Consider the following 227,739-nt stretch of genomic DNA (forward strand, 5'->3'; position numbering starts at 1 on the left):
GTAGTGCCAAAATAGATACTAAATTCATTATATATATTATAATAAATATATAATAATAAAATTATGTATATAAATATATATATATAACGTGTGTATGAATATATATATATATATATATCAAAATAGGCATTCATTGTAATGGCACTTGAGTTAGAAGATTAAACTCTAACATTCTGGGCTAAGCGCATGTATATTAAAGATCTCTGGGAACAAGCCTGTGGTCGAAATTGGATTTGTTGGTGCAGTGAGAGGGCACTCTGAGGGTATTGTGGAAGGCCAAGTGAGAGGACAAAGAGCAATGCCTTTTGTGAGGTTTAGGTTCCCGCTGAAGGATTCTGGGGAGGTCTTGGATTCGGAGATCGGTTCCTGTACCTTACGGTTTCAGAGGTAGACTAGGAAAAGAAAGGGGCTGACTCAAGATTGGATTCTATCATGAGTAGAGGAGAGTTTAGCAATTGGGCCCCACCAGTTAGGAGTGGGAATAGCAAAGCAAAGGGGGCCTCTGTGGTGAGAAAGTAATAGTTCTTCACAAAGGGGATTGTTATGTTGTTTTATGGCCTGAGCTGGGAGGGGAGGGTTTTGTTTTTTTTTTAAGTTTATTTATTTTGAGGGAAAGAGAGACCATGAGTGAGTGGGAGAGGGGCAGAGAGAGGGAGAAAGAGAATCCCAAGCAGGCTCAGGCTGTCGGCCGGCACAGAGCTGGATGTGGGGCTGGAATTAACTGAGATCCTGACCTGAGAGGAAGTCAAGAGTGGGAAGCTTAACAGACTGAGCCCCCTGGGTGCCCCTAGGAGGTGAGTTTCTTCAGGTTTTTCTGGACATCTGGGGAAGTCATCCCAATTGCATGACTTTGGGAGAAACATTATTTCCTGTGAACTTTGCTTCTGGCTTTATCTGTGTCTTCCCAGCCTCATCAATGGCAAGGTCACTTTTTTTCTCTGTGGTCCAACCTGATTTCCATTCTTGTTGCAGACTATGAGTCAAGTTCTCTCTTGTCCAGCAAGAGAGTGGATGCAGAATTGAATACAAGAGAGGCTAATGTCCGGGAGGAGACAAGAGCCCCAAACAGGGGTTTCATGTGTATTTATTGAGCTCACAAGATATTACCCACGTGATGAATGTGAAGAAAACAAGTGAACACAAGTGAATGTGGAGAAAACAATCAGACAATAATCGTTAACTTGTGTGTGTAAGAAGCAAAGGGTTTGGGGGGGCAAGTGGAGTTTGTGATCAAGGTACGTTGGCACCAGATGGAAAGTAACTTCCTGCAGGTGATCTAACAAGTTACTGGTGATCCCATTACAATATCTCGCTAGCTCACCTCAGGCAAAAACGCCCAGTGGTGGCAGTTTTCAGCCCTAAGCATTTTTCTGACCCATTTATGTAAGTGGAAACTATTTCCCCACATACTCTTTCAGTCCTGGATGGGTTTTTCTTTCAGTGTTTATTATCTTATTTAATCCCCACAGTCATCCTTTAAGAGTGCTATTATCTCCACCTTGTACATGAAGAAACTGAGGTTTGGCAGGATTATGCAACTCCTACAAGGCCTGTCCATAGCCAGTGAGAAGCTTCGTAGGGGCTTGCTCGTCGGGTCTGGGTGACTCTTTCCTGGGTACCGCGCTGTGTTTCATAGTCCTGGGAATGTGCAAGGGATGCTCACAGAAGGCCCTGGCTTCCTTTTCTGCTCTATGTTACCCTACCTAGATGCGTGGGCATCTTGTAAGAAAACAGAATAAATTCAAGAGTCTTCCTCGTGAGTTTTCTGTGGTTCAGATCATCACCATCCCCTAGACGAAATGGAGTGTAAATACTGAGGTGAATGGCACCCCATTCACTTCGAAAGCTTGGAGGTGATGGGGCCCCTCCCGGACTGGGCAAACCTCAGAAAGTAGCAGGTGCTCAGGACGTCTTGGGCCCAAAGAAACCTCCACTGGAGGAGTGGGTCCCGTGCATGTGGGGTGACTTCCTTTCGGGGGACACATTCGCAAAGGGTCTTTAACCCAGGTAGTGCGCTCACGGATGCCTCGAACCTGCCTGGTCCCCGCATTTGGAAGTGGGGGGGGGGGGGGGGGGCTCGTCCCTACACCGTTGAGGGCCATGGCGACAGAGAAGGTTGGCGAACGAAAGGAGGTGGGCACACGGGTCGCCTTCGACCCCGAAAGCCTTCTGCTGGGAGTGGGCCACCCGGGAACGCACCTTTTAGAAGGTGAGCCGGGCGCCGCCGGCTGCGCAGGGCCCGCGGCCCGCCCCTCCCTAGGGGCGCGTGCGCGCGCGCGTGTCGCCGTGGTAACCGCGCGGCGGAAAGGCGCGGAATCACGGGCGCGCGCTGCCCCGGCTGCCGCGGAAGCTGCTGCGGGCGTCGGGCGGGGGTCCCCGGGCGGGCGTCCCCGTCGGACCGCTGCTGCCCACCCGCGGACCCGGCTGCGCGGGGCGGGGCGCCGGAGCGGCGGCCGGGCTCGCGTGCGCGGCTGGAGGTAAGCGCGTCGCGGCCGCCTCACCCGTCCCGGGTCCTGACCGGGGTCGCTCCTCGGGCGCTGTCTCCCCGGGGAGAGAAGGCGGGAGCGGGGCTGCCGTCGGGGGGCGGGCACCGCGTGTGAGTGAGTGGGCGAGGCCGGCACTTGACGGCGGGGAGCAGGTGGGACGGCAGGGGCACCTCCCCGCTAGCCCGTCGCACCGCCTGCAGCGCGCGGACCGAGGGACGGGAGGGGGGGCGGCGAGGAGGCGGGGGGGGGGGGGTGGCGGGCGCCCCGAGTTGGGGAGGTGCGTGCCTTCGGGCTCTCCGGGACCGCGGGGAGAGGCGTTACCCGATTGCTGCGCGGCAGGGGTGTTTCTGGGCAGGGCGGGGTCGGGGACGTTGACCTCGCCTCCCAACCTCGCCAGTGGCGTCTCTTCGCCCTGTAGAGTCGTGTCCTTTAAACTCCGTTCGGTGATATTTATGAGATAGTTGCTGTCATTTGCTAAATTCATTTTGTCTCTGGACCTTACCGTAATCTGAGGCTGAAAACCCCCGAATGGCTTTTCTCTCCTTCCCGTTGAACTCGCTCCACGGAATCAAGATATTATTATTCATCAAGAGCATAAGCCTTAGGAGAGTCAGCATTCTTTCCATCATTCTCTTACTTTTATGGAGCGAGAAAAGAATATTATATGCATACTCATGTCCATTTTTATTGCTAGTGTGTTTAATCATTTTTGTTTGTGGGTTAAATGTTAGTGTTGTAAGCAGTGCTTAAGTAGAGAAGTTAGATGATGTTTTTGATAATAAAAAAGCCCAAATTGTAGACAACCCCCTCTCTCAAAAAAACAAGAATTTTTGGGGCGCCTGGGTGGCTCAGTCGGTTGAGCGTCCGACTTCAGCTCAGGTCACGATCTCGCGGTGCGTGAGTTCGAGCACCGCGTCGGGCTCTGGGCTGATGGCTCAGAGCCTGGAGCCTGCTTCTGATTCTGTGTCTCCCTCTCTCTCTGCCCCTCTCCCGTTCATGCTCTCTCTCTGTCTCAAAAATAAATAAACATTAAAAAATTAAAAAAAAAAAAAAGAAAACAAGAATTTTTGAAGTGAACGTTCGTATTTATTGCTTTATTCCTGAAATGCATGCTCACTGTCCGAACGCTCAAAATGTTTATTATAAGGAGACCACGGCCATGGACACTACTGACATTACGGCAAATATAGTATTTTATTTTGTATTTGCTATTTTACATCACTTTTCACATAAACGAGGAATGCTGGAAATAGCGATTCAGCCACCGACTGAATCATGGAGAAAGCTGAATTCCTCTGTAATTCGAAAGAGAAGGGTGAGCGTGTATCAAGACTTTTTAGCACCACAGTAGTCTCATCACACCTTGCCGTATACAGTGCCAGTGCAGGGACTTAATTTTCGTTCAGAAATAAAAAATAATTCAGCCAAAATCTTATTAAAAATAGTCAAGGGGCACCTGGGTGGCTCAGTTGGTTGAGGCTCCACTGCTGGCTCAGGTCATGATCTCACAGTTGGCGAGTTCCAGCCCCACGTGGGGCTCCCTGCTTTGCCTGTCAGCCCAGAGCCTGCTTCGGGTCCTCTGTCCCCCCTCTGTCTGCTCCGCCCCCGCTGGCACTCTCCCCCAAAATAAATATATATTTTTTTATATTTTTTAATGTTTATTTATTTTTGAGAGAGAGAGAGAGACAGACAAAGTGTGAGTGAGGGAGGGGTAGAGAGAGAGAGAGAGGGAGACACAGAATCCGAAGCAGACTAAAGGCTCTGAGCTGTCAGCACAGAGCCGGATGCGGGGCTCGAACTCACGGAGCGCGAGATCATGACCTGAGCCGAAGTCGGACGCTTAACCGACCGAGCCACCCAGGCGCCCCTCCCCCAAAATAAATATTAAAACAAATAGTCAAAGGGAGCTTCAGTAACTTGTTAATGTGAAAGAATGGATTTGCTGTTAAATTTTCTCGACTTAATTTTTTTCTAGTCGAGCAGAGAAGAAGCATTCTCTGTAAATAAATCTGTAGAACTAGGCATCGCTCTTTCTGGGGGCATTTGATGTGATTGCCAGGTCAGGTGGCCTGGTTTTGGTCACGGCTCTGCCACTTAGTGGCTGTGTCACATTTGGCAAATTCCCTAACCCCCCTAACCCTCGGGTTTTTATCTGTAAAATAGGGGTAATAATAGGACCTCTTTGGTGGAATTCCTATAAGAATTAAACAAAGTAATACATGTAAGAGTACTTTGGTCACTGCCTGGCATGCAGTAACCCTTCAATAAAACGTATTAGTACTGTTAAAATAAGTTTTCCTTTCAGGAAATATTTTCTAGGTGTTCAAAATAACTTGGCACTGGGGTGCCTGGCTGGCTCAGTCGGTGAAGCATGCCACTCTGGATCTAGGGGTTTTGAGTTCGAGCCCCACGTTGGGTGTAGAGATTACTTAAAAATAAAATCTTAGGAAAAACAACTTGGCACTAAACATAGAATTATTTTGATGTGACAGAAGCTTGTTGTGATGTATAATGTCAAACCATCATAAAATTCATAATTTTTATTTGCAGCATCATTATAACAACAAAACAGTGATAATAAATATTGAGGGTTTTTTTGGAGAGGGGGGCAGTAGGGTTCGCGGGGTCTGGATCCGACGACCAAGAAAGAATTCTCGAAGTTATCTTTGGTGCAAAAAGGTGATTTTATTGAAGCATGGGGACAGGATCGTGGGCAGGAATTGTGGCCCTGGGACCATGAGGAGAGATTGGTTATATACTATGGGGCTTGGGGAGGTAAAGTCCGGGGGAAGTTTCCAGTGAGGTTTTCATATGGTAAAGAAGACTCCCAGGATGGTGGAGGCCTAGCTATTGTCAAGCTAAGGTGGTTTTTCCCTCTAGCAAAGCATTAGCATTAAGACCGTGGGGAGTCCTGGAGAAGCATTTTACTCTGCCAGCCCCAAGTAGTTGCCAATGGGCTGCAGGTTATAAGGAAATTTAGTTCTACCTGCCATTTCCTTCTGCCTTTGTTTCTTACTTCGCCATGGAGGGGTGATGTTGGGGCTCCAGGAAAAGGAGTCGATAGATTTCTGGAGATTAGGCTGTTGATAAGAGTGCCTCTTACTTGTGATTTACGGAGATATTTGTAACTAGATGGAGACCGGGTCCGGCAGGACTGTGATCTCTGTCAGTTACCACTTGTTTCTCCCCTTTCCTTTGTTCTTGGGCAGCCAGGGGAGCCCGAGGAATGTCACACATGTCCCACTTAGTTGGGGGCGGTGTTTGCCGCCTGTCAGCCTGTCTTACAAGCCCTCATCAGATAACACAGTCTTAAAGGCGTGTCGTTCCAGGTCATTATGTTGAACGATGCAAGGACAAAGTTTTGCTCGCGCCGCCCTGGAGTAATTAGTAGGTTCTTGTTCCATTTTTTGTTTTTTAATCTTTATTTTTCGACACTATTCATGTGAATTCAGTAGTGACAGATTATCTTATTTGTATGTCTAGTAAGTGGTAAAAAGGGTTGGGCCAAAATAACATCTATTTTTGCATCGTTTTTCAGTCTTTTAACCACAGGTGTTTGAGTTTCAGAGTAAAGCTTCTTGGATAATACGCGGGTAGATAAAGAAAGTGCCGGGGGTTTAGCTCTGTTCCCTTTCAAATGACGTTGGTAGAATTATGTTACCTGTTGGAGAGTTTTCGTACGTCCAGCCTGCTGCCCATTCTTTTCCCAAAGTTCCAAAAAGTCAAGGGATTCTAATACACGTCTGTTTAATTTAAGCAGTGTTGCTAGAGTAAGGGGATAACTCAGACCTCCAAGTGAATTTTTGAAGGTGGGGTCATTCCATGCCCTAATTGAAAGCACCAGAATGATGAGTATGGGGGGGGACATTAACCTCAGTGTTGCCACCCACACGTTTTAGGTATTCCATTTCGCAATATGTTTTTTCATGTGATGAGGAAGTAAGGATTGCTCCTTTCTGGGATGATGATCCTATTGTTCTGGGGTTGTGACTGTCAGAATAGCTTACCTTTTTTTTTTTTTTTTCTTTGCTTTCGTCTTTACAATGAAGTACAGGACGTCTGGCTGCACTGCCCTCTGGTCAGTACAACACAGTTGCCTGCCTTCCAGATTTCTTCAAAATAACCTCTGAAGGTGTCTTACCTTTAAAAGAACCCTTATCTTTACCATCTCTCTCCGTATATTTGTACTTATCAGGAAGTCGAAATATTTGGTTAATTCAGCAAAACCTCCTGGGGCGCCTGGGTGGCTCAGTCGGTTAAGCGGGGGACTCTAGGTTCTTGGGTCGGCTCGGGTCACATGACCTCAGGGCTTCGGGCTGAGTGCTGGCAGTGCAGAGCTGCTTGGGACTCCTTCCCTCCCTCCCTCCCTCCCTCCCTCCCTCGCTCTTTCTCTCTCTGCCCCTCCCCCACTTGCACTGTCTCTGTCTCTCTCAAATAAATACACTTTAAAAAGCTACGAATCATCCAAATTCTAGGTGCCACACGCTTCACGTTTTGTTGAAGCGAAGGACTTCTCCCCGTGCGCGTGCGTGTTTAGGAGTCTCTGCTGACTCCACGGGCTTGGGCTTTTCTGGCCCCTGCGGTGTTGGACCTACTGTCCCCAAATCCGGAGAGACTTTTGCTGACCTTGTTTTACTAGCCTTCTCCCGCTCGGGTGACCACTCTCACTTTCTTGAAACAAGTTCCTCTCCTGGTTCATAAGAGCGTCCTTCAGTCTCCTTCCTGGGTTACCTTAGGGCACGTCGCTCCCCCGCTTGGAAGTGTCACGTCCATCGGTGGATGAATGGATGCACAAAATGTAGGAGACACACACTGTAGAATACTGCTCAGCCTCCCCAAGAGGGAGAATCTGCCTCATGCCGCGACATGGATGAGTCTTTTTTTTTTAAATTTTTTTTAATGTTTATTTATTTTTGACAGAGAGAGAGAGAGAGAGAGAGAGAGAGAGAGACAGAGCATGAGCAGGGGAGGGGCAGAGAGAGAGAGAGGGAGACACAGAATCCGAATGAAGCAGGCTCCAGGCTCTGAGCTGTCAGCACAGAGCCCGACGCGGGGCTTGAACTCACAGACTGCGAGATCATGACCTGAGCCCAAGTCAGACACTCAACCGACTGAGCCACCCAGGCGCCCCTGGATGAGTCTTGAGGACGTGATGCTGAGCGAAATGAGCCCAGAGGCAAAAGGACAAACTTTGTGGATCCGTTTGCCTGAAATGTCTGGAATAGTCAAATTCATGGAGACAGTGCAACAGTGATTCCCAGAACTGGGGGGGAGGGGAGACGTTGTTTGTGGGTACAGTTTCAGTTTGGAGTGAAGGAAAACTTCTGAAGGCAGTGATGACGGGTGCTCAACAGTGTGAGCGTATTTAATGCCGTCAAACCGTATATTCCAAAACGGTTAAGGTGGAAAATGTTCTGTGATACGTGTTTCACCACAATAAAGAGAAGATTAGTGTGTCCCCACTGCCTACCCAACCAAGTACGGACCTCCGTGTAGCCTGTGGTCCTCCCCTGGGTCTTCTTGGTCTGTGTTTTCACCCTCCCGTCTCATTTCCCGTACGCGTTCCGCATTCCAGACCCCCGGACCCAGGCCGGACACACCAGCTCCTGCGAGGTTTCCTGCTTCGGTGTGCGGGCCATCCCCACGTGCTGGAATGCTTTCCTTCCTTCCCCACGTCCTGGAATGCTTTCCTTCCTTCAGCGCGTAGCGGGTCATCTCAGGATGGAGCTTAAGTGTGACACTTCTGAAGGCTTTCCTACTGCCCTCGGCCCCTGGCATCAAGCTCTGTGGGTGTGCTTCCAATGTGTCCCTCATCCTGTTCCCGTACGGTATGGGTTTTTATACAGCAAGGACTAGTTGTATTTTTTTTTAATTTTTATTTTTTGTTTATTTTTTTAGAGAGAGAGTGCAGAGAGAACTCGAGCAGGGGAGGGGCAGAGAGAGAGAAGGGGGCAGAGGATTGGAAGCAGGCTCCGTGCTGACAGAAGAGAGCCCAATGCGGGGCTTGAACTCATGAACCACGAGATCATGACCTGAGCTGAAGTCAGACACTTAACCTACTGAGTCTCCCAGGTGCCCTGGGACCAGTTTTATTTTATTTAAAAACAATTTTTTTTAATGTTTATTTTTGAGAGAGAGAGAGAGAGACAGAGAGAGACAGAGTGTGAGCGGGGGAGGGACAAAGAGAAAGGGAGACACAGAATCCAAAGCAGGCTCCAGGCTCTGGGCTGTCAGCACAGAGCCCAACATGAGGTTCGAACCCACGAACTGTGAAATCATGACCTGAGCCGAAGTCGGATGCCCAACCGACTGAACCACCCAGGCACCTCGTTTTATTTTTAACATGCATGTTTGCTTTTAAAAAAGTCTCAAGTTAATAAATATTTCCATTCTTCTTCAAAAGAATTCTAAGACCTTAATACATTTAAAATTTCTGTTTCCCCCTCCCTCATCTCCCACTTTATTATCATTGAACATTTTTGTTGGGATTTTTTTTTTTATGACTTATGTTAGTCAGTTTCTCGCATACCGATTCTTTTTCCATCCCCTCTGTTCAGTATCCCTTTCCTACCTGTGTTAATGGGGATATATGGGTGGTATACTCCGTGTTTAGCTAAAAAATCTTTGTTTCATTGTTAGTCTGTTTTGCAATTTTTATTTGAGGTCATTAACATTTTTTCAAAGCGATAACGTGCCATATAGTACAAAAAACATGGGATACTTCGTGAATTTGCATATCATCCTTGTGCACATGGGCTAGGCTACTCTTCTTGGTATCCTATGTGCTGGGGAAGCGACACTCTTGAATGTTACTCTTGAATGCTGGTTGGGTGAGTTCTGAGTTCTAGGCTAGCAGTTTTTGTCCTCAGGACTTTGACTGTCTTATCTTCCAGCATCTATGGTGTTGCCCATGGAACACGCCGCCTTTCTAATTCTTGTTCCTGGGGAAATACTCTGTCTCTTATTGCTGGTTCTTTGTAAGATTTACTGTTTGTCTTTGGTGTTGTGCAGTTTTGTTTCAGTGAGTGTAGGAATAGGTTCATTTTACCTGCTCAGAACTTCTGGTACGTCCTGGAGAGGAGGATGCTTGTCTTTCACCAGAGACCGTGGTGAGGTGCCTGGATGTCTCGGTCCGGTTAAGCGTCCAACTCCTGCTCAGGTCACAATCTCATCATTTGTGGGTTCGAGCCCCGCATCAGGCTCTGTGCTGACAGCTCGGAGCCTGGAGCCCGCTTCGGATTCTGTGTCTCCCTTTCTCTCTGCCCTTCCCCCGCTCACACTCTGTATCTGTCTCTCTCTCTGTCTGTTATAAATAAAAATGGAAACCAAATTGTTTTCTTTCCTTCTTTTTTTTTTAACTATTCATATTAATTAATTTGTTGTTCTTTGGAACATTCAGGTAAATCTTCCTCCTGACTAGTAGCATACAGTCGTCATGGTAGCATGTGTTAAGTCGTAATTCCCATCCCATTTGGTTTTTTACTCCTACTTTGTTATTGAGTAAGCCATAAGAAAAAGTCATTTTAATTTTATATTTTAGATGTTTTTTTATAATGAGTATTAGAATCTACCTTTGTTTTTTCTTTTCATTCCCCAAACATCCTTATATATTTTTGCTTGTTTATTTAGTACAAATGAATCTTATTAAGTACTTTAAAGCATTCTGCTGAGTTTTAATTCATACTCCATTTCTTTGTGAACGTAACACGTTGTCATCTTTGACGTGTTACCCTTCCAGGTTAAACCACAGTTCACCCCCCATTTACTCATTTCTTCCATCATCTCTCTCTGTACAGTCTTCATAATTATGTTTAAAAAGATATTGAGGGGGGCACCTGGGTGGCTCAGTCACTTAAGCATCTGACTCTTGATTTCAGCTGAGGTCATGATCTCACTGTTGGTGAGATCGAGCCCTGCGTCAGGCTCTGTGCTGACAATGCGGAGCCTGCTTGAGATTCTCTCCCTCTCCCTCTCTCTCTGCCCCTCTCCTGCTCATGTGCATGCTCTCTTTCTCTCTCTCTCCCTCTTTCAAACTAAATACATAAACTCTTAAAATAAAAAAAAGATTTATTCTCTGTCACATCTTTGTAATGCTTCTGGCGACCCCTGGGGACAGGACCTCTCTCCTTTGTGCCTTTCAGTCTGTGTATGTGTCTGCCATGTTCAGAGATGCTGCTGCTTCTAGGAAGTTTGCTAATCTTCTCCAGCCTGGCTGTACTAACCCTAATGTCCGTGTCTCTCTTCTTGGTGTGGTGGATTTAATGACGAGGAAAACTCTTGTGCTCCTCTTCCACTGTTTCACCAGTATGATTCTTAGAAAGCTGATAAAGGAGGGGTTTGTCCCTTTTCTCTGCCTATATTTTCTTCCGCTTCTTCCCTGATCTGCCCTTCGGAGCCCCACAGGATCTGCTACTCCCTATTCCACACTGATGCTCTCCCTGTGTTTAAAAACCAACGCAGGATTGCGTTTCCCTTAATTCTTCTTGATCTCCTAATAGGGAGTCATTTTATACTGTAATTGAAAAGCATTCTCTCTGTTGGCAGTAAATTCCTGGATAATCCTCTGTGTTTATTGGCACAGGTTTTCTCTAACTTATTTTACTTTATCAGCTTCCAGTGGAGAAAGTGAGAGCACAGAATACAGTACTGAAAAACTGCTAAGTTTTAAAATTCTTGGCTTGGCCCCTAGTTGAATGTATTATCTGGATTTCCTACTGTCTCCTTTGTTTGCTGGTGAGGATCTGTGTGCCTGAGAGCCCCTTGTAGATGCAGGAGCAGTGGCTGGCTTCTCCTGAAGGTGCTCTCTGAGCTGTTTTTTCTTGACACCTCTGTCCAGGCTTGGGCAGGTCAATGGTGGAGGGGTGTGGGTCCCGAACAGGTCACCACCTGCTTTGTCAAGAGAGAGTGCTGGAATTGAGGAAGATCAGGGCAATATTCCCTACCCATTGAAACGTGGAGGCTTGTTTTGGAGAAACTGGAAACTAACCTCTGACTGGTGAGCCACAGAACTTCAGCCAGAATATTCTGTGCACTTGTTGGGGATACGTCTCTGTCTTGCCCCTTGGATTATTTTTGGGAGGCTCAGATAATATGAAATACATACAATTGCCCTGTGAATAAAAGGACTATTATAAGTGGCTATTATATTGATGATGGTGATGATAAATTTTACAAACCATTTATTTCTTTGTTGTTAGCAGGATAGATTAATAGCTGACAATATTCTACTTTCTTCCCTTTTCCATAGGGAAATAAGTGAACTATTATTTACTTAATGCCAGAAAGTTAAATTCTTTTTTTCTTTTTAGTATTTTATTTTTTAAGTAATCTCTACACCCAGAGTGCCTGGTTGCCTCAGTCGGCTAAGCGTCAGACTTTGGCTCAGGTCATGATCTCAGGGTTCGTGAGTTCGAGCCCCACATCAGGCTCTCTGCTGTCGGCACAGAGATTCTTTGTCCCCCTCTCTCTCTGCCCCTCCTTCCCTCTCTCTCTCTCTCACTCTCTCTCAAAAATCAACATTAAAAAAAAAGTAATCTCTACACCCAACATGGGGCTCAAACTTACAGCCTTGAGATCTGTCTCATCCTCCACCAACGGAGCTAGCCAGTCTCCCCCAGAAAGTTAAGTTCTAAAGGAAAACTTTTTGTCTAACTGATCATAGGCCTGCTGACAAGTAGAATTTAAAGATTAGGCAATCTCAGAATTGATGAATGGTTTGCCAGATTCAGAAGTTCAGTAACGAAGGGAAGGAAAAAATTCTCTACCCTTCAAGGTCTTCCAGCTGGACGAAGAATTAAACTGACAAGAGTCAGATTAACAGGTGAAAAAAATCCAAGTTTTATTACATGTGTACATGGAGGCCCAATAATGAAATTGAGCCCTAAAGAAATGACCAAAGTAGACGGGTTTTATGCTTTTTAGACAACGAGACAATAAATCTTTGAGAAATTGAGGGGACAAAGAAATTTGAACTCTGGGAGCTTTGATTATAAGGAATCCTAAACAGAATTTGGGCTGGGGTAATAAATGAATAGAAAGTAACAAGGAGTGTTTATACAGGCTTCTGGGTTCTAAATTCCCCATCTCTGGTGATAAGGCTGTCTCTCTACCTCCTGGTCCAGAGAGGGGACCTTTCAGGTGGGACATTTATTTCCTGCTTTCGGGTGGATGGAGAAAGGTCTGAGGGTCTTGGTTGGGTAGGCTGTCTCTTGAGTAACTTACATTGAAAATAAATGGCCAGGTCACCTGGGTGGCTCAGTCAGCTGAACGTCTGACTCTTGATACCGGCTCAGGCCATGATCTCCAGTGTGGAGCCTGCTTGAGATTCTCTCTTTCCCTCTGCCCCTTGCCCCTGCTCGTGCCCTCTCGATCTCTAGAATAGAATAGAGCAGAACAGAACAGAATAGAATTTTTTTAAAAATTCAAAAATAAAAAAATAAGTGGCACATTTTGGGGCAGCTTGCCCTCGGACAACAGTCATCACCAGCTGTGTTCAGAATTTGGCACGACGCAGATTCGCTTTCATCGACACGCCAGGCACTGAGCCGCTGGACCTGGCTGTCACCTAGCACTGATGAGGCTTCCCCGAACAGTCACCGGCCTGCCCTTGCCGGGTGTTCTAAAGGTGCTAATTTAATCATTACAGCACAGGACAAAGCACTTAGGTAGCAGTGGTGACCCCGTTAGGAAGAAATTGAATTCAGAGAGAAATAGAATGCTGAGTCAACTGAGAACTAAGCTATTCCCATAATGAGGGAGATGATTTAAAGCCCCATGATACATACTCAAGGCTCTACCTGATGGAATTTTTCTTCTTAATGTAGAAAGAGTGTCTCCAGGAGGAGAAAACAGAGGTTATTTGCAGTGTAGAGGCTGTGAGGCAGTGTCTTAATTTTGCAGCAGTTTAGAAAAGATGGGAAAATATTTACTCTAGCATTTGGCCAGTAGGTACGTAAGTAAATATACCTTAGATACGCATACATAAATATTACCTTTTCTTCCTCCCAGCTTATCCCCTGTCACTGAATGTTTCTATATGTCCTTGAATTGTTCATTTGTCTGTTTCATCCAGTCACCCCCAGCGTGAGCAGGAAATCACCGTGTTCCTTGAATCCAGGTGGCTCAGGGCACACCCCGGGAACTGCAGTCCTCCCTGGGGTTGAAGGCAGGCCGCCTCGGCAGAGACGGGTTTTGTCACCGTGACTGACTGGAGAGTAAGAGAGGACCAAAACAAAGAAGCGATCGCCCCTGGCAGCCTCAGGCGAAACAGAAACCGCTCGGACTTGGCTTCAGCTCACTGGGTCAGAAAGCAGGAGTTTGCCGACCGTCTTGTTAGTCCGTAAACCACAGAAGGGCCGGCCTGTGGGTACCGCCTGTAGGAAAATGCTGCCCAGAAATGCATTTGAGCCCTTCGGGCAGTTTTCTTTTCCCTCAGACGGAAACACTGCAACCGAGCCTGCAGAAGCGTCTCACTCCGGCCTTATTGATAGAAGTCAAAAATCAGAAACAGTCTTAATTGTTCAGCAATAAGGAAATGGTGAAGTAAATTATAATAAATCACCTGATGGAATATTGCAAAATAACGAGAATAATTACGCGGAGATCGAACGTTAAGTGAAAATAAGAACTATGTTAAGATTAATTTCACTCCGCTAAAGTAGGTGTATACCTATTGAATACATTGAAGGAGAACCTGAAAGAAAAAATGGTCGTGCGTCACTGTGATTCGATTATAATTTTTTTAGTGTACATTTTTGTTACGATGTTTAAAGAATTATTTATTCCGCCCATTCAACCTCCATCCAGGCATTATGCTGGAGCTCAGGGACACAGATACAACCAATACAAGGCAGTGTTTCTAGCGTATTCCTCCTCAGGGTTTTGCAATATAATTTTTAAAAGTCATACGTACTCCCTTGATCAAGAATGTTAGCTCAGATATGATGCAGCGGCCACAGGACAGCCAAGTTTCAATGCCACGCGTGTCTTTCATAGCTTGTCTCAGCTTTGTATTTCAGAACCGGTCGCAGCCATGCTAAAGCATCGCCGTTCGGCACCTACAGCCTCTGGCGACAAAGGACCGTGTTCTGGAATGGATGTCTCACGTGCTCAGGTCCTTTGTTGTCGATCCACCTTGGTCTGACTTGGCCTGTACAGATGAAAGAAAACCCCCAGTATTCTTTCTTCCCACCGTTAGATATTTGGGTTTTTTCACCTTTACCCTTAGAAAATGCTCTCTGCTGTAGGGACTCCGGGGGTTAGTAACGGGACAAGGCGGCAAGTTTTAGAAAGCCCATCTTTTGAAAAGTACAAAGCATGGTGTTACAGGTTGGACCGGTGTCTTCCCAGAAAGATGTGGTGAAGTCCTAACCTGTCTACCAGTGGAATGTGACCTTATTTGGAAATAGGGCCCTTGCAGATGGAATCAAGTTAAGGTGCGGTCAGGAGGATGGGCCCTTAATCCAGTGTGACCGATGTCCTCATAAACGAGGGAAATTTGGACCCGGAGGCCCCCAGGCAGAATGCCATGTGACATCAGAGGCAGAGATGGGAGGGACTTTGCCAGCCAGCACCGGGAGCTGGGAAGGGACAGGGAAGGGTTCTGCCCCATCTCCAAGGGAGCACGGCCCTGCTGTCACCTTGATTTCGGACTTCTGGTCTCCAGAACTCTGACAGGATGGATTTCTCCTGTCTCAAGACCCCCAGTTGGTTATACTTTGTTACAGCAGCCGCAGGAAACAGGTGGTAAAATGCAAGGGTTGTATTAAGTAAATAAGTACTTTGATGAGTACCTGATGGGGATGGAGAAATAGACATTCTGGACCTGGCCGGTCTTTTAAGAACCTGCAGAATGCTTTTGTTTCATATTTTTTATATGAATCAAATATGATGTATTAAAATGAAAGCATATTAAGGACGCCTGGGTGGCTCAGTCATTGAGCGTCTGACCTTTGATTTTGGTTCAGGTTATGATCCCCAGGTCATGGGGTCAGGCCCTGTGTCAGACACGGAGCCTGCTTGGGATTCTCTCCCTCCCTCCCTCTCTCTCTCTCTCTCTCTCTCTCTCCTCTCTCTCTCTCTCCCTCCTCCCTCCCTCCCTCCCCCCCCCCTCTCTCTCCCTCTCCCTCTCCCTCTCTCTCTCTCTCTCTCCCTCTCCCTCTCTCTTCCTCTCTCTCCCTCTCCCTTTCCCTCCCCCCTCCCCCATCCCACCTGCCCCTCTGCCCATCTCCCCTGCTCATGCTCTGTCTCCAAACGAAAATTAAAAATAAAAAAAGTAAAAAAATTAAAGCAATTTATTTATTTATTTACGTTTATTTATTATTGAGAGACAGAGAGAGACAGAGCATGAGCATGGGAGGGGCAGAGAGAGAGGGAGACAGAGAATCCAAAGCAAGCTTTAGGCTCCGAACTGTCCACACAGAGCCCGACGTGGGGCTCGAACTCACAAACCGTGAGATGATGACCTGAGCTGGTCAGACGCCTAACTAACTGAGCCACCCAGGCGCCCCTTAAATTAAAGCAATTTAAAGAAGGAACTTTGAGGCTCAGAAACAGGAAAACAGGGTTACTTAGAAAAATTATTGCATTGAAAGCAAAAAAATAAAAAGTGAAAATTAAAATGCAGACATTTGCGACCAGTACTTACTCTAAAACAAGTTAGACTTTGTAAAAGCGAAAATTCACTAATTTATTTACATAGGAAGTTTAGATATTTACAAATAATTGCTTTTTAGGAGGAAGCTGGATGCCACTGTGTGATGTTTTCATTGCTTATTTCTACAGTTGTTATTAATGCCTTCCAGTTACCTGTGCTAGAATTGGTACAAAACCTGGAAACAGTGGTGAACATCTCATTTTTAGATAAGACAATTACTCAGTTCATATAGTATGAGCTGTATTTGGAAGGCTCTTAGATAAGGGTTTTGTTTTTTTTTTTTTTCATCTGGCAAACTTTGATGCTGTTATCTGTGGTCTTTAATATTTTTGAATAGTCAATATACATGACCTACACAATTAAACGTTCCTCTTCCAGATCATCTATGGGAATTAACCAGTGGTTTGTCAGATAATTATATGTAGTTTTAAAACCATGATGTTTGCCCCTGAAGTGGAACTAGCAGATAGATTGCTGGAGTCGTGGCCTCTTTTTCCAGTTACTGAGTCGCCAGAATTACCATGGTCCTGGATGTAAACCCCAGTTTTTAGGCTATGTATCCTGTTGATTACTTAATTCTGCCAGGGCTACACCTCATGACTTAGGTAGGCTCTTTGCTGTGGTTCCCTCACTGCATCATTTATTCCTTCATCCTGATCTGTTATCAGACAATGATCATGTCTCATGGAAGGAAGGAAGGAAGGAAGAAGGACGGACAGACGTAGCTTCACCCAGACCTAACCACCCTCCCTCCCAGTTTATTCTCACTGTGGTTCCCTCCATGGCCAGGACTGAGCTCTAAGTCATCAGTAGAAATTTTGGACAGGAAATCACCATCTCCAGTTGACAGTTGTCTCTCACTGTCACGTCACCCACGGTGCATTTCTGCATTGCATACGTGGGATATCTTGTTATAGCCTGTCATCCTATCATGCTTATAGCATTCTTTGGATCTAACAGCATCTTAACAATAGCCAAGTAAAAAGAAGATCAAGGGGGTGCCCGGGTGGCTCAGTCATTTTAAGCCCCTGACTCTTGATTTCGGCTCAGGTCATGTTCTCACGGTTGTGGGATCAATCTCCACGTGGGGCTCTGTGCTGACAGCGCAGAACTTGCTTGGGGTTCTCTCTCTCAAAATAAATAAATAAACATAAAAAAAAAGACCACACTTACGAGTTTGTCATTGCCTCCTTTTTGAAGTGGTCATGAATTATTCGTTCAGTGTCTCACTGGACAGTGTTGCTAGAGTTTGGCATCTGGATCTCAATCTGCAATTTCTAGAAATTCCCTTCATTCCCTTCCTGAAAATCAGAAGTTTTATCTTAGAAGCCTCCAAGAACCTCCTGTTTTCCTCCTAGAACCTCTCTTTTTCTATATAATTCTGCATAATTTACCAAGACTGATTGCACAGTCAAACCTGTAAATTCTTTGTGTATCTTGGGACACACTTTATCTGGACCTTCCACTGGAATTTAAGCTCCTCAAGGGATCTTTTTGTTCCTTGCTATAGCATATGGAGGTGCTCGATATACTGTCTTTTAAATAACAGCCATATTGAAATATAACTTACATACCACAAATTCAGTAGTTTTTAGTATATTCACAGATATACACACATCACCCTAATTTCAGAAATCTTCATCACCTCATTAAAAAAAACCTCATACTCACTACCCACGAAGCAGTCCTTCCTGTCGGTTCCTGGCACCACTAATTTACTATCTATTTTTATGGATTTGCCTATTCTGACACTTCGTATAAATGGGATCATACAATATGTATGAGGCCTTTTGTGATTGGCTTTTTTTTTCACTTGACACAGTGTTGTTAAGATTCATCCATGTCTCATAGCAGGTAACATATTTCTTCTCTATTGCCAAGTAACATTCCATTGTATGGATATACCACATGTTTATCTGTTCTTGTGTACATTTGGGTTATTTCTACTTTCTGGCTACTGGGAATGCTACTATGAGCATTTGTGAACAGGTTTGTGTGTGGATACATATTTCCAGTTGTATATATCTAGGAATGGAATTAGTAACTATGCTTGACCATTTGAGAAATGGCCCAAACTGTCTTCAAAGTGCCTGTACCATTTTACATCCTCACTAGCAATGTGCAAGGGTTCCAATCTCTTCTCATCTTACACACTTGTTATAGTGCCTTTTTTATTATAGATGTCTGATGATAGCCATCTGGGCGGGTGTGAAATGGTATCTCATTGTAGCTGGGTTTACATTTTTCACTTGATCTTAGCCAAAAGGCCGAGAAGCGATGGGTTTGCATTTTTCTAATGACTAATCATGCTGAGCATCTTTTCACAGGCTCATTGGTCAGTTGTATATCTTTGGAGGAATGTTTCTTCAAATCCTGTGCCCATTTTTTTTAACTTAGCTATTTGTCTTTTTATTGTTGAGTTGTAATTCTGGGTAGAAGTCCTTTATCAGATATATGGTCTGTAAATATTTCCTCCCATTTGTCATTTGCGTTTTCATGTTCTCAATACTATGGTTCGAAACATAAGTTTTTAACATTTTGGTGATGTCTATTTTATCTGGTTTTCCTTTTGTTACATTTGCTGTTGGTCCCATACCTGAGAAACCGTTGCTTAATTCAAGGTCACAAAGATACATATATATGTTTTCTTCCAAGAGTTTTATAGGTTTAGTTTTTCTATTTTGGTCTGTGACTCATTTCATGTTAATTTTTGTATATGGTGTGAGGTAGGGGTCCAACTTCATTCTTTTGCGTGTGGATATCCAGAGTTCCCAGAACCCTTTCTTGAAAAAGCTGTTCTTTCCCTATTGAATTGTTCTGGCACCTTTTTGGAACATAGTTGGCCATAAATCTAAGGGTTTATTTCTAGATTCTCAGTTCTGTCCCGTTGATCTATCTGTCTGTCTTTATGACAGGGCCACACTGTCCTGATTACTATAGCTTTGGAGTAAGTTTTGAATTTGGGATGTGTGAATCCTTCAACTTTGTTCCTTTTTTTGCCAGATTTTTTTGGTCTTCTGGGTACCTTGCATTTCTGTATGAATGGTAGAATCAATTTCTGGAGGGGGGGAAAAAAGACAGTCATGATTTTGACAGGAATTGTGTTGAATCTGTAGACCCATTTGGGGAATATTGCTATCTTAATCATATTCAGTACTCTGATTCATAAAATAGCATATCTTTCCATTCACTCAGATCTTCTTTAATTTCTTTCAAATATTTTGTAGTTTTCACTGTACAAATTTTATACCTTTTAAATTTCTTACTAAATATTCATTATTACGCTATTGGAAAGAGACTTGTTTTCTTAATTTTATTTTTGCTTGTTCGTTGCCATAGAGACATAATTGACTTTCACATATCGATCTTCTATCTTGCAACCTTGGTGAACTTTAATAGTAGTTCTCCAGTAGACGCCTTAGGATTTTCTATATACCAGATTGTGTTATCTGCAAGTAGAGAGAGTGTTACTTCTTTCTTTCCAATCTGGGTGCTTTTATTTTACTTTCTCACTAATGTCCCACCTAGAACCTCCAGTACAGTGTTGAATAGAAGTAGGGAGAGCAGACATCCTTATCTTGTTTCTGACCTTCAGTCTTTCACCATTGAATATGGTGTTAGTGACGAGTCCTCACAGATTCTGTTTATCAAGTTGAGGAATCAATAAATATTTGAGGATGAATACATTTTTATATAGTCATTTATATATTCTTTCTACTTTTTACTTTTTGGGTCTTGTTAATAAAACTATTCCTAACTAGAAATTATAAAGATATTTCTGTTAGAATTTCTTTTAATAATCTTAAAACTTTGTGTTTCACAGTTAGGTCTTTAATTCATCTATAATTTATTTTACATATGGTATGAGGTTCATCATTTTTCTGGAAAGCCAATTTTCCTCAAAGGAACCTAGCATCCCCAGAAACAAGACCATAAGGCTTAAACAGTAATTATATGGGGCGCCTGTGTGGCTCAGTCGGTTAAGCGTCTGACTTCGGCTCAGGTCATGATCTCACAGTCCATGAGTTTGAGCCCCGTGTCAGGCTCTGTGCTGACAGCTCGGAGCCTGGAGCCTGCTTCGGATTCTGTGTCTCCCTCTCTCTCTTCCCCTCCCCTGCTCATGCTCTGTCTCTCTTTGTCTCAAAAATAAATAAAAACATTAAAAAACAATTAACAACAACAACAGTAATCATAGCCAACACCTTTCCTAGAAGCTTGGATTTAGAGAAACCGAAAGGAATTGATGGAGGGGCTGAGGAGGACCCTAGTGAGAGCCCCTGTGAGGAGAGATAAGCATAACTATTCTTCTCAGGGTCCTGTGTGAGATCTGGCGGGTGTCATACTGTGTCTGTCTCTTGCTGCGAAATAAAATACCAGAGAGAGGTGGCGGCGGGAAGTGAGTCCTTTGCATGGACAGGCGTAAGGCTGGGAGTTCCATAGGGATAGGTTGAGGATAGGAAAAGCAAAACACCATTCTGCATTGTCACCCTTTCCTTCAGGGTCAAACTGAACAGGCCGTCATATTTGGAATCTAAGTAGCTAAGATTCAAACCAAGCTCTGGAACGCTGCAGCCCTGGTTGCACAAATGTTTTGTTTTTTTTTAAAGTCTCAAGTAGAATTGCGGATCTTTGCATGTCCGAATGTGGAGTTCAAGAAGTTCGACTCTGCTACTCCCCACCACAATGTGGAAAAAACAGGTTGAGAATAAATTGCTAACTCCCCCCCCCCCCCGCCCCCCGTGGTATATTATTAATCAGGGGAAACACAGAGCAGGGTTTTAAACCACTTAATCTGGCAGTGTTTGAATCAGCAGCATTTGGCTCAGTCGGTTGAGCATCTGACTCTTGACTTCAGCTCGGTGATCATCTCATGGTGCATGAGTTCAAACTCCGCATAGGGCTCTGAGCTGGCAACACAGAGCCTGCTTAGGATTCTCTCGCTTGCTCGCTCGCTCGCTCGCTCGCTCTCTGCATCCCTCCCTCAAAATAAATTAATAAACTTAAAAAAAAATTAGCAGTGACTGGAATCCACTTAATGGTCTTTTCAGCCAGTTGGTACTTTTACTCAGGCCAGAGCTACGTTGGGTTTGCCCGGCTGAAGCGGCTGCTGTGTGAACTGCACTGTGCTGACAGCACCGTGTGGCATTACTTTAAGTCCCCTCCCCCGCTACCCCACATTAAGGTGTTCCCGCAGGTCCATCCGACAGTGTAGAAATGTTGTTAATGGCATCGTCTGAGGCCCTGGCGTCCCTCCGTTCGCACACATCCCCTCTCTGGCGTTCAAGTTCATCGCTGGGGCAGTTCTCCCCTCTCTTTTCTCCCTACTGCGGTCCCCACCCCACCCTCCGCGGTTTCACTGTCTGTGGTTTCAGTCCTCCTGTTCCAGAGGCACGCGCCCCTCCTTGTGACCTCAGAAGGCCGGGAGCGGCCGAACGGCATGTCACAATGCCAGCGCCCTTCACCAGGCCTCATCCCACCGCGTGGGCATGTTATCGTCTCACACCATCACAAGGAGAAGGTGAAGGTGAGGACTGCACAGAAGATGTTTTGCGGGAGAGATCACATTCACTCAACTTTCATTACAGTGTATTGTTATAATTGTCCTGTTTTATTAGTTAGTTGTCGTTAATCTCTTACTGTGCCCGATTTATCAATTAAACTTTATAATGTGCATGCGTAGGAGAAAACGGTGTTTGTAGGGTTTGGTACTGTCCGAGGTTTAAGGCTTCAAGGAGGGGGGTCTTGGAACGTACCCACTGCGAATGACGGGGGGACTACTGTAGTGACATGCCCTCGGTGCTGTTGACGAGGCTTGTGGCTTTGAGCATCAGCTCTGCGGTCGTGACCGTCCAGCTTCCTTGTCCTCTGAGCTCCGGATGGATCTGTCGCTTGCCCTGTTCCGGCAGCCCCACTCGGATTGGATGTCTTGCATTATTTGGGGTCAAGGCAACGGCATTCTCCCAGTTGCTCGGTCATCCTGGCCTCTGGCCTCTGCCTCCTACCCTCCCCCCATCCAGTAGCTAATGCCGTGGGCCCTGAGTCCTCCTCAGGACCTGCACTGCCACCACCTTGCCTCAAGACCCCATCCACCTGGATCACCGCAGGCCCTCTCACCTTGTCCCTCTGCTTATGCCCTCGACCCTGTCACACTCTTCGACGTGGCCGCCGCGGGAGCTGATCCCGCAGCACTTGCCGGCTCAGAGGAAAAGCCAGGGACCCCTTACATTGACCTACAGACTACAGTGTGGCCTCCCCTGCCTCCCTAACCTCATGTTCCTGCTCTTCCCCTCCCTCCAGGCTGGCCTCCTTGCTGTCCCTGGAATGCAGGGGCGTTCCCTCCTCAAAGTATTCGCATTCATTTCCTCTTCTTTCAGATGCCCCTCAAGATTCATTCTCTTTAAGTCTTTGCTGGAGCCTGACCTTCTAAGTTCCTTAATTCTTCAGCTATGTCTAATCTGCTAGTTAACCCGTCCATTGAGTTTTTTGTAAACTCTACCCCCAGTGTGGGGCTGGAACTCATGACCCCAAGACCAAGAGTCACCTGCTGCTTTACCGACAGAGCCAGCCAGGTGCCCCCCACCCCCTCCCCTGCCCCATCTGTTGAATTGTTGATAGCAAAAGCGATGTCTTCTTATTTTTAGAATTTGTGCTTCGCTATTTTTCAAATTTGTCAGGCGCTTCCTGTTGTTGTACAAACCTTATACCTTATTATTGATTTAGTTTCCTTAAACATTTTATTTATTTTATTTTTTCTTTTATTTTTTCATTTTTTTTTAAATATGTATTTATTCTTGAGAGAGAGAGACAGACAGAGACAGAGCATGAGCAGGGGAGGGGCAGAGGGAGAGGGAGACACAGAATCGGAAGCAGGCTCCAGGCTCCGAGCTGTCAGCACAGAGCCCGATGTGGGGCTCGAACTCACAAACTGTGAGGTCATGACCTGAGCCGAAGTCGGACGCTCAACTGACTGAGCCACCCAGGCGCCCCAACTTAAACATTTTAAACATCTTATTTTACATTTTTTGTATGCCAGAATTCCGTTATCTGAAAATCTTAGGAACCTAATTCTCTGGTCTTTTCTGTTGCCTCTCTTGAGGGTGCCTGTGTGTTTTGTGATGAACTTGAATTCTAAGTTCAGGTTTGTGTGGGTTCTCTCTGGGACTTAAGGAGAGCTCTTCCAGAAAAGATTTATAATTGCCTCTGCCAGTACCCGTGGTCAGCACCAAGCCAGGACCACTTCAAGTTAATTTCTCCCCTTCAGGGACCCGACTTGGCAATGAAAAGTTGAGCCCAAACCTACCTGCATTTGCTAATTCTTGGGGGAGAATTTTTTTCTTCACAGAGCCCCTTGGCCAGATTTTTTTTTTCTTTCTCACTCACCTCTCCAACCCCCCCACGTCAGGGATCTCTCTCAAAGGTCCCTGGTTCCATGAGGCACTTTGTTTCCAACCCCCAGACTTGAATGGGCCCATGGCTCTGACCTGTGCCTTCTTTGCATTATTAAACTCAGGTCTCCGGCTGGGTTCTAGAAATCTGTGATATCTCTGACAGCTGCTGCAAAAGCATTGGCTTCCCACTCTGCTTTGCAGCTGCCTGTTTGGTTTAGGGCTCATTCTCTGTGAGTGCAGCTATGTATTCAAAAGGGTGTTGGGGCTGGGTGGGTCAGTTGGTTAAGCGTCCAGCTCTTGATCTCAGCTCAGGTCATGATCTCACAGTGCGTGAGATCCAGCCCCATGGACGTGTGGAGTCTGCTTGGGATTCTCGCTCCGCCCCTCCCCTGCTCAGTCTTGTTCTCTCAAATTAGATCAATAAACTTAAAAATAAATAAAAATGTGTCATATTGTATTATATTTTCCCCAGCAACCTCAATAGTTTACTGTGCTGCCATTTTGCTAGGCACAGAGATCCAGACTTTTTCCATACATATATTTTCTGTTCACAGTCTGCATCTTTCATGTTAATGTTGTGTCATTGACTACATGGTAATACATGAATATTATAATAATAAGCATACCTTAATATGGGACATTTGGGATTTCAACTTATTAATAATGTAGCTTTAACTACTAACAACACTAAATTTATTCACTTTGAAAGGTTGTTCTTTGTTATGAGATTATATCTCTCCTACTTTATGCTATTAAATTATCAATTTTTTAGGGGCGCCTGGGTGGCGCAGTTGGTTAAGCGTCCGACTTCAGCCAGGTCACGATCTCGCGGACCGTGAGTTCGAGCCCCGCGTCGGGCTCTGGGCTGATGGCTCGGAGCCTGGAGCCTGTTTCCGATTCTGTGTCTCCCTCTCTCTCTGCCCCTCCCCCGTTCATGCTCTGTCTCTCTCTGTCCCAAAAATAAATAAAAAACGTTGAAAAAAAAATTTTAAATTATCAATTTTTTAGATGAAATGATAGGAAACTTTTTTTAATTTAACTTTTTATTTTTTTAAATTTACATCCAAATAAGTTAGCATTTAGTGAAACAATGATTTCAGGAGTAGATTCCTTAGTGCCCCTTACCCATTTAGCCCATCCCCCCTCCCACAACCCCTCCAATAACCCTGTTTGTTCTCCATATTTATGAATCTCTTCTGTTTTGTTCCCTCCCTGTTTTTATATTATTTTTGTTTCCCTTCCCTTATGTTCATCTGTTTTGTCTCTAAAAGTCCTCATATGAGTGAAGTCATATGATATTTGTCTTTCTCTAATTTCTCTTAGCATAATACCTTCCAGTTCCATCCACGTAGCTGCAAATGGCAAGATTTCATTCTTTTTGATTGCCGAGTAAGACTCCGTTGTATACCACATCTTCTTTTCCATTCATCTATCGATGGACATTTGGGCTCTTTCCATCCTTTGGCTGTTGTTGACAGTGCTGCTATAAACATGGGGGTGCATGTGTCCCTTCGAAACAGCACACCTGTATCCCATGGATAAATGCCTAGTAGTGCAATTGCTGGGTCGTAGGGTAGTTCTGTTTTCAGTTTTTTGAGGAACCTCCATACTGTTTTCCAGAGTGGCTGCACCAGCTTGCATTCCCAGAAAACTGGGTTTTTTATTCATCTGTTTAAATATCTTTGCTTGACCATCCCTTCATCTAATCCCCTGTGATTTAAGTTCGTTTTTAGTTTGGCATTTTATTTCTTCATAATGTGAATGATGAGTTTCACTGACTACAAAACATTTTGCACCTTTGTCATCATGTTTGGGAAAGGATAAGTGACAGGTATATAGGAAACTAAACGGGAGCGCCTGGATGGCTCAGCCGGTTAAGCGTCGACTTCGGTTCAGGTCATGATCTTGTAGGTTGTGAGTTCAAGTCCCGCATCGGGTTCTGTGCTGACAGCTCAGAGCCTGGAGCCTGCTTCAGATTCTGTGTCTCCCTCCATCTCTGCCCCTCCTCCGCTTGTGCTCACTCTCTGTCTCTCAAAAATGAATAAACGTTAAAAAAAATTGAAAACAAAAGTAAACTAAACAAGCAACCAAGACATTTATTAACCACAGAAGGACAAAAGTTTTTAAAAGAAGGATGTGCGATTATTATATGTAGTTCATTCATGAAGAATATTTACATAGTGATGATAAATTAAACACATGGAAAATAAAAGTTATTTTAAAAGTCTACTTTGCATGTATGGGTTTTTAGAAAATAAGCTGACATAAATCACCTTATTAAAAATCCACTGTAGGGGCGCCCAGGTGGCTCAGTCTGTTAAGCGTCTGACTTCAGCTCAGGTCATGATCTCAAGGTTCTTAAGTTAAAGCCCCGCGTTGGGCTCACTGCTGTCAATGCAGAACCCACTTCTCATCCTCAGTCGCCGTCTTTCTATCTGCCGCTCCCTGACTTGCGTACGCGCTCTCTCTCTCTCTCTCTCTCGAAAATGAACATTAAAAAAAATTTTTTTTAAATCCACTGCAGTAAGAAATTATAAAGTATCCATCTTAAAAGCATCAAGATAAATTGAGCTTTTGTGGTGTTTGAATATAGTGAATTTTAAAGAATACCTTGAGAAGATCGTGTTCATCTTTTATATTAATTGATACGATTTAAAAAATATCCTTGGGGCGCCTGGGTGGTCCAGTCCATTAAGCATCTGACTTCAGCTCAGGTCATGATCTCGCAGCTCATGGGTTCGAGCCCCGCGTTGGGCTCTGTGCTGACAGCTCAGACCATGGAGCCTGCTTTGGATTCTGTGTCTCCCTCTCTGTCTCTGCCCCTCCCCGTCTCTGCCCCTCCCCTGCTCTCTCTCTCTCTCTCTCTCTCTCTCTCAAAAATAAATAAACATTTAAAGAAAAGTCCTCAATTTTCATGCCAAATTTTGTAAAGCCTTGTATCTGAACAGTTTTTCAAAAGCATATCATACAATATGAGACACAGGGTCATTAACATACAGCAAATAACGTCATCTGTGGAGGAGTCTGGAAACTCTTCACGTTGACCGTGCTTTCCTGGCACTTCTGGTCCTGCTAGAAAGCACTGCTGTGCTTAGAAGTTGTTCATGAGATTTATAGGAGAAACGTGTAGTTTTTATCATATTCTTTCTTGTGTGAAGAAGGACTCCCTCTCTGCTACGCTGAATGTAAAAGTGCATGTGCACCAGAGTAAAGATGAAAAAGATCATTTGAAATGGCAAACTCAAGAAATAGTGATAAAAACTGAGATTTAAGGGGTGAAGGCAAATACCAGGAAGACACGCCGCAGTGTTCAAAATGGCCGGTTGCACCTCCAGCCTTGGAGATGGGGAGGGGGCTGCTTTGTAGGGCCCTTGCCTCGAAAACTGACTAACTGAAAACGCAGTAAGAGGTAACACCCTATGATCTAGATTAAAAGTGTATGAAAGCGTACTCTGTGTAGAAGTATGCTCCGTCTCCTCCCTGCTCCGTTTCCTTTTCCCGCCCTTCACAGATGCCACTTCTCTTTATTTCGTATGTGTCCGTGATTTCTTTTTTAGAAGCTAGTAGGAATCCTGTCTTCTTCACAAAGGTGCCGTATGATACACACTGACTTTGCTTGCTTTTTTCATTTCATATCTAAAGATCTTTCTTTTTTTTTTTTTTTTTAATTTTTTTTTTTAACGTTTATTTATTTTTGAGACAGAGAGAGACAGAGCATGAATGGGGGAGGGGCAGAGAGAGAGGGAGACACAGAATCGGAAGCAGGCTCCAGGCTCTGAGCCATCAGCCCAGAGCCCGATGCGGGGCTTGAACTCACAGACCGCAAGATCGTGACCTGAGCTGAAGTCGGATGCTTAACCGACTGAGCCACCCAGGCGCCCCAAAGATCTTTCAATAATACCAGCGTGTGTATAATATATAGGTTAGTGTGTGTGTATATGCATCCCTGTATATATATATTTTATGTATATTTGCATCTAGTATATGTGTATTATACAATGTATACATATATGCATATATGCACGTGTCTATGCATATGTACTATATAATATGTTATATATGCATATATAGTGTATATACATGTATGTATCCATATAGTGTATATATATATATTGCATATAAGTGTGTCTGTAAAATTCTGTTTTAAAGCTGCATAGTAATTCCATTACCTGGATAAATCATAATATGTTAAATTATTGTCTTCTGTCAGTTGACATTGGCATTTGGGGTGTTTCCAACCTTTTGTTACTATTAACAGTGCTGCAAAGTACATGTATCATTTTGCATGTATGCCAATAAAAACCAAAATTAAAAAGATGTGTAATGTGAAATAGTTAAGTTAATGTTAAAAATCTATAATAATTTGAATTTTAAAGTTATGTATCGCAGTTAACTTACTCAAGGAGAGATTTACCATTCGTTGATTCATGCATCCATTCTTTCAATAAATCTGAGCTCCTCCCATGTACTAACCTCTCTTCTAGTTTCCAGGGGGTTAGCACCACAACCAATCCCAAGTCCCTGCCCTTGTCGTTTACAATGTGATGCATGGGAACTGGGCTTGGGGATGCCAAGTGATGATGGCATCGTGAGGTCACTTGGCAGAGAGCAAGTGATGGGGAGAGAGCTCATTCATTCTGCTATACCTAGTTCCTTAGATTTTCTATTATAAACATTTATTGCTTTCATAAAGTATGGGAAATCTCAATAACGTTTTTTCTCGGTTCAGAGAGAAACATAAGGCATCACACTGTAGCGGAAGGAACACATTCTCTGGTATCAGACACACTTGCATTGGGTTCTAATTCTTGGACATCTTAATATTTCTTTTTTGTTAAAAATTTAATTTTAATTTTATTTTTTTTAATCTATATCCAAGTTAGTTATCATATAGTGCAACAATGCTTTCAGGAGTAGATTCCTTAATGCCCCTTACCCAGTTAGCCCATTTCCCTTCCTGCCCATTTCCTTTTCCCACAACCCCTCCAGTAACCCTCTGTTCTCCATATTTAAGAATCTCTCCTGTTTTTTCCCCCTCCATGTTTTTATATTATATTTGCTTCCCTTCCCTGTGTTCATCTGTTCTCTGTCTTAAAGTCCTCATATGAGTGAAGTCCTATATTTGTCTTTCTCTGACTAATTTCGCTTAGCATAATACCCTCCACTTCCATCCACGTAGTTGCAAATGGCAAGATTTCATTCTTTTTGATTGCCAAGTAATACTCCATTATATATATATATATATATATATATATACACACACACACACACACACACACATCTGTATATATATATACATCTGTATATATATATATACACATACATACATATATATACACACCACATCTTCTTTATCCATTCATTCATCGATGGACATTTGGGCTTTTTCCATACTTTGGCTATTATGGATAGTGCTTCTATAAACATTGGGGTGCATGTGCCCCTTCAAAACAGCATTCCTGTGTCCCTTGGATACATATCTAATAGTGCAATTGCTGGGTCATAGGGTAGTTCTATTTTTAGTGTTTTGAGGAACTTCCATACTATTTTCCAGAGTGGCTGAACCAGCTTGCATTCCCACCAACAATTCAAAAGAGATCCTCTCTCTCCGCATCCTCGCCAACATCTGTTGTTGCCTGAGTTGTTCATGTTAGTCATTCTGACAGGTGAGAGGTCGTATCTCATTGTGGTTTTTATTTGTATTTCCCTGATGATGGGTGATGTTGAGCATTTTTTCATGTGTCGGTTGGCTATCTGGATATCTTCTTTGGAGAAGTGTCTATTCATGTCTTTTGCCCATTTCTTCACTGGATTATTTGTTTTTTGGGTGTTGACTTTGATAAGTTCTTTATAGATTTTGGACACTAACCCTTTATCTGATATGTCATTTGCAAATCTCTTCTCCCATTCTGTTGGTGGCCTTTTAGTTTTGCTGACATCTTAATATTTCTGAGCCTCAGTTTCATCATCTGTGAAATGGGGATGATAATAACGTAACAGGGGGTTAGAGCACTAAAAATAATGCAGGTACAATGTTGGGAACATTATGAAATAAATGGTACTTTCTACAGTGTTAACTGAATTTTTCATACAGTGTTATACTTGTGATAGTGTAGTTCTGGGACATCTCCCAATGACTTCAGCTTGGAGGCTGTGTTTGGGAAGCTGAGGAACGCATCTTACAACAGGCTTTTGAGGCAGATATCGGCAGGGTAGGGGAGGCAGCGTGGGGAGCTTGGTGGATGTCAGAAAGAGGACAGGGAGGAGGAGGCCAAGGAGAATTTGCTGTCCTGTCCAGAGATGACTTGTCACGTGAGCCAACCTGTGTGACATGTACATGATCCATCCCAGTCCTGGGGGTCCTGCCGCTGGGCCAGTGGGGCTGCTCTTACTTGACCCGAGTTCTTTGGTGACAGCTAATGCAGTGACATTTCCCAGGATCGAAAGTGGACTCCACGGCAGGGAAGAGGAAGGAGAACTATATGAACAACAGATACCTCCTGTTCTTCACAGGGTATCTCTGGGCAAACCTTAACCAAAACCCAACACACTCAAGAAATAGACATCAGACATGTTGGGTTCTGGCTGTCACACACAGGATTTGACTTTGTTCAGACCTGCAGCTCCAGCTGAGATGAAAGCTGTCAGCTGCCTTTGAGAACCGTGGTCATTGTATCTCTTTGAAATTGGGATTGAGTTGAAAATTAAAATATGAAAACGTTGCCTTTTCTCACGGACTTGTTTCCTAAGTCTTTCCCTCCCTTTGGTTCTTTCATTCACTTGAATGATGAAGAATGATGGTAACTCCTTGTGTCCTTTCTTCATAAACTAAGTGATTTCACACATCCGTGGGGATTCAGCATGATGACTAGGTCAGGCTGTCACTTCCATGGCTGAAGAATAAATGTCCACCCCTTTTCTCTAGCGTTGGTGTGTGTAGACCTCCTTCTGGGGAGAGACATACACTAGTTGTGTTGCTAATTAGCTTCCCAGGGCAGCCTGGGCGTTTATTTCCTCCTAGTTAGGGTTGCCTGATAAAGTACAGTGTAAATATGTGCCAAATACCGTACAATAAAAAAATAGTGATTTGTCTGAAATTCACATTTAATCGGGAATGTTGTTTGCGTCTTTGCTAAGTCTGGCTGCCTTGTTCATCCCTGTCCCTCTGTGTTACATGCATTTCCTGAATGTCTATCGCTGTTGTGATTTACTGAGGCTCTTGGTGCTGAGTGGATCTCAGCCTCCAGTGACCGAGCATCACACCAAGTACATTAAATTTCTTAATTTATAAAATATTGAAGACGTTCACATGACTCAATAGGTACAAAAGGCTATTTGCTTAAAAAAAAAAAAAAAGATCTCTGTTCCTGCCCTCTCCCTAGTCATAAAAAATATTAATGACTTCTTGTATATTCTTCCAGAGGTAATTCATTCTCAAGCAAGTTCATATTTATATTCCTCCCCCACCCTATTCCATTTTTGAACAAACGGTAAATACCAAAATCACTATTTTGCGTTTTCTTTCTTCACCTAACAGTAGGTCTTGCTATATAGCAGCGTGCAACGAGCTTTCTCTTTCTTCTTCACAAACTGGGGTATTTCAAGACAGGGGCAAGATTGGAATTCATTGAACCAGTTCCCTGCTCACAGAAGTTTGCTGATAACCAGTGTTGTGCCCAGGAGCAACCTAGTGTGCTCATGATTTCGTAAGTGCCCAGGCATGTCTGCCAAGTAAATTCCCAGCAGTGGGGTCACTGGAAGTGGATAGTGCCACCTGCCCTCCACAGAGACTGTACCAACTTAGACTCATGACGTTAGGAAGGACTGAGAATGCCCACGTAGCCATATTCTCAACACAGGAGAGTAGGACGTTTTTTCCGTATATGACCATCTCGTAGGTGAAAACGTGCTATGTTAGTTTTAATTTGTGTTCCCCTTTTTATTACTGACTTTGAGCATCTTTTGGGGTCTTTAAAATGCATTTATATTTTCTGTGTTCTATTGATGGACTTTTTCTATTGGATGGCAACTGATTTGAAGGCATTCTTATTTATTAGGGAAATTATTTCTTTGTGATGAGAGTTGCAACTATTTTTTCCACTTTGTTGTTGACACCTTGACTTTATGGTGATGCTTCTATGAAAATTTTTATTTATCCATATCTTTTATTAATGAATACAATTCCTATTTTTTTCTGTTGTGACTTCTGAATTCATATGCCTAGGTCTTCCTCACTCAGAGATTGTATTCTCCCGTAGTTTCTTTCCTTTCAAAAATTTTTTTATGTTTATTTATTTTTGAGAGAGAGAGAGAGACAGAGTGTGAGCAGGCAAGGGGCAGAGAGAAAGGGAGACACAGAATCCGAAGCAGGCTCCAGGCTCCGAGCTGTCAGCACAGAGCCCGACGTGGGGCTCGAACCCACGAACTGTGAGATCATGACCTGAGCTGAAGTTGGACGCTCAACCGACTGAGCCACCCAGGTGCCCCACAGCATAGTCTATTTTAGAACTTCTTCATTACCTCAGAGGAAATCCTGTGCACATCCAAATTCACTCACCATTTTATTCCACTCTTCCCCAGTCTAAGCCACCAGTGATTTGCTTTCTGTCTGTGTTCCATATGAATGGAATTGCATCATTTGTGGTCATTTCTGATTGGCTCTTTCATGTAGCATAATATTTTCATTTTTTAGCATAACTGTTATCAAGTATGGGTCAGTACTTCTTTTCTTTTTATTGATGAATAATATTCCACTAACTGCTATGTCACATTATGTTATCCATTTTTCAATTGGTGGACATTTGGGTTGTTTCTACTTTTTGACTATTGTGAATAATGCTTCTGTGGACACGCATGTACAGATTTTTAAGTGGACATAGGTTTTCATTTCTCTTGGATATATACATAGGAGTAGCAATGCTTGCTTATATGGTAAGTATGTTTAACTGTTTGAGGAACTGACCAACTGTTTTCTAGAGTGGCTGCATCATTTGACATTTCTACCAGCAGTGTATGTAGGTTTCACTCTCTCCATATCCTCAGCAACATTTTTCATTGTTTGCCTTTTGGATATTAGCTGTGCTAGTGGGTGTGAAGTAGTATCTTCTTGTCCTTTGGATTTGCATTTCCCTGATAGCTAATGATGCTAGGCATGTTTCATGTGCTTATTGGCCGCTTGTATATTTTCTTTGGACAACTGTCTGTTCAGACCCTTGCCTATTTGAAAAATTATTTGTCTTTTTATTATTGAGCTGTAACAGTTCTTTATGTATTCTAGATATAGATATCTAATAATAAGATAATATATTATTTGAGTTACAAAAATTTCATTCCATAAAATGGGTTGTCTTTTCACTTTTTTGTTAGTGTCTTTTCAATCCCAGATTTTAAATTATGATGTCCATTTTATCTATTTTTTTCTTTTGTTGTTTTTATTTTGCTGTCGTAGTAAGATACCTTTGTTTAACCCAAGGTCACAAAGATTTACCCCTGTGTTTCCTTCTAGTGGGTTTATAATTTTAGCTCTGACATTTCAGTTTTTGATCCATTTTGATTTAATTTTTGTATATGGTGTGAGGTAGAAGTCCAATTTCATTCTTTTGCATGTTGATACCTGGTCATTGTGGTACCATTTGTTGGAAAGACTGTTCTTTCCACAGTGGACTGTCCTGGTACCTTTGTCAAAAATCAATCCCATGGTTTGTTATAGTGCTTTTATGATTTTGGTTTTGTTTTTTTTTTAAGTTTCTTTATTTTGAGAGAGCATGCGTGTGTGGGGGGAGGGGGAGGGGCAGAAAGAGAGGGAGAGAGAGAGAATCTCAAGTAGGCTCCACACCAGCAGCACAGAACATAGGGGCTTAAACTAACCAATCATGAGATCATGACCTGAGCTGAAATCAAAAGTCATATGCTTAACTGTCTGAGCCACCCAGACACCCCAGTTTTGTTTTTTACATTAGGAACCTATAGTAGTGTAAGGTATGAGGTAGGGATACAACTTTTTTTTCCCCCTCCAAATGGCTACCCATTTTTCCAGTATCATTTATTTAATAATTAATTTCTCTTCGCACCTATACCATTCTCTTTTAATGACTGTCACTTCACAATATGTTTCACTGTCTGGTAGGACTAATTTCGCCTTAATTCTCTTCTCTTTCAGATGAGATTGGGCATGGTCAGGGTTTATGGCCATAGAAGGCCTGACCCTGCTTAGCTTCTGAGATCAGAGTTCTCTTTCCAAGAAATTCTGGCCTCCCCTTCTTGTTATTTGTCCACGTGAATTTTATAATCTGTTTTGTTTAGTTTCCTATTCCCTCAATTGAAATTTCTGCCAGCATTATTTTTATTGGGAAGATAGAAATGAATAGATTAATTTAGGAAAAAGTGACCTATTTCTGATGTTAAGCCTATCTATCCATTCATGTTCATTCATGAATGGGCATTCATTCATGTTTTTCTCCATTTATTTCTTGTGTTCCCCACAACTTCCCATTTTCAAGTTTTAAAAAGGGCAAATATCGTAGTGAATTCATTCCTACGTCTTCTGTTTTTTATTATTTTTGTTTGCTGTTGTTGCTATTTTATGGTATGTCATTTACGTTCTTTTCTTGTTGCCATATTCTCCCATTATTTCTTCCGATTATAGTGAATGGTAAAAATTCTAAGAAAAAGTAGACACAACTTAATCTTATGTTTAGTTTTTAAAATTAATCATTTGCTCCTTGAGGTTTAACAATAGACAGGTATCTTCTTTGTTCACCGTGAGGGATTGCAAAGTTATTTGTCATGCATACTGGCAATCCTGTTTGATCCTATCTTATGTCACTTTAATGTTTTTAACTAAAATACCATGTCTTTATTTAAAATGGATGCTTACGGGGCGCCTGGGTGGCTCAGTCGGTTGGGCGTCCGACTTCGGCTCAGGTCATGATCTCACTGTTTGTGAGTTCGAACCCTGCTCAGCTGTCAGCACAGAGCCTGGAGCCTGTTTCGGATTCTGTCTCCCCCTCTCTGTGCCCCTCCCCTGCTCCTGCTCTGTCTCTGTCTCTCTCAAAAAATAAATAAACATTAAAAATTAAAAAAAAATTAAAATAAAATAAAATGGATGCTTACAATAAACTTTAACTTTTTTAAAACCTTAAATCATTAATGTTAGTAGGTGAGAAATTTGTAGGCTAGAAGTCAAAATACATCAACTTATGTTTTAAGATTGATCTCTTTCCTCAAGTTTATTCATTTAGTTAGAGGGAAAATATGCATATACCTGGAAAAGTTCATTGCCCCCATAAGAAAGCATATGCTAGCCGGCATGTAAGTGGTTTCAGAATTCATGGGCATATCAGCCACTTAAAAAAATTACTAAGTTATCATAAAGTTTTGGTCTTATATAGTATCTGAAATCTCCTGATAAAGGTAATTCATATACTGGGACCCAGAAAATGGAGGCTGCCCCCTGGACCAGCCCACATCACAAATCTAATTGTAAATTACAGGAAACGTCTGTCCAGGAGTTCTCACACAAATCACAATCCTCCAACTCAGCCTTGGCCAACTTACCTTACCCTAGAAAACAAGACCTGCCAGCCTTAGAAGGAGACGCCCAGCCTCCCAGCTAACCTCCCACCCCCTCGTGCCCTTTTACACATTGCTGCTTCCGATGCTGAATAAAACTCACTCTCGCTCAAAGTCTCTCAGGAAGAATGTTCCATTGCTTGTGAGGCATTGTATTCGTCCAATCCGTGGATTGTTTTCTCTTGACCTAAGGACCTCAAACTTACTGCTAAATTGCACTATTATTATTTTTAAGTTTATTTATTTATTTTGAGAGAGAGTGGGGGAGGGGCAGAGAGAGAGGAAGACAGAGAATCCCAAGCACGCTCCATACTGTCAGCTTAGAGCTGGACTCGGGGCTCAATCTCATGAACCGTGAAATCATGACCTGAGCTGAAATCAAGAGTCGGGTGCCCAACCAACTAAGTCACCCAGGTGCCCCCAAACTGCATTATTTTTGTCATTTGAAATTCCCCTGTGTGACTCACTATGTCTCTGCTGTGAGCTTATCTGAACCTAAGCCTTTTATAGCTCATAAGCTGAACAACAAAAATGACTGATGTCACTTATCAACTAAAAGGACATCTGGCTCCTTATGATGGAAAGTTCAAGATAGGAGGCAGCGGCTTAAATGAGATAAAAGTTTTATTTCCTCCTCAGAAAAACTCAAAAGGTTGGCAGCCCAGGGCGGCCCCCGTGCTCCGTGTCCATGCTTGTTAGCGCTGGTTTGCATTCTCAAAGCTTCTTCATAGCTACAGATGGCTGCTGGGGCGCCAGCCCTCGTGCTCTTTCTAGGCAGCAGGAAGAGGGAAAGAGGAAGAAGGCAAAAAAGAGCTTTCCCTGGAAGTCCTATCCAATGGGACTTTATACCTGATCCAGAAAAACTGAATCACATGACCTCATTAAGCTACAGGTTGGTGGGGGCGGGGGAGGGGTGGTGGTTTGCAAATGGAGTCTTCTAGCTGGGTACCCTGGTGCTCCAAATAACAACCTGAGTCTCATTACTAAGGAATAAGGGAATCATTTTCACTGCGTACACATGAGCCGTCTTGACCATAGTCACCTTCACCTTATCTTGAGCCTCTCTTTCTGCACCGTTGGCCCTCATCATCCCTTTCTTGTCCAGATCCTGGCACAAGAAGTGCTCCATTGGTGCTTATTGGATGCATTTTTGTACTTGGCCCAGCTCTGGGCTCACCCCACTCCTGCATCTCATCCATTCTCCTATCTTGTCCCTGAGCCTTACTTATTCCATCTCTGAACTATCCAAAGAGAAAGATTGAGGGTGGGGTGAGGCTTCCAGGATGGTCTAGCGGTCACGGACAATAAGATACTCAGAGAAGGAGTGAGGTTTAAGAACAAGATCAATCCAGCAGTGTCGGGGTCAGAAATATCCATTCTAGGGGCACCTGACTGGTTCAGTCAGATCAAGAGTAGAGGGACTCTTGATCTCAGGGCTGTGAGTTCAGGCCCCACATTGGGTGTAGAGATTACTTAGAAATAAAATCTTAAAAAAAAAAAAAAGCAAGAAATATCCATTCCATACACCTGTTCGTAATTTTTGAAAAAGCTTCTGTGTTAGAATGACCTTGTCAAGATACCAAAGTCTTCTTTAAAAATGAAGATTATAATTGTATCTTATTAATGCAAAGATAAGATGTGTTCTGTTTAGAAAAAAGAAAGAAAATACAGGTAGGCAAGGAAGAGGAAAAAATCATGAAAAATTATTTTTAAGAGAATTTTGAACTTGTGAAGCCTTACTTTAAAAGTCCTATTTTATCATTCAAAAGCAACTCCACCTTTAATGGAAAAAGTTTTTGGAAGGTAGACAGGCTTTGTATGTGAATTCTTAATCGTTTTCTTCCCCTTCCGTGAAGACCTAAAACAACGAGAAGGTGGGCATAAGGCAAACAGCAGGAGAGGGCCTGGCTCCAGCCAGGAACTGAGGGTTCAGAGACTGGGGAAGGTCTTGTTAAGGAGCCCGGACTGGAATGTGCTTACTTCGTAGAGCTGTAGGGGTGGATTGGGGCTGCTACAGAGAGAGCTTGAGATCTGACTCTGAAACTTGGTTTCCTTTCATTAAAATAGGAATAAGAGGAACTATTTCAGAGAGAGTTGTTACGGGGATCAAATAGAAAAATGTGTCAAAACGTGAATTAACCCACAAAGTACTACTTACGTATTTAAAAAAGCAAAACTTACAAACTGTTAGAGCCCAAACGACTTTTGATAACATCTGATCCACATGCCTGTTAATGTTGAAGAAGAGGAGGTCCGTTGTTTGCTCATATGAATGTACTGAATAAAGAGAACCTTAAGAGGCACCTGGGGGGTTCAGTCACTTAGGTGTCCGACTCGTGATGTCGGCTCAGGTCATGATCTCTCGGTTCCTGAGTTGGAGCCCCGCATCAGACCCCACACTGACAGCGTGGAACCTGCTTGGGATTCTCTCTCTCCCCGTCTCTCTGCCCCTTCGCTGCTTGTGCACACACACCGTCTCTCAAAATAAATGAATAAACTTAAAAGAGAGAGAATCTTAACTATGATCTTAAGGATAGGAAACACTGTTGTTGCTGAGCACTGTAAGTTTGCACGGAGAAAACGACAATGAATTGCCGTCCAGCTACAGCATTGTTGTGGAAGCACGTTGCACAAGGGTAGCTGTCGCAGCGCCAAGGGGTTGGAACTTTGGTACACGGTCCATTTGCCAAGCTGTGTGCCTTTGGAGTGGTGTCTGCCCAGATAGGTGCCTTTTCTTAATTTGGCCAGAGGTACCCAGCGTTATGGTAGGGGACTGGTCTTTATCCATGGGATTCTTGACCAACTGTCCCTGGCCGCCAGCAGCATTGCTGTTCTGGGGCAGCATCTTGGGCAGCTGACTGAATGCTATCACCGGAGACCCAGCTGTTCTCTTGCCTTTTGAGTAGAGAGTGGTCAGTTCCTGCAGATGGAAGATGGCCAGTCTACCCTTCTGTCCACTTGCCTCTCAAGTGGTGAGATGGCAAATTGTTTGTAGTACCAGGTGTTCTTCTGGGGTCTTAGGCAAGAAGCTTATGGGACTCTTAACTAAATGTTGACATTCTTTTTTTTTTTTTTGTCCCTAATGTTTTATTTTTGAGGCAGAGAGAGAGCATGAATGGGAGAGGGGCAGAGAGAGGAGGAGACACAGAATCCGAAGCAGGCTCCAGGCTCTGAGCTGTCAGCACAGAGCCCGACGCGGGGCTCGAACCCACGTGCCATGGGATCATGACCTGAGCCAAAGTCGGACGCTGAACCGACTGAGCCACCCAGGCGCCCCTAAATGTTGACATTCTTCACTTTGTCCTAGGGAAGTTAGTGTTCTGATGACCTCTGTTATTGTGACATCCAGAAGTGTTGTAGCCACTTCCTGACTTTACCTTAGGTCACCTTCACTCCTTTCCAGTCTCTTAGTCCACAACAGCTCAATAACACTAGGCCCTTTCAGGCCCCCTTCCACCACCACCCCCCGCGACTGGCCTGTGATGGTTGTAGGGTGGGCAGCAGCCTTGTTCCAAGTTGTCAAGGACAGCTGTCAGTGAAGTTGAACAGGAGGCATTCTTGTGATTTGTTTCTTGACGAAAACTCAAAAGCAAGGTCTGGTAGTTCCAAAACTCCCCTTCCACAGAATGCTGTGTTCAATATTGTTTATAGGCTGCTTGTTCTTTCCAGTTGCCTCTGGTGAAGTTAATTTGTTTATGAGGACCCACAAAATGGAGGCTGCCTCAGTGGCCCAGCCCATCACAAATCTAAACCTAAGTCACCCTGCACTTAGGGAAACATCTGTTCAAGAACACCTAATAAACCAATCACAATCTTCAAACAGCTTTAGCAAGCTTACCTTATGCTAGAAAATAGTTCCTGCTCGCCTTAGGAGGAGTCTGCCCATCTCTTAGCCAATCATGCCCTCTTCTCTTGTTGCCCATTCTAATGCCTGTAGGGGTGGAAAAAGTTTCTTTCTACCCTTCTAGTTTCTTTGGATGGTCTAATAATCAAATTGATATAAGGCAGATCAATAGGAGAAAACCTTATTTCATATGTGTGGGAGCCCCATAAAAATATGAGACTCCAAAAGCAAGCCAGGTAGTTAAAACTTATATAACATCATGAGGTAAGGAAAGGGGTAGGGGTTTAGGGACACAATGGGGGAGAAAGGCCATTTACAGGAAAGGAGAAGGGGCTATCTGGAAAACAAAGGTTGCCCTCATACAGATACGTTTCTTAGGTAAAAAGCTATCTCTGGTAATAGCTCTCTTCCTCATAGAGGCTCCTTTTCCAAAGTAAATATAGGCGGCTGAGGAGGAAGTAAAGAGTTTTTCGTGAATCTGCTGGGTATTGATCACCTTTAGCTCAAAATAATCCTCATGCCAAAGTGGCATGCTTTCGGGTGACAGGTTCTGCTCCCCTTAATTCTCTTTTTTTTTCAATATATGAAATTTATTGTCAAATTGGTTTCCATACAACACCCAGTGCTCATCCCAAAAGGTGCCCTCCTCAATACCCATCACCCACCCTCTCCTCCCTCTCACCCCCCATCAACCCTCAGTTCTCAGTTTTTAAGAGTCTCTTATGCTTTGGTTCTCTCCCATTCTAACCTCTTTTTTTTTTTTTCTTTCCCCTCCCCCATGGGTTTCCGTTAAGTTTCTCAGGATCCACATAAGAGTGAAAACATATGGTATCTGTCTTTCTCTGTATGGCTTATTTCACTTAGCATCACACTCTCCAGTTCCATCCACGTTGCTACAAAGGGCCATATTTCATTCTTTCTCATTGCCACGTAGCATTCCATTGTGTATATAAACCACAATTTCTTTATCCATTCATCAGTTGATGGACATTTAGGCTCTTTCCATCATTTGGCTATTGTTGAGAGTGCTGCTATAAACATTGGGGTACAAGTGCCCCTATGCATCAGTACTCCTGTATCCCTTGGGTAAATTCCTAGCAGTGCTATTGCTGGGTCATAGGGTAGGTCTATTTTTAATTTTTTGAGGAACCTCCACACTGTTTGCCACAAAGTGGCTGCACCAATTTGCATTCCCACCAACAGTGCAAGAGGGTTCCCGTTTCTCCACATCCTCTCCAGCATCTATAGTCTCCTGATTTGTTCATTTTGGCCACTCTGACTGGCGTGAGGTGATATCTGAGTGTGGTTTTGATTTGGATTTCCCTGATAAGGAGCGACGTTGAGCATCTTTTCATGTGCCTGTTGGCCATCCGGATGTCTTCTTTAGAGAAGTGTCTATTCATGTTTTCTGCCCATTTCTTCACTGGGTTATTTGTTTTTCGGGTGTGGAGTTTGGTGAGCTCTTTATAGATTTTGGATACTAGCCTTTTGTCCAATATGTCATTTGCAAATATCTTTTCCGATTCTGTTGGTTGCCTTTTAGTTTTGTTGGTTGTTTCCTTTGCTGTGCAGAAGCTTTTTATCTTCATAAGGTCCCAGTAATTCATTTTTGCTTTTAATTCCCTTGCCTTTGGGGATGTGTCAAGTAAGAAATTGCTACGACTGAGGTCAGAGAGGTCTCTTCCTGCTTTCTCCTCTAGGGTTTTGATGGTTTCCTGCCTCACATTCAGGTCCTTTATCCATTTTGAGTTTATTTTTGTGAATGGTGTGAGAAAGTGGTCTAGTTTCAACCTTCTGCATGTTGCTGTCCAGTTCTCCCAGCAACATTTGTTAAAGAGACTGTTTTTTCCATTGGATGTTCTTTCCTGCTTTGTCAGAGATGAGCTGGCCATACGTTTGTGCGTCTAGTTCTGGGGTTTCTATTCTATTCCATTGGTCTATGTGTCTGTTTTTGTGCCAATACTATGCTGTCTTGATGATTACAGCTTTGTAGTCGAGGCTAAAGTCTGGGATTGTGATGCCTCCTGCTTTGGTCTTCTTCTTCAAAATTACTTTGGCTATTCGGGGCCTTATTCGGGGCCTTTTTTGGTCCCATATGAATTTTAGGATTGCTTGTTCTAGCTTCGAAAAGAATGCTGGTGCAATTTTGATTGGGATTGCATTGAATGTGTAGATAGCTTTGGGTGGTATTGACATTTTGACAGTATTTATTCTTCCAATCCATGAGCACGGAATGTTTTTCCATTTCTTTATATCTTCTTCAATTTCCTTCATAAGCTTTCTATAGTTTTCAGCATACAGATCTTTTACATCTTTGGTTAGATTTATCCCTAGGTATTTTATGCTTCTTGGTGCAATTGTGAATAGGATCAGTTTCTTTATTTGTCTTTCTGTTGCTTCATTATTAGTGTATAAGAATGCAACTGATTTCTGTACATTGATTTTGTATCCTGCAACTTTGCTGAATTCATGTATCAGTTCTAGCAGACTTTTGGTGGAGTCTATCGGATTTTCCATGTATAATATCATGTCGTCTGCAAAAAGTGAAAGCTTAACTTCCTCTTTGCCAATTTGGATGCCTTTGATTTCCTTTTGTTGTCTGATTGCTGATGCTAGAACTTCCAACACTATGTTAAATAACAGCGGTGAGAGTGGACATCCCTGTCGTGTTCCTGATCTTAGGGAAAAAGCTCTCAGTTTTTCCCCCATTGAGGATGATGTTAGCTGTGGGCTTTTCATAAATGGCTTTTATGATGTTTAAGTATGTTCCTTCTATCACGACTTTCTCGAGGGTTTTTATTGAGAAAGTTGCTGAATTTTGTCAAATGCCTTTTCTGCATCGATTGACAGGATCATATGGTTCTTTTCTTTTATTAATGTGATGTATCACATTAATTGATTTGCGAATGTTGAACCAGCCCTGCATCCCAGGAATGAATCCCACTTGATCATGGTGTATAATTCTTTTTATATGCTGTTGAATTCGATTTCCTAGTATCTTATTGAGAATTTTTGCATCCATATTCATCAGGGATATTGGCCTGTACTGGCCTTTTACTGGGTCTCTGTCTGGTTTAGGAATCAAAGTAATACTGGCTTCATAGAATGAGTCTGGACGTTTTCCTTCCCTTTCTATTTTTTGGAATAGCTTGAGAAGGATGGGTATTATCTCTGCTTTAAACATCTGGTAGAACTCCCCTGGGAAGCCATCTGGTCCTGGACTCTTATTTGTTGGGAGATTTTTGATAACCGATTCAATTTCTTCGCTGGTTATGGGTCTGTTCAAGCTTTCTATTTCCTCCTGATTGAGTTTTGGAAGTGTGTGGGTGTTTAGGAATTTGTCCATTTCTTCCAGGTTGTCCAATTTGTTGGCATATAATTTTTCATAGTATTCCCTGATAATTGCTTGTATCTCTGAGGGATTGGTTGTAATAATTCCATTTTCACTTATGATTTTATCTATTTGGGTCATCTCCCTTTTCTTTTTGAGAAGCTTGGCTAGAGGTTTATCAATTTTGTTTATTTTTTCAAAAAACCAACTCCTGGTTTCGTTGATCTGCTCTACAGTTTTTTTAGATTCTATATTGTTTATTTCGGCTCTCATCTTTATTATTTCTCTTTTTCTGCTGGGTTTAGGCTGTCTTTGCTGTTCTGCTTCTGTTTCCTTTAGGTGTGCTGTTAGATCTTGTATTTGGGATTTTTCTTGTTTCTGGAGATAGGCCTGGATTGCAATGTATTTTCCTCTCAGGACTGCCTTCGCTGCATCCCAAAGCTTTTGGAATGTTGTATTTTCATTCTCGTTTGTTTCCATATATTTTTTAATTTCTTCTCTAATTGCCTGGTTGACCCACTCATTCTTTAGTAGGGTGTTCTTTAACCTCCATGCTCTTGGAGGTTTTCCAGACTTTTTCCTGTGGTTGATTTCAAGCTTCATCACATTGTGGTCTGAAAGTATGCATGGTATGATCTCAATTCTTGTATACTTATGAAGGGCTGTTTTGTGACCCAGTATGTGATCTATCTTGGAGAATGTTCCATGTGCACTCGAGAAGAAAGTCTATTCTGTTGCTTTGGGATGCAGAGTTCTAAATATATCTGTCAAGTCCATATGATCCAATGTATCATTCAGGGCCCTTGTTTTTTTATTGACCGTGTGTAGATGATCTATCCATTTCTGTAAGTGGAGTGTTAAAGTCTCCTGCAATTACCACATTCTTATCAATAAGGTTGCTTATGTTTGTAATTGTTTTATATATTTGGGGGCTCCCATATTCGGCGCATAGACATTTATAATTGTTAGCTCTTCTTGATGGATAGACCCTGTAATAATTATATAATGCCCTTCGTCATCTCTTGTTACAGCCTTTAATTTAAAGTCTAGTTTGTCTGATATAAGTATGGCTACTCCAGCTTTCTTTTGACTTCCAGTGGCATGATAAATAGTTCTCCATCCCCTCACTCTCAATCTGAAGGTGTCCTCAGGTCTAAAATGAGTCTCTTGCAGACAGCAAATAGATGGGTCTTGTTTTTTTATCCATTCTGATACCCTATGTCTTTTGGTTGGAGCATTTAGTCCATTTATGTTCCGTGTTATTATAGAAAGATATGGGTTTAGAGTCATTGTGATGTCTGTAGGTTTCATGCTTGTAGCAATGTCTCTGGTACTTTGTCTCACAGGATCCCCCTTAGGATCTCTTGTAGGGCTGGTTTAGTGGTGACGAATTCCTTCAGTTTTTGTTTGTTTGGGACGACCTTTATCTCTCCTTCTATTCTAAATGACAGACTTGCTGGATAAAGGATTCTTGGCTGCATATTTTTTCTGTTCATCCCATGGAAGATCTCCTGCCATTCCTTTCTGGCCTGCCAAGTTTCAGTAGAGAGATGGGTCACGAGTCTTATAGGTCTCCCTTTATATGTTAGAGCACGTTTATCCCTAGCTGCTTTCAGAATTTTCTCTTTATCCTTGTATTTTGCCAGTTTCACTATGATATGTCGTGCAGAAGATCGATTCAAGTTACGTCTGAAGGGAGTTCTCTGTGCCTCTTGGGTTTCAGTGCCTTTTTCCTTCCCCAGATCAGGGAAGTTCTCAGCTATTATTTCTTCAAGTACACCTTCAGCACCTTTCCCTCTCTCTTCCTCCTCTGGGATACCAATTATGCGTAGATTATTTCTCTTTAGTGCATCACTTAGTTCTCTAATTTTCCCCTCATACTCCTGGATTTTTTTATCTTTTTCTCAGCTTCCTCTTTTAACATAATTTTATCTTCTAGGTCACCTATTCTCTCCTCTGCCTCTTCAATCCGAGCCGTGGTCGTTTCCATTTTATTTTGCAGCTTGGTTATAGCATTTTTTAGCTCCTCCTGACTATTCCTTAGTCCCTTGATCTCTGTAGCAATAGATTCTCTGCTGTCCTCTATACTGTTTTCAAGCCCAGCGATTAATTTTATGACTATTCTTTTTTTTTTTTAATTTTTTTTTTCAACGTTTTTTATTTAATTTTGGGACAGAGAGAGACAGAGCATGAACGGGGGAGGGGCAGAGAGAGAGAGGGAGACACAGAATCGGAAACAGGCTCCAGGCTCCGAGCCATCAGCCCAGAGCCCGACGCGGGGCTCGAACTCATGGACCACGAGATCGTGACCTGGCTGAAGTCGGACGCTCAACCGACTGCGCCACCCAGGCGCCCCTATGAATATTATTCTAAATGGACTTTCTGTTATATTGTTTAAATCCTTTTTGATCAGTTCGTTAGCTGTCATTATTTCCTGGAGATTCTTTTGGGGGGAATTCTTCCGTTTCGTCATTTTGGATAGTCCCTGGAGTGGTGCCCAACTGAGGGACACTTCCCCTGTGCTGTCTTGAATACCTTGCACTGCCAGGCTTGTGGTGCTGGGGATCTGGCGTATTAGCTGGGGTGGATAGGCAAGGTGCACAGGGGCGGGAGGGGCAGGTTCAGCTCGCTTCTCCTTCGGTGATCTGCTTCGGGAGGGAGTCAGAGCCGCCGCCGGAGGGATGGATCCGCAGAAGCACAGCGTTCGTTGTTTGCACCGTGCAAGCCAGTTCCCTGGCAGGAACCGGTTCCCTTTGGGATTTTGGCTGGGGGATGGGCGAGGGAGATGGCGCTGGCGAGCGCCTTTGTTCCCCGCCAAGCTGAGCTCTGTTGTCCAGGGCTCAACAACTCTCCCTCCCGTTGTCCTCCAGCCCTCCCGTTCTCCGTGCAGAGCTGTTAGTTTATAACCTTCCAGATGTCAAGTCCCGCTTGCTGTCGGAACACACTCCGTCCGGCCCCTCCGCTTTTGCCAGCCAGACTCGGGGGCTCTGCTTGGCCGGTGGGCCGCCCCTCCGCCCCTCCATCCCGGCTCCCTCCCGCCAGTCCGTGGAGCGCGCACTGCCTCGCTGCCCTTCCTACTCTCTTCCGTGGGCCTCTCATCTGCGCTTGGCTCCGGAGACTCCGTTCTGCTGGTCTTCTGGCGATTTTCTGGGTTATTTAGGCAGGTGTGGGTGGAATGTAAGTGATCAGCAGGATGCGGTGAGCCCAGCGTCCTCCTACGCCGCCATCTTCCCGAAAGCCCCCCTTCATTCTCTGTTAAACTTGCTCTTACCCCAAATCCCTCGGGAAGAGTGCTCCAGAGCCTGTGAGGCACTAAATGGCCCCCAGTCCATGGACTGTTTTCCCTTGAATAAAGGACATCGAGTTTATTTTGAAATTGTTGTAGTTTCGTCATTCGTATCTCTCGCCTTCCTTAGATTACCACATCATTGAATGACTGGCTGCAGAGGCCAGTGTCCAGGTGTGACCCATTCTTTGTTATCCCTCCTCCTACGCTCATGAATTTCTAAAGGTGCTGGGTTGCTTCTAGAAAAGGTGGTGGGAGGAGGGAAGACGAAGAGTCTTGTGTTCTCACAAAAGGCTGAGTGTATTTGTGAATAGTGAGGAAAGGAAGGTGTGGGTGGGGAAAGAGTGGTGTAGACTGGAACTCCAATGTAGTTCACAGGAACACAGCAACTTGCCACCCACAGCAGGGTTCTGACACGCTCATTAGGAAGCCCTTATCCACGTGTGCTTACCGCGGGGGATTTGTTATGTACTTGAAATAACAAATACTTGGGAGTCTAGACCTCCTAGTCAGCTAGTCCTCTTGTTCAACCATAGACCCCAACAGTTAAAACCAGGAATAGACAAGACCCCTTAACTTGTGCTCTGCCTGAAACTCATTCTTATTTCTGAGGCATTGACGATGTTTTGCAATGACCAGAACGTTCCACCTGCCAGGCCAGAAAAGCTCTGGTAGTGGTGGGAGGATGCCTAGAAGACCATACCCCACAGGTCCCCTTCCCTGCCCATGGTCATGTGCTGAGTATCTACTGACTCCCAGCCATGATCACGTGCTCTCTGCCTGCTCTCTTACGTGTACCCCCTGAACCTCTCCCTATAAAACTCCTGGTGTCCATTTTCCAGACCCTCCTCTCTTGGGTTATTGGCTCCTCTTACAACGAGTTTATCTGACTTTGTTCTGCAGTGGTGCTTTCCATTTGTCCAGCCGCCTCAGTGGGGGAACAGTTGGCTGATGCATCACACCAGGGCTCACCCGTTCCTTTCCTGAGTTAGTGATAACTGGTAACACTAGTACTGGCTTTTCAGTCTTGGGCAAATCAGTGAACTTTCCTGAGCTTCAATTTCATCATTTTTAAAGCAGAGATAATAATATTGCCTGGGTTGTTATGAAGATCACACTGAAGAAAGTGCCAGACAAAGATAAAGTTTCAATGTTACTGTAGTTCGTTGACTCTAAGACAGCAGCGATTATAAGATGCATCATTTTTTGAAATAACACTAAGGAAGAAGAAGCCTGTCTGTTACACACAGCACAGCAGTTTCTTGTCATTTAGAAAATTTCTGCACATTGAAATAGATTTATTTAGGCAGATTGTTTTGTATCATAAATAATTCTTGCGAATTTATAAAAAGAAACTGTAAGTGAATAGAAATTAAGGCATTCTTAACTTTCCTCACCATCTTGACCCACTTCTGCGGTATCACTTGTCAAGCTAGTTAGTGCCAAATTTCTCCCATACAGTATTGCCTGTGTACCATCATGAGCGTTTGGGGATGCAATATTTCTTTTTTTGTTTAATTTTTTTGATGTTTATTTATTTTGGAGAGAGAGAGACAGAGTGCGAGTGGGAGAGGGACAGAGAGAGAGGGAGACGCAGAATCCGAAGCAGGCTCCAGGCTCTGAGCTGTCAGCACAGAGCCTGACGGAGGCTTGAACTCCCAGACCTCAAGATCATGACTTGAGCCGAAGTTGGACGCTTAGCCGACTGAGCCACCCAGGCACCCCAGCGATGCAATATTTCTTAAAAGAATGCTTCATATTATCTTTCTTCTGAGCCTTTGAGACCAGTTCTGCATTATCAACACACACACACACAAGCAGTGGCATCTGTCTCCTGTCCAGTGCTTGGCTATCTTAAGACATCTTGATTTCAGGGATGGTACACGTATGGAAATGCTTACCTGTTAGAACTGATGAAATATAGTAGTATGATTTCATATTATTTCATAGGTTTGGGCTTGTAAGGGGAGAAAGTGTTGTGGAGGAAGAATCCTCTGTCCTTTAAGGTCCTTCTAGCTAGACCAAGAATCAAATTGACATGAGACAGAGTAACAGGAAGAAGTCAAACTGAATAGTGTATGTACATGTGGGGAATCCACACAGAAGTGGAAATTCCAAAGACGGTCAGGCAATAATATTCAGCTTATATGAGCTGAGGGGAGGAGGGTGGGGGTCTGAGGATACCACGGGGAGAAAGACCATTAGCAGGAGGGTGAAGGAAGGTGTTTGGAAAACACAGGTGCCCTGTTACGTAGAGAAGTTTCTTGGGCAAAGAGGAATCTTTGTTAATAGCTCTCGTCCTGGTACAAGCAGGCAGTTGAGGGGAGATAAAGAGCTTTTCCGGAATCTGCTGGGTTTGGATTGCTTTTAACTCAAAATAGTGTTCATGGCACAGTGGCCCATTTGGGGGCTGCCTGCCGTGGGCCCCTATCAGAGCATGAAACCCTCTGCCTCTTCTTAGGAACTGTCCTTGCTGTTTGAACAGAACTGGGGTGGATCGTCTGCCTGGGATAGGGCCCTATGGTGTTAACAGGGCAGGCTTCCCACTGACATGAATAAACGATAGAAGTAATTTTGTGTGTTTCCTCATCTGCCTATTCTTTTTCTTCCTTCTTGTCTGCTTTCTGATTTTCCTTTGAGGTTCCTGAGGCCGAATCTGCTTCCTAGGAAACATCAAAGGGAGCCTGCACCAGAGGCCTCTCAGGATGTACCCAGAAGCCTGCATCCATCCACTGTGTGGGACAGAATGACACCCCCCCACGAGTGTGCGGTCTCCGTTGCTGTTTCTGGTGACCGTCGCAGGTAGGAAGCCATTCCCTTGGCACCGCTAGCATCACACAGGAGCTTCCTGTCTTTGGCTTAAACAACTCAGATCAGCACGGAATGAAGGGGCTCTGTGTTTGCTTTGCAACAGAATCATTTGGCCAAAGGCAGGAAGGCAGCCCTCACGAACGCGTGGTTTTCTGGAAACAGGAATTTAAATAGTTTTTTACTGTCATGACTATTTTTGAAAAAATAAAGTTCTATTTCATGTACACTAGGAAAACTTTATATATTTATTTAAAATAATCACAATAGGTGATGTTCTTGGAGAGCAAATGACCACACTCTCTTTTATCCTAAATCTTTATTTTCATATATTCTGCTTGCCTACTGTGGACTCACTCATGATATGAAGTCACTGTTGAGCGGCAATTCTGTTAACCCACGTCCTGGCCAGGCCAGCTAGGGCCCCTTTGAATTTACCAAGGACTGAGGGCAGAGCTATGGCCAGGGAAACCGATTTTATGTCCAGAGTTTATCAAAGTGTGGTGAAGCCATAATAAGGCTTACCTGGGTTAAAAAAAGTTATTTTTTTTTTCAATTGAGTAAATGTAAAGATCTAATTAGCCTTGTCCGAGGCTTCATGAATTGGGCAGAAGGCTTCTAGCAGGCCGAAGGGAGCTCTAAGGGGCTGTACAGAATGGAAGGATTTTATAGGCAGGAGGAGGTGAGATCACCTTCCTTTGGGGGAAGTCAGGGAATCTTATCATGCAGATGACCTCACTCGTGGGATCAGGACGTTCCAGACTGATTGGTTTAAAATTACACTCAGTGGAAGAGGCTGAATCTGCAGTTAAATTAGGTAGTTAGTCTCAGTGGGTCTTAACATAAGTGACTCCATTTGGGGCCTGTTTCTTGTCAACACCAAGAGTGACCCTTGTTAAAATACAGCTTTGGGGCACCTGTTAGGCTCAGTTGGTTAATGATTTCGGCCGAATCATTGATTTCGGCTCAGGTCACGATCTCATGGTTTGTGGGATTGAGCCTCGTGGGCTCTGTGCTGACAGGGCAGGGCCTGCTTGGGATGCTCTCTCTCCCTCTCTATCTCTTTCCTTCCCCCTCTTGCGTGCACTCTCAAGATAAATAAACTTAAATTAAAAAAAAATAAAATGTTTTATCTGCATCCAGACCTATTGAACTAGAATGCCTAGAGGGTGTGGCTCAAGGGTTTGAAGCAGCTTGCTTGCTTGCTTATTTATTTATTTATTTAAAAGTTTATTTATTTTGAGAGAGAAAGAGCACAAGCAGGAGAGGGACAGAGAGAGAGAGAGAGAAAGAGAGAGAGAGAGAGACCCAAGCAGGCTCTGCACTGTCAGCACAGAGCTTGACATGAGGCTCAAACTCATGAGCCGTGAGATCATGATCTGAGCCGAAGTTGGACGCTTACCAGACTGAGCCACCGAGGCGCCCCATGAAGCAGCTGACTTATTATGAGCACTGTTGTAGAGTATATAGGGGCTACTGCAGGAAATGCTATCACTGGAAGAGCCCTGTCATTCCTCATGGATTACTAATGTTTAGGCACTCTTTTTTTTTTTTTCACAAATCCCCACTTTTGCATTCCTCTTTGTCTTTTTCTTGTGATTCTTCCATTAATTTAAAATTCCTGCATTCCTGAGCCCCCATAATGTTATTTGCAGTTTGCCTGTCTTCCCTGTCTATCCTCTGTACCTTTGACAAAATGCTGATGATGATTTCATTGATTTGCAACCATCATGGGGTTCCTACTACCGTCACAGATCGGGCTGGGACTGTGGAGAACGTAGGAACATGGGAGAGTGTTCTCTGGTCTCTTCGCGAGCTGTGTTGAGTGAGTCTTCTAGAGTCTGAAGTAATTATGGCAACTTGGCCTCACGGAAGAATGGTTAGTTGCTGGAAACCTTTTCAAACTTCTTTATTTAGCATTAAGATCTCTGCAGAAGGTATGTCTGCCTATACAGACCATTCAGGTGGCTTTTGCAGAGCAAACAGGTGATCTACCCGAGGAGTGGATGGAAGTCTGTACCTGATCGAAAACTGCTTTAAGCTGTGTCAAGGCTTCTGCCTTGGAAAGTTCTTCTCAGCCACTTGCTCCAGGATTGCAGCCTTCTTTCTGTACGGTGGTTTCCTTGACACAGTTTTACAAGTTGGCATTTGGGCCACCTGGTGGCCCACGCCAGAAAGGAAACAGGGCAGCTTCTAGGGATCACTCTGTTCAAGAGATGACCTAACAGGTTCTCAAGGGAAATAAAGTCTATCCTACCATATGTGTCCGAAAGAAATTTCTAGACTGGGTCTTCATTTAAAGGCCATTCAGGGACATAATGGTATCTTTACAAATAAAGGCAATATTTTTCAGAGTAGACGTGGGAGTCCAAGATTATCTGTCCGTTCTACACCCTTCACCATCTCCTGATTTTTTTAAAAAAAATTTTTTTTTCAACGTTTTTTATTTATTTTTGGGACAGAGAGAGACAGAGCATGAACGGGGGAGGGGCAGAGAGAGAGGGAGACACAGAATCGGAAACAGGCTGGCTCCAGGCTCCGAGCCATCAGCCCAGAGCCCGACGCGGGGCTCGAACTCACGGACCGCGAGATCGTGACCTGGCCGAAGTCGGACGCTTAACCGACTGCGCCACCCAGGCGCCCCCCATCTCCTGATTTTAATTAGAGATGCTAGTTTTTGTTTTATGTTCAACTGGAGGTTGTTTCCCTCTCTATATCTGAGGTGAAGCTTTTTGTTAGAAAATAAAAGGCTAAAACTATTAAGGTAATTTTTAAAAAGTAGATTTGCATTGGAGAAAATGTCATTTCAGTTGAATTAAAGTAGTTTGTTGTTGGGGGCGCCTGGGTGGCTCGGTCGGTTAAGTGTCCGACTTTGGCTCAGGTCATGATCTCACGGTCCGTGAGTTCGAGCCCCGCGTCGGGCTCTGTGCTGACAGCTCAGAGCCTGGAGCCCGTTTCGGATTCTGTGTCTCCCTCTCTCTCTCTGCCCCTCCCCTGTTCATGCTCTGTCTCTCTCCGTCTCAAAAAAAATAAATAAACGTTAAAAAAAAATTAAAAAAAAAATAGTTTGTTGCTAGCTTACTCACGGGGAAAGATGCATATCTATTATACCTAATTCCTATTAAATTGGACCAATTAGACTTTCCTCTAGAGTCACTGAACAATTTTTTTTAATGTTTATCTACTTAGAGAGAGTACACGCGTGCGAGCGCAGAGGAAAGGGGCAGAGGGAGAGAGAGAGAGAATCCCAGGCAGGCTCCATGCTCTGCACAGAGCCCAACGTGAGACTCCCATCTCACAACTGTGAGATCATGACCTGAGCTGAAATCAAGAGTTGGGTGGCTAACTGACTAAGCCACCCAGGTGCCCCGGCATTGAATGATTCATTCATTCATTCATTCATTCATTCATTCATTTTTTAATGTTTATCTTGAGAGAGAGAGCATGAGCAGGGGAGGAGCAGAGAGAGAGGGAGACACAGAATCCGAAGCAGGCTCCAGGCTGAGCTGTCAGCACAGAGCCCGACATGGGGCTCAAACCCACCAACCGCCAAGTCAGGACCTGAGCCGAAGTCAGACATGTAACCAACGGAGCCGCCCTAGGCGCCCCGAACAATTGTCAAAAACTTGATGTGTGTACAGGTAAAAGTAGAGATGACTCTTACACTGTATTTAACCATTTCTCTTACCTCCGGTTAGAAGTACTATCACCATGAGCAAAGTAACAGGTTCCCGACAGAGCCCTCACTAGGAAAGAGATCTCTATCAATACATAAAAAGAATAAAAAAGTGACTTTGCCCTTGGATTTCAGGGAATGACAAACTGCTGCCGAAGGTTCTGAAAGTCTCAGTTTCTGTCATTTTGTCGTGGACGGGTCACCACACTTGTGGCCCTGCACCACCGTGTCTGCAGGCCACACGGGGGGTGGCACGGCCCTGATACCTGTCGTCTTTGCCGACTGAAAGCATTTGTAGCTCATTATTTAGAGTCTGATTGAAGCTCGTTGTTACATACCCAATGTATTGAGGACAAGTTTTTCTCTGCTTTGAGATTTCCCTGTCAATTGATCAATCATCAGAATCACCCGTGAGACAAAAAAATAAAATCAGTTTAGGGCCAGCTGGGTGGACCAGTCCATTAAGGGTCTGACTCTTGATTTCGGCTCAGGTCATGGTCTCACGGTTTATGAGTCCAAGCCCCGCATCAGGCTGTGTGCTGACTGCATGGAGCCTGCTTGGGATTCTGGCTGCCTCTTTCTGCCCCTCCCCTGCTTCTCTCACGTGTGCATGCTCTCCCTCCCTCTCTCTCTCTTTCTCAAAAATAAATAAAATAAACTTTAAATAAACTTAAAAAAAAAAAGAGCTAGTTGTTACAGACCTAGACTGAGGACAGGTTTTTCTCTCCTTTGAGACTTCCCTGGCAAGTGATCTGTCATCAGAATCCCCTGTGAGACTAAAAAAATCAATTTAACAACAGGAATGTGGTGCTGTTCCTCAGGTAAACCTTTAACACGTGAATTTTGGGTGAGGGGCACGGCACCACAAATAGTGTAAAAGCCATACACAGCTGGGAAAGAATGCTTAGTAATTTCACGTGGTGGAATGACACGAGGAGGGCCTGGAAGGTACGATGGGCGAGCGGGGAGAGTCCGGGGCGGGGCGGCCGGCGGGGGGCGGCTGGGCTGTGGGCTGAAGGGGGGCGCTTTCTGTAGGGGACGCTGGCTGCCGCCGTATTCCTCACTGGAGACCTCTTTTTGCAGGTGGGGCCCGCGGCCAGTGCGCTGACGGGAGGAAGCACGCCAACGCCGTCCTTTCGCCCGACGTGGAAACCACTAGAATCCCGCGGGGGACCGCACGGGTGCTTGCTGTCGCCGGCCCGCCTGTGACCTGGCCTGGTGGGCTGGGGGGGGCCGCTGCTACCTGGTGAGCCGCCCACGCTCGCGCGGAGAGCTGTGAGCCCCGCAGGGCGGGCCCCGTCGGGTCCCCGCTCACCTTTGTCCGGAGGCCCGGGTGGCGGCTGCACGGCGGGGAGACGCTGCTGACCGGGGACGCGGCGTCGGGACTCTGGGGGGAGGGACCCCCACCCCCGAAGATCTCGGAAAGGACCCCCGCTGCCTGGGCAGAGAGCGGGACACGGACGACTACGGGGAGCCCGGCCTGACCTCTTCGTGTCCCCCAGCAGGCAGAAGCCCCGCGGGGGGCGCCCTGGCGGGCCTCGACTCCTCCTCTGCTGGGGGCCGCCGCCAAGTGAGACCACAGGGACCCCGGCCCCCAGACACTCTTCCCGGAGCAGGCTGTTTCCCGCCTTCGTGAGGACTCCACCTGCAGGAGAGGAGTTGGGAAAGGAGACTTCTCTGCCCCAGGAACCACCCAGCAAGAGCTCTGGAGACCAGGTGGGTGAGGGTGCTTGGGGGGGGGGGGGTCGTTGAGGGACGGGGTGCTGAGGTCGCCAGGCGCCACTACAGGCTGTACCGTCACAAGTAGGTGCCTCCCGGGGCGCCTGGGTGGCTCAGTGGATTAAGCATCCGACTTGGACTCAGGTCATGATCTCACGGTTTGTGATCTCACTCTTTGCTGGCAGCCTGGAGCCTGCTTCTGATTCAGTGTCTCTTCCCCGCCTCCACTCATACGCTGTCTCTCTCTCAAAGAATAGAATAGAATAGAATAGAATAGAATAGAATAGAATAGAAAAGAAGGTGCCTCCTAAGGGCACCCGCCTCCAGCAGCAGCAAGGGAGGTGGCTCCCAGCGCCTTCCCGGTTAACAAAACATCCCCTTCCTCTGCTGTCCTGTCAGGGCCAGACACGTATAAGAATAGAAGGTGTTTCTGCCTTCACCACTCAGCCACCTAATGATGACTTTAGTGCTTCACCCTCTGGGTGCCTCTGCCAGTGTCTCAGGGGAACGATGATTTAGCAGACGTCCCTGGAGCCGGCCCACATACACAGCCCGTGGTTACCACAGATGGAGTCACCTGGGCTAGGCCCACTTTGCCAGACTGGGACCTAGTATCTAACCCAGTTGCAGTTCACCCTTCCCCAGGACTGATCTTAAGAGGTCATTCTGGAATTCCCCCGTCTGCACCAGTGAGGTCATCCGTTAATGAGACCCTTTTGTTCCCCAAAGGGAGGCCATCTTGCCTGAAATAGTCCTGTTTTTGTTCTTTATAATTTCCTTGTCCTGCATTTAAAACCTTTTTCTTTCTGTAGCCCTTTGGAGCTCCTTTCTATTGCCGGATAGGGTGCTGCCCGATTCATGAATCGTTCGATAAGGTCAGTTAGATCTCAGAAACTTCCTCAGTTGAATTGTAATTTAGCAGATTTGGCCCAGGAACGGAGGGCTCTGAACTGCACTTCTGAAGGCGTTCAGGGACGACGAGAAACACAGGCGTGGCGCCCTTGAGCCCCTTTCTGAGTTGTCTTTCTTGCCTTTCCCAAGGGCCCTGCATACGTTCCTCCCGGTCCTGGGCTCTGCCCTCCTTGCCCTGAGCTCCCGATCTCACTTGCTTTCCAAAGTTCCCCGCTTGTCTGAAATCACTCGCTCCACATGGGGGAACTGCCAGCAGTGTGGACACAATCCCCCAGGTGACTGGAAACCCCGGTCCTCGGCTCTGTCCCCACAGTCCGCGTCGGGCGCTGCCGCTGGCAGCCGGAGCCCCCGTTTGTTGGGGTCCTGCCGAGTCAATCCCTTCCCCCGCCCAGACTCCACGCTGGGAAACGTTGGAGGTGCGCGCAGGACTTCTCTCGGCCAGGACACGGTAACAGCACTCGGTGACTGCACGTTATTCGGGCGCACAGGCTTGCTTGTCGTGTCAGGTGAAGGCTGGCGGACAGACAAGGGCTCTCTGCATTCTGAAGAGTTAGGCACGTGACCTCTGGCGCACCTGCTTATCTTGCGTCTAAAGGATGGCAGTCCCGGGAGCCAAAGCCATCTCTACAAACGGCAACATCTTACTAAAACCACCTAGAATCGCGCTGGCTGTTACGAGGAACGTTCCAGTTAGAGAAGATCACTTAAGAAGTGCACTTGGCAGCCAGGATTCCCAAATGAAGCAAACAGGCTGGGATACGTTTTTTAATCGGCAGGCAGAAGCCTCCACAAAGGTTCAAAGTTCCCAAATAGCTTCATTCAAAGATTCACTGTGAAAGGTTATTACAAAATTAAGTAAGTAATTTTTACTGCTTCCCTCTACCCTCCTTTAAATCCTCTTTCTAGTAGTCTTATGTCTGCATTGCCTTTACAGGATTGTAAACAAAAGTCGGCCAAGTTAATGACCTTACAGACACCTTGATATCACCTCTTAAAGGAGGGCCCCATAGGAGACACCCTCCCAGAGTTGACAAAACTCTTACATTCTGGTAAAGTGCTACCTTATTCCCTTAAACGGCCAAGGGAAATTAAAAATTAGTGACAAATTTTGCCAAATTGTGCTAAGTACCACATCTACAGATGGGACCCCGGAAAACTGGACAAACCAGCTAAGGGTGACGATTCTTCCCAGAGTCATCTCTCCTGGATCTCTGAGTGTAGTGCCTGGTGGAGAAAGAGAATAAACTTCACCGTGTCCCTTTCTTTCTAAATCCAGGCCATTGGGCATTGATCTTTGGGAGTGACTCTAGAGTTTTTGAAGATAGTATTTTTTTTTCTTTACATCCTCTGAGGCCCATGGGGTTGTTTAGTATTGCCAGAAATATTTACCGTTTGTCCTGACTGAAACCTGACAAGATATTTGAAAGGATTTAATGACTCTGTGATTAGAAAGTTGGCCAGATTGGAGGGGCATCTGGGTGGCTCAGTTGGTTAGGTATCCAACTCTTAATTTCAGCTCAGGTCATGATCTCGAGGTCCTAGGATCAAGCCCTTTGTTGGGCTCCATGCTGAGCTTGGAGCCTGTGCTGGATTCTCTCTGTCTCCCTCTCTCTGTGCCCCTTCCCCACCTGTTTGAGAGCAGGAGCTCTCTCTTGCTGTCTCAAAATAAATAAGCATTAAAAAAAATTTTGGGGGGCCAGATTGGAAACTGATATTCAGAGCCTGATATTTTTTTAGGTCTTTTCCTTAAGCTAAATGTAGACAAAGGGAAAGAAAACATTGTGAAGCCTTTGTGGAAAATTGACTAGAAACATTCCAAAGGCAGACAACTCTTAAATCTAGAACATAGGGGCACCTGGGTGGCTCAGTCGATTAAGCTTCCAACTTTGGCTCAGGGCATGATCTCATGGTTCATGAGTTCAAGCCCCACATCGGGCTCTGTGCTTTCAGCTCAGAGCCTAGAGCCTGCTTTGGATTCTGTGTCTCCCTCTCTCTCTCTCTCCCCTGCCCATGCTCACACTCTGTCTCTCTCTGTCTCTCTCTGTCTTTCAAAAATAAATGTTAAGAAAAAAAATTTAAAAAAAATCTAGAACATAGAAATCTTTTGATTCCCAGTTGGAAATCTCCCTGATACAAAAAGCAAACGAAGGATAACGTGGTTGGATGGGTGGTTCAAGCTGCGATGGCTTTCGTTTAGGCTGCGAGGAGACCCAAGTCTTTGAGGAAGAGCGAACCATTCGCCGTATCTCACAGATCTTTGCAAACCCAGACACACAGCCCACACACAATTCATAGGCAACCTGTCCTTTTTACCAATCCCAGATCCTCCCGTATTTATCTCAAAAGGCTTGTAAGTATTGTCCTTAGGAACCCACGTTCCTCTTGGAGGAACTTAGATTCTTTCCCTGTGCCTGTGAGATATAAAGGTGAACTCTTGATCCTCTCTCTCTCTCTCTCTCTCTCTTTTAAATTTTATTTTAGAAAGAGAGAGAGAGAGTGTGTTCCTGCGAGCAGGGGAGGGGCAGACAGAGAGAGAGAGAGAGAGAGAGAGAGAGAGAGACAGAGACTATCAAGCAGGCTCCATGGTGTCAGTGTGGAGCCCGGCTCAGGGCTTGATCCCACGACCCTGGGATCATGAAATCAAACTTCAGAGAGGTAATTTTTACCTGAAGGAAGCAAAAGAGGGGAGGGAGAGACTTTATAAAAAAAGACAGACTTCTCCATGGCTTCCATAGGTTACTTGTCAAAGAAAAATACAAATCTTAAGTGTCTTCTCCACAAATATTAGTCGAAAAAAGTTTAACATTAGAGCAGGGTAATCGTAATTTATTCTAACTGTTCTTTCATAACTGGTAAGTTTTGTATTATTGTACCTGATTCATGGAATTCAAAATGAAGCTATAAAGTCTTTGTTTATGTCTGCCTGTATGGTTTTGTTGTTTGTTGCTTTTTGTGTTTTTTAAATGTATATTTATTTTGAGAGAGAGTGTGTGCGCGTGTATGTGCAAGCAGAGGGGCAGAGAGAGAGAGAGAGAAAATCCCAAGCAGGCTCATCACAGAGGCCGATGAGGGGCCCAGTCCCACAAACCGTTAGATCATGACCTGAGCCAAAATCAAGAGCTGGACGCTCCACCTGCTGAGCCACCCAGATGCCCCTATCTGTATGTTTATACGTATCCATACATATATGTTACAGATGTGTGGGATTTTTCTATCTCCCGATGCTATTGCCAAAACTAATTTGTAAAAGAACTCTACTTAATTGGCTTAAACAAGTAAGTGTTCATATAAATTTAATATTCAGTATTAAAGCCATTTTAAGTTTGTTGGTTTAATTAAAATGGTCATGTCTTTGGAGTTACCAACAGCGTTGAATATAATACATACAACTTTTACTCTACCTGGTTTTATTATCAAATAAGTCCTTGTTATTGCTTATAGAATTTGTCATCAAGAAACATAGTTGGGGAGGGCACCTGGGTGGCTCAGTTGGTTAAGCATCTAACTCTTGATTTCAGCTCTACTCATGATCTCAGGGTTGTGAGATCAAACCCCTCATTAGGCTCTGTGCTGAGCATGGAGCCTGCTTAAGATTCTGTCTCCCTCCCTCTCTCTCTCTCCTTCTCCTCCTCCCTCCCTCTCTCTCTGTCCCTCTTTTTCTCTCTCTCTCCCTCTTTTTCTCTGTCTCCCTCTCTCTCCCTCTCTCTCCACATCTTTCTCTCGCCCTCTCTCCTTCTGTCTCTCCCTCTCTCCTTCTGTCTCTCCCTCTCTCCTTCTGTCTCTCCCTCTCTCCTTCTGTCTCTCCCTCTCTCCTTCTGTCTCTCCCTCTCTGCTCCTGTCTCTCCCTCTCTGCTCCTGTCTCTCCCTCTCTGCTCCTGTCTCTCCCTCTGTCCTCCTGTCTCTCCCTCTCTCCTCCTCTCTCTCCCTTTCTCCCTCCCTCTCCCTGTCTCTCCCCCCACCCCCCACCTCCCTCTGCCCCTCTCTGCCACTTGCACGCTTCCTTTCTCTCTCAAAAAAGGAAAAGAGACACACAGCTTGGGATAATGTCTGACTTTGTCTAATGTCTCAGGAAGTTTCTGCTGGTGGTCTAAACATAATTAAGAACAAGCAAATAGATGTAAATAGGATACAAAAGTGTGCAGGTGAAATTTTTAGAAAGTTTCCCCAGATCTTTTTGGTAACCTGAAACTTTAAAGTTTTGCTATTTTAATTATGTAATGGGTAGTCATTGATTATCCAGATCATTTCCAAATAAGATAAAATACTAACACAATATTTACTAAACCCAGGCTTCCTTCTGCAAAAGAGCAGAGGATAAATGGGTCCCTTAGTAAACGTCATTTGTCACACTGAAAACTTTACTATGAAAAAGCATGTATTTCTAGAAATAATAAAAAGTATTTAAAATATTTTGCTAAGCCACAGAATGTTAACATAATAGTTCATAATTGTTTAATTCTTTATTTTACTAAAAACTAGGGTACTTATGGTTAAACATGCTATTATATTTTTAAACCTACTAGAAATAATAAAGGAAACATCTCTGTGTGAAAAGAAAGTAGGATGTATCTTTTCAGTAAAAGACAGTATGAGAAATGGAGATGCATTTTTGTTGAGAAAAAAGTTGTCAAAGGTTTGTAGAAAAGGAATTTCTGAGAGGGATTTTATGCGTGGACAGGGCTGGCTGGTTAAGATTGGAATACGTTTAAACAAGTTAAATAAATTTTAATATCAAAACTAACTTGGTGCAAACTTAGAATTTGGCTTTCTCTCTGTTAAAAGGACAAAGTTTGCATAAGGTCTGTTCTCCTTGTAACAGGATACAAGTGACAACACTGGTTATGTTACCAAGGCTTTGACTGCATTATCACATTTGAAAGAGATGTGCACAGACTCAGGACGAGATAGGTTTAGAGAACTGGAATTGACTTTATGGATCCAGTAAAGCCCCTTGGTGAAAAGAACATCCATCTGGCACCTTGTTTAAAAAGTATCAACAAAACAATACTTTTTAAAAAAAATTTTTTTTAATGTTTATTTTTGAGGTGCGCGCGCACACACACACACACACACACACACACACAGTGTGAATGGGGGAGGGGCACAGAGAGAGGGAGGCACAGAATCCAAAGCAGGCTCTAGGCTCCGAGCTGTCAGCACAGAGCCTGACGCAGGGCTTGAACTCACGAACCATGACATCATAACCTTAGCTGAAGTCGGATGAGCGTCTGATTCTTGATCCCAGGGTTGTGGGATCGAGCCCCAAGTTGGACTCTGCACTGAGTGTGGAGCCTGCTAAGGATTCTCTCTCTTTCTCTCCCTCTGCCCCTGTACTCTGCTCACTCTCTCTTTCTCTAAAACAACAAAACCAAAAAAAGATATATCCGACTTTGGGATTTCATAAAATTTCCAGAACACTTGTGTAAATATAAGAAAGCTTAGTATTACTTACTATTTGACACTACTTGTAATTTAATATATCAAATGAGCCTAATTAGTTTAACAGCTCTCTTGTATAAGGAGGGAGAATACTTTTTTGGTGTGATTTTTCCAAGGATGCTCTGGAAAAATCCCACTGTTAATTTGAGGTCAAAAGGACTTCATTTAGAATTTGATTTTTGGAAGGTTGTCAAAAAATATCAAAAGGTTTTAGAACACTTAGTCAAATCCTAAATGAAGTAATACTTAGTTATCCAATTACCATAGTAACAACTAAAGGTTTCATAGGCAAATATAGAAACTTAAAAAAAAAACTTAGCCTTTAAAAAAAAATTATTTTAAGGTTTATTTATTTTTGAAAGACACACACAGAGTGTGAGTGGGGGAGGGGCAGAGACAGCAGGAGACACAGAATCCAAAGCAGACTTCAGGCTCCAGGCTCCGAGCTGTCAGCACAGAGCCCGATGCAGGGCTCAGACCCACGGAATTGTGAGATACGACCTGAGCCGAAGTTGGCGCTTAACGGACTGACCCACCCAGGAGCCCCTAAACTTAGCTCTTTTAATAGAGAAGATATAGCTTTCTTAGGTAACAAAAGACCTGATCATGAACCACAGGAAATTGCTTTGACAAGACACAAAATCTTTCTTTCTTCTGGGCAGATGACTGAAAAAGGTAAAGAAAAACCTTCCATAATCTCTTAACAAGAGCAGGCCAGTTGTCCACGAAAACTTGGTCCTTTTAACAAAGAGAAAACCGAATTCTAGTTTTGTACTAATTTTAGTTATGAAAGTAAAACTCATTAATTAAATTCATTCCAATCTTAGTCCTGATCATACCTAAAACTCCTTTCCCTATTATTTCCGGTAGTTTTAATCACATATATTAGATTTTTAACCCTTAACCTCTTTTAATTTTTCATGAAAATTAAGAAATATGCAATAATGAACTATCTTTTACATTAGCATCTTTGCTTTATAATTTCTAGAAACGTGGTTTTTCACGGAAAATTTCCCAATGTGGGATAAAACGTGTTTAGTACTAGACTAAGATAGCTTTAATCCTCCACAAAAGGAAGAAAAAGTGCATAAACCTGTATGTAATAATGTTTCAGTGTTTTTATTTTATTAGGAAATGATCTGTATAGTCAAATTTAACTTAGTGAAACTTTAAGGTTTTAGGTTACAAAAAAATTTGGAGACACTGTTTCAGAAATGTACCTAAAACCTTTTTATCTTACTTACATCCGTTTAATTTACTTATTGTTAACAACTATGTTTAGATTAACTACAAACACTTCATTAGATGTTAGACAACTTCGGTCATCATCCTGGGTTATTTTTCTAGGTGACAGAGTTTGTAACAAAGACATCACAGACTTAGCCGATTACTAAACCCAGAAGGAATTGCAATGCTGTTAACTCTGGAGACATGCGTATTTTCAATCAACCGGCAAACGTAAACTAGCGCTTATATCATATAATACTTAGATCACATGAACCTGAAAAGCATGTGGGTTATTTTCTATTACATTTTGAGAATTTAGTTTATAGAAGTGTTTATTTGTTTAAGCCAATTAAACAGAACTCTATTACAAATAAATTTTGATATTGTCATCCAGAGATAGAAAATAACACACATCTATGACACTACATGAACACTGAGACAGATGCAAACAGAGACTTCATATGTTTGTTTTAAAACTTTAGCCATGATGGGGCACCTGCTGGCTCAGTCAATAGAGCAGATGACTCCTGATCTCAGGGTAGTGAGTTCAAGCCCCACACTGGGTAGGGAGCCTATAAATAAATCAGTAAGTATGTAAATAAGTAAATAAGTAAATTAAAAAATATAGTCCCGAGACAGATATCATAATGTAAACTCATTTACCGTAAAAGATCAGAAGGGGGAAAAGTTATTTAAAATTTAGGCCAATGGAAAATCCGTTGGAATAAGTTTATCTGCTCAGACAGCTAAAACTTTTTCTACCAATATTTGATTTTTCATTACCCTTTTTGTTTTTCTGTAATTCCCTCACTGAAGTTTATAGAACGTTTGATTCTCAGAGGGACAGGGAAGGAATGTTAGTTCCTCCAGGAAGTTTTTGGTCAGGACAAACAAATATTTCTGGGAGTATTGGATGACCCCTTGGACTGAAGAGGCATTCCCAGAGACAGTGCAGAAGATAGTTTATTTTGATTTTTCTCTGGGGCACCACAGGCAGAGATCTGGGGGAGCTGACTGTGGTACAAATCTTACCGTTAGCCAGGTCCTTGTTTTTCTAGGATCCCACCTGTAGGTCCTGAGTGGAATTTAAAGTGGAGAGTGTAGCTGGGGGATTTACCAAAATTTGGCAAGGTTTTTAAAAAATTAATTTTAATTTTAGTTTCCCTTTGGCTGTTTTAAGGGACTCATAGCAGTTCACCCGAAAATCCTTCATAGTCTTGTCAACACTGGGAGGGACCCGAGCAGAGGCCTTCCTTGGGAGGTAAATATGGGGGTGTCTGTAAGGCCATCAAGTTGGCCATTTACAGGCTTGGTTCTAAGTCTTTTCTGAGTCCTCAGCTATGATCATGAACGGTGGCCTCCTATCCTGTTTTCTGCCTTTTTATTAATCCATTAATCTCAGGAGGTTATCTGTGTATTAAAAACTTTTGAGGATCTTCCTTGGATTTAGGAAATTCTTTAACTATGATGTCTAGATCAGCCTTTGAACTAGGAGAGGAAGATACCGGGAGAGGAGGCTGTGACATTGGTGGTGTTAGTTTGAAAGTTGACTGTCTCTTCAAGTGGAAAGGCAGTCCGGACAGAGGATCCCCGGAATGGGTATCGGACCAAGGAGGGTGGAGGGGAGCTGTGGGCAGTCACATCCATCAGTCTTACAGTCTTTGTTGTAGGTACCTCTTATGTCCCTAATTTTTGTATTCACCTTTGGCAATTTGGCCAATCGAGGTGTCTGTAAGGTCATTAACTTGGCTGACTTTTGTTTACAGTCCTGTAAAGGCAATGCAGACATAAGACTACTAGAAAGAGGATTTAAAGGAGGGTAGAGGGAAGCAGTAAAAATTACTTACTTAATTTTGTAATAACCTTTCACAGTGAATCTTTGAATGAAGCTGTTTGGGAACTTTGAACCTTTGTGGAGGCTTCTGCCTGCCGATTAAAAAACGTATCCCAGCCTGTTTGCTTCATTTGGGAATCCTGGCTGCCAAGTGCACTTCTTAAGTGATCTTCTCTAACTGGAACGTTCCTCGTAACAGCCAGCGCGATTCTAGGTGGTTTTAGTAAGATGTTGCCGTTTGTAGAGATGGCTTTGGCTCCCGGGACTGCCATCCTTTAGACGCAAGATAAGCAGGTGCGCCAGAGGTCACGTGCCTAACTCTTCAGAATGCAGAGAGCCCTTGTCTGTCCGCCAGCCTTCACCTGACACGACAAGCAAGCCTGTGCGCCCGAATAACGTGCAGTCACCGGGTGCTGTTACCGTGTCCTGGCCGAGAGAAGTCCTGCGCGCACCTCCAACGTTTCCCAGCGTGGAGTCTGGGCGGGGGAAGGGGTTGACTCGGCAGGACCCCAACAAACGGGGGCTCCGGCTGCCAGCGGAAGCGCCCGACGCGGACTGTGGGGACAGAGCCGAGGACCGGGGTTTCCAGTCACCTGGGGGATTGTGTCCACACTGCTGGCAGTTCCCCCATGTGGAGCGAGTGATTTCAGACAAGCGGGGAACTTTGGAAAGCAAGTGAGATCGGGAGCTCAGGGCAAGGAGGGCAGAGCCCAGGACCGGGAGGAACGTATGCAGGGCCCTTGGGAAAGGCAAGAAAGACAACTCAGAAAGGGGCTCACGGGCGCCACGCCTGTGTTTCTCGTCGTCCCTGAACGCCTTCAGAAGTGCAGTTCAGAGCCCTCCGTTCCTGGGCCAAATCTGCTAAATTACGACAATTCAACTGAGGAAGTTTCTGAGATCTAACTGACCTTATCGAACGATTCATGAATCGGGCAGCACCTATCCGGCAATAGAAAGGAGCTCTGAGGAGCTGTACAAGAAGGAAGGCTTTTGGAGGTAGAAGGGGGAAAAGAATGGGTTGTTACACGCTAAGGTAACTTACCAGTGGTGGACAGGCAGCTTACCTATTGGTGTTGACCAGAACATTCCAGACTGACGGGTTAAGACTACATTCCTGGGAGGGTTGTAACTACAGTTAGGTTAGGTATTAAGTCTTGTTTGGCTGATGTGGGGCTTAGTGCAAGTGACTGCATTGCCTGCTATTACTTTTCAAAGTTTCTAGATTTTTCTAAACTTGTAATTGTCTTAAAATGTTAAAAGCTTCCAATTGAAAAATAATCTGAAGTTACCAAAGATTAACCATGTTTTTCTATCATTAAATATTAACACAGTTTACTTTCTTTTATGTTGCTAAGTCTTTGATTTTATAGCTTCTATGGATGGAAGTGTGTATTAAACGTGGCTCATTAGTTCTTTGAAGTTGGTTATGTTAAAAGATAATTTTGAAAGAAAGGTACAGTCATGAATTATACAGATATAAAATGAACATGCATTAGCTTTTATCCTAGTCATTAATCAATGTTGTATTGTTTTACAAGAGAATCTGAAGAACAGAGGTGGAGAACATTGAAATAAATGTGCAACTGGAGGCCAGACTGGTTCGTATAGGGGAACATCTGTCTATAAATAAGTTCTTTTGCATTGTTATAAGTCACCTCCAACTGATAGAGTTGTCAAATAGCTGAAATACAAGAAAGACTAGAATTAGATAACCAAGAGATCCTTTAGACAGTGTTTTATTTTCCACTGAAATACAGATTTTGCCCTACTGTCACATTATGTGTTTTTGAACCGAACTGAGTCATAGATAATCCTTGAATTAGTGTTGATAAACATTATTTCTGCAGCATAAGACATAAATAATTTTTTTCTGCCTAAGTACAAAGTTTGGAATTAATGACGAAACCAAAGATTTCTTCCCTCACCAAAAACGTATTATAAATAGTACAATTGTATTTTTTTTTTAATTTTTTTTTCAACGTTTTTTATTTATTTTTGGGACAGAGAGAGACAGAGCATGAACGGGGGAGGGGCAGAGAGAGAGGGAGACACAGAATCGGAAACAGGCTCCAGGCTCCGAGCCATCAGCCCAGAGCCCGACGCGGGGCTCGAACTCACGGACCGCGAGATGGTGACCTGGCTGAAGTCGGACGCTTAACCGACTGCGCCACCCAGGCGCCCCAATAGTACAATTGTATTTAATACAGGCGCCAAGAAAATTCCATGGGGAAAAGAATAGTCTCGTCAACAAATGGTACTGGGACAACAGGATACTCCCATATGAAAACGAAATTTAGACCCCTACCTTAAGCTACATAAATTAACTCAAAATAGATTGAAGGGTATCAGAATATGTGACCCCAAAATATGTCTCTTTGGTAAAATGATTATTTGAACTGATTATTTTTGAGAGAAAGCACTAAGGAGGGAAGCTCTAAAAACAGTAGAATTTATCTGTAGTCCCTTTTGTAAGGGAAATTTACATTTATAAGGGAAATCTCCATTTGTTAAGTGTCTCTTCCTCTGAACCAGGAAGAGAATGATTCCAAGTCAGTAGAAACTCTTACCCTTGGAGAAGGAGGGGACTGAAATCTGTGTAACAACCTTACCTTTGTTTTCAGTGTTTTTCAAGGTAACCTGTCATAACTGGCCCCCCACCTCCAACATCTCTGTCTTCGGTCAAAAGGTCTCCTCGTTTAAATAATTTAGGACCATTGATCTTTAGGGAAATGCAAATGAAAGCCACACTGGGATACCACTTACCCAGTGTGGCTAGAATAAGACAAAAAGGGAACAAGTGTCAGTAAGGACACACAGAGATGAGAACCCTCAGGCATTGCTGGTAGGAACTAAAATGGCACAGGCACTCTAAAACAGTCCAGCAGTTCCTCAGAAAGATAAACAGAGCCTTACAAACCTTAGGACCCAAACCCCCTTTGAACTGCTAAGTAATTACCCAAGAGAAGCAAAACACTTGTACATGCAAAGACTTGTGCACAAATGTATATAGAAGCATTATTCACCAAATAGTGCAACCGAATAGGAAAATTCAAGAAATTCGAAACAAGTCAAGATTAAATTCGTAGAGGATAAATGACATTTTCTGCAGTGTTGTTTTCAAGTGGGCAAGACCAGACAGATGCACCTAAAAGAAGTTGTTTCAAAGTAGTTAAGGGTAGAAAAAAAGAAACAAGAGCCATTCAAGGATCCCGTTGTCCAGGCTAGGCTGTAATGGGGGCGTGGGGGTGTCCATTGTTTCCCTGGAGGATCCATTTTCTTTGGGTGGGGTGTGTCAGAGAGAACCTGAGTACCAATAACTTAGCCAGGAGTTCTCTGTGAAGGTCATGGAGAGGGAGCCAGGGAGTGAAAGCAAAAAACCGGCTTGCTCTAACAGCCCAGAGAGGCAGCATGGTGGAAAGCTGATTGTGTAGACAGGAGGGAGGGGAGGAGTTGTAATCCCCCTCAGCCATCCCCTGGTTACTGGGAAGCCTTTGACAGGTGCCTTAATGTTTCCGACCACTGTCTTTAGACTCCATTCTTTATTTCAACTTGGTAGTGACTTGGTAAGAGGCCCCACTGCCATGTGCTGGCACTCTGGTCGCAGGGATTCTGAACTTCGTACTACTGTCAGCACAGATGTGAGGCCCAGCCTCCTATATCAGCGCTCCCTTCCACACCTCAGTGCCTGAAACCTCAAGCTGAGCATCTCAAAATTAGACCCTGTAGGGATTCAAAGTATCCAACATGGCACTTTGGCATATTGATTATTTTGAATTGATGGTACCTGGGAAAGTGCCGTGCAAGAAGAACACCGCCCCCACTGTGGTCCCCGAAAGCAGGCCGGAAGTCTGCCATGGGCAAGGTAGCCTCCCTGTGCCAGGAGGGGAGAGGGCACCCTTAGCCCCAAAGACGGGGATTTAGAGAGAGAAGACCGTGCTGGAGAAGCCTGTACAAACACACCTTGTTATTACTTCTTCACCATTAACTACCCCAAGTTCAAATCCCTTTGTCCTTTCAGTTCACAAATCTATTGTTTCTTTGCCTAAAATGTATTAAACTTCCTGTTTTGTTCCCTTCTTTGCACCTCCTTTCTTTCTTGGGCACCTGGGCGTACGTCTGGCACACAAGACTTCAATTTGTTTTTCCTCTGTTAATCAGCCTTTTTGTTACGGGGAGTGGAGGTATCGGGCAGAAAGGTTGGAGAGTAGGAGGGAGAACTTTTTCCTTCCCTGTAACCCACTACCTAGTTTTTAGATGTTGGTCAGTTGATTTTGTCTTGGTCTGATCAATATATTTAAAATTTTATGCTTCATCTTCTTTCAGCCTTGGTTCCTGAAATTTGTTGTTGAAGGGGTTTACCAGTTGCCTCGTAATATCTGAACTGTATGAACTAAAGTATCTAGTAGTTAGTTAATATCAGCAGTGAAGTCAGTTATCTGGTGCCCAGTCACAAAATGTCTCTGTCCAGGGGCGCCTGGGTGGCGCAGTCGGTTAAGCGTCCGACTTCAGCCAGGTCACGATCTCGCGGTCCGTGAGTTCGAGCCCCGAGTCAGGCTCTGGGCTGATGGCTCGGAGCCTGGAGCCTGTTTCCGATTCTGTGTCTCCCTCTCTCTCTGCCCCTCCCCCGTTCATGCTCTGTCTCTCTCTGCCCCTCCCCCGTTCATGCTCTGTCTCTCTCTGTCCCAAAAATAAATAAAAAACGTTGAAAAAAAAAAAAAATTAAAAAAAAAAAAAATGTCTCTGTCCTTACTTTCCTCAACTGCAGAATAGACACCAGTTTGTGATTTCAGTAAATACCTGAGGTCCCCTCCCTGGTTTATATTGGTCTTACAGCTTTTCCTTCTGTGGATTTCTCCTGCACCTCCCCCGTTGGGTCTCCTGTGTTCTTAGCCTGACTTTTACTTACCTGGACCCTATAGTCACTGGCAGTTTAAGCTCAGAAAATAATTTTGATATCATTTTATGAGACTCTCCCCTCTGGCACATAATGTTTAATTTAAAAACTTTAGGTTGGCTAACTTTAACTGTAACTTTAAGTTACAGTTTATGCACATAGATGGTATGACTAGAGATCATTTACTCTAGAAGCCTGGTCTTTGAATGTTCTGATTGTCTTCAGTTGCTGCCTTGTTGAATAGTTCGGGGGCTGTGGAGGGTTTTTTTGGTTTTTTTTCTCTTTTCATCTTGAGTGATTTTGGGTGTGCATGTTCACTTACAATAATTGTCCAACCCACAGTTTTCTTTTTTCTTTCATTTTTAATAGATATCAGAGCATATTTGAAAGAGATGGTGTAGAATTCTACTGTTGTGTGATATCAGACATGGTTTTTCCAACGCCACTGAATCCAATTTAGGAGAAAGGTCAGTGACGTTGTATTGCTTGACGAGGGCAGCCATTTTTGTTTTTTCTTTCATAACAATTTGTAATTGATCTCCTAGGTTCTAATGCCTTCCCGTGATCCTCCTCCAGCCAGACCGGAGTTGTGCCCAGCCTCCACAGAGAAGAGGCCGGTTCTGGCCCCCCCATGGAGCACGGAGCATAGCACCCCGAACCTTCCCACTAGCGTCGTCCCTGGCATCCACCCCATCTGAGCCACCTGTGTCTCCCACCGCTGCTCCCAGGACAGGTAGCAGTACTGCTCCTAGTACAGCCGGAAGAAAAGTACAAAAACCTGCTGTAGGAGAGTCGTGACAGCTTTAAAGTTTACTCGTTCCCCCCAGGCGCATCGTTGAGTGTGTCCTAGAAACGGTGCTTACACACCAGGCGTGAAAAGATGAACACACGCTGTCTTTTCCCTCTGTGATCTACAGTGCAGGAAGTGAGACTGACAGGGAGGTGGACGGTTTTCCTATCACCTGGTAAGTGCTGTGACAGGCAGCTGAGGGAGCAGGGGAGGCACCCGGCCTGCCCTCTCAGAAGGGCCGGGAAGCCTCTCCGGAGGCGGTAGCGCCAGGGTAGAGCCAGCCGGCTAAAATGGGGTCACTGCGTTGTTCGGGTCAAGGTGGCGACATGTGTAATAATAGCGATGACTGTTCAGTGAGCACTTAACCGAGCGCTGGGAACCATGCTTAGCATTTCCTGCCCATCACCTCATTCGTTGCCTGTGGAAGAGAGCAGAAGTTCAGGGGGGCTCAGGCGACACTTTGGGAGAGCTGTAAGGAGGCCGTTCTGGCGGGAACTGATTTACGTGAATGAGAGGGAACCAAGGCGTGAGTCTACAATGGTGAGCAGGGCAAGATTTTGAAAGATCTGTAATCTGTGCTAAGGAATTTGTGCTTCATTGGTAAGTAGAGAGAATCTCTGAATGACTTTAGGCAGGAAAATGAAATGATCAGATTGTTTCAAGAAAGTAGTTGACTGGAGGCAAGAAGATCCCTGAGGACCGGAGGGAGTGATTGCAGGGCTGAAGAGAAGAAACCAGATTCGAGCGGTATCAGCTGGAGTCAGTGGGATTTGACGAGTGGTTGACCGGCAGGATGAAAGAAGCAGGACCCTGAGACCGATGAGCGGCTGAAGACGAAGCACCAGCAGCCATTGGCATAGAGGTGACTACCGCAGGCTTAGGGCCCAGATCTGACCTTCCAGGGCGGCTGGTGGGTGAGCTAGGGAGAGGCCTGCGAGGAACTTTGGAGACCTCCCTTCTTTAGGAGTTGGAAGAACAGAAGGAGCCTACAGAGAAGCAGGACGTCAAGAGAAGGGTATGGACAGCAGGAAGGAAAGAGAGACTTCTAAGTAGGAAGAGGTCATGAAAGAGCCAGAGGCCGCAGGGATCAGGGCGAGTGCTGAAAAGCTCCCATGAGATTCCCTAATAAGGAAGGTGTTAGAGACCTTGTTTCCTAGGCCATTCTGTGGGCACTGTACCCTGGGGTGACCCTCTCTGCCTGTTCACTTACTTTGGTCCTCGGCGTCAGTAGACAGGAAGGTAATGGCAGAAGAGAAGCTGTGTGGTATATTGGAAAGGACACCAGCTGGGAATTAGGATCCGTGGGTTCTTTTTTTTTTTTTTTTAATGTTTGTTTATTTTTGAGAGAGAGAGAGACAGAGCACAAGCAGGGGAGGGGCAGAGAGAGAGGGAGACACAGAATCTGAAGCAGGCTCCAGGCTCTGAGCTGTCAGCACAGAGCCGTACGCAGGCTCAAACTCACGAAATGTGAGATCATGACCTGAGCTGAAGTCGGTGCTTAACTGACTGAGCCACCCAGGCTCCCCGGGATCTGTGGGTTCTAATAGCACTATTGCATGGAACTGCCGGAAGGTTAGACGAATTGATCATTTTAAAGCCCTTGGGACCGTGCCTGGTACAGTGTGATCTGCTTTGTGTGTTTGTTGAAGTAAATACATTTAAAATAATTAAGTTTTGGTGGCTCTATTTTTACTAATTATTCGTACAACCTTGAGCAGTGTAATTACTTTGCCTTTCTAGGGCTCAGTTCCCGCGTCTGTAACATGATAGGTTTAGACCAGTGTCCCCTCTGGGTCCACAGTTGCTTGACTTTCAGGGCAAAGAATCAGTAGAAATGATGGGTAAGAGGAGATCCGCAGAGAAGCTCGGGAGGCGCCTGCAGCTGGTGCAGGAAGGTACTGGAAGGACTGGGTACTGACAGAAGAGGAGCAGATTTAGTGAGCCACCCATCCAACGCCTCCACGTACCTAAGATCTCTAAAGAGCACTCAGCTTTAAAAAAAAAAAAAATCTTCGCTTTTCTCCCTGTGACATCCTGACATCTCTCGGCTGTATTTTACAAGTGAGACTAACGTCCAGTGGCATCTCACCAATTGAATACATCAGTGTTCTGCTGGTTATGGAGACGGTAAATGAACAGTGTTCTGAGTGCTGATCTAGTGGGTAAGTGCTTTTGATGAGAGTGAATGTTCCTGCTGCCTGAGTTAGAATAGCTCTTTCATATGGAGGTTGACCGGGTTTACTCTTAGAAAGGTTCCAAGAGCAAGGCCATTAGCGACAATTCATGAGGCTGCTATCAGAAGAACTGAGCGGTGTGTGACTAATGATACAGAAACACTCATGATTACACTCCATTTTTTAATAAAAACAGCACATACCAGGGAGGTAAGAGGAGCTTGATGGTAGGAAGGAAAATAGATTCCACCCACAGTACCCGACCTGTTCTGTACAACCTTGTTATCCAACACCGTGCTCACTCATTCCAAATCATTATTTTCTTCAGCTTGTCAACTCACATAGATGGCTTAAAATTTACGAAGTCTGTTCTGCAACAGAATGTGAGTCATGGCTCAGTTCCTAGCCAGAGGAAAAAAGTGTCTTCGATAAATCACAGGAGGAACTATTAGAAAAATATATGTTATTTTATCTTGTGGCTACTAAGAAATAATCTGTTGCAGGGAAGCAGTATAACATCACTATCATATATAAAGGAATGTACTATTTCTAACCAACTTTTAGTGAAACAACTGGTGTCCACTGGAGATAATCTAATAACTTTACCAGAAAATGAAGTTGAACTGAAGGCTTTTGTTGTGCCAGCGCCTCCCGCAGGTGAGAGTTTGACTTTCCTGGGTGACCCCAGGGGCCCCTTAGCTGGGTTGCTCTTAACCGGTCTTTACAGGTACTTTACAGCAGGGATTCATTTTCACAACACTGTGTGAGGTCACGACTGAAGGTTTGGGAGTCGTGGCGAGGCTTTGGTGGTCATAAGCATTGAACCTTAACTGAAGTAGTTGAGGGGCGCCTGGGTAGCTCAGTCGGTCAAGCGTCTGACTTCAGCCCGGTTCGTGATCTTGTGGTCCATGAGTTCAATCCCCGCGTCGGGCCCTGTGCTGACAGCTCAGAGCCTAGAGCCTGCTTCTGATTCTGTGTCTCCCACTCTCTCTGCCCCTCTGCCGCTCATGCTCTGTCTCTCTCTCTCTCTCTCTCTATCTCAAAAATGAATAAATGTTAAAAAATAAAAAACACCATACTGAAGTGGTTTAAAATGGAGGAAGAGTATGGGAAACTCATATAGGACACACCCCTTAATTGGTCCAGACAGAAAGCCATGCATTACTGAAGAGGCAAAGCAAGGGACGTGTTAGAGCAGGAGAGGTTTCCACATCCCAGAGTCCAACCTGTGGTAACCCCCTGCGGAGAGGGGGCGGGAGGGGGCACGAAGCTGTTTTCAGCTACTACGGTGTGGGCAATGGAGCTCTGAGGTACTCAGGATGCCTCACACCAGCTCTTCCAAAAATGTTTCTCAAAATGCCCTTTCTTCTGCTTGTCCTATGCCCTACTGTTCAGCAAACACGGGAGCCATCCCTCTGACCTGTCAAAGGCATTCTTTCTTAAGGTATATTCGTTCATAGGGTGTTGGAGGTTTCTCATTCAGGTTAGTCCCTTCATCTGTCCCCTGCCCCCATCACATATGGGTCACAATTTAAACAGAGATGATAATATTTGGCATTTCCTTTAATCCTGTTACTGAGATACTTCGTACTTGAACTAGCATCTCACTGTGGGAGACAACTTCATCTTTATACAGAAGAGTTTAATCTGTTTCTACGTCCTTCAGTAAACCCCCGTGACGGATGAAACAAATGGAAATCTCCTTGCCTTTTATTAAAAGGAGAAAAAGTACAGTGGGTTATATACTGTGTTGAAATCTATCTATCCATCTATCATCTATCTATCTATGTATCTATAGTCACCCTGAAAGGAAAGGAAAGTCATCAAATGCTAACTGTGGGATCAGGGAGATTTTTTTTTTCCTTTTTCTTTTTTTCTACTTTCCACATTTCATGAATTTTCTGTAAGCTGTGTGTTTCCCTACTAAAACAGAAATTTTCCATTAGAAAGATAGAGAAACTTGCTATTTCTTAGTTGAAAGCTGGTTTCAGGATATGTCCGGCATCTCTTCTGCTGGAATTAGGGCCGTCCTGTCCTTTGCTCTGCCCAGATTGTATATAGTAACTTTTCAGAATTTATGACTACTCGTATTCCTTTTTTGCTCTCAGAGGCCACGTACAGCTATGAATGGAGCTTGCTAAGCCACCCGGTAGACTACTGAGATGAAATAAACGAAAGACACATGCAAATGCTTGATGTCTCTCAAATAAGTACCTGAAGACTGGCCGGATATGACAGCACGCCACAGAATTCAGTTCACACTTGAGCTGCTGAACCCTGAAGTCTGTTTTACGATTGAGATCAGAAGGAGGATATAAATGAGTCAAGTCACAACCATGTGGATGGGCAGATGGTGAAATGTCAGAATCTCTGTTGAGGTTAAAAAGCCTGTGTTCTAAGTCTCCCTCTCTCGGTAGAGGTAGAGGCATTCTGGTCATCTCTGCTCCGCGAGCAGCCACGTTTCTAGAACTGCCAGCGGTTTGATTCCCGCACACAGATGCTTTGGCCATCACGTACTGCTCCAAGATGTCAGCACCTCACGAGAGGAAACGCTCCCCCTTCCTGGCCCGGAAGGATGAATGAACTGCCTCAGCTGCTAGAGGATCTGATTTCCCACCTGTGATTATCTCGTCCTTGTTCGCGAGACTGCACGGCCGTGGGTGCTGTGCAAGCTCACGTTGGCCTCGAGTCACTGGGCATGGTTCCTCTGAGCGTGGCCCCCAGACTGCTGATGGCCGACTCACCAGAGCGAGTAAAAAGGTGTGATTCCCTTGCACACGAGTTTAAGAACTGCCCCCCTCGGCCAGCCCCCCTCACTTAACGCCTCGGTACAGCCCGGGAACACCTGTAGCTCAGCTGCAGGCCTTTCTGGGGGGCAGATGGCCTCTTCAGTGTGACGGGGCACAGGCTTCGCACCTGTGGCCATGTCTGCAGGGCTCCGATGAGGCTGTGTCCTGAGCCCCTGTGCTGTACTCACTTCAGGAGGAATGGCTTCTTGGATAGTTTAGGATTTTTTTTTTTTAAGTATATTTATTTTGACGGAGAGAGAGAGAGAGAAGACACGAGTGGGGGGAGGGGCAGAGAAAGAAGGAGAGAGAATCTCATGCAGGCTCTGAGCTGTCAGCACGGGGCCCACCGTGGGGCTTGAACTCACAAACCATGAGATCATGACTTGAGCCGAAGTCAAGAGCCGGACGTTTAACCGACTGAGCCACCCATGCGCTCCAGTATCTTAGGACTTTTGAGGCAACGCTCCCATTATGTCTTTTGAGCGTTTACCTGTGTAGCTTTTATTTCTGTTGCAGCTGTCAGCAGGACTTGACGCGTTCAAAGTAGCAGTTTCCGGTGAAAATGCCTTTGGAGAAGGATACGCCAGTGTCACTGTTCGGCCAGGTAGGCCCCTGTAGGAGAATGGCCTCGTGTCGTACAGGTGTAGCTCTGTTTTTGGTGCCCGAATAAAATGGTAATGGATTTTTTATTTTTACATTTGGCTCTACTATAGAGAAAATAAGCGACAACGATGTGGTGTGTTTTTTGGTTTCCTTTCTCTATTCTGTGCGATTCTCAGTACTGGCTCAGCTCTGCCATTTAAGGCTGCCCGTAGGTTTCTCTGTCCGGCATTTGCTCCGGTCACCCCTCCACCCCCTTCCTCATGGCTCCGCCTTACCTGCCGCGGAAGGCTTTTTCGGATAGAGTCGGCTGAGCCCCCGAGGGGTCCGGGGAGGCACGCGGTGGGCTTTCGGGCTGCCACCCGCCCCCGGGCCAGTGCATCTGTGTGAATTAGAGACAGGTGGCCCCTCGTCCGGGTGGGCCACCTGTGTGCCGGCTCGGCCTCCCAGCCGTTCCCCCAGGGGCTCAAAACTCCCCCGTGTCGGAGGAGCCGGAACCGCAGTCCGTTGCTCCCCTTCGGCACCTACGGTCCACGTCGCGCGATGAAGCCCTGGGTTGTTATTTCCCAGGTTATTACCTGGTTATCACCATGTCCCCTGAGCCGGGACTCAGCCTGCAAAAATGTAAACCTGCACACAAGCTGCTAAATTGACCGGAAGGTTGCAAAACTTGAGGAAGTACTCTCCACAGCTGAGGCCTGTGGGCCAGACACCTTCTTGACAGGACATTTATAACCAACTTTAAAAAAAAAATTTTTTTTTAATGTTTATTGACTTTTGAGAGAGAGACAGAGTGTGAGTGGGGGAGGAGCAGAGAGAGAGAGAGAGAGGGAGACACAGAATCGGAAGCAGGCTCCAGGCTCCGAGCTGTCAGCACACAGCCCGACGCGGGGCTCGAACTCACGAACCCTGAGATCATGACCTGAGCTGAAGTCGGACGCTTAACCGACGGAGCCACCCTGGTGCCCCTATAACCAACTCTTAAAAAGCAGACGCTATACTGGGGTTATGATATACACACACATAGCAGGCTCAGCCAGTGTCCCTTTCTCTGTCATACAGCCAGAAGAGTCAACCTGCCCCCCACGGCAGTGGTTTCTCCCCAGATGCAAGCGCTCACCCTGCCTTTGACGTCAGCCTTCATCGACGGCAGCCATGGGTATCTGGGACAAGTCACGGTCTCTCCGCCCCATGGGCCGCGAGGTTTATCGGTGCTCCTTGTGGAGGCCGGGAGACCTCGCACACCAGTGTGGATGCGTGAGCGTCTTCCTCATGGGGCATGTAGCTCCCAGCCCTTCAGGTGCCTCGTCACGGCCTTTGTCTCATGTGTGTCTCACTTGCCTGTGGAAACTTCTTCGGGGCCCAGCCATTGGATTTGGAATTAAAGCCATTGTCAGCACATCTCCTTTTGACGTAGCGAATGAGATGAGCAACAGGAAAATCACTTTAATGCACACAAGAGGGGTTGCCTTCGTCCAGGGTGGGTTGTGTTGTGTTAATTCAGTCAGAGTTCATTCCTTTTCTTACACGTGGAAGGGGCCCCTGTGTGACTACAGGCATTCGTGCAAATGACAGTGGATGGTAAACATCCCCTACGTTTGACAGTACGTTCGTATAGATAGATCAAGATATAGGACAGTGTATGACAAAGTATGATCAGTCTCAGCGTGACCGGTATTTGCATATGTGTGCAGTTAATCACAAAGCTAATACCAGATCCTGTAAAGAATAGATCCTTGGTTGTTGGAAGGAGAGTACTTGTCAGCCGCTAATGCTGTTCCATTTTGCAAATATACAGAATTCCCACTGACGTGATCATTTGTGTCTATTCAGATATCACTATCCACATTTCCCTCTTCACAACCTGAAAAAAAAGCATATTTCAGATGAAACTATTTACATGAGGACATGTACTGCATTTTGGTTTCTCTAATTCAGGACGACTCAGGTACAGGAAACTGGGATTATTCGTGTGTCGCACCAACTAGTTCTTTCTTTAACTGAATTAAATGCAGCTGACTTCCTTCCGGGTCTAAATGTCTGTGATTCTGTGTGGCCCGTTTTGTTTTGTTCTCTTTCGAAGCAGAAATGGGCAGTTTTCTTACAAGGTACTACCTTTCTTTGGATTTACACCTCAATGATTAGGGTTGTAAAAGGTGTCTCATAAAGTACGTATAAGTGTCTCTTAGTTCTTTATGAATCTGTCAGTTCAGATACCTCTGTCAGATTATCAGAAGGGTATCATGTTCTAGGGTGGGGTGAGTAGAAAAAGCATTTCAGTGTGCTGCATCTGTTTGACTCCTGTTTTTTGTTTTTTTTTTTTAAAGCAATAGCACCTGTCAGTGTGTTTTTTAAGATTCACAACCGAGCGCAAACAGCCCTCTCAAATCTGGTGGAAATTCGGGAGAACAACAGTGATGATAGTCCAGGGAGAAGAAGAAATCCCCCTGGTAGCACATAATACACGGCCATTGATTTCTGTGTAATTATGCGATTTCATACAAAAACAAATTGAAGCATGAGGACTGTAAATTACAAAATTGTACGGTTCTTGCATTTCATTCTAGGTTTCACTTTTAAATCTTTCTAGAAAGTACAGACGACATGCGAATAGTGAGTTATCGCTGGGAAGGAATTAATGGCCCCTTCAGAGAGGAGACCCCCGCCAAGTCCCCCGTCTTAGTCTGTCTAACCTTGTTCCCGGAAACTATACTTTCAGGCAAGTGGTTCCCCCACCTTTACTGTGCTTTCTCATACTTATGTGTTGAGTAGTTCCTTGGATCGATGCCTATAAAATATACTGTGCTGCTTCTCATTTCAGTCGTGAGGCGAGGTGGATTTGGTTTCCTTGGGGGTTTTGGGTGGCAGCGACTTGAGACTGAAGTCCTCACTGATGGATGTGTATTATAAGTGCTGGCTTGTTGGAGACGTTTGGTTTTGGTTGTCAGGAATGGTATGTTGCTGGCATATTTAAAAAAATTTTTTTGTAATGTTCATTTATTTTTGGGAGGGAGATAGAGTGTGAGTGGGGGAGGGGCAGAGAGAGAGAGGGAGACACAGAATCCGAAGCAGGCTCCAGGCTCTGAGTTGTCAGCACAGAGCCCGACGTGGGACTTGAACCCATGAACCGCGAGATCATGACCTGAGCTGAAGTCGGATGCTTAACCTACTGAGCCATCCAGGCGCCCCTCACATCTTTTTGCTGTGTCGAGTTCTGTAAGAGAAAGTTTGTGTCTTCAGAGTCAAAGTGAGGCAGCGTATGATTTATCTGTTTTCTCTGTTTCTTTTCATAACTCATATTTTTTATTTTTTTAAGTGTACTTATTTTGAGAGAGAGCGTGCACGCATGTGCAGGGGAGGGGCAGAGAGAGGGAAGGCAGGCTCCGGCGCCGTAAGCACAGAGCCCAAAGTGGGGCTTGAAGTCACAAACTGTGAGATCATGACCTGAGTCGAAATCAAGAGTCAGACACTTAACCAACTGAGCCACCCAGGCGCCCCTGTGATTTGTTCCTTTTTATTCCTGAGTACTATTCCAACATATGGATGTACCACAATGTATTTATCCTTCCATCTAGTATGGATAGTATGAACATCTGTACTGTTTACAGCCTTAAAAACATTTAAAAAATTTTTTTTTTATGTTTATTTTTGAAGGAGAGGGAGAGACCAAGCGTGAGCTGGGGAGGGGCACACAGAGAGAGACACACACACACGCGCGCGCGCGCACACACACACACACACACACACACACACACACACACGGAGACACAGAATCCAAAGCAGGCTCTAGGCTCCAAGCTGTCAGCACAGAGCCTGACGTGAAGCTTGAACCCATGAATCGTGAAATCATGACCTGAGCCCAAGTTGGATGCTTAACTGACTACGCCACCCAGGCACCCCAGGCTGTTTACAGCTTTGAGCTATTACAAATAAAGCTGCCATTAATATTTGTTACAAGTCTTTGTGTGGACAGATATTTTTATTTCGGGGGGGTAAGGTATCCAAGAGTGGAAAGGTCAGGTTCTGTGGTGAGTTTAAGTTTAATATTTTAAGAAATGGCCAAATTCTTTCCTGAGGTGGCTGTAGTATTTTACAATCCCACCTTCCGTGTGTGAGAGTTCCAGTCTCCACATCCTCACCAGTACTTGGTATACTTACTCTTTTTAATTTCATCTAATTTGATGGGTGGTAGTGTCTCATTATGGTTTTAATTTGCATTTTCCTGATGGCTGATGATATTAAGCATATTTTCAGGTGCTTATTGACCGTTCATATAACTTTTTAAGGTTTTTTTTTATTACATTTATTTGTTTTTGAGAGAGAGTGAGACAGAGTGTGAGCAGGGGAGGGGCAGAGAGAGAAGGAGACAGAATCTGAAGCAGCCTCCAGGTTCTGAGCTGTCAGCACAGAGCCTGACGCAGGGCTTGAGCTCACGAACCATGAGATCATGACTTGAGCCAAAGTCGGACTCTCAACCGAGGTGCCCCCATTCATATAACTTCTTTTGGGAAGTATCCTTTTCCTATTTTATTTTTTAAATACCCTTTTATTTTTTTTAAGTAAACTAACCCCAATGTGGGACCTAAACTCATGACCCCAAGACCAAGAGTTTCAATGCTCTATTGACTGAGCCAGTCAGGTGCCCCTCCTTTTCTTATTTTGAAAATTGTATTGGGGTGTGTGAGTGGCTCAGTTGGTTGAGGGTCCAACTCTTGATTTTGGCTCAGGTCATGATCCCAGGGTCATGGGATCAAGCCCCGCATGGGGCTCTGCGCTTAGTGTAGAGCCTGCTAGTGTAGAGCTTCCCTCTGCCCCCTCCTCTGTTCACACTCACGCACACGTGCTCTCTCATAAATAAATAAATAAATAAATAAATAAATAAATAAAATTGTAATTTTGTTCCTATTTAGTTGTAAGAGTCTATACATTCTGAAGTAGTACGTTCATTATTTTGTTTTGTTTTATTTTATTGCATTATGTTTATTTATTTTGAGAGAGTGAGTGAACAGAGGAGGGGCGGAGACAGGGAATCCCAAGCAGGCTTTGCACTGTCAGCGCAGAGCCCGATGCAGGGCTCAATCCCATGAACCATGAGATCATGACCTGAGCCAAAATCAAGAGTTGGTTGCTTAACTGACTGAGCCACCCAGGTGCCCTGAAACAAGTTTATTATTTTATATATGTGTTGTGGATATTTCCTGCCAGTATATGACTTTTTATTAATCTTTCAAAGAGGAAAAGTTTTGAATTTCTATTAGGTGTGATTCATCAATTTTTTTTTCTTTTTTTTCATGCTTTTTGTGTTCTGTTTTAAGTAACCATTGCCTATCCCAAGACTTCAAAGATTTCCTATGGTTTTTTCCTAGAACTTTTGTAGTTCTAGGTTTTATATTCAGATCTAGGATCTATTTTGAGTTATTTTTATGTATTGTGTGATATTTTTGAATGTTAAATCAACCTTGTGTTCATGGGTTAAATGCTATATGGTCATTATATCCTTTTCATTTAGCCTTAGATTAAACTTACTACTATTTTGCTAAGGGTTTTTTGTCTTCATGAAAGGTATTGGTCTATGCCTTTCTCTTCTTGCAATGTCTTTCTCAACTTAGGGTCTGAGGATCACACTGGCCTATTAAAACAAGCTGGCTAGTGATCCATTCCTTCTTCTCTTTCTGAAACATTTGTGAACAACTGGTGGTATTTCTTCTTGAATATTTTATAGAATTCACCGGTAAAATCACCTGGGCCTGGAATTTTCTTTTTGGGAAAGTTTTTCTGGTTTTGTTTTAAATGGATGCTATTTATTATTTTTTTACATGTTTATTTATTTTTTGAGAGTGAGAGAGTGTGAGCAGGGTAGTGGCAGAGAGAGAGGGGGAGAGAGAATCCCAAGTAGGCTCTGTGTTGTCAGCACAGAGCTCCACGTGGGGCTCAATCTCATGGACTGAGAGATCGTGACCTGAGCCAAAACCAAGAGTCAGATGCTTAATGGACAGAGCTACCCAGATGCCCTTCTTTTTGGAAAAGTTTTGGGTAACAAATGCAGTTTTTAAAATAGTAGTAAGGCTGTTTAGGTTTTCTGTTTTTGTTTTTTTTCTTGTGGTTTGTGGTAAGTTGCATTTTTCAAGAATTCTGCCTGTTCCATCTAAATTGTCAGATTTGTTGGTTCAGGGGCGCCCGGGTGGCTCGGTCGGTTGGGCATCCAACTTCGGCTCAGGTCATGATCTCACGGTCTGTGGGTTCGAGCACCGCGTCAGGCTCTGTGCTGACCGCCCAGAGCCTGGAGCCTGTTCAGATTCTGTGTCTCCCTCTCTCTCTGACCCTCCCCTGTTCATGCTCTGTCTCTCTCTGTCTCAAAAATAAATAAACGTTAAAAAAAAAAAAATAAAAAAAAAAAAAGATTTGTTGGTTCAAAGGATTTCATAAGTATTTTCATATTATCCTTTCATGTCTGTAGGGTCTGTGGTGATAACCCCATCTTCATTTCCACCATTGGTGATTTGTGTTCTCTTTTCTTCTTGATCCGTGTGATTAAGGTTTTTGTTAATTTTGTTTATATTTTCAAACTAATCATTAACATAACTAGAGCTTTGCTTATTTTGTCTGTTTTTTAATTTGTTGATTTCTGCTCTTATCTCTACTATTTCTTTACTTCTGTTTACTTTGGTTTACTTTGCTCTTCTTATAAATTCTTAGACCAGAATCTTGGATCATTCATATTAGATCTTCCTTGAATGTCTATAAAGCTTTTAAAACTATAATTTTCCTCCACTATTTGCCTGTATCATAAACATTTTGGTTTACTACATTTTTAAGATCTCATATACCACTTTAAGAATCCAATGATTTCAAAGAAAGAGCATATACTCGTACTTCTGTGAAATCCATCCATGGGTCTATCAATGCATCCATATATTTATAAATCTTCTGAAGTCTGACTAGGATGTTTTAAAAAATATTTTTTTAATGTTTATTTACTTTTGAGAGAAACAGAGACAGAGTGTTAGTGGTGGAGGGGCAGAGAGAGGGAGATACAGAATCTGAAGCAGGCTCCAGGCTCCGAGCTGTCAGCGCAGAGCTTGACCTGGGGCTTGAACTCATGGACTGCGAGATCATGACCTGAGCTGAAATCAGATGCCCAACCAACTGAGCCACCCAGTCACGCCAGAGTCTGACTAGGTTAAGAAGCTCCCAAGCATCTGACTGGATTCATCTCTGGAGCATTTTAAATTGTTTGTATGTTGTGAAAACTTCTGTTTTGGTTTATTTGTAATATCAGTTTAAGAAGCACTCTACTGCGTTAGTATAGCTATCATTTAAAAACTGGAAAATAGCACGTGTGGGTGAGGATATGACGAAATGGGAGCCCTTGTGCATTGCTGGTAGGAGTGTAAAGTTACGCAGCTGCTTGGAAGACAGTTTGGCAGTTCCCCAAAAGAGTAAACCTAGAATGACCGTATCTGCAGTCTCACTTGTAGGTATGTACACCCAGAAGAATTGACAGCAGGATTCGTACTTGCATACCATCTTAGTCTGTTTGGACGATTACAGCAAAAGTACTAGAGTCTGGGTGGCTTAGAAATGACAGAAATTTGTTCCTCATAGTGCTGGAGGCTAGGCAGTCCAAGATTAGGGTGCCGGCAGCTTGGGTGTCTGGTGAGGGTCCGTTTCCTCGTTCATAGACAGCCACTTTCTCGCTGTGTCCTCACATGGCAGAAGGATTGAGGAAGGGGTGAGGGAGCTCTCTGAGGTCTCTTTTACAGGGGCACCGATCCCATTCTCTGCCCTAATGATCTAATCACCTCTTGAAGGCCCCACTTCAAAGTACCAATCACATCAGGGTTAGGTTTCATCATACGAATTTGAGGCGGGAGACACAAATATTCAGTCTGTAACATGCACCAATGTTCATAGGAGCATTCCTCATAATAGCCAAAAGGTGGGACAGCCAAAATGTCCATCCACAGATGAAGGGGTCAGCAAAATGTGGTACACGCATATAATGGAATATTATTCAGCCTCAGAAAACGAAATTCTGACATATAGTATAACATGGATGAACATTAGGTGAAGACATTAGGTGAAGTGAATGAAGCCATTCAGAAGGGACAGACGATCCCACTTACATGAGGTAGAGTAGACGAATTCATAGAGATAGAAAGCAGAATAGTGGTCGCCCTGGGCGGGGGGATGGGAGAGGGGAAATGTGGAGTTAGTGCTTAATGGATACAGAGTTTCAGTTTGGGATGATGACAAAGTTCTGGAAATGGATGGCCATAGGGATTACACAATAGTGTAAATGTACTTAATACCACTGAATTACATAGTTAAAAATAGTTAAAATGGTACTTTTTATTTTATATATTCTTCACCATACTAAAAGAGAGAGACAAAGAATGACAGACAGACAGACAGACTTAGCTAGTTCTGAAAGCTTATTTTATTTTATTTTTTATTTTTATTTTTTTTTCAACGTTTATTTATTTTTGGGACAGAGAGAGACAGAGCATGAACGGGGGAGGGGCAGAGAGAGAGGGAGACACAGAATCGGAAACAGGCTCCAGGCTCCGAGCCATCAGCCCAGAGCCTGACGCGGGGCTCAAACTCACAGAGCGCGAGATCGTGACCTGGCTGAAGTCGGATGCCTAACCGACTGCGCCACCCAGGCGCCCCTGAAAGCTTATTTTATTATTAAGAGTGGATCCCGAGGAATCTGTAGGCTCTGTGAAAGCTGGGTGAGCAGCCACATGGGGCATCCAATGTTCATGTGTGTCTGTTTGTTTTTTTTTTTAAACTTTATTATTTTTTTAGAGCAGTTTTAGGTTTTACAGTAAAATTGACAGGAAGGTGCAGAGATTCTCCACATGCCTTCTGCCCCGACCTATGCATAACTGCCCCCATCATGAACATCATTCGCAAGCATTGTATGTATTTTACCCAGGATGAGTCAACACTAATATATCCTAATCAGTTGAAGCCTAGAGTTCAAGCCTACAGCCTTAGGGTTCCTTCTTGCTGTTGTACATTCTGTGGGTTTGGACAAATGTGTAATGGCAGATGGCTATCATAATCTCGTACATCGATATCGCGCAGGTATCTATCGTGTTCTCTCCCCCAAAATCCTCTGTGCTCCACTAATTCATCTGTCTCCCCTGCCCCCTCTCTGGTAAACACTGATCTTTTTACTGTCTTCATAGTTTTGCCTCTTCCAGAATGTCGTATACTCAGAATTGTGCAGTCAGTAGCCTTCTCAGATCGGCTTCTTTTACTTCATAAAGTGCATCTATGGCTCTTCTTTGCCCTTTCATGGCTTGATAGCTCATTTCTTTTTAGCACTGAGTCATATTCCATTGTCTGGATGGACCACAGTTTATTTCTCCATTGACCCAATGCAAATAAAGCTGCCATAAATATCCATGTACAGATTTTCGTGTGGACTTAAGCCTTCAGCTCCTTTGGGCAGATCCCAAGGAGTGTGAGTGCTGGATCATACGGTAAGAATATGTTCAGGTTTTGAAAGAAACCAGCAAGCTGTCTTGCAAAGTGGCTGGACCTTTGGCTTTCCCACCTGCAGTGAAGGAGAGCTTTTCTACACCCTCACCAGCACTGGGTGCCATCAGTGTTTCGACTTTGGCCACACAGGTGTGTGGTGCTCTCTCATTGTTGTTTTAATTTGCATTTGCTCCGATGACAACGTGAGGTGGGGCCTCTTTTCCTGTGCCTGTTTGCCATCGGCATGTCTCTGGGGCGGGGTCTGTGTGTTTATTTTTAGTTTACCCCCTTGGCAAGGCAGTCACAGCTTGATCCAGAAGAGATACAGGGTTTCAAGAGACAAGTTAATAATATACTTGTTATATATACAAGTTAATATATACAATATATATACAAGTTAATAATATACTTTTCTTCTTATGGTAAGAATAAAGCAGGGGTGCCTGGGTGTCTCAGTTGGTTGAGCATCCGACTTCGGCTCAGGACACGAACTCATGGTTTGTGGGTTCAAGCCCTGCATTGGGCTCTGTACTGACAGTGTGGAGCCTGCTTGGGATTCATTCTCTCTCTCTCCCTCCCTCCCTCTCTCTCTCTCCCTCCCTCCCTCCCTCCCTCCCTCCCTCCTTCCCTCCCCCCTCCCCCCTTCCCCCTGTCCCACTCTCTCTCCCTCTCTCAAAATAAATAAACTTAAGAAAAAAAAACCTTTAAAAGAGAATGATGCACATTTGCCATAAAAATTTTTAAAAACTCATCATGTATCTATAATTAGAAAGAAAAAAATATCCCTCATAAGTCTGTCTGGAAATAAACACCCATAACTGTATGGCATTTATGTTTATGGTCTTTTTTCTGTACCTACATGAACTTAAAACATTTTTTTTCTTATTAGATCAAAATGTATAGGATGTTTAGAAGCTATCTTCTAGATTTTTTTTTTTTTTTTTTTTTGATGTGTGGATTACATGCACATGGAGCAAATCTTCCAGGATTTTCTGGACTTGTTTAAATTTTTTTTTTTAACGTTTATTCATTTTTGAGAGAGACAGAGCGTGAGTGGGGAAGCGGCAGAGAGAGGGAGACACAGAATCCAAAGCAGGCTCCAGACTCCGAGCCATCAGCACAGAGCCCTATGCAGGCTCAAACTCACGAAATGTGAGATCATGACCTGAGCTGAAGTCGGGTGCTTAACTGACTGAGCCACCCAGGCGCCCCTATATTTAATGAAAATTTAAAAGTTTTATCTTTCACATCTAAGTTTTTATACTGTTGTGAGAGCCAGTCTAATTTTCCCCATAGGGATAATCAGCCAGTTGTCCCAGTACCGTTTATTGGCCGGTTGGGCATATCTTTTCCCAGTCTGCAGGTCACAACTCTGTCAATTTCTCACGCATGTGTGGGTCTGCATTTGGATTCCATGTATCATGAATGTCCACGTCAGTAAATATTCTGTAACATCATGTTTGGTGCTGTGCTGATACATTGTATTTTATTAATTGGGCCCCATTACCTTTTGGGATGAGCACTGGGTGTTGTATGGAAACCAATTTGACAATCAATTTCATATATTGAAAAAATAAATAAATAAATACAGAAATACAAAAATAACGAGAAAGAAGAAAAAAAAGGAAAGAAAAAAAATTGGACCCCATTATTCAGTGTTTGGGCTAACATCCTTATAGTTAAATTTAGGAGTAAAGTAAAATCTCCGGTCAGAGTCCTGTATGTTTTTAAGAGTTTGTCATATGTTGCCAAATCATTGCTTACTTTTATCTGAGGGTTTTACTAAGGTAGACTTGTGGGAGAGCTTCATCATATAAAACCTCGTGCGAACTTCAGAAAAATTATTATTAAAAGCCTTTCTCTAGCACTTATTTGTTGGGATAAAATTTATGTATAGTGAAATGTCACTTTACAAGGTACTTTTGATTCATTTTTTTTTCAAGTTTTTATTTAAATTGTACTTAGTTAACATAGAGCACAATATTGGTTTCAGGAGTAGAATTCAGTGATTCAACACTTACATACAACACGCAGTGCTTATCACAAGTGTCCTTTTTAATACCCATCCCCCACCTAGCCCATTCCTTCCTCCCCCTCCATCAACCCTTAGTTTGTTCTGTATCGTTAAGAGTCTCTTATGGCTTGTTTCCCTTTCTTTTTTCCTCTTCCTTCCCTTATCTTCATCTGTTTTGTTTCTTAAATTTCACATATGAATGAAACACGTGATACTTGTTTTTCTCTGACTGACTTAAATGGCTTAGCATAAAACACTGTAGTTCCATCCACGTTGGAAATGGCGAGATTTCATTCTTTTTCATGGTTGAGTAGTATTCCATTGTGTATATATACCACCTTTTCTTCATTCATCAGTTGGTGGACATTTGGGCTCTCTCCATAGTTTGCTGTTGTTGATAATGCTGCTACAAAGATTGGAGTTCAATTGAATCTGTATTTTTTTTTTAAATATATGAAATTTACTGTCAAATTGGTTTCCATACAACACCCAGTGCTCATCCCAAAAGGTGCCCTCCTCAATACCCATCACCCACCCTCCCCTCCCTCCCACCCCCCATCAACCCTCAGTTTGTTCTCAGTTTTTAACAGTCTCTTATGCTTTGGCTCTCTCCCACTCTAACCTCTTTTTTTTTTTTTCCTTCCCCTCCCCCATGGGTTTCTGTTAAGTTTCTCAGGATCCACATAAGAGTGAAAACATATGGTATCTGTCTTTCTCTGTATGGCTTATTTCACTTAGCATCACACTCTCCAGTTCCATCCACGTTGCTACAAAAGGCCATATTTCATTTTTTCTCATTGCCACGTAGTATTCCATGAATCTGTATTTTTGTATCCTTGAGTAAATGCCTAGTAGCGCAATTGCTGGGTCATAGGGTAGTTCTATGTTTTACTCTTTGAGGAAACTACATGCTGTTTTCCATGGTGGCTGCACCAGTTTGCATTCCCACGAACGGTATGAGAGGGTTCCCCTTTGTCCACATCCTCACCAACATGTGTGGTTTCTTGTGTTGTTAATCTTAGCCATTCTTATGGGTGTTAGGTGATAACTCATTGTACTTTTGATTTGCACTTCCCTGATGATGAATGATGTTGAACATCTTTTCATGTGTCTGTTGGCCATCTGTATGTCTTTAACGAATGTCTTTTCACATCTTCTGCCCATTCCTTAACTGGATTATTTATTTTTGGGGTGTTGAGTTGATAAGTTCTTTATAAATTTTGATACTAACCCTTTACCAGATATGTCATATGCAAATATCTTCTCCCATTCCGTCAGTTGCCTTTTAGTTTTGCTGATTGTTTCCTTCACTGTGCAGAAGGTTTTTATTTTGATGAGGTCCCGATAGTTCATTTTTGCTTTTGTTTCCCAGAGACGTGTTGAGTAAGAAATTGCTGCGGCTGAAGTCAGAGAGGTTTTTGCCTGCTTTCTCCTCTAGTATTTTGATGGCTTCCTGTCTTACGTTTAGGTCTTTCATCCATTTTGAGTTTATTTTTGTGTCTGGTGTAAGAAAGTGGTCCAGGTTCATTCTTCTGCATGTTGCTGTCCAGTTTTCCCAGCACCACTTGCTGAAGAGACTGTCTTTATTCCATTGGATATTCTGTCCTGCTTTGTCAAAGATTAGTTGGCCATATGTCTGTGGGTCCATTTCTGGGTTCTCTGTTCTGTTCCATTGATCTCAGTGTCTGTTTTTGTGCCAGTACCATACTGTCTTGATGATTACAGCTTTGTAATTCAGCCTGAAGTCTGGGATTGTGATGCCTCCAGCTTTGGTTTTCTTCTTCAAAATTACTTTGGCTATTCAGGGCCTTTTGTGGTTCCATATGAATTTTAGGATTGCTTGTTCTAGCTCTGTATAGAATGCTGGTGTTATTTTGATAGGGATTGCATTGAATATGTAGATTGCTTTGGGTAGTATTGACATTTTAACAATATTTGTTCTTCCTATCCAGGAGCATGAAATCTTTTTCCATTTTTTTGTGTCTTCTTCAATTTCTTTCATAAGCTTCTATAGTTTTCAGTGTACAGATTTTTCACCTGTTTGGTTAGATTTATTCCTAGGTATTTTATTATGGTTTTTGGTGCAGTTGTAAATGGGATCGATTCCTTGATTTCTCTTTCTGTTGCTTCATTATTGGTGTATAGGAATGCAATCGATTTCTGTGCATTGATTTTTATATCCTTCAACTTTGCTGCATTCATGGATCAGTTCTAGCAAGTTTTTGGTGGAATCTTGGGTTTTCTATAGAGTGTCGTGTCAGCTGCAAAGAGTGAAAGTTTGGCCTCCTCCTGGCCAATTTGGATGCCTTTGATGTCTTTGTGTTGTCTGTTTGCTGAAGCTAAGACTGCCAATACTATGTTGAATAACAGTGGTGAGAGTGGAGATCCCTGTCTTGTTCCTGACCTTAGGGAGGAAGCTCTGTTTTTCCCCATTGAGGATGATGTTAGCGTTGGGTCTTTCATATATGGCGTTTATGGTCTTGAGGTGATCCTTCTATCCCTACTTTCTTGAGGGTTTTTTTTGAAGAAAGGATGCTGTATTTTGTCAAATGCTTTCTCTGCATCTGTTGAGAGAATCATGTGGTTCTTGTCCTTTCTTTTATTGAGGTGATGTATCACATTGATTGTTTTGTGGATATTGAACCAGCCCTGCATCCCAGGTATAAATCCCACTTGGTCATGGTGAATAATTTTTTTAATGTATTGCTGGATCTGGTTGGCTAGTATTTTGTTGAGGAGTTTTGCGTCCATGTTTATCAGGGAAATTGGTCTATAGTTCTCCTTTTTAGTGGGGTCTTTGTCTGGTTTTGGAATCAAGGTAATGCTGGCTTCACAGAAAGACTATGGAAGTTTTCCTTCCATTTCTATTTTTTGGAACAGCTTCAAGAGAATAGGTGTTAACTCTTCTTTAAATGTTTGGTAGAATTCCCCTGGAAAGCCATCCAGCCCTGGACTCTTGTTATTTGGGAGATTTTTTTATTACTAATTCGATTTCTTTACTTGTAATGGGTCTGTTCAAATTTTCTATTTCTTCCTGTTTCAGTTTTGGTATATATATTTCTAGGAATTTGTCCATTTCTTCCAGATTGCCCATTTTTTTGGCATATAAGTGCTCATAATATTCTCTTACTATTATTTGTATTTCTGCTGTGTTTGTTGTGATCTGTCCTCTTTCATTCTTGATTTTATTTATTTGAGTCCGTTCCTTTTTCTTCTTGATCAAACCGGCTAGGAGTTTATCGGTTTTGTGAGTTTTTTCAAAGAACTAGCTTCTGGTTTCATTGATCTGTTCCATTGTTTTATTGCTTTCAATAGCAATGATTTCTGCTCTAATCTTTATTATTTCCTGTCTTCTGTTTTGGGGTTTTATTTGCTCTTCTTTTTCCAGCTCTTTAAGGTGTAAGGTTAGGTTGTGTATCTGTGACCTTTCTTCCTTCTTTAGGAAGGCCTGGATTGCTATATACTTTCCTCTTATGACAGCCTTTGCTGTGTCCCAGAGGTTTTGGGCTGTGGTGTTACCATTTTCATTGGCTTCTATGTACTTTTTAATTTCCTCTCTAACTTTTTGGTCAGCCCATTCATTCCTTAGTAGGATGTTCTTTAGTCTCCAAGTATTTGTTATCTTTCCACATTTTTTCTTGTTTTTTTTTTCGAGTTGCACAGCAGTGTGGTCTGAAAATATGCACGGTATGATCTGTATCTTTTTGTACTTGTTGAGGGCTGATTTGTGTCCTAGTATGTGATCTATTCTGGAGAACATCCCATGTACACTGGAGAAGAATGTGTATTCTGCTGCTTTAGTGTCATAGACTCTTAGTCTAACATTCTTTCTTGTCCAGCAAAAGAGTGGATGCGAGATTGAAACTGAGAGATGGCTAATGTCCGGGAAAAGACAAGAGCCCTGAATAAGGGTCCTTGATCCATATTTATTAAGATCAGAATGCTTACAAACATGATGGGCCTGCACAAACAGACAATGAATCTTTGAACATTAATTCAACGGTATGAGGGAAAAGGGGTTTTGAGGATATACAGTGTTTGGGGTTTGGGTCAATATAAAAAAAATCCTGGTGCTGGGCAGATGGGCAGATGGTTGTTAATGACAGACATGAGGTGCCATGTCTGTTTGTCTTAGCTAGCTTAGGGGATGAGACAGACAGAGCAAGTAACCTCAGGGTTAACAAGGCACCTTTTCTTTTACTAATCAGCTCCCATCTGGGCAGCTTCACCTGCAGTGGTTAATAGCCCTATTTACCTGATTTGGTCCTTCCTTCCTATGAAAGCAGCTTTCTGCTATAGCACTAAATTAGGGGGCGCTTTTGCCCTGAATACCTAATCTTGCTTATACATTTATAAGCATTTATAAAGTTATTTATAAATAATTATATAAATTTACAATTCATATACATTTGTATGGGGGTGTTTTCCCCCCCTCTCTATTCTGGGGGCCTTGCCCCCCCATCCTTGGGGCTTTGGCCCCCCCCCTACTCTATTCTGGGGGCCTTTGCCCCCCCTCCGCTCTATCCTGTGGGCCTAATCTTGTTTATGCAAGCTTGGGTGTGAGCATGCTATGGCTTTGTAATTCTTTATGCCTTGTTAACACATCAGTGCAGGCTCAGGGAATTCCTAAGCTTATTCCCCCTACTTTAAGATGAAATGTTCTGAATATATCTGTTAAGTTCATCTGGTCCAGTGTGTCATTCAGAGCCATTGTTTCCTTGTTGATTTTGTGTTTAGATGATCTGTCCATTGCTGTTAGTGGGGTGTTGAAGTCCCCTACTATTATGGTATTATCGATGAGTTTCTTTATGTTTGTGATTAATTGATTTATACATTTGGATGCTCTCACATTTGGAGCATAAATGTTTACAATTGTTAGATCTTCTTGGTGGATAGACCCCTTAATTATGACATAATGCCCTTCTTCATCTCTTTATTTTAAAGTCTAGATTGTCTGATATCATGTATGGCTACTCCGGCTTTCTTTTAGTGACTGTTAGCATGATAGATGGTTCTCCATCCCCTTTCTTTCAATCTGAAGGTGTATTTAGGTCTAAAGTGGGTCTCTTGTAAACAGCATATAGATGGATCTTGTTTTCTCATCCATTCTGTTACCCTATGTATTTTGATTGGGACATTTAGTCCTTTGACGTTTAGAGTGAGCACTGAAAGATATGAATTTATTGCCATTGTTTTGCCTATAGAGTTGGAGTTTCTGGTGGCATTCTCTGTTCCTTTCTAGTCTTTGTTGCTTTTGGTCCTTTTTTTCTCCCTCCCCCCCCCCCATCTTTTCTCCTCTCAGAGAGTCCCCCTTAAAATTTCTTGCAGGGCTGGTTTAGTGATCAAGAACTCCTTTAATTTTTGTTTGTCTGTGAAACTTTTTATCTCTCCTTCTATTTTGAATGACAGCCTTGCTGGATAAAGAATTCTTGGCTGCATATTTTTCCAGTTCAGCACATTGAATATATCCTGCCACTCCTTTCTGGCTTACCAAGTTTCTGTGGATAGGTCTGTTGCAAACCTGATCTGTTTTCCCTTGTAGGGTAAGGAATTTTTTCCCTTGTTGCTTTCATGATTCTTTCCTTGCTTGAGGATTTTGTGAATTTGACTATGATATGCCCTGTTGATGGTTGGTTTTTGTTGAATCTAATGGGAGTCCTCTGTGCTTCCTGGATTTTGATGTCTGTGTCTTTCCCCAGGTTAGGAAAGTTTTCTGCTGTGATTTGCTCACATAACCTATCTACCATTTCTTCTCTCTCTTCATCTTCGGGGTCCCCTCTGATTCTGATGCTGTTGCTTTTTAATGAGTCACTAATTTCTCTCTTTCTTAAATCGTGCTCTTTTGCCTTAGTCTCCCTTGTTTTTTCTACTTCATTGTTTTCCCTAAGTTTCTCATCTGTATTGCTGATTCTCTGCTCTGACTGTGACTCATCCATCCTTGCTGCTGTGGCATCTGTTCAAGATTGCAGCTCAGTTACAACATTTTTTATTTCATCCCGACTAGCTTTTACCTCCATAGAAAGGGATTCTAAACTGTTTTCAACCCCAGCTAGTATTCTTAATATCATGATTCTAAATTCTGGTTCAGACATCTTGCTTGTATCTGTGTTAAGTCCTTGGCTGTCATTTCTTCCTGTTCTTTCTTTTGGGGTGAATTCCTTCATTTCATCATTTTGAAGGAAGAAAAGGAATTAATAAGGTAAAAAAAATTAAAATTAAAATATTAAAAACACAAAAAGAATAAAGGATGCTAGATCTTAGGTGTGTTCTGGTGTGATTGTTGAAAGGAGCTTGATAGATTAGAGTAAAAAGGGAAAGATAAGAAAAAAAAAAAGGAAAATGTTTGAAACTTTGAAAAAAATACAATGAGAACAAAATGAAATGATGGAAGTAAAAAATAGAATTTGAAAAACTTATAAAACAGTAAAAAATACAGTAAAAAAACTAAAGAAAAATATTTTTAATAGAAATGGAAAATAAAAATAATTTTTTTCTGTTTCTGTATCCAATTATAAGAAAAAAAAGGAAAAAAAATTGAATAGATGGACCAGTAAACAGACTGAGGTATGATTGAAATTACATCAGTTTCCCCTAAAAGTGGAAGTAGGAAGCACTTTATAGTCCGTAAACTAAGCAGGCAGAGAGACTTGTGGTGTTCCTGAAGAGCAAGGTTGTCCCAGTTGGGCAGGGCTTAGTGTTACGGCTCCGTTTCTCACTAGATGGTGCTGCTTAGCTTACTGGGGTGGATTGTTGTGGCACCTATAGGTGTGTATGCACATGTGCAGGAAGGGTGAAAATGGTGTCACCCAGCTACCCAGTCTCTAGTATCAGAACTCTGTGCTCTCCCCAATCAGCAATTGCACACCCCTCCTTTGTCCCTGGATTCTGTCCACACCCTGCTTTTACACTGTCCATGATCAAGCTGTCATGTTGCCAGGCGGTACCTCCCTCTTTTGTTCAGTCCCTTGCATACTCTTCTTATCTCTCGAGCTGCTTTCAGGCGTGAGGGATGCTTTCCGTACTCTGCCCCTGGCTCTGTCCTCTCTCTGCAAGCAAAAACAGCTCCCTGCCCTCTGTGGCTTTCTCCCCCAGTCACCTCTCCGTGCCATGTACCTGCTGGTTCAGGTTGTGCAGAGTGTTGTGTTATACCTCAAATCAGTATTCTAGGTGTGCAGGATGGTTTAGTGTTGATCTGGCTATATTGCAGGGATGAGAAATGCAAAAAAAAAACTTCCATGGTGTTCTGCCATCTTGGCCCCTCCCCCACTTCCATGTATTTTTTTATTCTTTAATTTCCTCATTTACCCATTCATTCTTAAGTAGGATGTTCTTTAACCTCCATGTATTTGTTGTCTTTCAAAATTTTTTCTTGTGTTTGACTTCATGTTTCATAGTGTTGTAGTTGGAAAATATGCATGGTATGTTCTCCATCTTGTTTTATTTGTTGAGGGCTGATTTGTGACCCAGTATGTGATCTATTCTGTAGAATGTGCCAGGTACATTTGGAAAGAATGTGTGTTCTGCTGCTTTAGGATGAAATGTTCTGAATATACCTATTAAGTCCATCTGGTCCAATGTGTCATTGAAAGTCATTGTTTCCTTGTTGTTTTTTTGCTTAGATGATCTGTCCATTGTTGTAAGTTAGGTATTAAAGTCTCCTACTATTACTATAGTATTAACAATGAGCTTCTTTATGTTTGTTATTAATTGATTTATATATATGGGGCCTTCACGTTGGACACATAAATATTTACAGTTGTAAGATCTTGTTGGACAAACCCTTTTATTATGATATAGTGCCCTTCTCCTCTCTTGTTACAGCCTTTGATTTAAAATATAGTTTGTCTGATATAAGCACAACTACTCTGGCTTTCTTTTGACATCCATTAGCATAAATGTTTCTCCATTCCACACTTTCAACCTGTAGGTGACTTTAGGTCTAAAATGAGTCTCTTGTTGGGATCATACAGATGAGTCTTGTTTTTTATACATTCTGATACCCTATGTCTTTTGATTGGAGCATATAGTCCATTTACATTCAGAGTGATTATTGACAGATACGAATTTAGTGCCAGCATATTGCCTGTAAAGTCATTTCTGAGGATTTTCTCTGTTATTTTTGGTTTTTCTTTCCTGCTCAGAGAGTCCTCAATTATATTTCATCAGGACTGGGTTAGTGGTCATGAACTCCTTTAGTTTTTGTTTGTCCAGGAAACTCTATCTCTTCTATTCTGAATGGCAGCCTTGGTGGATAGAGCGTTCTTCGCTACATACTTTTCCCCTTTAGCACTTTGAATATATCATGCCACTCCCTTCTGCCTGCCAAGTTTCTTTGGAGAGATCTGCTGCTAACCGCATTTTTCTTCCCTTGTAGATTAGGAATTTCTTTTCCCTTGCTGCTTTTAGGATTCTTTCCTTATCTCTGTGTTTTGCAAGTGTTGGCCTGCTTTTGTTGATTTTGATGGGAGTTCTCTGTGCCTCCTGGATTTGGATATCTGTTTCCTCCCCCAGATTAGGAAGTTTTCAGCCCTTATTTGCTCAAATAAACCTTCTGCATCTTTTACCCTCTCTTCTTCTTCTGGGAATCCTATGATAATGAATGTTATTATTATGGAGTCACTGAGTTCTGTAAGTCTACTTTCGTGATTTAAGATTTTTCTTTCTCTTTTCAGCTTCATTATTTTCCATAATTTTATCTTCTATATCACTTATTTGTTCCTCTGATTCTGCCCTCTTTGTGGTCATTGCATCCAGTTGGTTTTGTATCTCAGTTATTGCATTTTTTATTTCAGTCTGACTACTTTTTACATCTTTTATCTGTAGTAAGGGGCTCCCTGGTGTTTTCTTTGCTTGTCTCAAGCCCAGCTAGTATCCTTATGATTATTGTTTTAAATTCTGAATCAGGCATATTACTTATATATGTTTCAATTAGGTCCCTGGCGGTGACCTTTTCTTGTTCTTTCTTTTAGGATGAATTCCTCCATCTTGGCACTTTGTCTAAGTCTCTGTCTTCTGTGTGTTAGGAAAGCCTGTTATGTTTTCTCCTCTTGAGAGTAATGGCTATAAGAAGAGGTCATATACTGTCCAGAGCTTGGTGCTTCAGGAGTTGTCTCCGGTGTATGCTGTGTGCACTCTGCTGTTGTGTTTTGGCTGCTCCTTCCCTCAGGTCAGTCCTCTGCAGAGTTTCTCTTTGCCTGCCATGGGCAATGTTTTGCCCTTGGCCAGAGTGTGGTGAGTTTTAAGTACGTGTACTTTGGTCTGCTTACTTAAAGAAGCTAGACCCAATTTCCACTAGAGCTGAATCTTTGCAGTGCTCTGTGGTCAGTAGACTCGGTGCGTGCAGGTGGGGGTGTTTGTGCTGGTCTTCTGGGGGAGGGGCCCATAGCCCTAGGTCAGAAGCAGCTGCAGAGTGCAGCGGGGCAGGGCTTGGTGTAAGTGGCTCACGCCTGCACTGTGGGCGCTCTGCTGCTCCCTGGTCTGCCAGTGCTGATGGGTGCAGGAGAAAAAGGGCACCTGCCCTCTCCCTTGTCGCTAGAGACGGGAGTTTGCACCTGCCACTGTCCAGGAAGCCTCTACAGAAGAGTGAACAATCTCCCTTCATGTGTCCCAGGCATCCCTCAGATCCTTGCCTTCACCCTGTCTGTGTCCGGGCCCCTTGCCTGCCCAGCAGGCGTGTGTTTTATCTCAAGTGCACCAGCTGAGTTCCAGAATTTTAGGGACCCACGCTGACCCTCTGGGTGAGGGTGTCTGCTCTGGGGCTGGTGCTGGTTTGTCCCAGAAGGTCAGTCACATAAACGCACAGGCACTTAGAGTTTAGGGTAAAGCTCGGCAAGAAGCTGGCCTCCAGGTTAGCTGCCCTCAGCAGGTGTCTCTGCACCTGTGCTAATGAACTGGGCGGCCCAGTGGAGCCCAAGGGCTCTTTGGCCCCAGAGAGGCATTGCTGCCTCTCCCAAATGCACTCCAAGAAGGGGACCTGTCTCTCCCAGCATGACCCTCAGACTGCACTGTCTGCTCCCGGGCCTCCGCTCCCCCACAGAAGCGCCGCTGTGCCCCCTGGGCTCCACACCAGCCACGACCCGGACTTCTACTAAAACTCCAGTCTTTGAGCTCTGCTGCTTGTACAGACTCCCAGCAATCAGCCCCTCTCATTTTCCCAGTGAGTGGTTTTGGGGGAGTGCTTTTCTTGTGTGATCCCCTGTGTGCCACGCGCTCGCTCGCTCTCTCTCTCTCTCTCTCTCTCTCTCTCTCCCTCCCCCTCTCTCTCCCTCTCCCCCTCTCCCCCTCTCCATGATCAGGGCTTCTTCCCCTCCGCAGCACCCATGATTGTTTCTCTCCCAAATCATGTCTCCGCACCTTTTGCCTTCCACGATGTGGCCTCTTCTCTCCCTCTAGTTGTGTGGTCTGTTCCGTCAGTCCTCAGATCGATTTCATGGGTGTTGAGGATGATTTGGTACTTATTAAATTCATCGTCTGCTTGAGGCAGGTTGCTGCTGCTGTCCCCATTTTACTAGGGTGAAATTCCCTTAGGGGCCCAGCACACGTCCTGACAGCCTGGCTGAGGAGGGAGGACTTCAGGATGCTTGATTCACTGTCAAAGCCAGAACCGGCATCCAGCTCTTGGTTGTATGGAGTCTGCAGGCTAGTGAGAAAGGGTGCACAGAGTACACGGCCCTGTACACACGGACCCCGCACACACCCTTACTACAAGCAAGGCTTGTGTTCTTCCTGTGGCTTCAGGGTCAGATTCCTATTAACACCTAAATCGCACTCATTGCTGTTCAGAACTGACATCTTTACCCCAAAAGGATGAAGTAACCGTATTTCCCAATCCATTACCACATCAGGAGCGAGTTTACCACATGAGGGTCAGTACACTCCTCTTTGTTGTTGGCTTGTGTAGGTCTAGCATCCATTTTTACTTAAAAGTGCTTGATCCTAAAATTGCCTGAAAGGAGTGTCCTGAAAACATAATTATATTAAGTCCTCTATAAAAGAAGAAAAATTCAAAAGCTTTGTAGATGAAAATTGATGAGTGATCTGTCTCTACATGGCCAGACCTGAAGGTAGGACCTAAACCCGACACATTCTTAGTCTCAGGTATGAGAGAGAGGCTCCTGTGTTGGCTGAGGAAGATTTCTTCATCTAGCATCTCAAAACCCATATAAGATAAAACTCCATCATGTGACTAGATTAGTAGCTAAAAATAAAGTGAATGGACAGCAACAAATAAAAAGAAATCCTCAAGTCTCTCTTCTTTTCTCAGCTTCATCCTCAAATTCCTGTTTATACCCGTTCTGAGTTCTGAGAAAGGTGCCACAAGCCGACTAAATTGGCCATTTGCTCTCAGACTTGGCATCTTCCTGCAGCATGATGGCCTCCTCTTCTTCTTGTAGCTGGACTGTTACAGACTCGGATGGAGCCACTGACTCCACGACTGCAGTCCTCGTGGTCAGCAGTGCTGTGGACCATCCGCCGGTTGCCAACGCAGGACCAAATCAGACCATAACTTTGCCCCAAAACTCCATCTGTTTGAATGGAAATTGGGACAGTGATGATCATCATATTGTCCTCTATGAGTGGTCCCTGGGTCCTGGGAGTGAGAGCAAAGAGGTGGCCATGCAGGCAAGTTCTGTAGCCTGCCTTCAGTCTTTAACTTGTCTATCCATCCACCTACCTGCCCTCCCAACCGTGTACCCATCCGTCCATCAATCCACCCATCCACCCACCCATGCAGCTATCCATCTGCCTGCTCATCCATCCATCCATCCATCCATCCATCCATCCATCCATCCATCCATCGGTACATCTGTCCATCTGTTTATCTCTTCACACATTTACCTACCTACCTACCTAAAGTATTGCTATGTGTGTGGGGGGCAGTTATATCTAGAAAATATGTTTTACAAGATTATCTGATAGATTACAACTCTTGGAAGAGCCCCGGAATTCACAAATCTTCAAAATTTACGTCCTTTCCCCTCATGCATTCTCTATAAGCCCGGAATAGCAACTAAGTGGGTCCCGTGTTGACAGCTTGATCTTGAGGCTAGTTTAGAGAAAGTCTGACCCAGCATTTGCTACGGAAATACTATTTTATTTTAGTATTGGGAGAAACTTTAGAAATAATCCAATATAAACTTTATTATCAGGAATTTTTTCCTTATCTGCAGTAACAAGGTTATTGTCTCGTGGTTGACAGATTAAGATGTTAAAAGGGGTGAACTTTTTATTAACTGGAAAATCGCAAAGACGACTGTAAACCAGACTCTCATATTCGTGGAAACGTCATGCAAGGCAGCCTGCCGCAGCTTTGCTCCGGATGGGGAAGCCCACGGAGCATTCCGATGGGGTGGCCCTGTGGGCTCCAGGTGACACGTGTCGGTCTGCCCAGTTCCCGTCTGCCACAACATTCCCTGTGCTGGGTACGTAAGCCTTCATGTAACTGTAGTAATTTTGAAGTAAGGACTAGGAAGTTATACTTCTGTAAAGCTTTTCAGAGAAAAATGCTTCACTTTATTTAGTCAAAAGTAGGGAGGGGAGCCTGGGTGGCTCAATCGGTTAAGCTTCTGACTTCGGCTCAGGTCATGATCTCACAGTTTGTGGGTTTGAGCCCCACGTCGGGCTCTATGCTGACAGCTCAGAGCCTGGAGCCTGCTTCGTATTCTGTGTCTCCCTCTCTCTCTGCCCCTCCCCCTGCTCACACTCTGTCTCTCTCTTTCAAAAATAAACATTAAAAAAAAATTTTTTTTTAAAAAGTAGGGAAAAGCTGTAACAAAAACTGGAAACAGTCTCCGTGTTCATGAGTGGGGAGTGGCCAGACCCACCATGATACATTATACAATGCTGGTTTAAAAGAGATAACTTAGGGGCACCTGGGGGGCTCAGTTGGTGAAGTGTTTGACTTCAGCTCAGGTCATGATCTCGCGGTTCGTGGGTTTGAGCCCCATGTCGGGCTCTGTGCTGACAACTCGCATTGTGTCTCCCTGTCTCTCTGCCCCCCTCCCTATTCACTCTCTCTCAAAAATAAACATTAAAAAAGAAAAGCCGATAACAAAAACTGGAAAAAAACCTCAGTGTTTTTTTTAAGTTCTTAAAAGTATATATTTCAAATTTCACAAGTTCCCCTTGTGCCAACACAGTTGGTTTTCTATCATCTTTTTTTCAATTTTCCATTAAAACCTTTAACAAATACATGCAGATATATTTATCTTTTTTTTTTTTTTTTTTTTTTTTTTAAACGTTTATTTTACTTTTGAGACAGAGACAGAGCATGAACAGGGGAGGGTCAGAGAGAGAGGGAGACACAGAATCGGAAGCAGGCTCCAGGCTCTGAGCCATCAGCCCAGAGCCCGATGCGGGGCTCAAACTCACGGACCGTGAGATCATGACCTGGGCTGAAGTCGGACGCTTAACCGACTGAGCCACCCAGGCACCCCCAGATATATTTATCTTTAGTCAATCTCGGGATCTATAAAAGTAAGTGAAGTATAAGAGGATTTAAGATTAAAAATCCTTTCTTTGTTGCCATGAACTTCAGACCTAAGCAATAATTGGAGATGTTACCAACAACAACAAAACAGCAACAAAATGAAAGGTTATTAACTTGGAGACAAGTGTAGCTATGATATACTCAATGGAAAAAAAAATATCGAAAAGTTTTGTTTTAGAATTTTAAAAAATTATTTTTAGTTATAAGAGTAATACATGAATTGCTTCTTATGGTTAAAAAAAAGTGAACTTCTGATAAAGTGCAAATACAACCCGTATCCCGCCCCAGTCCCCTTATTGGAGATAAATTACTTTGGTCAGTTTAATGTGCGTCCTTCCAGAATCCTTGCGTGTGTATGTATACGGACACGTAACAGTATCTGGCACACTATATGCCTTGTTCCACAACTTTCTCTCTTTGCATGGTGATGTATGTCTTTGACATCTTTCCATTTCATTATAAATCTACCTTAATGTTTGTTCATTTTTGAGAGAGAGAGAGAGAGAGACAGAGCGTGAGTGGGGGAGGGGCAGAGAGAGAGGGAGACACAGAATCCAAAGCAGGTTCCAGGCTCTGAGCTGTCAGCACAGAACCCAACATGGGGCTCGAACCCACGAACCGTGAGATCATGCCCTGAGCTGAAGTCGAACGCTTACCAGCTGGGCCACCCAGGCGCCCCTAAATTAATCTCTTTTAAACCAGCATTGTATCATGTATCATGGCGGGTCTGGCCACTCCCCACTGATGAACGTTGAGAGTGTTTCCAGTTTTTGTTATCAGAGCCCGTGCTTCCTCAGGGTCCGGTGTGAGCCTCCTTGTGCACGTGGGCTCTCTCTGGTGGAGGCAGAGAGAAGTGGGATTGCTGGTTAAAGAGCATGCTCGTTTGCCATGCGAACGGATGTTGCCAGATTGGCTTCCAAAAAGGCTATATTAATCTATACTTCTTCAAGAAGCACATGAGGATACACAGTGAACTTTAGATTGCATTTTCTTGGGGCACACACATTTCTTTTTCAAGCAGGATCTCCATATTTAACAACATTACTCATTTTTCATTATGTCATACTACTTCTTAAAATTACTTTTTTTCTTTCCTTTTTTCTTTTCTCTTTGGTATCAGGGCATCGAGACACCATACCTTCATTTGTCTGAAATGCAGGAAGGAGACTATACGCTCCAGCTGATGGTGAGAGATTCTTCAAGACAGCAGTCCACTGCTGTGGTCACTGTGACTGTCCAGCCTGGTAGGTGGGATGGGAAAGGGATTTGGCCCCAGAGATTAAGGTAGAAATGACACCTGGGCCTCTGTGCTTCAGACAAGCCCAATTTGGTGGCAAATTCTCTAAATCTTTTAACTGTGAGGAAGTAGGGGCTGGAAGAGCTGAATCGTAATATAAAGCCAGTTTTCCACTGTGGTTCTGAATCTTGTGTTGAATGCGCGTCTACACCATGGTATGGAGGACCAGATGGACATCCTCAGGGCCATTCGAGGGCTCCACCTGCCAGGTGGACGTGCCCACATGTGTTCTACTCTGCTGCAGAGGCTGATTGTGATGTGTGGCCTGATACTCACATGGCTAACATCCAGATGTTGAAGAATTGACCCCAGGTCACCTCACAATCCTGTAATGGTCTCATGGAAATCCAGGACTCTGCCTTCCTACACATTTAAATAACCTAAGGGTAGTTGGGTTTTCGCTTGCCAGTGGTCTTGGCTTTCGAACTTTTCTAGAAAATGCTGCTGGTCCCTGTAAACCGTCCAGTGTCCTGGCAACTGAAAATATACTCAATTTGTAGACAATGCATTTTATTGTTTTATTTTATTATTTTTTATTTTATTTAATTTTATTTTTTCAGTTAATACGTAGTAGGTGCTATGAGTTAGATGCTGGGGATGTGGTATTAAATAAGATAGATTTGGGCTCTGTCCTCCCGCGGCTTATGGGTAAAAACCTCATGATCAGTGCATTTCTAGCGGATGGACACGGTGCTTCTGGAGCCCAGGGAAAGGACACACCTATCTGGGCTTGAGGCATCTGCAGAGTCTTACGTGAGCTCTGGGTTGTATCTGGCCAGGTGAATTTGGGGAGAGAAGGGCAAGAGGAAGAGTTTTTTAGGCAGAGGAAACAGTATGGAGAAAGTCCATGGGATGAAAGAGAGTCTGGTATCCAAAGAATTAAGAAGAATGTAGTGGAACAAGAGAAAGCAGTGAGGATGTGGGCGTGTGAGGGGCAGGGGTTAGGATGCCTTCGGGTGATCTGGAGGGGGGAGGCAGGGGCCCACCGTCAAGGGCTTTGCAAATGAATGTTCACCTACGTGTTTTATCCTAAGGACAAGAGAGGCCCCTGGACCACTGAACTTTACTGAGTAGGACAGTGAGGGTGGGACATGGTCCAGATATTGGGTAACTGCTACTGAAGTTTTTGACTACTTGACTTTTTTTTTTTTAACAGAAAATCTATTTATTTCAATATCAGTATCAGTGGTACTTTATACCTTTTATTTTTTTTAATCTTTTTTTTTTTTAAGATTTTGTTTTTAAGTAATCTCTACATCCATTGTGGGGCTTGAATTTATAATCCTGAGCTCAAGAGTTGTGTGCTGTACAGACTGAGCCAGCCAGGTGTCCCTTATGTCTTTTCCTTTTGTTCAACGTGTAACCAAAATGTTTTGAGCATTTATCACTTAGCCGGCACTGTGGTAGGCCCGGGGCTACAAAGACGGGGCAGGGGAGAGGGGGTCAGTCCTGCCTGACAAAGCAGGTGTGTTCACATAGATCTCAACTAACTTCCGTCCAGTTCCTTCCTGCCTGCCTCCCCCACTCTGTCCCCAGTCCTTCTTCCCTCCAGCTTCCCATCCTCGTTTTTTTTCCTTCTCTCTTGTCTCCATGACTGTTGAGGTCTTTTAAAGAACGAAACCTGCTGTCTGGACCCCTGGTCTCCTCCTCAGAACGGTGTAGTGCTGGCTCAGCCACAGGCCTGCAGTGGTCCCCCCCAGGGTTCCCTTAGGACACTCTCTGATCCAGACATGAGTAATTGGCTTAAATCAAGAAATCAGGGGCACCTGGGTGGCTCAGTCAGTTACGTGTCCGACTCGATTTCGGCTCAGGTCGTGGTCTCCTGGTGAGATCGAACCCTGCCGTAAGGCTCTGTGCTGAGCGTGGAGCCTGCTTGGGACTCCCTCTCTCTCTGCCCCTCACCCACTCATGCGCGCACGCTCTCTCTTTCCCTCTCTCAAAATAAATAAACATTAAAAAAATCAGGGGACTGCAGATTAATGCAAAGAGATCACCGTTTTTCATAGCATTTCTCTAATTCTAGAAATCAACAGGCCCCCAGTGGCCCTGGCTGTCCCGGACAAGGAGCTGGTCTTCCCGGTGGGGAGCACCACTCTGGACGGCAGCAGGAGCAGAGACGACCAGGGCATCGCCCTTTGCCACTGGGAGCCCGTCAGGTAGTCCCTCTGTCACTGAGCTGCAGGCGGGGTTCACACCCTGGCGCTGGGCTAGCATCGCCCTGTCTCCACATTAAACAGTCAGCTTGAGCGTGCCGGGGACTTGGGATTTCAGCCCCTTTCTGGAAGTGTCTGAGCACGGCTGCCGAAGAGTGGACACAATAGCGTGGACGGACACGATAGATGCTGGCTGGCTTTGGGGGGGAAGTGGAGCCATGCCAGGCGGAAGGGCCATCTTGCCGTGGGTGAGCTTCAGGACGGGAGAGGTGTGGGGAGGACCTGTGTGAGGCCCTCACACTCGTTTAAACCATCTGTAGGCCAAAGAGATAAAGAGCTTAAGGGGGTCCTGTGTCATGTGACAGTCTTTGTGGTTTGCATGCTCAAACTCCTGGGATCCTGAATCTGCTCTTAAGAAGTAAATAATAACTATTCCCAAAGGAATCCCAGGCTTAGTCTAAAATTGGCATTGCCTCACGACCCATATGCTGAACTAGAGAATTTAGGTGGATAAAAAGTTACTGTAGACTTCCGTAGACGGCATATGTTTTGGCTGTAAAGGGGGACTTGTGTTAGGACACAGATATCCTGCCTGCCGCAGTCAGAATACCTCTGCCTTTGTTGTTCCTGCCCCTGCTTTACAGAGGCCAAGCGGCGGTGGAGATGGGGAATAATGACAAGGCTGTCGCCACCATGAGCGGGCTTCCAGTGGGCATGCACCGCTTCCGCCTGATAGTGACAGGCCGGCGGGGGCTGAGCAGTGCCAGCATACTCACTGTGGCCGTGAGGAAGGGTGAGTCCCAGCTCAGTGGTAGGGCAGGGGGACTGTTGCTGCTTTTCAGTCTCAACGAGACCCTAACCAGGCCATGATTACTTGGAAATGGTGGTGCTTCTTTGTTCCCAGTGGATACTGAGTTCATTCTTCTTCCGTCCATCCGTGTTAGCTGTTTCCTCGTCTCCCTCTGCAGAGAAACAGAGTCTCCTTTTGTTTGTCGAGTGTCTCTTCTCCAGGGGCCAGTCTCCTGTCACTACTGGTGGTGAACGACCGTGTCCACGTGGCAGCATTCTGCTTTCTCTCTCTGCCCGGGAACCTACCAGCAGAGGTGCTTTCACATTCCGTGTGGTTTCTAGATCTGTGGTCCAGTCCTGTGCTGTTCTGCTTCAGGGACTCGTCTGTTTGTCCTGTCCTGTCCTGTGGCTGTGAGCTGCTCGAGGACCTTTGTCGAGACACTTCTGTGTCCTCTGTGGCTCAGGGAAAATTGCAAGTGCTGGGTACTGGGATGGATGGATGGATGGATGGATGGATGGATGGATGGATGGATAGATGGACGAATGGATGGATAGGTGGGTGGATGGATGGATGGATGGATGGATGGATGGATGGATGGATGGATGGATGGACAGACGAATGGATGGATAGATGGACGAATGGATGGATAGATGGATGGATGGATGGATGGATGGATGAGTGGATAGATGGATGGATGGATGAATGGATGGATGGATGGATGGATGGCTAGATGGATGGACAAATGGATGGATGGATGGTTGGATGGATGCATGAGTGGATAGATGGATGGACGAATGGATGGATGGTTGGATGAGTGGATAGATGGATGAATGGATGGATGGATGAGTGGATAGATGGATGGATGAATGTATCAATGGATTGATGAATGGATAGATGGATGGATGAATGGATGGATGAATGGATGGATAGATGGATGGATGGATGAATGGATGGATGCATGGATGAGTAGATAGATGGATCAATGAATGTATCAATGGATTGATAAATGGGTGGGTGGATGGATGGATGGATGGTTGGATGGATGCATGAGTGGATACATGGATGGATGAATGGATGGATAGATGGATGAGTGGATAGATGGATGGATGAATGTATCAATGGACTGATGAATGGATAGATGGATGGATGAATGGATGATAGGACAGACAATTATGCTGTGTGGAAGTACAGAGATGTAAAAGAGCATGGTGCGTAGGAAACATCCAGGACTGTAGACCAGCCAGGCCTGGGTGCCCTGGGGAGTGGCTGAGCATCTGCCTCAACCCGTGAAGGTTGGTGTGCGTCATGCATCCTGAGGAAGCTGGGACATATCTGCCACCGGCAGGGAAGATGCTGAAGCAGTTTTATCAGCAAAGTGATGTAGATTTCGATTTTTTCAAATGTTTTATTGTGGACATTTTCAACCATATATGTAAGTAGAGAAAATAGCCTCAGTGGATGATTATGTCCCATCACCCAGCTTCAACAGCCATCATCAGTTTGCTCATCTTATGTCATCTATCAGTTCATACTTTCTTTTACTTTGGTTGCAGTATTTTATTTTTTTATTTGAATTCAAGTTAGTTAACATACAGTGTAGTCTTGGTTTCAGGAGTAGAACCCAGTGATTCATCTCTTACAATGACACCCAGTGCTCATCCTAGGAAGTGCCCTCCTTAATGCCCATCAGCCATTTAACCCATCCCCTCAACACCCCCAGCCCTCCAGCAACCCCCAGTTTGTTCTCCGTAGTTAAGAGTCTCTTATGGTTTGCCCCTCTTTCTGTTTTTATTTTATTTTTCCTTCCCTTCCCCTATGTTCAACTGTTGTGTTTCTTAGACTCCACATATGAGTGAAATCCTGTGATATTTATCTTTCTCTGGCTGACTTATTTCACGTAACATAATACCCTGTAGTTCCTGGATGGAACTTGTTGTTGCAAATGGCAGGGTTTCGTTTTTTTTAATTTTTTTTTTTTTCAACGTTTATTTATTTTTGGGACAGAGAGAGACAGAGCATGAGCGGGGGAGGGACAGAGAGAGAGGGAGACACAGAATCGGAAACAGGCTCCAGGCTCTGAGCCATCAGCCCAGAGCCTGACGTGGGGCTCGAACTCACGGACCGTGAGATCGTGACCTGGCTGAAGTCGGACGCTTAACCGACTGCGCCACCCAGGCGCCCCATCATTTTTGATCGCGGAGTAGTATTCCATTGTGCATATATTTAGTTGGAGTTTTTAAAGCAAACCCTAGCGTCATGTCGTTTTACCTGAGAGAGTTGGCTTTTTCCAAAAGGAAACCCCAGTCTGATGGGGCCAAAATCAGGGAGAGCAGAGAAAAAACGATAGACTGGCAAGACCTCTTAGAGCCCGAGTTCTCAGGACTTGATGCCTTGACGGTTCCAGAGGGAAAAAAGAGGGTGTCTATGTGATGGAGGAACCGTGACTTCAGCACACGGACGGGTGGGGGCACCAGTCCTGGGAGAGCCGCAGTGGGTCTGCGGCGCCCGAGTGTCCGGAGAGGTGCCGGGGCAGCCCCCTGAGTGGAGATCAGGATCGCGGGGACATAAGCATGGAAGGAAGAGGCCGCCTTAAGGTCCAGTCTTGAAGCCAGAGAGGGTCTAGTCATCGTTCTTCACAGAAGCGTTTTCGGGCTTACTCTGTCGGCTGCCGGTCTGTTTCTGGGGTTTCCAGCCTCCCCTTCTGTCCACAGTAGAATTCAGCCTCCTGCACACAGGTTCTCACCAGCACGGGTTTTCCCCAAAAGGCAGCGTGGTGAACAGTGTGGAAACGCTGACAGTGGTACCGTCACGTCTGCTCTGACCTCTGGGGTCTTAGGGGGAAAGCGGCAGCGGATTGACGGGATGCTCATTACTCCCTTGGATCAACATGTGGCTATTCTCATACCATGTCCGTAGCTGGACTTGTTTTGAGGGGTGTTTGCCAGGGGCCGGTAGGGCCCCAGAGCCCCACCTGAGCAAGCAGGATCTCCCCCATGGCAGCCTCACCCCCCGAAGCGGAGCTGGGTCATATTATGTTCTCCCTCCCGCACCCCAGGCTGCCAACTCTCCCTGGCCCCTCTCTCCTGAGGCAATAATACCAGAAATGGCTCTTACGTTGTTCATGTACATCTAACACCCAGTCGGAGGAGTGAAGACCTAATTGTTTTGTTTTGGTTTTTTTTAACATTTATTTTTGAGAGAGAGAGACAGAGCATGAGGGGGAGAGGGACAGACACAGAATTGGAAGCAGGCTCCAGGCTCTGAGCTGTCAGCACAGAGCCTGACGTGGGGCTCGAACTCATGAACTGTGAGATCATGACCTGAGCTGAAGTCGGACGCTCAACCGAAGGAGCCACCCAGGCGCCCCAAGACCTAATTGTTTTTGACTCGAGTTTTAACTTACTTAAGCAAGATTTGGCAGTAGTAGGAGTAGATGTTTCTATGGCCACATAGTGTGGACCAGTACATAATGATTCAGAATATATTTTAAATTAAAATATTTTCATTTTCTGGACCCTGATAACTAAAGTCATCATTTCTCTTTTTTAAAAAGAAAAGAACCATAACAGTAGTAGAAACATTCCCATTATAGAGGCTGCCAAATTACAACTAACCGAGCATAAACAGAGCTCTAAGAAAGTCTGTTATCCTGGGGCGCCTTGGTGGCTCAGTTAAGTGTCTGACTTCAGCTCAGGTCATGATCTCATGGTCCGTGAGTTCGAGCACTGCATCAGGTTCTGTGCTCACAGCATGTGGAGCCTGGAGCCTGCTTTGGATTCTGTATCTCCCTCTCTCTCTGCCCCTCCCCTGCTCACTCTCTGTCTCTCTCAAAAGTAAATAAATGTAAAAAAAAAAAAAAAAAAAAAAAAAGTAAAAAAAAAAAGTCTATTATCTAATGGGTAGAAAAATAATGCCTCCTGGATATTTTAAATCTACACAGCTGCGAGGTGGAACAGTTGTGTATTTTATGGCATGTTTCTACCACCAGTGTTTTAAATCGATCTCTTTGCTTTCATTTTTGTTGTATTTGACTTAGAAAATAATAGCCTTCCCAGAGCCCAGGCTGGTGGCCGGCATGTGCTTGTGCTTCCCAATAACCACATTACTTTGGACGGTTCACGGTCTACTGACGACCAAGGGATTGTGTCCCACATGTGGATCCGGGACGGCCAGAGCCCAGCCGGGGTGAGCGCTCCGCGGGTTGTCCCAGGCCCACGTGTCATTTCGTGCATTTAGTCCGCTTGGGCTGCTGTAAGGAAATACCACGAATGGATGAATTAAGTGGCTTCCACATGAGACAGACATTTCTCCCAGTTCTGGAGCCCATCAAGTCCAAGGTTAAGGTGCTGAGCGATTCGGTACGTGGGGAGAGCTCTCCATTTGGCTCACAGGTGACCGCCTTTTCCCCATGTCCCCACATGGCAGAGAGGGAGAGAGGGCTCTGCCGTGGTGTCTCCTCTTGTAAGGACCTTAACCCCATGGAATCAGGGCCCCCCCCCCCCCCAGGAGCTCGTTTAACCTTAACCACGTCCTCGCGGGCCCCATTTCAAATACGGTCAGTCACACTGGGGGGCTCGGGCTTCAGTATTGGCATTTGGAGGCAACACACTTCAGTCTGTAGCGGCGTTTCTGTTATGACCTCGTCTCCCTTCTTGTGTTCCCCACTAAGCTGTTCATGTTTCTAGGTCTCCTCTGGGTGCTGGAGGCAGCGGGCTGCTTTCAGATTCAAACGAAAGCTGTCCTTTCTGAGTTTTCCCTGAGCAGACTGCAGACTTTGGATGGGGAAGGGCATCATCGCCTGGGGGTGCTTCGAAGCCGAGTCCTCCCTTGGCAGTCATTCTACTCCTCAGCGTCCCCACTGTTCTTATTTGGGTCCAAGTGGATTCTTCCCTTTTCCTCACTTCCCGCTGGATAGGTCAGCAGGTCAAAGGGCGCTGTCCCCGTTTCACACAGAGATGGCAGAGGACTTGGCCAAGGTCAGCGAACTCGTCCTTAACCAAACCAGACCCAAGTTTTCAGCTCCTTGCCGACGTTTCTCCCTGTCAGATTCCTCCACCTCTTAGGGTATAAATGTAGGCACATCTTCATTCCTGCCATTGTTGGGACTTGAGAGACACAGGTTTGCTCTTGGAAACGTACCAAACAAGTGGTTGCAGGGGAGGAACTGAACAAGTCCCTCTGGACCCGACACTCGTCAGCCAGACGGTGGATCTTCTGCCTGTAACGGCTCTCGTCCCCTTTGGTTACCGCCCTCTTCTGTGAGCCAGTGCAGAGCAGGGGGGGGGCTGGCATTCTTCTCTGGCTCTTTGGAGCCTCGAGCCTCCAGAGCAGAAATGATCTACTCCGGCTCTTGGGTCATTTGAGAAAGGGAATGTGATATCCTGGGGGGAGGCCCAAGAGGAGATGCTTCTAGAACTCTCTTTGGAGAGAAGGCCCAGAAAACTCCTCAGGGTGCTTCCCTCTGATTTCAACAGGTTTTCCCTCTGTTGCACAAAACGAATGATTTAGCAGTGACTGGACAGCCATTGGTTAAGTGCAGCTCAGGAAGCACCGAGCGAGCTCTCCGTGTCCCCCGTCTTTTCTGCGGGAGAGCGCAGGGGCACCCCCATCTGCAGCTATCCCATCACCCCTCTTCCCTTCAGCCTGCCCCTTCACATCATGCACATGCCGGGGCGCCTGGGTGGCTCAGTCGGTTGAGCCTCTGACTTGATGTATCAGCTCAGGGCATGATCTTGCGGTCGTGGGTGATCCCTCCTGGGACCGACAGAAGACCGGTCATTGGGAACTGACCATGGGCTCACGAATCGTGTGATTTTGCAGGATGCCATTGGTGGCTCTGACTGCATTGCAGCCCTGCAGCTTACCAATCTGGTGGAGGGCGTCTACACATTCCACTTGCAAGTGGCTGACAGCCAGGGGACCGCGGACACGGACACTGCCACCGGGGAAGTGCGGCCAGGTGTGCTCATGGGCTTCTGCCCCTGGGTTAACTGAGCTGGGCCGGTCCCCTGTCGGGTAGCCAGGGCGGGACGCCCCTGCGGCCTCTGCTCCCGGCCAGAGCCACCTGGTGGCTGTCTCTGCACTTCATTGACCCAAACGGTCTCAGCCTCCAGACTCACAGAGGGGGCCTGGATGTGGCAGCAAATCTCACTTCGCTTTTGTTTTCCTGCCGGACACAGGGCCTCGGTGCTGGGAAGCGAGGAGGGAGGCAGCCCCGGTGAGGGGGCGCGAGGCCCGACCTGCCTTGTGCCCTGGGCAGTGTTCCCCATCCAGGCCTGGGGCAGGGCGTGCGGTGTTATTAGCCCCAGAGGCTGTGTAGGTAACTCTGATTGTCTTCCCGGAAGAAAACTGTCAACAAGGAAGACGTGCTCTCAGACAGCAACCCCTGTCCTGTTTGCAAAGATATATCCGGGTCCTGAAACGCAAGTGAGGAAATCACCAGGGATCTTTTTAAGCTCTTCAAGCTCTCGTACAGCCCTTGCTCCCTCGATCGTCTTCCCGGCGGAGACCCTGTGTGCTGTCTTTCCCAGACCCCAGGAAGAGTGGCCTGGTGAAGCTGGTCCTGCAGGTGTGCGTGGGGCAGCTGACGGGGCAGCAGAAGGACATGCTCGTGAGGCAGCTGACGGCGGACGTTCAGGTCCAGAAGATCCAGGCCCACTCGGGTCTCAGGTGCGAGCCGCACACCAGCCCGGCGTCGTGCCGTTCATTTCCTTTGCTGCTTCTCTGTTGTTTGCACGCGCTTGTACCACGTTCATACGCTCTTTTCTTCCAAGGGCAGCAGTGAGGACGACATCACTGCGGGTCCTTCCTACAGGTCTCAGTGAATGTTTGTTGACCAAGAACATTCTGAATGAAGGAGGTAGCAAACACCAGCAGGGACTGGTTGTTAGCTCTGCTATCTTCAGAGGGCATGCAGATGGCCTGGGGCTCTCACAGAGGATGTCTCATGGCCAGACTTCAGTCCTGCCCATAGTCACAGGACTGAGGCTTCTCTCGGTGCGAGAGGACCACCGATTACCTTTTCTGTCTTCTGGGAGCCCGGGAGGCTAAACTTTGGTCCTTTGTCTCCTGTAAGATTTATGTATTTAATTGAGCTTTTATTTTTGAACTTTTATCCAATCTATGAATAATAGAATAGGGAAGGAGGAGAGAGAATATGGGAATGAAAACCTACCATTCACAGTAAATCTATTTGCCAGTTATTGTCAGTCACTCTGTTTGGGTTTGTTTTCCAGATAACTAAAGTTTACTTAGAAAAATACCAAGTTAAAAAAAAAACTTTATTTTTATTATAGAATTCTTTCAAAACAGATCACAGATTTCCCTTACTTACAAACTATCAACCACTGAACCAAACACATCTGGAAATCAACAAAACCAAACACTATTTCTCTGAAAGATCAACAAAATGGATAAACCTTTAGCTAGATTGGTTAAGAAAAAAGAGAGAGGACTCAGACTACTAAAATCAAGAATAAAAGGCGATATTCCTACAATCACATAGAAATAAAAAAGATGATACCATGAACAGTTGTGTGTCAATAGATTAGTTAACCTGGATGAAATGGACAAAATCCTAGAAAGACATGACTATAACGAAGGACTCAAGAAGAAATTAGAATTTTTAATAGGCCTATAGCAAGTGAAGAGAGTGAATCAGTAATCAATAACTTCCTATAAAGCCCAGAGTGATGGCTTCCCTGGTGAAGTCTACAAACCAGTCCACGAACTCTCCCAGAAAGTAGAAGAGGGGAGAACACTTTCCAACTCATTCTATCAGACCCGTGTTTACTCTGATATCAAAACCAGATGAAGATACTATAAGAAAACTACAGATCATTGTCTCTTATGAATATAGAAGCAGAAATCCTCTACAAAGTGCTTTGAAACTACATCCAGCAATATATTAAAAGAAGTAGACACCATGGACAAGCAGGATTTATCCCAGGCATGCAGGGTGGGTCAATCAACAAATGTAATAAACCGTATTAATAAAGGACAAAAACCATATGATCATCTTAGTAGGCACAGAAAAAAGCAGTTGACGAAATCCAACAGCCTTTCATGATAAAAACTTGTAGGTTGATTTTGGGTCCCCTCAAAAGACACGTTTATGTCCTATCCTCTAGGGACCTGTGAGTGTGACCGTATTTCGAAATAGGGTTGTGGCAGATGGGATTAGTTGAGATGTCATATTGCTGTAGGGTGCCCTTAATCCAGTGTGACTGAGTCCTTATAAGAAGGGAAACAGAGACAGACACATGGGAAGGTCAGCATGTGATAACAGAGGCGGAGATTGGATTGATGCATCTGTGAGCACGGAAAGCTGGCTGCCAGCGGCACCGGGAGTGAGAGAAAGGCCTGGAACATACTCTCCCCTGGAACCTTCAGAGAGAGGATGGCCCTGACTACACCTTGATGTTGAGCTTCTGGCCTCCAGAACTGCAAGAGAATAGATTTCTGTTATAAGTCACCCAGTTTGTGGTACTTTTTACAGCAACCTTGAAAACTAATACAGATTTGAAGAGAAATTTCTCCAAAGAAGACATACAAATGGCTGATAAGCACGTGAAAAGATGCTCAACATCATGAACTTATCGGGAAATGTGAGTCAACACCCCTTTGAGACATCACTTCACACCCACTAGGATAGCTGTAATCCAAAAGACCGACCATAACAAAGCGTTGGTGATTACGTGGAAAGAGCAGAACCCTCCGCATTGCTGATGGGAATAGAAAATGGCGCAGCCACCGTGGAAGACAGTGTAGCGGTACCTCAAAATGCTGGATGCAGTTACCATATGACCTGGCAATTCCGCTCCCGTGTGCCCAAGAGATGAGGTAAACGTATGTCCACGCAGAAACTTGCACGTGAACACGGACGGTAGCATTATTCATACAGCCAGAGTGGGTGCAACCTGAACGTCAGCAGTTGATGGATGTGTGAATTAAATGAGGTTTGTCCATACGGTAGACTATCATTCGAAAGTAGGAAGGAAATGCCGATCGATGCTACAACCTGGGTAAACACTGAACACATCCTGCAAAGTAGAAGAAGCCAGACACAAAATGCCTCGGGTGTATTTCATTCATAGTGAATGAATAGTCAAATCCAGAGAGACAGAAAGTAGAGTAGTGGTTGTCAGGGGCTGGAGAGAGGAGGGAATGAAGAATGACTTCTTAGATTTTTTTTTAATGTTTATTTTTGAAAGAGAGAAAGAGACAGAGCCCAAGCAGGGGAAGGGCAGAGAGGGAGGGAGACACAGAATCTGAAGCAGGGTCCAGGCTCCGAGCTGTCAGCACAGAGCCTGATGCGGGGCTCGAACTCCCGGAGTGTGAGATCATGACCTGAGCTGAAGTCCAAAGCTCAACCGACGGAGCCACCCAGGCGGCCCAACAGTGGCTTCTTAATGGGCGCAGCCTTTCTTCTTGAGGTGACGACAGTGTTCTGGAGTCAGATGGTGGCAGGGGATAGACCAGAAGCCATGAGTGATACGCTTTAGAAGGTGACTTTCACGGTAAGTAAATTCTACCTCCGTGAAAAGATAACAATGTCACCCTGTGCATGGGTGAGTCTGTTTGCACCCATATGCCTGTCACATTCCTTATGTAAAGGTCTGTCATCAGGTGACCCCATGGCTCTGCCACTGAAGAGCCTTCATTTGTAAATGCAAACAGGTCACTTCCTCGGCCCACAAGACGCGTCCCACCCCCCTGCCAGACGACGCAGCTGTGACAGTGCCCCTTTTCACAGGTCACATGGCCGGCGTGGACGTGTCCCGTCGGTTACTGCCTGACCGCGTGGCTGTCCTCTCTCCTTGTCTCCTCGGCAGCACCGCGACTGTTTTCTGTACAGACCGGGCCGCCGTCCGCGGTTCTCGAAGCTGCCGACGTGGTGCGGGGTCTGCACAGACAGCTCCCCGAGGAGAAGGAGGATTTCTTGCTTTTCACAGTCTTGAGGGTTGACACAGCAGGTGCATTTTCCAGAGTCCCCGTGATGCAAATACTTGTCCGTTCAGAACTGTGCGGTGCTGGGCGAGACATGCGGTCAGATAAATGCAGCGAGATTCTCCCAGAAACATGAACAACTGCCCATTGAGGTTAAAGCAACAGATTTCTTGGAGGAGAAGCGAGATCTGTTTCCGGTGTGACAGGACAGCGGTGAGGTCTCATAGTCTCTTTGGGCTGTGTGGGAACAAAGTCCAAAATTTATCTTCCTAATTAGAAATTAAATATTAAACCTAATTCCTCCAAGAATATCCCTACAGGATGATTCCTCTGGGGAGTATTCTAAAAGAATGACACTGGCCAGGCGTGGCTAAGTTTTGCTGGCACCGAAAGCAGCGTGGCGTGCGAGCATTTGCTCATGGGCGTCCGGAGACTTGTTTTGCATGTATCTCTCCAGGGCATTTCCTCCAGCACATCTGCCAACTGCTCTCTGTCTCTGAGGAGCAAGGGCTCATGGGTCAGTCGTTAAAACTATACTCTAGACAATGGTCTTTGTCAGAAATGTCGTACTTAAGCCGTCAGAACAGTGTTAAGGACAGAGAAGCATTATGGGCCGGAAAAGCTGCGTTCACATGGTTTTTTACCTTGGACATCGGGGTGGGGTGACGATGGTGTCCCATACGCCCCTGGAAGTGGGGGCACATGCTACGTGCCTTCCATTGTACCTCCTTGTCACAGTCCCTGGCTTCTGCCCTGTCCCAGCACCAGCCTGAATCACGGGTGTGTGTGCAAACGTGCTCTCTGTTCACGTTCTCTGTTACCTTAGGAGGAACATGACTCCCTCACGATGTGGGACGTGACCCGTCCTCTAGCAGGTGCCGAGGACTGTGAGCGTTACAAGGGACACACGACGTCGCGTCATAACACTTAGCTTGTGTCAGAGACGTGTCTGTGCGCGGTTGACGTCCTCAGTGCTGACATGCACTGACTTAATTTTTTTAATAATCCCTTCTTTCTAACTACGAAAGGAATATCTATCTGTTGTAGGAAATTTAGAATATCCAGAAAGGCACACACACACAAAAATTAAAACAATCCTCTAGATTCTAGAGCCTAGAATCCCCTGTCTCTAAACTTAACTTTTGTTAATATTCTGATGCATTTCCGTCCAGTTCTTCCATCTCCAGAAACCTGTGACACAATGAGGATAATTGGATAGATATTTCTAATCTGCTTTTAAACCTCAAACCGTACAATGACCATTTTCTCAGATTTTTTTATGATGCTCCCTCAGTAGGATATTTATGGCTGCGTGGTCCTTGATCCTGGATGTGGTCAACCCGTCCTGTGCTCGTGGACTTTAAGGTTGACTTTAAATAATGCTGTAATCATAGGTAAGTTGTTGTGCACATCTCAGTTGTCTTCACTGGATGGATTCTTAGAATTTATCTTGCTTAGGCCAGAGGGTACTATGTCTCTGCTACATTTTTAAGGCTTTTGTTTCCTGGTACGGATTGGTTTTTTCTTTCCTTTCGTTTGCTTCCTGATGGGAGAGACTCCCCGGCACCCTCGCGGTACCGTAAGAGGCTCTCAAGTCAGCAAGATGCGTCCCTGCGGGGCCTGTGCTAGTGAAAGTCCACGGGAGGCGGGAGCCAGGACCCCCTGCCCACCCTAGTAGCCTCAGCCACCAACCCCTGTTTGCAGACTGCCTTCTGGAGTGCTCCGGCCACGGCCACTGCGACCCCGTCACAAAGCTCTGTGTGTGCTCTCCGCTGTGGATGGAGAACCTGATGGAATGTTACCTCCGGGACAGGGAGAGCGACTGTGGTGAGTTCTGTGGGTGCAGCTGTGGGTGAGGGGCGCCGGGTCGCGCCGTTCGGGAATACCAGAAATGTGTGCCCCGCTTTGCGGCTGTAGAATTCACCCTTTTCTCACCTGAAGCCGAGGAGTAGTGACTTAAGATCCTCCCCACCTCCCACCAGAGCAGGTGTGCTTAGGTGTTTCCGGAAGACTTCCGATGGGGAAAGTCACTTTGGCAGAGCTGATTTCGCAAACGACCCCAGCTCGGCTGAGACACTTGCTTTGGGCCACACGGGCCATTTTCAGGTCACACCCGCCGTGGCTTGGGCTCCGCTGGCGTTCTGGTGAAGTAGCTCCGAAGGACAGAATCTGGCCTTCTCTTCCTGGATGTCTGGCTGGGCAGGCACCCAAAATTGGAGCCACCTTCTTAGCTGGCCAGCCTGGTGCCCTCAGGTCTCCTCTGGGGAGGAAACTATGTTAATGACAGTCGATTTCTCAGGGTAGTTCCGTTGCCTTGGAGATCCAGATGGACGTATTTGGCAGAAAAATTTGAAAATAGTCAGCCCTTGGATCATTATTCCAAGGAGCAGGTATAACACTTAATGGAATTAAGCCTGTGTCTTTGGCCCCTTGGTTTCTCTGCTCCTGAATTGCCACGGCCGAGCTTTTTACACTGGCATTTGCAAGGATGTGGAAGGAATAGAGATCAGGTAGTTTCTGAGTTGCTGCCTGGCTCTCTGAAAAGTGTCTGCGTGTCATAGGCAGCCCCACAGATAGGTTATTTGCTTTATGAAAACCAAGTCAGACCTACTTTGGGGGGAGGGTTGTGTTTCTTGTGCCTATTTTGACACGCCATACCTAGGTGTCTGTGGCACTACTTTTTTTTTTTTAATATTTTTAATGTTTATTTTTGAGAGGGAGAGAGAGACAACACGAGCAGGAGAGGGGCAGAGAGGGAGACACAGAATCTGAGCAGGCTCCAGGCTCTGAGCTGTCAGCACAGAGCCTGACACGGGGCTTGAACTCACGAACCATGAGATCATGACCTGGGCTGAAGTCGGACGCTTAACCGACTGAGCCACCCAGACGCCCCATGCAGCATTACTTGCCGGGGTCCAGCCCCAGCAGCTCCAGGGGTTCCCGAAGGATGAACGGCGTCACAGAAAATAACAAATGGACATAGACAACAGCAGTGGGTTCGGCTGGCCGCTTTATTGTGGCAAACGTGGCATTATGTTGGTTAGCAATTTCCTTGTAGCTGCGTCATCTGTGTTTCTCGGCGTTGCCTAATTCTAAAAACATTCCTTTGTGTAATCACCCACTAAGGAACAATATCTATTTTCTTGTAATGTTCCCTTGTGCTCTTTTGCTTATTGATTAATTTCTTCATATTATTTTCATTATGTATCTACATTTGTCTATAAAGCATTTGCTTTGCTATTTTCATGAAAGGTCATCTAGCTCTCAACACTGCGAGTGGAACGTTTACAGGGATAGGACTTCTTAATTGTTCCTTTGAACCATTTGCACTACAAGGAACAAAGGTATTCGCTTTGGTCTGGGGTGCCGGAAGGGAGCCAAGAGGTCCTTGGGAACCCATGCTTAATGCATTCCCAGAGAAACAATGTATGCCTAGGAACTAATGAACCATTCTGTACCTTAACCCACCAGGTCCAGTTATCATCTGGAATGCCTCCTGGGGGCCAAGCAGGCCTAGGGGTTGGAGTAACTTGTATCCATAGATACGTTCCTTTGTTGCCGGAGTGGGGATTTCGAACCCATGTGTCCTCTCCTTGGCTGGGAAATATATGGGCCCATCCTTCCTTTAGGTAGAGAAGTCTTTATAGGGGGTGGCAAGGGCTGGATGTGAGGCCGCACAATTTCCCCGCGGACAGTTTCTTTCCCCAGTGGTTCTTTTCCCGGGGGGCCTGTTGTGGGCAATTCCCCAACTGACAATTCCCCAGGTACTTTCATTGGTAGGGGGCTGCCCTGACCAACGCTAAGGTCAAATTACATAAAAGCAGGAGCACAAGAAGCTTCACTTGTACTTGTACTTGTGGGCCACCCTGCAGTCCCCATCCGTCCACTGCCCGGGCCCTGCCATCAGGCTGGTTCGATAGCTCGGCTTCCGGCAATTACTTCTTAATTCATTTGTTTTTTTCAGATAATTCTGACCTTAAGTCAGCATGAAATATGCTCCATGAGGTCCCCAAAGCGATTGGACAAAAGTAGGGTGCTTTCATGTTATTCTTGATTTGTATTTGACCTTGCTTATGCTCTGCCACTGGCTCCATGAGGCGTGATCACAGGCCACAGATGGCCTGTGCCTGTAAGAACTCAGAAACATTCTTTGTGAATCACTGAGAGAACATTGTTCTGAGAGTCGTACGTAACCACGTCCACTCTGGGTTTCTTGTTTTTCAGAGTAGAGTATAGTCTCCGTAACCTCCGTGGTTCTCACCCTTCTGACACTAACAGGGGGCTTGTCCTGGCTTTGTATCTCCTGCTGCAAGAGGTACCTGGGCTGCTTGTCTGTCAAGACACCTCATCAAACAGGACTTGATAGCTGGAGTCGCTTTTGCTGGGCTTTGTTCAGCTGCTGAACCATACGATAGCCGCATTTTTTATGGGACAAACTAGACTTTAAAAGTCCTTTATAGGAGTGCCTGACTGGCTCAGTTGGTGGAATGTGCAACTCTTGAGCTCAGGGTCGTGAGTTCAAGCCCCACATTGGGTGTGGAGACTACTTAGAAAAAATCCTTTATGAGGGGCTGCCCCGCACAAGGCGTATGTGCCCAGATAAATGGAATAATGGCAGAGGCAGCTTCTCATTTCCTAGAAGGTTCAGCAATTTTGTATCCAATCTCATGTTGCTTGGTGTCGTCTCACATTGTGTGCATTCTAACACTCCCGGAGCAGCCTGACTGATCAGCCAGCCCTCAGGAGAGTTAGGAGTTCTAGAACACTCAAGCAAATTTAGATTTTGATTCTCTTGTGTGAAGCAACAGTAGAATCTGAGTTCTATTTAATAGATGCCAAACTTTCATCAAGGCGATGTGATCACTAAAGAGAAGCTTTACTTCAGGTTTTTCTTTCTTTTTCCATGGAGCTGACCACTGAGAAGGCGGTGAGTTGCCTCATTGACTGAATCTTCCAGAACTCTGTGCCCAGCCCTGTGTGAGGGGATCTGTAGAGACAGTGATTAACCAAGTCCTTAGAAGACAGTGTGGGATGACCCAACTTCCTATACGAAACACTAAATGCTCTCCAAGGGAGATATGATTAAAAAAAAATGTGTATCATAAATAATAGTTACTTTTTGAAACCACTTCCATTATCTTGGTTTTATTTGTGATTACTTTCCCAAAGGTGAGGCTGGTGAAAGGGGGTGGGGTGGGTACAGGTATTCAGAGGCCTCAATCCCATAGTAAAACTTCTCTGAAAGTTTTAAAAAATACAAATTCTGCAGTTTTGTGACATATCAAGCAGATACGGTCATGATAAAGTGGTTGACTGACCATTTATTAAGTATCTGCCATTGTGATGAGTGGCTCTGAGTGCTTTACATACATTTCCCAATCCTCCCACCAACTGTATAAAAAGGGACTGTTTTTACTCCCATTTTACAGGTGGGAACATGGAGTCAGGACGCAATCAAAAAATTATCTCAGAGTTGCCCAGCTAGCAAGCACTAAATCAAGGATTAGAGGCCCAAGGTCTTGGTCACCAACCAATCAGAAAGCTGATTCAGTGCCATGAAACTGTTCTCAGCACACCTTCCCATGGCTTTGAAGTGTACTTGCAAAGAACCCCTGCAGCTTAGGATGACGCACACCCAGTGGTTTTCATGCCTTGTGAAAAAACGAAAAACCGGGTTATTGCTAATTAGTTTTGGGGGATCTGTTATATTTCTGGTTTGTTTGTTTGTTTGCTTTTCGTTTTGTTTTCTGGTTGCTAGTTTATGTTGCCTTTTCGTTCTACATTTTGGACATTCCAGGCTAGTATAGGTTCAGGGGAAAACATGTGCACCTAGGTTTTCTTTCTTTCTTTCTTTCTTTCTTTTTCTTTCTTTCTTTGTCTTTCTTCTTCCTTCCTTCCTTCCTTCCTTCCTTCCTTCCTTCCTTCTTTCCTTTCTTTTTCTCTTTCTTTTTCTCTTTCTTTTTCTCTTTCTTTTCTTTCTTTTCTTTCTTTTTTTTTTTTTTTAAAGTTTATTTATTCTGAGAGAGAGTAGGGAGGGCAGAGAGAGAGGGAAAGGGAGAGTCTCAAGTAGGCTCCGAACTGTCAGCCTAATCTTGGAGGCTTGAACTCAGGAACCCCTTGAGATCATGACCTGAACCCAGATCAAGAGTCGGACGCTTAATTGACTGAGCCACTCAGACGCCCCTCCAGGTTTTTCTGAGTGAAGAGTTACGAAGAAAAGCTTGTTGTGCAAACACACAGGTGCTGAGGATTCCTACCAGGGGCCTGGCCCGAGGCTCAGCCGGGAGCCTGCAGTCACGTGGGTGCTGGTGGCCGTCCTGCTCCTACGTTTCCCCAAGATGCACGGCGTGCTTGAGTCCGCTGAACCCAGACCTGGCCATGTGTGCACATCATTCGTACAAGTGCGGACTCTTCATTCCTCCACGTGTTTGAGTTCCTGCTTCCCAGTTCCCTGAGAATCTGGCCTGAGCTTTTCCCTCTTCCTCGCAGACGAGAGAGGACCGAAATAAGGAAGAACACCAGGTACACCATCCTGGATAACATGGATGACCAGGACAGAACGGAGCTGAGGCCCAAAAACGGTAAGGCGGGCTCCAGGCGGGCACCGTGAAATCATCGGATCCAGACGTTTGCCTGAGAGTCACCTTGGGGACGGGGGGAGCAGCAGGCTGGGGCCGGCACTCTACTTGGGAAGGAAGGCTGAGTCTGGGCTTCGCCCACACCAATCCCGAGGGTCTGTGACCGGGAGGCGTGTTGTGTTCTGAGTTGCACGAAAGTGTGGTGAAGCGCTCTGAGGCCTTAACCGGTGAGGGACGTGAAGTGCCTGGTACCAGCTGGGCTCCCGCCCGGGGACTGCGGGCAGAGACTGCTCCTCAAACACATGTCCCGACAGGTTTTTCCTCCTCGTGCTGGGGGCGTGGGGCATGGGACGCCGTTGCCCGCCAACTCGTCTCCCACACGCTGTGCCTGCCCGTCTGCTCCCTGAGAAACGCAGCAGAATAACACGTGGGCTTCAGCGTCAGGCCTTTCTGTTAGCGGTTAGCCAGATACGGACGAACACGAAGCTTTCCCAGAAAGTGGACTTTCTTCACAAAGTGAACAGACCCCTGTGCTTAGAACTGCCTCACCCCAGTTAGCTTTCTGATTCCCCTGCATTAACTCCTAGAGACTCAGTAACCCTTCTCTGGCCCCCCGAGGCTGCTTAGCACGGATTTTGTCATAACTACATTCCTACAGAGGGACATAATCACTTTCAAAGTCGCGAGGTGCAAAACGCCCATGATGAATTTTGAGTGCTTACCCTGAGGCCCAGCAGGTGGGGGAACAAAACCCAGTGCCCCTCTTTATAGGCGCTGACAGCCCAGAGAGGGTGACCGTGTCAGAGCACAAGACCTACCGAAGCACGGACGATGCCCCAGAAAGACTGACGGCCTACAGAGGGTGGTTAGCGACTTTGGGGGGGCAGGCTTCATGGGCAGTGTAGACGATCGCACACGCGGTACGTGTGTGTGCTCACCATTTACATCACGTCATTTATTAGAAGGCAGCTTTGTACCTAAGAGCGCAGAGTGCTTTCCACTTGGATTATCTCACCCACCCTGCTTCTTCTTTTTTTTTTTTTTTTAATTTTTTTTTTTTTAACGTTTATTTATTTTTGAGACAGAGAGAGACAGAGCATGAACGGGGGAGGGGCAGAGAGAGAGGGAGACACAGAATCGGAAGCAGGCTCCAGGCTCTGAGCCATCAGCCCAGAGCCGGACGCGGGGCTCGAACTCACAGACCGTGAGATCGTGACCTGAGCTGAAGTCGGACGCTTAACCGACTGTGCCACCCAGGCGCCCCTCACCCACCCTGCTTCTGATGTGCACCTGTCCTTCTGACCTCCCCATTTCTATTCAGAGAACCCCCATACTTGTTATTACCAGGCTCTGAGCCCCAGTTGCTGGTGCTTGGTCAGGAGTGCCTTGTTCCCGTGCCACCCACCCTCTTGCCTAGTCTCTCGTCCCTCCGCCCACAGCGTCGTTACCACCCTGCAGACCCTTCTAGCCTCCCCTCTGGACTAAGAGCACGAACGGTAATCATGAATTTCCTCTGTACTGCACCCTGTTCAGGCACATCACCCATTTAATTTCTCCCATTTAATATCACAATAGCTCTGTGATGGATGTACTATGATTATCCCCATTTCACAGAAGACGAAACTGAGACACAGAAAAATTTAGCCACCTGCCCGAGTAACAGAGCTGGCAAGTGCCCATGGTGGGCTGGGCCAGGCTGTCTGCTTCTCCCAGTATTTCTGGGGCCTGTCTGCACACCCCATGCCTCCTTTGTCCTCCTGTCCAAAGCCCCTACTCCCCTCATTGCATCCTCTGTGAAATATCACCAAAGCAACACCAGTGCATGCTTACCTCTTACTGCTGTGTGTAAGATGTATTTTTAAAACTTCCTTACCTGTTTTGAACCATCTTCTCATGAGTCTTTGTCTTAAACCCTTATCTAGACACTGTAAACTCTCTGAGAGCAGGGATCAGATCTTATACCAGTTCTGTTTCTTATTTTGACCCCAGCAGTCACATATTCTACCAAAAATATTCAGTTGAACCAAAGAGCAAAATCATGAGAGTTTTCATTGAGTGCTTACCAAATACTAAATACTGGGCAGCAACTTCACACGCACTGTTTCATTAATCCTCACCATAAACCTGTGGAGCAGGGGTGCCTGGGTGGCTCAGTCGGTTGAGCATCCGACTTCAGCTCAGGTCATGATCTCGCGGTTCGTGAGTTCGAGCCCCACATCGGGTTCTGTGCTGCCAGCCCAGAGCCTGGAGCCTGTTTCGGATTATGTGTCTCCGTCTCTCTCTCTGCCCTTCCCTCGCTCATGCCCTGTCTCTCTCTGTCTCAAAAGTAAATAAACATTAAAAAAAAAAACAACGGTGGAGTAGATGCTTTGTGGTCTCCCAGTTTTTAATGGAGAAGGAGACTGAAAGCCCAGAGAGGTTAGGCATCTTGTCCAGCATCACGCAGCTGGTAAGTGTCACAGCTTGGGCTCAAGCTCGGGTGTGACACAGCCCACGTCGATGCTCACTAGGAACCCCAACTCGTGCAGTGTTGTGAGTGACGCTCTGAAGGTGCAGAGAGCACAGCTGGGTACATGGGACCTACAGCCAGAATGACAGCTGAGAATGGAAAAGCCGTTTCCCCCAAGATGCGTCTGTCTGCTGCTCCCCAGGTATCAAACACCAAAGCACAGAGCACAACTCCAGCCTGATGGTGTCCGAGTCTGAGTTTGACAGTGATCGGGACACAATCTTCAGCTGAGAACGGATGGAGAGAGGGGATCCAAAAGGTTCTATGAATGGTTCCGTCAGAAACGGGGCTTCCTTCAGCTATGGCTCCGAGGACAGATGACGGAGCGGTTGTAAACCCGAAGGCCCCGCACAGGAACGCTGTAATCCAGGACCAGTCAGTGAGAGTTCAAACACAGAACTAACTCTTGTTAGAATTGTGCATCAGTGTCCTTTCACACTGGGCTGGATGTGTGCCCCTAAATTTAAAAGATTGGTTTTCTTGGGGTGTTTGAGACACGAAACAAAACAGAAACATTGCTCTTTTAACAAAGATGCTTGTTAATAGGGATAAAGGTTGGGTAAGATACTAGGTATATACTTAGAAGAGTTTGTGTTTTGTAGCTGGCACAGTATTTATATTACCCATGTTAAAGATTAACACCTGTTTCTATCTGCAGACCCTTAGGTAAAGTTAAACACGGATTAAAGAGGGCTGATTTCTCTTAGGAGCTGTGATGGCCTTTCAGGACGACGTTCGGAACATGCTTTCTCTGGTAGGACCCATACAGTCAGATGGCTGTCTATATTAAAGTGGTTCCTCTGAGATGTGGGTTGTCTTCTATGTAGCCAGCTTTCTGTGTTCTCTGTGGACAGCAGGTCCTAGAAATCTGTGAGCTAAGTAAGAATCGTTATTATGAGGTCCAGAGGAGATAGAAAGGGGAGTGGGGAGAAATGACCAGTAGGTTGAAAGTTGAAGGTAGCATGTTAACATTCCTGGCCTTTTCTTTCTCCTAGAAAAACAAACAACACTGAAGCCTCTCTTAGCTCCAGTTTCCATTAAACATGATAAAAGTGTTGATTAACTCATGGAACATTTGTTGAGTGTGTACATAGGCCATGCATTTGGAGGGCCATAGATAGTGATAATGACTCAGCAACTTTGTATATATTCCCAAACTCTGAAATACAGTCAGTCTTAATTAGGATGCTATGGCTATGATAATTGGCCCCTACAGATACTTTCCACAGTAACGGATTGATATAGACATTCGCTTCATACGTTTAAAAAATGTATTTATGTCTACAAAGTATATTTAGAAAAAGTGGTTTACTTTTTCTACCAAATAAATCTTTTAAAATATATGGGAAAAAAAAAAAACCCTCAAGCCATCCCCAACTGCAGAGCACCCCAGGGCAGTGAACTAGAGTGAACTGTAGCCTGAGAAGCTGGTTGGTTCGTGCTTGTTCTCCATCCATAGTCTTGAGGCTGGTGCCCTTGGCATTCTTTGGGAAGATTAGAAGAGAGGGGAGATCCATCACAGCACAGAGCACCAATGTCATGGCCTTGGGTGTGAATGCACGCACCTAAATAATATCCTGATGTACAAGTTTCTGTAAAACTACGATTAAACCACCAGGTTTAAACCATCAGGGTGGCAACAAGTGAGAAAAGGTCCCATGGGTCTTTGAAACAAATTTAAGCTTTCAAGATGCTTTTGTTTTCTCTGGTAATAGTCATCTTTATGAGATCATCTTGTTTTTAATTACTGTATTTTATGGGGAACGGCACAACTAAAAACTTTAAGGCTATAATTTTATTTGAAAAAATAATTTCTTTGCCTTATGCTTCCACTTTCTGTGTTACTAGCCACACCCTGTGACGTTGGAAGGAAGCTGTGATGTTTTTTACACCGATCTTTATCTTCGTTAATGTGTTCTATAACCTCGTGAACAGAGTTGCATAATTTTGTGCACGACCAGAAATTTCTGGCACCGGGGAATGAAGCCCAAATAGGAGGTGGGGGGAGAGGGCAGAGGTGAAAAAGGAAGCGCACATTTGCTAAAACCTTTGTGTGCATAATGCGTGTGTTGTGTACTCCCAACCGGTCCGGACTGACAGTCCACCTTGGAAGGACCACAGCCCCAAAGTGGTAGATCCGGGAACCGAATGTGAAAATTTTAAGCTGTAAAGCCCATCTTTCCTCCCACCTCCCTCACTACCCAAAGACCTCCCACCCTCAACTGTTAGGAGGGCAACTTTTCGGTGGCCTTTTCGGACCATCTGTTCCTGGGATGCAAAGGAATTCCTTCGGGTGGTGAGGACACAAGACAGAAGCCTCCTTCGTCTCTCGCCCTGGGTCGGTCACACCTGCGCCACGGCTCTGGGTTTCAAAGTTGCTTCCGCCGCCCCTGGTCTGTGCCTGACCTCCTCTGCCTCCCTTCCCCCACGGGGGACCCTGACGGCAGGTGCATCGGAGGCCCGGCAGGGCGGCGTTCGGGGCGCGGGAGCGCTGCGCGTCCCCAGTGGAGGGAACGCTCCCCGGCAGCTGCGATGGAGAAGCCGGCCAGCGAGACCCTCGCCGCTGGCTTCCAGTCCGTGGAGGAGGACGTGAGCTCCGCATTACGGGGCCAGTGGTGTTTGTGACTGAAGAAGGCGGAGAGCGGTCTCCGGAGCCCGCCCCAACTTCACACGCCCACTTCCAAGCCCTTCGGGGAACAATGCGCGCAGCCGCAGACCCCCCCCCACCCCCCCGCGGGAGGAACTGCGCAAGCTCAGCTCTGCCCCCGCCCCCGCTGTGAGTTCCCCGGGGCACCCTGGGGTGGGGGGGTGGAGGGCTGGTCCCTTGTGAGCCTGCAAAGAGCTCTCTGCCGGTCCTCAGGGCGCTGGAGGGCCCGCCCCGCAGGGGGTCCGCTCGTCCTGCGCGAGGCCCCCACCTTTGCCCCGACGTTAACGGCCGAGCGCTCCCTGCCGGAGGAGGCCTGCAGCTGGCGAAGGTGTGCGGACCGAAGCCTTAGCCCCCAACCCGGTTTCTCCCCACCGCGGAACCCGCGTGTTTTCTGTGTACCTCGACTGTGTGCCTCCCGCGTGGTCGCGTTCCCAGCTGTGAACTCTGGAACGGTGGCGTGTCACCTGTCGGTTCCCTAAAGCCTCACAGCCGTGCCTGCCTGTTACATGGGCTGCTTATGAGCGAGCCAGCCACTGGGTTGGGGTAGAAGTCTTGGCATCAAAGCTTCGTTGACTTAAATGGTACGTGAGGTACAGCGGACTCAATAACTGCAAACACGTAGTACAACTTGGTAAGTGTTGGTGTGTGTACAACCGGGAAAACGTCACCACGGTTGAGATGAAATTTTCTCTGACTCTTGGTAACCTCCCCCTCCCCAGGCAAGCCGATCCACTGTCACTACAGATTAGCTGGAGTATCCAAGAGTTTCATATAAATGGGATCGTATAATATACATCCACTTTTGGAGCTTTTTATCCGTCACGTTTCCTCCTTTCCAAGCCATTTAAATGAATCCATTAGCAACTTGGACCAGGAAAATACCTGCTGAAGTAAAGAGCCCTGTAATGGGGATGGGACTACTGTGGTTACCTAAACTAGGTTCAGGGCTCCAAGGTCGCCCTCCGTCCTGCGAGAGCTCTGTATTCATTCACTGAGAGACCCAAACTGCCCTTTGCGTCAAATCTTTATAATCTGAACAGTGATGACTTTCCACTATTGCAAATACATTCAAAACAAAAAACCTCTAAGTCTGAGCCCACCTGAAACTTAGCATAAACTCTTACTTTAAAGCTTCCCCAAAGCAGAAGTGTTTTCCTTTTGATCTTGGGGGAAAGTGAAACGTTTCCTGGCATCTAGAGAGAGAGCTGTAGCCCAAAGACTTCCCTGAAAAACCGGTCATTCCAAAGGGTTGCAGGCAGGGCCTGGCAGTGCTCCATTTCTTTCTCTGATGTCCAGTCACAAGGTGTCCCCAGTTTGTGAAGATTCAGCGAGTTCACTTACATACGCTTTTCTTTGCATGCACGTTACACTTGAATGAAAATTTAACAAGAAACCTGGCCAAGTGACTGTACTTTCAAAGCCAGCTAAGTATAAAGAGATAGTAGGAGGGATTTCCTTGGTGGGGGTGAAACAGCTCCGTATCTTGATCGTGGCAGTGGCTGCACAAACCTACCTACTGATGTGCTTAAGTTGGATCACACATATCTAAACATACATGAAAACTGGGCAAACCGGCAGAAGGACTGACTTAATAGTATGATACTAATTAATATCAGTTTCCTGCTATTGGTTCTGTAAGCAGTAGCCTCTGGGGGAAAATGGGTGCAAGTTACAGAGGAATCTTCTTTTTGCAGCCTCTTGTGAATTTGTAATTATTTCAGAATAAAGCGTGGAAAGGTGTTGAGAGGAAACATTCATGATTAACAGGGAAATGCTAAAAGCTTTTCCGTTAATGTCAGGAACAGGTTAAACAAAAATGGAAAGCCAGCTTGTCTCCAGCTAAACAGAGAGTCTCCCTTTTTGAGATGAGTTTAGTGAATGGACAAATTTCCTGTATTTGAAGCCTACTTAGTATTATCACCTCTGTCCTCCTGAAGGTGATGAGCCCAGAGTTGAAGGCCTGAGTCCTTAGCACAACAGAGAGAAAGCTCAGTCTTCCCTAATCTGACCAAGTACCTGCAAAAACATCCGTGTCCTCGGACACTGGGACAGAGGACTGTCTGTGGCCTAACCTGTGGCGATACCATTCTCGTTAGCTGATAAAAATAGATGAGAAGTAAACTTGCAGACTGCTGATTTCCAAACCCATTTCCATTCATTTATAAATAACATGTGCAAATAGAATATGTTGGTTAGCTTTTCCACACTCTCAGAATAAGTAGGACCTGCTGTTTTTCCAGAGAGGTTTCCCAGACCTCATAAATGAAGACCACACTAATTTGCTGTTTAATTTGTTGCAGGCTAAATTAGAAACAAAGCTGTAGCAGGTGAACATTTACTGAGAGAATGGAAGGAAAGGTAGGAAGATGGAAAATAACGCTTCTAAGTACTGGCCTAGGCCGAGCACGTAAAAACCCCACAAATTAAGAGGTAAGTGGAGAGTTTTCTGCTGGTAATGAAGTAATTTCAAAAATCAAAATGAAGAACAGCTTCAGTGGAAAACTATGCATTGTCTATACACAGCGAAGGGTTATTTCCTGGGTTATCTGGTTCTCACACTCATTGCCCTGGAGGCATTTTCTGACTTTAACGTTGTAGAGAAGAATGGTGCCAAATGCAAATTCTGTCCGTCCTAGGATTTGACTGATCCCCCTCCTACACAGTGTGTTTCCATTTCTCATCCGTTTCAGTGTTGTGCATCCATACAAGTTTGGGGAGCTTTTGGCTTCTCCTTTCCACTGGTTATAATACCCTTACCAAGTTCCTCATTAATGAGTTAAATACAAAACTACAATATGTTCATTTTTTTTATTTACTTATTTTGAGAGAGAGCAGAGGAGGGGCAAAGAGAGAGAGAATCCCCAGCAGGCTCCATGCTGTCAGCACAGATCCCAGTGTGGGCCCTAACCCACAAACTGTCAGATCATGACCTGAGCCAAAATCAGGAGTCCAACACTTAACCGACTGAGCCACCCTGGCGCCCCGCCCCCATGTTCATTTTTTTAAAAATCAAAGCAGGTGATGGGGCACCTGAGTGGCTCAGTCAGTTAAGCATCCGACTTCAGCTCAGGTCATGATCTCATGGTTTGTGAGATCAAGCCCTGCGTCGGGTTCTGCACTGACAGCTCAGAGCCTAGAGCCTGCTTTGGGTCCTGTGTCTCCCTCTCTCTCTGTTCCTCCCCTGTTCATGCTCTGTCTCTCTCTCAAAAATAAATAAGCATTAAAAAAATCAAATCAGGTGAAAAGAAATGCATGAGATCAGTGGAATGACAAAGAGAGGTATCCAGTGGCACTGCTCTTTCTTCTAATGAAAAATCTACCTTTGTTCAATGTCACATTCGGCAAGGTCACATGAAATTTCTTAAAATATAAACGAACAGTGGGTGAAAATATACATTGTTAAAATAATTAACAGTGATTATATCTGAAGAGCAGAGTTTCAGGGAATTTCTTCCCCATACCTTTCAGTATCGGAAAAACCCAAACTTGGGAAAAAGTACATAATGGATTAACAGGAAGAGCAGAAGAGTGAGGCTGGCAAATGTGGAAAGCTGGAGGATATGCTGTTACGTGGCCACACTTACAAACCAGGTATGTTTTCCGTTCAGTTTGGCAAACATCTAATGAGGCCAGATCACAGGACAGAGGCCGGGATACAAAATGTCACCTGCAGGCTCCTGGCCCGAGGCATTCACAGACTACAGGTCTCCAGGGAGGGAGCTCTATTTACCCATGAAGGAGGGGAAAAATAACTTTCCATCTATGCTTCTGTGTTCTTGGCTGAGCCCCCTGCCCTGAAATCTACAGGAATAAGGGAGAAACACACAGAAGTTGATGAACAGGCATGCCTCATGCAAACATGGGAGACACGGGGGAGAATGAGGAACAGAGAGGTGGCTCAACCCTTTGGCTTACAGAGCACCTTCAACAAAGAACGATCAGTGTGCAGAGAATTGGCAGGACAGAGGGAAGCAGTCGTAGGCTTTCAAGGCCAGTTGGGAGATAAAGGCCAGTTGGGAAAATCTGTTATACAGATTCCTTTGGTGCCCTCTCCAGGCTGACCGGGTCTTGAGTCGTCTCCAGAGACCAACCTCAGTCCTTCCTAGAGGATGGGGCACCTTTGAAAACAGGTCCGGCTTTTAAGAAAATAGGGGGAAGGCAGAGAGCTTTTCTGGCATCTGCTTCTCCAGGGCATCTTCAGCTCACAATAATCTTTATGCCAAAGCAGCAGGCTTGGGATGGTGTAGTCTGCTAAGAGTCTTCATACATATCTGAACTGGTCTAATAATATCCAATGTAAACTGAAAACGAACCGGCAAGGAAAAAAAAACCCACCACCACCAGAGACCCTAACGCAGAAACAGGAAATTCTGTTAATGCAACATTTATTAATTAAACATACACACATACGGCACACACACACACACAAATCACCATATAACTATTATTCAAGTAAAATGCTGTCTCACATAGCTGCACATGAATAATTAAAATCCCGGGCTCCAGCCTTCTGAGAAGGCAGTCACATGCCACAATCGAAAGTTAGTAAGTTACCAATAAAATAGATTTCTTTGCATTGTGCTTCTGATCTCTTTTCACGGAGTCTTTCCATGAGAATAAGGGAAAAAAGACACAACACGTGGCCTAAAATCGTGTTTGAAAGCCACTCAAAGGGGTAAATACAACAGATGAAGATAGGCCGTTGCAATGAGAATCCTTGCCTAGCTGGGGAAAGGAAACTGAGGAGTTTTCTCTAGGCCGCCAGCCTTGTGTTATCTGGATAATTTCACCTGAGTCACGCGATAATTGCTGGCAAATTCTTGGTGAGAACTCGTTGGAGCGATGCCCAGAAAAGTGCTTCTTACACAGGTGTTCAATAAAATGAGAGAATGCCTGGTAAACGCAGGAAGATCAGTATCTCCCTCAGGCTCAGGATGTCTAGATCAGGGGACGGCCAACGTGTTCTGTAAGGAGTCGGAGTAAATGATGTGGGCTTTGCAGGCCTTACTGGCTTGGGCGCCAGTATTCAGCTCTGCTCACAAAGTGGCCATGGATCCAATGTGAAATGAATGGGCGTGGCTGTGTTTCAATAGAGTTTTATGGATAGAATCGAAAATCTGAATCTCCACATGATTTTGTGTCGTGAAATACTATCCTTTTGATCCCCCCCCCCCCCCCCCCGGTCATTTGGAAATACAAACACCATCCTCAGCTCCGGGTTGTACAGAAACAGGTGGCAGGCCACACTTGGCTTGTGAGCTGTAGTTTGCCAACTCCTGGCCACACATGCTCATGTTATTGAAAAACAAACCCTGAAAGACACTTTTCTTTCTTCCCACAACCCGGAACAATTTTACTAAACAGCAACCTATTTTCTTCCCAAATTATTTTAATTACAAAATTAATCAAAGATATCGCAATGAGTCTCTGAACCTGAATTTATGTACCTGGTGAGCCAAATATACAAGAAAACTCAAATCTGCCACACAGCCAAGGGATCCACTGGTTTTGCAAAGTGACGCATGTAACTTTGAGCGTATTCTCTCAACACCTCCAAGCATCCGTGTTCCTGACTTCTAACAAATAACATTATAGGAATTTTATTAACAGAAAACAGATGGACACACCCAAATCCTAATTAGAATGTTCTATAAAACAAGCCCCAAATTATAAAAACAAAAGGTAGAAATAAGCTGTCAATATGCTGCGTATGTGACTCTTGACAGGGCCCGGGGGAGGCATGTCACCAGGAGGCAGATTTCTGGTCCTTCCTCCTGTGGGTATCGGGATGTGGCTGGAGTGAGGCAGGCTAAGTCAAGGGAGCTCCAGCACCGGCTCTAAGTTCCTCCGTCCCCATGGGCATTCTGGACCGCTAGTGACTTACCCAACGTGGCGAAGGACAAATGCTAAGTCACAGTGTGGAAATGGGGGGAGGGGTAGGAACTACTTTTTCCTTCCACTACCCAGAATACCCACAGAGTGTCAGTGGATTCTGCACACAGAGAGTAGGAAGGGAAAGAGCTTCCTCTCTGCCTGTACAGCCAGGAACAGCCTTTATTCCTTTTCCTCAGTGTATCCATATGCATGGGAGACATGTCCAGAAAGGCCTAGAATTTTCTTAATCAGAGCTCCTCTTTCCAAGTGAAAGGAGACACCATCATTTTTGTTACAAATGATGAGCTGTAAAAACTTACTGGAGAAGACATGCCTGAATTTAAAGGCCTCGCGCCTCTTCCATTAGGTGGACTGGCAATTATGGAAATTCATTTTCCTCTTGGGATCACTGTGGGGAGGCTGCTTGCTCTTGGGGGTGAGGACGGGAAGGGCAGGCTGCGGGCGACAACTGCTCAGTCTTGGGTAGGAGTGCAGGCGGGCCCCTGCCTTCCTCACCTTGCAAAGCCACAGCTGGATTGGGGGGCAGGGAGGGGCTCTGCCGCTACTAAGAATAATGGTCCCTTTATTGGCACCGAATTTTCTTTCTTTCTTTTTTGCAGACATTTCGATTTCTGTTGGCCTCGCAATCTCCCATTGAACTAAGCAAGCCACATACAGCATCTCTCCTCTGCATGAGGGACGGACTGCTGAATGGCGCATCTACGGGAACTAAGCTCCCCCCCCCACCCCCCAAGGGCTGCCGGGCCACGCCTTTGTGCCTTCCCTTCTCCCAGCTGCCTCTGCTGCTCTCTGCTTTCCGCCTAGGCTGACTTCCTGAAGGAGAATGGAATGAAATGGAAATGGAAATGAAATGGAAAGCAGGATGGAGATGAGAGCATGGTCTTTAAGTAGTAAATTTAGGATGATGAAGCTTTAACTGAAACGGTCCCGGGGCGCCCAGCCGGCTCAGTCAGTGGAGCACGTGACTCTTGACCTTGGGGTCATGAGTTTGAGCCCCATGCTGGGTGTAGAGATTACTGAAAAATAAGCTTAAGAAAAAAGGTCCAGAAAAAGAGGCGTGTTCCTTCTTTCCTCACAGAAACACAGGAGATTCTGTGCTACTTCGAAGTCTTAAAAATGATCAATTCAGTCTCTGTGGCAACATTTAGGAATACACGGCACGGGCGTGTAGAGCTGAGCCAGGAGATTGACAGGGACGGTGGGCCCACCTCTGCCCGGCCTGTCCTCATGCTCAGGGGTCCTCCGGGCAGCCCTCTCTGGTGTGAGCTCAGAGCCACAGGGGAGATGGTCACGGCCCAGGCAGTGATGAGCCTCTGGGACGGGACACCCAGCTCTTGGTGGAGTCCCAGGGCTTCGCTCTATACACGCAGTGCTGGTTCTTGGGGGGTCTGCGCCCCAGACGTGTGGCATCTGCTGGTCCCTCATTAGGTAAGGGGAGGGGTGGGGCTCACCTGTGCTTAAGATCATGAGTATTGGAGGAGTTTGAAAAATCCCTAATTCCACTAACCTAGAAGTTCACCTAGAATAATGGATGGCATGTCCCCGTATGTGCACGTCAGCTTCCTTTGTTTATTTTTTAAAGCACTAACGAGTCCTACAAGCCCCCGAAGCACACGTATTTGAGCTCTAGGTACTCGTCGATGCCGTACTTGGACCCCTCTCTCCCGAGGCCAGATTGCTTCACCCCGCCGAAAGGACACTCCACAGAGGAGATCAGTCCCTCGTTCACGCCCACCATGCCCACTTCCAGCCGCTCCGCCACTCTCCAGATCTGGGCTGGGTCTTGAGAGTAAAAATAACCTGTCAGGGGAAGAAAGGGCACACGCGGCTTATACAGTCGTTACAGACGTCGCGTCTAAAGCAGAGGGTGCCACAGGTGACCTCTGTCTAGTCCTTTTCAGCGTTTCCTTTCATCACGCCCATCGCCACCACCCTTTCCGAACTGAACCCCCGTGGCCCCCGGGCCCAGAATCTCTCTCCTCCCATCTCTGCCTAATACGGATGGCCTAGTGCAGGCTGCGGCCTCCTCTCCCCGCATCCTGTTGGGAAGGGACGAAAGGCGCGCTGGGCGCAGTGTCACCGAGGCACTCGGGCACACGTCCTACTGCAGCCTCGTGACAGGTCTGCACAGACAGCTGGGGGAAGGGCCTCCCCAGTGTGCGTGGCCTTCCTCCAGTTCCACGTACTTCGCTCACCCCCGGAGGGGAAGCTGCTACCGAGCAACAGTGTATCTATGTCTTTGTATCTTCCTCAGCGCGCTCCCCTCAGCTCCCCTCACTGCGGATGCTAAATGCAGATTTGCCAGTGCATTTATGTGCATACGCTGGTGTCCCGGCAGTGGGATACGTCCCGTGGCCACCCTGACCATCTCCGAACTAAAAGGACGGTGGCCACTCAGGCTCCGTCTGCACGCACGGTCATTGCTACCTTCAGGGTCCCTGCGGCTCCCCTGGGTCTGGCTCAGGCCGCCAGGAGTCAGGCGGAGTGGAAGAAAAAGACGTGAACTTCCAGGCATCAAGCCTCCGAGAACGTGGGAATTTTGGGGTGTGCGCTTCTCCACCAACAAGCTGCCCCCCAGCTCTCACCAGGAGCTCCCAAATGTGGGAAGGACCAGACAGGAGGCCGTGACCTTGCACAGACCCGCTCGTGCCCCAAAAAGCAGCAGAACACACGCTACAATGGCATTTCTGACTCAAAACCCAGAGGGATGTTTAAAAGGCAAACGCCAGCATTGGTTCCAGGAGTGGTTCTGATTCCCGCGGAGCCGGGAGCGCCTACCTGCCAGCCCGACGTCAGCTGCGTTAGCGATTGCCACAGCCTCCTCCTCTGTGTCGAACCTGCCAGAGTTAAAGGGGTTGTCAGCAAAATCTGTAGGGGAGAGGGCAAAGAAAACCGGCTCTCTGGTCTCCTGGCTTGTTTCCCGAATAATGGCATGGGGTAAGTCGGGAGATCTGCAGAGACCCCAGGGCCGAGCACAGAAGCAAAGAGCCCCGCTGCTCAACACACACGGTTCCTCTCTGGCGAGAACGAGAGGCAAGCAGGCTGGCCATAGGGAGCAGCGGCGACTCGGGAACGTCAAACCAAATGCCTTCAAAAAGGATCACTGCTCTTGCTGCCTACCGAGACTTTGTAACAATCAGCAACCACTTTAGAAGCAAGCTGTCCCCAGGAAGGGGGGAGGGGGGCAGGGCTCTGCGTGCATGCGCTCCTCCCTGAGATGAACAGCAGAGAAACCAAAGCCCCTTGCGGCCCCTTCCAGCTTTATCCCTTTCTTTCCAGAACAAGATTTGAGAAGCATTCTTCCGGGGCAAAGGGCTCTGAACACCCCAGTTCTTAAATTCAGAGATCTGCCAGCAGCAGGAGCCAGCCATCTCTCTGGAGGAGACGGAGAAGGATAACAAACAGAATGATCTACAAGCCAGGAGGCAGCAACAGTGGGACAGAAAAAGATGTAAGAAACGGATAAGCATCCACAGCAAAACAAGGGAGAATGAGGAAGTGGGGAGACTCCGTTATGGGGAAGAACAAAGAAGTGAAGATAGCATGGATGACAGTAACTGAAGGAACACGGTGGGTGGGCTGGGTGGCCCAGTGTATGTATCTCAGGAATGGATGGCTCAGCGGGCAGGTGGCAGGGAGGGGATGTCCCAGAAGGTGTCGGGAACGGATGAGGAGGTACGATGAACAGAGCGAAGAGGAGCGGGGTGACGCGGACGTGTCTCTGCCACAGACCTCCTAGAGGCCGTTATGGAACGAATGGAGGGGAGAGAAAAACCTGCTGGAGAAACAGTGACCGGCGATTTCCCGGGACCAGACACACACCTTAGATATTCAAGGAAGACATTAGGACCTCAGCGTGAAGACGCTCACGACGTGCCTCACCGGTAGAACTTAACGTCAGAGACCATGAGAAATCTTCATAGTCTCCAAAAAAGAAAAACTAGATCCTTTTCAAAGAAACAAGAACCAGACACCAACTTTCTCAGTAACGACTCCAGAAATAAGAAGACAGAGAAATGATACAGCGTTGAACCTAGAAGTTTATCCAGGTTGATTATTACTGACTTTTGAACGTGAGACAAAACATCACCTAAGAGCGCAGCAAGTGCATTTCCCTAACTCCCTTGAAAGAACTCTTTGAGGATGTGCTCCGAGGAGAAGAAAAATGATTTCAGCAGAAAACACAAAAGTCAGAAGGCAAAGTAAAGAAGCTGCTGAATTCTGTGCTCTGCATAGGCAATGATAAAAACAAATTATTTTAGAACCATGAATGGGAGTTGTTCTTCTGCTGACACTACACAGCCCTGCCTCTGCAGCCCCCCGTCCCAGCCCCAGGGCCTTGAAACGGCACTCGAACCGCGTTCCTTTCTTGGTGTCCTCCTTCCCCAATCCACCCGCTGGGTGGTCTTACTTGATAACTGGTGCCAGAGGCCCAAACGTCTCTTCGTGAGAGCAGAGCATGTCCCTGGTGACATTGCTGAGCAGTGTGGGCTCAAAGAAGTTTTTTCCAAGTTGGTGTCGCTTCCCGCCTGTCACAACGGTGGCGCCTTTGGACACTGCGTCATTCACGTGTTTCTCTACCTGCGTGAAGAGAAGAGGAGGAGCCCGGGACAGCGGGCTTGAAGATACGTTGGAGAGGATACAATCTCTTAGAATGTTAAATCTGCAGAAAGCTGTGCTTTTCTTCATTTCTTTTTCTTAAAAAAACAGGTTGAGAACGAGGTGCCCTGATGCCTTCTAGGTAGAAAGAACCAAATACGTGGAGACGCAGAGGCAGGAGGAGGGCATGTGGCAGGTGCAATGCCGCCTTCCCCTGCTCTTTGTTTTTTGCTGTTCCATTCTACCATTTGTTGAAGGGCCTGGTATGACCTGATGTCCTTCTGGGCCTGGCACCCTGAAGTTGCCCTGACATTTGTTCTTTGCACTCTTTTTTGTTTTTGTTTTTTAACTTTATTTCTTTTGAGAGAAAGAGAGCGAGGGATGGCAGAGAGAGAGAGTGAGAGAGAGTGACTGGCTCCCAAGCAGGGTCTGCGCTGTCAGCACAGAGCCCAACGTAAGGCTCGTGAGGTTATACCTGAGCCAAAACCAAGACTCGGATGCTTAACTGACCGAGCCCCCCAGGTGCCTCTGTTCTCACACTCTTGAGTTGGCTCCAGGTTCTTGGGTGCCATGCTGTCCTCTTCACTTTCACTTTGTTCTAATACATTCTTCTCAAGTGGTCATTTTGAAAAAGGTGCACTCAAAATGGTGTGCTTCCTGAGTTTCCTGACACTGCCTGTCTCATGGTTTTGTTTTTGTTTCTTTTTTTTTAGGGGGGTGCAAAAGTAGTTTTTGAAAGCACAGGGACAGGACCCATGGGCAGGAAGAGCTGCCTGCCATGTCTGATGTTTTTACCTTGTGTTGGTTGGTGGTGGAACTGTCATCCAATTTTCCTTCAGAACGCTAAGCACACGTCTCTATTTCTAGTGTTGTTGAAAAGCGCTTCAAAAATTGTTCTTGCTCCTTGGCAGGTAGCTTTTCCCCCGTCTCTGGAAGCTTTTAGGATCTTCTCTGTTCCTGACACTCCACTGTTCTAGCAGAATGGATCTGGGATTTCCACTTTCCTTCCACTTGGCAGTTGGTAAAGTCTTTCCATCTGAAGAATCATTTTCCCCTGGCTCTGAGTTTTCATTTCTCATTTTTTTGATAATGCTACTTCTTCCATGTGTGTTCTAGAGTTCCTATAGCTAAAATGGATATGCCTCTCACCTCAGATTAATTCTGATTTCTTTTCAAATTTGTCATATTTTTCATTTGTCTTTAAAAAAAAAAACAACTTGTATTTATTAAGTAATCTCTACACCCAACATGGGGCTCAAACTCATGACCCCAAGATCAAGTCACACGCTGTACAGACTGAACCAGCCGGGTGCCCCTCATCTCTTTATCTTTTGCTTTAAATTCTCCTTGGTTCTGCCTTCCGTCTTCATCTACTGATGTTTTAAAAAGATTTGGCCATCATGTGTTTAATTTCTGAAAACTCTCTTGTTCTCACTGCCTCGATTTTCACAGGACCTGCTTTTGTTTTGTAGATGCGCTATCTTCTCAGAAGCACACGGATGACGCTCTGAGATCCTCAGAAAATTCCTTTCTGTTCCCAGACTGATCTGCTTCCTTGAGGGTCAGGTGTTCCTCTCATTGCTGAGGGTTTGCTCCAAACCCTGGCTGTTCACCTTCCTCGTGAAGGACTGGCTGGGTGACGTGGGTGGCCTTTACAGTTTCCGGTCTCTCCCCTGAACAAGGGGACAACGGCAAGCTCAGGTTTATTCTGACTTGGCAGGCTTCACGTTAGGGACAGCCCCTGTCCCCAGGGGGCAAAGGCACACCGACTGAGGTTGGAGCTGTAGCTCACCCCCTGCCCAGAGCAAATGCCTACACTCTCCTGGTGGTGGCTGCGAGGTGCAATGGTGTAGGGACGGCCCAGAAAACCGTACAAAATTAGTTGGCGCCATGTTTCCCCTGCTCCCATTCCTACCCTACCCACTTCTAGAAAGTTCCATCCTAAAAAGTGGCACCCACTTCCCCTACAGGCTTCCCCTGGGAATGCTTTGTCTGCTTTGACTTTTGTAGTCGCACCATCCATTCCTCCTTCCAGAAGTTCTCCACAACCTTTGGTCCCCGGAGACCTCCCAGGGGAGGACTCTTATTCTTGGCAAATATGCCACGGGATTTCAGGAAAGGTGAATACTGGCCGGGGCACACTCCACCCTCCAGAACCACCCTCTTTAATCCCTCGCCCCCTACCATGCTCTCAGAGTCCACTGTCTGCAACAAACCCCATTAGCCGTCGTGGCTTACCTTCCATGATTTATAGCTCGAAAACTAATATATTTAACAAGGTCCACCTCTTTGCCCCCAGAGAGAATATGGGCTGCCCTTTTCTGGTCATATTAGATGTCATGTGCAGTGTCCCCCCCCACCCAAATTTACCCTGTGACTGTGGGTATACTAAAGCAGGCACAATGGATTTTTGCAGACGAGAGGTTTTCTACTAAAGTCTGAAAAACATCCTTCACCTTCCTTGTTCGAAGTCCTGGGACACAGCGCCCTCTAGAGGCCAATGGTTGCACCTTCACTTTGGCAGGAACACCAAAATCTCTAGGACAGTGGTCTCCCAGGCTGGCAAATTAAAAACAGCGGGGGGCACTTGAAAAACTCTCAGTGCTGAGGCCCTACTCACACCCCGTCTCCTCGGGAAGGACTCTGGCATCTGCAGTTGTGAAAGGCACAGGGCGGGTTAAGAACCAGCACTCTGTCCCTCGAGCCACAGCTAGTTCAGACCCAAATTGTCTCCACTGGCAATCAAGGCACATGGTCCAAAGTCACATCAAAAATGCAGGTGGTGCCAACATACACTTTAACGCATGTTCTCTACTAGGGCAATGCCAAGGCAATCACTAGACAGTTATCAGAGCTCTGTCAAACCTCGATGCTCCCCTTGGCTCCCGCTGGGTGAGGCAACAGACGTGGGTCTTTGGGCCACCTCCTTTCTTCCCTGCACATCAATCTCCAGCCTCCATTTTCGGTCCAACTTAAATTATTCCATTAAAATCCTTTCTATTAATAGAGACTTATCTAAAGAGCATACTGGATGTTCATATCACAAGAAAGTTCCTTGTAAGTAACTCTAAAAAGGATAAGGTTTTCCCCCCTTGTTTATCTAATTCCAGGGTCATTAACATACCACGTTCTAGTAGTTTCTGGTATATAATATAGTGATTCAACAGTTCCAGACATCACCCAGTGTTCATCATGATCGGTGTACTCCTAAATCCCCATCACCTATTTCACCCACCTCTTTCCCCCTCTGGTGACCACCAGTGTGTTCTCTGTGGTTAAAAGTCTGATTTTTCTTGAGTCATTTCTTCTTTGTTTTTTTTTTCTTAAATTCCACATATGGTTGAAATCTTACGGTATTTGTCTTTCTCCGACTGACTTATTTCACTTCACATTATACCCTCTAGATCCATCCATGTTGTTGCAAATGGCAAGATTTCATTCCTTTTTTTTTTTTTATGGCTGAGTAATGTGCCATTGTATATATGTAGTACATCTTCTTTATTTAAAAGGATTATGTTTTAAAACAGGAGATTATGCTTTAAAACACCAAGGGCAGAACTCTCGCCCAGCTAGTGATCTATCTAGACCGTGACTTTCTTTGAACAAACAGATCCTTCCTAAAAGCAGTCTCTCTCTCCTGGCATTTGTAAATACTGGGTGTGGCTTCTGTTCCTCTGCATCTCCCTACCAGATGCTTTTGCCAAGGATTCTTCTGAAGGGCATTTTGTTGTCAATGGAAGCCAGCATTTCAGCTGAAACACCCATGATTTCAAAAATAAAACCAGTCTTCCTTTCCTTTTAGCTGTTCAAAAATTTAAAGAACTTTGTCTTTCAAGATCCTAATTCCTGAGGCAGCCAGGGATAGAACGATCACCACTATCAGAGAAAATTTAGGGAGGGCAGTAGGAGATCTAAAGTAACAGAGCTCGGGGCGCCTGGGTGGCTCAGTCGGTTAAGCGTCTGCCATCAGATCAGGTCATAATCTCATGGTTCGAGTCTGAGCCCCGTGTTGGGCTCTGTGCTGACAACTTGGATCCTGGAGCCTGCTTCGGATTCTGTGTCTCCCTCTCTCTCTGCCTCTCCCCAACATGTGTGTGCGTGTGTTCTCTCTCTCTCTCTCTCTTTCTCAAAAATAAACATTAAAAATAAAGTGACATCTCACGAGCGCTCAGTGTAATGACAGAGCCAGAAAAGCTTATAAGCCAGATGATATCATTTATTTAATTCATGCAAATGGGCAGAAATTCACTTTTTTCTGATTTCTCCATTGTTTCCAAAACAGCCTTGCTGGGCACCTTACTAAAGTGTTTTTTGCTAGTTAAAGCTCTTGACACTGAAACCATGAAATTTAACAGAAAAGCAAATGAACTTACCTTTTCTACCGCCTTTTCATCAATTAATGGGCCTTGAGTAGTTCTCTCCTCAAATCCATTACCCACATGCAGGTTCGTTTTAATTGCCTCGGCAAATTTCTTCACAAAGGAATCGTGGATACCCCTTTGCACCAAGAAACGGTTTGAGCAAACGCAAGTCTGGACAGAAAAAAAACCCAAACCAAATTCACAAGACCATTTGTCAGAAGCTACTGACCCAACCAATAAACGTGTCACTGTTGCTATCAGATACTCAATGTGAAAACACTTCCCCAAGTGGCTCTTGTCCTGTGTCCAACCTGCCATATTCCTCCCCATGTGGTTGGGGCCCTGAAGACGAATGCACAAAGTGCTCATTCTTCTCCAACCTCGTCCATAGCTGCTTCACCTCGAGGTTAGACAAGTAAGCAAGTACAAACATCTCCACAAAAAAGAGAAAGCCACCTGACTCAAGTTTTTTCCAAAGGGTTAAGTAAGCCATTATGAAACAAACAGGAAGAAAAAAGGAGCATAAAAAAAACAGTAACTCCACGAGAGACAGTGATGCTGCAGTGACAGAGCAGGAGCAGGAAGGAAGGCAGTCAAAGACTGACTTCTATCTACTAGCTTATTAAACTATTTAAGGGTTTGGCTGAATTTGACATTCTGAAAATGGCCGTTCTTCCATGTCAACCTAAATTATTGAAAAGACCTTTGCTTATTTTTTCCTAATTAGACCTAATATTTTAAAATTATAAAATACAACCACATTATAGGAATTGCAGTTATCACTGATAGATTTTCTTCCCGTATGTTTTTCTTAATCATGTATTTTTCTAGTAGAAACTATCTACTTATATATAGATAGATAATTTTGCATCCTGTGCATTTTTACTGGCTTAAATCAACATCCCTCAAAGTTGTAGCTTTATAACTGAAGGTTACACATATTGGCATCTTATGTTTCTAAAAGAAAAGACAGGTATTTCGGAAACAACCAAGCTATTTAAGGTTATATGAAAGGGGAAAAATTAATTACCAAAGGTCAACACAAGGATGAAAACTATTTGATACAGAGTATTATACAAGATTTCACCATTTTTCCCCCGCAGTATAATCTTTCAGGGAGTTTTTATTCTGTCTCTGGAATGCATTTATTTATTTATTTTTTTTTTTCAACGTTTTTTATTTATTTTTTGGGACAGAGAGAGACAGAGCATGAACGGGGGAGGGGCAGAGAGAGAGGGAGACACAGAATCGGAAACAGGCTCCAGGCTCCGAGCCATCAGCCCAGAGCCTGACGCGGGGCTCGAACTCACGGACCGCGAGATCGTGACCTGGCTGAAGTCGGATGCTTAACCGACTGCGCCACCCAGGCGCCCCTGGAATGCATTTAAAACCACTTATTGGGGCACCTGGGTGGCTCAGTCCATTGAGCGTCTAACTCTTGATTTCAGCTCAGGTCATGATCTCATGGATCATGGTATCGAGCCCCAAGTCGGGCTCCATGCTGCCAACATGGAGTCTGCTTGGGATTCTCCCTCTTTCTCTCTGCCCCTCCCCTACTCACATGAGCTCTTGCAAAATAAATAAATAAACTTAAGAAAATAAAATAAAACCACTTATTGATGGTACTCTGAGACAAAGTGCTTAAGGATATTTTGTAAGAAGCCAGGTTTCTGGCAACAGCCTGTAGAGAAACCAGGAGACAGGCCCCTTGGTCCACAGTCCCAGCTCCTTAGCAGTACTGGCTGGCACTACGACCCAGGGACATAGGACTTCAAGTCAAACAGTCTCTCCAGAGTTTCGTTGCCTCATCTATAAAATGCAGGGTTTGTATCGGTCACTTTGAAGGTCCACACCAGATGTGTTATTCCGAGATTTCCTTGGAGGTGTGAACTCGGGCCGCCACTCCGATGGCAACCTGGACACCCCGTGGGCACCTGTACCGTGTGCCTGTCAGGCCGCCTCCACCTCAGGGACAGTGAGACCCAGGCAGCAGGGTTTTGAGTTTTTCCAGAACCATCTCAACATTTTCCTACTTTCTTTTCCTTAAGACTGTGGGCCTCAGACCCCAGCTGTTCAGGCTGTTTTGTGTCTGAGGAGATGACTTTACCTGCGCAGCAGAGAAAAGCCCGGTGAGGGAAAACTGAAGATAATAACTAAGGTGAGGGAATAACTGACGAGTAGGAAGAGAACAGTTTGATTAAAAAAAAAAAAAATCTGTTCATGAAATTCCTCGTTACACCTTATTTCCATTTGGATCTCTGAGCCCAGAACAGTCACTGGCAAAAAGAGGGCCTTAATACGTGCCCAAAGAGTAAAGAAAGAATTACGGAAGGAACCTACAAGTTTCCTTCCAGGAGGTGAGTCAGGTGGTAAGATCTTTGTGAAACGCGTGCGCACACACACACGCACCCTGAAAATCGCCGCAGGACTCACCTGTCCAGAGTTCCTAAATTTGGATGCCATGGCTCCCGCGACAGCCTGGTCCACGTTGGCGCTGTCGAAGACGATGAACGGGGCGTGGCCGCCCAGCTCCATGGAGACCCTCTTCACAGAGCCAGCTGCGTGGTGCAGCAGTATCTGCAACAGAGCACAGACTCCGTGAGCACCAGGCAGGAGCAGCTACCCAGCCACCCGCACCGGTAAGCCTCTGTTTCCTACAACTCCCCAGCAATGGACAAGCCAGGCGCACGGTAGTGTACGTGGGATGACTGTCTGTAGAAGAAAAGGAGGAAATGAGAACACCTATTTCTAGGGGCACCTGGGCGGCTCAATCGGTTAAGTGGTGTCTGACTCTTGGTTTCGGCGCAGGTCCTGCAGTTCGTGGGATCGAGCCCTGCATCAGGCTCTGCACTGACAGTGCAGAACCCGCTTGGGATTCTCTCTCTTGGGATTCTCTCCCTCTCTCTCTCTGCCCTTCTCCCGCTGGTGCTCACACATTCTCTCTCTCAAAAATAAGACAGAACACATATCTCTATTTGATGAACAGTAGGAAGGTAACAAGAAACAAAGAGTATTTACTTCTAGAAGGGAGGGAGTCAGGAGCAGGAGAGAGCCTTCTGAATGTGAGCATGTTTACATCATCTGGCTTCTTGAACCATCTAAGTGTATTACCTATTAAAAAATTATGTGGTGGGGCGCCTGGGTGGCTCAGTAGGTTAAGTGTCCCACCTCGGGTCAGGGCATGATCTCACTGCTCATGAGTTCGAGCCCCACATCGGGCTCTGTGCTGACAGCTCAGAGCCTGGAGCCTGTTTCAGATTCTGTTCTCCCTCTCTCTGCCCCTCCCCCACTCACACTCTGTCTCTCGCTCTCTCTCAAAAATAAATAAACATTAAATAAAAGAATTAAAAAACTTTACGGGACAATTGGCTTAATCATAATGATAGAGGGAAGATAATAAAATCTCCCAGAATCCCATAGCCCATAGCTTACCACTGATAAAATTTTGAGGTATACTGATTCACAATATGGTCACACACACAAGTTCATATATATGTACTTCCTCTTTTTTTTTTTTTTATAAAGAAAACAGAATGGTAGCTTTATACAGTTTTGTAACCTTTATCTTCCCAATTAACCACGTATCTGGAACATCTTAACACTTTCATAGCACTTTATACCATATTCCTTTAGTGTAACACTATAACGTGAAGATTCTCTTACGTTAGTACATGTTTCTAGAACATTCTTTTTTTAAATATTTATTTTTGGGAGAGCGCAAGCAGGGGAGGGGCAGAGAGAGAGGGGGACAGAGGATCTGAAGCAGGCTCTGGGCTGACAGCGAGCCCGATGTGAGGCTCAAACTCACAAACTGTGAGATCATGATCTGAGCTGAAGTCAGACGCTCAACTAAGCCACCCAGGCACCCCTAGAACATTCCTTTATTCCATCGCATGGCTGTTTCATAAATTTATTTAGCCCCCATCTGTTGGAAATTTAGCTTCCTAATTCCTTGCTGTTAAAAACAACACTGCAATTATTCTCTCAGTATAAATTTGTAGAACGATGCACAACTGTAAAGCTTTTTAAGGAAACGAACAAAAAGGCCTTTCTATTTCTGTAAGGACCTTTCTACTACCTACAATTTTTGTTCAATTCCAAGACCTCCATTCCAACATCAGTTGTATGTTTCTGGAAACTTTATTCCAGATCATGAGAGAAATGCGCATCTCACAACTGAGGAAACACAACGGATAGATTTCAGCCACTTCCCAGGCAACAAATCCTGAGAGCTCCAGCTGTGCCAACCCCTCCGTATGGTCAGAAGCCTGGGTCAGGTTCACAGTAAGGGACACTATCCAAAATGTCTCCAGAGGATGATCAGACATTATGCAACAAACCTTTCAACACTCTGCTGAGAATGTTCCTTAAGAGGTTGATAACGATGAACTAGTATTTTCACAGTCTCCAAGGAAAATATGAGAACGACATCTGTTTTCTCTGACACTTAAGTCACGTACCTTTCCGGTAGCTGTTGAGCCAGTAAAGGAGATTTTGGACACCAGAGGGTCAGTACAAAGTGCTTCTCCTACTTCCTTGGCCTTCGCTCTGGAGCAGGGAATGACGTTGTACACGCCGGGAGGAATTGCAGCCTGGTCCGCGAGCTACAGAAACAGCAGGCGAGGGGGGGGGGGGGGGGCAGCACGTGATCAAACCGGAACCGGGAAGAGAGAAACCGCTGTTTAAATCCAAAACGAACTGGGGGAAATACTAAATTGACCTTGGGGACAGAATAAGAATATATTTGGACCTGAAATGAGATTCTTATTCATGCCAAGGTGGTATTAAATGTGTTGTCACACACTGAGCTATTTTACGGCATGAGTTTTCATGCCACTTTCTGTTTTCAAAAATAAAGAGAAAAAACCGAAAAAAGCCCCTTGGATTTCTTCCCTGAAAAATGGGAGGAGAGTTCAAGAAGTTTGGGGTTCACCTGTAGAAGGCGCGCAGGGGGCAGAGCCGCCCACAGGTGACCTCGCAGGGCAGCGGCGAGGAAAGGGAGGCGACGCCCGGGCCGCACACCAGGGCCGAAGGGAGCCAGCACGCCCACCCGCCAGCGCCCGGGCCCGGACCCCGCGCTCCTTCCACACTGACCCTCCTTGGGCCAGCCGTCGCAGGAATCACCGTCACGTCCGAACCTCCTGAACGGTCAACACCGCAGGAACCTGACTGGGGATTCTGGGAAGACGGTGGGAACGGCAGAGTGCTGCACCCTCTCTGAGTCCCCTCGTAAACCCAGCGAGGGCGACGACACGGCCAAACCGAAGTATCGGGGACGAGATGGGCAGCGGCGTGCGCAGGACGGTCGGCGTGTTTACCGCACCGCTGCGCTCACCCGTCGGACTGCCCGGCCTTCCGCCGCGAAGACGGCAGTCGGGACAACGGCGTGGCCGCCCCCCGCTGCGCGGGCACCGGGCACCCGCCCCGCAGCCTTGTGGGAGAACCGACAGCCTGGCGGCTTGCTCCGGCCCCACCGGTGGGTGCGGACTGAAGCCGTGCGACGGGCGGGCCTCGGAGGAGCCCAAGCGACCCCCAGGTGCTCGCGGAACGCAGGGCAGGCGCCCCCAGAGCAGCCGCTGTGACCGCCCAGCGCAGCAGCAGGTGCCGGCCAGAGACTCCGCACAGAGGAGGGGGGGGGGGGCGCGGGGGAAGACCAAAGGGCCCCTGGGAGGGGGGTGGTGGGCACGGCCCCGGGAGCGTGTGATAAGGGGGAGAAGGCCCAGTTTACAGCGGGAAGGAGTGCAGCCAGGGAATCTCCGAGAGAAAACAAAAGGTGCTCTATGGAGTTAGAGAGTCAGGCCTCCTTTTAAAAGTTTAGGAAAACCAGGGGCGCCTGGGAGGCTCAGTTGGTTAAGTGTCCAACTTCGGCTCAGGTCATGATCTCACGGTCCGTGGGTTCAAGCCCCGAGTTGGGCTCTGTGCTGACAGTGCAGAGTCAGCTTGGGATCCTCTCTTTCCCTCTCTCTCTCTCTCTCTCTCTCTCTCTCTCTCTCTGCCCCTCCCCCCCCCCCCAATAAATAAACTTTAAAAAAAGAATAAAAGTTTAGGAAAACTAACTTCATATAAAAATAGAGTGAATGCTCACCAAAATATCCAAATCCCATACAACGCTATTAAAAGAAAAAAAAAAAAGCATGAGGCGCAGAAAGCATCCTTTTTGACAAGAGCATTCCAGAAAGACGTGCCCACAAGCAGATTAAAACTGTAATTTACTACTGGTGCACCTGGGTGGCTCAGTCGGTGAAGTGTCTGACTTCAGCTCAGGTCATGATCTCATGGTTGGTGGGTTTGAGCCCCACATCTGGCTGTGTGCTGACAGTTCAGAGTCTGGAGCCTGCTTGGGATTCTGTGTCTCCCTCTCTCTCTGCCCCTCCCCTGCTCACACTGTCTCTGCCTCTCAAAAATCAATAAACATTGAAAAAAAAGTTAAAAACAACCTGTAGTTTACTATGAAATAAAAAGTTTTTTAATTGTAACAAGATACAAAACAGCAACATAAATTAAAATTAGAGAAATTTTGGAAATGAGGTAAGGGAACGCAGGAAAGAATTAGACGTACAAGGAAAAACTAATTTCAGAAATGAAAAGCAAACCAGAAGGAACTCAAGAACAACCTAACGGATAATCCCTTTATGGAAAACAGAAGGTGAAGAAGATATTCTTAAAAAAAATTTTTTTCTTTTAGTGTTTATTTTTGCAAGAGAGGGAGAGAGAATGAGGAGAAGGGCAGAGAGAGGGGGAGAGACAGAATCCAAAGCAGGCTCCAGGCTCTGAACTGTCAGCACAGAGCCCGACATGGGGCTTGAACCCATGAACCGTGAGATCCTGACCTGAGCTGAAGCCGAGTGCTTAACCAACTGAACCACTTCTTCGTGCCCCAAGAAGAAGACATTCTTAAAGATTAGGGAAACGATGTCTCTCTCTCCCTCTCTGCCCTCCCCTACTTGTGCTCTCTCTCTCTCAAAATAAATGAGTAAACTTAAAAAAAAAAGTTTACGGAGATGATGAAAAAGGGTACAAGAGAGTGACAAAAAAGACTGACCACGGGGATGACAGGAGTTTCTGGAGAAGTAAACCGACCACGGGTGAAGGACAAACTCTAAAAACCGCCCAGGAAGGAAGCTCTCAGAGACGACAAGAGTTCAGTGCAAACGCCCAGGAGCCGACTCCAGGAGGCCGCCATCGACCAACAATGTGACAACCTGGGCTTCATTAAGGACAATACTTGCAAGGGATCGAAACTCATCAAATACATTAAAATCCACGATACTTAAAAAAAGATGACTTGGTGACCTTCGGCAGATGGTAGGAATGAATAGGTTATTAATTTGAGACACTGGTAAATAGAAAGAAGGAAATCAGGCATGTATGTGGTCTTTTTCTATGTGAATTTACCACTGGGTGACCAAGCAGGAGATAACGAGAGGATGCGTTACAGAAATGCTCTAGTGAATAAATGAAATGGAAAAATTCAGGGGTGCCCAGCTGGCTCAGTCCAGGGGGTGTGTGACTCTTGATCTCCAGGTTGTGAGTTTGAGCCCCATGATGGGTGTGATTACTTAAAAAAAAAAAAAAAAAAAAAGAACAAATGAAAGAATTCAAAGATCACCATTTCTGTAACTCGTAACCAGTTAACACGCCGGGCGGCACTGACCAGCACCCCACCCCCCGCCCGCCGCCAACCTCACAAGACCAGAGACGACTGTGCATCCTAACAGGACACCAGGAGACCCAACCCAAGTCCGACGAGGTGTCTGGACGAAGTTTACAGAGGTTTTTAGAAACGTGGTCCTGAGCCTTTCCAATCGACACAGATGTGTGTTTCTGAATAAGTTTCGTAAGCAGGACGGATCTACTGGCTGTATAGGAACTGGCCCCGAACACCGTAATTTGTAGGAACCATGCCATTACCTATACCTTCACCCGAGGAACCTAATGAGAAGGTTCACATACACACATCATACAGATTTAAGGATTATTTCAAGGAAAACTATAACAGCTCATCTAGAAAAAAAGCCTCCCGTTCAGTTAATGTTTCCTGTTGGTCTCTGAGATAAGGTGCCCTTGGCGGGGGGACGCCCTTAAAGAATGGGGGCTTCTGGCCACTGGATCTGGAGCCACAGCGGGTCCCAGGGGCCTCGAATGGCAAACGCAGTAATGTGGTAACAGCCACTGCCTTTGGGAAGCTCCTCCCTCTGACCGCAGGGCAAGAGACAGCAGCACAGGGACCCCAGGGGAGGTGGTCCTGGCCCAGGAGGGATGGGGGTGACGAGGCCACATCCTGACAGCCATGCTCACGAGTGGCTCTCCCTGCACAGGAGCCCTGCCTCCCACAAGCACGTCCCCCGTGCCTCCTGGATCCAGGCACTGTCCCAGGCTCTGGCAGGTGCCAATCTCTACATCTTCACTTCCGTTCCAGGGCGAGTGAAATGCCGGCTGTGGCAGGAGGACGGCATCTCAGGGAACAAGAATAAAGCAGAGAAGGGGATCAGGAGCGCAACACTGTGATTCTCCCAACAGGGTAGCCAGCGGAGCCTCCCTGAGAAGGTGGCATTTGAGTAACATCTGAAGAAGCAAGTCCTGGGCGTGCCTGGGGAAGAACCTGCTGGAAGGAGGAAAAGCAGGTGCAGAGAGAGAGCTGAGTCGGGGTGAGCTGGGTGGCGTGGTCTCAGGCACAGCAGGGGCCACAGTAGCTAGAGCAGAGGGGGACGGGGCTCCAGAGTGACAGGTAAGGTCCGGGAGGGGAAGGGGACTAGGGCTAGGGGCTGGCATCTTATAGGGCCTCGGAGGCCACTGCAGAAGTTGGGGCTTCACTCCAAGTGACAGGAGAAGCCACTGGAGGGTTTTAAACAGAAGAATGGCGAGATCTGATGGGATGCTGATTGAACTGGAGAAGGGAGAGGTAATAAGAGGTTCCCTGGATGTGAGAAATGCCCACATTTTAGTCATATGCCTGCTGACTTAATTCAAGTGATGGACAGATACCATTTTTTAATCTTTTCTTTAACGTGTGTTTATTTTTGAGAAAGAGGGAGACAGGAGGCAGAATCCCAAGCAGGCTCCAAGCTGCCAGGGCACAGCCTGATGTGGGGCCCGAACTCGCAAACAGAGAGATCATGACCTGAGCCCAAATCAGCAGTTGGATGCTTAACCGACTGAGCCACCCAGGAGCCCCACACCTTTTTAAAGTTTATTTATTTATTTTGAGAGACAGCACAAGTGGAGGAGGAACAGAGACAGAGGGGGAGAGGGGCAGAGGGGGAGAAGGAGAGGGGGAGGGAAAGGGAGAGAGAATCCCAAGCAGGCTCTGCCCTGCCAGCACAGAGCCTGAACCTCCAGATTGTGACACGAGCCAGAATCAAGAGTCAGATGCTTAACCGACTGAGCCACCCAAGTGCCCCCACCTTTTTAAAAAAAGTTTATTTATTTTGAGTGAGAGAGAGAGAGAACAAGTTGGGGAGGAACGGGTGGGGGGAGCGGAGAGAGCAGGAGGGGGGGAAGAGAGAGAGAGAGAGAGAATGAGAGAGAGAGAATGAGAATCCCAAGCAGGCTCTGCGCTGTCAGCCTGGAGCCCGATGCGGAGCTCAAACCCATGAACCATAAGGTCATGACCTGAGCCGAAACCGAGAGTTGGATGCTTAACCAACTGAGCCACCCAGGCGCCCCGGACAGAGAGCATCTTTAGGGCAGCCTAAAACATGTGTACAGATGTCAGAAAGTCCCCCATCGTTGCTTTTACTCAAACGTCAGACTTAAAATAACTGCTAGTCAGTTAAAACCCAACACCATCTAGCATGAGACACAGCTAAAGGGGCAGGTTTTCAATCTGCTGCTTGGACTTGGTCAGCTCTGTAAGACTGCGGGGGAGAGGCTCACCTCGGCCAGGGCCAGGGCGGAGAAGGGCGTGTGCTCGGCGGGTTTCACCACCACGGTGCAGCCGGCGGCCAGGGCGGCCCCCACCTTCCTGGTGATCATGGCGCTGGGGAAATTCCACTGGGGTGAGAAGAGCAGAGAGGAGATGAGAGACGCTGGACCGCCCCGTCGTTCAAAGGCAGGCAGGTCGGGATGTCAGTCAACAGATGCCATTGCACACACCGACTCCCAAAGCAGTGCTCCCGCTCCCGCTGCACAGGTGAGCTCTCAGAACACCTGACACCCGTCCTCCCGGGCGACTCTGGGGACAAAGGCTCGCCAACACAGGGAACATTTTCAGAATTTAAAACAGTACAAGAGTATCCACACCAGGAGTTGGCAAACTTTTTCTGTAAAGGCCCAGATCGTAAAAATTTAGGCTCTGGGGGATGTACAGTTTCTGTCTCAAGTACTCCGTGGTTCTAATGTGGAGGCAGCCACAGACGGTACGTGCAGGAATGGGTGTGGCTGTGTCCCAATAAAACTTTATTCACAAATACAGGCAGCAGGGCTGGGTTAGGCCTGAAAGCTGTAGTTGCCTGACCCTCTAGGAGAAAACATTAGCAAAGGTAATTTTCCAAATGGCAGGTGATTTATTACTTCCTTCTATTTATAGATCTATATTTGTAGACCTCTCCCTATTTTATTTTGACAAATACTTGCATAGTGCCGATTCTGTGCCAGGCACTCTTCTAAGCACTTTTAAATTATAATTAAATCCTCATCAACACCCACTGAGGTCAGTATTATTATCCTGGAGGACAATGAGGACATCCGTTGGGGAAAACTGAGACAGAGCAGTTAAGTAACTTGCCCAAGGTCACACAGCTTGTGAACATCTAGTTCCGGGTCACACGGAACAGGGGGGCGTCAGCCTGTGACTCTGCTGAGCCAGGGAAGAAAGCGGTCTCGGGACCAGCGGGCACTCTAGGTGAACTGACACGAGAGGCCTGGCAGGCGGCAGGCCCTCTGGTGGCCCAGACAGGGCTGGGTGCCCTACCAGCGTATTGTGGCTCTGTCCAGGCAGACACAATGTTGTATTTCTTAGCCTTTTCACCTCCAGAACCTGGCCCACTGCACGCAAACACTTGGCTGTTGATGATAACCATAAACTCAGCACAAAAATGTCCCCAAACCACAGCACGTTCAATGTGTCACATCCTGTCTCTAGGAAAAAAGACCTTTGCAGATGTGCTAGAGCCCCTGCCATGAAGCAGCCTTTAAGCCAAGTCAGAAAAGCCACTGGGTCCTGCCGTGGGTCCCCCCACCTCTGCAGGCATTAGAAACAGGCCTCCCCAGCCACCACCCCACACCGGGAATCAGGGAGCAAGGGCAGGTGACAGCCCCCGGCAGGAGCACACGTCTCCCCGAGGAAGAGCGAGCTGTCCCTCGCTGCGTCTCCTACCCCAGGCCCCTGCCCATCCCGTCGGTCCACCTACCGGCGTGATGACCGCGGCCACCCCGAGGGGCTGCTTCAGGACAAGCGCGCGCTTCTCCTTGGCGGGGGTGTAGATGACGTCTCCGTAGACGCGGCGGGCCTCCTCTGAAAACCACTCTAGGAAAAGGGCGGAATAGGCAACTTCCCCCTGCGCCTCCTTCAGCGGCTTCCCCTGGACCGGATCGGAAAAGGACACATTCAGGGGCGCCTGGGTGGCAAGGTCCGTTAAACGTCCAACTCCCGATCTCAGCTCAGGTCATGATCTCAGGGGATCGCGGGTTCGAGCCCCGCATTGGGCTTTGTGCTGTGTTGACAGCATGGAGCCTGCTTGGATTCGGTCTCTCCTCTCTGCCCCTCCCCTACTTGTGCTCTCTCTTTCGAAGTAAGTAAACAGACTTAAAAAAATTTAAAAAAGAAAAGGACACATTCACTGCCTTCTAACCACAAAAGCCTGACTCCGCGCCTGGAAATTCTTCCAGGCCGCATGCACGGCAGACGAGTCTCCTGCCCCTCACAAAACCCACGTGGTTGTTGAGAAATCCGGTGACCCCAGCAGAAGTCTTAGAAAGCAGAGTTACAAACGGTGACAGAAAGCAACGAGCCCCACCCAAACCACAATCCTGTTCGCATCCAAGATAGCGGCAAGTGCCTCTCCTCCTTTATTCTCCTCCTAACATCTTCCCGAGGGTGGGACCCTGGTGTCACATGACTGTTACAGCTACCAGAAGCTACAGGCTCGTTTTCAACGTACAAAAACAACATGAAAAAAAATCAACCGTACCCATCACATGGAAACAACTGGGAACGGTGAGAAAGCATTATTCACGTAGTTTCACTCAAAATCTCTTTCTCACTTGTTATGGTTATCTCTATAACCTCCCCTCCCACCTTCAGTACAGTTTGTTCTCTGTATTTAAGAACCTCTTTTTGTCCTTTTTACTTTTCCTTTGTTCCGTTTCTTAAATTCCACATAGAAGGAAATCATAAAATGTACCAGTCGTTCTTGGACTGATTTATCTCACTTAGCGTAATACTCCCTAGCTCCATCCGTGTTTCTCTATGTCACTCAAGCGTGCAACATACAAATAGTTCTAGCAGCGATGAGGGCCTGGCTTCATTAGCAACTGTTGGTGCTGGGCACAAGAATTAGTTGGTATCTATGGGGGTGCCTGGGTGGTTGGTTAGGCGTCTGACTTTGGCTCGTGATCTCACGGCTCGTGGGTTCGAGCCCCACATCGGGCTCTGTGCTGACGGCTCAGAGCCTGGAGCCTGCTTCGGATTCTGTGTCCCCCTCTCTGTCTGTACTCCCTACCTCCACCACAGCTCCCTTCACCCCCCGCCATCTCAAAAATAAATAAACATCAAAAAAAATTTTTTTTAATAAATAAATAAACATTTAAAAAAAGGATTAGTTGGTATTTGACCATTAGGTGAAGAATTCCCATTTTCTTTAGCTGCAGAACAGCCCTGAAGTTAGAGGCTTTCCCAAGCTTTTGCCTGAGAATTCCAGGGCATTTTCTTAGGGTAACAAGTTAGGACCTTGAACTTACACTTTCAGCTGTAATGATCTTGGCAAGGTCATCCTTATTTTGCATCATTAAGTCGTACCATTTCCGAAGTAATGAACTCCTCTCCTGGCCGAGGAAATAAAAAGAGCAACAGTCATACAAAATAACCTTCCGTGTCCCCTCACTCTCGGGGAGACGCAACTTGACCTTTCTTTTTTAAGGCATAATCCACATATAACGTTATGTTAGTCTCAGGTGTGCAGGCCCCTCTTTGATAAGTAATGAGATTCCATTTCAAGTTGCACATAAAGGCGTATGCAGAGTCATAAATCGTGAAAGAGAAAAGCAGCTTCTGTGGAACAGTGCAAATATGAACACTTTCACCGCACACAGGTACAGTTTCCTGCTGGCCCTGCGCTCTGCCAGGTAGGAATCTGGTGACTACAGGCCAGCACTTCCTCTGGGTGAGAGAGGAAAGACTATGTTCTAGGGGGCCTAGCTCGGAGAAAGCAATCAAATATCCGAGTACATGGTCTGCTCGATGTAAAGCACACGCTCTGCCTGAGAGAGAACGAGAGCAGAACGGGAAACGGCAGAAGAACTACAGGAATACAAAGTGGATTCCGCTGGTGGCAGAAAACACAATGTCCAGGCCGAACCCCAGGGACCAGGGGAGGCGACGAACCATCCTCAGTATGCACAGCCTGTGTTACGGGCTAATGGGCTCCGCCCAAAACACACATGTTGCAGGGGCGCCCGGGCGACTCAGTCAGTTAAGCATCCAACTTCAGCTCAGGCCATGATTTCATGGTTCGTGAGTTCGAGCCCCGTGCCGGGCTCTGTGCTGACAGCTCAGGGCCTGGAGCCTGCTTCGGATTCTCGGTCTTCCTCTCCCTCTGTCCCTCCCCCACTCTCACTCCGTCTCTCAAAATAAACAAACATTAAAAAAAAAGAAGGAAGCAGCCTTGACTTTGGATTTCTAGCCCAGAGAACTGAGCCAATCTGTTTCTGTTGTTTGAACCATCAGGCTTGTGGGGCAGCTCCCAGAAACTTCCACAGCCTTTGTGAGGAGCTGTGTGAGCATGCAGGGCTCCAGCAGGGAGGCTCACGATGCACGGAGTCACGTGAGGCTCAAGTCCCAGAACCCCCACCTGAGCAGGGGTGAGTGGTGGATGGTGAACTCTGAGCCCCTCGCAGCCAGGTTCCTCATCCAAAACAAGGATTGAGTACCTACCTCACAGAGCCATCGAAAGGACTAGAGGAAGCACCTGTTAAGCACCAAGAACAGTACTCAGATGTGGCAGGCACCGTAAGGGCCCTCAGAGACGGCCTCACCCTAATCACTGCAACCTGTCAACCTGTTACCTTACGTGGCAAGAGATTTTGCAGGTGTGATTACGTTAAGGACCTCGAGGTGAGGAGGGTTGCCTGCATTTCCCAGGTGGGCCCAATGTAATCACAAGGTCGCTATAAGAGACAGGCAGGAAGGTCAAAGACCAAGTAGTAGCAGAAAAAGAGGCTGGAGTGTGGGGCTGCCTCAAGAAGCTGGGAAAGGTGAGGAAACCCCTAGAGCTTCCAGAAGGAACACAGCCCTGTCCACACATTTTGGGCTTCTGACTTCCAGAATAGTAAGGGCATTTGTGTTGTGTCACGAAGTTTGTGGTAATTTGTTACAGCGGCCACAGGAAACCAACGCGCCGGCTTATGAGGCGCCTGTAAGTACCCAGCTCCCTTCTCCCCCGAGCTCCTCCAGGAGGTCCCAAGGTGGGAAACAGGAGGTCCTAAAACATGTGAAAAGAAAGCTGCGAGGCAAAAAAATGTCAACAGGAAATGCAAGACCTGTGCTATTGAGAGAAGGGAGAACAGTGAGGCTGTGAGCTCGCTGGGATGGGCCCAACGGCAGAATCAACAGATGAACTCGACCTCCGCAACGGGTGGGTGGGCGGACGGGACGTGAAGGCCTAGGGAAGCGGGCAGAAAGCGGCTGAGGGCGGGGGTGGACGGCACAGGCCTGGGGACAAGAAGGGAGGGTCACGGTGGCCACACAAGCAGTATCGGAGCCCACGTCTCATAGATGCAGAGGTGGGCCTGTCTTCCCAGGCAAGGCGGAGCCCCTTACTTCCTCAGGAAAATGCTCCGAGATCCTTCCAAGAAGGAAGGAGAGAAGGCCCGAGCTCCTTGAGGACAAGCTGATGCCACGCGTTCACGTTCAAGGGCACTGCTGTCAGGTGGGTGACGTGAACACCCGGGGACTGTGTCAGTGAGCGGTCCGGGCACCAGCCCTGGGCTCAAACAACCACCGGAACAGAGAGGGGGGCAGAAGAGCTGCGGACCCCTGTAACACCGCCAGCTCCTGCCCACCCCCTTCCCCGTCTCAGCTGGTGGTCACTCCTTCCTCCCCGCTACTCTGGCCAGAGACCCCGGGGTCCAGGCTGACCCCTCTTTCTCTCACACCCTGTCACCGCCAGGGACTCCAGTTACCTGCACGGTCACAACAGACCCTTCCGCGGACCGCCCTGCTTCAAGCCTCAGTCACTGCCACCAGCCCCCAAGGGGCCTCCACCGCCCCTCCCTCTCCGTGCTGTGCCTCCAGTACCCTTTCCAAATGCAAACCCGATCACCGCTCACCTTGAAACCCTGGGACGGTGCCCCACCTCCCTCAAGGTAAAACCTAGTCCACGCTCCCCTCTGGATCCAGCAGGCCATCCCCTGACTCTCCCGCCTCCAGAGCCTCCCCACCCCCTTGCTGCTCTACAAATGGGTCAGGCACGCTCCTGACTCGGGAATCTTGGTCCAGCTGAATTCCCTTCCCCTGCCTTTATCATTGCAGCTCGTGTCCTCTGGGAAGCTACCCTGATGCGCAGGCTGAATTGTGTCTCCCCCTGCTGTGCCCCCGGTATCTCAGAACAGGGTCTTGAAAGAGGTTATCAAGGTTCAACGAGGTCATACAGGTGGGTCTTCACCCAACACGACTAGCGTCTTTACAGGAAGAAGGTAAGGACACAGGTAGAGAGGGAAGGTCGTGTGAAGACGACCACCTGCAGGCCCAGGAGATGCCCGCTAGCGCAGCGCCCTTCCACGCAGGCCGAAACCTGGAGCACGGTCCTGCACCACGCCCGACGACCCAGGCTGAGCCACCTGAGCTCACCTCCCGGCCCCCGCCCACGGTCAGGCCCCTCGACCTGCTCACCCCACCCTCGGCTCGCCGCTCATTTCATGTTACTCGTCCGGCTTCTGCCTGCCCGGCTGGACGTTTCCAGAGGCTGGAGGGCGGCGCCTGGCCCCAGCCCCCCGCACCGCGGTCGGGACCACGCCGACGCTCCAAACTTCCCCGTGGCTCGCCTCTGCTCTCCTTTCTACGACTTCGTGCCCGGCGCATCGGGGAGGGGGGAGCGACGCGGCCGGTTTCCCTATGGGGCAAGCCCGGGCCCCCGAGCGCGCTCACCTTGGCCGAGACGCCCCTCCAGCTGCAGAAAGCCTCGTAGGCGGCGCGCACCGCGGCGCGGGTCTCGGGCACCCCGCAGTCGGCCACCAAGCCCAGCTGGGCGCCGCTGGCCGGGTCGTGCACGGGGAAGGCGGCGGCGGCCGGGAGCCAGCGGCCGCCCACGAAGCTCTCGGTGCGCAGCAGCGCCGCGGACAGGCCGGCCGGGCCCCCGGCAGAGCGGCGGGGCTGCGCGGGGCAGCCGGGGCGCAGGCCGCGGCCCGCGGGCGCGGGCGGGAGGCGCGGGGCCCGGCAGCTCCGCAGCCGCAGGCAGGTCGCCATGGCCCCGGAGGCGGCGGCGGCAGGAAGCAGGCAAGCGAGCGCGCGCCCCAGTGCAAGGGTCGGGGCGGCGGGAGGAGCGAGGCGGCGGCGGCGGCGGCGGCGGGGACGCGCCCGGTTCGCGGGGACGCGGGGACGCGGAGCAGCGCCCTCTCCTGCGCCCTCGGCGCTGCACCGGGTCCTCCGCGAAGAGCGGCTCCGCGCCCCGCCGGACCTGGGAGGCCTCCCCGGGGTACGCACCTGCCGGCCGCACCTTACCCGCCCCGAGTGCTCTTCTGTAATTATTCCTTAGGCCCCCAACTACTGCAGGGCACCTGCTCCCTCTTCCGCGAGCCACCCCCCCCCCAACCTGCCTCCCCCGCCACCGGAATTTGTACGAGTCCGTGGATGCGCCGGCGGTGCTGCCCCAAGCGCTGAAGGCGCGATCTCGGCTCTTCGTCGCCTCAGCCCAGCCCGCTCGGGCTCTGGGCCGAGGGTCCCGTGCGCGGGGCGAGTGTGGCTCCGTGTTGTGCCTGGACGTTTTTCTGGGTGTGTGTTTACATATTCTCTCCATTAATTGGGGTCACCGCCCCCCCCCCCCCCCGCCGTGATCTGTAGCCGTGCCTCTGAAGACCGTCTTGGCCCCAAGCCGAGTCTGTTGTCCACAGGCAGTATGACCTTAGACAAATTACTTAACCTCAGGTTTTTTTGGTTTTGTTTTTTTGGTAGAAAGTTCTTTCGTTGCGAGATAACGTAATTGCTTAGGAGAGTTACTGCAATAAATCGGGCACAACGTTCAAAGTCCTGCTAGCTGCCCTTGGACAAGCCACTGCTACGATTAAAGTTAGGCCTCCCCGACTCGTCAGTGGGACCATTTGTCAGAATCGAATCAACCGAGGTAGAGTCACAAGTAGACAAGAGCATACAACTCCAGAGGCAGCAAGGGAGCCTCCGCATTCATGAGGATGCAAATAGAAATAGGGCTATCTTCGGAATTTGTGGGTTCAAGGGAAGCCCCATTCTATGCATTGATCTAGGACCCCTAGTCTTGGCATCTCTCTGCTTCTCCCCACCTACCGAGTGGAGTCTCTTGGTGGCCTCTCCGGAGCCTGTGGGCCCTTCACCTTTCTCTAGGACGTTGGGTTCTCATTTGCAAAACGCCCAGGCATTTAGATTTTGACTTTGGTTTTTTCTGAGTCGGCGTCACTCAGTCTTGAGTCCGTCACATCTAGCAGAAGTGGGAACGGCGGAGTTTAATCTTTTGTGTGTGTGGGTTCGCTATTTCCTTCTGTATTCCGAAGGAACGGGAGAGAGGGGCCCTGGAAGGGAGTGCTGGCCGGTGGGGGTCATGGGGGACTGGGGACTTGGTGTATTTCCACCTGCCGCCTGCAGAGGGAGCCCTACTGACAGCTTGCTGTCTTGGGGTTAGGGCAACCGTGACTGCCTCTCTCCACCCCAAGTCAGTCTGGTTATCTTTAAAAAAAATTCTTTTAATTTAAACTCAAGTTAACATACAGTATAGTCTTCAGGAGTAGAATCCAGTGTTTCATCTCTTACATATGACACCCAGTGCTCATCCCAAAAAGTGCCCTGCTTAGTGCCCATCACCCATTTAGCCCATCCCCACCCACCCAGCTCCCCTCCAACAACCCTCAGTTCTCTTACAGAGTCTCTTGCGGTTTGTCTTCTTATCTTTAAAAAAATTTTTTTTAACATTTATTTTTGAGAGACACAGCGTGAGCAGGGGAGGGGCAGAGAGAAGGAGACATAGAATCTGAAGCAGGCTCCAGGCTCCGAGCTGTCAGCACAGAGCCCAAGGTAGGGCCCAAACTCACCAACTGCGAGATCATGACCCGAGCCGAAGTCGGGCACTTAACCAACTGAGCCACCCAGGCACCCCTGTCTGCTTATCTTTGTAAGGTTCTGTTTTCAACAGTGTCCCCTCACTTCTCCAAAAGGCACACTGCCTAGAGCCCATGATACTTTTGGGGGCACACAAAACTGTTATTTCTTATAAAAATCAGGAAAAAAGTGAACTTAGCTATTAATGGCTAATATTAATATTAAACTATTAATAAGTAATAAGTATTAATACTTAGGCCAATGCCAGTGTAAATCTAATTTTTCTATCTTTATGAAGGAAGGGGCCCATAAAGGCCTCAGGCCAAGGAAATTCCATGCTGTTGGTCTCCCCTTCTCTGACTGTCTAGTGCCCTGTGCAATCCCCCGTTCAGAGTGGGAGCACATTCCCCCCTGGTTCCTGTCTTGCTCCTGGGCTGCTTGGGATGTCCCCCAGAGCCTGGATGGGTGTGATCGCTCACCAGGGCCCGCGAGGGCAAGACCATCAGTACCCAGGACTTTTCTTTGTCACGTGCCCTTGTCCCGGGCACCTCCACCTTCTACTTCTCCCCTTTGCCCATCCACTCCCCCACTTGGAGTAAGGAGGAGCCTAGACCTAGGTTTGTAAAGCACCCTGTTAGCCAGACAAACCATGTCAATTAAAGGTCTCTGGCGGAAAAGCAGTGAGAAGCAGCCCGGCCCAATGCCCTCATGGCTGAGCCCACAGCTGTGGGCTTCCTTTCTCTGGGGCTTGCCGGTGGCTGAGCTAAGGTTACAGAGGAAACTTGGCAGACATCTAAGGATCTCAGATCATCCCACATTCTATTCTTCTCTATTTGCTCACCTGAGCATGAGCATGGTTTCTGCCCACCCTTTTAGGATCTCCTTCCTTGCTTTTCCCGTATCTTATGCACAATTAGAGCTTTGAGAGGGTCATGTAATTTTTCCCATGGATTAAGTGCTGTAGATTAGATCCTTCGTGACAGGTGGATTCTGAGCCTAGCATTTTCTGAATTCTTGTTTCCCAGTCTTAAATCGGTCCCACGTCTCCCGCCCCCGGTGGAATCGATATCTTTTCTTGGGGTGCAGGAATCTGACCGTGCAACAGGCTCGAGATAAGCCCCATAAGAGAGACCAGGAGTGGTTGCTGTTGTGTAATCCCCTTGCGGGTGTTGGTATCTGTTGCCAAATACTGAAAGAGAAGCTGGTGCCAGCTGTTTGTCATAAAAGCTTTCCCAGCACTTGTGGCTTGGGAGGCCAAGGACGCAGGGCACCTCATACGCGTGTGGAAACGATGCCCGAGAGACCAGCCCTTGTGAGGGGATGTTGACTGTCCATATAGACAGGTGAGTCTCTCTCTCTCTCTCTCTTTTTAAGAAAGCAAAGAGGGGCGCCTGGGTGGCTTGGTCGGTTAAGCGTCCGACTTCGGCTCAGGTCACGATCTCGCGGTCGGTGGGTTCGAGCCCCGCGTCGGGCTCTGTGCTGACAGCTCAGAGCCTGGAGCCTGTTTCAGATTCTGTGTCTCCCTCCCTCTCTCTGTGACCCTCCCCCGTTCATGCTCTGTCTCTCTCTGTCTCAAAAATAAATAAACGTTAAAAAAAAATTAAAAAAAAAAAAGAATATTTGGAGAAAAACTTTGCTAGTGTCACCATACAAATTTTGTGTTAAAAAAATCCAGAGACCCCCTGGGTCAGAAAGTGGCAATGCTTCAACCCCAGGACATTCACATTTGGGTTGATGGCTTTTTTTTTTTCCCCCTCCCAGGTGGAGTTTGTTTGCTGTTCTGGTGAAGTTAAACAGTAGTTAAACAGTGTGCTGGGCAGTGTTATTATTTTGAAACGACGCCGGGCTTCCCGTGTCGGTGACCCGCTTAGAGGGAAAGCAGGGAGCCTGGGCCTGGATTTCAGACACATCGTGTCACCGGAGCGGTGAGGAACGAGGGCATGTCCGCGTGCAGGTTCTGGCCCGGGCTGCTGATCACACTGGGCTCCCTGTGTCCAAGAGGTTCACCATGTGGCATCTCCACGCACGTAGAAATAGGTAAGTGCCGGCACCTTGCTGTGCGATTAGGACTCTAAGTCCGTCTAAAGGCGTTGAGGAAGAGATGTACGGTTGGTCCTGTGTATTGATAACAAGTTCCCCCGGCTGCAGCCAGCAGCCAGGGGGTGGAGAGCGGTGGGCCGTGACCCGAGTCAGGGGCGGGCAGGAGGCCTGGCAACGATGCATCTTTGATGATACGGTCCCTGGCTGTTGCTCTGGGTGGGCAGACAAGCTGGATGAGCTGGGGGCTGCCCAGAAGCAGAACATCTGATCGAATGCAGAGAGGAGAAAGATGCATGGAATTCTGTAAGACTGAGGAAGATATTTTTGTTGTTTTGTATTTCCAAGTGTGCGGAAAGGCCACTTGTGGCCCCAAGAGTCTATCCCCCAAGTCAAGGGGTTGGCTTCAGGGAGGGAAGGGATGCGAGGGAGCTTGGCCACTGGCATTAGAGGTGCCCGGGATGAGGACAGCAGCCGGGAAGGACCGGCTACAGGCAGAGTATCGGATATTGGTGCACAGTACATTCAGTTCTCGTACGAAGGGCATTTGTACTATTTTTTAACTCCTGGAAAAAGTCAGCCAATTTATAATCTAAGCAGATGGGATTATATTCTGTAACAATTTTCGGATTAATGTCAGTTAATACCCGATGTCTGGGTTTACTTTTAGATAAAAACAATAATATTTTCTAGTTAGACCACTTCCAGAAGGTACAAAGCAGAACAACATTACAAATAAAGTGTGAAAACTTATCAGTGCAGGATAGACCTAGGTATTGAGTTCTAGCGCCCAAGAACCTATGATCACAGAATTTTGCTGTCTGGAAGGGCAGTAGAGGTCACGGAGACCAGTCCCTGCAGTTCACGTACAAGGACATGGATGTAGAAGAATCTCCCAGCTAGCTCGTTAGTGGGGCGGCCTAGGACCGGCTGTCCTGACAGCCTGTCCAGCATTCTTTCCAAAAACATTTATTGCTAGCGAGATTCAGGAAACAACAGAAAAGAGAATTAGACCGAGGTTCTAATACCAGCTCTGTAAACTAAGTACGTGCCACAAGAACAGTTCATTTCCTCTCTGTTCCTCTCCTGTAGAATAAGGAAGCCAAACTTGCCAATGAATTTGAAAAGTATTTTCCAAGTGTAAGTTCTGTGAAACTGAAATTGGCTAAAACCATAAATAGGCTGAAATAGAACAAGTATAAGTAGAAATACTGAAGAATTCAATCCTTAGAATTTAAACACAGATGAAATATAAAATTAAAAAAAATCAGATAATTGCTTGCTATTTTTTAGTCTGTGACAAAGATCCTAATAGATTAATATATACAAAATATATATTAAATGTATATTAATGTAAAACTTTGAGCATAATTGAAGACCACTCCTAACCTGTACAGATTTTGAGGATTAAAAATTTTTAATGTTTATTTTTGAGAGAGAGAGAGAAAGACAGCAAGCAGAGGAGGGACAAAGAGAGGGAGACACAGAATCCAAAGCAGGCTCCAGGCTCTGAGCTGTCAGCACAAACCACAAACCCACGAACCAGGAGATCATGACCTGAGCCAAAGTTGGACGCTCAACAGGCTGAGCCACGCAGGTGCCCCAGATTTTGAAGATTTTTATGTAAAAGACAAAACTCCGACATTTACTAATTAGAGGGTTTTATAAATGTCTTGGTTCCTATTTTCACTTCTTCTATAAAGCCTGTGTGGAAGGTTGACATTCAGGCGAGTTAATTAGATTTGGCCTCATTCAGTGGTTTGGATTTGTAAATCACTGGAATCTTCTACACAGGTCGTTTGTGTGGGCTGTGAGTTTGTATCATATAGTATTAATGCTTCTAGTAGTGGCTGTGTTTTTGTATGGATTATAAAACTGGATGTGATGCACAATAAAAAAAATAAGGTATCACCCTTGGAAGTGACTTTGCAAGACATGTTCATCTTCTAGATTCTAAGAAGATTCAGGGTGTGGGTGTGTGGGCATGTGGGTGGAGCAGGTGACCTGAGATGATTTTTTTTTTTTTTTTTGGTCCATCTAATTGATGGAAAAAAAAATTGAGAGTCATTGATTCATTCCATGCTTTTGGCCATGTATCATATTTCCTGCTTAGGCTTATTTATCTCAGTGGGTTGTTGAGGCAAAATACAATGATGACACCTTCTGTTTACTGAGCTCCTAGTGTGTATCAGCCATTGTGCTCATCACACAGCATTTATTTTGCGTGACTCTCTCAACGAACCTGTAAGGTGGGTATTATTTACTTAATTTTACTTAGGAGGGAACTGCTACCTAGCCTAGCCAGGTCTATAGTGCTACCTAAGTAGAAAGTTCAAATCCCCGTGCGGATTTGATCTGTAGTTTAACAAAATAAACACCATAAGAATCTTATGCCTGATGAAAATTACTAGTGCGTACACACTTAATTTCCATTTCCCACTTCCTTGACAGTTACAATGACAAAAATTACATCTTCCTTTTAAAATATCTCGAGTAAGTTCTGTTTTCAGTTACAGTTGAATTTCATTGATTTAATATTTCAGGACACAGAGCTCTGGAGTTTCTCCACCTTCAAGATGGGAGAATTAACTACAAAGAGGTATAACGTTTACTTTTTCTCTCGTTCATTAACTTTCTTCCATCGGTGCCAAAAAACCTTAATGACAAATCATAATATGAGAAACTGAGAAAGAATGGTCTAAAAATGGTGCGTCTTCCTGTTTTTACAAAGAGAAGCCACACCTGAGATAAATTATTTTTCACCTCCTGACTGACTGTTGTATAAAAATTGCATCCGTACAAGGAGCAGGAAGGATTTCTTCAGAAGTCCATGTTGAGAGGCTCTTCTGACGTCTCCTCCTACTGTATTCTTCATAGGACCATCTGGTGGCTTCTCTGGACCTGTCCTCAAATCGACTGTGCCCGTTCTGACCCTATACACTATTGCTAGTTCTATAGCTAAACAGTGTGCTGTGACAGAGGATTAAGTACTTCCATTTGATAAGAGTGGTTAACATTTGCTCCTGATGTCAGGATTGGATCCAATTATTGCCAGTAAGTCCCGATAATTCAGTATGGAAAGCAGGATGGTAACATAACTGAAATCTGTCATGTCTTCATGCCTCGTTTAGACGTTAGTTTCGACTTTCTTGACACTTCAACAGCAGTTGGTTATCCTCATTGACCCTGGCAGAAAGCAGCCAGGCAAGAGGGGAAGGAGGAAGACTGCCTAATTGATCATGCGAACGATCAATCCTGAGTGTGTACAGAGCGATTTCTCTAGTAGAAATATTCGTGCTTGCGTCACTAACTTAATTTGAAACGTGAACTGGACACCGATCCTTCCCCTCTGCATCCGCCCTGATGCAAAGAGTGATGTCGTCATCAGAAATGACTAAGTGCCCTGAGTGCTTACCCTTCAGCTTTCAATTTATGAAGATCAGGATTACTTCACCTTTTCTGATACTATCCAATCCCTTTTCTTGATCTATTTTATATCTCTCTGTATGTGGGAGTTGTTGTACTATCATTTTCTCCCTATTCAAAACCTGCTCTTCGGTAACTTCTGGACTCAATGGTACAGTTTGGTGAAATGATTCAGAAGGAAGTGGCCTGAAGGATGCCAGCTGTGTGCCTAGACCGTCCCCCACAGGCTGGAGATCTAGGGGCAGGCTCTGTGGAGTTTTGTTGGTTCTGGGGTTATCTTTTGTTAATATATTTTCTCTTTAAAGATTTGACTTACACAAAAAGAATAATGCATCAAGTGGAGAAAATCAGTTCATTAATTTATAAGAACTGTAAAAACAGCAAACCGACCTCACACTGGGTGTCATTAATGCCCTGATACTTTTTTCCCATTGTTTTCTTATTACTAAAATGTGGCTGATCTATAATGCTACATTACATATGTACAGCATCGCGATTCGACAATTCTATACCTTACTCAATGCTCACCGCGCTAAGTGTGGTCACCACCCGTCCCCATGCATTACTACAATATTGTTGACTGTATCTCCTGTGCTGTACTTTTCATTTCCATGTCTTATAACTGGAAGTTTGTACCTCTTAATCGCCTTCACCTATTTTGCTGATCCCCTCCCATCCATGACCTTCTCCCTGGCAGCCACCAGTTTCTTTGTATTTAAGAGTCTGTTTGTTCATGTGTTTCTTACATTTCCATCTAAGTGGAATCGTGCTATTTGTCTTTCTCTGACTTATTTCATTTAGCACAATACCGTGGAGTCTACCCATGTTATCCCAGATTTCAAGATTTTATTCTTTCTTTTTGGCTGAGTAATGTTCGTGTGTGTGTGTGTGTGTGTGTGTGTGTGTGTGTGTGTGTGTGTGTGTGTAATCACCTCTCCTTTATCCATTCACATATCTATAGACACTTGGGTTGCTTTTATAGTTTGGCTCTTGTAAATAATGCTGCAGTAAACATAGGGCTGCATACATAGTTTTGAATCATTGTTTTCATTTGCGGAGGGGGCGGGTGGTAAATACCCAGTAGCAGAATTACTGGGTCATATAGTAATACTATTTTTAATTTTTTGAGGAAACCCCATACTGTTCTCCACAGTGGCCGCACCAATGTACGTTCCCACCAACAGTGCACAAGGGTTCCTTTTTCTCCACATCCTCGCCAACACTTGCTGTTTTCTTGCCTTTTTGACTAGCTGTTCTGACAGGTGGGAGGTGATATCGTTGTGGCTTTGATTTGCATTTCCCTGTGACTAGTAACATTGAACATTTTTTCATCTGTGTATTGGTTATCTGTAGGTCTTCTTTTGAAAAATGTCTTTTCAAGTCCTCTGCCTATTTTTTAATGGGATTGTTTGGTGTTTTGTTTTGTTTTGGTGTTGAGTTGTGTCAGTTCTTTATGTTGTTTAGATATTAACCTTTAATGGGATGCATCATTTGAAAATATCTTCTTCCATTCAGTAAGTTACTTTGTTGTTTTATTGAGTTCTTTTGTGTGTTTCTTGTCTTTGTGTGTGTGTGTGTGTGTGCGCGCGCGCGCAAAATCTTTTTTTGTTTTGGTGTAGTTTCAATGGTTTCTGTTTGCTTTTGCTTCCTTTGCCCAAGGAGAATTATCCATGATTATGTTGCTAAGGCCAATGCCCAAGAGATTACTACCTATGTTTTCTTCTAGGATTTTTATGGTTTCAGCTCTCCTACTTAGGTCTTTAATCTTTTTGGAGTTTATTTTTGTGTATGGTGTAAGAAAGTGGCCCGGTTTCATTCTTTGGCACATAGCTGTCCAGTTTTCCCAGTACCATTTGTTGAAGAGACCGTCTTTTTCTCATTGTATATTTTGACTCTTTTGTCATAGAGAAATGGACCATATATGTGTGGGTTTGTTTCTGGGCTCTCTATTCTGATCCGTTGCCCTATGTGTCTGTTTCTGTGCAAGTACCTTTCTGTGCTGATTACTACAGCTTTGTAGTGTAGCTTGAAATCTGGATACACTCCAAGATTCCTCCAGCTTTGTTCTCCTTCCTCAAGATTGCGTTGGCTGTTTGAGGCCTTTTGTGGTTTCACACAAATTTTAGGATTGTTTGCTTTAGTTCTGTGAAAAATGCCATAGGTATTTTGATAGTGATTGCATTAAATCTGAAGATTGCTTTGGGTAATATGGACATTTTAACATTATTAATCCTTCCAATCCATGAGCACGGAATATCTTTCCATTTCTGTCCTATTTAATCTCTTTCATCAATGTCTTATAGTTTTCAGAGTATAGGCCTTTCACTTCCTTGGTTAAGTTTATTCCTAGATATTTTGTTCCTTGTGGTGCAATCATAAATTAGATTGTTTTCTCAGTTTTTCTTTTTGCTGCTTCATGATTCACATGTAGAAATGCTACAGATTTCTGCATATTAATTTTGTATCCTATAACATTACTGAATTCCTTTACTCTAATAGTTTTTCTTTTTTTTTTTTTTTTTTTTTTTTTTTGTAGTCCTCAGGGTTTTCTATATACAATATCCTATCATCTGCAAATGGTGACAGTTTTACTTCTTTCTTACCAGTTTGGATACTTTTATTTCTTGTCTCATAGCTGCATCTAGAACTTTCAGTACTATGGTGAATAAATGTGGTAAGAGAGGACATCCTCGTCTTGTTCCTGAGTATGATGTTGGCTGTGGGTTTGTTGTACAAGGTCTTTATTATGTTCCCTCTACGTCCACTGTGCTGAGAGTTTTTATCATAAACAAATGTTGTATTTTGTCAAATGCTTTTTCTGGATCTCTTGAGATGATCATATGGTTTCAATCCTTTTGGTTAATGTGACCTATTACATTGGTTTGAGAATATTGAACCACTTTTGAATCCTAGGAATAAATCCCATTTGATCATGATGAATGATCCTTTTAACATGTTATTGAATTTGGTTTGTTAATATGGGTTGAAGACTTTTGTGTCTGGGTTCATCAGAGATGCTGGCCTGTAGTTCTCTTAGTAGTGTCTTTGCTTTTGGTATCAGGGTAAAGTTGGCCTCATAGAATGAATTTAGAGATTTACCTTCCTCTTCTACTTTTTGGAATAGTTTGAGAAGAATAAGTATTAACTCTTCTTTAAATGTTTGGTAGAGTACACTTGTGAAGCCATCCAGTCCTGGAATTTTGTTTGGGAGTTTTTTGATTACAGATTTAGTTTTGTTACTAATAATTGGTCTGTTCAAAATTTCTATTTCTTCTTGACTCAATTTTGGAAGACTATGTTTCTATGAATTTTTCTATTCTAGTTTCTCCAATTTGTTATATAATTTTCATAGTATTTTATAATTCTTTGTATTTCTATGGTGTTGGCTATTTCTCCTTCATTTCTTATTTTACTCATTGAGTACTTGTCTTTGTTGATGAGTCTGGTTAAAGGTTTATTAATTCTGTTTTATCTTTTCTAAGAACTAGCTCTTGGTTTCATTGATTTATTTTTTCAGTTATTTTGGTTCTAATCTTTACTATCTCCTTCTACTAACTTTGGTCTCTATCTGTCCTTTTTCTAGTTCGTTTAGGGGTATGGTTTGATGCTTCATTTGAGATTTTTCTTGTTTCTTATAGTAGGCCTATACTGCTATAAACTTCCCACTTAGAACTGCTATAAACTTTGCACCCCAAAGATTTCTTCCTTTTTAACAATTTTTTTTTAAATATTCATTCATTTTTGGGAGTGAGCGAGACCAAGCATGAGCAGGGGAGGGGCAGAGAGAGAGGGAGACACAGAATCAGAAGCAGGCTCCAGGCTCCGAGCTGTCTGCAGAGCCTGACGCGGGGCTGGAACTTATAGAGTGCGAGATCATGACCTGAGCTGAAGTCAGACGCTCAACCAACTGAGCTACCCAGGTGCCCCAGATTTCTTCAAGTAGGCTCCATACCCAATGTGGGGCTTGAACTCATTGACCCTGAGATCAAGAGTGGCACTCTCCACTGACTGAGCCAGCTAGGGGCTCCCCACAAAGATTTTCAGTCATTATGTTTCCATTATGTATATTTCCATGTGTATTTTTTAATTTCTTCTTTGATTTTGTCATTGACCCATTGGTTGTTCACTAGCATGTTGTGGGGTCTCCATGTGTTTTTTCCCCCCCTAGTTTTTCTTATAATCTCTAATTTCACACTGTTACGGTTGGACTTATTATATGTATTTATGTTCTATAAGAATACAGAATGTGGTGTTTTAACCATGAAATCATAGCAACGGTAGTTATTTGCTTGGTTGCTGTCCTTTCTGTCCTGCTTCCTTCTACCTGCCCATAGAAGAGGTTTTTTCTTTTCCAATGAGAGAACTGATAGATGCTCACCATAGAGAAAAATTTCGAGACGACCTGCATTAACACTTGGCTTTATATCATTCTAGGTGTCATCTCTTTCATTTATTAGCACAACCCCCACCCCACCCCACCCCACCCCACCAAATTACGCTCTGCACACTGCACCTTGTTATTTTTCATTTAATATATTGGTGATGTCTTTCCGTGTCAGTAGAGAACTTCAGAATCACTGAGAACAAATACATATTTTTCTGTTATCCATAATGCACCATCATTCAATCAACCAGTTCTATATTTTAACTTTTCATTTGGAAGTAAAGACCAATAGAAAAGCTGGAAAATTAGGCAATTCATTTATGCCCTTTACCCAGTTTCCCTAATTGTTGACAACTTATCATATTTCCTTTTTTTATCCTTTGTGTTGTCAACCAAGGAAAGGAGGTGGAACTGAAAAGGAACAAAGGTCTTTATTTGGGTCTCAGAATTGCAATTGGGAGGGTACAGATTCTAGAATAACCAGAAAAGTGTGCTGCTCGTTCAGGGAAACCAAGGAGTGTTTGAGGAAAAAAGGAAGGGGTGATTCCATGATTTAGATAAAGGAGAGAAGGAAAAACCCTGCTAATTTGGTGCTGACCAGTTGAACAATTTCTGATGACTATCTTCTTGATTATTGGTGTTATCAATTAAAACTGTCCTCCTAGGGGTGCCTGGATGGCTCAGTCGGTTGAGTGGCCGACTTCGGCTCAGGTCATGATCTCACAGTCCGTGAGTTCAAGCCCCGCGTTGGGCTCTGTGCTGACAGCTCAGAGCCTGGAGCCTGTTTCAGATTCTGTGTCTCCCTCTCTCTCTGCCCCTCCCCTGTTCATGCTCTGTCTCTCTCTGTCTCAAGAATAAATAAACGTTAAAAAAAAAAAAATTAAAAAAAAAAAAACTGTCCTCCTACATATTAATTAACTTTGCTGTCCTGTTGAAATTTTATGAGCAACTGCTTGTCAAATAGTTGCTGCTTCTGGCCCAGTTCAAGAGTTCATTCATTGGACAGGAAAATGGAATCTTTCATGTCCAGAGACTTCATCCAATTCCACATTATTTATACATATTGATTTCTTCCCCCCTGAACCATTGGAGAGTAAGTTGTTGATGGGATACCCATTATCCTTTAACACATCATTGTGTATTTCCTGAAAACAAGGATGCTCCTATGTAACCACAGCATAATAATCACAGTCAGGAAATCAACACTGAACAACACTTTGACCCAATCCTCAGGTTTCATTCAAATCTCACCAGTTGTGTCTCAATAATCTTTATGGTTCCAGAACCAATCCAGCACCACGTGACCTACAACAGTTCCTCAGGCCCACCTTGTTTTTAATGACCTTGATATTCTGGAAAGGGCAAAGTCCAATAACTCTTTAGAATGCAACTTAATAAGGTTTTGTCTGATGGTTCTCCATGATAGACCCATGGCAGGTTATTTTTTGACAGAAATATCATAGAACATGGAGATGATGCTGTATTCTCATTGGATTGTATCAGAAGGCTCATGATGTCGGGGCACCTAGGTGCCCAGTTCGTTAAGCATGGAACTCTTAACTTCCACTCAGGTCATGATTTCACAGTTTGTGAGATTGAGCCCTGTATCACGCTCTGCGCTGACAGCATGGAGCCTGCTTAGGATTCTGTCTCCCTCTCTCTTTCTGCCCCCGCACCGCTGCTCATGCATGCTCAATCTCTCCAAAAAATAAATAAAAATAAACTTAAAAAAATAACTAGAAAAAAGAAGGCTCACAATGTCAAGTGTACGGTTTCTGGTGATATTAACTTTTGTTTCAGCTATTGTATTTTTCGTTTCTAGGATTTCCATTTGGCTGTTCTTCATCTATTTCTCTCCTGAGACTGCTTTGGTGGTGGTTGGGGGGGGTGTTGTTTCAAGTGTGTTTGTGATTGAAGTAGTTTTATGATGGCTGCTTTAAAATATTTGTCAGATAATTATAACATTTCTGCCATCTCAGTGTTGGCCTCCATTGGTTGTCTCTTTTCATGCCTTTTGAGATTCTTGGTTCCTGGTTTGATGAGTGATCTTTGATTGAAACCTGGACATTTGGGTATCAGGTTATGAGGCTCTGGATCTTACTTGAAACCTATTTTTTAAATTTTTCTTTAAATGTCTATTTTGAGAGAGAAAGCACGAGTGCGGGGTGGGGGCAGAGAGAGAGAGGGAGACACACAATCTGAAACAGGCTCCAGGCTCCAAGCTGTCAGCACAGAGCCCAGTGTGCGGCTTGAACTCATAAATCATGAGATCATGACCTGAGCCCAAGTCAGACGCTTAACCGCCTGAGCCCCCAGGTTTTAGCCCCCCTGAAACCTTCTATTTTAGCTGACTTCTTCCAGCACCGCTTTGGGAGGGGTCTGCAGTGAGCGGATACCCACCTCCTAACTCTCCTAACTGCCAACTGGGGGTAGAGGTCAAGGTTCCCCCTGGGGTCTCCACTGATGCCTCCCTGGCTGGGAGGGGTAGAAGTACCTAATACTGCTCCTCACTGCGGCCTCTACAGATGCTGGGGTGTGTGTCATTTGGTGGTGAACGTCCTGCTCTCCCCTGGGCCTTTTCTGGTCCCACCCAGTGGGGATGGGGTGAGGTGCCATGTCACTGCCAGTTGGGATTGTATGTCTAGGATCTCCCCATGGTTTCCACTCACCCTGAGGGGTAGGGATGGGAGACGGGACAGCACAGATGAAAGTCCTGGTAAAGGTGGGGCCACAGTCTTTTCTGTGTTGTTTGGCTGCAGTAGAGAGGCTGTTGTCTAAAAGTTTTCTGTCTTGCTAGTCTGCCTCTTTGCTGGTCGCATGGTTACAACAGGCTTTTGTTGTGGCTTTCGTTTGTGTGTTTAGTCTATGCTCATAGGAGTTTCTAGTTTTTCTGGTATCCAGTTGGGGACATAAGAGGCCAAAAGAAAATCAAGAGAACTCTCCACGGTGTCGTCTTCAGGTCCTGCGTTTCCCCAGCCATCTGCATACTTCCCTCCACCTTCCAGAGGCTTCTAAGTCTCATTTGTGCACAACATCCCGGGTTCTTAGTTATGTTTAGCAAGAGGGAACAAGAAAAGCGCATCTCTTCGATCTTCCCGGAAGCAGAAGTCTTAGTGATGTTAATTTTTTGGTAAGATGGGGTCTTTCCATTTTTACACTGGAAACTTAATAAGTATTTTCTACTTTTTCAAAAGGTTTATTCATTTTGAGAGGGGAGGAGAGGATGTGGCAGAGAGAGAGAGAAAGAAAGAATGAGAATATCCCAGGTAGATTCCACGCCATCAGTGCAGAGCCTGATGTGGGGCTCAATCCCATGAACCATGAGATCATGACCTGAGCCAACATCAATTGGATGCTCAACCGACTGAGCCATCCAGGCGCCCCAGTATTTTCTAACTAGCAAGTAAATATTTTATGGGGAGAGATATTAAGGTAATGTAAATACCCTGTTTTTCCCATCGGTTTTAGCATCCATTGATAATTCTTGCCTGAAATAATTATTATGATGGTGGCCAAATTGTTTATCTGATTCCATTATTCTTTCTACGTTTATCGACATTCTACTGTAAAGTAGAGCCTTTCCTTCTTCCGCATTCGTATATTTACTTATATCCATATACGTTCATGGATTTCTTTTTAATGGTTTATATTACATTACTATTGTTTATGTTGAGGCTTCCATTGTCCCAGATTCTGCCTCTAGTTGGCTTTGGTGTCTATTTATCTGCCTATTTATTTAAAACCATGAGTTCACCCAAAAATATCTCCAGTTATGATCCATCATCACAGGATTCGTTCTAGCCTTCTTATGTCTGTATCTGTGACTCCTTTCTCCAACAGTGAGAAGCCTGGCCTTTGTCATTCTTGATACGTGTTCTTACGTGCTCAGGCCCCTTGTTTGTGGCCAGTTTCCTAACCATGTCTGGCAAACCCCTTCAGCCGTGGCACTGCTAGTGGAGTCCGTTTGGCCCAGAAACAAGACAAAACTAAACAGGAAAGACCTATAGGAAGGATTAATATCCTTAATTGCTCGTGTATTTCATTGAAATTTCTTGATAGGTATCTTCAGGTTTGGAAACATTCACTTTTGGAGGCTGTTTTTGTTTTTGTTTTTGTTTTTTTTCATTTTTGCTAGTTTGGTAGGTGGAAAATGGTATTTTGTTAGAGATTTAATTGGCATTTTAGTGAATTAAGAATGAGGTTAAATATACTTTCAAGTGCTCATCAACTATTTCTAGTACTTATGTGAATCATTTATATCTTCTTGTTTTTCAATTAGGATATTTATCTTGATGTGGAAAAATGACTTATTAAATATATGAACCCCCATCATGTATCAAATGATTCTCGTGGTTATTTTTCTCTTAAATTTGCTTCTGGTGCTTTTTACCATGCAAAATGCTTACATTTTGGGGTACTTAAGTGCACCATTCTGTTCTTTTATGGATTTTGCCTGTATGCTTTGCTTACAAAAATCATTCCCACTCTGAGGTTGTGCAATTATTTCCTTAAGTTTGGTGTCCTAATTTTGTGGCTTCTTGTTTTGCCTTTAACTCTTTAAGTCACCTCGTATTTGTCTGTTGTTATGCCACGCTGGAACCCTCACGGCCACAGGGTTGCGACGACACCATTTGTTGGTTACTCCCCCCCTTTCCTCTTCACTGTATGTTGTGTATGCTTGAGTCTGTTTCTTGACTCTCTTTGATCTCTTTCGACTCCAGGATCCTACTACTTTTATTTCTGTAGCTTAAAAATACATTTTTACGTCTGAAGGACGCATCGTCCCCCACATTTCCCCCCACCCCGCCGGCAGTGTCCTATTTTGCTGACACATTTACTTTTCAAAACTTACTTCAGAATTCTGTTTTAATGTTAAGTAACGGGTTCTCCCTCACCTAGAGTCTTTATCATGTGAAGTAACTAGGACAGTGGCTGACAAGGTAAATATTCAATGAAGGTAACTATTATTTTGCAGTGACAAAAGTCCAACCCGAGCTACCTTTAGAGAACAAGGAGACTTTAGGGGCCCACGTAACTTACAGCCCTGGAGCAGAGCTCCACCCACAGGTCAAGTGGCGGTCTCTCTCCGCGTGGGGGACACGGGCCATCCAGAACTCAGCCTTCAAGCTGAAAATCCCTGAAGGGAAGAGGGTGTCTCCGCCATGGCTCGAGATGAGGAGTCTCGGCGAGGGCTCTAACTGAGCTAGCTTTCATCAAACGTGCATCTCTGAGCCAAACATCGTGGTGGCAGGGGGGATTAGTAAGTCCTTGTGGAGAAATGAAGAAGTTTAGGTTGCCAAGCTTTACTTTGCCCATTTTGGCCATCAGAGTTCATCTGCAGATCATAGAAACCCCTCTGGCTAGCTTCTGCTGAGAGGGGCTCAATGCCCAGGATTGGGGAACTCCGTGCTGACGACGTGTGAGCGCTCGAAGAGCAGGTTCTGGGCTGAGCATCCAGGAAGGGCTCCCAGAACGACACCCGGAACTGGCCTGCCAGGGTCACCTGTGCCTAGTCAAACAGCCACGGCCCCAGTTGCTAGATCCAGATCCGACTGCCTCCTACACAGTCTGGAGAGTAGGAAGCCGCCATCTGGACTGTTGGCTCCAGGACCTTGTCACCTCAGCCATGTTCATTACTAGCAAAATAGGTGCTCTGTACTCTACCTGTGAACACCTGGGCCCCTCCGACCTCTGCTGCAAAACCAGGCACTCTCCTGCTAGCTGAAGAAGCAGAGGGGGAGAGGGGGCTCCACCATGGAGTCTGGGAAATGTAGTCTTTGCTTTCTAGCCTCTAGAGACCTCTGGGGCCCCCTGAAGGGGGTCAGAATGGAATGGAGTGAGCCAGTCACCCAAGGAAGACCCCTCCCCCCCAAGCGCAAAAGACATAATCTTACTCTAAAGCACAGGTAGCAGCTATAAACTTGTGTGTACGTAGTCGACCCTTGAACAACACAGGGACTGTGGGGGCGGGGTGGGGGCAATCCCCCAGGCAGTTGAATATCCAAATATAACTTTGACGCCCCAAAAACTTAACTACTAATAGCCTCCTGTTGACCAGAAGCCTTACTGATGAGTCAATTAACACTTACTTTGTATAATATGTATTATATACCGTATTCTTCTAATAAAGCAAGGTGAAGAGACCATTAATGAGAAAATAAGTGGATCTGCACAGTCCGAATCTGTGTTCAAGGGTCAACTGTGTAAATGTATATGTGCGTATATTGTGTGTATGTGCGTATTTTATGTACACGTATGTATGTCTGTATTCCTCTCTCTCACTGATTTTTCACCGGATCATTGAAAATCCTTCTACAAAGCAGTTGGCGAACTAGCCTTGGGGAAATCCAGCTCTGTTGGGTGAACGGAGCAAATAAGTGATTTTTGCTACTTCTTGATCCGCCTGTGTTTGCTAGGACAAGGTTCTCCATTGGAGGGCGTTGTCTTGGATTACGCGTGAGTTTTTATTATCACGTATGCCTGCCCTCCATCCTCCTGTTGTTGGTGGGCCTGTCCCAGGCTGCTGCCCCTTGCCCCTCATCTCTCCGTTTTCCTGCTCCCCAGCTGTTGCTTGAACACCAGGACGCGTATCAGGCGGGAGCCGTGTTTCCTGATGCGTTTTACCCCAGCATCTGCGAAAGAGGTAAGGTGGAGTGTTACAGACCACGCGATGTCACCTTCACTTGAGCGGTAGGAATGGCTAGGATTTAAAACACACGACACATTATATTTTCCACTATCGTTGGTTCGCGTTAGCTGCATTTTCTGCGTAACCAAACCTTACCTACTCGAGCACGGAAATTCTGAGAATTTTCACGATCCTGTGCGCCCTTACTTTACTGCTTTGTGGCGGAAGAGAAAACATTTTGAAAGAGATTGAAGGGTCTGGGTTCTTGTTCTGTTAGCATGTGACTTTCAAAAACTCTTGGCCGTGTTGAGTCTGTTTCCACACCTGTAACGTAGTAAAAATGCCTGCTTGCCTCTTTACTGGATTTTTGTTGGTGTTAGTGCATATTATTTTGTCAAGTGTTCTGCAGACCTGAGGTGGTGTTATCAGCAAATTGGGCTCATGGGTGTGTCATTCGGAGTCCCCAGTAGTCATGGAAGGTGCTCCCCAGTGGAGTGATTTGGGGTGTTTTATAAGGTGACCATTTACAAAGACAGGGGCACAATATAAGAGAACTGGGGAGGATAGTGCAGGGAGGGGGCAGTTAGTGGACAGGCTGCTGCATGGGGGACCACTTGCTGGGGCCAGACCTTCAGCTGGGGACATAGCCAGTCCCTGTGACCCCACAGCAGGGGAGCTGGGAAAATGAATACCCCCATCTGTCTCTCTCTCCCTTCTCTTTGATCTCCTCTGTGCTCTCCCCATTGGCCAAACCCAACCCAAGCAAAGCTGGAGGGCAACGAGACCAGTTGAACAGGTCCTAGGGGTACAGGGTGGGGCAGAGAAGGGTGACCGTGGATCCGAGGGACAAATAGAAGACATCCAGTACGCTGGTCATCACGTAAACCATTTTTGGAATCTTGGAGTCATAGCCATTATCCCAATGTTTGGTTGAATACAGTGACGCTCGTAGGGTCAGTGGAATGTTTAGTGCCACACCTGTAGTCATGACCCCAGATAACTAAGCTTTTGTATTTCTCACGTTTGGAAGGTTGGGTTTTTCTTTTTTTTCTTCTGTTTCCTTCTTAGTCTGTTAACTATCCTTTCTTAATCTTGTTACTGTTTTGCCTGCTTGTTACAGCTTTTTTTTTTTAAACCTATTTCCTCTTTAGCCCTTCCCAACACTGTGTTCAGGGAGCTATAATGTCTTGATAATTTAACAGTTCCTTGATCTCTTCCATAAAAAAGAAGTAAAAAGATTTTTTTTTTTTGTCAATTAAATTTGAGAAAACTTGCTTAACTATGTGCCATTTTAAGAGACCAATTAAACACACAGTACTGCAGGCTTTGAGAAGAGTATAAAAGGGGTCCCCACTCTCCTGAATTTTCCATTTTTCCCACAGTGGTAGATGCCCTCCCCCAAACAGCACAGACCAATTCATCAGTGAGGTCGCTTAGAATTATAAAATATGGGTGCCTGGGTCAGTTAAGCATGACTTCAGCTCAGGTCATGATCTCATGGTTCATGGGTTTGAGCCCCGAGTCGGGCTCTGCCCTGACAGCTCAGAGCCTGGAGCCCGCTTCGGATTCTGTGCCTCCCTCTCTTTCTGCCCTTCCCCTGCTTGCACTCTGTGTCTCTCTCAAAAAATAAAAAAATAAAAAAATTATGAAATATGTACCAATTATGAGGAATTGGATGTAGACTCCTCTTACTTAGACTTTTATGAAATTTTCCAGATTTCCCCTTGGTCTCACACATACCTACTTCCATAGCACCTGTCTCTTTCGTGTTTAGGGGTTCACTTTTATGGCATCTTTCGAAAGCAAATGTTCTCAAATGCTCAGCTGCCAAAGAAACAGCTTTGTTTTTTACACTCCCGTTGCATCACTTTACCTAGTACTGAACAAATCCTGTAACTACAACAATGAGGACCATCCTAGCCAGGAATGGAAGGAACCCTGCCGACTCCTGTAACACAGCTTGGCTGTGGGGACAGGTACCTGCTGGCTGCCACCCCCCCACCCCCACCCCCACCCCCACCCCCAGGCCCTGAGTGGGCTTTCTTTTGCTTCTGGTCAGATTCCAGAGGGGAACAAAAGGCAATTTGGTTAAGGGGAGGTTTGTCAAAAATGGTTACCTCTGTACTTAATTTTGGATTTGTACTGAGTTCTGTAAAATAGGAATTATAAGTTTTATCTCTAGGAAAACCATTAGCACAAATCAAATTTCTTAGTTGCAATGTCTCTGAAAATCATTTCCACAAAAACCAATGATCGAAAACTGGTCAGGCTGTTTTTACTTTAGCGACAGTGAAAATACTTGAACTGAGGGACCTAAACTCTGGAGTTTTGGCTTCAGTTGCCCCTCGTGACATTGGACACCCCAGGAAGAATGTGTGGCTTTGGGAGTTTTCGAGTAGATGTCTGGTCCCGTCTTTTTTATCCCCGCTGTGGAAATAAAGGGAATTAAGACACTCAGCTGATGCTTGGGGCCGGTGCCATTATAAAACAATTGTTGTAAATTAAAATTCTTGAAAGCCTTTGGAGTGTATCTACTGTTGTCTTTTGTGCTGGTGGGGTGGACTGTGATGGATGGAGATTGCGCACATGCACATATACACCCCACACACACCTATACGCCCCCCTCCCACTGCACCTCCCCTCAAACCACACACCCCTTCTCTCCTTCCCTTTATTATTTTTTAAAAATTATTTTGTTTTGAGGGAGGGGCGGAGAGAAAGGGAGAGAGAATCCCAAGCGGGCTCCATCCTGTCAGTGCAGAGCCTGATGTGGGGCTCGATCTCACAAACCGAGCAATCATGACCCGAGCTGAAATCAAGAGTAGGATGCTTAACCAACTGAGCCACCCAGGCGCCCCCTCCTCTCCTTCCCTTTAGAGCACAGAATTGGAAACCCTTCCAGCTTCCATGGCAGCCCAGGTGATTTCAAGATGCTGTGAGCCAGTTCAGGCTCCTTTCTCTCTCTCTTTGTGCTGGCTCTTCTGTTCTAGAGGCTTCCCCTGCACATCAACAGAAGAAACTAAGAGACTCGGAGGGGAGGAGGAGGAGGGTCGTAGCGGGCAGCAGTGGTGGCAGATTTGGGAATCTCCAGCTTTTAAAGAAAGACTCCTGACACCTTTGTCTCATCAGGGCAATTCCATGATGTGTCTGAGAGCACTCACTGGACCCCATTTCTGAATGCGAGCGTTCATTACATCCGAGAGAACTATCCTCTTCCTTGGGATAAGGTAGGCACGGCCCTCAAGCCAAGAAGAAATTCTCTTCTAGACCCGCTGAGTCCCTTGCTTATGTCTGCATCTACTCCATTTGTCCCCCGTCCCCACGCCAGGCTCTGGGAGGGCTGCCCCCCACCCCCACCCCCACCCCCACCCCTGCATACCTTCAATGCCAAACATAGCATGTGGCTAGTTAATATCTGAATAAACCACTTAAAAATGTTTGGGCTATGTCACTTCACTGTTTTGCTCCAAGGGTAATTAATCTGAAATCCGTAAAATATTTTGAAGAGTCCTTTGTGGTTTTTGTAACTGGAAACTACAATGTACCTGCCTCTAATTTTAGTGTTTAAGTCTCAGTAATGGAAATCATACTTATTAAAACTGTTAATAGGATTTGTATAGACAAACCCAAGCACCTAGGACTCTAATTCGCTTCTTTGGCAGGACACAGAGAAATTGGTGGCGTTCTTGTTGGGAATCACCTCTCACATGGTGGCCGATGTCAGCTGGCACAGCTTGGGGATCCAGCAAGGGTTCCTCAGGACAATGGCAGCCGTGAGTACCTGTCTTTGGGTTAATGATGCTATGGGAGTGTTTCCCACCCAGGATTAAAAACTCACCCTTTTAGAGGAGAGGAGAACTTGAGATTATTCAGAGGTCATGTCATTTATTTTAAGAACAATTTATTATTTATTATTTATTCTCAAGTGGGTTAACATACAGTGTAGTCTTGGCTTCAGGAGTAAAACCCAGTGGTTCATCTCTTACATACGACACCCAGTGCTCATCCCAACAAGTGCCCTCCTCAATGCCCATCACCCATTTTCCCCTTTCCCCTGCACCCCACCCCCTCAGTTTGTTCTCTGTATTTAAGAGTCTCTTATGGTTTGCCTCCCTCTGTTTTTATCTCATTTTTCCTTCCATTCCCCTGTGATCATCTGTTAAGTTTCTCAAAATCCACGTGTGAGTGAAATCATGTGATACCTGTCTTTCTCTGACTCATTTCATTTAGCCTAACGCCCTCCAGTTCCATCCACGTTCTTGCAAATGGCAGGATTTCATTCTTCCTCTTTGCCGAGTAGTATTCCATTGTGTATATAAACCACATCTTCTTTATCCGTTCATCAGTTGAGGAACATTTGGGCTCTTTCCATAATTTGGCTATTGTTTGGAAGCAAGATTTCTTGCCCAAAGCAGGATTTGTTAGATTTCCATCCATTACGATTTATGCCTCTTAATCTTCCTGCTGCCTATACGTTCATCACACAGGCATTAGCCATTCACTAATGTGCACTGAAAACGGCGATAAATGTGATGTTCTGTTTAGTCACAAACAATATTGGGGAAATTTCATGTTTTATTCATGTTGTGTATTAATAAGGATGTGAAGACCTGCCACTTAGTTCTATTTGAAAGTAATGGTTCCGCATGTTTGTTTTTTCTTTTATTAAATTTTCTTGACCTTTTTAAATTAAATTTTTTTGTGTAGTCGATAGGCTGTTACATTAATTTCAGGTGTACAACATAGCAATTGGACGTCTCGGTTCATTATGCCGAGCTCACAAGTGTCACTGCCATCTGTCACCACACAACGCCACTATACTACCATCACTGTGTCCCAATGCTGTACCTTTTATTTCCGTGATTTATCCGTTTAACTGGAAGCCTGTACCTCCTTCCCCCCCTTCATCCATTTTGCCCATCTTTTTGAATGTTCTGTATGAAAACGCCATTCCCCAAACTGAAAATGACGATCTTACCTGGTGACCTATTTCTGGAAGTCCCTTCTGGTCACCAGTTGACATTAGTACCATTCTGTGAGAAGCTTATGTTTGGACTCAGTCAAGATTGTGTATATATCCTCTGAGGCGCAAACATTTGCAATAGCTTTATTTACTACCAGACAACAGGTATACAACTCAGCGGCCAATATAGTTTTGAACAAATAAAATAAGCATTTTAATATAATAGCTATTTATTAATGTAAAATAAAATAAGAAAATGAAACATGGTTTTGAAAATTGAGTCCATCCATATATACCCTTAGCATTTCATTTGGTTAGACAGACAGTCACCTTCCCACTACTGGTTTGGCTGTGGGGTAGGGGTTTGGGCTACAGTTTGTGATGTATACGTACACACACATCGGGTGTTTCTCTTTCTTTTTCAGGTTGATTTTCATGGCTCTTATTCGGAGGCACATTCGGCTGGTGACTTCGGTACTATTTACACTTGCCAAATTTTCTTTTGCAGTGGTTATATCTCACTTGCTACGGAGTCACTATCTTAACTCTGTATTTTTTCCCCTATTTTAGTAACTTGCTTCTTTCTCCTTAACTGAGACCATTTCATGATGAATTAGAACTGGCCATGTGGTTCCCTTGAGTAAAAATGTAATTTTCATACTCTATGAAATAGGTATTAAGTCACTTTGTGAAACGACTAATAAACAGGCAGGGGTCTAGATAGTAAGTAATGCTTCTGGGAGCATCCTTGGGCAAAGATGTGCATAGTTCATGTAGCCTTGGTGCATTATCTCTTTCTCATTTGTGTGTGTGTGTGTGTGTGTGTGTGTGTGTGTGTGTGTAAAATTCAACTTATACTAAAAAACCCAAATATTTAAAGTAAAATATGTATTTTTTTATCCTATCTTACCAGTACATATACTAACTAGCTATCTTAATAATTCATAGTATGGGTATACTTTAACATAGAAATGTATTTCCGAAAAGTTGCGTATGTGTATTTTTTTATTTAAAAAAATCACATTTCATCATTGACTTGTGTCATAATTTAGAAAAGCTTTACTTTATATCAGGTTGAAACTCCTTACCTAATATCACCTAATATTTCAGCTTTAAAGTGGCATCTTCCATTTTTTCCCATAGTAAATTACCTCCCAATATCCAAAGTAGATGGTGAATGGGGTTTTTAAAGAACTTTCATGGCTTGTCTTTCCTTCAAGTGAAAAACTCTTAACATGGGTATTTTTTCTTAATTCATATGTTTCACTGCCTAAGATATAAAAGATCGCCTTTTTCTTAAAGATATGCCTGTATCTGAAACAACAAACAGAAACGTGTGACGATGTGATAAATAACCTGGGTTATCCAAATTTGTGTTAAGGAAGCATGCTACATCTTGTCTCTGACTGACCAAATGTACATATTTTTCTTGTACCCTAGGAGGAGATGTGTTGAGCCAGTTTGAGTTTAACTTTAATTACCTCGCACGGCACTGGTAAGAGCAAGTACACTCACATATGTGTTCCCTAAATGGCATTGACCCTTCTTATCCCTCTAGAAAATATAAATGTAAAATTGTAAACCTGTAAATTCTAAAAGGTAAAACTGCAGATTAGAACGTTCTAAGTAGATTCTTTAAACTTGTGAATTATACCATGTAAAAATGCATATTTTTAAAAATTTTTAAAATTATTATTGAGAGACAGAGTGAGACAGAGCATGAGCAGGGAAGGGGCAGAGAGAGGGAGACACAGAATCCGAAGCAGCATCCAGGCTCTGAGCTGTCGGCACAGAGCCTGATGTAGGGCTCGAACTCACGAACCGTGAGATCATGACCTGAGCTGAAGTCGGATGCTCAGCCTACTGAGCCACCCCGGGGGGCCCCTAAAAATGCATAATTTATATATATATAAAAAAAAAAAGATGATGTACACCTGTGCATCTACCACTCAGCTTAAGAAATGGAGCCTTACTGGAATCTTACAAGTTCCTTGCCCTCCCTCCTCAACTTCTCTCCCACTGGGGTAACCACTACTGTGGGTTTCCTGTTAATCATTTTGTTGCTTTTCTCTATAGTCTAAAACACAGGGATGTGTCCATATACAAAATAGTACATTTTTTAAGTTTTTAAAAAAATGTTTATTTATATTTGAGAGACAGAGACAGAGCATGAATGGGGAAGAGGCAGAGAGAGAGAGAGAGAGAGAGAGAGGGAGACGCAGAATCCGAAGCAGGATCCGGGCTCCGAGCTGTCAGCACAGAGCCCGACGCAGAACTCCAACCCACAAGCTGAGAGATCATGACCTGAGGCGAAGTCGGACGCTTAGCCGACTGAGCCACCCAGGCGCCCCAGTAGTACACGGTTTTAAACTTTAGATAAATAGAATCGTATAGCATGTATTCCTCAAATTTTGTTTGTTTCTGTTTCTGAGATACAGTCACATGGATGTGTTTGGCGGTAGTTCGTTCATTTTTCACCACTACATGGTATCCATTTCATGGGCAGAGCAGGTGAATTACTCTGTTCTCACGTGGATGGATACGTAAGCCATAGGGAGTGTTTTTGCTTCACACATCGCGTTGCCATGAACGTTTCTGTACGTACACCAGAGAGGAACCTCTCTCATAATCACCTAGACATGGAATTGGTGGGTCGTAGGGCATGTGCATGTTTAACTCCACTAAGCAAGCCCAGACTTTCAGAAAGGTCTTCCCAATTTCTGCTCTCCGCAGTTTTATATGGTAGTTATATGTATTTTTTTTCTTTTGACGTTTACATTTTCTCCAATGCTGGGTACTGTCCAACTTGAAAATAACCTGTTCGGTGTGTAATGGTACCTCATTAAAGTTTTAATTTGCATTTCCCAGATGACTAATAATGAGGTTGAACGTTCTTTCATATTGGATTGTTCGTGTTTGATAGTAAGTGAAAATCCGATTTGGTGTTTGGCCTATTTTTCTGTTGGTTTGCTTATCCTTTTTGCTTGTTTCTGAGTGTTCTTTGCATATTAGGGCTCCTAATGTTTGGTCCGTTTATCATTATTTGTTACAAATATCTTTTTACGGTGTGCGGCATGTCTTTTTACTTATGATGTGTTTCAATAAGCAGAACTTAATTTTAACCTATAGTAATTGAATATATCGGTCTTTTCCTTTGTAATTTGTACTTGTGATGTCTTATTTAAGAAATCCTTCCCTACTTGAGGGCGTGAGATTATTCTCCTACTTAGCCTTCAAGAGCTTTTATAGTTTTATTTTTTTAAACTTTGCCTTTCATCTACCTGGAGTTAATCTTTTGTATATTCTGAGATAAAATCTGATTTTCTTTCTTTCTGGAGACAGAACTGATCGTCTCCAGATCAGGGCACTTATCCATAGCCTCCCCTTTCCTCACTGGTCTGTAATGCCTTCTCTGACATAAATTAAATTCTAGATGTATTTGGGTCCATTTCTGGGCTTTCTGTTTTGTTCTATTGATCTAATTGTCCGCGAGCAATACTGATTTTGAAAAATTACAGTGACTTTATAACACATCTTGACATGTGGTAGGGCTGGTCTCTCAGCCTGTCCTTTTTCTTCAGACATACCTTGCATATTCTTTTGCCTTGGCTCTTTCAAGTCAAGTGATAGGAGCAAGTTGCCATGTTCTGAGAAAAATCTTGTTGGAATTTTTATTAGAATTTTATTGAATCTCGAGCTCCATCAGAAGAGAATTTACAGCTTTGCAATATTGAGTCTTCTTATCCATAAATCTGTTATATATTTTATTTAACTCTTCTTTAATGACTTTAAAGTTTCACAAGTTTTGTCATCAAGGTCTTACATATTTTATTTGATTTGGTTGGAGAGGCTTTTTATTTGCTACCATAAGTGGTAACTTTTGGTACCAGTTTTATTTTCTAATTGATTGTTGCTGTGTAGAAATGCAAGTGACTTTCTAATTTTGACTTTTGTATCCAGCAACTAATTTAAATGCATCTGGAGATGCTTTCAAATTTACGGTAGACTCACAATGCCTCATCTACAGATTGTCACCATTTTGCTTTTCCTATTTCCTCCAGAAATTTCCTTTTTCTGGTGCATCACACTGGCTAATGTTTTCAGTTCCGTAGAAGTGGTGATACTGTGGGGCACCTGGGTGGCTCAGTTGGTTAGGCATCTGACTTCAGCTCGGGTCATGATCTCACCGTTCGTGGGTTCAAGCCCCGCGTCAGGCTCTGTGCTGACAGCTCAGAACCTGGAGTCTGCTTCGGATTCTGTGTCTTCCTCTCTCTCTGCCCCTCCCCTGCTCATGCTCTGTTTCTCTCTTTCTCAAAAATAAATAAACATTAAAAAAGTGGTGATACTGAACATGCTTACCTTGTTTGTGATCTTGAAGAAAATGCTTTCCAAATTCATCACGTGTAATATTTGCTATGGGGTTTTGTGACTATCCTTTATCAACTCAAGGTAATTCCCTTCTATTTCAGTTTGCTAGTAGTTTTTGTTATGAATTAACTTCTTATGGATTGAACTCTGCATCTGTTGAAATAGTTCTCTCTTCTTTAATTAATCTTAATTAATTAATTGTGATTCTATTAATCTTACATTTGCCAATATTTAATCAAGTTTAATTCCTGGGACAAACCAACTTTGGCATAGCTTATTTTCTGTTTAATATTTGTTACATCTGTTGCTGCCTGGGCTTTTGCGTTTTTGTATATGGGTGAGCTTGTACTGTGATTTTCCTTTCTTCTGTCCTTGTTTGGTTTTGGTATCAAGGTTGGGCTGGCTTCATGACATCTGGTGGAGAGTGTTCCTTCCTTTTCCGTTCTCTGGAAGTCTCTGTAAGATCAAAACTTCGTTTTCCTGAATGTTTAGTAGACTTTGTAAAGCCCTCTAGGCTGGGTGTTCTTTGTAGAGACTTCTTAAAAACTTCTGTAATGGTTATAGGGCTATAGAGTTTTTTAACTTCTTCTTAAGGAGTTTTATTTTTCTTAAGACTTTTCCATTTCCTCTGTTTAAACACTGTAGCATAAGGTTGTTCATAATTTATTTTTTTCTTTGTTTGTACTTGTGTTCCCTTGTCATCCATAAATGTTCTTTATCCTGTTTTTTCTTACATCTTCTCCAATGACTCTCAAATAATATTTTTCAGGTTTATTATTTTTAAAGAATGAACTTTTGGCTTTATTGATCCTCTCTGTTACATGTTCCCTTTCTCCTTACTTTTTACTCATATATTTATTTCCTTCAGGTTCTCCTAAAATTTGTAGAGTCTTTTTAAGTTTTTAAATTTAATGCCAGTATCGTTAACCTAGTGTTATATTAGCGTACGATATAGTGATTCAGCAAATCTGTCCATGACTTGGTGCTCACCATGGTAAATGTACTCTTAATCCCCTTTATCTGTTGCACTCCTCCCCCCACCCATCTCCCTTCTGGTAATCATCAGTTTCTTCTCTATACCTAAGGGTCAGTTTCTTCTTTTCTCTCTCTCTTTTTTTCCTTTGTTCATTTGTTTTCTTTCCTAAACTCCACATCTGAATGGGATCACATGGTATTTGTCTTTCTCTAACTTATTTCACTTAGCATTATACTCTCTAGTTCACTCCATGTTGTTGCAAATGACAAGATTCCATTCTTTTTTTATGGCCAATTAATATTCCATCATGTATATATAGACCACGCCTTCTTTACCTGTTCGTCAGTTGATGGGCATTTGTGCTGCTTCCTTAATTCGGCTCTTGTAGATAATACTGCTGAAAACATTGGGGTGCACGTATCCCTTTGAATTAGTATTTTTGTATCCTGTGGGTAAACACCCTGTGGTGCAATTGCTGAATTGTAGGGAAGTTCTATTTTTAACTTTTTGAGGAACCTCCACACTGTTTTCCACAGTGGCCATACCAGTTTGCACGTCCACCAACAGCGTACGAGGTTCCTTTTCCTCCACATCCTCGCCAACACCTGTTGTCTCTTGTGTTGTTGATTTTAGCCATTCTGACAGGTGTGAGGTGGTATCTCATTATAGTTTTGATTTGTATTTCCCTGATGATGAGTGATGTTGAGAGCATCTTTCCATGTGTCTGTTGGCCCTCTGGATGTTTTCTCTGGAGAAATGTCCATGTTCTCTGCCCATTTTTAAATTGGTTTAGTTGTTCTTTTGGTGTTGACTTATATCAGTTCTTTATATATTTTGGATATTAACCCTTTATCAGGTATGTCATTTGAAAATATCTTCTCTCATTCAGTAGGATGTTATTAGCTTTGCTGATTATTTCCTTTGCTGTGCAGAAGCTTTTTATTTTATGAAGTCCCAATAGTTTATTTTTGCTTTTGTGTCCCTTGCCTCAGGAAACATATCAGAAAAATGTTGCTATGGCTGATGTCAAAGAAATTACTGCCTGTGATCCCTTCTAGGGTTTTTATGGTTTCAGATCTCACATTTAGGTCTTTAATCCATTTTGAGTTTATTTTTGTGTATGGTGTAAAAAAGTGGCCGAGTTTCATTCTTCTGCACGTTGCTGTCCAGTTCTCCCAGCACCATTTGTTGAAGAGACTGTCTTTTTCCCATTGGATGTTCTTTCCTGCTTTGTCAAAGATTAATTGATCATATAGTTGTGGGTTCACTTCTGGGTTTTCTACTCTCTTCCATTGATTTATGTCTATTTTTGTGCCAGTATCCCACTATTTTGATTAATGAAGCTTTGAAATATAACTTGAAGTCTGGAATTGTGATGCCTCCAGCTTTGCTTTTCTTTTTGAAGATTGCTTTGGCTACTCGGGGTCTTTTGTGGTTCTGTACAAATTTTAGGACTGTTCTAGCTCTGAAAAATGCTCTTGGTATTTTGATAGGGATTGCATTGAATAGTAGACTGCTTTGGGTAGTATTGACATTTTAACAATATTTGTTTTTCCAATCCATGAACATGGAATGTCTTTCCATTTTTTGGTGTGTCGTCATCAATTTCTTTCATCAGTATTTTATAGTTTTCAGAGTATAGGTCTTTCACCTCTTCTGTTCCTAGAGATTTTATTGGTTTTGGTGCAGTTGTAAATGTGATGTTTCCTTAGTTTCTCTTTCTGCTACTTCGTTATTAGTATATAGAAATACAACAGAATTTTGTACATTGACTTTTGTATCCTGTGATCCTACTGAATTCATTTATCATCTCTAGTATTTTTTTGGTGGTGTCTGTAGGGTTTTCTATAGATAGTATCCTGGCATTTGCAAATAGTGATAGTTTTACTTTTTCCTTAACAATTTGGATGCCTTTTATTTATGTTGTCCAATTGCTGTGGCTAGAACTTCCAATACTATGTTAAATAACGGTGGTGAGAGCAGACATCGGCATCTTGTTCCTGACTTTAGAGGAAAGACTCTCAGTTTCTCACCACTGATTATGATGTTCACTGTGGGCTTTTCATATATGGCTTTTCTTATGTTGAGGTATGTTCCCTTTAAACCTATCTTGTGGAGGGTTTTTATCATGAATGGATGTTGTACTTTGTCAAATGCTTTTTCTGCATCTATTGAAATTATCATAAGGCTTTTATTCTTTTATTGATATGATATGTCGCATTGATTTTGTGAATACAGAACCACTCTTTGAACCCAGGAATAAATCTTACTTGATCATGGTGAATGTTTTTGTTTTGTTTTTTTAATGTATTGTTGGATTTGGTTTGCTAGTATTTTGTTGAGGGTTTTTGCATCTGTGTCCATCAGATACTGGCCTGTACCTCTGGTTTTTAGTGGTGTCTTTATCTGGTTTGGGTATCAAAGTAATGCTGGCCTCATAAAATGCATTTGGAAGTTTTCTTTCATCTTCTATCTTTTGTAATAGTTTGAGAAGAACAGGTACTAACTCTTCTTTGTATGTTTGGTAGAATTTGCCTGTGAAGCCATCTGGCTCTGGACTTTTGCTTATTGGGGGTTTTTTGATTACTGATTGAATTTCATTAACGATAATTGGTCTGTTGAAATTTTCTACTTCTTCCTGATTCAGTTTTGGTAGGTTATATGTTCCTAGGAATTTATCCATTTCTTCTAGATTGTCCAATTTGTCATCATAGAATTTTTTTTAATATTCTCTTACAATTCTTTGTGTTTCTGTGGTGTCAGTTGTTACTTTTCCTCTTTTGGGGGGGTTGTTTATTTACGATCTCTCTCTCTCTCTCTCTCTCTCTCTCTCTCTCTCTTTCTCTCTCTCGACTCTGGCAAGAGGTTCGTCCATTTTCAAGGAACCAAGTAGGCTCCCCAGTGTGATAATCTGCTTCTTGCCCCTCTCTGAAACCATGGCTCCCTCCCTCTGGTAGCCAGACCTGTGGGGTTTAGCCCACACCATGTCTCTACCCTTTCCACCCTCTTTAATGTGGCCTCTTCTCGACATTTAGTTGTGGAGGCTCTTCTGCCAGTCTTTGGGTCATTTTTGGGGTTGTCTGCACTGATGTGAGTGTTGTCTAGTTGTACCCATGGGACAAGATCCATTTAGGGTCCTCCCACTCTGCCGTCTTTGCCAGGAGTCTCCTGTTGAGTCTTGATTTGAGACCTAACATATGATCAACACTCGTAAATAGTCCATATGCGCTTGAAAAGATTGTTCTCCAACTTTTGGTCTAATGTACGTATGCTTATTAGCTTAAGCTTATTAAATTTACTGTTAAAATGATAAACTAGCCTTTTTATTTTATATTAGGTCGATCTAATAATTACCGAGAAATTTGTTAAAAAAAATTTCCCCTGGCGATGGTGGATTGTTTTCCATTTTCTTGAAGCTCTGTCAATTTGCTATATAGACGTTTTGAAGATATGTTGTCAGGTACATTCAAGTTTAAAAATCTTACATCTTTCCGGTGAGTCGAACCTTTTCCTCATGACGTGGTGACCCTCTTCATCGCCAATGAATGCTTATTGCCTTCCAGTCTCCTTTAGCAACTATCACTGTCATTACGCTGGCTCTCTTGGTTATGTCCCATGGTGCTTGAATTCCTCACGGCTGGACTTCGAGTTGCATGTCTCCAGGCAGGGTTTGTCGACTTCTGCAGGCTCCCGGGAGACACTGTTAACCTAGGACCATACAGAGTTACATTCAGCCCTTGAAGTTGTCCTGACTACAGAGATAGCACGAATGCAGGATGGACCATTTGTGCGACTGGTGGTAGTTACCAATGTTAGGGGGACAACTATATCTTTTCCCCTTTATCCATTGTCAGTTTCTTGGCTGACCTTGACAGGTTAGGTTGGTTTCTGGCTAATACTCGTGCAGAGGCGTGGCCATTAGTTCAGAGTGTCCTCCGAGGTGGAAACCAGCTTTGGCTGGTTTCTGTGCTTTAGCCCATGCCTTCTGCAGCCCTTCAAAATCGCCAAGAGCTTGGGGCAGAGCCTGGCTTCCCCACTTGCTTGCCTCTTCAAGTTTCCAGTTTCAATTTATTTTGGGCCTTTGGAAAATTTTCACTTTCTTGCTAGCTTCGTGATTCATCTAAAAAAAATATTTTTGTTATTTTGTCCAGCCCGGAGCTATTTTTATTGGGAGGACCACTCTGGTGCTCTTTAAAAAAAAAAAAAAAAAAAAAAAAAAAAAAAATGGATCTCTCCATAGAGTCTTTCTCATAAATATACTAAAATCAGGTTTTATTTGGTTGTGATTTCTGTCTGGTGTATTCTAAGGTTTCAGAAATAAAAACGGAAGATGATTCAGCATTAATCTAATGTATGCTGCTCTTTTGACTGAAATAAGGAATATTGTGAATCAAAACCTGACTTAGAATTCTTTTTACTGTCTCACTTCTTACTTCTGTGTGGTCTAAACCAGGATGTTGGGGTGAGGAGCCATTTCGGTGTTTTTAAAAAAATATTTTGTAATGTTTATGTATTTTTGAGAGAGAAGGAGAGAGAATGAATGGGGGAGGGGCAGACAGAGAGGGAGACACAGAACCCAAAGCAGGCTTCAGGCTCTGAACTGTGAGCGCAGAGCCTGATGAGGGGCTCGAACTCACAAACCGTAAGCTCATGACCTGAGCCGAAGTTGGACGCTTCACCAACTGAGCCACCCAGGCGCCCCCAATTTTGGTGTTTTAAAACTAAGAACTTTCAATAGCAATTCAGTGCTCAAAATAATAAAAATATATTGCTCCTTGAACTGAATTCACAAGACTAATTCTTTTGACACGTTAGAGTTCATTTCCTGTCTTTCAATGTACCTCCATAAATATCGGGTGAAGGTACAGTTGTTTGCTGTGCATCTTTGGGGAAATCAGTTCACTTTTCTGTGCTTTAGCTTCCTCTGATGTCAAGCAGGAATGTAGTAATTCCAAGCACCGGGGCTTGTAGGTAGGACGAAATAAATAGTTCATGGAAAGCCCTTTGCATAATTCCTGGCCCAAAGTAATCATGGAGTGAACAGTAGCTGCTCTTGCTGGCCATTTATCTTTAATTTCAGAATCTTATCTTATTCTAACGCCTTTCTCAGGTATGTGCCCGTCCAAGATCTGCTGGGAATTTACAAGAAGCTCTATGGCCGAGAAGTCATCACCAAAAGTGCAATCGTTGACTGTACCTACCTTCAGTTCTTGGAAATGTAGGTGTCGCCCAGAGGAGAGCTTACAACTGATCTCAGTGTGACTTCCTTCGAGTGCTTTCTGACGTTTTAGTTTCCTGAGTTGGGTTTTGGATTTACGGGATTTTGCTTATTCAAAGGCAGTTGCATGATAGTAGCTACATGTTAGTGGAGTTTTTTTCTTCATTATCTGCTTCGCTTCTCTGTACAAACCACACTCACAGGCAAAATTGTTGTTCATGTTGCAGGTATGGTGAGATGCTGGCCGTTTCCAAGGTAAAGGCTTCATTCTTCATAATCTCAATTTAAAGGATTACGAAGACACCAGGAAAAGCACCTATTGATAACTTTTCTTTTTCTCTACTGTAGCTTTATCCCACTTACTCCAGAAGATCCCCGTTTTTGGTGGAACAATTCCAAGAATATTTCCTGGGGGGACTGGATGACATGGCGTATTGGTCCACGAACATCTTCCGTCTGACGAGCTTCATGTTAGAGAACGGGACCAGGTGAGATCCGGCTCTACTTGTACGCGGTCCTCCTGCCCTGCCCCCCCCCCCCCCCCCCCCGCCAACTATTGTGCTCAGGTTTTCCACTGATCAAATGCAAAGCTCTCATGAAGTGCTAGCCTCTCTCATAACCAAGGAGGGAGAGCAAGGAACTCCCTCCCTCACCTCAAAGCTCCGATGCGCTCCCGTGTGGTTACGTGTGCCGCTGTCTCCAGTTTTGGGGACGGAGAGGTGGATCCTGCAGGACTGTGGTCAGTGGGAGGGCCCCCTGTCCACCCCTGTGCCGCGTCCCCTCTTCGGGGAGGACCCGAGCTGTGCGCAGGCTCCGGCAGCCAGGGCCCAGTGAGCCTCCTCTCCGCCTGCCGCCGTCTCAGGGTTAAAGGGTTTCAGAGGCCGCTGCACCAAACTCCCTCCTCCGAAGTGAAACGAGGAGTGGATGCATTTGTAAATCACAGCCTTCGGTTGGAGTCTGACATTCAGCCCGTGTGGAACAGCGTCTGGAGCGCCAGCTCCCGCCCTGCATGTCCAGGATGAGTGTTAACCGGGGCCTCCGACCAGGGTAGACCAGCCCACTTCCAGCCGCAGTAGACCTTTGGGCTCACAGAGTCTCCCCGCCGGATGGGGGAGCCAAGGCTCCTCTCGGATCTGGCTTGCAACCACCCCACTGAGTATGCAGCCCCCGTGCACTGCGCAGCTAAGTGGGGTGGGGGGTGGTCTGGAGAGGGAGCAGCGGAGGCAGCACCCCATGCAGACAAGGGCAGTGGGAAAGAGGGTTTTAGGGCCGGATCTGTACCAGATGGCGGCTGCTCCAGGGAAGGAGTATAGGACTGGGGTTATAAATTGGAGAGGCCCAAATGTGTGTAGCTCTGGGATATTATATGCTGGATGCTATTCTTTTGGCCTTAAAGACATTTGCTAGTATTCGGGGCTGGCTCATTTGGTCAGGCATCCGACTTCAGGTCAGGTCATGATCTCACCATTAGTGGGTTCAAGGCCCACGTCAGGCTCCGTGCTGACAGCTCAGAGCCTGGAGCCTGCTTGGGACTCTGTGTCTCCCTCTCTCCCTGTCCCTCCCCTGCTCACATTCTGTCTGTCTGTCTGTCTGTCTCTCTCTCTCAAAAATAAATAAACATGAAAAAAATAAAAACACTTTTAGTATTCAGAGAACGTTAACCATAATTATATATTGTGATTTGGAACAGAATTCCCTTGCGTGATAAATTTGACATTAGACTGTAAATATGAAACCTGTTTTAAGTAGCTGGGGAACAGTGAGATAAACAATCCAATATAAATACTATTTTTAATAGTGAAATAAGCCTCCGGTGAAATCTCCAGGCTCTCCTTCTGTGGCCATGGGTTTTGGGTGCACACGATGGTAGAGGATGGGCTTTGGAATTTTCCAGACCTGCCACTCACTGCTGGGTTATCCCAAGCAAGTAACTAAACCTCCCTGAGCTTTGTTTTCTCATCTGTGAAATGGGGGCAGAAATAATTCTATCTTTGATCACGGGGCTGTTGGGAGGTCCACCTGAGGGCGCTCGTGTAAATGGTTCAGTGTGTAGGAAGCACTTCATAAATGTTGGCTCCTAGTGTTAGGACCACCATTGGAAGGAAGCTCAGTTTATGTGGGTCATGTGAGTGTGAATGACCTGCGTTTATTTGTTTTAAAGATTTTCTCTCTTTTTAATTTAAAAAACAATTTTAAATTAATTTTTAAATTTACATCCAAGTTAGTTAGCATCTAGTGCAATAATAACTTCAGGAACGGAATCCAGTTATATGGGAATCCCCATATAACCCCCAGGGCTCCTCCCAACAAGTGTCCTCCTTGATGCCCCTTCCCCGTTAAGCCCTCCCCCCTGACTCATCACCCTTCCAGCATCTTCCTTGATGCCCCTCCCCTGTTAAGCCCCCCCCCCCACCTCACCACCCTTCCAGCAATCCTCAGTTTGTTCTCTGCATTTAAGAGCCTCTTATGTTTTGTCCCCCCTCGTTGTTTTTATGTTATTTTTGCTTCCCTTCCCTTATGTTCATCTGTTTTCTATCTTAAATTCCACATGAGTGAAGTCATATGATATTTGTCTTTCTCTAATTTCACTTAACATAATACCCTCTAGTTCCATCCACATAGTTGCAAATGGCAAGATTCCATTCTTTTTGATTGCAAGTAATACTTCATTGTGTGTGTGTGTGTGTGTGTGTATACACACACCACATCTTCTTTTAAATTTGTTTTAAATGTTTATTTTTGAGAAGGAGTCAGAGTGAGCAGGGGAGGGGCAGAGAGCGGGATACACAGAATCCGAAGCAGGCTCCAGGCTCTGAGCTGTCAGCACAGAGCCTGATGTGGGGCTTGAACTCATGAACTACAAGATCATGACCTGAGCTGGAGTCAGACACTTAACTGACTGAGCCACCCAGACACCCCAATATACCACATCTTCTTTATCCATTTCATCCGTCAATGGACATTTGGACTCTTTGCATACTTTGGCTATTGTCAATAGTGCTACTATAAACATTGGGGTGCATGTGCCCCTCGAAACAGCTTACCTGTATCCATCCCTTGGATAAATACCTAGTAGTGCAATTGCTGGGTCGTAGGGTAGTTCTATTTTTAATTTTTTGAGGAACTTTCATTCTGTTTTCCAGAGTGGCTGCACCAGCTTGCATTCCCACCAACAGTGCAAAAGAGATCCTCTTTGTCCACATCCTCGCCAACATCTGTTGTTGCCTGAGTTGTTAATGTTGGCCATTCTGACAGGTGTGACGTGGTATCTCTTTGTGGTTTTGAGTTGTCTTTCCCTGATGATGAGTGATGTGGAGCATGTTTTCATGTGTCGGTTGGCCATCTGGATGTCGTCTTTGGAGAAGTGTCTATTCATGTCTTTTGCCCATTTCTTCACTGGATTATTTGAATTTTGGGTGTTGAGTTTGATAAGTTCCTTATAGATTTTGTATACTAACCCTTTTAACTTGATATTTCATTTGCAGATCTCTTCTCCCATTCCGTCAGTTGCCTTTTAGTTTTGCTGATTGTTTCCTTTGCTGTGCAGAAGCTTTTTATTTTGATGAGGTCCCAGTAGTTCATTTTTGCTTTTGTTTCCCTTGCCTTTGGAGACGTGTTGAGTAAGAAGTTGCTGTGGCTGAGGTCAAAGAGGTTTTTGCCTGCTTCCTCCTTGAGGATTTTGATGGCTTCCTGTCTTAGATTTAGGTCTTTCATCCATTTTGAGTTTGTTTTTGTGTCTGGTGTAAGAAAGTGGTCCAGGTTCATTCTTCTGCATGTCGCTGTCCAGTTTTCCCAGCACCACTTGCTGAAGAGACTGTCTTTATTCCATTGGATATTCTGTCCTGCTTTGTCAAAGATTAGTTGGCCATACGTTTGTGGGTCCATTTCTGGGTTCTCTATTCTATTCCATTGATCTGAGTGTCTGTTTTTGTGCCAGTACCATACTGTCTTGATGATTACAGCTTTGTAATACAGCTTGAAGTCTGGGATTGTGATGCCTCCAGCTTTGCTTTTTGGGGTCTTTGGCTATTTGGGGTCTTTTGTGGTTTCATACAAATTTTAGGATTGTTTGTTCTAGCTCTGTGAAGAATGCTGGTGTTATTTTGATAGGGATTGGATTGAATATGTAGATTGCTTTGGGTAGTATTGACATTTTGACAATATTTGTTCTTCCTATCCAGGAGCATGGAATCTTTTTCCATTTTTTTGTGTCTTCTTCAATTTCTTTCATAAGCTTTTTATAGTTTTCAGTGTATAGATTTTTCACCTGTTTGGTTAGATTTATTCCTAGGTATTTTATTGTGGTTTTTGGTGCAATTGTAAATGGGATCAATTCCTTGATTTCTCTTTCTGTTGCTTCATTATTGGTGTATAGGAATGCAACCAATTTCTGTGCATTGATTTTATATCCTTCAACTTTGCTGAATTCATGGATCAGTTCTAGCAGGTTTTTGGTGGAATCTTTTGGGTTTTCCATACAGAGTGTCATGTCATCTGCAAAGAGTGAAAGTTTGACCTCCTCCTGGCCGATTTGGATGCCTTTGATGTCTTTGTGTTGTCTGTTCTCTGAAGCTAAGACTGCCAATACTATGTTGAATAACAGTGGTGAGAGTGGACATCCCTGTCTTGTTCCTGACCTTAGGGAGAAAGCTCTCAGTTTTTCCCCATTGAGGATGATGTTAGCGTTAGGTGTTTCATATATGGTGTTTATGGTCTTGAGGTGATCCTTCTATCCCTACTTTCTGGAGGGTTTTTTCCAAGAAAGGATTCTGTATTTTGTCAAATGCTTTCTCTGCATCTATTGAGAGGATCATGTGGTTCTTGTCCTTTCTTTTATTGAGGTGATGTATCACATTGATTGTTTTGTGGATGTTGAACCAGCCCTGCATCCCAGGTATAAATCCCATTTGGTCATAGTGAATAAGTCTTTTAATGTATTGTTGGATTTGGTTGGCTAGTATCTTGTTGAGGATTTTTGCATCCATGTTTATCAGGGAAATTGGTCTATAGTTCTCCTTTTCAGTGGGGTCTTTGGTTTTGGAATCAAGATAATGCTGGCTTCATAGAAAGAGTTTGGAAGTTTTCCTTCCATTTCTGTTTTTTGGAACAGCTTCAAGAGAATAGGTGTTAACTCTTCTTTAAATGTTTGGTAGAATTCCCCTGGAAAGCCATCCGGCCCTGGACTGTTGTTATTTGGGAGATTTTTGATTACTAATTCAATTTCTTTAGTGGTTATGGGTCTGTTCAAATTTTCTATTTCTTGTTTCAGTTTTGGTAGTGTATATGTTTCTAGGAATTTGTCCATTTCTTCCGGATTGCCAACTATATTGGCATATAATTGCTCGTAATATTCTTAATATAGTTTGTATTTCTTTTTTATTTATTTATTTTTTCAATATATGAAATTTATTGTCAAATTGGTTTCCATACAACACCCAGTGCTCATCCCAAAAGGTGCCCTCCTCAATACCCATCACCCACCCTCCCCTCCCTCCCACCCCCCCGTCAACCCTCAGTTTGTTCTCAGTTTTCAACAGTCTCCTATGCTTTGGCTCTCTCCCACTCTAACCTCTTTTTTTTTTTTTTTTTTCCTTCCCCTCCCCCATGGGTTTCTGTTAAGTTTCTCAGGATCCACATAAGAGTGAAACCATATGGTATCTGTCTTTCTCTGTATGACTTATTTCACTTAGCATCACACTCTCCAGTTCCATCCACGTTGCTACAAAAGGCCATATTTCATTCTTTCTCATTGCCACGTAGTATTCCATTGTGTATATAAACCACAATTTCTTTATCCATTCATCAGTTGATGGACATTTAGGCTCTTTCCATAATTTGGCTATTGTTGAGAGTGCTGCTGTAAACATTGGGGTACAAGTGCCCCTATGCATCAGTACTCCTGTATCCCTTGGGTAAATTCCTAGCAGTGCTATTGCTGGGTCATAGGGTAGGTCTATTTTTTATATTTTGAGGAACCTCCACACTGTTTTCCAGAGCGGCTGCACCAGTTTGCATTCCCACCAACAGTGCAAGAGGGTTCCCGTTTGTCCCCATCCTCTTCAGCATCTATAGTCTCCTGATTTGTTCATTTTGGCCACTCTGACTGGTGTGAGGTGATAATCTGAGTGTGGTTTTGATTTGTATTTCCCTGATGAGGAGCAACATTGAGCATCTTTTCATGTGCCTGTTGGCCATCCGGATGTCTTCTTTAGAGAAGTGTCCATTCATGTTTTCTGCCCATTTCTTCACTGGGTTATTTTTTTTTTCGGGTGTGGAGTTTGGTGAACTCTTTATAGATTTTGGATACTAGCCCTTTGTCTGATATGTGATTTGCAAATATCTTTTCCCATTCCGTTGGTTGCCTTTTAGTTTTGTTGGTTGTTTCCTTTGCTGTGCAGAAGCTTTTTATCTTCATAAGGTCCCAGTAATTCATTTTTGCTTTTAATTCCCTTGTCTTTGGGGATGTGTCCAGAAGAGATTGCTACAGCTGAGGTCAGAGAGGTCTTTTCCTGCTTTTTCCTCTAGGGTTTTGATGGTTTCCTGTCTCACATTCAGGTCCTTTGTCCATTTTGAGTTTATTTTTGTGAATGGTGTAAGAAAGTGGTCTAGTTTCCACCTTCTGCATGTTGCTGTCCAGTTCACCCAGAACCATTTGTTAAAGAGACTCTCTTTTTTCCATTGGATGTTCTTTCCTGCTTTGTCAAAAATGCGTTGGCCATACGTTTGTGGTTCTAGTTCTGGGTTTCTATTCTATTTCATTGGTCTATGTGTCTGTTTTTGTGCCAATACCATGCTGTCTTGATGATTACAGCTTTGTAGTAGAGGCTAAAGTCTGAGATTGTGATGCCTCCTGCTTTGGTCTTCTTCAAAATTACTTTGGCTATTCGGGGCCTTTTGTGGTTCCATATGAATTTTAGGATGGCTTGTTCTAGTTTCGAGAAGAATGCTGGTGCAATTTTGATTGGGATTGCGTTGAATGTGTAGATAGCTTTGGGTAGTATTGATATTTTGACAATATTTATTCTTCCAATCCATGAGCAGGGAATGTCTTTCCATTTCTTTATATCTTCTTCAATTACCTTCATAAGCTTTCTATAGTTTTCAGCATACAGATCTTTTGCATCTTTGGTTAGATTTATCCCTAGGTATTTTATGTTTCTTGGTGCAATTGTGAATGGGATCAGTTTCTTTATTTGTCTTTCTGTTGCTTCATTGTTAGTGTATAAGAATGCAACTGATTTCTGTACATTGATTTTGTATCCTGCGACTTTGCTGAATTCATGTATCAGTTCTAGCAGACTTTTGGTGGAGTCTGTTGGATTTTCCATGTATAATATCATGTCATCTGCAAAAAGCGAAAGCTTGACTTCATCTTTGCCAATTTTGATGCCTTTGATTTCCTTTTGTTGTCTGATTGCTGATGCTAGAACTTCCAACACTATATTAAACAACAGCAGTGAGAGTGGGCATCCCTGTCGTGTTCCTGATCTCGGGGAAAAAGCTCTCAGTTTTTCCCCCGTTGAGGATGATGTTAGCCGTGGGCTTTTCATAAATGGCTTTTATGATCTTTAAGTATGTTCCTTCTATCCCAACTTTCTCAAGGGTTTTTATTAAGAAAGGGTGCTGGATTTTGTCAAAGGCCTTTTCTGCATCGATTGACAGGATCATATGGTTCTTCTCTTTTTTTTTGTTAATGTGATGTATCACGTTGATTGATTTGTGAATGTTGAACCAGCCCTGCATCCCAGGAATGAATCCCACTTGATCATGGTGAATAATTCTTTTTATATGCTGTTGAATTCGATTTGCTAGTATCTTATTGAGAATTTTTGCATCCATATTCATCAGGGATATTGGCCTGTAGTTCTCTTTTTTTACTGGGTCTCTGTCTGGTTTAGGAATCAAAGTAATACTGGCTTCATAGAATGAGTCTGGACGTTTTCCTTCCCTTTCTATTTCTTGGAATAGCTTGAGAAGGATAGGTATTATCTCTGCTTTAAACGTCTGGTAGAACTCCCCTGGGAAGCCATCTGGTCCTGGACTCTTATTTGTTGGGAGATTTTTGATAACCGATTCAATTTCTTCGCTGGTTATGGGTCTGTTCAAGCTTTCTATTTCCTCCTGATGGAGTTTTGGAAGAGTGTGGGTGTTTAGGAATTTGTCCATTTCTTCCAGGTTGTCCAATTTGTTGGCATATAATTTTTCATAGTATTCCCTGATAATTGTTTGTATCTCTGAGGGATTGGTTGTAATAATCCCATTTTCATTCATGATTTTATCTATTTGGGTCATCTCCCTTTTCTTTTTGAGAAGCCTGGCTAGAGGTTTGTCAATTTTGTTTATTTTTTCAAAAAACCAACTCTTGGTTTTGTTGATCTGCTCTACAGTTTTTTTTAGATTCTATATTGTTTATTTCTTCTCTGATCTTTATTATTTCTCTTCTTCTGCTGGGTTTAGGCTGCCTTTGCTGTTCTGCTTCTATTTCCTTTAGGTGTGCTGTTAGATTTTGTATTTGGGATTTTTCTTGTTTCTTGAGATAGGCCTGGATTGCAATGTATTTTCCTCTCAGGACTGCCTTCGCTGCGTCCCAAAGCATTTGGATTGTTGTATGTTCATTTTCGTTTTCTTTTTCTTTTTTTTTTAACGTTTATTTATTATTGAGAGACAGAGACAGAGCATGAGCAGAGAAGGGGCAGAGAGGGGGAGACACAGAATCCAAAGCAGGCTCCAGGCTCTGAGCTGTCAGCACAGAGCCTGATGTGGGGCTTGAACTTGTGAATTGTGAGATCATGACCTGAGCCCAAGTCGGACACTTAATTGACTGAGCCACCCAGGTGCCCCTTGTTGTTCACATTTCTGATGTGTTGGTTGTGATCTCTCCTATTTCATTCTTGATTTTATTTACTTGGGTCCTTTCCTTTTTCTTTTCGACCAAACTGGCTAGGGGCTTATCAATTTTGTTAATTTTTTCAAAGAACCAGCTCCTCGTTTCATTGATATATTCTGTTATTTTTGGTTTTGATAGCATTGATTCCTGCTCTAATCTTTATTATTTCCTGTCTTCTGCTGGTTTGAGGTTTTATTTGCTCTTCTTTTTCCAGCTTTTTAAGGTGTAAAGTTAGGTTATGTATCTGTGACCTTTCTTCCTCCTTTAGGAAGGCCTGGATTGCTATATACTTTCCTCTTTGACCTCCTTTGCTGCATCCCAGCGGTTTTGGGTTGTGGTGCTATCATTTTCATTGGCCTCTATGTACTTTTTAATTTCCTCTTTAACTTCTTGGTTAGCCCATTCATTCTTTAGTAGGATGTTCTTTAGTCTCCAAATATTTGTTGTCTTTCCAAATTTTTTCTTGTGGTTGATTTCAAGTTTCATAGTGTTGTGGTCTGAAAATATGCACGGTATGATCTCAATCTTTTTGTACTTGTTGTGGGCTGATGTGTGTCCCAGTATGTGATCTATTCTGGAGAATATTCCATGTACACTGGAGAAGAATGTGTATGCCACTGCTTTAGGATGAAATGTTCTGAATATATCTGTTAAGTCCATCTGATCCAGTGTGTCATTCAAAGCCATTGTTTCCTTGTTGATTTTCTGCTTAGATGATCTGTCCATTGTTGTCAGTGGGGTACTGAAGTCCCCTACTATTAGGGTATTAGCAATGAATTTCTTTATGTTTGTAACTAATTGATTTATATAGTTGAGTGGTTTCATTTTGGGGGCATATATATTTACAATCGTTAGATCTTCTTGGTGGATGGACCCCTTAATTATGATATAATGCCCTTCTGCATCTCTTGATACAGTCTTTATTCTAAAGTCTAGATTGTCTGATATAAGTAAGTATGGCTACTCCGGCTTTCTTTTGTTGACCATTAGCATGATAGATTGTTCTCCATCCCCTTACTTTCAATCTGAATGCGTCTTTAGGTCTAAAGTGGGTCTCTTGTAAACAGCATATAGATGGATCTTGTTTTCTTATCCGTTCTGATACCCTCTGTCTTTTGATTGGGACATTTAGTCCTTTGACGTTTAGAGTGAGTACTGAAAGATAGGAATTTATTGCCATTGTGTTGCCTGTAGAGTTGGAGTTTCTGGTGGCATTCTCTGTTCCTTTCTAGTCTTTGTTGCTTTCGGTCCTTTTAGTTTTGTTTCATCCTTTCTCCCCTCACAGAGTCCCCCTTAAAATTTCTTGCAGGGCTGGTTTAGTGGTCACTGACTCCTTTAATTTTTGTTTGGGAAACTTTTAATCTCTCCTTCTATTTTGAATGACAGCCTTGCTGGATAAAGAATTCTTGGCTGCATGGTTTTTTGATTCAGCACATTGAATATATCCTGCTACTCCTTTCTGGCCTGCCAAGTTTCTGTGGATAGGTCTGCTGCATACCTGATCTGTCGTCTTTTGTAGGTTAAGGACTTTTTTTCCCTTGCTGCTTTCATGATTCTCTCCTCGCCTGAGTATTTTGTGCATTTGACTATGATACGCCTTGTTGATAGTTCGTTTTTGTTCAATCTAATGGGAGTTCTCTGTGCTTCCTGGATTTTGATGTCTGTGTCTTTCCCCAGGTTAGGAACCTTTTCTGCTATGATTTGCTCATATAAATCTTCTACCCCTTTTTCTCTCTCTTCATCTTTTGGGACCCCTATGATTCAGATGCTTAAAAAATTTTTTTAATGTTTATTTTTGGGGGGGAAGGAGAGGAAGAGAGAAAGGGAGACACAGAATCCGAAGCAGGCTCTAGGCTCTGAGCTGTGAACACAGAGCCTGAAGTGGGGCTCGAACTCATGGACTGTGAGATCATGACCTGAGCTGAAATTGTGAGTTGGATGCTTAACCACCCAGGCTCAGTTTTATTTTTGAGAGAGTGTAAGCAGAGGAGGGGCAGAGAGAGAGGGACAGAGGATCTAAAGCAGGCTCCAAGCTGTCCACACAAAGCCCAATGTGGGGCTCGAACCTATGAACCGTGAGATCATGACCTAAGCCAAAGTTGTACGCTTAACCGACTGAGCCACCCAGGTGCCCCTAAACCTTACTCTTTAATTAGGAGAACTATTTGAGAAGGAACGGATTTGTCTCTTGATCTCTGTTCTGCTTTATCAAGGCGGAAAATTCCTTGATTTGATTGTCTCTTCACACCCAAAGAAAGATTCATCAGAGTTTGTGGAACTTGGTGGAAATATGGAGAAAGGCTCCAAAGAAAAAGGAGGCAAATTCAGGAGCGGGAGAAGCAGTGTGTACACTGTCATATTATAAGGATTTCTCGGCGTCCTGATAATTATCTTCCAAAGCAGATTTGTCGCTTGAAACTCCTAGTGTAGCTTCTGGAAGAAACAGCGGAAGAATGGTAGTTATGTTTGCAGCCGGAGCTCTGCATAATTCAAAAAGGATTTGTAACTGTAGCGTTCTTGCTGTAAGGCTGCCGTCCCAATCCTGGTGTTGGAGAACAGAGCATTTGAGGAAAAACCTTCTCCGAAGCTGAACACTGGCCCTGAGAGAGATGATTTTTTTTTTAATTTTTATTTATTTTTGAGAGAGACAGAGAAAGAGAGACAGAGCATGATTGAGGAAGGAACATGGAGAGAGGCAGACACAGAATCCAAAGCAGCTCCAGGCTCTGAGCTGTCAGCACAGAGCCTGACACGGGGCTTGAACTCATGAACCCTGAGATCATGACCTGAGCTGATGTCGGATGCTCAACCGACGGAGCCACCCAGGCGCCCCTGGAACAGACTCTTGTAATGTAATACTCCCTTGCTTAGTGCTTCCTTCTAGAGGGAGAGGGAAAGTTTACCTCTTATGTTCTCTTAGTGGCCGTGTCAGTTTACAAATCTTTGTTTTTAAAGGAATGAGATGAAGAAAATAAGACCTATTCAATCATATGCGGGCATAATCGGGCAGAGAGGGGTGCCATTGGGAATCCGTTTCTTTTTGTCTCCAACTCCCAGAGGGTTCATGGTAGCGTGGGGCAGTGGAACAGGTTCACTGGGAGGGAGGAGGGCGGCGTGAGTCTGGGGTGACCAGAGCCAGGTGCACAGGAGGGAGGGGGGTGGGTTCAAAGCCCCACGCTGGGCTTTGTGCCGACAGCTTGGAGCCTGCTTTAGGTCCTGTGTCCCTCTCCTCCTCCTCGCAGGGAGGGGTCTGGGGTGACCAGGGTGTGGGGCTGCCTGTGTTACCACCGGGCTGTCTGCAGTCGGCTCATACACCCTCAGCACGGAGGCCCCCGGTCCTTCAGCAGTGCCGTCTGGCTCCGTCACGAACGCCTCTAGACTAAGGCTTCTGGACGCGGCTTCAAGTGCACCACCGTTTCTCAGTAAAATTCATGCCTGGAAAGAAGGTAGTGGAAAAATACCCGATTCATCTGTGTCCCCAGTGACTGCAGTCTGCCCGAGAACCCTCTGTTCATTGCCTGCGGCGGCCAGCAAACCAGCGCCCAGGGGTAAGTGGATTCCAAACCCGTTCATAGAGAAACAACATGCAAACCGAACAAGGAACACACCGGGGGGTGCTCGGTAGACACGAAGACGGGATTTGTAGACAGGTAGGTGCGCGGGTCCGCCACTTACAGCCGTGTGATTTTCAAACAAGTTGCTTAATTTTTTTTGAGGTGCAACTTCCTCCTCCTGGCAAGATAGAAAAAAAACACATGTCCATATTCCCAGAATCATGGCCTGGATTTCGTGCCAGCACGGATGTAAAGCAATTAGCATATCAGCAAGTCGCTCGCTAAGGAGCAAAAATGGTAGTTCACGGTGTTATTACCATCACTGTTAGTACTCATCAACTTGACTTGCTCAGGGTGAAATCTGGGTAGTCCTCGAGGAGACCGGGTGAGCAGAAGATGGTCAGGTGGTTCCTGAGGAGGGGGGTCGGGGGCCCGACTTGTGTTCTGAGGGCTGGCGTCCCTGTGGGGCCCCGTCCCGACCACGTGCGCTTACTAAGCGTGTTCGTATTCTGCACGTCCGTAACGAGAGGGTGTTTGCTCCTCGCCGGCTCCAGGGGCTGGTTTAGGCTTTGAGGGCTCATCGTGAGCAGGACAGAGACGGTTCCCGCGCCCCGGGGTATGTGTCCGGCAGGGAGATGGGCACTGAACAAAACTCGTAGGCAATCTCAAGCGTCAGGAGGGGCGTAGCATGGAGTGTCCTGACCCCGTCACAGGAGAGCCCTCGGCGACGAAGTGGTGTTTCCACGGATATTTCAGGGTGAGCGAGGGCTAGATACTCGGACGCCGCTGCAGTGAAAGAGAGAGAGAGTGTAGAGCCGCAGAACAGGAGAGTTAAGCCCTCACGGTTTAATTTATTTAAATGAGGTAAGCCTTTGTTTTTTTTTAATGTAACTGAATTGAATGCCTCTGGCTCGAGCTTGTAATGTGTAGGTTGTCAGAGTCCCTACGCCGGCTGGCGTTGTACACGGGCCCCTGCGTTCACTCCCGTTTCCCGGCTGCTCTGTCCCGCTCCTCTGCGCGTCTGGTTTGTTGCCTCTTAAAATATATGACTTTGAAAACATACTTTTATTGCACGGTTCGTTCCAGTGTGTCTTTGAAGATAAATCCGCGTGCCTGCATACCGGCGTCCCAAGCACCTACCATTTCTTTTTTTTTAAGTAGTCTTTCTTTAATGTTTATTTTTGAGAGACAGGGTATGAGCGGGGGAGGGGCAGAGAGAGCGAGGGAGACACAGAATCCGAAGCTCCGACTCGCGAACCCACGAAATCGTGACCTGAGCTGAAGTCGGACGCTCACCTGAGCCACCCAGGCGCCCCACCTACCGACTGTCTCTTGACCATTTGCATGAAATGCTGAAATCCCGTCTTGTTGTTGTTGTTGTTGTTATTTTTAGTAATCTGGAAGAACTTCACACCTTTTATACTAGAAGAGTTTGAGGCTCCGGGAAGTAGTTTTTTATAAGCACCGGCTCTTAACCTTGGAAATGTGTTCAGTAAAATTCTGTGGAATGTCCTGGGAAGGTTTTTCTCTTTCACCTTCCAGATAATAGGATTTCATGGTCTTTCACCCGAGATGGACGTGACTTCATGTCCATCGTTCGGGGGCCTGTTGTCTCCTCAGTCTGTCCCGTTTTGTGGTTCTCCCTTCCCACAGCTCCAAAGTACAGAAAAGTGATTTCCATAGGAATTTGACTGCGTCCCTCACTAAAGAGACTGGAAAAAATATAAACTATACTGAAAGAGGAGTGTTCTTCCGCGTGGATTCCTGGACCTCGGTAAGAGTTTTCTGTTGCTATGCGGGGGGGGGGGGGGGTGGAGGGGTGAGCTGCCCACTGCGATCTTGACCTGCAGGCGTACTGGCTGTTTACTTGTTTCACTGAGCGCCCTGTGCGCCTCCAGGCCAGCAAATACCCTTGGCCTCCAAATCTGGTTTTCTCCAGAGACGTCCTGAGATGTGAGTTGGGACCTTTGTGGCCTTTGGCAAGTCCCGCGGAGCCTGAGGTGGCCCTGGCAGATGCTGCATATGAAATCCATCCATGCGATCATCTTTTAAGTGTCAGACAGTTTGGGGCGTCTGGGTGGCTCAGTCAGTTAAGCGTCCAACTTCGGCTCTGGTCACGATCTCACAGTTCGTGGGTTCGAGCCCCGTGTGGGGCTCTGTGTTGACAGCTCAGAGCCTGGAGCCTGCTTTGGGTTCTGTGTGTGTGTGTGTGTCTCTCTCTCTCTCTCTCTCTCTCTCTCTCTCTCTCTCTCTCACCTTCCCCTGCTGATGCTCTGTCTCTGTCCCTCAAAAATTAATAATAAAAAAAACATTAAGTGTCAGACACTCAACTGGGTGTGTAAGATGAAAGGGAAATAGACTGTGACCTTGAGAAAAGGTGTCTAATTGGGGTGATAAGTATACAGATAATCATATGTACGTAGTATGCAACAAACAACGCGGGTGGGCAATACTCTGCCTGTGAGACAAAACTTCCCTCTTTGACTTAGGCCTTGAACAGGAGGTTATATTTCATCAGTGAGCATGTATCTCTGTGGGTTGGGAAGGTTTGGGGGATATTTGGAAATACGGGTAGACTTTTTGGCCTGGAAAACAAGACAAGGGATACAAGGTACTCGGAAGGTTTGGGAAAGCACTGGACTGTGAAAGAGCTCTGAACGCCGGGAGAAGGGTTCACGCGACATCGTCTAAACGGCGCCTCTGGGAGTTGGGCAAGCGCCTGGGCGGGTCTGTTCTGTGGGGGTGCAAGCAGTGCCGACACGGGGGACGGGCTGCAGCCTCCCTGAGAAGGGCCCCTTACCTGGGTTAGCGCTCTGCTGTTGCTGCCTTAAAATTCCTACTCACTGTTGACCTAGGGGCTCTGTGCTTCCATTTTGCACCGGGCTCCACAAATTACACAGCCAGTCCTGACCCGGGATCCTCTATCACGCACTTATCCTCTTGTCCTAGTTATTTGGATCCCCTTCATAAAAAGGGAAGTCCTGTAAGAGAAACACTTTATGTTCCTGAGGCCTGTCGTGGCCTGGCACACAGCAGGTGCTGATTAAATGCTTCCTGGCTGAACATGCAAGGCAGAGCTGGGCATTAGGCTGGGCGTCTGTGTGCAGCCCGCCAGGGGGACCGGATGGGAAAACCAGGAGGCACGGGCCTTTCCTGCAGGGCCCTCAGTGGGCTCTTCTCTGGAGCCCGAGCTGCGAGGGGCTGTCCCCCTGCTCTGGCCGATGCCACTCCGCCCGGGGCAGGCCTCGGAATTCTGGTCTGGTCTCGTGACGCCCTCAGGTGGATTTAGAGTTGTATCCCCTGGGCTTGGATGGATCTGGTATGTGGCCGGATTATTCAGGGCCGCTTGGGCGAGCGAGCAAGTTACGAACAGCTGAGCATCCCACACAGACGGCCCGGTCCCCGCTCCGGTGTTTTGCAGCTGAGCTCTCCCGCCTGACGCGCCTCTACCTGCTGTGGTTTGGAGGGTGTTTGGGGCATCTCGGTGGTGTTCCAGTTCTTGGGGGTGAAAATATGCACAGACACGCACACACACGACGCACACATACACAGAGATCTGCACACACACACACCCATGGACACACACGTAGACATGCCCCTGCACATGCATGGACACACAGATACACACACAATCAGTTCCATATTGAATGAACTCTTAAGCTATTTTAATCCATTAGCTTTCTTTCATTCTGTTCTTCAGGTTAACACAGAGCACAGACCATCCTGACTTTGGTTCAGGCTAAGCCCCAGCAAACTTCCTTACCCGCTGGCGTGAGACCTGGCGTGAGACCCCACTTTTGCACCGGGCTCCCGCTGGTGGAGACCCGCTGGCGTGAGACCCCCCCCCCCCCCGCATACTGGGATAGTGATTGGCCTGCCCTGACTGCCCATCCCAAGTGGTCTTAGCTATTGATTGGAATCAGCACTTTATTTATTTATTTATTTATTTATCACTTGTCAAAACTGGCTTCCCTTAGACAGTCTAATACTTTTGACAAGAAATAATAGTTTTGCCGATGATGCCATGTGTCTTTACCTGCCTGTACTAATTTTGTTTTCCAGGATTCCCTTACTTTTGCGTACCAGGCTCTGGAGAGGAACATACGGGCAATGTTCACGGGCGGCTCTCAGCAGTCGCTGAAGCACGTCTCCAGCCCCTTGGCTTCTTACTTCCTGTCTTCTCCCTATGCAAGACTCGGTTGGTAGGTAGAAGTTTCTCCTATTCCTGAATGCTATCATCAGCATGACTTTCAGTCATTGAACAGATTTCGGATGGCACCTGTTAGCACCTCATATTCCATTCCGGTCACCATCAACAAAAATATTAATTTAATTTCATCTTTATAATAACCACTTGGGGCACCTGGGTGGCTCAGTCAGCTAGGCGTCCGACTTTGGCTCAGGTCATGATCTCACGGTTCGTGGGTTCAAGCCCCGCATCAGGCTCTATGTTGACAGCCTGGACCCTGGAGTCTGCTTTGGATCTGTCTGTCTCTCTCTCTTTCTCTCTCTCTGCCCCTCCCCTGCTTGGACTCTCTCTCAAAATAATATACATTAAAAAAATTTTCAAAACCCAATAACCACGATCTCCTTAAAATTGGTGAAAATGTGTTTAAATACAAGGAGCTTTCACCTGACTGAATAATTACAACAATAAAGTATTACAGAATATTTGCAAAGCTTCAATGTTCTTTTAGACCTAATGTCACAGACGTTTGGGAATCTAATGACATTAGAAGCATATGAACAGATGGCTAATCCAGTGATCGGAATATCCTGACTTCATATGACAAAAGCCTAGTAAACCATGGTAATTATAAATACAATGTTGGGGATTCCTCTGATGTTAATAATCAACCAAAACCGAGCCCCAGTACATAGAAGTGATTGTTTTCTGGAGGTTTGGGGACACTTCTTTTTTAAGCCACGCTCCTTAAAACCATATGACATTGTTTCCCTTGGAAACATTTACTGACAGCTCTTCTTTTTTGGGCCACTAACGCATGCAGCCCCAGCACAGGAATGGGGGGTGAATGTTGTTTTTACTGGCCGTTCAGTCGCGCATAATGGCTCCTCGTGGCCGCCTTCCCGAAGGAGCCAAAGGAGGCCTCCTGCTAGGCTTGCGGTCACATGGGGGTGTGTGTGAGGACAGGGGGGTGTGGGGATGAGGGAGCAGCATGAAGACGGAGGTCTCTCCGCTGCACCCAGCCTCAGAGCGCAGGGAACAGCAGTGTCTCCCTGGTGCCTGTCAGCCCCTTGGAAACTACTTGTTTCCCTCTATTCTGCCTTTTATTCCTTTTGTGGCCATAAGAACGAGAATAAACAGATGATCTCTGGTCTTTCTAGCTGCCCCAGCAAAGACCTTTGAACCTTTGGGTTTGTCTACTTCTGTACCTGCTCCGTCATAGATTCTCATTTAGAATCACCCACTAGGGCGCCTGGGGGGGCTCAGTCGCCTAAGTGTCTGGCTCTTGATTTTGGCTCAGGTCATGATCTCACGGGTTCATGCCGTGTTTTCTCTCCCTCTCACTCACTCTCTCACTCTCTCTCTCTCTCTCTCTCTCTCTCTCTCTCTCTCTCTCTGCCCCTCCCCTTGCTTGTGCTGTCTCGCTCTCTTTCAAAAATAAATGAATAAACTTAAAAAAAAGAAAGCAAGATCTACTAACTACATTGAACAGTTAGTATTTTTCACAGCACACGGCACCCTGTGCAGCTAAGGTAGAGATAGCATGTATACTTAACACAAGTTTGTCCCAGACTCAGTTCGTGTCCGTTTGTTACCTGACCTGTCAGAGCCTGTGCCACTGGCTGGGTGCAGTTGTCCTCTCTTGCCAGGTGAGCTCAGGACCACACACAGCTATTCTGGGTTTTGCATAGAGGACCTGAGGCTCTGTGAAGATGCTTTTCATCTGCTCGGGTCATAGGGCCCAGAAATGCCCAGAGGCCTTGGTGGCCTCAGTGTCGCCGTCGTTGTGTTTCTTGGAGAGCAAGACCGAATCACACGAACAACGTAAACTCAGACGTGAATGCTCTCCGCAGTCAGGCAGGGTGAAGAAGTCAACAAGAGGAAGTTCTAGGGAGGAAGGACACAGGAGACCGTCTTACCCATAGTTCTCAGCAGATAATGCGGGGGGGTCCTCTCTTCTTCCCCGCAGGGCAATGACCTCAGCTGACCTCAACCAGGACGGGCACGGCGACCTGGTGGTGGGCGCTCCGGGATACAGCCGCCCCGGCCACGTCCAGGTCGGCCGCGTGTACCTCCTCTACGGCAACGACCTGGGCCTGCCCCCCATCGACCTGGATCTTGACAAGGAGGCCCACGTGATCCTGGAGGGCTTCGAGGTGAGACGCCCATCTCCAGTTTTTCCTTTTGGTGTCCATAAGCCACTGCCTGTCTTTCTCGGCCGAGTCTCCAGAGTGAACAGCCAGTCACAAGAACGACGATAGCAACACACAGCCGGCGGCCGATGCTTATTTTAAATGCTTGTTTTTAGTTTTGAGAGCGAGAGACAGCACGTGAGCAGGGAAGAGGCAGAGAGAGGGACAGAGTGCTAATGGAGGAGGTGCAGAGAGAGAGGGGGACGCAGAATCCGAAGCAGGCTCCAGGCTCTGAGCTGTCAGCACAGAGCCCGACACGGGGCTCGAACTCACAGACCGTGAGATCGTGACCTGAGCTGAAGTCAGAGGCTTAACTGACTGAACCACCCAGGTGCCCCTCATTCCTTGGTTTTAAGTGGTTCATCAGCAGAAAAATCCCACACGGACTATATGGATGTTCGGCACGGAGTCTGCATTGACCCCTCTTGGGAGCACCAGGAGCCTGGAAGGTTCCCCCAGGACGTGACCGGCATTCGTTCTCACAAGAGCTGTCTGCGCGCTCCTCGGCACAGACGAGTGCGGGAGTTGGGGCAGGACTGCGTGCTCCGAACACCAAGCACCGGGGGAGGGAGCCCCGGACTTGGATCAGAAGCTGGTTCCTGTCCCGGGTAAACGGCAAGACCCCCTGCTGCCAAGTTAATGCTGTGGAGACCAAACAAGATGACGACGTTCCTGGACACATGTCCACAAATGACGAGCACGGGGTCAGGACCTGACCTGACGGAAGGGGCCCTGTATGTGAGCGTTCGTCCGAAGTCGGCTGGCCGGTGTGCGACGTTACACAGTCCCGGAGGGACAGCATGTTTTGGAACCTTCTGACACCACACGAGAAAGCTCCGAAATCAGTCTGCCCGCTGCTGTTTGCTCCTGACTTCTTCACAAAGCCACTCCCGTGTCAGCCTTTTGGGTAGGGTCTAACCCTTTGGGCTCCTGCAGACGGGGAGCGAGAGCGGCGGCTGCCGCCTGGGGACAATCAAGGGTCACGCACTTGGGACGTGGAGGGGGCAGCTCTGTGTTCTTGTCTCCCAGTGGCCTGCGAGGAGAAGGAAGCTGGCCAGAGGAAGGCGGGACTAGGGAGGGGACTCCTTCGGTCCAGCCCGAGTCTGCAGTGAGCCTTTCTGTGTCCTTGTCTGTAGAGTGAAATGCACCCGTCGTGGCCCCTTCCTCGTGGCCCACGTGCTTTGTGCCCTGGAGCATTCCTTTCTAGTCTGTCGAGTTCCCGCCTCGCAGGAAGGGGGAGTCTTCAGAGGCACCATGCACGCGGGTGTAGCACCACGAGCCATACGTAATTGACGCGGACTCTGGGCCGTGTGTATGTGGCAAACCACTGACTTGTGCAAGACTGGTCATTGTTCTAGAAGTTGTGTAAGAACGGGAGGACGAAGGGAGTTGCGTTTGGGTTGAGGCTGGTTCCAGAGGGTGGGGGATGAAAGGTCTAGGAAATCCACCTTGGAAGAAAACTGTCCCTGAACGGGCTGGGTTTTCTACCTGTAAACCGCGAGCGGGGGGATAATAAATGTGCCTGCCCTAGTCCGTGTAAGGTGCTTAGAACGGGGTCCTCAGCAGTGTTGTCCAGAACTTTCTGTAGCGACATCCTGTAGCTATGCCGTCCAGTCGTAGGGCCACTAAGTGCATCGGCTCTTGAGAACTTGCCAGGCAGCTGGTGCCTCTGGGGAGCCGAATTTTTAACGTGTTCAGTGTGAATTACTTTAAGAGCCACGTTTAACTCATGGCCCCTGCTCTGGCCATCGTGTGGCTCTAGAACATCCTGAGTGCTCATCAGACATTAGCTGTTGTTGCTGGTGGGTGCGATGATCATTTTGGATGCTTCCCAGGGGGAGTTTGGCCCTGAACGTGGGGCAGAATGCACATTAGACCGGTTTCTAACTCTGCACCTTGTGAGGACGGACCCTCTTCTTCCTGGCACCCCCTCCTCCCCTTAAAGCAAGACAGGCTTGCCAAAAATATCCTTAGGGCAGAGCCGCCCAGCGGGGAGTCTGGGCCTCTCAGGAGTGTCACAGGTTGCTGCTTCCTTCCTGGGCCCTGAGAAGTCTGTATTCCCGGGGAGTCCTGTGTGCTTCTGAAGGTTGTGGCTCGGCCTGGGGGGAGTCACTTGTGTCTCTTCAGCCCTCAGGTCGGTTCGGCTCGGCCTTGGCCGTGTTGGACTTTAACAAGGACGGCGTGCCTGACCTGGCCGTGGGAGCCCCATCCGTGGGCTCTGAGCAGCTCACCTACAAAGTAAGGCTGATGCTGGGGGCGGGGGGGGGGGGGGGCAGGGGGGAGGCCAGGGCGGGGGGCCTGGCCGGACAGAGCCTCTGCAGGAAGCGGACAGCCAAGTGTGTCGGCCACAGTGTGTGCAGGGAGATGATCTTGGGTCCCCCAGTTGGGGTCCTTGACGTGACCACAGGTTACCAGGTGCCACCTAGTCCCTGCCTCGCTGGCCTTAGTGTGGCCTCAATTCCACCAGAAATTACTCCCCCAACCCCCTCAGATGCTGGACGCTGGAGGGGGACGGAGATTCCAGCCGATCCGGAGGCCCCGTCATCCCAGCAGAGTGGTGACCTCCCTGGATCTTCCCGCTCATGCACAGACCCCACCCCGTCCCTGTTCCTTGCCCAGATCTGGTCCTGGAATGTGGGCTCTTGTCTGCGTTTGCCCCGTGCACGGCAGGCCCAGCTTCTGTGCCATGTGTGAGCACAAAGGTCAAAGGCCCTTCATCACCAACCCCCACCCCCCACCACCCCACCTGCCGCCACGAGCTCACCCTCTGCCCTCCCCCCTCTACTCCTGGGCCCACAGGCCCCTGCACACCAGCACCCAGCTTGGGCAGCTCCCTCCCTGCTGGAAAGTCCTTTCTTCCCTTTTCCTTTAGAGGCCACATGAGACCCGTGCCAGAACTGTCCCCCAAACCCCAGTGTGGGTGACACTTCCCGGCCTCACACGGCACCCTCTGCCCCTCATGCCGTGGTGTTGTCATTGCCCGCTCGCTAGGTTTTTGGGAGGACAGAGTGTTGTTATTTATCATGGTTCCTCCAGTGCTTGGCCCAAAGTGGCACATAAATGCTTCTAGAACGAATGAGGATGGAGACCGGCAAGTGAGAGGACAGGAAATGGTCTGCGTCACAGAGTGATGGCACGGCGTGTGCGTCTCGAGGCACACGCAAGTCGTGTCCAGAGGACTGATGGGCTGGGTCAGGGGAGGCCCCACGGAGGAGCCGGGAACCGAGCTGGCCTCGAACGGGGGAGGCGGGCGAGTCGTCCTGCGAACGCACGGACAGGTGTGGGTGGCACGCACAGATGAGTGACTGTGACTGTGTCCGTGTCAGGGGCTCCACCAGTCTGATGGAGGTGACCTCAAAACCGTTTCAGCCCAGCAGCAGATGCGTGGGCCGGGTTTCCGTCCCTGGGCTCCTGACAGTAGGGACTCGTGTGGCTTATGTTACCACCGTTCCTGCGTCTCCTGCTCTTCTTTGGGGCTCTGGGCTCAGCACCCAAGCCTCCCGACCGTCCTGGCCTTGCCTTGCCTTGCCTTGCCTTGCCTTGCCTTGCCTAGGGTGCTGTGTACGTCTACTTTGGCCCCACACGAGGAGGGATGTCTTCTCGCCCCAACGTCACCATCACCTGCCAGGTATGTCTGCGCCTTAGCCGAGGGCAGTGAACCAGACCTCGCCGCATCCCGCCGTCGGCCTCTGGGTGTCACGCAGTTTCCTGGTCTCCCCTACAGGACACCTACTGTAACCTGGGCTGGACGCTCTTGGCCGCGGATGTGAATGGCGACGGCGCGCCCGATCTGGTGATGGGCTCCCCCTTTGCACCGGGTGGAGGGAAACAGAAGGGCATGGTAGCTGCGTTTCATTCCGGCCCCAAAGGGAGCGGCAAAGGTAACGCCGGTTGGGGGGGTTGGGGGGTTGGGGGCGGAGGCCTCCCGGCTCTAGTCTGTGCTGGTGCACGTGGCCTCGTGTCCTTTCTTCCTCATCCCGTGATCATTTCACTGAAATCTACCAGCGTTTAGTCTGGCAGGTGTTCCCGCAGGTGCTGTGGATAGAGTCACAGGATGTACAAAAAGGGATCCAGCTTCTAGGTCCAGATCCAAGGGGGCTGGTGGGTTGTTGGCAGAGTCTCTCTGTGGAAGCGTGGGAAGCCCGAAGGCATCCCAGGGATGCCCGCCCCCCCCCCCCCCAACCCCGTCCGTATTGCATCCTGTGCGCCACAGAAGTGAGCTCTGGAGATTTCCTTCTCGTGTGAAGCGGGGGATCCATTTCTGACGGTGGGGGCCCTGCGAACAGCTTGGGGGGTATCTGAGAGCTCCGGCAAAAACTCGGCGCCCCGCCCCCTCCCGTGTGGGGTAAACGGTGCTGGTGGTCTCGCGTAGAAAAGCTGGACGTGGAGGCGGCCGACTGGATGGCGAGGGGCGAGGAGGACTTCTCCTGGCTAGGCTACTCCCTGCACGGGCTCAGCGTGGACGACAGGACGTTGCTGTTGGTCGGGAGCCCGACCTGGAAGAACAGCACCAGGCAAGCGCCCAGGGTGGGGCCGGGGACCGGTGGGCACCCAAGGCCGCCGTGGGAGCCCGCGGAAGGGTGGGGCTCAGACACAGGGGCCGAGGCCTTACCCTGCGAGGAAAAGCGAAGAAGGCTCTGGGGCGAGGTTGCAAATCCTCCTCCTTAGAAGTTTAAGAACGAGGTAGAGAGGCGCATCCGTTTGCCAGGCTGCCGCGACAGCGTGCCCCAGACTGGGTAGCGTAAGGCACAGGAAGTCCTTTTCTCACCGTTCCGGAGACCGGAAACCCAAGGTCAAGGTATTGGCAGGGTTGAGGGCTCTCCTTGGCTTGCAGAGGGCCGCCTCTCCATCCTCATACGGCCTCTTCTCCGTGCGCCTCCCTGGTCTTTCTGTTCTTACAAGGACACCAGTCAGATTGCATTAGGGCCCCGCCCTCATGACCTCATTGTAACGTAACTACCGCCTTAAAGACCCTGTCTCCAAATATACATAATCTGAGGTGCTGGGGTTAGGACTCCAACATGCGAATTTTGGGGGAGCACCGTTCAGCCGTGACCGTAGGCCTCCCTATACCTGCTGTCAGCTGGGAGGCCGAGTGGTGAGCCCCGGACCTGGAGAGTCTTAATACCGGGATTCGCTCTGGAAGCCACCCCTGCTCCCATGCCAAGGATCCCGGGGAGGGGGGGGGGGCAGGGTGGGGAAGAGGGGGCTTCTCTTTGCTCGGTCCTGGACCTGAACACCCGGTCAGTTCTTAATCCCGGGCCCCAGCAGCTGACCCCCGCCTGCTTCATTCCAGTCTGGGCCATTTGTACCGCACTCAGGATGAGAAACAGAGCCTCGGACGGGTGTATGGCTATTTCCCGCCAAATTGCCGAAGCCGGTTCACCATTTCTGGAGACAAGGTATGGCCGCCGCTCCCTCCCCAGGACAGGGGGCGCCACGGAGGGTTCTCTGAGTTGTACCATACTGACTCCTTGCATTTCACAGGCAATGGGGAAGCTGGGTACTTCCTTGTCAAGTGGTCACGTGATGGTGAATGGGACCCGGAAACAGGTGCTGCTGGTGGGAGCCCCGACGCACGGTAGGTCATTCGCCAGGAAACCTGGCTGCTCGTTTCTCACGTGGCTCCTTGACTGTGCCCTACTGGGGCAGAGTTGTGAAATCTGGAGCCAGACAGACCTGATTTTGAGGATTTCCTTTTCTCATTAATCACAGGCTGCACAAGCCCGGGGGAAGTTACTTAACCTCCCTGAATGTTAGCATCATCGTTTGCAATATACAAATTATAACGTCCCTCTCAAAGATTTGTTGAAAATCCCCCATGAAAGTGAGCTAGTGTGTTTTTAAAGCTCCTGTCCCACTGTGCTTGGATGAGAGGGGCGTTCAGAAGATTCCGTAAATCCATTCACCAGGACTAGGTCTGCTCTGAGGACATTTGTTCATAAACCATTATTTTATTTGCTTTATGGGGGAAGAGTTTTAAAAAGCCGACAAAAACGTACTCACTTCAAGAGTATCAAAGTGAATCACGTTTATTGTAGAAATTTGTGAAAATACAAAGATGTATATAGAAATCACCCTTATCCAGATACTTAACAACTGAAGCTCATACTACGTGTTGTGTGTATAATATATATGCATTTTCACACCTGATTTTTTACTCTATATCTTGTGCGTGTTCTCATGTTACTAAGATTCTTAAATGTGGTTTTCGATACCTATCACATTTTTTTTTTCCACGTGCACATGCCAACATTTACTAACATCATCCCTATTCTGGAAATTTAGGATGTTTCCAATTTTTCACTGTTGTGAACAGGGTCTTATTGAATATCCATGTACAGAAAACCTTGCCTTTCTGAATAGTTTTAAAATCGGTTCCTGGAGGTGGAGTTTCTGGACTAGAGGGTCTAATAGTAAGGCTCTTAACTGCATCCTGTCAAATTATTTTTCGGGAAGATTTTTGTTGCATACGATATAATAAGCAGAGCGGATTGGGCAAAAGAATGGTGAGATCTTTCATTGCATGATTCAGGACACAGCATTGTCACACCAGGAACTTGCTGACTTAGCTTTGGAAAAGTTGTTCTTCCCCACTCCCCACCCCTTTTTACACAGTCAAGGTAGTGATTTCCAAACTCCTGCAACACACATTAGTGATTTTACTTGCCTCACATCTCTTTCTACTGGAATGCTGTGATTAGAGCTTTCTAAACTTTGTTTTAACGTTCCTACGGTCTTAGTAATTTCCTATTTCAAAATACTGTATAAGTTATAAAAAGGTTAATTTCTATATCTTATTACATGTGTATTATATACAATTTGACCTTTTTTGAGACCATTATACATTCACATGCAGTTGTAAGAAATAACATGGGGAGATCCACGTGACATTTTATCCAGTTTTTGCCAAGATAATACTTGTAAACCACAACAGTGTCACAACCAGGTTATTGACACGATGTAATCCACCAGTTGAATCTTGTTCAGATTTTCCTATTTTTTAAAGGTTTTATTATTTATTTTGCAAGAAAGCGCATGTGAGTGGGGGAGGGGCAGAGAGAGAGAGAGAGAGAGAGAGAGAGAGAGAGAGAGAGAGAGAATCCTAAGCAGGCTCTGCACGGCCAGCACAGAGCCCGACGCGGAGCTCGAACCCATGAACCGTGAGCTCATGACCTGACCTGAAATCAAGAGTTGGTTGCTTAACCGACTGAGCCATCCAGGCACCCCAGATTTACCTATTTTTTACGTGTATTTTGCCTGTATTTCACCCACATTATTTGTGAATCCTGGTACGAGATGAATATGTGGAGCCCTTTGTTACAAATTATTCAGAATTTTAGGCGGGTGACTGGAAAGCATCAAGCCAAGCCTGGGGCCCCGTGTGGTTGCCTGTGTGGCACATGCTGTATCTATGTCCTAAGAACTTGGCTCCTTTTGGTTACCGTACAGCTTCTCAAACCTGGAATCAGATTAGACGTGACCACCCTCATTTTTAATCCACACAGATTTTCTCGTGGTACCTGAACTTTATAACCCCTAAAATCCCAGTTGGCAAAGATATGATGTCACTCAAAGGATCGTAGGGAACTAGTATGAAAACCATGAACTGCCTCCAACAGGTAGTTCATGTGGATGGCAGACAGCGTCACTGTGTTCCCTTCCAAGGGTCAGCATATCTGCATCTCCCGGGGGCTCACGGGAGAGCTTCGGTGTAGATGGGAATCACGGCTCTGTGGTACAGGGTCACCTAACTTGGAACAACTGGATGTACTCACCAGATGCTGGTGGTCTGGAGCTTGACCCTGTCGGGCCTGTCCCCTTCACCCTGAGCTCTGTCTCTGGGTCGGCAGAATCTTTGGTTCAGAACGTGGCCACAACGAACGGCTTAAATATTCAGCGGGGACTTTAGGGTGTTGATGACCTATGAAGCGTTTTCAGTATTGAAAGGGGTTGAGAGGAGGTGGGCACTCGCACAGTGCTGCTGAGATGTGAACCGAGATAGCCCTTCTAGAAAGGTTTGGTTAAATGGCAAAAGCCTTAAAGATACTCATTCCCTCGGATGCTGTATGGATAGTCTCTAAGAATCTGCCCTCAGAAAGTTATTTCAGAGCTGCAGGGAAAGATCTTTCTCACAGTGTTAATTATAATAGCAAAAAATTAGAAATGGCTTAAGTGGGTATAAAATTTTATAATCCATAACAATCTCCATTTTATTTAACACGTCTATGGGTGTCAGTCTCCAGAAAGAAACAGATGCATTGTACAACTTCACTATACTTTTTTGGGGGTGTTTTCCACACCTTTTGTAATGAATGATATGTAAAAAATCCTGGCATTCCCAAGTCTGACACTTCTGGTTTTGACTATTTCACGGTAGTCCGGAAAGTCAGCCACGTGAAGTAACATGATTCATAGTTTGAGTCACAAGTGTTGAGCCACATCGCAAAGCGGTGTCCCCATTCCTGTGGCTCGTGCAGGGGTCCAGCTGCAGGGACACACCCGTGTGTTACGACAGCTGTGTGTTCTGCTGTCACAGTAAGTGAACTTAGTCTTGAGAAGTGACTAAAACACTTGTGTGCTTAAAAAAACTTTCACCCCCGATCCTGATCTATCCCTTTTAAAAAACCCAAGGTCTGCTGGATGACTTTTGTTATTCAAATAACAGATAGAGAAATACTGAAACATAACCTTGGGTTTGTTTTTTTCCCTCTTGCTTAAAATGTGTATTGTAAGCCACTGTTTAATTTGCATCAACCTGAAGATGAAGTATTTTAAAATTTATTTTATTGAAAAATATGTTTCAGGTGTATATAACGTACACATTATGACACGATCCTTGGAAGTTCTAGTTACCATCTGTCAGAAATGAGGTATTTGGAATGGCCAAAAATTTAAAGTATCTGAACCCTTTATAGACTTTTTTAGAGCAGTTTTAGGTTTACAACAAAATCGAGTGGAAAGTACAGAGATTTCCCGTAACCCCCTCCTACCCCCCCCCCCCAAATGAACTGTGGGCCCTGCTGTCTTCTGCACCAGACTGTGCATCTGTTATACCTGATGGACCTACACGGACCCACCATTAGAACCCAGGTTATGGTTTACATTAAAATTCACTTTTTGTGCTGAATATTCCATGGGTTTGGACAAACGTAGGACCTGTATCCATTATAGTTTCACTGCCCTAGGAATCCTCTGTGCTCACCTCTTCATCCATCTTCCCTCCTAGCCCCTGGCGAACCAGCGATCTTTCTACCTCTCCATGGCTTTGCCTTCTCTACAACGGCATACAGTTGGGATCCTAGTACGCAAACTTTTCGGATTGGCTTCTTTATGCATTATGCATATTCTGCATTAAGGTTCTCTCTCCCATGTCTTCATGGCTTGCTGATTTTTGAGTCCTTTTCAAATTCTGAGAATTGAAAGCAACACTGTGCTGAAATTGTGACTATGATAAAAAGTAAGAGTTTTGGAAGTGCTAATCACTGCTTCCCCTCCCCCAACCTTCTGCACTTGGAGCCATTTGAGAAGTGGACTCATGAATCATTCCTATCAAAATATGTGTCTTCCAAAAATTGGGTTGGAGAATGTGGTCTGGATGGGCAGCCACATTCAGGCTTTTCTGATCTCGGCCCACAAAGTGACCATGGGGTGACTTCTCCGAGAGAGAGTTTGGGTCTGCAGGCCATCACATCTGGCCTGCAGTACGAGCGGCAGAGGTGTGGACTCAGGAGTGCATCTAGAAGGCAGACCTGGCTGTGGTCTGTGTGCATCCCACGGGAAGCAAAACCAGCATGATATGCCCACCCTGCAGGCAGGCAGAGCCAGAGGGAGAAGCCACATTTGTCCCCCGCCCCTGCAGGCAGGCACTTCATCCTCCTCCCTGTGGCCAGAGCTCCCAGCATTACTGTGTTCTGTGACCCCAGGGAGCTCGAGTCCCTTCAGGAAGCAGAAGGGCGTAAGAATGTCTTCTCATTTTGACGTTTCTTCATACTTTGGGCTTTCACCCTGAATATTAGCGGTTGTAGTTTATGGAAACACTGTCCTCTTGAGAATATTGGTCTGGGTCAGGTTGTACCTTTATGTTCAAGAGCCCAGATTGCTGAGCCTTTCAAAGTGCTGGCTGTTTCCTTTTTGTCCTCGCTGTTATTCCCACCGCTACTCTTGGCTCTGCTTTGAGCTTTCAGTTGGTTCTAGTTGACAGCTGGCTATGAACAGGGCATGAGGGAAGGCTGTCCAAGAAAATACAGTACGACCTTGGTTTGCAAGCATAATTCATTCCGGAAACACACTTGTAATCCAAAGCACTCGTACATCAAAGCGAATTTCAAGAACCAGTGGCTCAGCTGTGGTCATGTGGCATTCAGGGTCATGTATGACTCATTGTAAGACATCGCTCATTGATCAGGTTAAAACTTATTAGCAACGTTTGCTAGTCTTTCAGAACACTCGCAGAACAAGTTACTTGCAATCCAAGGTTTTACTGTAGTCAGTTCTACACACAATACTAAGACAATGACACAAGATTGTACCTGTTCATGGACGCGTTGCCTGGGTCATCGTAAGCCTCCCGGGACCAGCAACCCCAACCGACAGATGCCATTGTTGTTTTTGAGAAGGTACTTATTTCTGAAATCGAGGTTGTGTTCCAGATCTATATAGGCGAAATTCTAGCTTTGTTTAAAAACTGTTCAATATTCACCCATTTAAAAACCATCCATCCCATACTTGCACTGAACCAAGCAACGTGTTTCTAAGCACATTGTGTGACTAAGTCACGGTCCCATTGCTTACGGAACTGACAGCCAGGTGCAGGAGAGGCCCGGTGAACAGAAGCGAGGCTCCCCTGCCAGGGGCACGGGAAGCAGCAGGCACAGCGTGTTGTGGCCGCACACGGGAGGGAAGGGAAGGCTTTGCAGCAGAGGCGAGAGCAGGGCCGCGTTCCAGAAGCGCAGGAGTCGGCCGGCAGAGGGGTGTGGGGGAAGGATGCAGGTTCCAGGCAGACAGCACATCATGTTCAGAGGCCCAGACTTAAGAAATAGAAGGGGCTGTGGTTTAAATCTGTGATGGGTGACGTGTGGGTGAGAAGAGGGACGTGGCCCCCAACCACTAGAGCTGTAAGTAGCCGATTCTCTAAGGCCTCCTGAGCCCACGGAAGGCCTCGTGAAGAATTTAGACTGTGTATCTCACAGGATGTTTGTGATGTAAAAAAAAGATGGTTGTGTGGAGAATGTATTGCAGGGGTCAGACCTGTCTGATGGGACATCACTGAGCCTACCCAGTGTTTGGTCTCCTCATGGCCACCGTTGGTCAGCGCTAACCTCCCCCCCGCCCCCCTGCAGTCCCGTGGGATTCTGAGCAGTTGTGTCACTCAAGGTACAGAAGACTGAAGCGAGAATAGGACTCCATTCAGCGCTTTACATTTTCTCTTCATTCCTGTGATGGCAGCAGACACCATGCCCTGGTTTGTTTCAGATGAGAAGTCTAAGATGGCGTTCCTGACCATGACCTTGCACCAGGGTGGAACCGGTCGGATGTATGAACTGACGCTGGACACGCAGCCGCCTCTGCTCGGCACCTTCAGCGGAGACCGCCGCTTCTCCCGATTCGGTGGCATTCTGCACTTGAGTGACCTGGATGGCGACGGCTTAGGTAGGAGAGGAACAGGGCCTCTGGCCAAGAACTGGCTCCCCAGTCATCAGACTGGCCCCCGAACTGGGTCATCTAGGCTCTGCCCTTATCATCGACAGCTCAGTGACCCAAGGCCTTTAGGTAGATTTTAGAGCTCGGTAAGACCAGAGCCAAGAGAAAGTTCCACTTCTTGAAGGTGGTAACATGAGAGCCATGCACGTCAGTTGTCCAGGAATGATCGACTGGGGACCAGAGCCTTGACTGTGCTGGGATGAAACCGGGTAGACGATTTAGGGGATGTGCTCACGGGACTTGCGGGAGGTTGGGTTAGGACCCAGTTCTGATTTCCGTCGTCTGCAGATGAAATCCTCGTGGCAGCCCCACTGCGGATAACAGACATCACGTCCGGGCTGCTGGGAGGGGAAGATGGCCGGGTGTACGTCTACAATGGCAAACAGACCACCTTTGGCGACATGACGGGCAGATGCAAGTCCTGGGCAGCTCCGTGTCCTGAGGAAAAGGTAACGTGGGCCCGTGTGGAATCCTAGGCTACGCTGGGAAAGGCGGCTACCTGCGGATGCCTTGTGACATCGTGTCCACTGCACAACTCTGACGGTTTCTGAGCTGTCTGGCGGTCAGGGCACAATCACTTGCCTGTGTGGCACAGGCCCGAGCAGCCCTGCATTCTTCCACGTCTGCTTGCCGCTGTAGCTCAAGTCAGTTGGACGTAGGGTCCTGCTCGTTCCGGTCCCAGCCTGCCTTGCTTGGTTAGGGCCCACAGCAGCCCCCTGGGATTCCATCAAAACGCCCCCTTTTGTTTCCTGTTCCCTGCTTCCTGTTCATCCCTTTTCTCAGGTGGGTTTTTTTTAAGTTGCCTGGGCCTAAAACACCATTTTTAAATTTAAACAACCTTATTTAATTGCAAAAGTACAGTTCATTGTAAAAATTTTAGAAAATACAAGTGGTACGAATCCTCTACCTAGATTTGCACTCTGCAGAGACGATGCCTTCTGTTAACCTTCTGAGGTGTGTCCTTCTGGTATGCTTTTCTGTCGGCTTAATGGTTCCCACTTATTGTGCACCTACTCTGTACTTGGCACTGCGTTAACACTTGATAGACCTGTCTCCCTCACCGCTACTTCTTCAAGCCACCTCCAAGCTACTGTGTGGGTACTGTGCCAGATGAAGACATTGAATGTCCGTGAGGAAGGTGCACCAGGTCACGGTGCTGGGAGAGGGCAGGCCAGGGCCCTGCACCAGGAGCTGATTCTTTAGGACACTCTTCACCATTACAGGGTGGGTGTGGATAGGGCTTATTAACAGCCGTGATCATCTTGTACACAATTTTGTAACTTGACCTGGTCTTCCCTGCCAACGTAGTTGACATTTCTCCATGCCTTCTATCCTCATACAGTGGACTTCCTGGCTGCCTGTTTTATCTGTGGACACACCATAGTTTACGTAGACGTTATTTGAGGGGCTATTAGTCCCTCAGTCCATTTCATTTCACGGTTATAAATAAGGATATAAATATCCATATATGAACATTTCTGTCCATCTGTCTTCTTGAGCTACACTCCTGTGAGTAGAATTTCTGGTGTCAAAGGGCATGCACGAGTTGAGGACTTCTCCAGAATGTAGATGTGAGTGTGGGGCTTCAGGATGAGTGGTTAAAACCTGCATCGACAGTAACACAAGTCTCCCTTCTCTCCCCTTCCTTTCAGGCTCAGTATGTACTGATTTCTCCTGAAGTAAGTACCTCCTGAAGGAATGAAGAGAAACCACAGAAGTGCGCCCTTTCCCTTATTTTAAACTGATAAGATATTACAGTATGTTTTCAAAAGACCATTAACAGACACTGCTTTACAGGCAAGTTCAAGGTTTGGGAGCTCCGTGATTACCGTGAGGTCGAAAAACAAGGTGGGTATGAAGACTGTCCTTTGGATGTTTATATCCTAAGGCTGGGGGGGGGGGTGGTCTTTCATCTAAAAGGTTGTATTTGAAAAAGAGGAACACAAAAAAGGAAATAACATCCATACACAATCTCATCACTTTCCCATTCAACCCTCAGGGCTGGGCTGGCAAATTACAGCCTGTGGGACTAGTTTTTGTACAGCCCATGAGCTAAAAATGATTATTACAGTTTAAGTGGCTGGGTGACACCTGAGACTTGTATGAAGTGTCCCTAGTTTTATCAGAACACATTCCTGCTCCCGTGTCTCTGTGGCAGCTACTGTAATGCAATGGTGGGCGATTAGCTGTCCCAGAGACCGAGGTCCCCCACAGCCTGAAGTAGTCATCATCTTGGCCCTTTCAGAGAGTTTGCAAACCCTGCCATGTCAGATAACCACTGTTAATATGCTGGCATGGTTTCGTCCAGATTCCGGGACAAACACGTAAACGTGTGCGTGCACGCGCTCTACCTGCACGGCCTCGTCACCTCCATGTGCTCTATAGCATCTGATGGCTCTTCTCAGACCAATACACATGGAGCTGTTGGGGTCTTTTCAATGGCTGCATCGTATTGGTTTTATTTGGTTCCCTTTCTCAGTTACTTCCATTTTTATAGAATCGTGCAAGCCTCAGGGTGCCTGGGTGGCTCAGTTAAGCATCTGACAATCTTGATTTGGGCTCAGGTCATGATCTCACAGCTGGGGAGATCAAACCCTGTGTCAGCCTCTGTGCTGACAGCATGGAGCCTGCTTGGAATTCTCTCTCCCTCTCTCTAACCATTACAAGAAACTAATTGTGCTAATGATATTCTTAGCAGACTGCTAGACCAAAAGGTATGCACATTTTGGATTTTAATGGGTACAGCAGTTAAAGAGTTTTATCTTCAAGTATAAAGCTAAAGCACCTAACCCATTCATTCATTTAGGAGAGGATGTTCTACAGAACTGTGTGAGCTTTGAGAGAGAGAAACAAGATTTATACACGTGGGAAGTTGACAGGATTAAGGCTAAAGGATAGTCTGAAAGTCTGACCAGTACTAACGGTGGGATGGGAGGCCTTCATAGATCATGGAGTGTGGCAGGGTGGGTGACCTCCAGCTTCTTGCCGTTTAGTGAAACTGCTCTCGGGTGGCCACCAGTTCAAATGGCTCTTGCTTTGCCATCTATATAGTCAAGCCTGGTTAAGTAAAAGTTTAGGGTTATCCAGAAAAAGAGATGAAGTTTATGGGAGGATTCTCTGAATGTCTGGTGCCAGAATGTGTCGTAAGCTTGGCTTGCATTTAAAATGCATTTTCTGAAAGTTAGCGGTTATCAAGAACCCATGTATTATGTAAGAATCACACATACCCAGCATCCCTTCTGCCACCTGAGGAGTGGTACAGGTCATCTAGAAGTTATGGTTGCGTACAACGCTGCACGTTCTCCTTCGTAACGACCATTCCCCTGGGGTGAACACTGAATGCGCTGCCCCGCCCTCACCTGCACAACACACACCTGGGATGGCAGCATGGGAGCAGCTTAGAGATGGACACGGACCACCTGAGGCCGGTCAGAGTGGTGGTTTACGGAGACTCAGGTTGGGAGTCTGAAGACTCGAGAGCGTGAAGCCAGAGTCAGGACGGGCGCACAGGTGAGCCTTGGCCGCGCTGTCATACGACGCCCCGGAGAAGCACCTGACGTCAAACCTGACATCTGGTTCCTGCACGCAGGTGCTTACCGTCTAGGTGGAAATGTGCCCGGTAACACAGGCCCACGTATGCTGAGCAAGAGCCAAAGGCAGTCAGAAAGCGGGAGCCGGGGAAGGTGAGCTGCCAGGAACCAGGAGGAGGTTGACTAGCTGGACAGGAGGCAGGAAAGGAAGGTGTGAAATGGAGACTAAGCTCAACTACAGGCAACTACAGCTCAACTATGAAACTAAACTACAGGCAAATCAAGTAAATACTTCCATAAATAAGAAGGCGGCAAGATTTTCATTTTTCCTTTTCACACTAGGGTATAAAACAGCAAAGGGCAGTGTGGTAAGAGGGAATGTGGTTAAGGGGTCAGGAAATGTTAGCCATTATTACTTCTGGATTCCAGGTGTAGTTCTCAAAATCAAATCAGTAGAACTTTTCACAGGAGGTTTGGCCGTTTCGCGGTCGCTCCCTGCTCTGGCCGGCTGGACCCTGGCCAGCCTGGGTTTAGGATCAAGTCCAGGCTCGGAGCATGTAGACCTGCCCCCAGGGAAAACAGTTTAAACACTGGCTGCAGGCTTTGAAGACACTTCTGAAGGACGGTTCCGAAATGGTTTCAAGCAGCAGGGCCTGCCCCCAGAGAAGGGACGGAACTTCCTCAGCCCTGGTTTTCTGAACCTACAGATCTGAGAATGCGGGATTTAAACAACATCTTATCACCAGAGCATAACGTGATGCCTGGATTATGGCAGAAACTAAAGGCATTATGAATCATCAAAATGTTTTGTGTCCTCTGCAGAACCAAGTTGTCGTTGCTGCTGGAAGGAGCTCTTTGGGAGCCCGACTCTCTGGGGCACTTCACGTCTACAGCCTTGGCCTAGACTAAAGGCTGTCCTCCTCTGCGTCCCTTGTGCCCAGTCATCTCCAGGGGGAGCGTTCCTGCTGGGGGCGGGGCTCCTGGGAGTGGAGATGTCCCCGTCTGGGACGACGATGCAGTAGACGGTGACAGGGGCTCTGGTGAGCCAGGTCCCCTCCTCTTCCAGAGTTTCAGTCCTTGCTTCCCTTGCATTTAAACTTATTCCTGACTTACTGCCTGTGCTCAGACCTTTGTACAACGTCTCTCCTCTTCACAGGACTAGCTACGTCCTTCTGATGCCTGGAAAGACCTCTCTGTGGTTCTCTATCACAATTTCTCCTAAAAATTTCCTTTTCAAAACAGTGACCCATTCCAATCAAAGTGAAATAGTGTAGTATATAGGAAAACAAATTAGAGAACTAGTATAGTGAAAAGGGGGTGAAGGATAACCTCACAACTGCAAAGGCACCTGCTGTGACTGATTTGGTCCCTTCTTGGGAGGATTATTTCATTTTCAGTGTTTCGTATAGTGAAGGATAAATACAAGACTAAAACCTCCTTACCTTTTAGTGCCCTCAAATGCTTTTGGAGAAGCGGCTGTCCTAACTGTGGCGTCTAGTGACTTTCCACTTGTTCTAGGACCTCCCAAGAGGAGCTGCTGTCGCACTGAGTTGGTACAAACTATGTAGAGAGAAGAGATCTGGCCTGAGCCAGCGGCCACTGCAAGAGACCAGGCAGAGAAGCAGGCCTTGGTCTCTCTTGTTCCTGGGCTGGTTTTAGCAGATTTCATCTGCCAGTCCTGCAGTGCGGCATAGTTAAGGGAAAGGAATCTACCCCAGGGTTTTAGCTTCACTAAAAATGTGAGAAACCATTACTACTGATCCTGTAACAGGGAAGCACACTAGTGAAAGGTACTAAAAGTGCAGGGAGAAGTAATGACAAGAACCCAGCTTCTCTAGAGGCAGAGTAGAGACTGGTCCAAAGAAGGAGTCCAGCAGAAGAGTAAGAGTTGAATTAGAAATCTAGGGAAAGCTACTAGAGTTAATTGTGAGCACAGGTGAGTACATACAGGGAAACAGGACACAAAGTCACCTCTGGATGAGTCCTGTGACTGTCCCCTTTCCTAAAGAGAGGCAGGTCATCTGCATGGTTCCCTAGGGAACAGCAAAAAGCACAAATACCATTTGGTTTCATTTGGGTAACAATTATTGCTAGTTCTACTTATGTGAATTATTCTTTTTAGTTTAAGGGAAATAGCTCTCATTAACACAAATCTGAACTTAATTAACTCAGTTACCTTTATTTCAAGATCTCAAAACACATGTACACACTTGCGGTCTGTTTTTCTATGTATATGTAACAACTTGCTTCAAGATCAGAATGGTTTTATGCCTTTGTACTGCAGATTTAGAGCGATCTGAAGTGGGTCTTGGAATAAACTCAGATCTCTGAATGCCCCTGTCCAGGCACCATCCATTAGCCCACCTCCACAGGTACCACTTAAAGTGTGTTTAACATTGCAATTCCAAAAAATAAAGCTGTGTACAACTCTTAGAATGACTCCCCACGATCTTTTTATTTAGTGGTTATTCATCACAATCGGTTTATCAAGAATAAAGCGAGTGTTCAGATGTCATTTTAGGATGCTATTTTCTGCCTTCCAAAAATGGACAGTCTGAAGAATATTGTTCCTTGAACTTGTGAAACAGGCGATAAGACTGCTCGCTTACGTAACCAAGTATTTGGTATTATCGTTTTATTTACAGAAGTTTATGTGCTCAGTCCGTTTCAAAACTTAAAACCACTGAACTTTGTAATTTTCAGTGTAGGCCATCTTATTACTTACTGTCCGCTAAGCAGAGCTGGCTGACATTTTGAAATCCTCCTTGATGTGAGCACCTTAGAGAACCTGATAAACCATCAGTGACTTCTCTGCAGACTAAGGAGGTAATTGCCATTTCCCTTTTATTGACGAGATGGGACTCATCCAAAAAATTATCTTACCCAAGTCTGCAAACTAAGTCACACCAAAAGGAAAAAGGCCAAAATTCAATTGTGTCTGATCTCAGTCAAATCAAAGTCCTCTGGGCTTTCAATTCTTCCCCTGTCACAGTTAACGTTTATAGCCTACTTTACAGTGATAGCACAGGACCAGCAGCAGGTGCTCTGAGGTGG

The 227,739-nt window shown here is 45.6% G+C and overlaps 3 protein-coding genes and 2 long non-coding RNA genes across 9 annotated transcripts; 3 read left to right on the forward strand and 2 right to left on the reverse strand.

The window, feature by feature from the left end:
• Nucleotides 1–53,568: 53,568 nt before the first annotated feature.
• Nucleotides 53,569–123,143, forward strand: KIAA0319 (KIAA0319 ortholog). Its single transcript, XM_019425274.2, is given in 22 exon segments — nucleotides 53,569–53,760; nucleotides 68,439–68,536; nucleotides 68,615–68,751; nucleotides 68,753–68,802; nucleotides 71,598–71,690; nucleotides 73,142–73,230; nucleotides 74,321–74,426; nucleotides 75,485–75,581; nucleotides 77,017–77,102; nucleotides 77,105–77,141; nucleotides 97,322–97,550; nucleotides 100,538–100,661; nucleotides 102,738–102,870; nucleotides 103,512–103,660; nucleotides 107,694–107,842; nucleotides 109,478–109,616; nucleotides 110,188–110,328; nucleotides 113,491–113,631; nucleotides 115,310–115,432; nucleotides 117,830–117,920; nucleotides 120,095–120,186; nucleotides 122,835–123,143. Coding segments are annotated over 20 exon segments (2,379 nt in total). The 5' UTR covers nucleotides 53,569–53,760; nucleotides 68,439–68,536; nucleotides 68,615–68,620; the 3' UTR covers nucleotides 123,014–123,143.
• Nucleotides 123,144–125,428: 2,285 nt separating this feature from the next.
• LOC109261832 (uncharacterized) lies at nucleotides 125,429–129,915 on the forward strand. Of its 4 annotated transcripts, none has more exons than XR_008423022.1 (4): nucleotides 125,525–125,920; nucleotides 127,640–127,769; nucleotides 128,808–128,930; nucleotides 129,147–129,915. It is a non-coding gene; the product is annotated as an uncharacterized LOC109261832 (long non-coding RNA). The 4 variants fall into 4 exon arrangements; XR_008423021.1 differs by having other exon boundaries at nucleotides 129,396–129,915; XR_008423023.1 differs by lacking the exon at nucleotides 125,525–125,920 and adding an exon at nucleotides 125,429–125,468 and having other exon boundaries at nucleotides 128,808–129,915.
• ALDH5A1 (aldehyde dehydrogenase 5 family member A1) lies at nucleotides 129,708–156,921 on the reverse strand. 2 transcript variants are annotated; one of them, XM_019425227.2, is made up of 10 exons: nucleotides 156,498–156,901; nucleotides 153,095–153,178; nucleotides 151,546–151,716; nucleotides 150,071–150,187; nucleotides 144,655–144,798; nucleotides 142,628–142,771; nucleotides 140,207–140,365; nucleotides 135,646–135,815; nucleotides 134,013–134,071; nucleotides 129,708–133,034 (listed from the first exon to the last, which is right to left on the reverse strand). In XM_019425227.2, exons 1-10 carry the CDS (start codon nucleotides 156,813–156,815, stop codon nucleotides 132,829–132,831), a joined length of 1,572 nt encoding a protein of 523 aa, XP_019280772.2. In that variant the 5' UTR covers nucleotides 156,816–156,901; the 3' UTR covers nucleotides 129,708–132,828. The 2 variants fall into 2 exon arrangements, with proteins under 2 accessions (XP_019280772.2, XP_053760822.1); XM_053904847.1 differs by lacking the exon at nucleotides 150,071–150,187 and having other exon boundaries at nucleotides 156,498–156,921.
• Nucleotides 156,922–159,775: 2,854 nt separating this feature from the next.
• GPLD1 (glycosylphosphatidylinositol specific phospholipase D1) lies at nucleotides 159,776–227,121 on the forward strand. The gene is made up of 26 exons (XM_019425270.2): nucleotides 159,776–159,976; nucleotides 160,395–160,670; nucleotides 163,214–163,269; nucleotides 175,045–175,123; nucleotides 178,238–178,335; nucleotides 178,771–178,881; nucleotides 180,497–180,545; nucleotides 181,512–181,566; nucleotides 190,526–190,633; nucleotides 190,861–190,888; nucleotides 190,982–191,121; nucleotides 203,003–203,068; nucleotides 204,728–204,848; nucleotides 207,137–207,276; nucleotides 209,230–209,416; nucleotides 211,580–211,690; nucleotides 213,006–213,080; nucleotides 213,177–213,333; nucleotides 213,825–213,966; nucleotides 214,749–214,854; nucleotides 214,940–215,033; nucleotides 220,928–221,104; nucleotides 221,444–221,604; nucleotides 222,808–222,834; nucleotides 222,953–223,003; nucleotides 225,508–227,121. The coding sequence occupies exons 2-26, from the start codon at nucleotides 160,574–160,576 to the stop codon at nucleotides 225,592–225,594; spliced, it is 2,523 nt and encodes an 840-aa protein (XP_019280815.2). The 5' UTR covers nucleotides 159,776–159,976; nucleotides 160,395–160,573; the 3' UTR covers nucleotides 225,595–227,121.
• On the reverse strand, nucleotides 221,896–224,910 carry LOC109252714 (uncharacterized). The gene is made up of 2 exons (XR_002074142.2): nucleotides 224,753–224,910; nucleotides 221,896–222,845 (listed from the first exon to the last, which is right to left on the reverse strand). It is a non-coding gene; the product is annotated as an uncharacterized LOC109252714 (long non-coding RNA).
• Nucleotides 227,122–227,739: the final 618 nt, after the last annotated feature.

This window comes from Panthera pardus, unplaced genomic scaffold (genome assembly GCF_024362965.1).
Source record: "Panthera pardus isolate Hobbes unplaced genomic scaffold, ASM2436296v1 HiC_scaffold_17, whole genome shotgun sequence".
Classification (NCBI taxonomy): domain Eukaryota; kingdom Metazoa; phylum Chordata; class Mammalia; order Carnivora; family Felidae; genus Panthera; species Panthera pardus.

Bases quoted from the DNA above. Each gene is read 5' to 3' on its own strand.
- GPLD1 (XM_019425270.2), top strand. From the start codon at position 160,574: ATGTCCGCGTGCAGGTTCTGGCCCGGGCTGCTGATCACACTGGGCTCC. The intron at 190,634-190,860 runs GTAGGTGTCGCC...TTCATGTTGCAG, and splicing joins TACCTTCAGTTCTTGGAAAT to GTATGGTGAGATGCTGGCCG. The intron at 215,034-220,927 runs GTAGGTCATTCG...GGTTTGTTTCAG, and splicing joins GGTGGGAGCCCCGACGCACG to ATGAGAAGTCTAAGATGGCG.
- ALDH5A1 (XM_019425227.2), bottom strand. From the start codon at position 156,815: ATGGCGACCTGCCTGCGGCTGCGGAGCTGCCGGGCCCCGCGCCTCCCG. The intron at 150,188-151,545 runs GTAGGTGGACCG...TTCTCACCCCAG, and splicing joins TGGCCGCGGTCATCACGCCG to TGGAATTTCCCCAGCGCCAT. The intron at 144,799-150,070 runs GTGAGCCTCTCC...CTGTTTCTGTAG, and splicing joins CCGCCCTGGCCCTGGCCGAG to CTCGCGGACCAGGCTGCAAT.